The sequence below is a fragment of the Onychostoma macrolepis genome, chromosome 08 (assembly GCF_012432095.1).
Source record: "Onychostoma macrolepis isolate SWU-2019 chromosome 08, ASM1243209v1, whole genome shotgun sequence".
Lineage (NCBI taxonomy): Eukaryota > Metazoa > Chordata > Actinopteri > Cypriniformes > Cyprinidae > Onychostoma > Onychostoma macrolepis.
In genome coordinates, this window is record NC_081162.1 from 18288894 (window position 1) to 18577251 (window position 288358).

At 38.0% G+C, this 288358-nt stretch overlaps 7 protein-coding genes and 1 long non-coding RNA gene across 22 annotated transcripts; 5 read left to right on the forward strand and 3 right to left on the reverse strand.

Annotated features, from left to right (window-relative positions):
• Positions 1-2932: 2932 nt before the first annotated feature.
• mllt1a (MLLT1 super elongation complex subunit a) lies at positions 2933-19041 on the forward strand. Of its 6 annotated transcripts, none has more exons than XM_058785765.1 (12): positions 2933-3073; positions 6317-6497; positions 7885-7967; positions 8773-8916; positions 9028-9153; positions 10845-11486; positions 12244-12334; positions 12784-12895; positions 14821-14920; positions 15392-15469; positions 16460-16531; positions 16616-19041. In XM_058785765.1, exons 1-12 carry the CDS (start codon positions 3062-3064, stop codon positions 16742-16744), a joined length of 1770 nt encoding a protein of 589 aa, XP_058641748.1. In that variant the 5' UTR covers positions 2933-3061; the 3' UTR covers positions 16745-19041. The 6 variants fall into 6 exon arrangements, with proteins under 6 accessions (XP_058641748.1, XP_058641752.1, XP_058641749.1 ...); XM_058785769.1 differs by having other exon boundaries at positions 15392-15460; XM_058785766.1 differs by having other exon boundaries at positions 12247-12334.
• An 810-nt stretch (positions 19042-19851) lies between these two features.
• acsbg2 (acyl-CoA synthetase bubblegum family member 2) lies at positions 19852-41574 on the reverse strand. 2 transcript variants are annotated; one of them, XM_058784976.1, is made up of 15 exons: positions 41336-41574; positions 32048-32183; positions 31127-31209; positions 29407-29675; positions 27643-27731; positions 27125-27245; positions 26653-26733; positions 26384-26533; positions 26086-26262; positions 25020-25201; positions 24033-24275; positions 23729-23946; positions 23428-23567; positions 21966-22212; positions 19852-21845 (listed from the first exon to the last, which is right to left on the reverse strand). In XM_058784976.1, coding segments are annotated over exons 1-15 (2256 nt in total). In that variant the 5' UTR covers positions 41337-41574; the 3' UTR covers positions 19852-21726. The 2 variants fall into 2 exon arrangements, with proteins under 2 accessions (XP_058640959.1, XP_058640958.1); XM_058784975.1 differs by lacking the exon at positions 41336-41574 and adding an exon at positions 35752-35914.
• Positions 41575-42505: 931 nt separating this feature from the next.
• Positions 42506-88468, forward strand: rfx2 (regulatory factor X, 2 (influences HLA class II expression)). 4 transcript variants are annotated; one of them, XM_058783731.1, is made up of 20 exons: positions 42506-42945; positions 45943-46007; positions 47354-47400; positions 62808-62920; positions 63720-63809; positions 64253-64332; positions 65198-65462; positions 67080-67154; positions 68552-68733; positions 69011-69130; positions 76468-76589; positions 76713-76831; positions 82736-82848; positions 83573-83730; positions 83846-83943; positions 84556-84705; positions 84815-85023; positions 85216-85369; positions 86524-86566; positions 86663-88468. In XM_058783731.1, exons 4-20 carry the CDS (start codon positions 62816-62818, stop codon positions 86785-86787), a joined length of 2208 nt encoding a protein of 735 aa, XP_058639714.1. In that variant the 5' UTR covers positions 42506-42945; positions 45943-46007; positions 47354-47400; positions 62808-62815; the 3' UTR covers positions 86788-88468. The 4 variants fall into 4 exon arrangements, with proteins under 4 accessions (XP_058639714.1, XP_058639715.1, XP_058639713.1 ...); XM_058783730.1 differs by lacking the exons at positions 45943-46007; positions 47354-47400 and having other exon boundaries at positions 42623-42945; XM_058783732.1 differs by lacking the exons at positions 45943-46007; positions 47354-47400; positions 67080-67154 and having other exon boundaries at positions 42507-42945.
• A 29-nt stretch (positions 88469-88497) lies between these two features.
• Positions 88498-135035, reverse strand: fcho1 (FCH and mu domain containing endocytic adaptor 1). 2 transcript variants are annotated; one of them, XM_058783727.1, is made up of 27 exons: positions 134926-135035; positions 119698-119740; positions 110715-110806; positions 108337-108411; positions 107562-107703; positions 107201-107353; positions 105616-105720; positions 104388-104486; positions 104127-104223; positions 103812-103929; positions 103432-103456; positions 102370-102430; positions 101129-101313; positions 100427-100451; positions 100246-100302; positions 99365-99416; positions 98371-98489; positions 97071-98033; positions 94055-94161; positions 93016-93130; positions 92476-92587; positions 92224-92379; positions 92005-92137; positions 91240-91436; positions 90992-91056; positions 89786-89953; positions 88498-88924 (listed from the first exon to the last, which is right to left on the reverse strand). In XM_058783727.1, exons 2-27 carry the CDS (start codon positions 119728-119730, stop codon positions 88896-88898), a joined length of 3483 nt encoding a protein of 1160 aa, XP_058639710.1. In that variant the 5' UTR covers positions 119731-119740; positions 134926-135035; the 3' UTR covers positions 88498-88895. The 2 variants fall into 2 exon arrangements, with proteins under 2 accessions (XP_058639710.1, XP_058639712.1); XM_058783729.1 differs by lacking the exon at positions 134926-135035 and adding an exon at positions 121975-122130.
• An 834-nt stretch (positions 135036-135869) lies between these two features.
• On the reverse strand, positions 135870-162685 carry znf692 (zinc finger protein 692). Of its 3 annotated transcripts, none has more exons than XM_058784461.1 (12): positions 162431-162685; positions 161857-161975; positions 155883-155970; positions 138770-139270; positions 138627-138696; positions 138459-138536; positions 138276-138380; positions 138138-138188; positions 137839-137917; positions 137517-137631; positions 136444-136543; positions 135870-136262 (listed from the first exon to the last, which is right to left on the reverse strand). In XM_058784461.1, the coding sequence occupies exons 3-12, from the start codon at positions 155896-155898 to the stop codon at positions 135980-135982; spliced, it is 1398 nt and encodes a 465-aa protein (XP_058640444.1). In that variant the 5' UTR covers positions 155899-155970; positions 161857-161975; positions 162431-162685; the 3' UTR covers positions 135870-135979. The 3 variants fall into 3 exon arrangements, with proteins under 3 accessions (XP_058640444.1, XP_058640443.1, XP_058640445.1); XM_058784460.1 differs by lacking the exons at positions 155883-155970; positions 161857-161975; positions 162431-162685 and adding exons at positions 140479-140510; positions 140883-141070; positions 141596-141887; XM_058784462.1 differs by lacking the exons at positions 155883-155970; positions 161857-161975; positions 162431-162685 and adding an exon at positions 140883-141017.
• On the forward strand, positions 142141-147272 carry lpxn (leupaxin). 2 transcript variants are annotated; one of them, XM_058784465.1, is made up of 9 exons: positions 142141-142527; positions 143491-143615; positions 144127-144179; positions 144313-144412; positions 144589-144858; positions 144947-145120; positions 145730-145811; positions 145961-146109; positions 146312-147272. In XM_058784465.1, the coding sequence occupies exons 1-9, from the start codon at positions 142455-142457 to the stop codon at positions 146576-146578; spliced, it is 1293 nt and encodes a 430-aa protein (XP_058640448.1). In that variant the 5' UTR covers positions 142141-142454; the 3' UTR covers positions 146579-147272. The 2 variants fall into 2 exon arrangements, with proteins under 2 accessions (XP_058640448.1, XP_058640450.1); XM_058784467.1 differs by having other exon boundaries at positions 143491-143589.
• A 1115-nt stretch (positions 162686-163800) lies between the features above and the next one.
• trabd2b (TraB domain containing 2B) lies at positions 163801-232108 on the forward strand. 2 transcript variants are annotated; one of them, XM_058784464.1, is made up of 7 exons: positions 163801-164320; positions 167131-167697; positions 205785-205931; positions 208851-209025; positions 226112-226202; positions 230401-230649; positions 230752-232108. In XM_058784464.1, the coding sequence occupies exons 1-7, from the start codon at positions 164210-164212 to the stop codon at positions 230975-230977; spliced, it is 1566 nt and encodes a 521-aa protein (XP_058640447.1). In that variant the 5' UTR covers positions 163801-164209; the 3' UTR covers positions 230978-232108. The 2 variants fall into 2 exon arrangements, with proteins under 2 accessions (XP_058640447.1, XP_058640446.1); XM_058784463.1 differs by having other exon boundaries at positions 163802-164320; positions 167128-167697.
• An 18704-nt stretch (positions 232109-250812) lies between these two features.
• LOC131546232 (uncharacterized) lies at positions 250813-273303 on the forward strand. Its single transcript, XR_009272630.1, has 2 exons — positions 250813-251069; positions 273031-273303. It is a non-coding gene; the product is annotated as an uncharacterized LOC131546232 (long non-coding RNA).
• The last annotated feature ends 15055 nt before the right edge of the window (positions 273304-288358 follow it).

Here is a 288358-nt window from a genome sequence, read left to right on the forward strand (position 1 = left end):
TGCAGAGACTGTAAAATTGGGGTAATATGATCATATTTTCTTGACCTGGTAAGGACTCTAGCCGCTGCATTTTGGACTATCTGTAGCTTGTTTATTGAAGATGCAGGACAACCAGCTAGCAGTGCATTACAATAGTCCAGTCTAGAGGTCATGAATGCATGAACTAGCTTTTCTGCATCTGAAACAGGTAGCATGTTTCGAAGCTTGGCAATGTTTCTAAGATGGAAGAATGCTGTTTTTGTAACATGGGAAATATGATTTTCAAAGGACAAGTTGCTGTCTAATATAACACCCAGATTTTTGACTTTAGAGGACGTAACAGTACATCCGTCTAGTTGCAAATTGTAATCCAAGAGATTCTGAGTACTGTTTTTTGGACCAATAAGTAATATCTCTGTCTTATCCGAATTTAATAGGAGGAAATTATTGGTCATCCAATCTTTTACATTTTTAACACAATCTATTAGCTTAGATAGTTCAGAAGTTTCATCTGGTCTTGTTGAGATATATATTTGAGTATCATCAGCATAACAATGATAACTAATCCCGTATTTTCTAATAATATCACCAAGGGGCAACATGTATATTGAAAATAGCAGAAGACCTAGGACAGATCCTTGTGGTACTCTATACTTTACTGGTGATAGTTGAGATGACTCCCCGTTTAAAAAAACAAAGTGGTAGCGATCGGATAGGTAGGATCTAAACCATCTTAAAGCCTGCCCTTGAATACCCGTATAGTTTTGAAATCGATCTATGAGTATGTCATGGTCTATAGTGTCGAACGCAGCACTAAGAACGCTTGTTGTGTGCTTTATACAGAAAACAAAGAAAATGGGTTCATCTCCAGGTTATTGATACTTTCTGTTCTTTCTGACACAACGCCATCACGTGTATATCCAGTGTTAGGAAGGTTACTTTGGAAATGTAATAGGTTACAGATTACAAGTTATCCTACTTAAAATGTAATAAGTAGTGTAATTTTTCAATTACTTTATTAAAGTAATGTAAAGGATTACTTTTTTGATTACTTTTCTGTTTCTAATGTTTTCAACTGTTAATCATTTTCAAACATGTAAAGCAGACAGGGTTAACCTTACAGTAGAACTCAACACTGATTACTGTCAGACTTTGAAATCCTTCATCACTTGAATTAAGATTATAATATTTAAATTTTAAGGTAGACATTGGATGCCAAATATCTTAATTTACATATAAATGTGTTTTGGCAGTGTTTGGACACAACCACCCCACAATGATAAAAAAAAAAATTAAATGATAAAAAGGCCTTTTTTTAAATCCCCTCAAAACCTAAACAGTCTCAATTATCAAGCCATTTTGATTTTGGGTGTGTGCTCACTGTGTGTGTGTGTGTGTGTCCGTGCGTTTTTGTGACAAATGAGAACATAAATTTGTATAATGACAAGGGTATGACATAGGTATTACAAGGAGAAGTTCATGATTCAGCTGCACCTCCAGAAGAAGTAAGTCTCACACTTTATATTTTTTATGATTATTTGCGAATCGCCTTTGCTCTTCCACAGAGGAGAGGGGTGGGGTGAGCAGAGCTCATTAGCATGTAAAGAGGTATGCAGCGAAACGAGGTGCTGTGAACAGAGCTGTTTTTGACATGGTGAAAAGGGTGTTGTTTTTCATGACCACTGAGACCATTTCGGGAAGACCCTAAAAAATCATACCAACTTGTGGAAAATAGGCATCCGATGTCCCCTTTGAAGCACAGCCATCACAAAATCAGACTTACTTTAAAATCATGCTGAGGTTAAATACATTTTTAAAATCATAAGATATAGTTTAATAGCTATGATACTGTTTTTGAAATCAAATCTTTGCATAGCTATGACAGGAAACACTGGATCTAACAATGCCTTAGAAAAGAAAAACAGTTAATCTTAAAAAAAAAAAAAAGCATATACATAAACCCATATAGAAAATATAAGAGTTATTTACACATTTTAATTTAATTACACATTTTTCTTAGTAACTAACTAATTACAATTACTTTTATTTTGTAATTAAATTACGTAATTCCGTTACATGTAACTAGTTACTCCCCAACACTGTGTATATCCTATCCTGCTTCATCAACTGCAACACTTTCTTCAGCCTATATCTTTACAGTTGTGATTTGAAGTAGGACATGTGGTTCAACTTATGATTTAAAGTAATTATAATAATAATCAAAGCTCTTTTGGTATATTAGTGTTTGTAATTGATGTTCATTTGATACCTTACCAAAAACCCTTTCTTGATTGCTTTCTTTCTCAAGAAAGTTTAACTAATTTTTTTTTCGTGAATTATGTCCTCCAAACTAAAATTCTAATATCATCACATTTCATTTTTGAGTATTTTATAACTGTTACAATTTAAATTAACCTATTAAATTCCATTGTGTCAACGTCTTAAATCAGCTGTATTTTTCCTTAGCAATAACTGTGGAAATGTGAAAAGGCCAAGACTTTATTATTGCCCATTCAGCAAAAATACCCTATATACTACAGTAAAAAGTGTGACAACTAGCCCCAGTCACCCATATATTAAATTAGTGCTTTCAAATGGCAAGTAAAATCACTAAGCATTAATTATTTATTGTAATCCCCCTAGTTAAACACAGAGAACAGAGGCATGCCCTCAACCAACCAATCACAACACAGCTGTGTGTAACATGCTTTGTTTTCAAAGACGAAATTGAAAATAATTCATGGAAAAATAACAGAACGCTAAGCAGCGCTACTAGACTGCAAAAACAAAAACATCCTATCGGTTCGGCTAATCTCTAATTATTACCTACCAGTACAGGCAGCCCGTGGGAAGTCCCGCCCACCACACTTCGCGATTGGCTGGCCAGCGTAAAGCGCATCCTAGACGGCTTCCAATTGGCCACAAGCGCTTTCTGTTTTGGGTGCATGCCAGAGGTCCGGAGAGGGGAGGGGAACCGTCTAGTTTCCGGTTTTGGGCTGGAATTGACACACAATGAGGAGTCGGGAGCAGCCGCTCAAAAGCCTTCTGTAAATAAACAGGACCTTCATCAGGCCGGCGAACTATGGAGAATCAGGTAGAGTATGAAACGCTTTTGCTGTTGCATGGAGTGAAGTCAACTTTTGTAAGCGCGCGCTTAGAGAAATCCACCATTGCAACTGAATGTGGACACTTGGGGCTCGTGAAAGCAGCGGATCGGACCCATATAACCCCCTCCCTCCTCCCTCCTCTCAGCTATCTGACTCGAGCTGGCCACGCATATTAAAGCTACATCGGTATTTGGGGACATCAGCTCAGCCTAAAGGGCTGGATGCGTGCGCCAGCTTTTGCAGTAGGCAAGTCGTGCTTGCAGCAGCAGAAACACAAAGGAGAGTGTTTTTGTCCTGTGCTTCTCTGGCCCAGGAGTCACTACAGTCTGCGGCTTTTATTAGAGGAAATGAGGAACATGCATTTTCATGCACTAGTGTTCCTGACTGAAGGCTGAGGGCATTGCACAGGTCTGCTCTGAGGGTGGGGGTTCCTGATAGGCTCCTGAAGCGGGAATCGGTCTTCTTCCAAGGCTAATTAATTGCCCTTTTTATGCAATATGATTTATGAGCAGCAGCAGTGATCATATGCTGTAGATGAATATCATTACATTAACATGCTGGCTATTTTTACACCTTGTGGCTGTGGTCTGCAGTAGGTTAATTGCATTTGCTGCTACTAAACCTTTATTATTATAAACTATTTTATATTATTTTTTATTAATTATTAAAATTTTATTATTATAAACTATACTACTATGGAGTCTTTATACGTAAAATTTGTGTTTACCAGTTTTAATGCAACAGCAATAATTGTAATGGTATTATGACTTAGAATACGGCTGCCATTTTACATATACTTTATTACATGTTATTACATGTTTTTGCAAAAAATGTTTAACATTTATAAAACGAATTAGCATAATGCAGAGAAAAAAAATACTTTTTTGCTTATTACTGCTTATAGTATTACTATTTATTATTAATGAGCTGTTTATCCCATTATTACTTTCATTATCGGTCCGGTTGTATTGTTTTTGTCCTTTTAACTCGCTTGATCCAGCTTTAGGCTACTAATTTATCTAGATACGTATGCATGAAGACAAATCTCAAATCTCAAAATAGCTTAATTGAATTATAAATCTGATTTTAGAAAGGCACGTTGTAAACTTCAGTTTTGTCCCTCCACTTCTCAAGTAATGAAAGATTATCTTGAAATATAGTTGATATGCATGTTTCATTCATTCATGTTTTCCAAGCTGGATCTTTGACAACAGCATTGCAGCAACTCTTCAGAGACTTGTTGTTTTGTCGTTTGCCTGATGGCTTCCACGTGACCTGCTTGTATTTTTACCGTGCTTGACTGATAATCTGTATCGTAGCAGTGACCTGAGAGAAATCCAGTCTGCCACTTTTGTGTCTGTTTTGTGTTTTCTAACAAAACGTGATGCGGGTGAGTGTGTCTTGTGAGACCAGGAGCCAGCAGTGTTTGCCTGTCCTTCTGTTTAATCTACTCCTTTTCAAAAAGGCCTTTTGATCTTTTTACCCCCCTTCACCGGGATTAACGTGGTCATGTGTTGAACCTCTTATTGTGTACGTCTCCTGTTTGTCCCATATCGTCTTCATATTCGGGTGGTCATGTTCCTCTCAGGCGGAGTGGAACAGCCTTTAATGTCGGTAGCGTTTGTAATCGTTACCTCAAGGCAAGCTGCTGTTGCTGTGACAAATTACAAATGGCAAGTTCTGGAAAAAGAGCAGACTGAAGCTGCGTCGTTCTTGCCGTTGAGGATAGCCAGGCTTTTGTCTCGCTGTCTGTCTGTATATGTGACTCGGCTGGGGCTTGTGGGTGAGTGAATGAGAGATGGACTCACAGGGGTTATTCTGATGCCTGGCAGCGTCAGGGTCTGGCTGGCAGGTTTTGGCATCGGAGAAGTGAGAGTGTCGGCCAACGCAGAGAGTTAAAGTGCATTATGGTGACAGGCCAGACGGCGGCCAATAAGATTTTCCTTCCACTAGTCCTTATGCTTACAATCTTTCAGAAAAGTAAAAAAAAAAAAGAAGCACATCCCAGTCTTGTTCTTTATTCTGGTTCTTCAATGTCCACTAGTGCAGGGACTCGAGTCAACAGCAGCTGAGCATCTCTGGGCACCTGTACCCGGTCTGGCCTGTCTCCACCCTGTGTGAGCAGTGTTCATTTTTCCTGGCTGCTTTTCAAGGAATTCCCTTGATGGCTTTTTCTGGCCATTTGGCAGAACCAGCTGATGATACAGATGATTAGCTTGAGCATGTGTATGAAAGGTATTCTTACTCAGATTTTGGTGCCTAGAGGCCTTTTTTTAGTAACTCTTCTCTGCTATATCAATAACAGTTTTCATCTGTATGAATTAATTCAATTAAAACGGTCTTCTTACAAAGAAAATAAGCCTACAGCTTGATGATTTACCATCGTGATATATTCCTCAAGGACATATTGCATTTTTTTTTGTCTTTTGTTTTAGGAGTGCACAAAAGTGTCATTCCTAAAAAGCACCATTACTTAAAAATAATTTCTTAATCTGAAAATATGCAATACGTATTTATTTTAAAGAAAAAAACATACAATATAGGCTACATGTAAAATAATACAAATATGCATATAAATAAATAATATATTATCATTTTATACATTATTTTATTTGACCATATTGGAATATATGGCTAAATTTGGGGTAGGTAAGATTAAAAAATACCTTTTTGAAATAAGTCTCTTATGCTCATGCTTAAGGCTGTGTTTATTTGATCAAAAATACAGTAAAAACATTAATATTGTGAAATGATATTAAACTTTAAAACTCTTTTCTGTTTTATTACATGTAAATTGATGTCATTTATTCCTTTGATGGCAAAGCTGAATTTTCAGAAGCCGTTACTCCAGTCTTCAGTTTTTTTAAAATAGATTTTGTGCTCAAAAAAACTTTCACTCACTGTGATTATTAACTGTGACAGTTAAAACTGTGACATTTTTAGGATGTCAGGATTCATTGATGAATAAAAAGCATTTTTAAATAGAAATCTTTTGTAACATTTTGTAACAAAACTGTTTTTTATTTCATTAAAACATTTTTATGATGCATGTAATCCTTTTTATTTTATTTTTAAAAATCACATTTTACTCAGTGTCAAATGACAGATTTGTAGTAGTCTGTGATTATGAATTACAATGCCAGAAAGTGTCCGCTGCTCTCCTCTCCTGAACTTCAACTGAACTCGGTCTTATTGAAGCATTTAATTAATGTGTGTTTCTCTGTTTTCAGTGCACGGTTCAGGTAAAGCTTGAGTTGGGTCACAGGGCCCAGCTGAGGAAGAAGGTGACGTCAGAGGGCTTCACCCACGACTGGATGGTGTTTGTGCGAGGCCCTGAGAACAGCGACATTCAGCACTTTGTGGATAAAGTCGTCTTCCGGCTGCACGAGAGCTTTCCTAAACCCAAGAGGGGTAAATTTTATAACTTGAGAAATGAGATATTGCACCACTCACAGTTCAATCTTCAAAAACCAGCATGTGTGAGAGCCACATGACATGTTGCCTATCATAAGGAGCAGTATGCTTCTTTCTTGTAATATTTATAGGTTGTCTCAATATTAAAGTTTTGGCTTTGTACCACACCAGCTTCTAGTACTTTGGTGTCGATAGTAAATCAATACTGAAGGCTACAAATAAACAGCCTCTGGAGAAATGAAACTACTGTCAGCAGATTAAACATCAACCCATTTCACTTGGCACATGTCTTGGATTAACAGTGCTGGTCTAAGATCAAAGTTAGCATTTTATATTCACATTATTTTATGATGATTTGGATGGTGGGATATTTTGAATATGCATAATTTATTTCATATATTTTTGCTGTTGTTAATATACAATCAGTTCTTTCACACTGTTTCAGTGAAGTGGTTCAAAACACTGATTCCAAATTTTGTTGGCAAAATTAATGTACAGTTATTGAATATTAATTGGGTCATGCAGATGTTGCTTGGTAACCTTCCTGGAGTGTCCAGTCAAGTCATTTTAATAAATATTCATGATTCATGATTGTGCCTTCACCAGAGTTGGATTCTCGAATTGGCAGCTGATCAGTGCACACTTAACAGCATGTGCCTTTCAGCCAATCAGTTAGGCCTACTGAGCAAACATGATGTAACATAATTAATATTCATGAGCAAAGCCTTCATTTTCGTGTTTGTAAATGAAAGCTCCAATAAAAATGTGACATTAAATAATATGTAATGATACATTACTGTATGGATACATATAAGGATACATTACTGTTCAGGTGTCAGTAAGATTGTTTTCTTTTCTTCTTTGTTTTGGAAATAAATGATTGCTTTTATTCAGCAAGGAAACATTAAACTGATCAGAAGTGACAGTAAAGACATTTGTAATGTTACAAAAGATTTCCATTTCCAATAAGCGTTGTTCTTTTGAACTTTCTATTTATCATAGAATACTGAAAGAATGTATCACTGTTTCACAAAAATATTAACTGTTTTAAACTTAAGCACCAAATCAGCATATTAGAATGATTTCTGAAGGATCATGTGACACTAAAGGCTGCTAAAAATGCAGCTTTTCCATCACAGGAATAAATTACATTTGAAAATATATTAAAATAGGAAATAGTTATTTTAAGTCGTTAAAATATTTCACATTTTTGATCAAATAAATGCAGCCTTGGTGAGAATAACATGCTTCTTTTAAAAACATAAAAAATCTTATCAACCCCAAACTTTTGGAAGGTGTATATGAGTATAAATAGTTCTGAATACCATTGTTATATGCAGATTTTTTGAGTGAAATAATTCATCTTTTTTTCTTTTATTTGCAGTGTGTAAGGAGCCACCGTACAAGGTTGAGGAGTCGGGATATGCTGGTTTTCTGATGCCCATAGAGGTCTACTTCAAAAACAAGGTGAGGTATCTGAGTCTCTTCCTGCAGCTCTGTTGATGTTCTCTCTTGTCATTTCTATTTTTTCACATTCACATACATCCCCTCTCTCTCTGTGACTCATCTGAGTATCAGCTTCTCTTCCTCTGTCTTGTCATTTGTGAACTTCCCCCCATTGACATTAAACAGGCAACGCAGAGTAGAGTACGTAGTGGAGAATGATTTGCCTTATGATCAGAGCAGTATAATGCGAAACAATTACACTCTCGTTTGCAAGCCCACCCGCTGACTCGCAGGCGTGTGATATGTATCTGTATCTGTCATATCTTTTCTGTCTTGTTTTCCGGAGTTGTTTTCAGTAACTCACAGATTTCAGCATGCTGAGAGACAGAGATTAAAAGATGTGGAGAAGTAGAGAATGCGTGTCTGGGGGTTTGATTTGTAACTCTGATCTTTGCTGATGTTTTGCCCTTGAATCTTGAATGAACTTCTGGCTGTGCTGCCCATGAAAGAAGCTCTAGAACAGTGGTTTTCAATCCTGGTCCTGGGGACCCACTGCTCTGCACATTTTGTATATCTCCCTTATCTGACACACTCAATTCAGTTCATGCATCTCTCTCCTAACGAGCTGATGATCTGAATCAGGTGTGTTAAATAAGTAGACATACAAAATGTGCAGAGCAGTGGGTCCCGAGGACCAGGATTGAAAACCACCGCTCTAGAATCACTGCAGTTGCTGCTCTGTTGACTCACTTTAATGCTTGTCTTCAGTTGTTCTGTAATATGAGAGGATTTAATGGAATTACTCAATAATGCAAATTTAATACAGGAGGAGCCAAAGAAGGTGTGCTTCAATTACGACCTCTTCCTTAACCTGGAGGGAAACCCACCTGTCAATCACTTGCGCTGTGAGAAACTAACCTTCAATAACCCCACTCGTGACTTCCGCCGCAAGCTGGTAAAGGCTGGAGGGGTGAGTGCTGCATTGTGGGAAATGGAGTTGTTTGTTGCATGTTTTAAATCAGGAAAATTTTACATTTTTGGTGAATGTGCTCTTATCTTTTATTCATTCTGTGCACATCAGATCATGGTGGTCCCAGAGGGGGCAGAGGTGGTCCCGAGACCCAGCCCAGATTACCCCATGCTTCCAACCATCCCACTCTCTGCCTTTTCTGACCCTAAGAAGAGCAAGACCTCACAAGGATCAAAGGTCTGAAAAATCATTTTAAAATATGCTATATGAAATGCTGAACGATGTGCTATCGTCTTTCTTTTTTAAACAATGGGGTCCAAATTTAAAAATCAGTGAAAAAAAATGAGAAAAAGTTTAATTTAAAATGAAGATGATATAATTTAGGGTCAGTAAGAATTATTATAATTTTTTTGGAAATGCTTTTATTTAGCAAGGATGCATTCATTTGATTAAAAAAGAGAGCAAAGACATTTATAAGGTTACGAAAAACTTTCTATTTATCAATGAATCCTAACAACAAATTCTTAACATAAATCCTAACAAAATATTTAGCAAATTCTATTTTATTTTTCAATTAATATAGTAATATTTCAGAATATTACTGTTTTTGCTGGGGGGTTTTTTGAATAAAAAATGGAGCATAAGAGACTTCTTCAAAAACTTGGAAAAATTCCTTAACCCCAAAATTTCGAACAGTAATTTTTCACTCAAATGATGTTATTCTGAAAATATAATTTGTAATAAACAACTGGCATCTGATAATAGTCTGTTGAGAGATTAAGGGATCACAGCCTCCTCTATTCTCTCTTTTGCTCACTTCGAAGCAGCAGATTAGATCGTTTCAGTAATAATTAAGAGTCCATTATGTAGGACATGTGTCATATCTCTATTAAATGACCTTCGCTTTATCATATCTGAGCGCTGGTGCTTTGTCTGGGTCACTCTGCGGCATCTTTCATTAGTGCAGTAAAGAGGGTCAGTCGCTCGCTGCTGATTTACTGAGATCATCCAGAGCTGGATGTCTTCCAGCATCCCCATTATCCTTAACAGTCCTAATCTCAGCACAGCCTCATTAATACAGCACATGACCTTTGTGTGAAGGTCACACATGGGTTATATGATCGCAGTTAAGACGGGCTTTAATTGTTAGAGATGTCAAACTCTATGCTTTATCCTAATAGGGGATCTGTTGTGCGGTTGTATTTGACAATGTGCAATGAGGGTAAATGGTGACAGATGATAACAATATGGCACGGAATGATTATGCATGTCCATCCATGTCCAAAAATAAATAAAACAGTGTGTATCTTGACCAAAAACATGGTTATTCCTTGGTACTTTGTAGTAATTTTTTGTGAGTGTACACTACCGTTTGGTATAATTTTTTAAATGTTTTTGAAAGAAGTCTCTAAAGCTTACCAAGGCTACATTTATTTAATCAAAAAACAGTAATATTGTCAAATAATATTAAAATTTAAAATAACTTTTTTCTATTTGAATATATTTTAAAATAAAATTTATTTTCATCAGCCATTACTCCAGTCCTCAGTGTCACATGATCATTCAAAAATCATTCTAATATGCTGATTTGGTGCTCAAAAAACATTCCCGATTATTATCAATGATAGAAAACTGCTGTTGAAAAATCCTGAAAATATTAAGCATTCATTTGAAATGGAGATATTTTGTAACAATTGTAAATGTCTTTTCACATTTGATCACTTCATCTTTGCTTAATAAAATTATTAATTATTCTTTTTTATTTTGTATTATGAAATAATGCTGTACTTCGAATGCAGTACTTTATACAATTCATAACTATCTGTAGTTTTCTGCAGTCGTTTCTTGGATGACTGACAAATTTCTGTTTATCTCGGGGAATAGAGATTATATTTTTAATTGTTAACACAGCATTTTTTTTCCTGTAGGAGCCAAGTAAAGAGGGAAGCAAAGTGTCCAAATCTCACAAAATGGCCAAGGAGCATCGAGAGCGGCCACGAAAAGACTCTGAGAGCAAAGCCACATCCAAAGGGGACGTTGAGCGGGACGGCAGCAGCAAAAGTAGCCGTGACCCTTCCTCATCTTCATCTTCGTCATCCAAGAAAACCGAGATCAAAGTGAAAGAGGAGAACAAAGTCGTGCCCAAAGCTGCTTTCAAGGAGCCAAAACTCACGCCGAAGGAGTCCAAAATGGAAGGCATGTCTCCTAAAGGAGGGGGGACAGGGTCAGCGGGTGGTGGAGGGGGAGGTGGAGCGGCCGATGGAAAAGCACCCAGCAAACGACCTTCCAATGCAGAGTCACCCAAACCTAGTGTCAAGAAGCCAAAGAAGGGGGGTTCAGAGGGGTCAAAAGGCTCCAGCAGTGGGGGGTTCACCGGCACCGGCACCTCCCCCCGAACCACGTCTTCCTCCACGACCTCCTCGGGATATGCCGATAAGAAGGCCTCTAAAGAGAAGGGCCGCTGGGCCAAGAGCAAGTCAGAGGCCCAGGAGGTCAAGGAGTCTAAGAAGCCTCCGGAATCCGATGACTCCAACTCAGACGATGAGGCCTCGTCTAAGTCTGAGGTTAGAGTTAAGTGATAATAGTTTTGTTTATAAGATTTGTTTGATTTGTTTAAAGCAAGATAACACTGTTTATTTATTTATTGAACATAAGGTAGGGGTTGGCAGCCTTTAAAAAAAAAAATAATAATTTCAATTTCATATGTAATTTGTTTCACAATAATATTTAATTCGTATAAGTGAGGGTTGGCAAACTTTTTAAAAGGGATACAGAAGTTTTTTTTTTTTTCAATACAGTGTATTTGTTTATTTATTTCAAATAAGTTAGGGGTTTTCAACCTTTTTGTGTTAAGTGTTAAATCTCATTTTAAAGTTATCACAATTTAATTAATTAAATAATGTGTTTATGTATTTATATAGAATAGGCGAGGGTTGGCCAACCTTTTTAAGAAAGTCTTGAATTTATTTATGCAATTATTTATCTAAACTATATAATGTATGTATTTAGTTAAAATAGTTGTTGGCAACTTTAAGTGTTAAATTTAATTTGTAATTTCCTCCACTATATTTATTAATTAAAAAAAAACAAAAAAACAGGGCTTGACACAATGTTAAATTGCTTTTTTTTTCTTTTTTTTTTTTCCACAAAATATTTTTATTTATAATTAATATATTTAATTTATACATTTATATAATTAATAAATGCATAAATTCTATTGTTAAAAATTGAACAACATGTTAAAATTGTTGCCAACTCCTGACCTAAAGCTGACATTGTGATAACCAAAAAATCTTTAATTTGTGTCCTGTCTGCTCCTTCCCACAGCAGTCAGCACCTTCCAGCCCGTCTAATTCCAGCTCCAGCTCAGAGTCCAGCTCCGATTCAGACTTTGAGCCACAGCAGAAACAAGGCCAAGGTAGGATCTGCTCTTTTACTGCAGGGAGTGTCCTGATAAGAAGCGGTCAGATCCATAAATAGATTTCCCTACTACACTTTAACTCAAGGTTAACAGTCTCGCTGCTTTGATCGATTACCGTGGAGAGGGTTAAGGATGTGTCAGAACAAGGAACTTCCTTAAAAATGAAGGAATGAGGGGCATTTTTTAAAAAGGTTATGCGTGTAATTTGTCGATAGTAAAAATCCTTGTCCCTTTCACATTTTGTAACATCCAGTCCAACACAGAACATTGGCTTAAGTTTGGGTGAGACATTTAGTTTGTCTAACCAATGGCAGGTGTGAGAAGTTTTAAGGAAATCTTTCTGCTTTTGCAAAAATGACACACTTCACCTTTAAAGTGTGATTTTTGAAAGTTCGATCAAACCACCGTAAATGTTGCAGAAGCTCATTGTGGTCTTTGGTTTTTAGGCCCGCTGCGCTCTATGGTGGAAGACCTTCAGTCGGAGGAGTCTGATGATGACGATAGCAGCTCAGACGAAGAGACGCCAGTCAAGAACAACCTGCCCAGTCGAGACTCCAGGTCATTCTCCCTCTTTCCTGTCAGTGTTTGTTTAAGCAGGTCTTTCAGATGCTTTAAGTCCCTGTAATCAATGTTAGCAGAGGCGGAGAACGGATTTGTTTGCTCCGAGTAAACACTTCACTTCATACGCCTCTCTTTATTCTTCATCTCACTCAAGTGTTGCTGAGCTGCTTTGAAAGACTTATTTTTGCGAGGCTGGAAGTGTGAGATAAATGGTAGAATTGGATTTTCTTTCAGTGTTTATTGTTTATTATAATTATTCTTTAAAATGAAACGTATTCATTCAGATTCAATTAAAAGTATTAAAAGTATCCAAAAAAGAGTTTTACTTTAATTTAAATTGAATCTTTCTCATATTTTTCCTAACTTTTATGAATCTTTCTTCCCATTTTGAAAATTGTTTGTGATTTTTATTTTTTTAAATATATATTTTTAATATTGAAATTGAAGTCTGGTGCTGTTAAATTGGAAATTGTCAAAAAGTATTGTAAAAAGTGGTTCATGACTCATTAAAAGTGGTCAATGTGATTCATGCACTATATTTCATGTCTTCTGAAACTGTAATAGATCTGTTTAAAATTTAAATTATTTATTGAAAATCTTGACTTACTACCTCTAGCGTTAAAAAGAAATAATCTTATCTGATTTGTGAATAAATAATTAATTTTTAAATTATTTTTGCAAGAGGTCTTTTTAATGAATTTGTTCATCCAGTTCACAGAACTGGTCTGAATGATTCGTTTAGAAATCTGACATCCATTTGCATCAGTTGAATAACAACTTAAATTTCAGTCTGTTCCTTTCATGTCTATTGTGTGCCTTTTAGAAGATTTGGAATATAGTGCACAAGCCGTATGGACCACTTTTACGCCACCTTTGTGTCTGTTTTGAAAGCTTGAAAGCTTTACTTCCCATTCATTGTAATTACATGGAGAGACCCGAACATTAAAAACTGTTCTTTCACAATTAAACGTAAAGGTCCTTAAAGTTATGTACACTACCAGTCAAAAGTTTTTGAACAGTAAGATTTCAGATGTTTTTTTAAAGAATTCTCTTCTGCATTTATTTGATCCAAAAAACAGTAATATTATGAAATATTTTTACTTTTTAAAATAACTGCTTTCTATTTGAATATATTTTAAAAAGTAATTTATTGCTGTGATCAAAGCTGAATTTTCAGCGTCATTACTCCAGTCTTCAGTGTCACATGATTCTTCAGAAATCATTCTGATATGCTGATTTACTGTTCATAAAACTTTTTTTTATATATTCTTTTATTATTATCAATGTTTAAAACAGCTGAGTACATTTTATTTGATGAATAGAAAGATCCAAAGATCAGCATTGATCTGAAATAAAAAGCTTTTGTAACATTATACACTATACTATTCAAAAGCTTGGAGTCAGTATAATTTTTTGGAGGGAAAGAAATGATAGAAATGAATACTTTAATTTAGCAAGGATGCTTTAAGTTGATCAGAAGGGTTGATGAAGGCATTTATAATGTTACAAAAGATTTCTATTCTGTTCCTCTGAACTTTCTATTCATCAAAGAAACCTGAGAAAATTCTACAACGCTGTTTTCAACAATAATAATAAATGTTTTTTTGAGCAGCAAATCAGAATAACAGAATGATTTCTGAAGGATCATGTGACTGGAGTAATGATACAAAAAAGTTCAGCATTGAAATCACAAGATAGAAATATAATTTTTTTTATTCAAATAGAAAGCAGTTATTTTACATAGTAAAAATATTTCAAAATGATTAAATATATGCAGGCTTGATGAGCAGAAGAGACTTCTTTAAAAACATTAGAAATCTTCCTGTTGAAAAACTTTTGACTGGACAGAATTTTCATTTTTTGCTTGGTTAATCCTTTAATTTCCTCACAGAGTTGAACTCTTTGATATTTGCTCTTCACAGGCTGAGCTTAGACAGCGAGAGTGACTGCAGTGACGGGCCGCAGCGTCCCAGTCGAGACCCACCACCCCAGCCACCGAAACACAGCACCACCAACAACAAGGTGAACTGATACTCAGGACTCAGGACAGGTGGCGGCTTCTTGTTAAGCCTTGACAGTCATCCAATTGGTGTGTTCATTCATTCAGTTATGCCGATCGTTCAGTTTGCGGCACACACTGTTTTGCTCCTTTGTAACTTGATTGTTGACTGTCGGATGATGGACGATTGGCATTAGTTCTTGGATTACGCTGCGCCCAGTGCTGAAATGAGGTGACGACGCGCAGCTTTTGATCCAATGACTGTGGAATGCTGTTTAACTGGGTGCTGCCAGTCAGATCGCTGGGATTTGGAGCAGCGCTCCAGGCACCGGTCCACTCTTACTGGAAAAACACTGCAATAGATCAATGTCTTGATTACTCATTCTTTAAACCTCTGCTTTAGTTCATCTGTATGATTTTTTTTTTTTTTCTCTCTTTCTTTTCTCCACCTTGTTCCTTTCCTCTCTGTTTCCTTTTGTCTGTCTATCATACAGGTGTCAGGCAGAAAGAGTCCAGACCCTTGTTTACGACAAGAAAAGGTCCTGAAGAAGGGATACGACAAGGTAGGAAGGGTAAATCAACCTTTTAATTTTCCACCTCTCACTCCCATAAGTTATTTCTGTTTGATCATTTTGACCCAACTTCCAAAACCTTGCTTTGCTGTCTGCTGCCCACATATGTGCCCTCTTTAAGAGTTACTAACTGAAATGGAACTTTAGTTGCAAATGCTTTCAATAGAGTTTCCATTAGCATGTTGCTAAGCTAATAAAGTGATACACTACATTTACATGTATAAATTTGCTGCTTTCATCCAATGCACATTTACATTTGACCAGTTCTTGCTTTCCTTGGGAATCAAACCCATGACCTTGGCATTGCTAGTGCCATGCTCTACTGAGCTACAGGAAAGTCTGGTACTCTAATAAGCATAAAAAAATACATAACAGCAAAATTTTCAATTAATATTCAGTTTAATTAGATTTGAACTGTATATTTTTTTCAGATGTTAAAATAATAATAATAATAATAAAGCAGCTTTTTTCTTATATAATTTAAAAATACAATTAAAGTGTAATATAATAATAAAACTGATTTTTAAATTTTTCTTATATAATTTAAAAATAGAATAAAATTGTAAAATAATAATAATAATAATAATAGAAATAATTAAATTCTAATTGAATTTCAACAAAATATTATGGAAATAAAATGCATTGAATACAAATACAAAAACTACTACTTTTATTATTATATAATAGCAACAATGGTTTGTATTATCTATTTTATTTTTATTTTTTTTTACATATTTTACACCTCCATCTCGGGAGGCAGTTCACTAGTGTTGTACCTAAGGTCCATTCAGTCAGTGCACAATACATGACATCATGCTGCTAATAGTAGTTTGTAAAATTGCTCTTTCCAACTAATTTAAGTAAATATGGGTGATAATTTCAGTGCTAATGCAAGCTTTTATGTGTTTGTATGTGTGTTTAGAGTAAAACCAGGCTTTCTGTTCTCTTGTTCCTGACATCTTCCTCTCCTGTTTTTTTTTTTTTTTTCAGGCGTACACCGAAGAGCTGGTAGACCTTCATCGCAGGCTGATGGCATTAAGAGAGCGTAACGTTCTACAGCAGGTGGGTGTTTGCGTGTGAATTGAAATGGCTTGCGTTTGTGTAAAGGCTTTGAACAAAAACCATTGACCCGTTTCCTGCCTCTAGATCGTGAACCTCATCGAGGAGACCGGCCACTTTAATGTCACCAACACAACTTTTGACTTTGACCTTTTCTCATTGGATGAGTCAACTGTCCGTAAACTACAGAGCTACCTGGAGGCCACCGCCACATGACAGGAAGTCCATCAAGACTCGGGGGAGGGGGGAGGGCTGCCCTTTTCACTTCTTTTGTCCTGAGAGAGGGCTGCAAAAGGTGAAAATCTGTTCACAGGAAATGAAAACAGTGGGAAATCATGAAAAGGAGTGAAACAGTATTTTGAGGAGGAAGTGCAGCTATGAACCAACACTACAACACTTCTTCTCTCCTCCTCAATATCCTGTTGGACAGAAAGTTCTCTTCTTAACGGGGCCAGAACTGCTGGAGGGTCATATTCGAATCAGCTGGAGAAAAAAAAAAAAAAAAGTCTCCCTGTAGCCATACGCACTGATGCATCAAGGGTTGCAACCTTTTATATTTTATTTTTATACCAATGTTTTTCAAGGTATTTTTGATTGTGGTCGGAAAAGGAAGCCCCGCACGCCATGAATGTATCGCTTTTTATCCTCTAGGGCTAGTCTTAGTGCCTTTTTCACACCATCTCATTTGTGCTCTTAGGAATTACAGCAGTGTTATCTTTCACTCCGACTTTAGTCAGTCCTTCTATATATGTGGGATCCCTGGATATCGTCCCGGGGAGATTCCGATTTGTATGCCAATATGTATCAATCCTCATTTATGTGTTCGCCAAACGGGCCTTAGAACTTAAATGTTGTGCATTGCTAGTGCAGCTTGTGAAAGTATTTGGAAATCTGTGTTGATCTCTGTGTTTTCTGTCATCATATCTGGTTTATTCATTAGACTAAGCGGGAGAGACAAAAGAAAAGGACGAGACACGCTGTTTTCCTCTCATGTGGCCCCTGAAACAGCAGGCTGTAGATTCACTGTGCTTCTGACTCCGACTCTCTCTCTCTCTCTCTCTCTCAGAGTGACTATATCTCGACTTCACTGACTTCACCTCTGTGTCCATTGTTATGCTAATAGCTTTAAGAGGCTCCGTGGCCTGAGCTGCAGACCACATGCCCTTAACTTCACCCTGCAAGAGTCTGTGAGTGTCGTTTGCACGGGTTTTGAATCTCCAGTTGATTCGTCTGAATCTTAACGAACAAAAATGTTTATAACTTTGTACTGATTTAGCATATTTGCGCGCTTTTCAGCGAGAGAATGCTTGAGTGTCCTGTGCGTGAACTTTTGACTCCCATTTCTTGGTGTGTGAACTTTAACCTTTGACCGGATACTGGTTCAGGTCAGCCTGTCATAAAGGGGTGGGACATGAGGCAAGGGGGGTGGAGTTCGATGAACTTGAGTGGCAGCTCTGAAAAGAGCACACCCGGTTGTTGCTGTTTTTTAAAAAATATTATTTGAGGGGGTTATTTTTTATTTATGTACCTCTGCACTTTTGGCTTTGTTGACTCAAGTACTTAATTGTCTAAATTGTATTTTTAATAGTTTTATACAATATTTACATGCAATATGATATTAATTTGTCAATTATTGTGTCAAGAAATGCCAGTTTTTAAGGAATTTTAGTTATTGTTATTTTTTTTTTCCTCTGTATCAGCACATTATATCGTCATAGACTGTAAACGTGACCATCAGAACTTGAAACTGTTACTTCAGGCCAATTTATGAGTTCATGGCAGGGTGTGTTTGTATATCAGAGTTGATTTTCTACAAGTTGACATCTAGCATCTGTTTTGTTGTAGCCTCATTATCATCCACTACAAGGGGAGGACTGCAGATTTGCGAAACGAACAAGTATTTGTTACTGTATTTGTTTTAAACCGTGCTGAAAAGCTGGTTTGCTTGTCTTAGAGTGGTTGTGGGCACTTGTCACTTGGTTAAACCAGCTAAGACCAGTTGGTTTAAGGTTTTTTTTTTTTTTCAGCAGAAAAGTGGAGAACCTCTGTGTTTTGTACATGGAATGCAGCAAAGTAACACTAATAGAGGGGCGAATATTTCAGACAGTCATATTACACAGATACACATGTATAGTAGACAGCTGGAGTCTGAGGAAACGCTCATCAACGGTTAATACTGCATCATTTTCACATACTTCGCTTGCAGGTTCAGAGGTTCAGGTTTTTTTTTTTTGTCAGTCAGTGATGGTTTTGTTTGTGTTTGTGAGCGCGGAAGAACTTGCTGTATTTATCATAGACTGGGGAGGTCTGGGTTTTTACATAATGTTCTGATAACGTGGTAGAAAACCTTCCGTGATCTGAACAGAAGAATAACCTTTAGTATGACGTGTTAAACTTGGCATACAATGCCACCATGTGGTCATTTGATGCAAGTTGTAATAAGGGCAAAAGATGTTACTTTTTATGTTTTTATTGCAAAATCATATTATGAATAAAGTCATTTGAGTACTGTTCACAGCATCTTTTATTACTAGTTTCATTGTTGGGAGCTATCTTAACTGCTTAATCATATTTATAAATCTCAGGTTAAGCATCGTATTACTGATACATTTGTTGTTTTATTTTATGAATATTTACAATTATTTATTTTATGAAAATACAAGTAAAACAGTAATATTGTGACACATTGCAATTTGAAATTAACATTTTTTTTTAAATTAATTTATTCCTGTGAAGGATAAGCAAAATGTTCAGCAGCCATTAGTCTAATCTTCAGCATCACATGATCCTTCGGAAATCATCCTCATATCCTTTTTGGTCATTAATAAACATTTTATATTATGTTGTGCTGCTTAATGTTTTTGTAGAAACTGATACATTTTTTAAAAGATTTTTAGGGAATTAAAATCATTTATTTGAAATCTAAATCTATCATGTCTGTACTGCCACTTTTGATCAGTTCAGTGCATCCTCGCTATTTATATTAATTTGTTAATTTGTATTTAAGTTTTTAACCTAGGTTTATGAAACCTTGATCCACATTGTGGTAACGAATGATAACTCAAGATCACGTTAACAGAGTTTAAATCAACCTGGTTTAACAACTATTACAAGCCCATCATCTGATCTAGTTTTTTTTTTTTTTTTAAACCTATCCAAAAATAATCATAAAACATTAGCCAAAGTATAGAAACATCTCAAAGAGTATTTACTAGTTCTATTTCATTGAAATTACACTATACACATGGCATGCACCTAACCAGCTAGGAGCTATTTTTGATCCTGGTGACCAATTAATATTCATTTCAAGTCAAAGGACAAGATTTGATCATGGTTATATCACGTTTATTGTCCAGTAAAGGGATAATTCACACATACATACAAGTAGAAACCTGGATTTCCATCTCCCCAAATCAAATATGTTCAGTAATCCAGTTTCAACAATGACATGCACGTTTCAGAAACCCTTAACATCACACTACGCACAATAAATTGTCACCCAGTTCAAGAGTTTTCAGAGTCAGGTAAAACCAGGCAAACCTTTCACAGTCTGAGACTTCACGTCTTGTTCATGTTTGCACATTTCCAAATGGACTGCCCTTCAAGCTGGTCCAAATCTAGGTCAGACTTACATTAAACCATCACAGTATTTTTGGCTAAAAAGAAACAAATCTTTTTTTTTTTTTCAATGCAAGTGGATTTTGAAAAATAATGAATAGTAATTTAGTAGACACCATAATAGAAATCCCAGATAGAAGAAAGGAAAACACTTACTAGCTCTACCTTCATTCTCACCAATTCTGATCGAGCAAACAACTTGTCTCATTTCATGCACAAATTAAACAAAGTCTTCCTATTTACAAAAAGGCCTCGCTGTGGTCATGCTATGCAGTAAGAGAGTATACACACTTTGGAGTACCAGGTCCAGTATTTGAGGAAAGCTCTTTAGTGAGATAAAACTAATCTATTTACAGAGGCAAAATCATATCTTTGGATTTGCATTAAGTGATTTGCAATTGTTTTTTGTATATTCACGCACTTGCCTGATTAAATAGCACTTCCCAATTCACAAATTTTCCAAAGTTCGATCATTTAACCTCATTGATCAGCCCATATGCTTTTTCTATATTGCATTGTTATCATTTTTACTATGCAGTATACAATTTAAATAAAATCAGTTACATTTTTGGTCGAAATATCCTTATTGCACATGCAAAGCAAAAAATAATGCAACATAGCTTGGCGACTCAAATTCTGACCTCACACCAGCTCCTTCATATCCCTTTTTTCATAAGATAAATATTAATCTGTTCTCTCAATCCAGAGTATATGGTTTTTCATAAAGCTCACGCCGACACGAGACTGCATGGCATCCAATCTCTTGCTACTTTGAGGATTGTCAGCGTGACGCAGCAAAGCATCAAATCAGAAAAACAAATGTATGCAATATGTATTTACACTATGTAACAGATTCATTTGACAAAGAATTAAAACGACAAAATTAACCAACTGCATAAGTGAAACAAACATTCAAATGACACATTTGGTTACAAAAAACAAACAAACAGAAACATTTATGGCTTATATGGAATGGGATTCTTGCTAAATGATCTTCACAGAACATCTTGATTTTGTTCCTTCACAAACACCAGGTTTCCTTTCAATCAGTGTGTTTGGTGGAAGCAGTGCCATTGACAAAAGAGCACAACCGCCAAATGCTTTTCTCAAACTACTCAGTCATGCCTGATGTGTAAATTTGCTTGTTAGGAATTAAGATCACTTTGTAGATAAATTTAACCATAAATTAACTGGTATCTTTGAAGACAGACATTCAAATCGCTTGCACTTACATATAAATCAAGAACATGGCTCAAAAGACACTTCATTATAATTAGGCAAGAAAATAAATAGTAAATCACCACAAAAATAATAATAATAATAATAAAAAAAAAAAAAAAAATTTAATTCACAAATGGCTTTTTGTTTTTTATAAACATGTTTTCTTTCTTGCTATAATACAGAAAAATGTAAACAGTATGAAATAAACAATTACAAAACCCTGAACAAATATTAACTCAAAAATGGACAAGCGCAAAACAAGGTCTGAGTGGTGTTCCTATGTGAGAGTGTTTTTTAGACCACGTCAGTCACTTTGTCTCCTATCTCTGAAGTGGGTGACAAGGCCTTTTGTTGGGCACCTATTTAGGGGGCAGAGGGTTGTCTGGGGTGGTTGGGGTCAAGACTTCTTTGTAAAAGTTCTCAATCTGGTCTTTGTACATCTTCATGACCACTGGCCTTTTGAGCTTCATTGTGGGCCCTGTGAGAGAGAGTTTAAAACAGCTAAACAAACAGCCTATATAGACTTTAAATCAACATAATTCCTCACAAAAGCCTTAAAAAAAAAAAAACACAAAAAGTTAATTACTAGGAAACTTACCCAGCTCTCCGCCAGGGATGGAGAAATCATTCTCCAAAACGGTCCATTTCTGGATGCGCTGGGCGTTAGAGGTAGCTTTCTCGTTGACGCGGTTGATGCCTTCTTGAATAGCCGTGTATATGACTCGGTCACGGCCACCGGCGATCTCGCTGACTCGCGTGGAGTTGCTGCCGAGTTTACGACACAGCTCCACCGCCTCAGGAGTCAGCTCGTCTTCCGGAGCACCCGTTTCGTTGTTTACCTGACACTGAGAGCAAAAAAAAAAGAAGAGCCATCAGCATTTTCTAACGGTAAGTTATGTATATTCGATTAAAACGTCTTTTATTAAAACATTTCCCCGTCAATATTTAAGTAAATCGCAGTTTAAATCTAAATTGTGCTCGCGTGTACAAAGCACTCAGTGATGATGCTAGGGTGTTGTTGTGGTTGCCAGTGCACAAATATGTGGTTATTAAGGTGTTCCAAATGCGGTTGCTATGCAGTTGCTAGGGTTTCTCTTAATTTGGTCTCTAGAAATGATGCGGTTCCCTCATTTTACAGTTTAAAAAAAAAAAAAAAAAAAGTATTATCCACTGCTTAAAAACTAAATCTAATGTCTTAGAGAAGTAATATCACATGTACTCAACAAACTACACCATTATTCAGATCAGAATACAATGGTACGGGACAAGTTACACACCTAAGGAAATATTATATGAGCAACATTAAGTATTTATTATAATACTAGTGCTCACTTGCCTTAGCAAACACCACTAATTAGTTGCATTTTTCAATTTATAAACGGAAAAAGTCTTTTAGTACTGTTGGTTGCCACCAGGGGCCGCAGTAATCCCGAGAGAAACCCCCCCCAGCAGAACATGTAGTTACACTCACTGTCCACTAGTTGGCATGGGCTTTAAGTTTATGAATGCTGTTTGATAACAAGATAAATAACTTTAAACATTTATCACTTGATCATACTGATATGATCGCAGAGTGTAGTAAAAATGTACTCATTCATCTTTAAAATGAGCGTTATCTCTCAGTAACCTTACATAACCCAACTCTTCGTGTAAGAGCCCTTGGATGAGATGTTCTGATTAGATTTACAGCATTCACGTTCAGGAGAGCATGACATCGGTCAGGATTACACAAGATGGCCATTAAAAATGACTCAGTGTTTTTTCCTTTGGTCATGAACTATGTTTAACAATGTTTCCAAAGCAAGCACAATGCAAAAAGCGGTTTGTCTCAATTATCTGAGAAAAAATAAAAAATAAATTCACAGCTGATGACAGAATTATATTAGGCTACAGAAATATAAACCAAACATGACACTCGTCAGTCATGGTTGGTTAAGAAAAAAGCTCAGATTTGTGGATGAGATTACCAAGTTGCTTTGTCACATTGTACCTGGTTAGGTTAATAGTGGATAACCTTAACACAGAGGTTTATATTGGGATCGTCTGCCCTGTACTGATACCTTAATGGTGAGCAGCATGGAGAGGAACTTTCTCTTGTCTCCGATAAGCATGGCATTGCTGATGAGCGGAACGGCCTCTTTAACTGCATCCTCAATGGGCACCGGGGGAATATTTTCACCTCCGGCTGTGATGATCAGTTCTGGGATACAAACATAAACTTCATTACATGCACCAGACTAAATCCCATTGAAATGTGTTGCACCTTTATAATTAAGAATCTTATGAAATGCAACTGCTCAGTGGTTTCAATTCCAGTGAATAAGAGGAAGCACAAATCTGTTTTCGATTGATGGTCATTACCTTTAATGCGTCCGGTGATAAACAGGAAGTCATTCTGGTCGTGTTTTCCGAGGTCACCCGAGTGCAGCCAGCCATCTGTATCCAGAGCCTCTTCGGTTTTATCGGGCATATTCAAGTAGCCCATGAACACATGACGGCCCCAGAAACAAATCTCTCCATTGCCATCGGCATCAGGGTTGAAGATCTTCGTCTTGCAGCCTGGAATTATCTTTCCACAGCTGAGAAAGAGATGCAAGTGAGAAATAAACTAGAAGTTCAAGCTGAAGTGACTAAACTAGCTTTAAACAAATGAAGGTTTCAGTACCTGGTGAGTCTGAAGGCATCGGGCAGTGAGATGGTGTGCGGTCCAGAGCTCTCGCTCATGCCGTAGAGCTCAAACAGAGGGATGTCCAGACTGAGGAAAAACTCCAGCGTGTCTTTGGTTATGGGAGCTGCTCCTGTGTAGCACCTCGTACAGCGATCCAGCCCCAGCGCCATCCGAACCTTCCGGAACACCAGACGCTTCGCCAGTCGATAGTTTAATGGCTTTCTGGACAGGCTGCCATTACTGAAGACAAAAGACCATTTCTCTTTATTAAAACAGCCTACAATTTATACTAACATTATTTCATGTTATAAAATGTCACTAAGTGATGTATCAATATTCGTAACTAATATGTTTTTTTTTCTAATTTAATATAATTTTCGTTTTAAATCAATATTAGCAGATAAATCTTTAATTTATTAGTATTTTATTATTTAGGAATTAAATCTGACATTACAAATATAATCTTAATATAAATAAATATTTTAATAATATTTTACTTTTATTAAGTAGTATTAATTGTTCTAGGATGTTTTTTTTTTTTTTTTTTTTAAATGTTTCAAATTTCTAAAACAAGGTTCAAAATAGATAAATTGAGAAGTCATATTTTACTTTTTTGTAGGATTTTATTTTTTCCACTTAAGTCGACTTGCCAAGACCAATATTAATCGACAACAGTTCGGGTGAAAAGTTGATTCAAATTGTTTATTTATTTATTTTTTAAATCTAACTTCAAAAGTACTTTTAATATAAATAAATATTTTATTTTAATTCTTAATTTTAAATGTTTCAAAAACAGGTTTAAACCAGATTTTGAATCCCAGATTTTCAGTGTGGTCTCAGACTTTTGGATCTAACTATATAAGTGAAATAAATTACAGACAGTTAAAAATGGATGTCACATGTTAATGACTGATAGTCATGTTTGTGTCTAAACGCTTCTACCTTGTTTTGTGTCTGTGTGTGTTTCTATGTGTGTGTACATACAGCTCCATTTTGTTGAGGTTGGTCTGCAGGCCCACGTCTTTGGCCCAGGATGCCACCTTCCGGCGCAAGGTGGACGATTTGGCTCCAATCGACTTCATCTTTTCCTGCATCTTCTCCCACACCCGCGGGACACCCATGAACGCGGTAGGGCGTATCTCTCGTAGCGTGTTAGCCAAAGAACCCTGGAACATACAGTGAATTCTATTAATACGCATGTAAGCAGTCTCTGCATGGTTTGCCAAAGGGTTCATGTGGACATGTCAACATCAGCTGACACACCCAGGGTTGTATCAGGTGACACAAGCAGGTATGTCATGTCAATTTCTGTCCCCGTGATCCTAAATCAGTGACTATTATAAAACAGCACTGTGACGTTACATTGAAACCCACCGATTGAGGCACTACAGATATCACATGCTCAGCTTCTACAGATCACAGGAGACACATCATACTCCCGTTTTAATATAATATCAGCAGATCTGCATCCAGCTTTGGTTTGTTTTCTGAAAATGAAACGCTTCACAAAAGCCTTTCTGTGTGAGTGAGCTGCATGACTAAGGCTTACGTTTCATCAAAAGACTCAGTGAAAAATCTCTTTAAAAGGATTACACAGTTGCTTTAAACTAACAAAATTGTCTTTAGAAGGACCTTCATTCACGTACACAAAACAGAGAGATTGGGGAGGAAAACTTAACATTTACACTAGATTTTTAAATGTTTTTGAAAGAAGTCTCTTATGCTCAACAAGGCTGCATTTATTTGATCAAAAACACAGTAAAAATACTAATATTGTGAAATACGAAAAATAACTGCTTTCTATTTTAATACATTTAAACATGTTATTTATTCCTGTGATGGCAAAGCTGAATTTTAAGCAGCCATTTCTCCACTCCTTTTAGTGTTCTACAGAAATCATTCTAAATTACTGATCTGGTGCTCAGGAAACAGAATCGATTGCTACCAATTCTGTGCTGCATAATATTTTTCTGGAACTTGGGATTTTTTTCAGGACTCTTTGGTAAATATAAGAGTAAGTTATAAGGGTGTAAGCGTTATATAAGGGTACCTTTAGTGCATCAGGCTGTGCAAAGTACGCGATTCCTCCAGCTTTCATGGGAAGCCAGATGTCAAGCATCTGTGCAGCAATATGGCTGAGTGGCAGGTAGCTCACGACCACTTCCTGTAGCTTATCTGCATCTGTTAAGCTCACATCTCGGCCAGTTGTAAATGCTGTCCATGTGAGCTACAGGAGGAGAGAGAACATTTTAGTACCAAGAATGACTGGTGACTCATGTAAACCCTTGTTTTTGAGTTATTATGGATGTTGTGGGTTAAATATGGGGTATGTTTTGCATTCAACTCACATTGTCGTGACTGAGCATGACTCCCTTCGGCTGGCCCGTGGTTCCGGATGTGTAGATCAGTGTGCAGCACTGATTGGGTTTCTGGGAGCTGATGATATCATCCAGCTGAGCATCTGGCTCATCACGGCCCAACTCCATAAACTCTGCCCACTATGTGCATCGGATATTTACATAGCAAATGTCAGATTTCAATTAGTAATGGAGGGGGATTAAAAGAGAAAGATTAAGGTCTGAGAGCTGAATTGAAATATTTGACTAATCAAATGTACCGTGTAGAGATTGGGCTTTTTCTCTTTCAGCTCATCTTTGTACTGGATAATGGCTTTTAGGTGCGGTAATTTGTCCTGGACCTGAAATGAAGCACACAGACACAGAATAGGAGATCATCAGGGAAAAGCCTATAGCAGACGGAGACCTAATTTTTGATGCGTTTAATCAGCAGGTACTGAATGAGACCCTGAAGATCATTCTCAGGATCTGAAAACTGGCACCAGAAATTACCAGCTAAATGAGTAGTATTGTATTTTTTTGAATTTGTTTTTCTTCATCTATATACTTCATACAATCATATTGACAAAAGGCAGGACAATTAACATTTATGAATTATGATATTTAGGGCATAAATGTGTTTAATTGCCTTAAAAATAATGTCACGGTGTAAAATCATCATTACTGACTCTACATTACTGAGAAAAGGTTCTAGACAGGTTCATCTGGAAATAGGTCTTTCACTCTCATTACCTGCAAGATCTTCTGAAGCTGTTTGTGGTTTTCCACCACAAGGATGTTGGCCTGGCAGTTCTCCGCCACATACTGGCATGCCTCGGGAGAGTTGGTGGTGTAGATGCCCACAGCAAACCCCCTGCCAACAGCATACAGAATACCTCAATAAACATCCTTAAGTCTGTTAACACTGTAACCCAAGGGCGAGCAGTTCATCAACAGGAAACGACTTCAAACATTAAAAACATTCCCACCATTCTGACCCCATCTATACGTTTACCAACCCAGACTACGTGATGCTGTTCAACAAGAGCAGGTTGTGCTTTAACCATCTGTCTTCACTAAAGTCATAAAGGCAGCTGGACAGTTTATGGCACAGCAGAGCCACTATTTGAGGAAAATGATTAAAGCTCTGTTTGGGACAAACACGAGCTGTGCTGATCATGAGTTATGACAGCAGAATGCATGCATGTTTATGGTTGATTTGAAGACTCATAAAGGACAGTGTGCAAAACATCCTAACAATAAACACTTACCCAGCTAAAATAGCCCCGATGTCAGCAATAAACCACTCGACCGAGTTAAACCCGAGGATACCGACGCCATGGTACCGCTCCAGACCAAGCTGTGAACATATACACACAGTTAGCATGTGTACATTAACATTTCAAACCAAATTTTCAAATCGCAGGCCTGATTCGAAACAATGTATTGTTTGCATGTAAAAGATGAAGTTGTTTGAGTCATCACCCATAAGCATTCCCAGAAGTCCCACATGGAAATACATTTCTTTTTTGCAGTTGAATAAATGTTTAGTTAAATACTGCCGTTTATCTCTGTTTAAGATGTTCACTGGTTCATTAACTCCAAAATATCATCCAATTCTCAAAGAAAGTTTTGCAATAAGACTTGGAGATAAACAATTTGTGAAGCAGTTTAGTAAAATTATTATTCTTTTGTGAATTAGACTTTTTTTTTTTTTTTATATGGATGAACGTGCCAAGCTGCATCATATTTAAAATTTAAGTCACATCAGCCAAAATACAGAACGCATGTCGTGTGAGTCATCTAACACCTCTTTCATGATGTCTTTCTTTTGTGTTTATGCTGTCTAGGGTATACACAACTCAATCTGAATCGCTCCCACAGGGTTTGAGTTGGACAAGTTACACTCCTTCCTTTCTAGTTTCTCCATAAACAAAACCATGGAAATCTGCCCACATTGGCCTCCAGGCATAACGTACCGCAGGTAGAACGTAACCAGTTGGGAGTTGAACTTAATCCCTAGACTAGGACTAGGAAAAACTGAAGACGATAAACAAAAGCCTCCCGCTGGAAAGAGAAACCATTCTCAGGTACTCTGGCCAAATATCCTCAAGCTGCACAACTGAGGGACTAAAAGCTGGCTCTGACTGAGGTGTGCACAATTTAAAAACATGTCCAGGTCATATTACACCCCAAAAGCAAAAGGCAAAATAATAAATAATATATTTTGAACAAAAGAAAATAAATCCCACTTCAGAACATCCATCCTAATTCTTATTACTTGAATGTGAACATAAACAAACAGAATTTATACTACCATAATGGAAAGGAATTAAAAATGTTTAAAAAAAAAAATCAGAGCTTATTTTTCTTTATTCAAAACATTTTTAATTTCGGTCTTTTGAAATTATGGTGAAATAGGACCAGGACTCATCCCAGATGCCTTATCGCACTTATTGCTGGCACTTTCTCCCTGAGGTAACCTGAGGTCAAATGCTTTATTCAAGGACACAACAGTGTTTGCATGAGGTCTGTCTGTGATCTCAAAAACAGTTACATCAGTTTATGTGTGTTTATTAGGTTTTAAGTGTTTGTTATCAGGTACCTCTGACATAAAGACATTCCTTTTATCAGGGACATTAGTCATTTTAGATAAGACTGTAATGCTAAACAGCCATAATCTCAACAGCGACAGCAAGAAGATAATGAAAATGACTAGAGTTACTCAATTTCTAAACAATAGAAAGCCATGGCTCAAATCTGTTATGCTACCTAAGTGCTAGACTCAAAACTCAAACCTTTTAATGCTTCTCACCTTTAGTAGCTATGTTTGCCAAGTGTATTACAAATAGGGCTGAACAATATGACCCAATGGGGCCACTAGTTTTGGGCTAGTTGCTAGTCTGTCACATCTGGTTTTGTGTAACGTATTGAACACTGATGTGATTTTTGCTGGTTTACATGCCAGTCTAACTGGCTATGAGATTTTGTTAAAATAGTATGTAGTATAAAAAACCTGATTTAACAATCCTCACCTTGAGGAAGCTCTTGGCAGCAGTGCGGCAAGACTTGTAGTACTCGCTGTAAGTCATGGTTTTCCACTGCTCTCCCTCTTTCCAACCCAGTGCGTTGTAGTTGCCAAATCTTTGGACCGTAGAAGTGAACATCTGGTTCACAGTCAAGGGGGGTTCAGCCTCAGGGCCGGACTCTCCCATCCTGAGCTTCACCTCTCCATCCCTGTGTGTAGTCCAGAGCTCTGTGCCCTTAGCGGGCAGGGAGAGCGAGTTGGGGCGAGGGGTGGCACCTACAAAGGGAACAGCCATTTATTGCCATTAATAACTATTTATTTTGCACAGTGTTGTCTGATTATCATATAAATCACACATTTGTAACCAGACAACTCCTATAAAACAGTTCTGTATGAGTAACATGGTACAGTTATGGTATCAGTACTTCGAGCTATAACATGATGCTGAATAATTAACACTTATAAACTACTATATTCAAAGAGCAACATAGTAAAACTTTATTGTTAGTGAAATCTGTTGTAGTATCTATGTTGTGTGTTACGGTTTCTAAGGTCTGAAGTGTCTGTGTGGTCTTTTCGTTTGCACAGACGATAAAGAATTTATGCCGCAGTGTCTGTTTTAAATCAAATGTTTTAGTGACACCCTATCAGGACATTTACTGACACACACTTTCTCCCCATTCATCACTAGTATACACACACTAGCACAGTTTCTGATGAGGCATCAATTGTAGTAGCAGTATGCAAACTCTTTCAGAAAGTCACACGTCTTATTTTCATGCAAACAGCACAACTGTTCTGTGAACAGTTCAAATTTAAAGGTGCAGTGTGTCATTTTTTCACTAGAAAACAAAAATTGAATCCGTTTATTTGACCAGTTGCAAGGGTTTACGGCAGGAATACTTGCTCTGAAACAATTCTTGCTTTGGCTGTTAATGGCGCAGAAATTACAAACTGCACATTAAAAAAATATTTGAAAGTTGAAGAGAATAATATTAACAGGAATTTATCTTGACTGATTTTGCAGCTGTGCATGAAAGGGGAAGAAAGCCACCCTAAGAACTGTACAACGTCCTGTGCAGCGTCAGTCTGATAGACCCATAACTATATGCTGACTTCTACAAAACCGTTTGAAATGAAAAACAAAGCCATCACAGCAGCTTGACCTCTAATCCAAGGTCATGTGACTTGATGACCTCATTCAAAGCTCTGTTATCTTATGTAAACACGACAGACAACAGCAGAGCGAAGGAACTTCTGGAAGTTCACACATGGGTTGTTTTCATATTGCTCTGCAAATGTTTTTAACTCATGTGACTGTAAAATTCCTATAAAAACACGGTCATTCTGCTGCGCGTCTAAAGGAAAGGAAGTTAGTTTGCATAGGGACAGCAGCTTCCTTTTCAAACACTTCCTCTACTGAGCACTCAAAAGGCTCTACTGATCTCAAGTTACATAAGAGTTTTCATGATGAAACACTGAGGAACATTGAGCTGCGAGTTGTGGGTTAGTGCCCCGGCCATCTTTTCAATGCTCTGCTCTTTATCTGTGTAGCGCAGAAGGGAATGCACACATTGGTTTTGGGGCCTCAAAAAGACGTGTGTCATGTGTTCAAAATGGAGGTTATGGTCATATGTATGTGTATAAGCGGGAGTAAGCGAGTGTGTTTGTTTGTAAGACAGTGAGAACATGTTCTAGACTTTTCACCCAAGTGTTTGTGATCTCACCTGATTCTGTGTGCATGCTCTGTTTGGCTCTGGTATTTGATTGCTCTTCTCTGGCACATGCTGATTCCTCCTCTGATGACTCACTGTGAGGAAATCAGAAAATCGAATAATGACTTTTCCAGACAAGCAGCATTCTGGAGTTTAAATAGTTTCATCTCTCTCAGACAGCCATGAGCATCACCTTACATTACTTACATTGTTCTGTGAGCTTCAGATCAAATGAGTGTTAATGTCTTTCACAATGGTGCAAAACTTGTGGTCTTTTATGCGTATAAGGGTTACATTTGCTTTGCAGTGAAGTCACGTGACACAGTTGTTTGTCTATCTGAAATTCAATGTCAATGTTATCAGTGCTTTTAAAATAAATTCTTAAGATGTACTGCATATCATACAGTCTGACATACACTAATGTTCAAAAGTTTGAGGTTAGTGATTTTTGTTTGTTTTTGGAAAGAAATTAATACTTTTATTCAGCAAGAATGCATTAATTTGATCAAAAGTGACAGTAAAGACATTTTTAATATTACAAAATATTATATATATATATATATATATATATATATAGAGAGAGAGAGAGAGAGAGATATTTTACTTCTTTTTCCTTGATATTATTTTATTTTTCTTCCTTTACACAACAACTGTAAAGGACATAAAAAGTGATGATGTAATGTATTGATGTTATTCATTATGTTAATAAGTATCTTTATTTTATGAACCTGTCATGGCAAACAACCAGTTTTTAATACAATGACAATTCCACATGCCTTCTTTTTTGTTTAGAAACTTCTACAAAACCAAAAAAAATGTGGCCAATCAAGTTTGTACATATAAATAACCATGGGAATTTAGTTGCAGACCTGACCTAGAATGCATGCATGCAAGTGTATTTGCACACAAAACGAGAAATGAAATGGAACTGACTTTGCCGTAGACTCCGCGGTGGCATCTTCCAGAGAGCCGAGACTGTCTGCTGTTCCACAGGACTGGAGGAGGCTCGCGTCCCCCGGATGGTCCATCACTACAGCTGTGGACATGGCCGTGGGTTCACACGCAGTCACTAATGAGAATAGACATAGTGTGTTAGCAGTAACACTCTACTGATTTTTTTTTTTTTTCAGTGCCTAATGTCAATATCTAGAGAAAAGTGTGGCCTTTAGCAGATATATACAATTTAATGACTGCAAATGAGACATATGAAATAAAAACATAAAAATTAAAATGAAATAATTGGAACTAAATGAATGCTTTTTACATTATATTTTAATCTGAATTTATCTGAAATATTTATTGAAAATGCTCAAGTAAGCATGGTCAACGGCTAATTTTGAACTATACAATTCAACAATGAATAGGATGTTGAGTCAAAGCCTAAATCTAAAAGTAAGCACATGAAGCGAGTATGTGACTGTCATATGGCCAAAAAAAAGCATGAAAATGATCTAAACTTAACAGACAGGGCCTTCCCTTTTCTTCAGTAGGGTTTCCCTGCATGAAATCAACATACAGTTTTTTCCCCTTCAAATCAAAGATCATCATTCACTATTATATCAAATTTTGGGAACAAGTTGTCCAAAATCAGATTAGTCTCCCTTCACTTCATTTTATACAACCTTTTATAACAACCCTCAATAAATAGTCTTATTGAAAACCATAAAAAGGTCAATTGCTCAGGCAGATGACCATATTATTCCACAAAATTTCAAAACATGGCCCCTGGCTCCTTATCTCTGAGGGTGGACTGAACAGTAAGGGTATCATTTCCAAAAAAAGGAAATGCATCACTACGTCCAGAAAAATATTGCTGCCCACCCTTTTATTATTTTCTGCCCTCTCCATTCCAAAGCCTGACCTCGGCACCTTTAGAACAGCATGTTGTTTTTACACACCGCTGCCATGAAAACACATGCCAGTGACGCTACCGCTCTTCTGTAATGAGCTCTGGCAGCAGGGCTCACATGATGAGAACAATCAGAAATGGCCAGCTCAAAGAAAAACAGGCTTTCAGATGTACCGAACAAAGTGAAAGAGAGTCTGAAATAAACCCAGGGCAGAAAAAACAAACCTGGTGCTATTCATCAGCCTCGTGCTTCATGAACTCATGCACAAAGGTTTTGGTTTTTGGTGCTTTTATAGATGAGATGATGAATATGGTGGCTTTTTATAGTTATGAGCAACAAGTGCCGTGATAGTACTGACAAGATTGTTTAGTATGTAAATTATTGTTACACTAAATAACATCTTAGTGTGTCTACTGTTTATTGTTTTGATGCTTGAAAACCCTTTTTCATCTTTAACTCCATGTTTTAAAAAAAACACCACTGTATTTACATGTCCAAAAAAAGACTTTGTTAGTGAAAAATGCCCATTTGTCTTTTGCTCTGTCAGTTAGTATGATTCCTTCCCCTCTTTTCCAATCAATTTACCTTGTCAACTTCCCCCCCCAGCAGAGCCGTCCTCATCTACCCTCAGCAGGTGCCATGGCAAGAGATCCTTACAGACACTCACTCTCTAACCTCTTCCAGCCCCAACTGACTCTCAGCATGCACGCCACAATAGCAGATGCAAATCCTTGTCTTGGCTGACGTCAGCTCGCCTGATAACATCCTCATATACAGACTCCCTTGTCTGGAAACTCAAGGCATAGTGGTAAAATTCGAAAGGGTTCATTTGAAATTTATGACCCCATGTGACTCTGCATCTCATTGCTGGTTTGACTGATGTTCCCTTGTGTGTCTTGTAGCTGGTGGGTGAGGATGGAACTGATCATCATTTTAGAACATTCATAAGATTCCCACACTACACTGTAAGCTAGTTTTGACATTTATCTGGATTTTTTGAACTCTAGCAACCTTTACGTTAAAAACCTGAATTTCCAAATGCCTGAATACTTCCAGTCATTTCATTATCTAGAAATACACATCTTCGTTCTGCACGTTCCAGTTTAGTCTCTCTTGATTTCTGCATCTCATCTTAATCAGCCATCTGCTGTCATGTGTTTAGTCCAAAGCTGTGAATATGCGGTCATGGCCAAGTTCACTCTACAGTGATATACTGCATTCATAGTGCTACTGCCCTTGACAGCAAAAACACAATATTTCTTTCCTAATGACTAATATATCAGCTGATGTTCAACTGGTTGAAATTTCATCCTTGAATTAATGTCTAATCATATCTCAAAATGTCTGTACAGTATATATATAGCTCAAAAAGCCCCATGTGGTGTCCAGGAACATCTTTTGTGCTTGTGGGTTCCAGTAGTCCTGTATTTTCCACTCTGGGATTGCTGAGGGACTTTGTCGACATTCCTGGTGAACGTGCATCAGGAGAACTGGCCTCAACCTGAGATCTATACTGACAGTTTAAGTTTAGATTTTGATTTTTTGAAAGAATGATTTTATCTAGAAGGCTGCTTTAAATTGATCAAATGTGACCGTAAAGACATTTATAATGTAACAATGATTTTTATTTCAAACAGATGCTATTCTTGTCACATTTTCCACAAAATCATAAAGCAGCACAACTGTTTTCAATAATAATAAATGTTTCTTGAGCACCAAAGCAGCATATTAGAATGATTCCTGAAGGATCATGTGACACCGTAGCCTGAGTAATGACTGCTGACAATTCAGCTGTGCCATCACAGAAATAAACTCCATTTTAAAATATATTAAAATAGAAAACAGTTATTAGAAATTGAAACATGACTGTTTTACTGTATTGTTGATCAAATAAATGCAGCCTTATGATTCACCAGCAGAACAGTGAATAACTCATTCAAGTATGATGGGCTGATGATGAGATATCCTATTCTTGATATCCTATTAATAATCATATTTTGACTTCACTTGATCATTCTATGACAAATCCCCAGCTCAGATGGATTTATAATAATAAATAGTGATTATTCTCAAATCATTAACACATCACAATTTGACAAGCTTGGTTTATATTTTTTGTCAGACACAATTGCAGATGTTAGTACAAGTGCATCTACCCAGCAGAATGATGAGAGAATATAAGCGCAGCATCTCCTTGAGTGTAAACAAGGGTTTTGCAAACCACGTCAGCCACACCTCAAGACAACACAAACATCCTGTAATTTACTGCCGATGCTTCTATCGTGCTGTCCAACCCGGCGTTAACATACAGGACTCAACAGGAGGACAGGAGAAGGAGGGGTTTCCCATAGTTTCCACAGCTGATGCTGGCAGCAACTGTCGGCTACACTCAGCCCCCACCCGAAAAATTACCATCTGTATGCCGGCACAGAGAGCTGCGATCTCGCTCGGAATAACAAACGGATGAAGAGGACACTTAAAGTTTCCAGTGCGCATTTTCTCATTTATTTAAACAAGAAGCTTGTGTTTAACAAATATAGGCATGTAAATTTCCACCAAAACCAAATCGCTCAAATCACCTCACCCGGCATAAACGGGGCCACGCCTCTAAATTCATATCACAATTCACATCCATTAGGATCTAAACACACGAAACACCAATAATCACAAACACAGATCTGTTGCTTTAGAAACTAACTCCCAGTGTTTAGGGCTGTGATTCATCCTTACCAACTTTAGCTGCTATAAACCCATCATTTAACATATTAAAAACAAAAATGGACTTACAATGCATCTTTACAGGCTGGAAAACGCTGCTCTGTCTTTGGCTTTTCCGTATCAGGAGCTGAAATGCCTGTTTCTGCGGTTTCCTTAACGCCCGACTCCAAAATGATGGCCGCTTAATCACGCCCTACAAATGTGCATGTAGCACATTCATTTTCAAACACAGAGCTTTCCCCTCCTCCGTAACCACACCCTCAACCGGCACCATCACCCCCTACAGTATCCTCCACCCTCCCCTCACCAAAAACACTCCTCGTGCTCCGATTGGCCGAAATCTCTCACACCACAAGACTCATCCCCCATATATGGGCATACCACCTCACTGAAGGCGAGGAAGGGGAGGAGCTTTAAAACATGCGCGCCACTCTGACTCTCATACATACAAACCGATGCAGATGCTGTGAGGTTACTAAAGTGCAACTTGGAGTGATACATCAGCTTACAAAAGCCAGCACAGCTGCACTGACATCAGTCTATAGACACGTAACCCACAAACACACATCTGTCCCGTTTAAACGCTGCTGTAATAATGCTGACATTGTGCTGCTATGCATTTACATACATGGGTCTACTTGAGCTTTCTGCTCCAATTTGCTGCCTTCATCGCATGAGCACCCACAATTGCAGCTAGCTAACCTTCAAGAGTTCGTCTCATCTAACCAAAGAAACCAAAACCTAAATATGGTAATAGACGTGCAAGCAAACGTCTCCTAAAATGAGCTGTTCTCATATGAGAAATATAAAAAGCACTACATAGATGTGTATACAGTGTGCTGTGCAAGTTTAGTAGGGGTTGAAACAAGAACAGAATTAGGTCAGAATAAACTTGAAGCTGCTTTAGATGGTCAATTTTAGTTGATGAATGACTTTGAATACTCAAAAAATGTGCTGTATGTGGCTGACAGCTTGGTCCTGTATTTCTTGTTTGTCTCTTTTACAAAGCTAATGAGGTGAGGTTCTGGGGAGGAAGAAATAAACGTGAGACTTTTTTAGCCATCGACAAACTAGGAACTTATTGTAGCGGTGAAAGTTTAGTGCAGTTTCAAAGATGATCTGCTCTATTTACATGTGCGTCACTGATATGCAAATTACACATACGCATACTCTTCATTTGTAGCATTAGCATTGAAAAATTCCAGTTTCTGTGAAAATTTTTTAAAGGAATTGATACTTTTCTTCAAGGATGCATTAAATTGATTAAAGGTCACAGCAAATACCTTTACATTGCTAAAAAAAAAATTTCTATTTCAAATAAATGCTGTTCATTGAAGCATTATGGCTTCCACAAAATGTAAGCAGCATGACTGTTTTCAACATTGATAATATTAAGAAATGTTTCTTGAGCACCGAATAAGCATATTAGAATGATTTCTGAAGAATCATTCACAGAAGACTGGGAGTAATGATGCTGAAAATTCAGATTTCCATCACAAGAATAAATTGAATTTTTACATATATTCAAATAGACAGCAGTCCTTTTAAATTGTAATAATATCTCACAATTACATACTGTTTTTACTGTATTTTGATCAAATAATGTAACCTTGGCAAGACTTTTGAACCTCAGTGTAAAAAGATAATAAATATATGTGAAGTGTGGGCTTCAGATGCCCAAAGGTTAGTTTAGTTTAGCACAGGCATGTCGAAACTGCATGTATATCACTAGTACATCTTAACTTTAGAAGTACTGAAGCAGAAAGCTACATTTTTCTCAGAGATTTATGGACATGAGTGTAATTTGGCAGCAAAAGAAAATGACAAAACGATATGCACATAACTATAGAGGCGTGCTTGTTTTGTCCTTGTGCACAGCGAATATTGTTATTTAATGGAGGAAAAAGTTTTAATAAACCTCACCCCAATTTCAACAAGTCATCTTAAAACAGTTCACTAATATATATGATTTCTTATTTGATCATATATGACCTGAAATTTAAAGCTTTTAAAAAACGGTAATGTGAAAACATCAAGAAACTCTGAAACCAAATATTTCAATTGTGTATTATTACAGTTGCACGTCATGTAAAATACAGAATGATGTAATACAACTTTTTCTTTCAGCCTGAATTTTGTGTCCTTATCCCATGACACATTTCCCAGTTTCACTTAGAGGAACAGTAAATTACTACTCCTGCACACACAAACAGGAAAAGCGCAGTTTCCTTTGAAACAGGAAAGTTCACATTGACATCATTGTCCCTCCTTCCTTCCACGCAAATCAATGCACAAGATCGGTCAAATATACACACACACACATACATACATATATATATACACATTTATTTATTTTTTTTCTCATGGCCAAAAATATCGGCTTCCTTGGTAAGTATGATCAAAGAAGGCTGTGAAAATTAATCTGCATTGTTAAGACTTTTGATCTTTTTTTTTTTAATTCACAAAAATCTAACCTTCCATTGGATAAGAATTTAAAATGGGGGTATCATTATGAAATAAATGTTTTTCTCTAATACACATTGGCCACAATTAACAGCACCCTTTTATTCAATACATTTTGAAACCTCCATTTGCTAGTTTAACAGCTCTAAATGTTCTCCTGTAATGCCTGATGAGGTTAGAGAACACCTGACAAGAGATCAGAGACCATTCCTTCATCCAGAATCACTCCAGACCCTTTAGATTCCCAGCTTCATGTTGGTGCTTCTTCTCTTCAGTTCACCCCACTCATTTTCTATAGGGTTCAGGTCAGAGGACTGGAATGGCCATAGCAGAAGCTTGGCTTTGTGCTCAGTGACCCATTTTTGTGTTGTTTTTGAGGTTTGTGTTTGGATTATTGTACGGTTGGAAGATCCAAACATGGCCCATTATAAGATTTCTAACAGAGTCAGTCACTTATTGATTTTTTATCTGTTGGCATTTGATAGAATCCATGATGCCATGTGTCTAAACAAGATATCCAGGACCTCCAGCAGAAATATAGGCCCACAACATCAAAAATACAGCAGTATATGTCATTGTACACATGGGGTACTTTTTATCCCTGTGTTCACCAAACCCATCTTGAGTGTTTGCTGCTAAAAAGCTCATTTTTTTGTTTCATCTGACCATAGAAGCCAGTCCCATTTGAAGTTCCAGTCGTGTCTGATAACTGAATATGCTGGAGTTTGTTTTTGGATGAGCTAGGAGAATCTTTCTTGAAACCCTCCCGAACCACATGTGGTGATGTAGGTGCTGTTTGACAATTTTTAAGGTTTTCTGACCCTGGGACTCAACAATTTTCTGCAATTCTCCAGCTGTGGTCCTTGGAGAGTCTTTAGCCACTCAAACTCTCCTTCTCACCGTGCATTAGGACGATATAGACACACGTCCTCTTCCAGGCAGTTTTGTAACATTTTATGTTGATTGGAAATTGTTAATTATTGCCCTGATGGTGGAAATGGGAATTTTCACTGCTCTAGCTCTTTTCTTAAAGCCACTTCACTAATTTGTGAAGCCCAATTATCTTTTGCTGCACATCAGAAATATATTCTTAGGTGTTTCTAATTGTGATGGATGATTAAGGGAATTTGGGCTTTGTTTCCCCTCCTATTTATATTTCTGTGAAACAGGAAGCCATGGCTGGATAATTTCATGTTCATAATCACCCTGGAGTGCTCAAAATTGTGAATATGAATGGGAATATACTTCAGAGATATTTTATTCATAAGAATTTCTAGGGGTACCAATAATTGTGTCCAATGTGTATTAGAGAAAAACATTTCATAATGATATTCCCCCCCCCCCCCCCATTTTAAATTCTTATTATCCAATGAAAGGTTAGATTTTTGTGAATTTAACAATAATAACAATGTAGATTAATTTTCACAGCCTTCTTTGATCATATTTACCAAGGGTGCCGATATTTTTGGCCATGACTGTATATAATGTCTTATAATCGTAATCCGTTTACTAAAGATTATTTACATTTTGCCATTAAATCTGAACCAGCTGTCACTGTTTGAATGTTATTTACACATTTACCAAAGGAGTGGTGTCAGACGCTGATAACACTACCCACCATATGGTTTATTATCCAGTGTTTACTAATGTAGAACACATGACAGTATTTCTGTTGAATCATTAACAACCTCAATTTTTCAAATTCTGGATTCTTGGAAGATACACGGGCATGAAATCAGTCTTTCTAAACAAATCTTATAAATTAATTAGCTAATAATTCTATTTAACTTCTATTTTTCAGCTATAAACTGATATTATTAGTTGGATCTACTAAACAAATACACCTTTCACCAAAAAAAAAACAAAAAACAGAGCATAAATAAAGGAAACATCTTGTTCACAATCAAGGATCTGCTGACTATAGAGGATTATTTCTGCCACGGAAAAAAAAAGGTATTTGCGACTTACAATTCCAACTTTTTCCCCACAATTGCAAGCTTTTATCTTGCAATTTTTTTCTTGGAATTACAAGTCTATATGTCGCAATTCTGACTTTTCCTTCAGAATTCTGAGTTTACATCTCACAATGTTTTTTTTTTTTTTTTTTTTACACCTACCAGTTCTGTTTTTTGTTTACACCTCAAAATAATAAGGTAACTGTGACTTTTTCTCTCATAATTTGAACAAGAATGCAAAAAATAATGTCATAATTGTGAGATAGAAAACCACAATTACTTGATTGATTGATTGATTGTGTGGTGGAAATAAGACTCCACAGCACAAAATCCCCAGCACTACCGAATGAGTCAGACCTTCAAACCTCAAGGAAAATACCTGATGTTAAGTCAGTGATCTCCTGTGGCCTGTTAACTCACTCTGAATGCAGTGGATCATTTCATTCACTGCATCAACAACCACACACTAACTCAAGATCTCATCATTTGACTATCCTAGAAACCCCATTAGATGAGAATTTGCCTTTCTCGGGAATCGTTACTTACGCATAGACAAACATGTCTACCTATGAGTACCAAGGATAGTGTAAATAATTCAGTGGTCATTTGAAATGACACTGCAGTGATGATGATGTTCCTCTCCACCATAGTCAGACCTTCGACCAGCCAATGACGGCGTGACTCTGGATAGCCATGCGATCACGTGATCCTCAGCGCTGCTGCCGTGGCAGAGAAGCATCTCGGGAGGAAGGTTACGCGCGGTCGTTGACATTAATCACGCGCGTCAGTTTGTACTACAAATCTTGCGGGGATGTTGCTGCTAGGGTTACCAGGCAATTAAAAAAAACTGTGTTTGCGACTCAATCGCCTTTTTGTGATTTTTAAAAGGTGCTGAGAGCTGCATGTAACTTAAAAAATAAAATAATTAAATGTCGTATATAGTGCAAAACACAATGAACTTGAGTTTTTTTTCCGGTATTTTAAGTCTTTTTTTAATATTCATTTTTGATTTGAAAAAAAAAAGATTAATTAATTAAATTACATGCATATGACAGACATGCACGTGTTCACACGTTTCACGCTTGAGAAACCTGAGCAACCGGAATGTCTTCTTGGTCGCTAATTAGGCTAATGTAAACACAAGTAACTAGTAGCAATCACAGACTTAACTATTAGCATCACTAATATAACACTCACAAATACATTCTCACTGAGATATTTAATGTTGTACTCACTGTTAGTTAATAATATCCGGATGTCCAGGTGTTAAAGTTGTCACTGCAAATTTCAGATTCAAAGATGGATTTGAAGTCAGTTGTGAATCGGGATGAGAGAGAAAGATAACGCACGCTTATGTGCCTGTTTCTGTTTATGCGTGAGACTGTCACAGAAACACACACCGGTTGACCTCATGAAGCGTGATCACGCCTGCTCATAAACTCATCATAATAAGTGGAGAGCGCCAATAATCCATAATGAGAGTCACTTTATCACTTCCTCAAAGCTCTCAAGCGCCATCTGCCGCTCACTTGTATTGATTCCTGAGGAACTCGAGTCTCGAGCATGCTCTTCATTGACACCGCCGTCTCCTTGGTAACCAGGTACACTAACTAAAACAACTTTATTAGGGGCGAAATTGCTCATTGTGATGGAAATAAAGCCCAAACTGAGAAATCAGTTTCACACAATATAGTGCATTTCATTCTTTGTTTAGAACACATTCGCAATATGAATAGTATAAAGAATAAACCACGTTTCCAAGACAGTTTTGATTGGGCTTTTAAATAATAATAATAATAATAATAAATTAAATCCTTATTTACTGGCTCAGTGTGATATTAAACTTAAAAAAACAACAAAACGTTTAATAACAAAAACAAATATGGGACACACAATGTCCTCAAAGTTTAATAAACCACTATAAAAACAACAACAAAATTCAAATTCAAAAGTTGGCAGTTTGAAAAAGCATACTATTTGTATAATTTCTGCCACTCAACTCAACAAGGTTTTTTTTTTTTTAATTTCAAGATAATAACTAGACACCATTTACTAAAAATTACACGTATGTAATGAAGTGATATGACAACAATGCAGAAAAATGCAGTTAGAAATTAATTAGAGGTTTATCACCGAAATGTTTAAACTGCTTCACATGTATAGTTTTAAAATAGTTTGCAATATACCATTCAATACGCTTGTAATGCTTTTGAAACAGCAATGCGTTTAATTTACGGAGATATACCGCCACCAAGCGGCGATTGTTTGGTAACGATGCCTGGCATCATGGACAGTTCAAACGGTTTTGAAGTTTATATATTGTACTACCGTTTATAGAGCTGTGTTGTTCAGATATTACTTTGTAAATGTATTAGTATTACTTATATTAAAATAGGTTATGCAATGCACTAGCCAAGATTTTTTTTTCTCTAAATTGGCAAACCATGCGGAAAGACATGTAACCAAAGAACTTTTGGGTCGTTTTTAGCACCTTTATCTGGCAGTTAGCGCGGTAAAATGACAACTTTTTGGCGGCGAAGAGCAGAATCGAGGCGCGTTTGTGCGCCGCTCTCCGCGGGAATCAAACATTAACCGCTCGGCGTAGAATGAGTTAGGAGGGGCTCGAGGTTGGCCCCGCCCCCTCTCGCTTTTTAGCCCTTGACGTATGAAGAGGACGGTAGCAACAGTTGCCTCGAGACCCCCGCTCGCCATAGTGACTGTAGTCGTGGAGACAGTTACTTACCAACGGGAGCAACACTCAGCAACAGCAGCAGCAGCAGCAACTGGAGGAGAGAGAGAGGGAAAAGAACAGTAAAGCCAGGGCAGATCTAAGCAGAAGGCTGAGGTGAATATCTTTTTACTGCTTAGACAAATCAAAATGAATTGAATGTAAAATTGAACGGGCCACGGAGGTTGAGTAATGTACATCTTAACGTGTTTTCACGCCCCGATCTCCTTCGCTGTCTATTAGAGTCACATTAGCACGCTAGTTGGTTAGCTCATCTGCTTCGCTAACTTCAGTCAGTTTGTTTTGAGATCGGTTAAACTAATTAGCGGAGAAATCCAAGTGCTGTGTTTGTACGCCGAATGCCATACATGTCGGTTATTGCGTCTGTAAGATTAATATGTTAATCAGATGGGTTAAATTACGAGCTAACTGGCTAACGTTAACCAGTTACCGTAACTAGGTAAACTTTCTTCAAAAGCCGTAACTGTTCGAGATCTGTCACAGGAGCAACTTAACCGCTTTGTTCCGCCGTTGCTTTGCTTCAGGAATCGCTTTAATTCTCGTGGAACTGCGTGAGTCGACTCGGAGATACTGATGTGGACCCGCCTGGTTCGGTTTGACTAACGAGCTCAAGTTAAATGTCTTTAATTGTAAGAGAAGCATGTCGTTTTTAGTCCTGTCATGTTTCTTTGGGTCTGGAAGCTTCAGGTTTGGATGCATCAACAGGTTGCTGAAGTCAGTCTGAAGAGCGGTGCCCGATAAAAGTGATGCATTTCGGTTGATATGATAATACTGACTTTACAAAGTGTTATTTTGTGAGTTATTAGACGCAAATATATTTCCTTAATTTCGAAGGAAATTGAATTAGGCTTCTTGTCATCCGGTTCAAATCCGATTCTCTTATCTGCACTAACATGTTTTGCTGGCTGTTGTTAAAGGGTCAGTGATGTGAATCTCGTTTTTTTTGGTCCGAATCTATTTAGAAATACAGTAATAATGCGATTTCATACAAAACTGACTTCAGCACAGCATTGGACAAGTCATTCTGATTTAGTAGGTGCTGTATCTGAAGAAATCATGAAAAAGATTAACATTTTGGAAAATATTTGTCACTTGTGATTATATTTTATTGCCATTTCATTAAAAAGTTTAGTTTTATTCTAAAACATTACTAATATTTGAAATATTTTGAAAAAATAACTCAATTTTGAACACCAAGTTGGTGTGGTTAGGGTTGTCAACCTGCAGGAAGCCATTTCATTGTGTTGTCATGTGACGACGAGAACTACAAATCACAGAGAGGACCCCTTTAGACCCTAATGACCCTGTGTAAAAGTCATTACATAAAAAAACAAAAATAATAATAAAAAATGCATGAGACTTCTTAATATTCATGACTATTCACGATATTTGTATCATTTAAAAATGTGTATTTTTACCATAAAATATGTTTGAAAATATGAGGTAATTTTATTGCATTTTTGAAGCCATTTATTTATTTTTTTAATTGAAGTCCTACAAACCAAAACGTTTGTAGAACATGCTGTTTTATTTATTTATTTAAATGTATGAAACCAACATGTATACAGAACTACTCATTTTGATCATTCTTATTTGTCATTGACCCCAGAAACAGTCTGCCGGTCATATTTTAAACCGCATAAAACTGATAATCAGTACAGTTTATATTTGATTGTTATATTTCCTATGCTTCATAATCCCACATTGTGATATTAAAAATAAATACATTTCACTGCTTTACATGGCATTTCCAAATATAATCTAAATTAGTCTGAAACATTAACGTTTTGATGCTTTATTGACTGCATTCTTCAGGATTAATATTCCAAAACTTTCTTGTGAAAACTTTTCTTTTTCTTTAATTTATGAGCAATACATGTATGTATTTTCTCCACCTTTTGAAATTTTGTATGTAAGTAGAGCTAAGTGTCAGTGATGTGAAACACCGTACTGTTAATTGTGAGCAAATGAGATATGTATTTGCATTATTTCTCATAATGAGATCAGGGGTGGCTGTTGACGCTAACAGGTTGACAACAGCTTGACTGTGCTCATCCAAAGCTGCTGTAATTTTTCTAGAGTTGCATCGTGTCGCCGTGGCGATGTTACACCTGCTCAGCAGAGAGCCTGGTAATGAGCCCTCTTCATGACAATAGCATGCGGTCCAGGTGTCGCCCCTCATTGGGCCGTGCTTCTCTATTGATCTCTCTTTATGCGAGAGTGTCCGTGCCACTGAAAGCGCAGCTGATAATGAGGGTAATTGGCATAGAGAGAGAGGCAGATCCTGATGCAACACATAGATCATGTTGGCCGGTCCGTTCCTCACTAGCTGTAACATCATGCTTTGGTAGTTTCGATTATTTCACCCTTTCTGTTTCTGCAGCAGCGGTTCGAGGATGTTTGAGATGAGGCGTTTTCACTTGTCAGTGTGGGAGTGTGTTTGTCGCTGTGTGTGACGGGTCCCTCCTGAGCTCAGCTGAAGGGGGTGAGCAGCAGAGCTCACATCAGCTGCCGACGTGTCTGTCAGGTGCTTCACTGAGCTCTGAAATCCTCCCCAAATGCATCTTCACTACGCGACATCTCCAAAGCTCTAAGATCCGGTTTCTGTAATGAAATATGTTGTTACAGGTGCATGTCCAGGCTGGAGGAGAAATGAATCATTCATGTAATTGAAGTTAATTATTGATTGGGCCAATCGCTGCTTCCTGGGCTGTGTGATGTCCAGTTAGCTCGTTTTTGCGGGGTTTGCAGTTTGCATGCTACGCTCCTACAGCCCAGACCTGGCCCTATCTGAGTGTGGGACGGTAGACTACACTTTGTTCTCAACATGACTGACTCCACCAATCGGAATCAAGCTAATTTATTGTTTAAATGTAAATTTGCATATGCTTCTGTTGTGTCAAATGCTATTGTCAGGACTGCTTTAATCCAGTTGGCAAATTTGGATGCAACCCAGGGCCCAGAGCACTAGAGGGCCCCTGTAACAGGAGGTGTTTAATTTCTGTGCCTCTAAATGGAATCTGAAAAAAAAAATGATGATTTCCAAACAGGTTTCTGAAACACTACTTCTTCCGCCCATCTGTTATTGTTCAGGCAGATCATCCTGTCCCAAACTAACACCATTGGCTCAGCCACACACTGCCATTCAAAAGTCTGGGGTCAGTACGATTTTTATTTATTTTTTAATTGAAAGAAATGAATACTTTCATCCAGCAAGGATGCATTAAATTTTAAATTGATCAGAAGTGTATAATAATAATAAAAAAAATAAAAAAAAAAACCTTTTTCACATAAATGCTGTTTTTTTTAACCTCTTCAGAGAATCCTAAAAAACATATCACAGCTTTCACAAAAATAGTAAGCATCAGCTATTTTCAGCATGATAATGCAACACATTACATTTTAAAATGTTAAAATAAAATAAAATAAAATTTTTATAGTAATAAAATAATTAATAATAAATGGTCATAATATTTCAAATCTTTTTGTATTTTTGATCAAATAAATGCAGTTTTGTTGAGCATAAAAGACATCTTTCAAAAGCATTGAAAAATCATACTCGCCTCAAACTTAAACGATAGTAAGTTGCCATAAAGCTTCAGTTAATGCAAACCGACTGTATTTCCGTTGATAAGAGCAGGAAGAGGGCTTTTGATAGTGCTGAGTGATATTTAATTAATTTGAGATCACTGCTTAACTGTTTCTATGGTTGTAGTGTGAATGCATGATACATTTAACTTAAGTGAAGTGGGCTATTTTTGTATGCATTCTTGCTTTGTGTAGCATATACAATGTACTTTCAAGGCCTCATGTACTTGCTGTGTAATCAGATAAACTGGCATTTTTTTCATTTGCGAGTTTGCTGGTCTTTTTGCCGTCTCTTTCATCAAGGCAAGCATGGTTTACCTGTTGGTGAATTTAAGAAGAGTAGCTAATGAATATTAAGTAGTTAATGTTGATGCTGCTTAATCTTAGCTGTGCTCTGTCATGTGATCTATTTAATATTAACGAGCCAAATGTTAGCTCCGGGTCCCAATGAGGCTAATCCTCACAAAATCGAAATCTTATCATGCTGAAATTAATATTTGGCCAAGTTTCACCTCAAAACAGTTCCTCAATATACCACAGATGTGCAAGTAATTATATATCACTAGTCTTGTAATGCACATGTCAGGAACAGATTAGCTGTAAACCTGTGGGCAAATTCAAAACCATTTGTTCACTTGTTTTGACAAAGCCCCGTAATGCAGCGTAGTCCAAATCAAGCTTTTAATTTGGTTACACACCCACCGCAAAGAAAAATAAAGGAATGGGAATGGAATTCCGTGCAACCCAGATCCAAGCAGCTGTTATGTTTACATGGCAACTTGATACACAAATACAGCCTGGGTTATGGAAAGAGAGGGGCTGGGCCGGGGGTGCTGTGTTATTCTTTTAAAAGTCTGTGGTTTTTAATCAGCTCTCTTCAATCCATGTTTGTGGTGATGGACGTGCACGGTCTCAGCTTGCAAAGCAGGTGAAGGGCCAAAGGAGAAGAGAGAGGAAATGCAGGTACAGTACCACTTTTAGCCAAGTGACTCACCTAAACGCCATGGTTTTACTCAAGATATGACTCTGATTTTCTCTTCCACTTCCTGGTGAAGCGTTAGAACTGGCAGGTGTTTATAAACTAGTCAAGTCAAGTCACCTTTATTTATATAGCGCTTTATACAATACAGCTTGTTTCAAAGCAGTTTCACGGTAATAAACAGGAAAATAGCAGAATCAAACTTCAACCAAATATGAGACAAATTCAAATTCGGCTATAAAGTAGTTATTATTCAGCTCAAGTCAGTTCAGAGTCGATTCAGTTCAGTAAATTTAAAGTTAATCGATTATGGAATCATTTCACTTCAGCTTTAAGTAACTCTTTAGAAGACAATACTGTTGTTATGCAGCTCCAGTTCTAATTTTGTTCTGAAATCGATAATATTACCGAACATTAAGTGACCCCAACTCTATAAGGTGATAAAAAACTATGGTATAGAAATGCATAGTTTATAGCACTAATAGACAATCACTCAGAAATAACATGTATGACATTCTTATATGCACCACAAAAGAAACAAAGTTGTACAGGTTCAGAACAACATAAATGTTGACAGAATTTAAATTTTTGCCTTAACTGTCCTCTGCATACCAGGAAGTGATATTATATACCTAAATCTGAACAAACACAGATTCGCATGTCTAAAGAATAACCTTGTTAAATCACGTTCATCTATCAGTGCCCATGTTTGTGTCCTGTGCCGGGTCAGAGTTCACCTCCAGTCATCTGCCATCATGGAGACTTTATGATTGTTGTAGCAGCATCTACTGTAACCTTAAACCAAACTGAGCTTTTAATGGACTATAGTAGAGCGCGACTCTCAAGCAGACAGCTGCAGTGGTCCCCTGTGAAAGGTATTTGTGCGTGTGCACCGATGCACCATGGGGGGAAGGGTGTCGCAAGGGGTGGCAGATGACCAGATACAGCCCTCCTGTGTGTGTATGTGCACATGATTAAGCCTGTGCTGTATTTAGCCCATGTGGAAGAAGCTCGGCCTGGAGCAGAGCGCTGATGTACCCACCCGGCAGCTGCCCTTGTGCTGTAAGGGCGTCATAATACTTGGATCAAAAGCATTAATAAATTCGACAAAACACGCTGAATAAGCTGATTTGAGTTGAAATGTGCATACTTTGTTTTGGCACTGCCAAAAGTATATTTAGAAATCCGGATTTAGGCTGTCCTGGCAGCGTGAGCAGCAATGTTGATGATTGAACCGTTCACATCTCCATAGATATCATTATCGTGTTTTGTTATTGTGTTTATATGGCTGTAATTATCTCTTTAGCTTATCTCTCACTAACGTGGCAGAAATGGCTTCCTCCTGCAACTTTACTCAAAACTGACAGGTTGACATGGAGCCAAGAAGATTCCGTTCGATAATTGCATACATGTTATTTTAGCTGTATTGTTATTGTCATAAATCGGCTTAGGGATTTGAACAAGTTCCTAACTCTTAGTATTAAATTTTGATTCACAACTCAACATTTAAGCAATTATCAAAGCTATCAGACTTTCAGTTTTCTCTGTCTGGAGGAACACTGGAGAACTTTCTGGTTGTAAATGCACTGTGTTAAGTAGCATTGTTCGCAAGCTGTTTTATTGGCAACCCTGACTTGAACTACAGGTGATTTATAAGGTCAAACAGAACCTGCTTAACGGTGCTATTTTTTTAAGTGAGATAGCGTTAATGTGTTGTTGCATAACTCCAACAGCCCTAAATTGTACACGAGACATTTTATTCACATACAAGTTGCAGTCCGATACATTTTTCCTTCTCCTTTGCATGACAGGATATAATCGGCTCTGATCAGTATTGCAGATGATTGCTTTTATTGAGTGATACCAATTATTGGCGGATACATAGGTGGTAAAAGTATTCATAGCTTTTGCCTTTCTATTAGACAGAAAAAGTTATAGGGGTTAAGGGATGGTTCACCCAAAAATGAAAATTCTGTCATTAATTACTCACCCTCATGTCGTTCCAAATCCAGAAAAAACCTTCGTTCATCTTTGGAACACAAATTAAGATATTTTTAATGAAATTTGAGAGCTTTCTGACCCTGCCTAGACACCAACGCAACTACCACGTTCATTGTTAGAGGGGGGGTACAATGCTGTTTCATGCATTCAGAGTTGTTTACACTGTTAAAGAGTTGGATTCGCATGCTAAGAATGGACAAAGTTTCAAAAATCTATTTGGATGTATAACAGAGTATTTCTGTGCCAAAAATCTTCTGGGTTCGTACAAGTTTCGGAGAGTTTTTTTTTCGATCGTGGCTCTTCATGACATAAATGAGGGTGGAACTCCTTATGGGCATTTCTCCCGGAAGAACACGCCCGCGCACACATCGACCAGAGCGAGAGTGAGCGCACGCCCATCAACGTGCTTCATCACTGCACGGGACTTGCTCGGGAAGAATGTCTATAAAGAAGTGTGTTTTTGGTTGTGAGGGAAAGATAACCTTGTTCAGCGTCTTGAAGAACCCAGAGTTTTTTTTTTCCCGGGGCAGCAACGGAGCTCAAGCAACAGCAACTCAAATGTGTTTGTTGGCGAATGTTTTATGAACATGGCCCAGTTTGATGCTGGATTTGTACATCGTTTGATACTGAAAGATGGAGTGGTCCCAGCTATAAAAGATCCCGGTCATTATTCGGAACTGCAGACGGTAAGTGAAACGGCAGCAAATGTCTGTGTTTTTTTTTGGCAATTGACGCGCAAGTGCTCGTCACTCTTTAGCTCTGCCCACGGCGCGCCTCCAGGAGCTGTGTTTTTTTCGGAGCCTTTTTCTTTTATAAATATGATCAAACTAAAGGCTTTTTGGAGATATGAACGATGCAGTACTACTCTATAGGTACTAGGCTTGGGCGGTTTCCAAATTTTGATACCGTCAAACCTCCTCCCTATTTTACCTCGGTAATATACCGTATGGTATTACCGTGAATAATAAAAAAATTATGACATAAGGCTCAGACAGTGTCACCAAACTGTTGGCTTGTGCCTAAACTGTTCAGAAACTGAATACCAAACACTAATACTGAAACAATAACATGCACAACAATATTAACAACTTTTATTAGCAACAAATAGCAGTTTAGAAAAAAGTGCAAATACAACAGTCAAACAGAATTAAATTAACATAAACATCCATATTATAAAAAGTATTGCAAAGCGGCTGTCGGTGGACCTAGATGTTGTTGGTCCTGCATCGGGAGGCGTTGAAACTGTTGCACCAACCTGATCTCACAGAATTCCATGTAATGTTCACGGACTTAATTAACCTCCGAATCTGTGGTGGCATCACGGAATCGCCGAAAATTCCGTGATGGGCTCACAGAAGGCATCAGCCGTGGTCCATGCACGGATTCACTGGTTCAACACCAGCGCTGCATCGGACCACGTAAAAAGAGTGACTCCGATGCAGTTATACTTTCACCGGAGTACCTGACCCCACCCCTACCCTAAACCTACCCAGTTCTGAACAATAATGATGACGATAAATGTCCCAGTATCGCGTCGGCATGTTGATGCTAAGGGTTTCCGTGCGTGGAGCACGGCTGATGCCTGTCACAGACTTACATTGGTATCACTTCTGTGAGCCCATCACGGAATTTTCGGCGATTCCGTGATGTCACCACAGATTTGGAGGTTAATTAAGTCCATGAACATTACACGGAATTCTGTGAGATCATGTTGGTTGCACTGAGTGAACTCGGGTCCATCCTCGCAGCAGTGTGAGTGGATGGTGGTTTCGTATATGCGACCTTAGGTTCGAGGTATTTCCATCTCTCGCGGTCACCTTTTTGTTGCACAATTTGCAAATTGCCTCGTCCGTATTTACCGCCTCTCCCTTCTCGTTCGGTCGAAACCCGAAATACTGCCAAACTGCAGAAGTTGTGTTCTTTTTCGAGACCAGGTCACTTGGTGCGCGACTCGCCATCTTTCCCCCTCTCTCTCTTTCTCCTCCACGCTGTCACGTGATGACAACCAAGCATACGCATTTTTAGGCATTAAATAAATTATATTTAATATATATCCTTGTCTCCTATATAAGTGCATTGTTTTTTATGACGGTATAACGGTATTGAAACTGATACCGTTGCTATTTTTAGATCCCGCGGTATACCATATTACCGCCCAAGCCTAATAGGTACTCAAGATTAACATGAAATTGGGCGAAACTGTGTGTGTTATGCCCCCTTTAAAATAGTCCATGTGACATCAGTGGTTCAACCTTAATTTTTGAAGCTGCCACAATACTTTTTATGTGCAAAGAAAACAAAAATAATGACTTTATTCAACAATTTCTTTTCTTACTTGCCAGTCTTAAGGCCCATTGATAACAATAAAGAAAACGATATTAGCGTCCACACCAGCGAATGATATCATCTGTTTATTCTCAGTGCACGTCCGTCTGCCACTTTAAATTCTCAAGCTCATTATAGCAGGATGGATTCTGATTGGCTGTCAATGTTTGTATCGTTCATCATCTGAAAAAATCGTTCTGAAAGTGATTCCAACGATATCGTTTCTTGGTGTCTTTATCGTTATCGTTATCGTGTAGACTCTGATATTCTTTAATATTGAGAACAATTTTTAGAACTATATCTTTATCGTTATCTTTATAGTTATCGTTCTTGGTGTGAACGGGGCTTAAGACACGCATTCCACGACGCAAGCGTGAAGTGCTTGAAAGTTCTCGGATTTCATCAAAATATCTTAATTTGTGTTCCGAAGATGAACAAAGGTCTTACGGGTTTGGAACGACATGAGGGTGAGTAATTAATGACAGAATTTTTTTTGAGAACCCAGTGCCTGAGCATAGATGGACAAGAGGCACTGTCTTTAACAGTTCTGTCTAACAGAAAGGCAAATGCTTTAATACTTTTTAATATACTGTCGACATAAAGAAAATATACATTTAAATAATTGAAACAAGTCTTTGAATATCTATTAGGCATTTAATTCCATAAAACCTTGCAAACCTCAAACTTTGCAATTGTTTATATTGTTTACTATATTTATTTAAATATATCTTGTTATATCGTATACATCGGCCACCCAGCTTTCTAAGATATCGGCAGTGGCCATCCAAAAATCCACTTATCTCAATATCATAAAGACAGTCTCCTTTGACTCAGGCCAGTAGGCAATGACCCAGAACGCCCTAGTGACCATCTAGCAACATACTAAAAGTCACTCAGAACACCTTAGCAACCACATAGCAACAATCTGGCAATCACTCACAACAGTGTCGCGATGTTCACACAACTCCAATGTCCTTCAGAAAATTACATTTGACTCTAATATCTCACATAGCTCTTAGAACTATGTTACTTTGGTCAATCCTTTTGATGAACTGATACGCCAAGGCAAAGTGCTCTGATCCCTCTAAATTTTCTTTGGGGGAAAAAAAGAAAAGGAAACGGGTGACTTGGCTGTGAGATGTCTGAGCAGCAGGCTGAGACTTGTCTGAGACTGAAATGTGTTGCTCACAAGAGCCTCTCCCTCAGCATTCACCCCCACCCCCCCACCCGTTCGTCTCAAACCGCTCCTCGTCGGAGCGTTCTTTACATTCCACCTGCTTTGTATCGTAGCTCCACAACTGCTAATTAAATTTCCTGCCACAAACAGCACACTGGGCTGTGACATTTGCATCACAATGGCCTCCTCTCTCTTGCCTTCTCTCATAGTCTGGAGACATGGACAGTCCCTCTAATGTCCCCTCTTTTTACTGTTGCTTATTATACGACTGATGTTTTCCTGTCCATTTTCCAGTTTTCTTGTTGTTAGCCCTTGATGTTCTTCTTACAGTGTCCATAATTTAGGACAATGTCTTGAAACTAAATATTTACTTTATTTAGTTTAAGCAGAAAAAGTCTTGATTTAGAACATACTCAATTTCTGTCTTCTGTTTTGTTTAATATCCATCACTACGAGGTTTGGCACACTTTAGTGTCAGACTCCGTTCATCCTGTAGAGGTTCACTCCGGTACACTCAGACCCTCAGAAAAAGAGCATTTATTGAGGACTTTTCCTCCAAGGCTAACGTCTCTGTAGTTATCATGCCTGTGTGCAGATGAGCACTTCAGCCTACCCATTCATGCCTCTCTATGCACCTGAATAGAAGCAGAGGAAGAGCTTGTTGGTTCTGTAAGGGCTGAACCCAGTGTGACTCCTCGATTGCCCTCTGTGCTATCAGTCTATTGTATGCAGAACTTGTCAAACAGTCGTTCTGCCCACTTTCCCCCCCGTCAAACCAGGCCAGGGTCTCTTGTGAATGATCAAATTAACTCCGACAGAACCTGGTTGTTCCTTTTTGTTTATTAAAAAATGTACACAGCGTCCAACCAGTCAGAAGTTCTCATAAATTACAAATAGTTGCGCAGTCGTTTATAGGACTACAATAAACACAGTTTTCCATGCAGAAAATTTTACTCTATTCACCTAATATTTGTTATAATTAGCAGTAATGACACGGCTGAATTATTCAGATGACTCTATCTTGACTGTCACTTTTTTTTCACTGGAATATTACTTTTACCCAGAATGCCCATAAACAGAACACACCTATCATTGTTTCGTGACACAATGTGAATCAGATGCTTGTAAACACCCGGATATCATTCTTGAACATGGGCGTATGAAATTGTTGATAAGCAGTAGTACTTAACACATTAAACATTGACTGATACTGTCTTTCATGACTGAAATTTTTGGGGTTTTGATTTGATTTTTTTTTTTGACAGTGATAACTAAGTTACTAGATAACAACATAAAAACATGTTATTCATTGTTTTTTTAATTTTATTTTATTAATAGTAATGATTGTTAATGAACAAATTAACAAAGTGTAATGTTTCTAAACATTTTAAACAAATTTTTGCCATTATCTGTAGGACAGATATTAAATGATTAGTTCATTTCCAGAATAATTATATACCTTTTAACCACAAATGCTCGTCTTGCACAAGCTCTACAATGTGCATCCAAAACTTCACACATTACATAATCACATTGGAAAGGTTTGCTTACCATTGTATGTTGAAATTTCATTCGGTCACCACATGCATTGTAGCACAATTGACAATAAATAAGGGACCTATTTGCCTGCTAAATTGCACTGAAATGACTTGAATGTGGCTGCACTTTGAGTACAAAATCTGTGGATATCTGTTAAAAAAAATAAATAAAATGGATCTCATATTGGTTATGTCCTTAGCCTGGAAGGTTTGGTGCACACAATCCAGATAAACCATCCGACATTGACATGACTTATTGAATTACATAATGTGATACTTGGGCAAGATGCTTGAAGAGCTAGACTTCCTCAGAATCTGTCTTGTGTTGAAATGTGCTAACAGATACAGCAAAGCAAATTTAATGCAGTCTCATGTCTTTAGACCGTGTTTGTCTGTTTGGTGGTAACAGCCGACTATAAATCAGGAAGTTTAAACGCGTGGAAGCTTTTCACGTACAACTGTAGAGATCGCCACACTGGCTCATAAGATCTTGAAGGGCGTGTGATAATCCAGTTGTTGAGATCATGGAATCAAGTCAGTCAGAGTAGGTATAGAGTAAAGGCCATGTTGTTCTTGCAGATTATCAAAAGATTGATTCCTCAGTCTGCGTGACTCTGAAATCCGAGCGTTGAGGTGCAGACGTAATGTGGAGACAATGTGGTGTGACAGAATCACTTTAGGAAGTTTCTGTCTTCCTTCCCTCTTAAATATATTGGCTACTGTTGACCTGATGCCATTTGGCATTTAGCATTGGTAGTCTGGTAATCTTTGCCTCACTCTCTTCCAAAGAAGCTTTTCAATGAGAAATGGCACTGTTGTTTTACTGCATTTAAAAGCAATGCATATTAAAGCAGATTGTACATTATATAGTGCTTTTCTTTTAATCGAGCGTCTTATTTGCCAGCCAGAACTTGTTGCACTGTTGCAATATAAAGCCTGCAGCTGAAACTCAGCTGGCTGGAATCTCTTACGTTTCTGAAAAACTCATCCTCGAACAGCTTTCCTGCATGTGTCACTGGGTGTAGTTACCAGGATGTATATTTTTGCACCCCAAACAGACACCTGCTGTGAGAGACTTCTTTTTCACAGCACGATCCTCTGTTTTTGTATCACTATGGGCAACAAGGTGGTGTGACAACAAAAACTGGAGTGGAGTTCCACCATTTTGTCATCACTATTATAAAAACAGATAGAAAGGGCAATTATCACTATGGAACCAGACACGTTTAATGATCTTCTCCTTCTTCACCTTCTCATAGTCTTTGTTCCATAGGTAAGCTTTGCCTTTTACAACACCCCCCCCCCTTTCGGAATCATCCTTAGCTCCGGGTTGGGGGTGGTGCGGAAATCTGGAAAGGGTTACTGGGGAGGAGGAGGAGGAGGAGGAGGAGGAGGAGAGAGGAGGGGGATTGTAGAGTTGTAAGTGTGAACAAACGGTCTCCATGGCAACGCTCGACCGATTCTCCTTGGCTGCAGAGCCCTTTGCTTTTGGTGTGCTGGCGACGGATGGACTAGGGTTGTGTACAATCAAGGAGCATAAAAGCTGCAGGTTGTTTTTTGTTTGTTTTTGAGGGGACCCAGCTGACCACTTAAACTGTCCACTTCCTCAGCCCAACCTTGCCATCTGCAAACCTTAGGGCCCTGTGAAATCCGTTTTTATTTTTCCCAAATCCCGTTTTTTCCATTTAGGTTTTTCTGCATTTAGTTTTTTTCCGTTTCTGACTGTGTTGTAATGGTTAAATTAAATGTCTAATTAATTGAAATCATGAAATTTACACAATTTAACAGCAATTTATTACAAAAAATAAATTTTTAAGGCCCTATGGAATGTTTTATTTTTTTCTGAAATTCAGTTTTATTTTATATATTTTTATTTTTTTTATTTTTACCAAGTACTGTTTTCCATTATTTATTTTCTGGATTCCATATTAATGGTTTCATTAAATTGTAATAATCAAAAGTATTTTCTTTCTTTCTTTCTTTTTTTTTTTAGAAATACTGTTGTGTATTTACATGTTTCTGCTGAAAACATAGCGAGCGTCACGCGTGCTTGAGTGTGTGTGTAGTATGTGTCTTTTTGCGGCTTAATATTCACAGACACTAGTGCATATCATGTTTTGATTTAACTGTGCTGAACTACTCTTGATTTATCCGTTCAAAATTTGGCATTCCATGTTAGAATTTACAGTATGTTTTTATGACTGGATTCCACAATTCCGTCCGTGTTTTCTGCATCGTGGAAATCATAGGGCCCTAGATAAGTCTCATACATCACGCTTTCTTAATAAGCTCCAGGTTCAAGCTTCATATTTGCAGTTGGTTTGGATGGATGGATGATCTATATCATAAGCGGTAGGAGCATTTGGTGTGTTTTTCAAGCTGCGTATCTGCAGAACATCAGCCCAGCTTGTTGGACACAGATGTCCAGTATAGACGGCCCTTTAATGGCAACAAGTGTCTCTGCTTTATTGCACGACTGTTCGAAGCTTCCGGCGGGTCATAAAAGCAATCAGAGTGTATTTCCAAACTGCAAATCTGTCAGGAACGTCTGGATTATTTAGTTGGAAAAGTAATTTGAGGCTTCGTTTACAAAGTGATTGTTGTATTTGGAGCGTGTAAGTGCAAGGATGACTTGTGGCGGCTTTTCTTTTCTTCTCTTTTCTTGACTTTTTTTTTTTTTGTCTTTCTGATGGCTTTAACATTCCCTGTCAGCATGCCATACCAGAGAAAGTTCTTGTAAGTCCTGAAGTACAGCTTTCTGTCGATTTTTCACTATAACAGCACATGTTTTTTCTCTCCCGAGTCCCTGCCTCCGCTCCAGAGGGTCAGAGTAATAGCTTATGTATTTATTGTTCTAAGTTTCTGGTTAATGTGAGATAGAAGGATCACTTGGGGGATGGCATTGTTTGGTTTGGGAAGTATTCTGTTGGTTGCATAGCAACAGGCTCCTGGAAACGGGAGTGGACGGTGTTGCCACTAGCAACCGTTGTTGCTCTGCAAACAATGTGGGCCAGTGCAAACAAGAGCCAAGACTGTGGGCTCCTGTTTTTAATTGAACATCTGCATGTGCTTTGCCCTGAACGAGTGTTGTTTAAGTTCAATCTGTCTGTGACAGATGTGTCTAAACCTCCTTCTCAACACTCACCTCAATCACAGGTATCACTTTTATGTTTTCCTTGTCATTTAGGCCTGGTTTATTGCCAGCATACTTCCAGGAGAGGATTTCGCTCTGTATCTTCGCACTCAGGTTAATGAGAACAGAAGGAAATGGCTGCGATGTTGTGGCGGTCTTTAATAGCTCATTTGTGTTTGGTTGAGGTGAGCGCTTGTGTCGTGCGGCAGGGAGTCTCTGCTCTACTGTAATAAACCAGAAGCCTATTGAAGATGGGCCTCTCTCACTCTTCACACCAAAGTGCCGGGGTGCTCCTGCTGTTTTCTGCTTTTGTGCGGCCTGTAGTTGCTGGTGGGGAATTTGTGTGGCTTTTAACCTTCTCTAGGAGCTTAGACGAGATTGACGTGCACCACTAACTAGCCTGCTTCACTCGTTCTCATTATTATTATTATTATTATTATTATTATTATTGAAAAAAGCTAGTGGTTCTGTGAAGTTGTGATGCAAAAATAGTTCACAGGTTCTGATTGGGTCACAAACAGTGAAGAATTCTAACTAATCTTATAGCTGTGTATATTTAAGATAACAAAATAAATATAAATTTTTCAAAAGGAGGAGAAAATGCTTCCCAGGTTGTTTATTGATTCAAAGCCATGTCTTCAACTTTTTGGGGGATTTCTAAGATCGAATTCAGCAGATGCCAGCATGGACTAGTTTTGTGAACAAGGTTGAACATCATTTATGCAGTTTATGTGCTATGATACATTTCAGTTAAAAGAGTGGTTCACTTCCAGAATGAAAATTTCCTGATAATTTACTCTCCCCCGTGTCATCCAAGATGTTCATGTCTTTCTTTCTTCAGTCGATCGTTTTTTTTTTTTTTTAGGAAAAAATTCCAGGAATTTTCTCCATATAATGGACTTCAGTGCTGACCAATGGGTTGAAGGTCCAAACTGCAGTTTCAGTGCAGCTTCAAAGAGCTCGACACGATCCCAGCCGAGGAATAAAGGTCTTATCTAGTGAAATGATCGGTCATGTTCGTAAAAAAAAAAAATGTATATGCTCTTTAACCCCAAATGCTCATCTACTTGCATTACCTCTGCAATGCGCATAGGCGTCTTCACGCATTGCGTAATCATGTTGGAAAAGTCATGCGTGGTTAGTTCTTCGTCTGTATACTTCGGTTAAAAAAGTTGGGTAGGGCGAAAAACTCTCAAATTTTCTCACAACATCCTTGTTTTACCTTTTTTTTTTTTTTTTTTTTGTAAGGGCATTTGACTTTCTTTGCACGCTCGCTTTGTAAACACTGGGTCAGTACTTCCGAAAAGTATTTGTATTTTTTTTTTTTTTTAAGAAAATGACAGATTGAAAATGACATTGTTTCGATAGATAAGATCCTTATTCCTCAACTGGGATCATGTAGAGCCCTTTGAAGCTGCATTGAAACTGCAATTTGGACCTTCAACCCACTGGCCACCTTTGAAGTTCACTATATGGAGAAAAATCCTGGAACGTTTTCTTCAAAAACCTTAATTTCTTATCGACTGAAGAAAGAAAGACATGAACATCTTGGATGACACAGAGGTGAGTAAATTATCAGGAAATTTTCATTCTGGAAGTGAACTTCTCCTTTATGTGACAATATAGAAGGATATGTGTTTCAAACTTTGTTGGGTCACCACTTGAGAAGCGCTGCTCAGTACGCAGACTCACAGGCTGAAGTAGATATTTCTCCGAACACCTGAAGGCACACAGTGAGTGATCTCTCCCGTTCTCTGGGAATAATAGCAGTAGGCAGAATCAGCTCCAAAGATAACTGTGGCAGGGCCAGCCCAGGACGTATTTATAACCAATGCAACACCCCTCAAGCGAATTCCTTTCTTTTAAAAGATCTAAGCACAGTCATACTATTTACTCTGAGAGTTCTGATGAAGCTTATTGGCGTTATGAGTCGCGTTTTACCTTACCAGTCTAGTTCAGATGAGAGTTAGACAAGTCTGTAGGATTTGAACCAAATAACTCCTATTGACTGATACAGCAAGCCCAGTTGGAAAGCATGACTGTGACCATCTAGACGCCTCTAACTGGTGTAAAGAAACTGGAAGACTTCCAGCCTGGTGATGACTGGGTGATTACACCCACACATAATCTGTGCCCGCAAGTCCACAGAACTTGAACCCACGTCATTCAAAAAATTCTACCAGCCTCCACCCTTTGAGTTTTTTGTTGATTTATCATTAAACAGCATAATCAGATTAGCTAAAATATTTGAGTTGTCATGGTTTCATAGTCATTTTTGAATCTGTTAAGCAGAATTCCTCTTGAAATTGATGCAAAAAATCTGGCCCTTTCAACACTGAATCTTCATGTCATCAGATGCAAGGTCTCCACAGTCACAGAAAAGTAATGGAAATTAGTTATGCACCAAAATTATTATTATTATTTTAGAGACACTTAAAATTAAAGAAATTTAAAGTTTTAATTTAGCCGAAAACCAAAAAGTTATTTGATGAATTAACCACATTTATTTAATAATCAACAGTCAAATAACAACTGAGTTGCATAAAAATTTGAATGTCATTAAAAAAAATAAACATTTAAATATATTACTTGAATTGCATAATAAAATTTCATTTTGTTTCGTATCAAAAGTAACAAAGCACAATGCTTATTGTGATTATTAGATGGTAGGTACAATAATGTTTATTTAGTGCAATTGGGAAGTGCTAGCTACATGTCACCTTTTCAAAATTAATTTTTAATATGTTCAGATGCTGAAAGTTTAGTTCATCACTGATTGTAGCAATCATAGAGTCAGTGATTTTTTTTCTAGTAATATGGTGCTCTAAAACATTTAATTCCCTATCAAATTTCATTTAGTCATCAAGGCTGACTAGAAAATATAATGGAAGTGTGGGAAACCTATACTGGTCAAAATGTGTGGAAACACCCAGTGCTGTAGAATCCCCTTTTATTTGCAAAATCTTGGTTTAAAATCATGGATTTTAATGGATTTTCACAGTATTGACTCTTTGTTTAAAGAAGACCGCAAATGTATGTCATCTGTGTTTAAAAAAAAAAAAAAAAAGACAGATACACCCAGAGGGCATCCGAGTTCATGCTTTTTACTGAACTGACTCATCTGTTGTATTCATCACAATCCCTTTATTTTCTGAAAACGGGGATAGTTACATTTTTCTCCAATTAATTTACCTTTGAATAGAGCTTCACACTTGAGAATTCATTATTTCTATATTACTGATCTCAGAAAACACAATTAGCTTTTATTCTTTATTCTTCTATTCCCAGAGGAAAACTTTAAGTGCCTGTAATTAGCATCCATTTTTCCTACAGATGAAATCATGCGTGTGAAGCGCATTGCTTCTCTTTCGCTCTATTTTAAACTTTAACAACAAACTGTCAGTCAAGGGGTCTCTCGAAGCGCATGAGCTCTCAGATCAACCTCCTCTGCTGTTTGTCAGTCACAATCAATGCAGGCGTGCATCGTAAACACTGATCTGGGACCTGTTGAGCGGTAAATGCACTGTCGGACTGGTAAAGAGCTTATTTAGATGTACAGAGCTCAGCACCCCCCCGTAGCTCTCGTTCCCCGTCTCTGAGTCTGTCTGTCTCTCTAGCGCTCCGAAAGTTCCTGTGTGTGAGCTTAAAAAAGAATAGCACAAGGGGAAGGGGGTGGTAGAGTTAGGGATGGTTGCCATGGATCCCTCACCATAGCAACCGACAAACGTTTACAAAGCATTGAGGAATTTCCTCATATCAGCTGTATTATTGGAGCCCCTAGAGACGGACTCTCATTCCAAACAACCGCTGGAGATCATCAGTATCCTAGTGGGGGGACCAGCCTCATTGCCATTTTAGCTTTTTTTTTCCCTGCTCTTTCTTTTCATGATTGGGGGGTATGTTGTTTTTCCGCCCCTCCACTTTTTCCAAAGTCCCCCTGCTCTCACCTCTTATTCCTTTTTTTTTTTTTTTCTCTGTGGGAGGCTGCTTGGTCTCCATTTGTCACTCTTTTCTACTCTTTCCTGTTGTTCTGTGCACCATCAATGACTGTGAGAGTTTGGAGAGTTACATCAGGATCTCAACGACAGTGGCAAACTCAGATCTGCACTTCCTTGTCGATCCATTGGGGCCGCGTTGCAGTTGTGATGGGATTGTTAATGTCTCCTTTGTTCTTTACTCCATAGTAGAGTTCAGAGGTGAGCGGCCTGCTGGGGATGTGGGTGACTCAGCCTGACTTGGCTAGGTTGAGCTCCCTCCTGGTCCTTTCGAAGTAGACAGTGTGAAAAGCCGCTTTGTATCCCACTTTTCCTGGCACATTTGCAGAGTTGTATTTCAGTGGGCCGCTCTTCTCCTCTCCAGCAACCTGTTGGCGCTTAGTTTGATTGTGTCGTGTATCTTTAGTAGTGGTTGGAATCAGAAGGGGTCTCGTGATTATAATATTATGTTGAGATGGCAATTGACACATTGCTGTTCTTTATGCTTAGTGTAGCTCTCAACAGTGCTATACTTTTACTGCATTGTTTTTCGGTGCTTCACACAATTTTATTCTTAGTTTGTTCTGATTTTGATCAAATATAAATAACTGAGCTAATGCTAACTTCTTGAAATATTTTGTTAAAATGTTGTCTCAAAAACACATTATCCTGAGGTTGATTTATAACAATACTTAGTAGCAATATTAACATAACTAACACTTAAAGTGAAGTGACGTGTGGCCAAGTATGGTGACCCATACTCGGAATTTGTGCTCTGCATTTACTTAACAACTACATAGTAAAACTATGTAAACCAAACTGCAAATCTACCATTATTGTCATAAACTTGTCTAAATAAACCATGTTGCAAACTTTTGAACCTAGCAGAATTAATTCTTTAAAATTTAATTTGGTTTACTTTCAAACACTGATTTGTTAACGTTGAAGAAAGAGTTATTAGCATCTGTTAGCATTGGCTAAAGCACAGGTACAAGCTAATTTTCTGTTACAGATTGTTTTATGACCAACACAACCGGAAAATGCGTGCACAAATGCACACTTTGCAAAAGTAAACATGCTTTTGGCATACTTTTTGCTAGGTACAATGATTTTGACACGCTAATTCTAATGTTGCGTGTGGAGTGTTAAGCTGTTTAATATGGATAATACGCAAATTGGGAAGCAATAACTGTTTTTCCTTTTAATACTTTTCACTTCCTCTCTTTCTCTCTCGCACGCTCAGGAGAAACCATGCAGCGGTCAGAGGGCGGCTCAGAGTCGGCATCTACTGTGGCGCTGAGGACGTCCACTTCAGCCCAGGCGCCAGTGGTTCAGCCCGTTCCCGCCTCGCAACAGGTAAGCAGGCTCAGTACAACCTATCAAAACACTGCTGCACAAAAGTAGCATAATAAAAATTAATGAAGCTCCTCCCACATGAGCTGTTTAACATGAAAATCTGAGCTGCTTTAGCTCTTCTGTCATCGGTCTGAATCTCTTTAAAGATGCTTTTCAGTATGCACTGGATCCATCTGAAGCGATGAAAAATTTCTCCTCACCCACACCCTTCATCTGTCAAAGCCACTTGAAATGATTAGCAGCGACTTTGCGTGGTGCTGCTGAGGGAGATGTTGGGTTTGGATCAACCACACATCCAAAGAAACTGGTCTTTATGTAATTTCGGTTAATATTTTGAGTAGAGCATCACATTTCCCTGGACAGCTGTAGAGGATTTGATGAAAACCAGTGCAGAATGAAATATAGACCCCTAGTATGTAACATTCATGGTGCTTGCAGTTTGGATCAAAGACGACACTTTTATAAACGAAACTTTCCAGTGATCTTTCTCAAGATATTAAAATCTTTCGCTGTGGTTTTTCTTTTTTTTTCTTTTTTTGTGTAAATGTGTGAAATTTTACGCAACAAAGAAACGCCCTGCCACCCATCTTCCTTTATTTGGACAGACAGGTAGTCCCACCCCAAGCTCACACCAATTGGTTGAGACAAAATTGCCACAAAAATGGCTTGCTTACAGTTCTCTTTCCATATTAAACTGGGATAATAGCATTCTGACATCGAAACAATTACGCACCTGACCTTTTAAAGAGAAAAGGGTCTAATTTTTACATTGGTGTGTGTGTGTGTCCCTCACCTGCAGCGTGTGTTAGTTCAGGCCACCGGCTCTTCCCAGAAGGGAGCTCAGGTGCAGCAGTTGCCAGTGCCTAGAGTGCAACAGGTCCCTCAGCAGGTACACACACACACACACACACACATACACAGGACAGTCAATCAAGCCCTGCACGCTCACTGCACATCCTGAAGACCCACAACACCTCTGGCTTATCTTTTCCCTCTCTACATATCTCTTTCGCTCTCTCGTGGCTGTCTTTGTCTTTCCATCATGCTCTCTCTCTCCCAGCATACTGTCAGAACCCCGAAACGCAGACATGCTGTACTTTCACGCACGTCACGCTTGGGCTGTTGCGACTAATATGTTAATAAGTAGTTTCTCAGCTTGACAGGGCGTCTCTGATTGTTGAGGTGAAGCTTTGTACTCACTGCCCCCTACTGCCTGCAGCCTGCATACAGCTGTTCATCTCATTTCCCTTACGGAATCTGTATTATCACATCTCAGAACTCATGCAGAGGTTATTTAGCACCAGTCTGATCCATACGTGTGTGTGTTTAAAGGTCCAACAGGTTCAGCATGTGTACCAGTCCCAGGTGCAGTACGTGGAGGGAGCAGAGGCCGTCTACCCCAATGGCACAATGTAAGCCCCTATCAATATGTTAAACCAATCTGTCAAACCTGTTTTCAGTTGTTCACTTTGTGCAGGCAACTTATTATTGAAGATGTCCCACTGATGCTGAAGCATAATGTCATGAGTATTATACTGGTGCTTTCCATGCATTTTTTTTTTTAAGCAAAAATTGTGAAACTCTTTTTTTTTTTTTTTATCTTACAAAAGGCAAGTAAATACTGGCATTCTGTTTTATTTTATGTTTATTGCTAGAAACAATTACAGTCATATAAAACCAGGATTTTAAACTCTTATTTACAATGTAAAAAAATTAGAAAAATATTAGGTGGAAAAGGGTCGGAATAAGAATATATAATATTTACTTTGACAATCATATTTTTTTTTTTTCCAAGGTTACCCACTTTTCACTAACCACTTGAGCCTAATAAAAACAAAATTCATTTTATTTTTTCAAGAGCCTTTAGTGATTCAGGCCCCGTTTTTGTGGAAAGTGCTTTTTTTTTATTTTTATTTTTTATTTTTTATAAAAACGTGTATTCTGGAGTTTAATAATGACTGGCTGTGTGTTTTAATATATAGTCTGAAAGCCATATCAATAATGAAAACCCTAGTAGCTTTCTGTCTATTTTTGTGAATGTTCATGTCCACTGTGTAAATAAATATTAATAAAGTAGCTAATATAAATGCTCCGAAATTGTAAAATATGGCCTCTGTAACTGAGAGATGAAAGATGTTTATTCAGGATATAGATGAAGTCCAGATCAAATCCAACTTATGTTAAATACTGCTGAAAAGTTGACAATCAAAAGATGTTCTTTGAAAGTTGAGATTGTGTTAAACATTGAACATTACTGTCTTCGTCTTTTTTCTTCAGTCGTACTGCATACTCGTACAACCCAGAGTCCCAGCTGTACGGACAGGGCAGCGGAAGCACCTATTTTGACACTCAAGCAGGTGGTACTCAGGTTACTACCGTCGTCTCCTCTGCTGGCGGAGTGCCCACCCACAGCATGGTGGGAATCGCCATGGACGTGGGCAGCAGTCAGATCATTTCCAGCGGCAGTGCCTACTTGATCCACGGCGGGATGGACAGCAGCCGCCACCACACCTCTCACTCCTCACGCTCCTCATCCGCTATGGTATGGTTCGCTGTGCTGAAATCCCTCAAGACTGATCCACTAGTGACATGGGAGGGGAGTTTTTAGTCTCAGTTACTTTGAGCTCTTAGAAAGCTGTGGTTTTGGAAATGTGAGCACAGTCTTATAATGCTGTTTATTGTTTAGATGATGTGTGACAGGAATGTGCTTTCCATGTCTTTTAACAGAAAAAAAATTGCAACTCATCCCTCAGTTTATAAAAGCTAACAAAAATTGTACTACAGCTAACAAAAATGCACTAACATTGTCTTTTCAAAATTGTTTCTGATATTTTAATGCTTGCCTGATATGTGCAAGGATACCAGAATGTTTATGCAGAGAATTAAGTCAGTAAAGCATAACTTGAAGTTTACCCGTCTAGAAAAATAGGCAGAAATAAAACCGAAAGAGAATTTTTGTGCGAAAGAAATGATACCATTGTAACATAAATATACAGGCTGCATTTCTGCTCATGTCTCCTCTAGAATTGTTTTTTTTTTTCCTTTTTTTCCTTTTTTTTTTTTTTTTCAAACTGAAGGATGAGTCAAAATTACTTTCTGTGGTAATCCGCAATATGTCTCAGATGATGTTGACAGAGCTCAATTTACATTCCCTAAGACAAAAGTTTTTGCTATTATGTGCATTTCTGAAACGGTAACGTCACAGATTAATCATGCAAACACATTTTTTCCCTTACCAATACTCTGTAGAGAAGGGATGACACACACTGTCATCAGAGTGCAGCTTTTTTTCCACAGTGTGCTAGTTTATGAGGAGGGCTGGAAGTAGGGACAGGGCTTAAGGAGGCGACTGCCTCTAAATAATCCAGCTCTGCCTTGTTTTAGCAGTTTTCACAGCCACTTGAGTGGCCTCCGAAACAAAGCAACCCCTGGGGCTCATTACCATTTGGCCAAGGGCCCTCGGGAGCCTTTTAAAGACTTGGAAGGATGCCTGTTTTTTTTTTTTTTTCTCCCTGTCTCCCTCTTTCTCTTTATAAGTTTTGCCACTCTGCCAAAACTTTCTCTCTCTGCCTCTTTAAATCTTTATCTCCCTCTAATCTTTTCTTCTCAATCTCTTTATTCTAACTTTTGAAATTGTATATTTTTTCATGCCCACTATGGAAAAAAACAGTCCAGTTAATGAATGCAATAGCAGAAACTATACCTGCAGAAAAACATGTTTATTAGAGTCAAATTAAATTTGCTTTTTCAGCGTCACGCGTTAAATGCGACAGTGTCTATGCAGAGGGCACAACCCCGCTAACTGTGTGATTTCAGAAGTGGCTAGAGAGTTTGTCTCATGTGTTTGAGAGTAGCCTGACCTCACGCCCTGTGTGCGCGGCTCATTAGCATATATGAGGCCGAGACAGGAAGAGTGGCGTAACCCTCTGAGTTCCTCACATTTGCATGCTTTTTGTCCACCCATAATGAATGTGGCTGCAAACACTGACAGACTGTAATGGAAATGCTCAAAGTCCGGCTGCAGCTAACAGACTGATTTCCTTTTCTGTTTTTTGTGTTTTTTTCTCCCTCCCTGTTATCCTCCCCAACATTCCACCCCCTCCGTTTTTTTCCTTCTCTTCCCCCGTTTCATGTCTTGCATGCTCCTACTTTTCCTCAGCTTGAAGTGGCGATTGAAAACCTCCAAAAGTCAGAAGGGATTGCCACTCACAAAAGCAGCCTGCTCAACAGCCATGTAAGTCAAACTGGGAAAAAAACTTTACTGAAACTGGAACAAATCCTGAAAAAAAAGGCTTAGTTCATCCTGCCTGCCTCTTTGCTTTGCTTTTCACTGCTGCTGTGAGCATGCTTTTTCCAGAACGGCCCCTCGCTCTGTGTGTTTTGGGTTTAGAGCGCCCTCAGACCCCCTGCATTTACATGACACCACTGATTCAAGTCAACATCTCAGGGATCACCATGTTTATATGTGTGAGATTTACCCCTGAATATCAAACACTTAAACTTATATTTAAAGATTTTATATTTCTATTTTAATCTTAAATTGCCAGGGAGTCGTATCTAAGTTGAAGCAGTTGGAGTCTGAAGTGGCTCTGAGCTCTTGAGTCCAGAACATTCACATCTAATTGTAGACAGACGCCTCAATTTAAGGGTATGAATATTTACACTTATACAAATACTCTTTTCTTGCGTCAGTGCTTAGATGAGACTGATATAATGCTGCTATCAGTGTGTCAGTGGAGGGCCTAATTTGATCCTCACAGATTGGCAATTATTAGTCCCTCTCACTCATTTCAAACAGAGGCTTGTAAAACTCCCTCTCCCATGTTGTTCCTCAATTATCAGGAGGCTTGTGTGGAATTGCCCACAAAATTGCCCAAGAAAGGCCTTTAAGTTCAACACACACCCCATCCCTTGCATGTTTATAAAATATTTGACTAAATTTTTATAATCCATTCATCTAACTTTTTTAAAGAAATGGTTCAGTTTTGTTGTTTACCCAGCCTCATGTTGTTTCAGTGTTGCTATTGTTAACTAAAACTGTTAAAAATGGTGTTAATTGATATAAAGCTAAAATAAAATAGAAATATTATAAATATTAAATGAACATTAGAAATGTTGCTGACTACAGCAACTAATTACTAGTACTGTTACTAAAATTATAAAACTGAAATAAAAATAAAGCTAAATAGAACCATTTAAAAAACAAACTAATCAAAAACATAAACACTATTAAAAAATAAAAAAGCACAAATTCACTTGTTAAACTTGAATAAAAAAAAAGCTGAATCAAAGTAGTAATAAATACTGTAGTTTGTAAGTAATACTAAAACAACACTTCCAAACTTTTGACACATTTTCTTCTATAGAAAAGAAAATGTGAATTTGTGTAATATACAGTACAGTAGGTTTGTGTGAGGAACTTAAACATGTATTTGATTCTCAAAAAAAAAAGTTATTCACTAAAAATCTTGATCACATTAGGGTGTTATTGTCAAATGAATATGGTAATTAATATGAATAGGCAGTATGTATGAAGAAGTGTTATTTGTGGTTTTGTTTATGCTATTATTTTGTGGGGAAAACTGAAGAATTTAAGCTTGCTATATATTCATTGGCTGTGTGTGTGTACAGTTGCAGTGGCTGTTGGACAATTATGAGACGGCTGAGGGTGTGAGTCTGCCGCGGAGCTCTCTGTATAACCACTATCTGAGACACTGTCAGGAGCAAAAACTGGATCCGGTTAATGCTGCCTCTTTTGGCAAACTCATCCGATCTGTCTTCATGGGCCTTCGCACACGCCGACTTGGCACCAGGTCAGACAACACCCCCAAAATATAGCTAATCTATAAAGTACATTAACAGCTGATCTAATCTCAAAAGAAAAGCACAATCTAGTCTCAAACCCACAGCAGCACAGAGAAGAACATTGAGTGGATTTACTGCAGACACTCGTCTAATGCTTAAAGAATGATCATGAGATGATGGACTGAAATAAATGACGTACAGTCTCAAACTGTGGTGTGTTCTTGCTGGAATAAAAAAATGTGATGGCTCATTTTGTCTGTGTGTGTTTGTGTGTGTGTGTCTCAGGGGGAACTCAAAATACCATTATTACGGTATTCGTCTGAAGCCTGACTCACCTCTCAACCGCTTGCAGGAGGACACGCAGTACATGGCAATGAGACAACAACCTGTCCATCAGAAACAGAGGTGAAATAAGCATCCCCTTTCTCTCCTTCTCACTTGCACGCAATCTTTATCTCATATCCCAGTCACTTCTTCTTTGCCATCAGGATCTGTGTGTTTGTGTGTGCATGTCTCACTCAATTGTTCAGATCCTGCTAGAGCTTTGTTTTTTTGTTTTTCCTTCGTTTATTAAGTCAGTATGTAATTGATTCCCACACTGGCCGAATAGATGGACACTTACACCCCAGTTTTCTCTCCATTCAGACCTGGGTAAATATAGTTAATTTAAAAACTAAAATTAATTAATTAATTAATTAATTAAAACTGAAAAAAAAAAAAAAAACGTCACTTGACACAATATATTTCAAGTGAAATAAAATTAAAATAAAATTCAGACTAATTTTATTTCAGTTAGTTGCCAAATCAGCATTTTTCTTTTTCTTTTAAATTTGATGTGCTAAAATAATTAAAATTATAAATAAATAAATAAACAAATATTATATAGACAAAAATGATAAAAACAGCTAAATTACTAAAACCTTCACAAAAATTAGAATGAAAACAAAGTATAAAAATAAAAATGAATTCACAATATTAATAAGAACGAATAGTATCTAAAATAACACACAGAAATGAGTTGAGAATATCTCAGTTACGTACGTAACCCTCGTTCCCTGATGGAGGGAACGGAGACGTTATGTCGTGACGACATTAGTAGATTCACTTGGGAGCCCCAATCATCTCTGACTTTAAGAGAAAACGCCAATGAATATTGGCTAGTGAATTTTGCATACCTGAGCCACTCCCCGTGCACACGGGTATAAATAGGCGACAGGTGCATCCACTCATCAGGTTTTACGCTGAGGAGCCGAGAACGTGTCCCTGGCACCCAGCGATGGTTTCAAGATTGTGGTATGGGGACATAACGTCTCCGTTCCCTCCATCAGGGAACGAGAGTTACATACGCAACCGAGACGTTCCCTCTCTGTCGGTCACTACGAGTTATGTCGTGATGACATTAGGGGTCTATGGAAAGCGCCACAACCTGAACCCCGTCACAACCTTATGGCATTGCAGATGTTGACAAGCAAGCGCGTGACAGACAAATGCCATGCAAGGGTCGTAACCTTCCCATTGTCCCAGCGCAAATTCGCTGACATTGGTACCCCGGGGGCCACAGGTGAGTACATCGCTGCTGGAGATAGCCAAGCCGCTGTTCCTTTCACCACAGAAATTGGAAGGTATTTCGACCTTCAACAAAAGATTGCTTCAAGTCTTTCCTATTTGTTGTTACAGCTTGGCAGTAACGACGGGGAAGCGGGCCTTCTGGAGAAGGGCGCTACGGAGGCCACATCCTGCCCGTAGGGAGGTGACATGTGGAGACCCTGATATGGACTGACCCAGGCCTGGGGCAGTACTACATATGGAATGGGCCTCTGAGGCAGGTCCTACCTGAGAGTAGGGATGGAACCACCGCCAACAGAGCCTGACAGAGTGCTCTGTCAAAGGGAAGACACGGGTTTACAAAGGGAAACCTTACCTTGGAAGAATACACATATGGGATTGCCCGTAGGGAATCAAGCCATACGGACACCTAGCCCAGTACAGGGGCTGACCGGAGACCCGGGCGAGCTAACACCAATACTGGGCCTGGCGTCAGACTGCTCCGCCCAGTCTGACTGCCGGGGGTGCTGGAGGAACTCCACCAGGGTTCGCTGTCCGGGGAACTGAACTGGAGGAGGAAAAAGGCGCTCGTATCCCCGGGTGAGGAGGAATGGTGCAACAAGCATGACACCGGCCAGTTACCTGTTACCCAACACATGGGAAGAAACTGGCTCAACAGGGTGACTGTAAAATCTCACGACGGTGTTCGGTGTCGTCCAGCCCGCAGCTCTACAGATGTCTGCCAGAGAGGCGCCGTGCGCCAACGCATGGTGGGATGCAACACTCCATGTGGAGTGAGCCCTCACCCTCAGGGCGCACGGCTTGCCTTGAGATTAGTACGCCAGGGCGATGGCATCCACTATCCAGTGGGCCAACCTCTGCTTGGAGACAGCCTTCCCTTTCTGCTGACATCCGTAGCAGACAAGGAGCTGCTCAGAGCTTCTAAAGCTCCGGGTGCGGTCCACGTATATGCGCAGCGCTCTTATGGGACACAGCAACGCCAAGGCTGGGTCTGCCTCCTCCGAGAGCAGTGCTTGCAGGTTCACCACCTGATCGCAGAAGGGCGTGGTGGGAACCTTGGGCACGTATCCAGGCTAGGGTCTCAGGACAACGTGAGAGTAGGCACTCTTAGCTCACCGAAAATGCTTAGAGGTCCCTGACCCTCTTGATGGAAGTGAGTGCGGTCAGGAGCGCTGTCCTAGCAAACAGAAACTTCAGCTCGACTGAATCCAGCGGCTCAAAGGGACCCCTCTGAAGTCCAGCCAGGATGATAGAGAGATCCCAGAGGGGCACCAGGGGTGACCTAGGAGGATTTAACCTTCTGGCACCCCTCAGGAACCTGACGATGAGATCATGCTTTTCCAGGGACCAGTCGTCCGCTGCATCGTGATGTGCTGTGGTAGCAGCCACATACATTTCCAAGGTGGAGGGTGACAGCCTACGCTCCAACCTTTTCTGCAGGAAAGAAAGCACTACTCCAATCGTGCATCTTCGGGGATCTTCTCGGTGAGAAGAACACCAGACCGCGAACAGACTCCACTCCAAGGCAAGAGCTCGCCTCGTAGAGAGGGCTCTGGCCTGAGCAACAAGTGTCTTCCACCGCTGGTGGACAAAACACTCAAGTCTGCCGCGTCTCATCCAAGAACCACACATGGTCAAGATCTGGACATGGGTGCCACATAGTGCCAGGCCTCTGAGAAAGGATGTCCTTCCTCAGAGGGATGTGCCAGGAGGGGCTGTCACGAGGAGCATGAGTTCCGAAAACCAGGTCCGGGTAGCCCAATACGGCGCAACCAGCAGGACCTGTTCCTCGTCCTCGCTGACCTTGTACAGTGTCTGTGCGAGAAGGCTTACTGGGGGAAGTGCAAACTTGCGTAAAGCCCATGGCCAGCTGTGTGCCAGTGCGTTCATGCCGAGGGGGCCTCGGTCAAGGAGTCATACAACTGGCCGTGGGAGGACTCGTGGAAGGCAACCAAGTTTACCTGAGCTTCCCCGAATCGACTCCAGAACAGCCGGATCGTCTCAGAGTGGAGTCACCATTCTCCAGGGAAAGTGAGCTGTCATGAGAGCACATCGGCTGCACGATTGAGCTCCCCCAGGATGTGGATGGCGCGCAGTGACTTGCACTAGGTCTGACTCCAGAGGAGGAGATGGCGGGCGAGTTGTGACATGCGACGTGATCGTAGACCACCTTGCTGGTTGATGTACGAGACAGTCGCAATGTTGTCCGTGTGGACCAACACATGCTAGGCCGGACCGCTGCAAGGTTAGTAGCACTGCCAGCAACTCGAGGCAGTTGATGTGCCAAAGCAGTCGAGGCCCTGTCCAGAACCCCAAGGCTGCCTGCCTGTTGCATGTAGTGCACCAGCCCGCATTGGCGGCATCCATCATGACAACGACATGACGAGACACTTGTTCTAAGGGCACTACGACCCTTAAAAAGACAAGGTCCAGGGGCTGAATGATCGGCAATGCATTGGCGTGATGGTCACGCGAACTATACCGCAGCGCCATGCCCACCTCGGGACTCAGGAGTGTAACCTGTGCTGAAGTGGTCCCATATGAAGCAATCCGAGCAGCGAGACCGCAGCTGCGGATGCCATATACCCCAGGAGCCTCTGAAAGTGTTTCAGTGCTACCACCATCCTGCCTCTGAAGGAACTCAGGCAGTTCAGCACGGACTGGGCACGCTCGTTGTTGAGACGTGCCACCACACTCACTGAGTCTAACTCCATACTGAGAAAAGAGTTTCTCTGCACGGGGGAGAGCTTGCTCTTTGCTCTTTCTTGTGCAGGGCCCGATTCAAGACTCGCAGATCAAGGATTGGCCGGAGGCCACCGCTTTTCTTGGGTACGATGAAGGAAGGGCTGTAAAAAAACCCTCCTGCTTCATCTCGGCTGGAGGGACCGGCTCGATTGCAACCTTTGCCAGGAGGACCGCAATCTCCTCGAGCAAAAAGGGTGCATCTCGGACTGCCACCGAAGTCTTGAGAACGCTGCTGAATGTGGGAGGTTGCCTGGTGAACTGAATCACATAGCTGAGTCGGATTGTGCAAATGAGCCAGCAGGACGGGTTGGGCAGCGCAAACCATACCCCAAACTCCATGCGAGTGGCACCAAAGGGACAATCGACATACAGATAATGCAGCAGAGGGGAGCAGAGCTGGATGGTACAGAAGGCGTTGCGTTCTGACTGACCACAGCAGAACTCCCTGGGTCCCCGGAGGGACTGCGTGGGGAGGCATTGCATCTCCCAACCGCAGTCTCTTGGCCGCTGGCAAGAGGGGGGCGTTGTGGGCAAGAGTGAGGTGGCAGTGCGTCGCACACTGTCAGCCCGCGAGCCTGAGAACCCGGAGCAAAAGGAAATTGCTTTTTATTTGACAATGTGGACAGCAGATTAGAATAAATTGTTCTCCACCCGACCCTCCTCCGGGGAAAGGAATGGCGCTGTCCTCGCTGTCTCCCGAGAGAGAGCAACTTCCCACATCCCCGGGTTGCCCGTGTCAGGGCCGCTTTATCGCCTCCCTGGACTATTTCGGGGCCAGCTGTGACACAGGGGCGCCGCACTCCTGCAAGAGGCTTGACGTGCTGGCCGAGGTGATGATTCAGCACTGGGCAGAGCAGCTCTGGAGGATGCAGGAGGGCGCCCACAGCAACGAGCAGACTTGGGGTGGTGGCAGATGGTGCATCACGTTGAGTGCGGCAAGGTGTGTTGGATGGTCTCAGTCTTCTTCTGTACTGCTGAGAACTGCTGGGCACAGTCCTCAACAGTGTCGCCGAACAGTCCAGCTGAGCCATAGATGGCGCTCTTGGGCCACAAGTGTAGACATCACCTTCCTGAGGGACCGCACTGCGACTTTCGTCACCCATAGGGCGAGGTCAGTTGCCAAGCACTCCTGCATCAACCTCGGGTTGGTACTACCCGCGTGCATTTTCGTGCCTTGGCTTGGTGTGCTCGCAGGTTAGCCATGGCATGCAGGGCAGAGGTGGCTTGGCCCGCAGCACTGTCAGTTTACAGGCTTTGGACGGTAGACGAAGACGATTCCTCCAAGTGGCGGCATTTTGTGGGCACAGGTGCACCCCAATCGCACTCTCCACCAGGGGAATGTCAACGTACCCCCCTAGCCGCCCCGCCATCAAGGGTAGTGAAGTGGACGAGCAGCTTCCAGCCGGAAAAGGAAGCACGGCACTGAAGACAACGATCGTGGCAGGGACAGGGACACTGTTGTTCGCACCATAACGCCAACCAGAACAGCTTCCAGACAGATTGATGAATGGCTTTGTGGAGATCAACACTTTCATCCATTCGGCTCCGAAGCAAAAATCTGATGAGTGGATGCACCTGTCGCCTATTTATACCCGTGTGCATGGGGAGTGGCTCGGGTATGCAAAAGCCACTAGCCAATATTCATTGGCGTTTTCTCTTAAAGTCAGAGATGATTGGGGCTCCCAAGTGAATCCCCTAATGTTGTCACGACATAGCTCATAGTGACCGACAGATAGGGAACCTATTTTAACTTTGGAAATAATTTAAGTAATTTAATAATTAAATTGATGCAATAGTGAAATTTTATTGAAATTGAGTGAATTATACAAGACTGTATAAATTACAAAATATATCTAGTCGATCACAATCTAAAATAGAATCCACATCATCCAGCTTTATATCACTCCATTTATGTGCATTCTGTATTGCTCTTCTGTTTGGAGCCTCACCTGAGCTCTGCATCATCTGCATGCCTTTTGGAGATGAAATAACAGCTCCTCCATACTGCTCCAGCTGTCTGTGGCTGCTATCTGATCTTCAGAACATGAAACAAACAAATACCTGTTCATCCACACTGCGCTGTATTAATCTATGTATATTTACTGAAATGCATCTTGTACTGTACTTTTCTATCAATAAAGAGTTCATCAGACTGTTAGCTGTGCTTTCATGTTTCACAATAAAGATTTTATCAAAAAAAGGAGGAAAAAGCGCTCTAACACGCTCACCAGACGCACACCCTCTGCTCTCCACGGCGCAGCTGAACGTTCTTCATCTATAACTTATATTTTTATATCCAAAGATGGCTTTATCCGCGACGCCGATGTGTTAGCCTTCCACAGTGCCATTCCCGTCTTCAAAACACTCCAATGAACTACATATCCCTGCCGGAATACAGCCTCCGCACTGATCCGGACACGCTCTCTCGCTCTGCGCGCACCCTCCCCTCTGCTGACCCAGAGGTGTCACCTCTGACACCTCTGACTGGCTGGAGGGCTAGAGCGACATGCAGTCTGACCTATTGAAGCCCCTGAGCAGCAGAGAGTTGTAGATTATCAGAGCTGCTTCACCAGAGCGCTTCTGTTTTGGAGAGCGCGTGTTTGGCAAAAAGTGTGTCTGGTGCGCATCTGGAACAAACGACAATTTCTCAGCTTTGGAAGCACGCAGAAACGTGAAAATGGTCTCGTTTGAAAGAAAAGCTCCTAATCTAAAAGATAATATAGAGTTTGTGGCTGTTTACGGCTGACTGAAGCAGTAGTACGAGTAGGAAAATGACAAAAACAAAGTTTGCGAAAAGGTGAGAAATTTCACATCGCGGTTCTATTGAAGATCATTCGATCTGTGATTGTCACACAATGAAATATATTATCTGTCTATTCAGATACCTGAGAATGAGAGCTTTCTTGTGATATATGACTTGACTGTATTGTGAAAAATATAAAAAATACACATTCTTAGGAAAAAATCTTCGCAATCATTAGGTGGAAATTCGTGTGTGGGACGAATACATTTCCAAGCTTAATTTTACTGCTTTATGTATCATAAAACCAAAAGTATGGTATTCCTTGTAATGAAAACCATATGAGACCATATATGGGCTGACACCATATAAGGAAGACTATGTAAATGAAGCATAAACATTTTTTTACGTGATTTTGGACCCGTATCCGGGTCCGCAGAGTAATTGTGTTTCTATTATTGAAATTAATAATTAATTAACACACATGATTTTATCTATACAGATTTAAGTGCAAGAACCACTTTTTTCCTTTTTTTTTTGCATCCGGAAATGCATAGAAAAGCTTCATATTGGACACTGGCTCTGCATCCTGATGGAAAATGGTCTTCTGTCTCGCTCTTAGTCATATCCTCTATAATCCCCAGTAGTGAATTCTGCATTTATTCTTCCTGTTGCTATTTCCTGTATCCAGGTTTAAGCCCTTTCACAAGATGGATGGGATGGGGGACAGTCTGAACAGCGGCTCCCAGCACTTGTCCAGCACCCCTGAGCAGAGTGTGGCAGCACAGAGCCAGCATCACCAGCAGTACATTGGTAAACCTCCTCCCTGATAAGATTTAGTATACTTGATTTTAATTTACATACAATCACATCAAAATCATTAGAATAAAGGAACAACAAACTTTAAATGTGCATGTTTTGTGTATGTTGTGGCAGATGTGTCTCACGTCCTGCCCCCCTTCCCTTCTCCTGATCTGGGCTCCTGTCCTCTGCCTGAGCCAATCAGCACGAACGATGTGAAAAAGCTACAGAGCAACTACAGGATTCACTGTGAGGTACTGCACACTGTTATGGAATTTTTTTTTTTTTTTTTTTTGTCAAGACAAAAAGAGTGTGATGATACAATCATGCAAAGCTCCCAATGGAAGGAAGAGCTTCACAGTTTTCATGGCAAGGAAGCAACTCCTTAAAAGCTATCTTTAGAAAATTAAACAGAAAGCCTAGCTGAGGTAAACTCTCGCTTACTGTACACCATTTAATAATTTGAAAATAGTGTGCAAGTAAAAGTAAATAATGGAAATGTGTATATGAATTAATCAGCATCTGAGTGAGAGAGTACATATCATATCAAGTACACAAGAATGTACTGTATGACTATTGAATAATAAGAATGTTAAAGAATTACATTAATGAATTAAATGCACCACAGCAAATAGTTACACTAATCTATCCAAGCCAGTTTTCTTGCAACAATGTATCACATTTTCCTCCATGAATGTGAGCCTTGTCAGCTAGAATAAGCAAAACAAAGCACCTGCAACATCTCTCAGATAATGATATTATATGAACAATGTTCTTTCATAGCCTGTGAATATTTTCTGTTATGTGTCAGTCTCTGTTGAAGTTAATTTGTTAACTGCATTATATTTAACTATACATTTATTTATTTTGACATTTTATAATAGTAATAGTAATTTAATTCTATTTTGTGATTTCTGAAGATTTTGAAAACTTGAGAACAGTCTGAAAGTTTGCAAAAACCCCAGCAGGACTGTCTGTGTTTAATACAGACACAAATTGATTATAAATTATTACTACACTACTGTTCAAAACTTTGAGGTCAGTAGGTTTAAAAAAAAAGAAAGAAAGAAATTAATACTTCAGCAAGGATGCATGAAATTGATCAAAAGTGTCAGTAAACACATTTATAATGCTACAAAATTATTATTTTTTTTCTCAAATAAATGGTTCAATTTGATTTAAAAATTCTGATTTTTTATTTTTATTTTATTTTTTTTATCACAGTTTCCACAAACAGTATTAAACACAACTATTTTTAACATTGATGAAAAAATGTTGATCACTAAACCAGCATGATTTCAGAAGGATCATCTGACAGGAATAAATTGCATTTTAAAATATAGTAAAATGGAATAATAGAATGGTTATTTTGAATTGTAAAAATATTTCACTTAAGAATAAAACTAAATAAGACACTTCTTTCAAAATCATTTAAAAAGCTTACCGACCCCAAAGGTTTTAAATGGTAGTGTATATGTATAATAACAGCAACAACAATAATAATAGTAGTTGTAGGAGTAATATAGTAATAGCATAATGCTTTGAAAAGTATGATGGCTCCTAAAAATATAAAAAAGAATCTGTTCTTTCTGTGACTATATTATCTTCGGAAGTTAGTAGATAAATAATTTAGTATTCATGAAAGGAAGCAACTCCTGATTTTATGTGCTGAAAAGGGAGTGTTTTCAGAGAGATTAGATTTCTTCCCTGTGAGCTCTCATAATAAAAATGTTTTGCTTCATCACACTGTCCAGAAAGGAAAATAAATATTATAATCTATTCATAATCCTAAACCTTTTATAGAACAATTTTAATCGCAACAACCTCTTTCTCGTAAGTTTTACTTTCAGTTTCAGTGTGTTTTAATGAAAGAATAAACAGCACTTCATTTGTGTTTGCAGCAGTTTAGCTGCAGGCAATGAGGAACTGTGCAAAAGGAAAAACCCTCTCTCTGCTGTTGATGGCCTCTTTCTTAGTATTCCACCTTCCTCTCGTACTTTCTTCTGACGGAGTTTCTAGTTTGACATGTTCTTGAGTTTTACTTTCAGAACGCGGCTGGTCTCATTACAGTCGGAGTATAGCACTGCTCTCAATATTTTGACAGATGGACTCAGCCCATCTTCATTTCATAGCTCTCACTTTTAATGTCATTTCTGCCATGTTAGAGCTCTTGTTTTCTTTTTCTCTCTCTCTTTCTGTCCCTCCCCATCCACTGCACACCTTTTTGTTCCTGGGTTTCTTTCATTCCTCAGACTAGGAGTTTTCAGTCTTTCCAATTAACCTTTTATCCAGCAGGATCTTTGCCCTCTGGCTGTGGCTTTTTTTGTGTGCTCCTCGCTCCTGACAAATAAGTATAAAAGTAAAGAGCTTTAATTCTACCACACAAATTATGAACTTAATGAACTTATTGTTCAAATGAAAGTGATTCTGTATTCGGAGTCTCTTTTATTTTCACTCTCGTTAAACTAATATTGTATTAACCAGGTTCCAGTGACAAACTTTGTTCAACACAATCACAGGCAATCGGAAATGTGGGTTTTTGTGTGCTTAATACACATTTATGTGCAGTGGGATTTTGGACCAATGAGATTTCATCGTGTATAGGGCTAAAAACATCAAAATGTTCTGTCACTTTTAATTTGTTGTTTGTCAGGCAGTGAAAACGTAAAAAATTTAAATTTGTTGGAAAATCACTTAAATCTTAAATGATAATCTTCAAACTAGGGGTGGTTGATATTCCGGTATAACTGTCAACTGATAGAGATTTTGGACTGTTGTCTCTATCGCGGTTGAATAAAAGAGCAGTGAAAGAGAACTCTTTTGGCTATATGAGTGTGTGCTGTCTGAGAGGCGCGCATATAGCCAAATGTCTGTTTCTGAGCGCTGTCAGAGAGGCGCACGCATGTGAAGACGGTGCTCATAGAGCGCAGGAGTATTGAACTTTGAGTTATTTTTGCCGCTTTATAGGTCTTGAACAGTTAAATACACTTTTATGTGTCAAAATGCCAGTCTTTGCAAATATCCATGTAAACACAATAATTTGGGCCTTAAGTGAAAGCAAACAGCTGATAAAGGAAAAACACGTCTAACAGAATATTGTATCCGGGCAGCTCTTAAAGTGACAGCAGTCTAATATTGCTGCTGTCTGTCATTCATGTTAATCAAACAACAAAATAGAGAAAACCTCTAATTTCTCTTGACTAAATCGCATTTGTAACTTTAAAGGGATGGTTGATTGCGATTTCAATTTTTAATATTAGTTAGTGTGTAATGTGGCTGTTTGAGCATAAACGATATCTGCAAAGTTCAATGCAAACGGAGATATCGTCTTTTAAAATGCTGGCAGTTTAATGCCTACAAAAACGGCTCCTAGGGACTACAACGAGTTACTTCCCAGGTCCGTTACGTCCATAGACTGGGAAAAAAAATGGACGTGGTGTCGGTGACGTCACCCGTAGGTTCCTGAAGAGCATTTTTGAAGCTCAAAGTGCGCAGAGACGGCGTGCGTCACTCCCGGATAATCGAAAATGGACAAAAAGGCGGGATATGGGTGGAGCTGGTTGCTGAAACCACGCCCGCCAAGCGCGACAGTGGTGACGGCCACGGCAATCCACCTGTCACTCAAGTGGCCACGCCCTTAATTATGCCAAACTTTAAGGCTTGATAGAATTTAAACAGATGAGTTATTAAAAAAATTCACCCCCTCACAGTTGTCATGAAGGGCAAAATTAGCTATATAGACCAAAATAATTTTTTGGTTCCAGGCTATAAACGTTTTTTTTTTCTGCTGTAAAGTTGGGCATTTTAACATGGGGAGTCTATGGGATTGACTTCCTTTTGCAGCCAACCTCTAGCGGCCAAATTACAGTTTAAGTCACTTCCGTGTTGGTTTCAAGAGAGAGAGCGGGAGGTTGCCGCTTGGTTACGTCACAAACCCAGATAAACCCCGCCCTCGAGAACATGTAAGAAAGGGGGCGAGGCCATGTTGTGCTGCTTTAGAGAGGAGGAAGAGAAAACTAGGGGTGCATGTAAAAATCTATTCATATATGAATCATGATTCTGTCTTCTAATGATTCTAATGGATTCACAAGTTCAAAATCATGTTCTAAAGCAGCGGTTCTTAATACTGTTCCTCGCATCTCCCTGCTCTGCACACGCTGTGAATCTCTCTCTCTCATTCAGAGGCTGAGATCAGCTCCAACAAACTGTTCCAATTAGACACTTATTTTCACATAGCAATGAAAAGCGATATACATGGACGCGCGTGCGGTTGCTGTGCTGTATTAAAGCTTTAATCAGGATAAAACCGTATATTAAAAGTATGAGACAACAACAAACACAAAAAACATACTATTAAGAGCCGTGCTTGCATAGGTTCTGTGCGGTCCTCTTCACTAATATCCTCTGGGTCTCAATCTGGCTCAAATTGATAAGCAGTATTGAAGACGCCATTGTTTACAATACAAACGGAGCACATGCCGCTGAGATGAGGGGCGGGACGTTTAGACACACACTAGAGGCGGTTTAGCCAATCACAACACACTGAACCAGCTAACCAATCTGAGCCCATCGTGTATTTCTGAGGGAGGGGCTTCATAAAACCAAGAAATAATCGGGGCGTTTATCAGAAAAGGTACAGAGCGGTGTAGAATAAAGCGAAATTATGTGGGAAAATAATGCGTTTTTTAAAAAAATGAAGCATGAACACAAGTTTGACTGCACCCCATAAACACAATCAAGCCTAGAAAAAAAACAGTCAACCACCCCTTTAATAAGAAGAAATACATATTTAATGTACACAGTGAAGAATATACAGTGTTTTTATATATTTGATTGCTTTACAATGTATGTAGCACTTTGCTTGTAATTTGTTTCTTATTCTTATTTAATCAGCGACTGTTTAGTTGTCTTGAGTGAGGTTGAGGGTTTTTTTTTTTTTTTAAGCTATTAGTTTTTTGTGATATTGACACTGGTGACAAGAATGCTGAAATTTCTATGTTATCAAAAATGTTATGATATAAAGACTTTATTTAAAGCAAAAATAACTAGATTGTGGTATATATCGTTACCTTGAAATAAAATGACTTGTATCATGATATAAGATTTTGGTCATATCACCCACCCTTACTTCAAACTTGTAAGTAAAAGCAGAGCAACAACATTGCTGATACATGTCAGGAAGTCACATCTCTACGCCTTTAGTGCTGCCTGAATTGGCTGTAAGTTTATAAAACAGACTTTTCAGACTTTTAACTGCAAAACACTTTAAAAATCATCGACTCGTTCTCTAGAAGCAGTACTGTAGTGCTTTTCCCCTCTTTTGACAAAGGTAAGAAAGCTTGTTTGTCCGGGAAAGAGAATTTTCTCTTTTTGTTTTGGAGTGCTGTGTTTGAACTGTTGCTGGGGCAACGGTAAACAAGGTTGCCATGGTGACCTGGCTGTGGAAGCCAAAACATAGCATGTGACCGGCGAGAGGAGGGGGTGAGGGGGGGTGTCTGTGTAACTGGATACAAGAGTGTGTGTCCTCATCGAGGAGAATCTGAGAGCCGAGTGTGAATCACTGAGACAAACACTCTGAACTCACCACACTCTCACTTCTGCTCTCCAATAAAGCACCAACACCTACTTTTGTTTCCGCATGTCACGATTTGCTAAAATACCACCCTCACCACAGAATAAACTTCCTTTTTTGGACATAAAACTCAATATAAGATGAGTTTTTGCATGTGGTTCATAACAATTAAACTGTTTATATAAGAAGGTGGATTGCCTTCAAGATGGGTGCTTCTGAATGAGTGCTGGCTGTTTTCATCATTTAAACTGCGAGGTGGACGGTGATATCGTGAGTGGGCCTTACTTGAGATGATCTAGTTGTCTATGCCAACAGGAAAGACTAAATGAAAACACTCATTTCACTGATGCTATCATAACTTGAATGGAAGCTTCTCAAGATCTTCTTGAAGCCACAAAAAAAGTCATTGCGTATCAGTGTTTTTGTTCCGACATTATTTGTGGTATTTATTATATACCTTATTATAGTGGTGTTTAATGTCAGATGTGCATTTAAAGTATCTGGAGAAAATGTTTTCCTGTTTGAATGATTTTATGCATGGAAGAATGTTCAAACTTTGCATTTAAAATTGATTTCTCTCTGTCAGGCTACTCTGGACGTAGTGATGAACTTGCAGTTCCATCTCATAGAGAAGCTTTGGCAGACCTTTTGGTATTCAACAGCGCCATCTAGCGACGGAGCCACTACCATTCCTAACAGGTGCCGTAGTCATGTAAACCTTCACAGGTTCCCAGTCATGGAAAACCTGAAAATGTCTAGAATTGTTTTAAATGGTAATTTTTATTTTTATTTTTTCAGGCCTGGAAATAAATCAAATCTTAGAACGTCATGGAGATCTCTGTAGTTATATATATATATATATATATATTCCAGTAAAAACAATTTTGTGTAATTTTGTGCAATTTTGTAATTTTGTGAAATAACACAATTTAAAATAATGTTTTCTATTTTAATATTTTAAAATGTCCTTTGTGATGGGAAACCAGTCTTCATTGTCACACAATCCTTCAGAAATCATTCTAATATGCTGAAGAAACATTTCTTCTTCTTATCAATGTTGAAAACAGTTGTTGCTGCCTTTTATCTTTCTAGAAGCCGTGATACATTTTTTTTTTTTTAAATTCATGATTAATTTGAAATTGAAATATTTTGTAACTTTACTTTACTGTCAGTTTAATGCATGCTTGCTGAATAAAATGATAAATTTCTTTAAAAATAAATTAAAAACATAAAATAAGATTATTATTATTAAAAAAAAACTAACTCAAAACTTTGGGACTGTAGTGTAGGCATTGAACTTTCTGAATAAAACATTGAGCGCTTCTTTGGAAATATTTATATACATTGATTAATGTTATCCTTTAAATCATTTTAAGCTGTTTTAATATGCTTGACTCAAAGATGTATATTGTGTATTGTGCAGTGAAGAGGATGTGGAGGACATCAGAGGATTCCCCAGAGAGAAGCTGATCGCTCTGTGTAAATATGAACCAATCAAGCAGTGGATGAGGAGCTGTGATCACATCCTGTATCAGGCATTGGTGGAGATCCTCATCCCTGATGTACTGCGGCCTGTGCCCAGTTAGTATTTATACATATACACACACTTACTGTGACCTGTTCCAGGGTCAGTGCTGCTGCTGTACTGTAAGCAGAATGTTTGAGTGCATGACTGATGGGAAATATGATCCTGCAGGCACCCTCACTCAAGCTATCAGAAACTTCGCTAAGAGTCTGGAGGGGTGGCTGACCTCAGCCATGAGTGACTACCCACAGGAGATTGTCCGCACTAAGGTATGTGTGTGTTTCTGAAAGGATACAATTACTGAAAAGTGCTCTCCAAATCACAAGACACAATTCTAGGAAAAAATAAAATCTGAAAAATGTAAAAGAATTAAAAATGTTTTGAAAAAAAAAAAAATTTTTTTTTTTTTTTTTAATGTCTTGTTTTTGTAAAAGAAATTCTATTTTATAAATGCTTTTCTAAAATTCTATAATAATTGTATTCCATATATGCTTGTTTTTTCCCCAAATAATGTGAATTAAGCAATATGGTTAATCTTTTAAAATTAAAAATAAAAATAAAATAAAATTTGAATTTTTTTTTTGATGAATAGAAAATTCAAAAGAACAGCTTTTTTTTGTAATAGAAATCTTTTGTTATACTATAAATGTCTTTACTGTCACTTTTGATCAAATTAATACACCTTTGCTGAATGAAAGTATTAATTTCTTTCCAAAAAAAAAAAAAAAAGCAAACCTAAACTTTTGAATGCTACAGCAGTGTATATTTTGTGGATTATGCCTGTGACAATTTGAAAGTGTTTAAGTGTAACCTTGGTGACTCTCCATACAGGATGTGAGGTTTAGATATTTTTGTTTAATGTTTTATTGTCACCTGCGCAGGCAGCAGTAGTGAGCGCGTTTGCGCAGACCCTGCGCCGCTACACCTCTCTGAATCACCTGGCCCAGGCAGCGCGAGCAGTCCTGCAGAACACGTCCCAGATCAACCAGATGCTCAGCGACCTCAACAGAGTGGACTTTGCTAACGTGCAGGTCTGTCTCTCTCATCACACCCCGTCTCTGAACGTCAAAACCACTTTGACTTCCTGTCTCGGGTTCATGGATATGTTCTGCTCACCCTGCGTGTGTATGTTTGTCACAGGAGCAGGCGTCCTGGGTGTGCCAGTGTGACGAGAGCGTCGTCCAGCGTTTGGAGCAGGACTTTAAGGTGACCCTGCAGCAGCAGAGCTCTCTGGATCAGTGGGCCGCCTGGCTGGATAACGTCGTCAACCAGGTGCTAAAGCCCTATGAGGGCAGTACCAGCTTCCCCCGCGCCGCACGCCAGTTCCTGCTCAAGTGGTCCTTCTACAGGTACAAGGCTCTCTGGAGTACTCTTTTTACTCGAATAGTGCGGTATTTCCAGTGCATTTATTTCATATCAATTTGATTGGGCCTCTTAAGTGTTCTTCTGAAGAGAGCTGATTGAAAGCAGAACTTGGATCTGCGTCTGGTTGTGGTTTTGTTGTGGTAGTTTGTAATGAAACTCTGTTGCCCTGGTTTCAGCTCCATGGTGATCAGAGATCTGACTCTGCGCTCGGCCGCCAGCTTCGGCTCCTTTCACCTCATCCGTCTGCTCTACGATGAATACATGTTCTATTTGGTGGAACACCGTGTCGCCATGGCAACTGGAGAGACGCCCATTGCTGTCATGGGGGAGGTGAGGAGATCTGATGTTTCAGACCTTCACACGTGAATTTGACAGCTTGTATTTTGAGTTGAGCACATGCAGGTGTTTCTTTTGGCTCCGTGGCTCTTTATGAAAATGAAATATTGCGGGCATGAAAAGTGTGTTTTCAGGGAGTTTATTTAAATAACAGTGTCCAAGAGCATATATACATGCGTCAGCAGAGTATTTTTCTGAAATGTCCATTCAGTCATACCTCAAATTTTGTATTGTGTTTAATAGCATTCTGGGGTGGAAGTGTTTAATAGAATTCTTACTGAGGCTAATTTTCCAACTAGCATTAAACATACTAAATGCAGAGAATTACATTATCAATAGATTTTTTTTCACTGTATACATAGTGATAAAATAATAATATTTATATTTATTATTATCTATCTATCCATCCATATATGCATCCATCGGTCTATACAGTTAATCTTAATAATAATTATTCATGATATATTAATTATATCCACCCATCCTAATAGTAATGATATTAATAATATAACATTTTTGCAATTTAATATGTATTAAATTATTATTATCAGGTAATATTAATATATCAATTTAATGTTTATATTTTGTAATTATTATATAATAAATTTATATAGTAATATTTATATCCACCCGACTGTGAATGAATAAGGCATTTCTACTTGAATCTATACATTAATATTAATAACAATTATATTTATTTTATATAAATTACATCCACCCATCGTAATAATGATATTAATCATATATAATTTTAGCAATTTAATATTAAATTATGATAATATCTATATTGTTATTATATTATTATATCTATTTACACATTAATAATTAAAGTGTAATTAACATTTACCGTCTCTCTCTCTCTCTCTATATACTTTATTAATAATTATAATTAATTAAACAAATTCTGCTCACAAGTGATATTTACCTCACACCTTTGTCTTTCCGGTTAAGAAGTACACTAACTTTTGGTAAACATTTGTTAGTGGCAAAATTGTTTGTTTTTGGTGGAAATTGATTTTACATTATTTAAATTTAGTTTAGATCATTGTCATTTATACTTAATAGTTTCTAAAATGTAATAAAATATGAAAATTCAACATATAAATATGAGTTTTTTTTTAAATTTGTTGTTGTCTTCACCTTTTCAGTTCAGTGACCTCAGTTCCATGATGCCTTCACTCATGGAGAAAGGTAACAATTTTAATGCTAACTCAAACGAAGTTTCTGACTCATTTTGAAGGTTCCTCTGCTCTGTATCCAACATCCTTCTCTCTTTTCGTCTCCCAGACGCTTCGTTCTCAGACGATCTGGCCAGTGACGGAGACATGTCGAGGATGAGCGAGAGGAGCATGAGCGAGCCGGCGGTGAAGAGTGAGCGAATCGAGATCAGTCCCTCCCTGCAGGAGATCTAAGAGCAGGACCACCTCAAACGGCTGCCGGTGGCCAAGATGATAACACTTGTCTGTGAGGTTTTTCTGTATCTTGAGGGTACGTAGGTCTGTTTAGGGTCAGTGTGTATCTCCCTCTCGCCTTTAGGTTTTTTGCAACTGTGAAACAAGAACGTGCTGGTTTTGTGACGTGTTTTTTCATGTGCCATAGTCTTCTTTCAGTGCCTTAGATGAGAAAAGAAACACTAGAGCAGAACTCTCTCTCTTTCTCTTTGATTTTCTCTCGTTCTGTCGTTCCCTTGGCCGTGCCTCTAACCGCAGAATGAATGTATCGTCTCAGAACCTCAGATGTCTAAAGCACCTTTTAAAGATGGTCACATTTTAGACTTTCTGCCTCGGCCGTTTCCTCAGGCGTAGATGCAACCTGCTGACCCCAAAGCTGCCCGCTCGTCGACCCCAACCTGCTGCACATGCAAAGCCTTTTCAATGCCGTTTTGTAGATAAACCCCGGCCATATGAGATGCCTAGTCTATACCTCAACAGTTATTAGTTCTAACGAATTAATGTCTAACTTTTATTACGTTTTATAAAAATCACTATAAAAGAGATTATTCAACTCGGTTTGTTGCCCTGAAAGCGGCCCGTTCTCGTTCGAAAGCTTCGGGATGTACATACGCCTACTGTATTGATGGAGATTGCTCTGCTTTAGATGAACCCAAGCAGAGCAGTTCCCATCAAAACTGGTTTGTGAAACTTTTTGGTCTAGTTTTGTAGTTACTTGACGAGTTCTTAATTGTTTGCAGTGGTTAAAAAGAGCCTAGCTGACTTGATATATTGAGCGTACCTGTGTGTGTGAGCGTGCGTCTGTACACAAGGCCTTCTGAAGTAACTGGAAGTGAGTGTGCACTCAGCAGGTTATGTGAATAGTTCGTGTGTCGTTTTTATTAAAAACGAACATACAAGCTTTTTTTATTTTTAAATAACGATTAAAAGAACTTCCTTTACATATTTAAGTAGATATTGTGTAAATGTTATTGCAAAAAATGTAAAAGCTACATAATAGCGCAAAGCTTTTTCTAGAAGATGTAGAAAACCCAAAATAGACACATCCAGTAACAGAATATGCAGATTCTTACAGATACGCCTCATCACCTGGTGCTGTACATCTGATGTTTTAGTTTTCACGCTTGTAATGGAAACGATGTGCTGACGTAAAGCTGGAAATATTTTCAGGAGAGATGTCGTTTTCAGGATCCGTTTGTAAATGTCGTGCTGAACCCGGTGGGGATCTTTACTGGTGCCTGGTAGCGGCCCGTAACGGGCACCCTACATGTCCCTCTCCTCTCTGCTATTTACAAAGACAAACTTCATTTCTACTAGCTTTGTGTTTGTTCTGAGAAGTGATTGGCGGATGTTTTCTCACTGTGGTTGTTTGGTTGTGAGTGTCAGGCTCTGTACTTTAACGCCTGTCATGGTTCTTTGCCTGTTGTGTGCTTTTGGGAAGGGAATTTGCTCATCAATTTTTTATTTTTTTTTAATGCTTCTTGCTATGGATTATTTTTATGGAGGTAAATGCAATTCTTCTCACTACTATATTGATACCTTATTTTTGTGTCTTTAAAAAATTCTTTATTTAGCCTCAACCGCTTAGTTCGACTGTATTTTGTACTGGTAAAAAGTGTAATAAATTTGTGTAAACCACTTGCTTGCTGTGTAATGATTGACACGGACTCATTTTTCATATTAAACCTTTCTTGAATATTCAACATACATACATTCTGTAAATATCAGAACTTTATATCCATTATTTATCTTCATACTTACTCATTCACAAATTTGCACTAAAAATGAAAAGAAATGTACAGCCAGTTCTTCAAACTTGAAATAAATGTGTGGCTTGCGCACTGAACAAACAATTCTATACAAATAAAAGTAGAGGCTGGTTGTGGTCCCTAATTCCACGGCATACTTGTCCTAGAGCAGTACATCATGGGTATTAGCGATTTCGCACATCACGCTGTATATACAATATGATCTCTCCTCTTCAGGCCTGTAGCACGTGGACAGTTCCAGCAGCCCAGGGGGGTTAAAAAGTGCATACGTTGTGCCTCTGCGGTAGTGAAGCAGTCTGCTCACAAAGAACAGCCAGCCATGTATTTTCCTGTAAAACAATACAGATGAACATTATGCTTCTGTTTTAAGCTATTTCAAGAAAACACAGCAAAAATGGGTCAATTTTTAAATATCAACTCGTTAAGACTTGTTTTCATGGATTAAAAAGCAAATATCATACCTTTTTATCATTCATACCGTATTTGATTAAATATTACCTGAAATAAAACTAAAATAATAAACGCACACACATATACATTTATTTTAATTTAGTTTAACAATGTACTAGAATATCTAAAACTGAAATACCATTTAGACACTTAAACTACTAAAAATCACAAAACACAACAAAATTACTTAATTTAAAATGAAAACTGAAAAAAACAAATGAAAACATTTAAAATAAACATAGTATCTCAATGATTCATGATTAAGTTAATGTCAAGCTAAAGTCTTATGTCAAAAATAGATCTTCCTGCTGTTTTTTTTTTTTTTTTGCAATTTACACAAATGGCTAAATATTTATGCATTTTACAGATGCTTTTATTCAAAACAGATATTTTTATAAGTTCATGCATTCACTGGGACATGAAATGTTCTACTGTTTGAGTTACGTGGAAAAAAACATGTTATGTATGCACGTTATGCCATAAAATACATTTTAGAGAAGCTTAGCTTGTTGTGCTATGGTGACACTAATATAGACAAACAGAATCACAAACTTAAAAGTGCAGGAGGGAGCGAAGCTATATCTTTACTAGGATATCACAGAAACTTTTTTTTTTAATTAGACCAGAAAGCAACCATCTAGAGAACATCCTAGCAACCACCTGACAACAAGATATTCGACTGAAGAAACAATTCTCAAATGAGCTGCTTTTGAGGGACAAAAAGTAGGTCTGGCTCCCACCTGTGGCAAACCTCTTCTTCACCAGCGACATGCGGTAGCGGCTGCCCACCAGCTCCACATCCAGGCCTGAGAGAGACGCCCCCGATCCCACAAACTGCACAGCCAGGCTCGGGGGAGGACCGCGGGGCACCTCCAGGCACTGCCAACTGGCGCACAGCGTGCCAGACCCTGTGACCCACAAACACACACACATTCACAGAGTCAGCATCAGCTCCTGGCTTCACGTCACATATGTGCAAGAGCCTTTTGAAATAAAAGAGCATCTTACAATATCCTAATGGTGGCCATATTTGAATAAATATGTTGCTTCCAAAATGTTCACAGGACTCCCATGATCATATGTATTCATAAGTTTGTTTCTTGGCCTCTAACTTGGAGCAGCCTCTCTTCCGCCCACTTTCCCTGAAAACATCTTGTGTCAGAACAGTGATCTAAACTCAGATCTGCCAACGCTAAACTATATATAGTGCAACGCTTTTTTTTTTTTTTTTCCAAGAAAATCAATACTCATTAGATATTCTTTAGTTCCTCCATTTTATATCACTGTTGTTTGAAAAGTTCTTTAAAATGAAACTTCTAACCTGAAAATTCTGTCATTATTTACTCACAATTTCCAGCCCATGTGCTTTTTTGTTAAAACTCTACAGAATCCATATTCAAATCAAATTACAATTCTGTATGCTGCAAGTAAATCAAATAAGGCACAGGTTAGACTTCATGGAAAAAGAACCAAAGGTTTTTGTTGTTATAATTAGCATTAATTGCTTTAAATTTAGGTCCATCTGACAATCAGTGTTGTTATTGCTGAAATAAACCAATAAATTATTATATTTATATAAATATGAGATGGGAAAAAAAAAAAAAAAAAGCTTAAATTGGAGATAATTTGAAGTACTAAAACTAAAAAATAAGCAGATAAAATTTCTAAATTAATTCTATCAATATTTATAAATACTATATTACTATATACACAATAATAATACTGCTTAGTTTACAATGCATAAGCTGTACAGAGCACGTTTTTGTCCTCTTTAGAGCTTGTCTGAATGACATGAAAATTCTTAAGAATTCTCCTTTTGTGGAATAAATAATGCTATTAATATTATGACATGAGGATGGGGGGGAAAAAAAACTCCCTTAAACATGAATCATGAACAAGCAATAAAAAAAGAATGGTGAGGATGAACAGGTGGTGGCAGCACTGACCTTTGCTGTGATTTGTTGGAGAGAGGTTGGACAATTTCCATAGGAGTCGTCTTTCCTCTGTGTTCCTGCGAAACAACAACAAATAAAACATGTTCTCTTCATCTATCAGCTCTTTCATCACATATTCACTTCATTTTCTTCTTTTGTTTCCATCTCTATAAGCAAACACCTAAATGTCAGTTTTCTTTCCTTGGAAACTCCCAGTACTGTATTATTAATGGAAGTCATTCACACACACTGCTTCTCACCAGGAAGCGGGCGGCTGGCACTGCAGGTCGGTGGCGGTGTGATCGAGGGGCAGCAGCACTTGTACGGAGGCCAGCTGGGTGGCGGGGGCGGTTGCGGGACAGCAGTGATAATCCAGAGACACACGGGTCACTGTTCCACTGCGCTGACACTCGGCCGACAGCAGGAGGGGCGCACGCCCCGGATCCTGAGAGGACGCCTAGGACAGAATTCATTCAAAAAGCTCAGATTAACAGTTTAAAAACATTTTCTAAGATGGCAGTTGTAAAAGGAATATTCAATGCTGCATTTATTTGATCCAAATACAGTAAAAATGAGTTTTAACACTTTTCACTTATAATCAATTTAATGCATCCTTGCTGATTAAAAGTATTAATTGCTGAAAGGAAAAAGAAAAAAAAAAATCTTAGTAAACCCAAACTTTGGAACAATAGTGTACACTAATTCTTCAGTTACTTCAACATTATTTGAGCTGTAAAGCTGTCTAAATGTTTTTTTAGTCATTTAGGGTTTATGGCGTTATGTTGTTATAGCAAAAACAGTATTGACTAAAACTTTGCAAAGAAATAGAATGCGAGCACTACTAAAGCAGTATTTAACATTTACAGATTGGCCTCGATCACGGTATCCAAGGTTTTATTATTATTACTTTTTTAAGAAAAGGAGGGCCAAGGAGTGAACATTTATTTTGGTGGCATGTTGTACTGAACATGCAAAAAGCAGGTCATATTGTAATTCAAGCACTCATTAGGTTTGTGTTGACTGACCTGGTATTTTAGCAGAGCCACATTGTAATAGGAGGCCTGCGGGTTGAGCTCTGCCTCTCTCTGCAGGTGAAGTGTCAAGGCCGGCATGTTGAACCAGAAATCCTTGGTGTTCGGGTCACTCTGTGACGGGTCGCTGCAGGCACAAAGACCAAAGATGCTGTCCATAGAGCTTGTATTGAGCCCAGTCCAGGTCAGTTTTAGTGTTTAAGAGCAACATACCTGTAGAGTAACTTCTGGTTGGGTAAGAAGTGGTCCACTCGAGAGATGTTCACCAATCTGAAGCTTAATACTGGTGCGTTGGGGTTGGCTGTGAAAATGCGAATGATGCCAGCAGGAAAGGACATAGTGAGGTCGCCGGTGATCTTAACCAGACAGCTAAAACACAGATACACAGCAATTCACTTTAAGTTAGAGCTACAGTGTGATAAAAGGCTTTGTCCTCCAGATGGGGTGAAAGAAGCTCAGACGGACCGGTTGTGTTCTCCTCCTCTGAAGTAGGCGTTGATGTACTCTGTGATGGCTGCGGCTACAGGCCAAGACTCCTGAGTACTCAGAGAAATGGGACTGGGCCCTCGAGACAAACCTGCAGGATCACAATTCGAGATTATGATTAGAAATGTCCAAAAACATTTCAAAAACTATTTTCATAAAACTGCTAATTGAGACATAAATTGAGACACATTTAACTACATAGCTATATTTGCTGCTGTCAGTTCTGGGATTTTGTGGAACGTGGATAAATAAATGAATCAGCAATTGAATACCACATAGGGCTTGGGAGATGCTTCCTCTGTATGAGATGCATGCCTGTGGGCTATTGAATGAAATCAGTCACGGCAAAATAGTGATGAGGACATTTCCTGACTGTCCCCTCCGTAAATGTGCTTATGTCTACATTGGATTAGCATAATAAGATTACAGCAAAGCTACTCGGGCTGTATCTCAGTGTAATATATGATTAAATTCTGTGATAATGTGGGTGTTTAGGGAAATAGGAGTGTCTTGGGTCACCTCGGGCTGGGCTGGGACCGCGGTTCTGCACCCCCCATTCGCTGGGGCTGGAGGAGGATGAGGAGGTGAGGGGGGGACTGGGCTCAGGCAGAGGAGACGAGCACAGGGACCTAGACTGAGACACACCACAGAAAAAGGGCCAAAATCTAAATTATGAACTGAGGATTTATGGTACTTTCTGCAGTGTGCTACAGTGTAGAATGCTATTCTAAAATGAAATTATAATTTATACAGTATAACATTCTTAATTTAAACATTGTATCATTTTTTTTTTTTTTTTATAATTTATATATATTTTTGTAAATATTAAACATGCACTTTTATTACATTCTACAGGACTATTTAAGTGAACAGTAAAAAAAGCATAACTATTAATTAAAACAAAATAAAATAAAGTTAAATTCAATTTAAATAAATAAATAAATAAAATAAATAACATATGTGACCCTGGACCATAAAAACAAGTCATAAGGGTCAATTTTTTTAAATATTTTTTTTGTATTGTTGGTTATTGCTGCAAATATACCTGTGCTACTTATGACTGGTTTTGTGGTCCAGGGTCACATATGGTGAAAATAAAATGAAGACCATACATTGCACTGAAAATGATACACTTTCCCCATACATTTTAAACTAATACATTGATGTTGGAAGAAATGAGAGAAGTTCACGTCCATGTTATCTGTCAACTCTCTATTTTCAATTCATTTTCTCCTTTCTACTGTGTGTGGATGGAAAACTAGTGTTTCTGGGCTGAACAAACCACCAGAGGCCTGTTTCTATGTACTGTAATGTTATTTGCTACCTTACAGTATAACGCAATTAAAGGCTTGATGTGGAATCTCAGTAGTGGCGTTAATTTAGAGCTGAAGTCAAGGGAGCAATTTGAAGGACCACATGAGAGAAACCGCATCTCATAAAACAAGAGATGAATGAAGAAAGCTGCAGCAGAGCACGATTAAGGGATTTGTTTATATGGTTTTAAAGAAGCTTAAGTGCGCTGGCTGGATAGTTGCAATAAGGTCTGTGGAGCATTTACCCGCTCACAGCCACTGGGTCTGCCTGAGGAGCGCTTGGACCGTACAGACCGAGGAGGAGCCAATGCCAGACGCTCAGTGCTGTCCTGCCTGAAACCATGCTGGGAGACTGAGAGAGACAGACAAGAGGGAAGATAAAGAACCCAAATATGACAGTCCTGTCATCATTTCTTCACCCTCATGTCATTGCAAACACAACTGACTTTATGCCATGGAACAAAACAATTGGATGAATATCTTGGCCATTTTTTCAATATAATGAATGTAAAAGAACACCATAAAAGTGGCCTATATGCTATTTTTATGTCTTCAGAAAATTCACAGAAAATCTTGACATTTGCCTATTCATGCGAAAGGTAGAAATGTCTGATTCATAAATACAGTCATGGCCAAAAGTTTTGAGAATTACATAAATATTGGAAATTGGAAAAGTTGCTGCTTAAGTTTTTATAATAGCAATTTGCATATACTCCAGAATGTTATGAAGAGTGATCAGATGAATTGCATAGTCCTTCTTTGCCATGAAAATTAACTTAATCCCAAAAAAACCTTTCCACTGCATTTCATTGCTGTCATTAAAGGACCTGCTGAGATCATTTCAGTAATCGTCTTGTTAACTCAGGTGAGAATGTTGACGAGCACAAGGCTGGAGATCATTATGTCAGGCTGATTGGGTTAGAATGGCAGACTTGACATGTTAAAAGGAGGGTGATGCTTGAAATCTTTGTTCTTCCATTGTTAACCATGGTGACCTGCAAAGAAACGCGTGCAGCCATCATTGCGTTGCATAAAAATGGCTTCAAAGGCAAGGATATTGTGGCTACTAAGATTGCACCTAAATCAACAATTTATAGGATCATCAGCAACTTCAAGGAAAGAGGTTCAATTCTTGTAAAGAAGGCTTCAGGGCGTCCAAGAAAGTCCAGCAAGTGCCAGGATCGTCTCCTAAAGAGGATTCAGCTGCGGGATCGGAGTGCCACCAGTGCAGAGCTTGCTCAGGAATGGCAGCAGGCAGGTGTGAGAGCATCTGCACGCACAGTGAGGCGAAGACTTTTGGAAGATGGCCTGGTGTCAGGAAGGGCAGCAAAGAAGCCACTTCTCTCCAAAAAAAACATCAGGGACAGATTGATCTTCTGCAGAAAGTATCGTGAATGGACTGCTGAGGACTGGGGCAAAGTCATATTCTCCGATGAAGCCCCTTTCCAATTGTTTGGGGCATCTGGAAAAAGGCTTGTCAGAAGAAGAAAAGGTGAGCGCTATCATCAGTCCTGTGTCATGCCAACAGTAAAGCATCCTGAGACCATTCATGTGTGGGGTTGCTTCTCATCCAAGGGAGTGGGCTCACTCAAAATTCTGCCCAAAAACACAGCCATGAATAAAGAATGGTACCAAAACACCCTCCAACAGCAACTTCTTCCAACAATCCAACAACAGTTTGGTGAAGAACAATGCATTTTCCAGCACGATGGAGCACCGTGCCATAAGGCAAAAGTGATAGCTAAGTGGCTCGGGGACCAGAACGTTGAAATTTTGGGTCCATGGCCTGGAAACTCCCCAGATCTTAATCCCATTGAGAACTTGTGGTCAATCCTCAAGAGGCGGGTGGACAAACAAAAACCCACTAATTCTGACAAACTCCAAGAAGTGATTAAGAAAGAATGGGTTGCTATCAGTCAGGATTTGGCCCAGAAGTTGATTGAGAGCATGCCCAGTCGAATTGCAGAGGTCCTGAAAAAGAACGGCCAACACTGCAAATACTGACTCTTTGTATAAATGTCATGTAATTGTCGATAAAAGCCTTTGAAACGTATGAAGTGCTTGTAATTATATTTCAGTACATCACAGAAACAACTGAAACAAATATCTAAAAGCAGTTTAGCAGCAAACTTTGTGAAAACTAATATTTATGTAATTCTCAAAACTTTTGGCCACGACTGTACTTGTATTTCTGAGTTGGAAACAAATCATTAAATTGCTCTGAATGATTCGTTCATGCATGAAATGGATCTTGCTAACGGATACACTTTGTTTGTGTGTGTGTGTGGTTCAAGTCTGTTAAAGGGACAAAATGTCCCCACAAAGATGACAATATCCAAAATCATTGTCCTTGAGGGGAAATGTTTTGGTCCCCATGAGGAAACAAGCTTATAAATCAAATAGAATTAAGTTTTTTGAAATCTAAAAATTCAGAAAGTTTTCTGCGAGGGGTAGGTTTTAGATGCAGTGTTAGGGTGAGGGGATAGAAAATACAGTTTGTACAGCATAAAAACTATTACGCCCATAAAACATGGAAACCAAATGTGTGTGGACTTTGAGTGAACATTGTTGAAACAAATTCACTTCCACTGAAAAGTTTGGGGTCAGTAAGATTTTTTAAAAGAATATAATACTACATAAATAAAGCCATTTATTACAGATTTATTTATTGTGGTTTCTGCAAAAAATACTAAGCAGCACAACTATTTAAAACACTGATAATAATAATAATAAAAGCTTCTTGAACACCAAATCAGCAAATTAGAAAGATTTCTGAAGGATCATGTGACACTGAAGACTGGAGTTATGTATGCTGAAAATTCAGCTTTGCCATCAGAGGAATAAAAAATACATTTTGAAATATATATATATATAAAAATTAATTGTAATAACATTTCAGAATATTACTGTTTTTTCTGTATTTTTGATTAAATAAATGCAGCCTGGGTGAGCACAGGAAACATCTTTGTAAAACGTTTAGAGATCTTACCAAACTTTTGAGCAGTAGTGTACGTTTATGTTTTCTGTCATCATTAAACTGTATTACACAGTGGATCCAAAAAACAATTAGACACTTTTGGGCAAATAAAAAATATCAAATTAAATGGCATCTCCACAAACACTGCAGAAAACATTTGTTCAATATTTTACAATTACCTAGGTGGCATCACCACAGTGTATAGCTCACCATTGTTTACTGGCATAGTATCATCCACTACAGTCATTAAAACACCATATTAGTCATACATTAGTCTATAATACCTGGTTGTGTGTTAATATCCAGGAAGTTCTGGTCCTTGTCTGTAGAGAAGCAGAGGTCCTCCTGTGGCCCAGAATGCCGTGTGAGTGGCGGTCCGTTCCTACGAGGCTCGTCGTTAAAAGATCTCTGTTTTCTGGTGGACTCCTGTGTGACAGAGTTATTTGTAGTACCCTCACTGAAAGGGTTATGCACCGAGTTCCAGTGCACCAGCTCTTTCTTCGGCTGAGAACTGGGGGCGGGGTTAGGACTGGGCGTCGGCCTAGTACTACTGGTTCTGCCTTGTGCAGCTGCCTGCGCCGCCAGCGACGATTGGTGCGTTGGACTACCGATCATGGTAATAGCGAAAGGATCATCTGGGGACTCTGGAGGTGGGACGCTACGTTCTCTCTTTCGGTCTCGGTCTTTGCGGGAGGAGGATGGGGGAGGGAGGGTTTTAGTGTCATTCAGAGAGATGGAAAAGGGATCGGTGCGGCCTTCCATGCCCCTGCCGTCCCTGGTGGGCCGAGGGGGAGGCGGGGCCCAGGCATCAGGTGGAGGCAGTTTGTCTTTGGGGGCGGAGCGTTCGAAAGCATCTAGGAAGGGGTCTTCTGGAGGAATGTGTTTACAGCTCCACACAGAGGGCTCCAGTTCTGAAGATGCCAGGCTGTGGGAGAAGGCCGGGAAGCTGAAGGTGGTGGGCTCGACGTTGGTTGGGGCACGTGGAGAACGAAGACTGGAAGGCCAGGCATTTGTGGCGTCGTCCTGCGGAAGAGGAGATCGGCCGGGTGAGGGGTCACAGAACGCAGCGAGGAAGGGGTCAGACGATCGGCTCAAGTTTACAGAGTCTTTAGATTGAGACTGAGTGGATGGCCAGGCTGCCCAACCGGTGGGCTCCGGGGAAGCCCCAAGGGGCTGATGGGAGGGCGAATCCAGTCCAGAATCCTCCACATTCTCCGGAGAGGATGAATCAGAAGAGAATGCTGCATCTGTCAAAGATAAAGAAAAGTCTATTACTGATCAGAATAGAAACTTCTTTAAAAAGCAACAGATTTGATGAGGAAAAGGCTGACTGCAGAAATATAATTCACATTCCACTTTGCTCCATAATTGAATAATTCATGCTTTAATGCCTACACAAGTAGTTTTGACAAAGTGAGTCAATTAATTCTTAGAATATGGTAATGCACACTTTGGCACACATTAGGCTAGTATAAAGCTTTTAATTATTCGTTTTCGAAAAAACGCTCTAAGAGGATAGCTCGTCCAGTCGATTCTCATCTATCACGGTAATGTGGTTGGGGTGGTGTGCTGCTGGAGATTTACATTCAGACGCAGCAAAGGTGTTCTGGAGCTGCTCTCTGCCAGCAAAGCTGTGGGACTTAAAGGCCGACTCCAGAGGAGGTCCAAACAGAGCGTCCGAAACGGATGCTGTGGAACTCAGCCTGCAGAGATGAGAGGAGGAAACTGAATGGGTGAAGAAGTGAACGTAGGAGAAACTGAGGCCATTAAAATGCAGAATTAATAACTAAAATAATAGAAACAACATTATTAAAACTATTATTTAAATTCAAACTAGTGTTCAAAAGTTTGTGGTCTGTAAGATTTTCACCTTTACAGAAAAGCACTGGATCACGGTTTCCACTAATGAATTAATACATTAACCAGCAAAAGTTTTCAACACTGTTGATAATGATAATGATAATAATAATAAAAAAAAAAAAAAAATAGTTGTTTCTTGAGCACTAAATCAGCATATTTGAAAAATGTCTGAAGGATCATGTGACACTGAAGACTGGAATAACAGCTGCTGAAATTTCAGCTTTGCTATTATATGAATATTTTAAAATATACTGAAATTTAAAATAGTTATTTTAAATTGTAGTGGTATTTCACAATATTACCGTTTTACTGTACATTTGATCAAATAAATGCAGCTTTGGTGAGCATAAGAATCTTCTTTCAAAAACATTTAAAATATAACCGACTGCAAACTTTTAAACGGTAGTGTTTATAATCTAAATAATATAAATAACCTAATAAAGATGATTGTATATCTAAATAACATAAATATTAAATTAAATTATTAATTGATTAAATTTAGAATTTGTATTTATTTATTAAACTGCTTTTTTGTTCAGTTTGTCTTAACATTTTAACTTCTGGCTCAACCAATGGCATGGGTTTGGGGCGAGACCAACATTCAGCATTTAGCATTTATACATTTAGTGCCAAAAAAAGGACACACTTCACCTTTAAATCTGCATTTTTGGATGTTAAAGCGTTCAGTAATTATACAATATGGAAAATCTCACTGTACCTGCTGTGATCTGGGCTAGACGTGGATCTGCGCAGACCCTCCTGTTCTCCATCTGTAGAACAACAAAACATTACTCTACTGCGCAATATAACAATATCATACAATAATAAAGTAAGGGGTCATTTAGCAGATGTTTTTTTATCCAAAGTGACTTACAGTACACTTATTATAGGAATTCTCCATGAAGAAACATTACATTAAATGCCTTTCTAATAGCCACAATTGTGATTCATGATTTGGTAACCAGCCTAGATCTATGACCATTACACCACACACATAATACATAACGTATAGCATATAATAGCACAGTATAATAATCACTGAATAGAAAAAAATACACATTTTCAAATCACAAAATTATTCAAACAAATGTACTAACATATAATAGTACCATTAATCTATGTGACTAATGTCTGCAATTAAGCAATTTGAGTAATAGTGAGCCTGGGAGGAAGACAGCCTAAAAGCATTTTCTTCAAACCACATACACACAACAAATTGTTTCCACTTTTGCAATTATTGTCAAAACCCACGATACAAAAATAGAGCTCATTCTGAGACTGTAATTACAGCAATTCAGCTGACCTGAGATCAGGCTGTCAGTACAAGGCAATAATGACAGTGCAGTTATGACACTGATCCCAGGTCAGCTGAATGGCAGATTGCTGTGATTAAGGTGTTAGATGCAACTTGTGGGATAATGACATCTATTAATGTGGACAGAGGAGGAGGTGGGACATTGTGTGAGAGACTGTAGCCATTTGAGATGGCTTGTCGAAATTAGTCGCAGGAACAGTGCATGAGAACTGAAAAATTAATGATCTATGATGTAACTCTAGCTGAATGAGTACAGAAATGGACGTCTGCGGAGTGTGACCGACCTCTCTGGGGAACACTTTCCCCTTCCCCTTCAGATCGACCTGCTGAACTGGAGTTTCCTGTAATGGAGAAATGGGACACATGAAAAATATTCACACTAACATAATATATAAGTAACATAATAACATAATATACATAATACAATATAGTCTGAGATAAAGAGGGAAATACAAGTTAACTTACGGGAGAGCTGCTTCTTTACTGACACCTACAGAATGGGATGAATGAAAGGAAGAGTCACAAAAAATGCAATTTAATCAATGTTTTGCACCATATTTTTAATAACACCTTTAAAATGAGAGAGTACATTGTAAAGATGCACAAATTGTTTAGGTTTTGCAGTATCTTCTTTATTTTTCTAACTAACCAATATGACAGCAGCAGTCATGGACTTTATTCTCTTGCCATTTTGCCAATCACTTTGTTTTAATGTACTGTTTATGTGTGGATTTTCTGAATAAACTAGACATAGATACATTAGACAAAAAACACTATTTTTCAAAGATTTGATTACACTAAAAACCCAAGCCTTTGGCAAATACAGTCATTTGTTTTTGCTCAGGAGTGCATTTTAGCAGTCTGGTACCTTGCAAACATGACTTTTGCTTACAGGCAAACTAGTAAAATCCTGGCTCACAGAAGTTACAGCCAATCAGATTAGACCTGTTTAGTTAGTCTGTTTATTTGTTTAGTTCATCTGTTTTTCATTTATTCTGAAACTAAAATGTCAAATAATGGGAGAATAGCGAGACAATGTGAGTATTCTTTGACTAGTCTTGTGATCTCGACATGTAGAATAAAACAGATTTATATATAGCTGTACAATAAATCTCTTAAAACCACCTGCATCAGTCTCATTTTAGCTATTAAAGATTAAATACTTACCGCTCTGTTAGGGGGCAGGGTCAACGCCCCCACTGTGGCCTTCAGCTCCAGTTCATTGGCTGCCGAGTTGCTACGGTTACTGCTGGCAACCGGTCGGATCTTGATGTGAAACTTCTTGGGCTCATCATCATCGAAATCCGAGTCGCTGGAGTAAAAATTTCCCTCCTTCCCCTCAGCAGCACAACGTAGAGAGCAATGCAGTTAAGGAGCAAATCCAGACACTATGCAGGATACGCATGTATTCGCACACAGGTACAAAGAAAAAACACACACGGACACAAATAGACATGAGTGCAAGCACTCACACAAACACAGCTGTTCTGAATAGTCTACAAACTGTGATGAGGTGCAAAAATAACCATCCTATTTAGAGAGGCTACTGAGTTTCATATCCTTAAACAACCTTCATGATGAACTTAAATTCTCAGGAACCTAAGAATGATAACAGGTCTTCATCACAGGGTATTTGGGGAGAAATTGTTATTGGAAAGTAGACGGCATATCCATCACTGCCCGTTATCAAACAATAGAAGTGTCTCTATTAGACATCCTGCCTTATTAAACCACACTTCCTGACAATAACTTCCTTTCTATCAGTATGTGATACTTTTGATGGTGTGAAGACAGTTTTGCAGAAAATAATAATAAAAAGCAAACAAATGCGGCAAATAAATCCCTCTCCTCTCCCTCTGTTTTAGACCGTGGATGAGCTATGAGAATAAAAATAAGTTTTGGCAAAATTGTTTGTTGTAGTGCTGAGGATATACTTCTCAATCCTCAAATATCTACAGTAAGGTTCAAAAGCCTGAGGCCAAGTTGAAAATAAATTTTAGGATTTCAGAAAGCTTTAGAATTTTGAACCGTTTAAAATAAAATCTTATGACATAAATGAAAAATCTTCAAGATTCTATTTCTAGGTTATTAATCAAATAAGCAGACTAGTGACTTTTGTACAGATGTTTTTGCTTCCATTGCAGTACAAGATGCTCTTTTGATGATTGTCAAATCATGCTGGATCATATGATTATTAAGTTTTACACAAACTTGTGAAGGTAATAAACCTTGAGTCCAGCTGTCATAACAGTAAAAGAGAGACAAACCATAATATAAATGTATTAAAATGAATTGAAGCTAGTAATCTCAGACTGTAAGTACATACACCGTTCTGCACACACACACACACACACACACACTGTATACTCTCACTGAATGCACTCCTGATGGCTTATTCTGAAGGATATCATTCTGGTTGACGTCTGCACGTATCACAAAGCCCTCGTCGTCCACTTCGAGGGGCGAGTTCTACACATAAGCACAAACAGACAGCACAAGCTCACAATAAGAAACAACATTTAAAGGCACAGGACATCAGCTGAGAGAGCGATGATTTGTTGGAGATCTGTAACGTGGATGTGGTTTTTTTTTCACTCATAAGCACGCTAAAGCTGTTGCCATGGCTCATATGAAAACAGTGCCAATGTTTTAAGAGTTAGTAGCAGCCTGACGTCTTACATAACTGCCTGTAACACGTGTGTGTTTATGAAGGATTTTGGCAGTCAGTGGGCTATCAGACATTCATTAAACACCATGAGTATTGCCAAGGTTAAATATAGCTTAATGAGGTAACCAGGCCTTGCCAAACACGTCACTCTCTCTTGCATAGCGTATACACACAGAAGTCTGTGTATGTTTCTGTTTACATCTGGAGGAGGGTTTATTTTGCTATTTTTAAGGACAAATTTGTCCTCAAAAGTTTACAAAAACTAAAATCCAAAATTAAGTATACAGAACTATGCTACTGGTCCTGGAACTGGTTCTTTTGAGTGAAACAAATATATTTAGCATAATCAGTGCAGTTCGATTCAACGACAAACAAATATAAGCCGGTTCTGTTGATGAATCATTCCAAAGACTGAATGAATCATTGAATCAGAGCATTTAATCGAATCGCAAATTGTCATTACTTTTAGTGATGTCCATATTAAAATTAAATGAAATTTTGGAATAAATTATATTCCAATAAATAAAAATAAATACATATCCGGCTTCGAGATGTCCTCACTAGTATAGTGTCTATGGTCTATGTACATATGTGTGTTAGTAAACTAACAACTGGTTTGAGAGGAGAGTTCTTCAGATGGTCTAAAAAGAGTCACAGAAATTTAATCAAGAACAGCTGATGATAGAAGACCAGTAACCATGCACACACACGCACACACACACACACACATAAATCACCTGTTCTCTATGTAAAATCAGTTCAGCAAAGAGAGTGTGTGTGTGTGTGTGTTATGGGAACTCACAAGTGCATCTGCCACAGCGGACTCCCTAGAAGACAAAAACAGAAGAGGTATGAAAATCCATACAGTATATAAGAAGAGTTGGTCACTGAAAAACTCATTTTTGATTGTTCTCCTGATCTAGAACGTTAAAGGGATAGTTCACCCAAAAATTTCATTAATTCTGTCATTAATTACTCAACCTCATGTCGTTCCAAACCTTGTGTTGCTGTCTATGGAGGGTCAGAAAGCTCTCCAATTTCATCAAAAATATCTTAATTTGTGTTCTGAAGATGAACAAAACTCTTACGGGTTTGGAACATCATGAGGGTGAGTAATTGATGACAGAATTTTCATATTTGGGTGAACTATCTCTTTAAATATGTTGTGATTGCATGACTCACGTTGAATCTGGTTCCTTGTCTTTCTTTCCCAGTCCAGGGATCCTGAAGGCTTTAGCACGACTCTTTTTACTGTTCTCAGATACTAGTGGGGACAGATATTCCTCGAACCCTACTGGACCTTATCCACACCCACACAAACACACACAGAAGTTTAAGGAAGGTTCGGAGATGTGCAGTACATTTGAAAGCACAATATGACAAATTATAAAACCTTGTATTTTGCAGAAGAATGATTTTCAATGCATTGCTATCCAATAAAACAGAAATGCAATTTCTGGGGAAATCAGAAAGTGTTTTTATCTTTCTGTGACTCACCGGGTCTCTCCTTCCCTGTTCCCTTCTGCTCTGTAAACTTCTGAATGAGGTTTTCAATGCCAATGTTCTCCACGTTCTGCTTGAATTCCTCATGGACCTGAAGGAGACAGAACAAAGATTTTTATCAATCACAGCTAATAGAGACCCCATTGACCAGAACAACTCTGAGCCACAGGGGTAATTCGTCTGAAAAGTTTTCAGAAAAATTACAGGATGCAAACAGAATATAGGAGTAGGTCAAATCCCCAGAGTGAGCCGTACCTGCCCAACCTGTACATGCGTGTCTTCAATGGAGTGTGAATACGCTTTGATCAGTAGTTTCATCTGACGTAAATGAGCCTCCTCAATGTCCTGAAATTTCTGCAGATGTAGAAGGACAAATTTAAAGAGAAGCTATTGACCTCTACTGACCGATAGTACTGTTTAAAAGTTTGGTGTCGGTAAGACTTTTAAAATGTTTTTCTCTTATGCTCAACAAGGCTGCATTTATTTACCAGACAATTTATTTTATGCATTATTGCTTAATAAAAGTATAATCTTCTCAAACTTTCCAACAGTAGTGTATATTGTGAATATTTACAATACGGTATGGCTTCAACCTTCTTATTGCTTTAAAATGGTTAACAAAAATATAATGGAAATAAAAGAAAAACAGATATGATATATCTTTTAAAGACAGTCAAGTTATAAAACATACATTTATTTTATAAAATAATTATAAATACTTCACTGCCTACTTTTAGTCATTACCAACAGATATTAATCTTCTGATGGTTATTTCAATATTTGACCTATGAGTCAAAATTGTTTTTTTTTGTTACATTTTGTAATTTTTAGGACTGTTTAGAATACTATTTGGAATTATTAACAGAACGCTAACAGAAAATGAAAAAATTAGGCCTACTCCACTGAATACATGTGGGAAAAATACATGTGCAAAATTAAATATTTTCGGACATTCTGACATGGATGACAATTCAAGAGATGGAGCTGAAAAGCATTTTATTAGACTGCACAAGCATATTTGCAACTTTTATTTGGGATCTTAGTAAATCAAGACCTTATATTTGAACATTTGCAGAACTGGCCCTAGCATTTAATAGTGGTCAGCCTCTATAATTTAAAGATTATTGTTGATGCCCTAATTGAGGGATATCACGACTCGTTCTCAGAGTGATGTCAGGACTCTTACATTTTACTGATTCATCGTTCTTTGCTCTCAAATTATTCATACTTGCAGGTCGACACCAGGCAGAAATAGACAAAGCATGTAATCATTTTGTCAAACATACTGTTTTAATGGCCCTTGTAGTCATGGTAACTTTACATTGCTTTATTGAGCTCATTGAAATACTGTAAAATTTGCTCTGAAGGTATAGATTATGAGAACTAGTGAGCTAACCCCCGCTTTAAAAATGTTTCACACACGCGACTGCGGTCTGCGCTTATGCCCTTAGCAGGGCTGGAAAAAACCCCGCAAATCACCAACCTGTGCCGATTCACTCATTTTCTGTTCAAAGTCTCTTCCAGCACGGTTAAACTTCTCAATAGATCCTGCAAAAGACTCAGCTGCCTTCTTAGATTTCAATTCAGCCTGAGAAAAGAGAAAGAAAGAGACAGATATAGAGATATATATATATATATATATATATATACACACACACACACATTTTAGAGTGGCCTTTTATTGTGGCCAGCCTAAGGCACACCTGTGCAATAATCATGCTGTCTAATCAGCATCTTGATATGCCGCACATATGAGGTGGATGGAGTATCTCGGCAAAGGAGAAGTGCTCACTAACACAGATTTAGACAGATTTGTGAACAACATTTGAGAGAAATAGGCTTTTTGTGTACATAGAAAAAGTCTTAGATCTTTGAGTTCAGCTCATGAAAAATGGGGGCAAAAACAAAAGTGTTGTGTTTATAATTTTGTTCAGTATATATGAATGAAGGAAAGAAATTAAGTTTTTATTTTTTTAAGATCATAAAAACAGGATGAAGGCTACCAGCTTAAATGATTAGTTTAATCAAAAATGAAAATGCTGCCCTCGTGTCATTCTAATCTAGTATGACTTACTTCTTTCTATCTGAAAAAACATCGGCCTGTGTCTATAGGTCTATAGGGGCTTTCGCTCGGAGTAGTTCTAGGAACAAGTCAGAATGGTGGTTCCTAGAAAACCAGTGTCCCCCCTCGCACCATTTTCCTGGACGCATACTCAGAAGCGGCTGACAACGAAGTCTTTATTCGCGGCATTTACAAACATCAACAACTGGTGAATAGAGGACGCTGTGTTCGGAGCCGTTTTTTGTTGTGTGACGTCATTTTCATGATAACAGAGATGGAATGTAAACACACAATTTACAAGATTGAAAGAACATGAAAATCTGACTAAATCTCCTATGACAACTTGCAGTGTTACCTATCATCGAGGCTGGGAAAAGAGCACAACACTGCAGACAACAAGTAAATGCAGTTATTGCCGTTTTCCATGTTTGTGGAGTAAATATTTTTACATGGCTTTCTAAAAATGCCAGGTAGTGGTGTTTCGTATGCGTTTGGCCAATCAGCATACACTTAAGTCAGACCCTGCTTTGAAGTAGGAGCTAAATTAGTTCCCCGAACAGAGTTTCTAGAACTAAATGCGTTCCTAGTTCCTGTGGTGCGAACAGGTCAAAAAGCAGGTACTTCCGCCAATAGTTCTAGGAACTATGAAAAGGTTCCTCCGGTGCGAAAGCCCCTATTGGCGCATTCAACAGAAAAGTAGCGACGGCTGCTTCATTAACAAACTGTTCTTTTGAATCAGTTTTAATAAATCAGTTGACATGGTTCACAACTCTGGTTCCCAATTCCAACTGGTCGTTTTATCTGTGAATAACCTGAATTCTGTCTCTTTGTCATGCAAATCTATCATGATTCTGAATGTAGCCACAAATTGCATTGAAGACTACTTTCATGTTACTTCTATTGTGTCCTTTTTGAGGTTTACAATGACATGAGGGTGTGCAAATAATGACAGAATTGAAATATTGAAATATATATATATTTCTTTAATGTCTTCTCACACAAACACCTTTTCCAGCTCTTTCTGAGGCACTCCTTCTTTGCGCAATCTCTCCAACTCTATACACTTGCTGTGATAGCCTTCTCTGGCCTTCTGCAGGTGGCCGTTCTGCACCTGAAGAGACTGCACTGACTCCAGAGTACCGATCACTTCCTCTTTCGTCTACATAAGACACAACAGATTTAGATACACAACAGATATTAAGCACAAATTTAGAACCCAATGCGATCGTTGTGAAACACTGTAGGGGATCAGAAACTGTGGTGGACGCTTAATGAAAAACAGAACAGCAATGCACAATTATGGGTACAAAAGCCAGTTACCAGAGACATGGGCTGAAATTCTATTAGGCTAAAAGCCCTTTATTTACCTTGCGGTGAATTTTGACCTGCTCCTCACTGTACTTGTTGATGTCACGGATGAGGTCGTTCATCTTCTTCATGAGCTCCAGGTGGCAGAGGGCCAGTTTGTCTGAGGACACGCGAAACACGTCCCACATGGGGGCGAACGTGCTGGGGAGCAAAGCAGGTGGTTAGATGCTGATATATGGAAGTGCGTCAGCCACTCGGATTTCTTATAGCACAGCAGTATTAAAAAAACAACAGGCTTCCATGCCTTTGTAAGTCTTCTTCTTCTGACTCACAAAGTTTGTAGGAAAAAAATAGTTACTTTTCTGTTATCTTTGTGTTTGTGCTCTTAATTCTTTATTAAATTTGGCTCTATGCCCACTTTGCATCACTGCAAAGTCTGTTTTGTCCGTGTTAAAGCACTGTGAGATTGTTTTGTGACAACTAGTTCATGCTTGTGCAGACAGGAAGTGAGGTGAAGAGAGCAGAGGAAAGAGCTAACCGTAGCAACGACTTTTCGACTAATTACACAACCGCACGTACTCACACACACAAAAATACACACATACAATCCTCTTGAATATCCCTGCTGAAAAGTATCTATAAGTAAGCAGCAGGCCAAACTTTGCAAGAGAAAACTAAGTTTTGTTCTTCTCCAGATGACAAAATCAGATGTCAGTAGTGATTTTCAACACATAATAACTTATAAGAAGTCCAATATTTTTACCTACTCTGGTCAACCAAGCCTGTAAAATATCAAAATCCTAATCTCATAATAACAGGAATAACGTCACTCACCCGAGAGGGCTTCCATTGCTAGCAATCTTAGCAAGTTTGCTCATGGATTTTGAGTAAGTCTCCTCGATGGCCGCCCTTAAATGCAAAGACAAACACACACACACACACACACACACACACACACACACACACAGAGAGTGTCAGTAGGTAATGGATTCGCGTATAAACACAAAAGCAAATATACTTTCACATTAAAGTGATTTAGCACCAATATTAATGCCTCAAAGGTCACAAACAGTTCTTCAATGCAAGTTGCAAAGTGTTTATATTCATAAAGGTGCACGCAATACTTGAGAATTTTTTTTTATTTTTGTGAGATAGAACACTTACAAAAAATTAAGCACAGCCTATATCCAAATGTCATAGTTATTACAGTTTTTCTTTTTTTCTATAAAAGTGTGGTAACTTAATATTAGCCATGAACAAATAATAATAATAATAATAATAAATTATTATCTTAGATTGTTTGAAACTATTGAATGGTTTTGAACATGGTACGTATTTGTAAGTGACTTACAAAAAAAAGCAACCATCAGCCATCAGGACAAAAACTCTCAAAAAAAGTGAGAAAACAGTAGTTTCCATAGGGTCATGGCCAAAGGTGAAAACACCAAATATTTCTTATCAACCACTACGTGATCTGCTTCTCTGATAAGCCAAGCTTTTTTGTTCTGACTTCAGAGTCTGCTCATGGGAAAAAGGATGTTGTCATTATCATCCCAGTGCGCCTAGCTATATTGTTGGCCTTATCTCTTAGAAAACATCTTATTTGATCCTTATAAGTGAAATTTTGCTTTCTGTTGAGACAGCACAATGGAAAGTCAAGTCAGATTCTTCAAGGAACACCGCCACTTTGAGGCACAATGTCCTGAGCGGATGCAAAATGGCCTTTGAAAATTGATTTATGTAATTTATTGCACAAGCTATGCTTTTATCAGGGACATATTTGTCTCTCTCAATTTCTCAGCGCTCTCCTCCAGGGCTTTCCTGGACGGATTTCTAACATAAAAAAAAAAAACAATTTAATCCTCCAGTCCATGACAGAGGGTGCCTGCATCCAGCTCCATTATACGAATAGAAGAGACTATGAAAGTTGGCAGGAGGCTTGGCGGAGCTGTAAGTAGTCTCTGTTCTCTCTGCAGAATGAGAGAGTCGTTTTGGAGTTTTCATTTTAATTATTGCAATTAGCTCCAACTCAAATGTCTACTACAGACCAAAAGGAATGCTCACACATCCCACATATGCTGTCAGTGGAACGAAATGAAGATCAAGCTTTCTTCATCTGTTTTATACGCTGCATGTACGGCATTTTCTGACTGCTGAGCTGCCTTGCATTTGTAGACGTGTGCATGAGTGGACAGCGAGCACTTTGTTGACTGCTCTGCTGCTCTCAGATTCGTGTGTTTTGACACTTCAGTGCTGTGTGCTGAAAGACAGAACTGTGGTGTGAAGAAATCAAACAAAGAGCAAAAAAAGAAAAAAAACAATCAGAGCAAAAACTATATGCCATACAACAAGAATCAAATCTTGTTATTAACAAACCATTAACTATGACTTGACTAATTTGCTGCTTATTAATAGTAAGGTAATTGTTAAGTTTAGATATTGGGTAGGATCATGTCATGCAGAATATGTGCTTCATAAGTACTAATAAACAGCTAATAGATTATTAATAGGCATGCTAATCAGCAACTAGTTAATAGTTAGAATTAGTCCATATACTAAAGCGTTACCGAATCAATGATATCAGTTAAGATACAACATTACATTATACTATGTTATGTTGCGTTTGTACTGTAATGTAATATATGATAGAATGTAATGAGATCAAATAAGACAAAACATTTAAATATTGTGACATTGAAACAACGTAACATTACATAACATTATACGATAAAATGTAAGACAAAGCATTACACTAACAACGTAACATACTGTAGGAAAATAAATGTAACATCATATAGTAAGATTAAATAAGACAAACTGCAACACAGAATAATGTAACATACCTTAATATAATGTTTTCAGATAAGACATAACATTATAGTAACGACAAAGTATGGTATGTCATGTAACATTAAACGATAAGATGAAGTAAGATCAAATAATTAACAGTGTTATATAACATTATAAGGTAAAGAACTTAACATTATAGTAACAAGGAACAGTATAATGCAGCATGTTTTTTAATTTGAAACATTATCATAACACAAACATTCTAACTTTAAAACACAACTACTGCTGGTGAGTCAGAAACACAAGTGAGGAGTAGAAAAAGAGTAGAAAACAAATTTCACATCACATTCCTGACAGTACCAGTTACACCGTCTCACCCCTCCTCCATCTCCATAACGACTCCTCCCAAAACAACACCTCACCTCTCGCGCACGAACTCGGCCAACTCTTTGGCGGCGATCTGTCCATGCTTCATGTTGTGGTAGAGAACGTCGAAACCTGCATTCTTCTCTCCCTGTGAACAAACAAAAACACCACCATAAGGTACATTCCTGCAGTGTGTGTAAAAATGAATCATCGTCAGAAACAAATAAGTGTTAAAATAAAAATAGCAAGAGGAACTTTTGACTTTGGATAGCAGGCACAAAATACAGTATGTGCCTGTAAAGAATGTCATAATTTGTAAACCAACATCATCATTATCTTTGAAACATATAAGAGATGTCAGAGAGGACTACAAAAAATAAAAAGTAAATAAGTCTAATCCTCAAGTTATGCTGTGAGCTTTCATGAAGCGGATTGAGGTCCATACAAACATCCTCTAACATCACTGCCTTTCCTTCTCCTTAAAAATGTCTCAAAATCACAGTGCAGTGTGGTATAGTGAAAATACAACAACAAAAGAATAGCACAGCAGTGTGTGCAAGACATGCCACGTGAGCAAGGAGCACAGCACACACAGATTTCCCTCAAAGGCCAAGGCCCAGTAGGGAGATCCTCAGATGATAACCTTTGGAACAAAGTAACGGCACATCCTGCGGTCAAAGTTAGCAAGTATAAAAATAGCCCCCTTTCTTTGAGCAAACAGAAAAATGTCAACAAACGAGAGACAGAAAGAGATGACAGAACCAGGGCAGGCACTGGCCATAAATACCTCCACACCATAGAAAGAACTTCCCAGGTAAAAGAAAAATAAACAAAATCCCTACTATGCAAAGGACAGAAACAGGAAAACATACTACAAAACAACAACTGCTTTAGTGAAAATGTCACACAAATATTGATAAGTATATTACTGATGAAGACAAGTGATGTTCATTTGTGCAGTTTAGCGTAAATACTTTTCACTTAGGTCTAATTCGAATCTATTTAGATGCATGTCATTGAGAAAGTGAAAAACTTGTGAGCTACAAGTCAACAGGTTATTTATGAAACTAGAAAATGATTTAGAATTTTGTACATTTGAATTTTAGATGTGACATTTGACAATGGTGGCAAATTTTATGATGTTCTGAGGTGAAATTAGCTGTAAATATTCAGATTACAAAAAACTGCAGCTCCAAGTTTTATATGAAGAAATTGCAAACTCCAAATTCAAGATTCTAAAATACAAAATTCAGATCATACATAAAACTAGGTCAAAGGTCAAGCTTCAGTGTTCCACAGGGGGAAGTAGAGGTTATCAGAATAGATTTTGGCTGCTACAATTCTATGGTGTGGTGAAGTACCAAAAAACAACTGAATCAAATGTTGCAATGTCGTGAATGATTTGGTTAAAAATCTCTATGAAGAAAATAAATGTGAAAATCAATCAGCTGAAAAACTTAATGAAGTTCCTGTGTCACTATAGTCAGACTAGTCCAGACTAGGGTATCAGTTACCCATGGACCCTTCTGGTGTTCAATTTCAGTCTTTTATTTGTACATGATCACATAAATGTGCTGTTTAAAGAACTGAGGTTTCAAAATAACAAAACCAGTTGCAACCAACATGTAATTTTAATCTTAAACAAAATGAAAACAACAGCTGATGTTTGTTGTGTGGCCAGTATGCTTGTTGAAACCTGACCCCTTTGGAAAGCTGATATCCCATGATTCTCTCTGCTCTGCCTACACAGCACAGGTAGAACAGCACCCCTTTTAAAGTGCTCTCTCTCTCCTCCCTGCCCCGTTCTCTCACTTCCCTCTCTTTTTTTATATGCATGTGATGGTAAACAAGTATCTGGCAAGTAAACTGACAGACTTTTCCCAGGACACTTCAGTCAGAATTCGGTGCTGAAAGCAAATGGAACGATAGGCCATCTGCTGACACCCAGAGTATTTCTGTTCTTTCATAGCTTCATTCCCTGGAGTTCATTTGCAAAGTATACAGCCGTATCTGCCATTCACCTTATCTAACGCGATGCCGCCACAGAGGACGCTTTGTGTTTGAAGAGAGCGTGACAGACAGGGAGCGAGAAACAGAACGGCTGCAGTGACATTAAACAGGGCTGCAGGTGTTGAAAGAGAAACTCCAATCCGCTCCGTATTAACATGTCTCCTACCAAGATAGCGGTTGCTAAAGCGACAGGGTTCCCCTGGTAACTGTGAGAGAGTGGGAGACACATGACGGCTCATTCCATAAGGTGACAGGCATACGTGTGTGTTGGGGCTGGAGAGGGGCTGAAGTACTCCTTGTTAAAAACAAGACCCAAGGCTGTTAAAAAAAATTCAAGAAGTGGCACTTGTGAAGAGTGAAAAGCTAGTCTAATTCACACAGATGGACATCTTTGGTCATTGTGTTCTGTCCTGTATTGTTTTTTCAGCATCTCAGCAACTCAATAGGGTTGGGTGATATAACCAAAACATTATATCACGATATGAGTAAGTTTAGTTCACGGTAATGATATATATAATGATATAGGTCTTTATGAAATCAAAATTTTTGATACCACATACATTTCTTAATTCTTGTCACCAGTGTCAATTTCACAAAGAAACACTACTAGCCTAAATTAAAAAATAAAAACCTCACTGAAGAAGACAAGTAAACAGTCAGCGATTAAATAATAAGAAACTAATTACAAGCAGTAGGACAAAATCGACAGTAAAAAAAATAAATAAGAAATGCTACATACATTATAAAGTAATCAAATGGATAAAAACGCTGCATATTATTCACTGTGTTAATTAAATATATATTTCTTCTTATTAAAGTTACAAAAGTGATTTAAAGAGCAGTGAAATATTTTCTTGCTTTTGTTGTTTGCTTAACATGAATGACAGACAGCAGGAATATTAGACTGCTGTCACTTTAAGACTGCCCAGATCCTATATACTGTTACACATGTTTTTCTTTCTCAGCTGTTTGCTTTCACTTACTACCTAAATTATTATTTTTACCGGGATTCTTGCAAAAACGGGGATTTTCATTTCTCCTCTTTCTTACTACTTGTTTCACTTCTGTTTCAGTTTTTATAACCATATCTTACCATGTGTAAGTTGTTGTTTTTTTAGCATGTGTGTTTGGCTCAGTGTTATTTTTTTAGGATTACTGATGAACTAATGTAGTTAGATTTTCATTTGTTGTCTATTTTAATTTTAGTTAAAGTTGGAGTAATGTTTGCCATTTTATTAGCTTTTTTTATTATATCTGTACAGGCTTTTTATTAAGTTTTAGTTTTATTTAATTTGAGTTATTTTAGTACTTCAACAATCTACATGGAAATGAAACAATATTGAATTTATAAATGTGTGTATATATATATATATATATATATATGTGTGTGTGTGTGTGTGTGTGTGGCTGTACATACACATATGTAGTTGTTTTTTTGGTGTTTGGCTTAGTGTTATGTTAGAATCATTATTATACTCTTATACCTTTTGTTCTTTAATATATTGTTTTTAGCTTCATTTTTTGTTTTCATTTAAATGTTAAGTTTTGAAATTTTGTTGTATGCATTTGTCATTTTTATTTAATTTCTTTATTTTTTTTTAAATGTGTATATAGTATTTATAAAGTTTTAGCTTTTAATTTTGGTTCTGTCTTAGTTGTTTTAATACTACAATTGATTGCTTCTGTTGTCCTCATTTGTAAGTCGCTTTGGATAAAAGCATCTGCTAAATGACTAAATATAAAATATAATATAAATATATTTTGACACATACAGTGTGTGTATTTAACTGTTTTAAGGCCTATTTAATGTACATTTAAGGTAAATATACATTATTATTATTATATTATACTAAAAATACTATTTCAGTCATTCTACTTAAAAATGTCATGTTTAATTTGATGTTACTTGCCATTTATTTTTTAATTAATTGTTAAATTTAATAGCAATTTCTGAGAAAAATTGTTACAACATAAAATGTTACCAAATGTCGAGAGCTATTCTGAAGAGGGTTTTTAACCTCTAACTTTCCCATCATGCCTTGTCAATGGGCTTCTCTGTTATAAGTCAGTCTGAGCGTGAGGCTGAACATCCAACAGTAGCGTCTTCTAAGAACTACCACACAATGACAATCTGTGTTAGTCTGCAAAACGTAACCAGTCTCACTTGATTTTAATTACCCCTGTGCTGTAAGCACACAAGCAGGGATGATGACTTTAGCAGCATGTAAGGAAGGACTAATATGGAGTTTGATGAATGAGCCATGTCTCATGAAAGTTGTAATTGGATGATTGCAGGGCGTTCCAGTGCCATGATGCTCAGGGCAGTGAGGCAATCATGTGAGACCCACTAAACACACACAAACGACAGAACAGAACACCGTGTTCACTGTAGTCACTCCAAAAACCTTTTCACATACTACTGTCAGTGCAGCTCCATGAGTTCACAGTGGCTCCAAGAAGTAGAATTATATGATTTTAATCTTAAATTAATGCTAAATGCCCTAAAACATTGTTCTTGTTCTTAAAATCCAAAGACCTATCTTTTTACCTTCAATTTTGGAAAGGAATCAATCAAATCTGTATGTGTGTGGAAAATATTTAAATACAACCCCTTTGTAATCGTTAACATTTTCCCAAGTAACTGTAATTTAATTGCACATATTTTTAACTGTTATGTTAATTTTGTAATTAGATTACGTAATTCCGTTACATGTAACTAGTTACTCTCCAACACAGCTGAATCAAATCAAAACTAATTCAAACTTTTTAGAACCAAATCAAAATAATTCTCAGTGAATTCCTTTTTGACATCATCATTTGCATCATGATGAGCATTTTAGCATCTTATTTGATTATATTTGTTACTTAGATATTTAATTATTTGCTCATTTCCCAGAACTCCCTGCAGAGGTGCTGTAGTGTTAAAGGACTTATACTGCTGACTGTGCATTAAAACGCACACACACACACGCACACACGGCCCAGTCCTGTCACCTGTGATGAATAACTGCATTAGCTCTTAGGTGAGAAAGAAGGAAATCATTGACTGACCTAAAATACATCATTCTCCTCTCTTTTACCCTTATCTAGACAGGTCTTGATTAAACCAAACGAGTGGGACAATAAGACGGATATACTATAACAGTGACATTTCTCTTGAAATGGAGAGAGAGAAAGGACTATAAATTGACTTGATGAATTCTCTCTCTAGATTGTTTGAAATAAAATGAGTAGTGCTTGCTACATGTTGTATGTAGGGATGCACGATATTATCGGGCCGATATCGGAATCGGTCGATAATGGCTTTCAATGTAAATATCGGCATCGGCCCGATATGAAAAATAATGCCGATATGTCTCGCCGATAAGAGGAATACATTAACTCACATGTGCTCAGGATGTGCTAGCCATTAGATCACGTCAGCAGTGTGGCTCATTCTTGTGTATAAGATTTATAGTTATTTTCAAAGCTTCAATGTACTGCCATTATATAATAACTTCATTATTGTTTATTTAATTCTAACAAATAAGTTCTTGTTAAAAACTAACCAAATTTAAAAAATAATTTGCTTATAATTTCTACACAGGAGAGACTTGGTGTTGTTTCCAAACAAAAGGAAATATATCGGCATCGGCTATCGGCCAAAATGAATTGAAAAATATCGGCATATCGGCCAAAATCCAATATTGTGCATCCCTAGTTGTATGGTTGCCTTCATGCACAAGCAAAGCCCACCACTATATGTCAGTGGAAACTGATGGATCACAATGAAAGAGGACGGATTACGATTTGCTTATAGTAGCCATAATAAATAGGCTGAAAGAAAGACATTGTTAAGTGTGTGCTAATCAGGTGACAAATTCTTCAGTTAGAATACAATTATAAAGAATGGCTCATGAATATTTATTATGAATAATTCTGAATAATACATACTGCTGATATTTTTAAATACTTAATTCTATTAAGTTACTTGACTGAACACTCCTGGAAGGTTACTATGCAACGTGATGACCAACTTAATGACCCAATTAATATTTACACATTATACATAAATCCACATCAAACCTTAATTATGAAAATTCAATGGACAAAACGGCAATGAATAAACGAATATTTAAAAAATATAATCAAACAGAACACAAGATTTCATTATGAAAGGCAATGTGTGTCTAAAGTTGAATTTCTGATGGTACTATAGAAGTTCATGAGGTTTGATTGGGCGGCACATTTCACTTGCAATGATGTGGTCAGTCATTTTCACAGGCAAAAGCAAGAAAACACACGCTCAGTAGAGTCCAGAGCTAAGGTCAAGCCTTAAGCAGTTTTCTAGACTATACTTCTCATCTTCTGAAGCGCCAAAGCCATGAACTCTTTAATGTGACACCAGTGTTAATTTCATCAATGAAAAATATTTGTTAACGAAGACGAGACGTTGAGCTAAATCTAATATCCGATGACAAAAAATAAGACGAAATTTATGCTGCGTCTTCGTTAACAAAACAAGACTGGACTAGAAAGTTATTTGAGGACTAACGGACATTCAAAATACATCCTATAGGCTAAGTTAACTGTCTTGTCTTTCAAAATGTGTCCCTGTCATTGGATTACAATCGGAAGAGTGGCCTTTGCATATCTAGTCTCAGTATGGCAGCCGCAGTGGACAGATAGGCTACCAAAACGCGAACTAGCGATCTGAAACATGGCATCAGCATCTGATGGGTTAGGGATAAAGTGACCAGATGTCCCGTTTTTCCCGGAAGTCACAATTCGTTGTCGATTAACTTAAAGTTAGTGAAGGCACGATAGGCGGAATCGCGCTGATAGAAGTGCTCTCTCTCGCGCATGCTCCACTTCTTTAGTTCTCATACAGTGTGCGATCAGTTCTCAGTGCTCAAATACACACACAGCAGTCCAAATGTCTATTGTGTAGAGTATCTCACGTAAAAACAGCTGGTTATGGCTTAAGTGAACGTAAACAGGTGGTGAAAACTGAATGTGTGTCAGTATTACATGCATGCCTTCCTTTAATTTGTATCTCTACCAAAAAATGAAAATTTATTCCGGTTTTTCCAAATTGAATCCTTGATTCAAATTTCTCATAAACTTAATTGATTTGGTCTAAAGAGAGAAGAATTTATGACTTTTTGTTTGAAGACTACATATAAAATAGCTACCAAAATAAATGCTGATAACTGCAGTTTGACTAAAAGTTGACAAAAATGCAACGACTTTTCGTCGACTAAAACTATGAAAGACTCAAATGACTAAAATGTGACGGACTATTAAGCATTTTCATCTCAAGATAAAGACTAAGACTAAATCAAAAATGCCTGCCAAAATTAACACTGAAGAAAATCTGCATCCAACCTCACAAAACTGAAACCGTACAGTAAGAGTGAAATGAAACAAACTGATTAGGCTGTTAAATGAGCTCTCTGTTGTGCGACAAACATCTGACAGCCTGCTAAACGCCCTGTTTTCCATCTGAGGAGGAAACAGATTGAAGACAGTCGTAAGGAAGATGAAGACGCATAAGCTAAATAAGGAATGTGTTTAATCACTGCAATTGCGAATTCCCTCTCGGAGACTTAATTAATCACGCATTTTCAGTAATTACCCAAATGTGTCGTCTCAGTCATTTCACACAGGTGTTTTTATTCAGTGCTGCAGAAACAGTCAGAGAAGGACGAACATGCACAACAGACAAACACACACAATAATGATCACATTATTTGCAAACACACAGACACACATTAGAATGACAATTAATTTCTTTAAAGCCAACATGAATCAGTGTTTCAAATCATTTTACTTCTGTAATTTTATGATCACATTAACAACCATCCAGATCACCAGAATAACCACCTAGAAACATCATAGCAAAAAAGAAAAAGAAAAATAGAATATTAAGAATTTACATAATTATTATAAAATATATTAAAATAATGCATCAACTTATCTGTGACTAGCTGGAGGTCTTATACAAATAAACTTGTTTTTATAGTTAATTAATTTATTACTAGCAAACAAAGATTAAAGAAATATTTATTAATCTGAATATTTTTTTCTTTTGACACAACACGTATTCATGAATCAAGCACAAAAAGACCAAAAAGTTTATTAAAGTAGACTGGGTCAGTTTGATTTCATGTTGATTAAAACTGCTTTTCAGAGTAACAGAAAAGAGTGAAGGCCAGAGCCTCTGCATACATCTGCATGAGCGATGAGGGGGTCCAGAGTGAATAATAGTTCTGCATGGATGCTTGGAAGTTTGGGGGGGGGGATTTACACCAGCTTTGTGTAAGAACACAATAGAGGAGGTCTCTGCATCTACCACAGTCCTGCGACACAAAGCCAGACAACTAGATGACCTTGCTGAAACCGGTCAGCAGACCAAAGGCTGCAACCACACAGAAGAACACAGTAGAGCAACTAAAAAAAAAACCTCAGTTGAGACTACGAATGAAAGAAAGGCTGTTCAGACTAAACAGGAGGGAAACCAACACTGTATGTTGTTTACTTTCAAGTGATGTTTAGAGACAGGCAAAAATGCCACTTCACAACAAAACTAATCTGATGGCACAGATGTTGTAAATTCCTTTAACATATGGAGGTCTTTATCTGGTAGGAAGGCTTCTGTACTGATATAATGCGGCCTGTATTGATCAATGCTCTGCCTTGATTTCCCTCTCTTCTCGCTCGTTCTTTGAGAGGGGCAGGCTGGGTATTAAAGTAGGACACACCTGAAATAGCCCTGCCAGGTGTGCTGTAAGAGCAGAGCATGGCTGTCCTCATGGGAAAGCTGACAAAGCCCTGGCCCTCTGCTTTTGTTCTCTCACTTTTTTCTCTCTTTGTTCTTTCCTCTCTCCATTACTCCTTCATATTTTCAATGACGCGGCTGAAACAGTCAGCATATGAATCCCAAACTGCTTACAAGGCAACTGTACAAAACGTACGCTGAGTAAAAATTTGCTTTTACTGTACTGCTACATTAAAAACCCCATCGCATAAGAAATGTGACAGACTTACCCAAAAATTGTTCTTGAAATACGCCATCTCCATTTAGAGGGTTCTGAAAGAGAGAAGAAGAGGGTTACGGCCCATATATAATATTTAATTTTCACCAAACTTATTCTCGGAAAATATCAGCAAATTTGTAAATTAAATTAACTTTTAAAAAATAAAAAAAATAAAAAGGCTATAACTAATCTTTTTTTTTAATATCAGCTCAGATATATAAATAATATCAGATATTATTTTTTAATATCAGCTTATAAGTATATAATGAGTATATAATATAAGTATGCAACTAATTGGCTTTCATATTCTGTGGAAATGTGCATGCGCAGGGTGCCATGAGGTGTCACAATGACTAATTGAGTATCTTTAAAACAAGAGGTGCCGTCTTTCTCTGTGCATAATCTACTGATATTAGATGTGCCTTTGTGAACTTTTTACATGGATGCATTTCAGAGAACCGTACAGGGAAGAAACTAGGTACACAATCAAAACAAGGTTAACTAGGAAAGCAGACATCTAATGCTGATGTAAGCAGGCTCCTGCAGGGGCTAGTGGCAAGAACTCAAGGCAATTTTAATAAGACCAAACCCACGCTGAGGTGCACGCACAAACATACTCGCTCTGTTTCAATGCTCTGGCAGAGCAGATGACACTGTGAAAGTGTCTCTTTGTGAATGTAAATGCCAGCCAACTCATCACCTCAGCTAATAGCCTGAGCAGCCCACTGAATTTTTATTTATTTATTTTTTGGTCAAGTCTATTCAGTGAAATCAAAAATGTAACATTTGTCCTAAGGTCTGGGGCTAAACGAAACACGAAAATGCTTTTGAAAGTTTCAATGTTAGATCAGTTGAACTGAGTGTTTCATAACGCGTCTATTCTGCAGTTGTGTATATGGCGGCTGAACGTCTCTCTGAGGTAAGACAACAGGTGCAGGGAGCTGAGTCACTACAGAATGCTCTTCTGTAATACAGCCTCTCTCACTACGCGCACACACACACACACACACACACACACACACACACACACACACACTTTCATCCTCTTTCCTACCCTCTCCTCATCTTTCCTCACTCTCTTTCGTAAACACATCCTGGCAGTGACTGTTGGCTCTCAGAATGTGACCGTAAGCTCAGACATTTCCAGTTCAGTGTCTATATTGACAGGTTTGTGCTCCTGATTTCTTTTGCACAAGCAGCCTACAGCTCAGCACCAGGGGCTCATAATGAGGATCCTGAAATCAGCCAGGTTAGAATCCTTCAGAAACACCTCCTAATTTTTATGGGCTTTAGTGGCTGACAGGAAAGTAGAGGGAGGGAGAAGGGAACGGGATCAGGACACAAACGTCAAAACAAAATCAGTTTAAACAAACTAAATACTTTAACTATAGCTGACTTTTCCTTTATATTTTTGGAAGGTGGTCCTTCACAAAGGGATTAAGTTAAAGTATTTAGTTTGTTTAAACTGATTTTGTTTTGACGTATATATATATATATATATATATATATATATATATATATATATATATATATATATATATATATATATATATATATATATATATATATATATATATATATATATATATATATATATATATATTAGTATTACTTATTTATTTTTATTTTTTTTGCCCGATCATTTTCAACAATCAATAACAAGAAACATTTCACATCAAAAGCGAAACAAATATTCCCATTGTGTTATTGCTCAAGATTACTTGCGGGATGTTTTCACGTCACTTGCGCTAATAACAACATTGTGCTTGCTCTCTTCCATTTTCTGATACAACCAGACGTGTCAATAAGCTAATTATTCGCTAATTGGCTTGCGCTACAAGGCATCATGCAAATTTCCCACTCAATACGTAATTTTTCAACTTGCGTGGAAGTTGCAAATATCACACATTCACGGCAATTGCGTCTCCCAAATGTGTCTATCTTTCCACTTCTTTTTATGAATTCTACTCGCACAAATAAATAGGGCAGGGCAAAAAAAAAAAAAAATCGATTTTTTTTCGATTAATCGGTTTTTTTTAATGACGTCGATTCGATATCGATTCTCAAAACCCGCGAATCGATCTTATCTATGGAGTCAATTTAATGCCGCATATATATGCAAAAGAAAATAAAGTTTTGCAAATAAAAATAAAGAATTGCAAAATAGATAAATAAAACAAAGCAAAAGCAATGATTTTGCAATACATATTTTCCATGGCCATATCTACTAATTTATTTGCAATGCAGCTTTTATTTTGCGTTTCAGTCAAGTTTGAGCTTGCCATACCGTTTTCCCTTTGCGCTTCACGTTTCTGCGCGTCTCACTTTGTGGCGCTGTTTTGACATGGGGGTGGAGTCAGGGGACGGGGGCGTGTCTAACAGGCCTGGGCATGCCTCCCTGGAAGTGACGTCATCGGCCCGAGACGCAGATCACAGCTGATCCAGGCACCGTCATTGAGCAGAGGCATACGGGTGGATCGTGTCCTTTTATTCACTAGCTTTAAAACATGCATGTTTTCATTTTATTAACAAATGTATATGTGTATTAGCAGCGTTTTCTCAAGTTAAAGAAGTTGTTAATATGAACATCTGCTGTTTATTTCTCTCAATGTGTGCACACTTTTATAGCATTAAAATGTGTATTGTTTCATCTGGTTAACTAAATGTGCATTAATAGTGCTTGTTTAAAATCTCTTAACCTGTGCACAGCGCTCTTTGTTTACATTAGTTCAGAGTTACTGCTAGTTTTAATGTAAAAGAATGCAATTAACTTCATAAACTATACATCATTAAAAAGGTCTAAGACTCAAGCTTCATATCCATCTCGACTTCGTTTTTCATTTACATAACTCCTGGCATAAATTAAGAAATGACTGGCACTGGAAGTTTAAAAAAAGATTAAAAAGTCTTTTTGGTTTAGTTTTGTCGTGGCCAGGAGATATTAAGTCGTGGGAACGTGATAATACTGTATGTCCTGGCCATGAGTTTAATCATGCATAAACAAACCCACGTGACCATAGCAACCTGGAATTATCAGAGACTGATCAAATATATTTATCCATCCCACAGTCCGTTGATCGTGTCTTTTTATTTAATATATGTGTATATTAGGCTATTATTATTATTATTATTATTATACAGCCCTGAACGTTAAGAGATCGAAATGAAGGGAAAATAAATCAAATACATAACAACGAATATAAAAATATTACCAATACTAATAAAATACATGGAATTACAAGACTTGTGGGATGGATAAAAATGTTTTCTTGTCGGCCTATTTTATTATACTTTATGTAACATTTATTCATAATAAACTTAATTCAATGTTGTCTACATCGCGATACAGTCCAGTACGTAGCCTATGGTTAACACTTCAACCACCAGAGGTCGCTGTATACCTAAAAGCGCCAGCGGTCAAATTACCCATGCCATGACTACTGTTTTGATATGGCTAAAACGTAGTATGTCACTGTATTATGCCACTGTCTTCACAATGTCTAGAGTCTAAAATTATTATGTTTAGTCATCAGCTATGTTTTTGTCCTGTTGTTTTAAGTTCACAGCTATTTTTAAGCAGGTTACACTAATCACTTTTCTTAATGATGAATATAAACCAGTCTGCAATGACAACGAGAATTATGAGGAAATAAATACATATTTGGGTGTTGTAATATTATAGCTAATAAAATGTTTCAAGATAACCCATGTTATTTAAATGACTAAAACACCCTAAATAGACTATTATAAGCAATACTAATTCACCACATTGCAAAGGATGTACAATGACAGACTCAAGTGCACAGTTTCACCTAATTAATGAATTTGTTTAGTTATATAATTTATCATTTGAATAAGAGAACAACACCAATAAACTTGGGGTAATCATAAAATTGTTTTATTCATTACATCATAATTCAGATTTTTTTCAGGAATAAATAAGCAACACAGTAGTGAACCATAAACGATAAAAATTGCAAACACAAATTAATATTTAATCCAAAGTTTGAACATTTATGAGTAGAGGAATAAACATCTAAAACATCTTCATTTGAACGTGATGACAGGAATTATGCGTAAATTTGTCCTGATGGCGCTTATAGGTATAAATGCCCCATTTTTGTTCTGGTTTTATCTAAACAATTTTTAACAATAAACAGGGATTGTAAATAACACAATTTTAGTAAAAATCAATGACTGTAAGACTTGGATATTTTTAATTGTAAATATATTATGTAGCCTATTTGAAAAACAGCCATGGGTAAAATTACCCTGTGGTGGTGTTAATATAATAATTTAATAATGTATTTTTTGTATAATTTCTTAATTAAAAATAAAATATTAATAAATACATCTCTGATAATCCCAGGTTGCTATGGTCACGCTGGTTTGTTTACCCATTAATATCTCGTGGCCACGAGAAATTTAAACCAAAAGACTCAAGCTTCATTTTTTTTAAACTTCCAGTGCCAGTCATTTCTTAATTTATGCCAGGAGTTATGTAAATGAAAACGAAGTCGAGATGGATATGAAGCTTGAGTCTTAGACCTTTTTAATGATGTATAGTTTGTGAAGTTTTACATTAAAACTAGCAGTAACTCTGAACTAATGTAAACAAAGAGCGCTGTGCACAGGTTAAGAGATTTTAAACAAGCACTATTAATGCACATTTAGTTAACCAGATGAAACAATACACATTTTAATGCTATAAAAGTGTGCACACATTGAGAGAAATAAACAGCAGATGTTCATATTAACAACTTCTTTAACTTGAGAAAACGCTGCTAATACACATATACATTTGTTAATAAAATGAAAACATGCATGTTTTAAAGCTAGTGAATAAAAGGAAACGATCCACCCGCATGCCTCTGCTCAATGACGGTGCCTGGATCAGCTGTGATCTGCGTCTCGGGCCGATGACGTCACTTCCAGGGAGGCATGCCCGGGCCTGTTAGACACGCCCCCGTCCCCTGACTCCACCCCCATGTCAAAACAGCGCCACAAAGTGAGACGCGCAGAAACGTGAAGCGCAAAGGGAAAACGGTATGGCAAGCTCAAACTTGACTGAAACGAAAAAAAAAGCTGCATTGCAAATAAATTAGTAGATATGGCCATGGAAAATATGTATTGCAAAATCATTGCTTTTGCTTTGTTTCATTTATCTATTTTGCAATTCTTTATTTTTATTTGCAAAACTTATTTTCTTTTTGCAAAACTTATTTTCTTTTGCAATTCTTTATTTTTCTTTGCAAAACTTATTTTCTTTTGCATATATATTCGGCATTAAATTGACTCCATACTTATCGGTTATTTATTTCAGCACACATTTAAAACAAGATCTGATTAATGTGATTCTTATCATTAGTCTTCTCCACTAGATGTCACCCTTATTTACCGATGCGCGATGTTACAACAGAAAGCCTGTCATTCATTCAGTGCTTATTATGGCGGAGATACTGTTGATGAGAACCAAGAACAAAGTCATACGTGTGATTCGTAATGCTCAGGTGAAATTAAGCATTTGATATCACGCATAAGGCGCCACGATTTCCGCAATGAATGAATGGCGGATGGCGCAACGCACTCTTTCGTTTACTACACACATAATAAGCGCGGACGACGCTCGCGGTGTTTTCATCTTCTGCCGTCTCACTATATGATATTAACACACTGCTGCTCTGAGAGTCATTTCATTAGCATTTTACAGTTTAATTTGAGAAAACTACGGTCATATCACATGATACACAGCAGCTGCAAGATCCTCACGGCAACCTGTCAAAATAAAAGTTTAGTTTAAGGTTAAGAGCAGTCTTAAGACTCAGTGCTACTACTAATAAATATTAATAAATCTTTATTTTTAAAGGAATAATCCCATTTGTTTTCTTTTTAATTTTAACAGTAAACCTCTGTTGTGCAGCACTTTGTTTGCCAAAAAATAAAAGGGTTTAATTTTCATTTAATTAGGATAAATTAAATTAATGTTTTATGCCTTCATCTGATTACCAGAAAAATTAAGAAAATTTTATAGGGCTCTATTATTGTTTAAGAAAGGATCCTATACAAAAAAAGAATAGGTTTAAAATATATAATGTATAATATAATAATTTCATTTTATTAATTCACCATTTGTAAACTGTTTACTGTTCATTTTTTAGAAATAGCAATAGCTTTTGTCTTAAAACAATATTCACTGAATGTAATAAAAAAAAATATCGAGAATCGAATCGAATCGAGAGCTTGCGAATCGAAATCGAATCGAATCGGGATATCTGAATCGATACCCAGCCCTACAAATAAATTTGCTTGGGGTGTGCACATACCATTAGAACGATTTACATCACAGAAATGCATTTTACAACTTTTATTTTATATTGCAATAATATTTCACAATATTACTGTTTTTACTGTATTTTTGCAGACTTGGTAAGCAAGAGAGACTTCTCTCTCTCTCTCTCTCAAAAACAAACAAAAAAAGACTTATGGTGTATGTATAATAAATTTAACAGTAACTTTTCTGCTGATAAATATCAGTCTGATTGATGTTTCTGTCTATTACGGAGTTGAAATCAAAATTTGATCTACAAATTTGTTTTATAGAGTTTAACATTGAGGAAACTGCCTAAATGACAGCGCTGTCCTTGAGTAGATGTGTTTGTGAGAGCCAGGCGTGGGTCCAGCAGAGAGTGGTTGGAGGTGTGATTCCTGTTATGTTTCTGAGAGCTGGATACTGGCAGGATCTGCAGCTCATGGAGTGCTGACCACAGGGCTTTTCTCTTGCCGGCCAGGCCTCTCCTGGCACCATTGACGGCCATCAGCCGGTGCACAGCACGACCTCTCACAGACAGGGAAATACTCATGCTTATGCCTTGCTCCCTCTCTCCTTCTCTCACACCCCTTTAATTAACCCGACCCAGCCAACCTTACACCCCTACGGACGACACAAGCTTGGCAGCGTGGTTTGTTCCAAAAATAAGACTCAGTCATTGGTGGAGGAGATGGAATACGATCCAACTGGGACTAGAAAGAATTTCTAAATATTGGAATCTCATACTCTGTAATTAGGTCTATATGTCAACCATGTATATTGTCAGTGGACATGATAATAGCAATACTGAGTTTTTTATTGCAATCTTATTATTGCTAAAATCTTCACTTAATACAGGCGCTTGTTACTATCAACCATTGGCAATGATAATATGCAAAAAAATTGATGTTTCAGTTAAATAACGAGATACAACTACATTCCAGCCATTTGGGATCATGGCAAATCTACCCTTTGGGTTTGGCACCAAAACACAGTGACACTGGCAGCTGAATTTTCCATTGTAGACTATAAGCCTCCTCCTAGAGCTGACTCTGTGGTCAGTGTGGAGTGAGTCTTGGAGGATCCATCTGGCGCTCTCAGTTTTAAAGTTTTTCTAGTTTTTAGTCATAGTTTTTGTCTTTTCCCAAATAAATAATTTAAATTGAATCATTTCATCATTAAAAATGTTTCTTTCACATAAAATTTATTTCAACATTTCATATCATACTCTCTAATTTTAGGCAGTTATTCTGACTACGGTTTTTATCAACTTTTAGTCAAATTGTCACATTATAGTTTAAAATAGTTGTGAAAAAAAAAAAAAAGTTTTAGCTGACAAGAAATGGCTAAATTAAACCACATATTCCAAAATTTCTGTATTAATTTAAATATGCATGAACATAACAAAAGCATGTGAAAAACTTTGTTTACACTATTGAGTGTACACACAGCAAGTACACTGATATATAGACGGCATGAAAAATTTACCAAAAGTAAAGCGCACAGCCAGTCACCCTCATCCCTCTATGGCAGAATTTAAATGGCAACGCTCAGCACTTTTCATCCTTTTATTCTCTGTCTCTTTCTCAATTTGCTGTGACAGAGGATTGTTAGAGAACTATTGGCAGATGCAGATGCAGCTCAGAGGGGAGACGCTGATCTCCTTTCTCTCTTTCTATCTGAAGCTTCATATGGTGCTGTATATAAACAGAAGCAGCGTATCAACCCTCAGCTGAGCCATGGCTACAGAGCCAAGAATCAACAGTAGACAGCCAGCTCGACTACTAGAGCCCCATCTGTCAAAGTGCATGAGTGATTTTATACTGAGTGTGTGTAAGGGGAGTGAAATTCTAAAGGAGGAAAAAGGCATGCTTTTAAATAAATATTTCTAAAATAATTCAGGGCTGCATTAGAAAATAAATTGAGGGAGAAAACCATGCAATCAACAGTGGCCTAAAATACATTAAGAAATGACAGTACTTAAATGGAAATCCCTGATGAACAACCCTTTTTAGGAAAAGGATGTGCCAAGGCTGTCTGGTGAATTCAGCCTCTAATACTTATTACCGTGTGGGTTAGTGTGAATCAGAGTGTTTTTGTGTCCTTCCTCACCTGCTTTGGCAAAGAAAATGAGTTGAGAATATTTCCTGTCAGAGGGGTTTTTGCAGCTATCTTCAGCAGTGTATTGCCAAATTCCCCACCCACCTACAGCAGGCCAAGCCGTCTGTATCTCTGCATCAGAGCTTCAGCAAGATGCCCAGAACTTGATTTGGTGCGATTACGAATAAATTTGGGGGGGGGGGTTCATTGGAAATTCTGAGGCTTATGCTGTAGAAGCCCCATCTGCCATTTCTTCAAGAACAACAAGCCCTTACAAAATGTTATGTGTAGTATTCAGTTTACTCAGAAAACCATAAGACCGTGGTTCTGAATGATTACCATATTCATTTACCAATGTATTAAATAATACCATGGAAATACCATGGTACATGTCCAAAAAACATGGCAATAGGCAATATTATATGAGCATAAGTGCTTTTGCTCTAAATAGCAGCATTATTATTAACAACAGCACAATTGTGAGTGTCATATTGCTTATGTAGAACAGTTCACTGAGCTGTTAAGATTCAGTAACTTAAATTTTAGACACAATCTTACACATTACTGCTTCACCAAATAAAATATTTGCAAACAACCAAAACTGATTCATTACTTCCTCAACATATCAGTTTGTTTAACTGTTTGAGTGAATGAATCAATGATTCACTCATAAAGACATATGCAACATACTATCATAATCCTCTCATACTAATATTTCCTCCATAAAAAATGTGTGGTAAAGGTAGTAAGAGCAATATCTAATATGCAATATGCTGGTATGCTAGTATTTGTTCTTGAACGAATCAGTGTTTTGTTTGAATTAATTGTCTGAAGTCATGACTCACTCATAAAATCATTGGTTTAATTCATAATCGCATACTACAGCCAGTCACTTCTGTCATTCTGAATGAATCAGTGTTTTGAAAACAATAAATCAATAATATATAAGTCAATAAATCACTCATAAAGACCACCTACTGCCATACTAATATAACCTGAAGATAGAGTCACTGAAAAATCTCCAACACTATTGCACAGATTGACTAGAAAGGGCAAACACAGACAAGTAGACTGATTTAAACAGTCAAAAGTCCCAGTGCTGCTGGAACATTGCTCAACTGATTCAATTTAAAGACCAAAAGTGTACCAAAGTGCACACACACAGCAGTGAAGACACACCCGGAGCAGTGGGCAGCCATTTATGCCACCTAGGGAGCAGTTGGGGGTCCGGTGCCTTGCTCAAGGGCACTTCAGTTGAGGTATTGAGGGTGGAGAGAGCGCTGGACATTCACTCCCCCCACCTACAATTCCTGCCGGACCTGAGACTCGAACCCGCGACTTTTGGATTACAAGTCCGACTCTCTAACCATTAGGCCACGACTTCCCCAATCCACGACAATCTGGACTGGAAACCCAAAGGTTAAAGGTTCAAATTCTCAAACGGGTGATGACTAATGAACTATCACCAAAATAATAAGAACAAGGTCTTAAACCCCAGGTTTCCTCTTTCTAAAGTAAGTCTCAGCCACTTTAGATAATAAATTGTCTGCTATAAACTAATTAGCGATTAAGACAACATTGAATGTCACATCACTGAACAGTACAGGCAAATGGCACCACGTGGACAACAGCCATATATCCTTCCACACCAACAGAGTCCAGCTTGTTTCTCTGATCAGAGCCCAGGAGAATGAAACCAGTCTCTGCTGGCTTTTGTGCTGTGCTGAATGCTGTTGTTGTTGTCAGTAGTACTCGAGCACAGTCTATGACAGGAGGCCAGAGCTCACCTCCAACCGGTGCATCACCCAGCTGCATAAGCCATATGAGTGCATGCAGAATCAACAATTGTACACAATGCATTAATAAATTCAGATCACTGAACCATGTTTGTGCAGCCCAACAGCATATTTAAATGACAGAACACATCTAGAAGACATCGGCAGAGGTGCATTAGCAACACAAGTGATAAACATCGTCCTATTCTCTGGCATCGCTTACTTTTGCTTTCTCAGTTTTTTTGGGTCAGCGTGCGTCTCATAAATGACCTAGATAGCAAATTTGATTAGGGTCTTCTGAATTCGGGGACAGTTGCATCTCAATGGTGCAATTACACGCCACTGAGATTTCCTGTAAACTAGCATTTATTATCATGCCACTCAGCATGTAGTCATGAGGTCTGTACTCAAACGATAATTTCACTGTTAAAACCTTGAAAAGGAAAACTGACAGTTTATACTCAAAGCAGTTCAATGGGTCTTCAATTTGTTTCCCAGTGTTCTCTGCCTTTACATACATGACCATAATTCACCATTCACCAAATGTCAAACTGATGAAGTGGCCTACTAATCTAATTTCCACTGATTTGCAGGCAATAGCCTTATTTAGCCTATTTAAGTGTTTGTAAAACAAACAGAGCTGGTGGGCATGAATGTCATAAAAGTAGTCCATAATCCATAAATCCATAATCCAGTCAATAATCCATGCACTATTTAAAATATTAGTTCACTCCAGAATCAAAATTTCCTGATACACATGACGTATAGGCGGAGGTACCAACCCAGTGTTTATAAGTGTGGAGAAGGAGGACCGTTCAAAAGTTGTTGTATGTTGAATGACACATATTTATATGTCTTTGTATCAATTTATTGTTCAAAATGGTCCGATTGTGTGCATATCCTTGAAGTTTAAATTTTTTGAAATCTAAAAGATTTCTTCCGCTAGAAAATAACGCGACCTTTCCAATGTGATTATCACAGTGGTTATCAGCTCATTTTATGATTTAAAGTAGTTTTTGGTACTTCGAGCATACTGGCATATTAACATTAAATCACTTGATGAAATAAAGTTATGTTTTTTTTTTAGCATAAATTTAACAGGATATATTTACAGTGCATTATTGACAGCAAACTAAAGTATATATCATCTGTGATTTTGGGTATGTTCCTCACACAAAGCTACCATATGACTTATGTACGGTCTTCTTTTATGATACTTTTTGAAGCTTAACAGTATAAACAACCATTCACTTTCCTTGTAAGGAAGGATCTTAGCCATTCTCCCTATAAGATCTCCTTTTGCGTTTCATAGAAGAAAATGACAAGGAGTTGAGGATGATCAAATGACAACATTTTCATTTTTGGGTGAACTGTTCTATTAAAACATTTAATTATAAACAAGCTGACACAAATTGATACTTATGGAAAAGTCCCACATCCAATTCATGTAACAATGACCCACAATCAGGCTAGGCTCAGAGCCACGTTCCCTTCTCCAGGCTTCTGTGTGCCTCTAGACAGCCCAACAGACAGAAATCCTCCATCTGCCACGGGCTGCCAAGCTTTGCCCACAGGCGCTGTCCTGCTTGGCAGGAATGTAGGAGAGCCAGCAGCACTGACACACAACTACAAATCTTTCAATGCTGATGCTAACGACCACTAGTTAACAGCGGATGACAAAAGAAAAAAAAATGACTCCTTGAAATTTCAGGTTCTTACTCTGCTAAAATAAGTTGATGTTCCTTCATGCTAATACAGCACAGCAGGTTCCCTCTGATGAAGTCTAATCAACAGGACCAATTCAAGCCGATTCAAATTTAAATGCAAAGTACTGCGCATCCCCCACCTCCCTCTCTCTAACCTTCTCTGCAGGTCTTCAGAGTCAGTGGTATTTCTGAATGATCCCTCTAATCCCAAACCACGTCGGCTTTCATGTGTCTCGACTCTTTCGGGCCTGATAATGGATCTACCTCGACTTAAATAGTGCCAGATTGACTACAACTCAGCAGGCCCGGTTTGGGGTCAAATTATCTACTGCATGACCTCCAGTAAAGGAAGCTAAAAGCTGGAGATGAGATGTAGAGCCCTTTCAAAGCTCTTCACTTGAGTAAGACTCAGAATCATCCAGATAACTACAGGGTTCAGAGCTCTAGTCAGTCTTTTATATAAGGTGAGACAGGATGTACAGGATGCATGAAATAGCCTCCAAAATCAGTATGAAACTTTTAACAGAGAGAATAGCTTACTCTACAAAACAAAAAACAATGCACTCTGCATGCTTGCACTGGCGAGCCGTGCAGCACTGGATGAGATCTCTCGTGCATACAGAGGAAATGCAGCAATATCAGTCTACAGTCCTGGCCTAAAAATTAAACTGTTTGCAAGACTCAGACGTCATCACACACTACTCAGAAAAACAGTTTATGAGTTAGTTTCATTTCTATTAAAAGCCTTATATCCTTTGCAGTGAATTAATTTTGAATTTCTAACAGGCTTTAAAAGTTGTTAGCTTTTATTCTGAGATAAGTGCAATGCTAGAAGTGTTAAAAACCAACCGTTTTGGAAATTAAGAAAGTCAAAATGCATAATGTGACTAGTCATGGTACAGAATCAAAATGTCTACATGTGTTCATAATGTCAACATGTGTGCACTGAAATCTTGAAATAGCATTCGGATGGTCTTCAATATAGCAGACTACTTCAACATATAAACAAAATAAAAATAGGACACACCTGGGAGAAATTTCTGGGAGAAATATCAAGATATTGATAAACCCAATATCTTGGGTTTATCTCACTTTTACTAATAACTTCTGATTGTTTTTCTTATTTCTCTTAAATTTAAAATACTGCAACCAGACTTTGCTCTCCTTTCTTAATGAATGCAAAACGAGGCAAGTATTTAATAGCTAATAATGTAAAATGAACACATACACTGATTACAGTTACATAACTGAACAGAAAGACTTGGTCATAAAATTTATGTTAACAATCAGTTTAATTCATAATGATTTTTTTTACTGGTCACAACTCGAGAACCTCTTGGAATTTTTCACGGACCACAATTTGACAAGTATCTGCATTACAAGAATCAGATGATTGAATGGTTTGTTAATTTGTTTTTAAAAGCACTCCTGCATTCTTTCCTATCTTAGCCACATCTCAATGCTCTCAAGTATGTCTTAACTGTCTTAAGAATGTTATGTTTGTGTACTACAGTAACAGATTACAAATTTGTGTATCTCTGGGTTCTTTTAAGGATAGACTAAACAAGAACAAGTCAAGACACACACTCAAAGGACAATCTGCATCTGCATCACAAGACTCTTATCATGTGGTGGGAATACCATGCCGCGCATTTACAAAACACGCTGCAAGAGATCACACAGTGAAGTTAAATAGTAGAGTACAGTGCATATGAGCCCCAGGATCTGTGTTGCACAACAACTCAGCTTTGCAAACTCTTTTGACTTTGTGGGAATATGAAAAACTAGCCTGCAGCCATTCTCCACAAATCTATAACCACATGGCACTATAGCTCAGGATGTGACACTGTGCACCAAGTGTTTCTAGAAATAACCTGCCACACTTCCGAACAGGCGACTGGCCACTTCTAGAGATATTTCTCCTGATCCACTTAATCAAGAATAACAGGGACATTATTCATCCACACAATTTGCAAAACAAATGATGCATCCTATAAGGCATGAAATTCAACAGTCTAAATAGAGCTGCTTTTAGAATCTTAGTGAATCTACATGGATATAAAGACAAGCCATTCTAAAAAAAGTATTCCTTAAAACTAACCAGTACCAGTACTTGTTACTAGAAAGTAATCCAGTTATATATATATATATATATATATATTTATTTATTTTTATTTTTTTACATGTTTTTGTTTCAATAGTAATCATTCATTTGATTTTAGTACTTCATTACATACTGGTAGAATTTATTATTAGTGATTTGTATCTGTTCAGTCGCTAGTATACTTATTCATTACCATTAATGACAAGCAGGTTAACTGTTCTATTGTTGCGATTTACAATTTGAACATGTGTGTCACTCAATGGAAATTTTAGTTTCATATAATATCTATTCACTTGCAATTGCTGGTACCTATTCCAGTTTTACTAACTATTCTATAGATTCACCTGGAACAGACACATGTGTTTCATAAATTAATACTAGAATCTAAAACATAAATGCAAACAAAGCTGGAACAGATACAAGTATTAGTGCCAAATGAATAGCTACTAGTAAAATTAGGTACCAGTAACAACTGGAAAAAGTACTGATCTGAAGTGAATAATGAACCAAAGATCATGTGGAATGTGTTACATTCAACTGGCATAGCAACTAATAGCAAAGAAATAAGCACTTGTATGTAATGTATAAGTACTAGTGACAAATTTAATTGATTAATAGAGTCACTATTGGAATAAATACTGTCCTAGTAACTAAATGTATAGTTGCTAGTTAAACTAAAAAGAACAAGTCATTGGTGGATTATTTACTAATGCTTTAAAATAAGCATTAATAACATAAATGTAGATACTAGTTAGATAGTTGGCATGTCATATTACTATACAGTTACTGAATGCAAGACCTGAAGCAAAAGATAAGATATATAACATAAAACAGATATAATTAAAAAACAAATGAATCTATCAAACTTTTAAATCCACCTAAGAGACACAAAATCTTCACTACTTTGCCCATCATTATTCTGTCACAGCAACTTCCTTCCAGAAAGCACCGTGTCTAAAGTCTTTGTTCTAGACAGAGGAAATAATGCTCTGATGGGGAACAGCACAACACATGCTGTGCGCTGCCAGCCCAAACTAAAACTGACCTTGTTGGATGATCAACCTTTTGCTCCACAATGCTGACACACTGAAACAGAGATGCTCCGCTGGGGAAAGCCTCACTGTCAGTGACACACACGAAGAGCTGCCTAGTGTTGGACGCCTATTATGTTGCATTCTATGTAAAATGTTTCAACAGCATAACCAATGACTTCATACTGTGCATAGAAACGTAAAAAGTGTGTTACCTGGTTGTAGTTTCAGTAAAAACAACGTGGCTCATTTTCAACGCCGGTAGTTGCTCCCACCGTGCCGCGTTCAATGTGTTACGGACTCGGAGAGTAAGAAGGTTTGAACGAACAGTTGACAGTGTTCGAAAAGCCCCACCCACCTGCGCTCCTATTGGTTCACCTTTCCCGTCACTCAAGCGTCACCGGAGCAAAACCGTGTAGGCATGGCAACTGCGTTTCCAATGCCGCTTTTCCTAGCCAATAGAATAATGGCTCAATTTCAAGAGGCAACGCCCACCTGCCAAGGACAAGAGTCATTGGACAAAGTGTTTGTCAATCAAAGTAAGCCTTTCCAAAAGGCGGGAACCCTTGAGTTCGATTATTGTAATGCATGCAAGTTCATTTCTTTTCCGAAATTCATAAAGACAAACCGCTGTCCAAATGGCCACAAAAACGAAGCACTCAGCACAAAAGCAAATTTGGCAAAGTGCGCATCAAATATTTTTCTGATAACTGCGATTTATGCATTTGCACAGGAAAAATTGAAATGAAAATACAATAATAAAAGAGCAAAAATGTCTTTTTGATATTTTTTCAAAGAAGCACACAATTCCATCACAAAATTATATATATCAAGTTCAGCCAATAATTGAAATGACACAATGTCACAATTAATCATATTTATATGTGCTAAAATTTTAAAAGCAGTTTCAACAAATTGACAATTAATGGGTATTGACCATATTACTGAAGGCTCATAGTTGCCCATGAACAATGTGTGATACTGAAGTTAATGACAAATTTAATAATGATAAATTATTATTAATTAATACACTGACCTGAGTATGCTGATTTAGGTCATTTTACATAAATACAGCCTCTGCATGATGGCAAAACAACACCTATTTATATTTTAAAAACCGCCAAAAAACAAATTAATGTCTCAGATATGCATCACATGGTAATTTCTCAGCTTTTTTTATTAAAACCAATTAGCCACACAGCAGAGTTTGGTCAAGGTCAAGGATGCACAAATTGTTACATATTTAATCAAAACAGTACATAACAAATGTTATTCTAAAGCAGTGTGATTCTTGGAAGCAGAAGGGGAAGATCCGCTCTGCCCCGAGGGATGTGGGAGTGGGTCAGAGGGAGGAAGGGGAAGAGTCAGTTCCGGAGTGGGTGTTTTATAGTCTGGGTGGCTCTTGCTACGGTGAGCCGTGACATTGTCTCTCTTTTCAAAGCGGCGACCGCAGATCTCACAGGGGAACTGGTAGGTGCTCTCAGCATTGTGCTTTCGCATGTGCCAATTCAGAGAGGCTTTCTGTCGACAGGTAAAGCCACACACCTCACACCTGAGAAAGAGATACGGGGCGGGTTAGATCTGGAGCTGAAAATTGTAGTAGCAAAGCCTTGAGCAATATAGTTGTTCTGTTAAATATTGATGGGATGTTCATGTAAAAATTAGTTTTGGAGCTACGCAAGCTTTGGCATAAACAAAGGGCCTAGTGCACATGTGTGTGGTGAAACTCATACTGCAGCGGTTTCTCTCCGGTGTGTATCCTACGGTGGATGATCAGGTTACTGCTGGTTCGGAACGCCCGGGCACAGAACTCACAGATATAGTCTCTCTGATCTCACACACACAAAGAATCATACAGAGAGAACCACAGCATGAAAAACACTAATCCCTACTATTTACTGTACTTAATCAGTGGCTTTGCTTCCGGATACAGATTTTACATCGGACAACAAAATTAACAATATTCCAACAATTACAACAATATTAATAGTATTAATGTTATATTAAATAAAAATATCATTGCATTATTTGTTTTTGTAGACATTTTTTGAAACAACTTCCATATTAAGTGTCTCTACCTACGATGTACTAACATTTAAAATAATCATTTGATACAATGCGCTTATTTTGTAAGTACATGTTTTTATATTGTAATATTTAAAAATACCTTAAGGTAATTACATATGTATTAATTTCTGTAATTACATCTAAGTACACTGTTGACCCTATTACTACTCTTTAACCAACCCTTAAAGCTAACCATACCACCAAACCTGTCCCTAACCTTACCTGTATTCCACCTCAATAGCAGTAAAAAACACTGTAAAACAACTTATTTTTTTATTAAAGTAAATATAGTTGTAGTTAAATACACCTAATAAAACGTGGGAGAAATTTGTAAAATTTTTTAGATTTCTTTTTCACCATTTTGGCATCTCTTTAATCTTCTACCAAATTAACTGAATGAAATATAGATAAATTTGTGTCAAAATACAGTAGAGTCTAATTAGATACCCAGCCTTTGGTAGTAACAACAATGGACATGGTAAGTGTTTTCTTCTCTCTTTTAAAAGTTATTAAACCTATTTTTTTTTTTTTTTCCATTTTATTATTACATTCAACACTGGCCTGCAAAACAGACCTGCATCCCACAAGCTAACAACCACTGGATTAGAAGAATTGAATTACCATATTCATTTTGTAAAATAATGTTGAGATACTGTCTGGATCATACATATAGTGCCTGTCCAGAAGTACATTGGATGACATTTATCACAAATATCATTCATACGAACTAAAAACTCACTACTATGTAACTTTTCATGCTCCTTCAGATGCTTCTTGAAGTTGAATGACTTGCTGCAGGTGGGGTGCGAGCAGATGAAGGTCTTCTGCTGGAGATGTTGGTACTTGATGTGATGCTGTGGAGAAGAACAGATTGTAAGATACTTTGCCATCCTGTCATATAAAACCTTGCAGTCATCATATTTCTAATTTAAATAAAGTTTATTTTCTCACGGATCAGTGCAGAATAATGGAAATTAGAGTTCTTCTCTCTCAGAGCTGTTTTAGTCCAGTAAAGATTAATGAATGTGTCATGGACATATCAATACTGACTCAGCACTCACATTTAGATATTGCCGACTGGAGAAAATCTTATCGCAGCCTTCAAACTCGCAAGGCAAAATGACTTTGGATGTTGATTTTCTGTAAACACAGAGATAAGTATCATCTAATTATGACGTTAACATATGATACAACAGGACATTCAAAATAAAACCATGGAAATGTAACCAAATACATAAATAAATGACTGTTCTATACATGAAAAAGCTACAGAAATATAAAATACTATCTAAATGTTTTTAAACATATACAATACATATTTAACTAATATATTTATCTCTGTAAAATTAAATAATATAACCGTTTTCTTTTGCCACCAATCTCGGACACATCATCTTTCAGTAATTGTGGCCTGGAGAGAAAAATGTACAGAATTTTAGGGTTCCATTCAACTTATTGGGAATCAAAATACAGAAATACGTGCTATTAGACAAATCACCTGATATTTTTAAGAGTTCCTGCCTTTTTGTTGGCATTGTGTGTCTCATCTGCTCTACTCTGGGTCCCTCTGTTTGTTAAATTCAGCACTGCAACTTCCTCATTGCTAGGAGACAGAGAGTTCCTTTAACTTATGTCTTTTTCAGTCATTATGTGTTTCAGAATGATTGAATAGAGCACAAACACATCAGTGGGACTTTGGTTTTCAATGGAAACTCTTGCAGGTCCATCTCCTGTCAGCTCATCACTGTCTGCTGGGGATCTGACAATCAGAAAAAAAATCAAAGAGACTTAAAACTGAAACAAACTATTGTAAATACAGCTAAACAACCAAATATGCAAAGATATATACCCATGCTCTGAATGTAAAAAGTCAACAGCCACATCATTTCCTTCCTGTGTCTCAGGAGTCATTGTAACACCTTAACACATGTTTGTTGTTAGGAATAACAAAAACAGCATATTTCTTTGAGAAAAATACTTAAAAACAATTACCTGCATTCTTGTTTTCCCTAAACATTTGAGATCTTGTCTTGTGTTTCTGTTCTGTGTCATTTGTGGTAACTTCAGCATTTTCTTGTTGTTGTTGTCTAGTTTTTAATCTAGCCACCACTTCTTGTCTTTCCATGTCTGTGTCTGGCTCCTTCAGCCGCCTCCTGCCTCGTTGTTTGAGTCTCTTTGGGCTAAATGCAGTTCTACCACCTTGATTTTTCGATGTCATTACCTTCTTAAGAGGAGACCACAAAAAACAATGTCCGTTTTCACAGGTGTATTTGAGACACACGTCCACCTCAGATGAGTCTTTGGACTCAGTTTCAGCTTCTCTTGTCCCTGCTGCATGAGAGCTGTGATCTCGCTCCGTTGTTTTTTTGACTGTGCCAGAATGCAGGACAGGGGGAAGAGGGCACGTCTGTCCATGGTTGTGGACCATCTGGATGAGTTCCTGCAAAGACTCCTTGGTAGTTGACAAAGTGCTCGTCTCTCCTATCCCATCACCTAAAGAAGCCCAATGTATAAACAGAGTAGACATTTAACATATATATATATATATATATATATACACATACCAAATGCACTGAGCAACCAATAGATTTTGTGACTGTAGCAGATTAACAAGGCCAAAAACACTGCAAAAAAATCATTTTCTTAAAGGGATAGTTCACCCAAAAATGAAAATTCTGTCATCATTTACTCACCCTCAAGTAGTTCCAAACCTGTATGAATTTCTTTGTTCTGCCGAACAAAAAGGAAGATATTTTGAAGAAAGTTTGTAACTACTTGAGGGTGAGTAAATAATGACAGAATTTTCATTTTTGGGTGAACTATCCCTTTAAGGCCTGTTCACATCAAAGACAATAACTGTCACGATAACTATAAAGTTTTAATAATGGTTCTAATTCTGTGAGAATAGGAAAGTCTACACTACAGTCATAACGACAATGAAACAGAGCAACAATATCAATGGAATCACTTTCAGAATGATGTTTTCCAGCTGATCAGAATCTACCCGACTTTAAAGAGCTTGAGCATTTAAAGCAGTAGACAACATAACTGCATTGTGCGCTTTAACAGAACTTCATAGTGCATTGGTGTGGATGCTAATGCATTTATCATTGTAGTTATCCTCATATTATAGTTATCATTTTTGGTGTCAACGGGTCTTTATTTAGTATTTTTGTCTTGTTTTATTTCAGTACAAATATCTAAAACAAAGATTCATTTACTTGAGAACCAAAATTACTGAAGATATTAAATCTTGTTTTCTGAAAAAAAATAAATAAATACAATTATCAAAATTAAGCAAGTTTATGCTTGAAGCATAAATAAATAAATAAATACATGTTTGTGGGGTAATAAAAATAAACTTCATTTAAAGGGTAAACAAGATTATTTGTCTCTTTCCATTGAGAGAAGCATAAACTCACTTAATGTAATACATTTTTCAGAAAACAATATCTTAAGTAATTTTCCTTCTTAAATGCATTTTGATTCAGGAATTTTCAGATATATGAAATGGACAACAAGACAAAAATACTAAGAAAGAAAATCTAATTTTTTGAATGTTTAACACAAAATATGTTTTATTTACTTATGAAATACTGTATGAAATCACAGAGGTTAATATACTTTATAAATGATAAATTATGTCAGACTTGTCCTTTTGTTGGTGAGCTATGCCTTTAAGGAGGGAATCTGTGGTTTACCTGAGCACTTGATACAAACTCTTGAAGCATAGCTGCAAAACATGAAGCAAATGCCATCGTCAGTTAGACCACATTTTATCTACAGTATAACGCTTCACACACCACCAAAAGACCTGGCTGTCAGCCAAACCTAAATATGTTTAGAACTCCATAAACCACAAGTTCATCTGTGCTTTTCTGCCTATACTTTCTTTTAAGCTCACTCATAATTCCTGTCTTTTCCCTGTATGATTTGGAGCTGGATCAGAACAACTGGAAAAAATCTGAGTCTCATCTTCAAAGCCAGAATCAACAACTGCAGATGCAATTCAACAGGAATTCTAGAGCGTGCATCCAACGAACTGTCATCTAGTGGGTCTAAGGGTAACTGTATCTCTCTGCAGAACAGGATGACTGTATTATACCTCTCCAGCAGATGCTGAGCGAGCTCTGAGTGAAGAGAGAAGCCTAGTTTCTCTTTGAGCTGACCCCAGCTCTGCAGACACGAGCCCAGCCGCACGCGAGACTTACTCCTGCGGGCATCCAGCTCTCTGCGCCGCTGACTGCGCTGAGTGTCTTTAGTGGACGACATTACACTTCCACTCAAACAACACTGAAGATGGAGAAAGAAATCGGGTGAAGATGATGAGAGAGGTTTGTATGTTTGTTGCTGTAATACAAATGTGGACTAAAATCATCAGGCAAATGAATAAATTATTCAATAAATGCCATATTTGCAATAATATCAATCGTAAAGGTATTGTAAAAGCACTGTAATGGTTTTATTTTCAATTAAAGCTCAACTGCATAAATTAATTTATCAATATTATTTATTTATTTATTATTATTATTATTTATGGTTAATTAATTATGACTACTGTAAAATCATTTAGACATAGTTTCTGTATTTTATTTTTCATTAAAAAAATTTAATTGATATTGACTATTATGTTCTGAAACATTAAGTGTTTTGTTGGGAAACACAAACACACAGATTCTAAAAGTTTCAGGCTATATTTTTTACTGTTCATGGAAAGTGCCAACAGCAGCTGCTCTCACGACGCATTATATGTATATGCATAATAATATGTCTTAAGCTGACAACTTATAAGTAGCAGGAAAGAAACTACTCACATACCTTAAATAAGACCCTGTGCGATAGTGTTTGCGGGGCCCACTTGCTCAAACGGTTGCCCTTTTAAGGAGGACCCGCTCAGTTGATCAACTCAGTCTATCGCTAAACTCGATAAAAAGGATTAAAAACACCTCGCGATGAAAGAGATGCTAACGTTACTCAGAAACTTATGAATATTGGCTGAATTCATCTTCTCAATGCGATTATGTGAAATTTGTCATCAGAGTATTATGACAAGCGAGCTGCACAAACAGAAAGCAAATCGGAAGTTTCCTGTCCCAGAAGTCTTCGCGGCACAGCTAGGATCTATGGGAAATGTAGTCCGAAAACGAACATCTGTGCCATATTATTATTTTATATGATCAGCCAGTGTTTTAAGCATTAAAATACTTGATCTAAGTAATTTCTAAGAAGTATAACTGCGCAAACAAAATAACAGAATGTATTATGCATATTATTGTTTACATTTCTTAAGCAAACTACCTTAATAACGCTGTGTGTCATGATTTCAATAGCCTATAATTTACACATTTAACATTTTCAATAATTTTCTGAAATATAGACTAAGTACACTTGGTTTTGTAATACCGCTACATTTATTACTACTACAACTAGGCTAATAATAGTAATAAAATTAAAGTATTTGAATAAATGGGCACACACTCTCATCTAATTTCTAGGGCCCACACAGCCACTAAAAACATTAAAAGTTCCTGTTAGCAAACAGTAGCAAAAATGCAACAGCGTGAAAGACATGAGATAAGGAGTATAACGACAAAAACTCAAAAAGGAAGCAACATCAGTTTCACATGTGAGATTGGGCTCAACCCACAGCTGCATACATCAGATCAACCTACCACACATGCTCACTAGGAACACGCAACGCACGCTGCTTACATCTCATCTCACAGCCCAGACCACAATGGACGAACTCGGTGAGTTGTTCAACTATACGTCTATTCTACATGTCATTCTAACAATGAAGTCTAAATCAGTGTGAAGATGTAACATATTTGTAATCCAGAGATGATTTTCTAAGTTTATTTTCTATCATTTTACTACAATTCTCTGGTATGTTCTCATTTAGACTGTGACCTATGAATACAAGCAGGTATTTGTGGTATGAGAATTGCTCTGTGACTGTTTCATTGGTTTACTCGTATTAGACTAAAACACTCATCAGCATGGCACACATTTCAATGCGACCAGTGCATTATCAGTGAAAAGCTGTGATATTTTAGAAAAGAGACAAAACACATTAATGAATCGACACTGATGCTGTTGAACCAAACGACAGCATCAGTGTGTAGAGTCCCTGAAGATGTAACAGGATGTAACAGGTTTGTGTACCCAGGCCATTCTAGGAGAGAGTTTGAAGTGTTGTCATCCAAAAAAAAAAAAAATTGATATATATAATTAATAAATATATATACATTTTTTACTGGTATAGCACTTTGGTATGCTAAGGATTTATTTTTCTTCTCTGCATGTGAGAAGTAATGACTCCTGTCACTCTTAAGAATAAATTGATGTTCTTGTGAAGGGTTTTTTTTAAGCTCCTATTTTTCTTGGTATTTTGGAAGAAGTGAGTCAGAAGTCTATATTTCTATATTTCTATGTCAGCAGAAAAGTGTGGCAAAAGTTTGAAATTCATGTGTTTGTTATTTTATGTTTTGCATCCGTTGCAATGACAGCGATGTGTCTTTTCACTTCCTCAGGAAATGACACGGATTGCTAACGTAAAGTGGCTTTCCTTTAGTTCAATCATAACCATGATTAGGTTACTTCAGTGTAACGTATTTTTTATATTTTTTTTTTGGTTGGTGTACGTGTCAAAGTTTGCGTTCAGTGTCACTGATTTCAGTGCAGGTGTTTGATGTGTGAATTTGATATTGCAGACATGCTTTTAGAGGAGTTGGCTCAGAACTCCACCCAGACTTCAAATGTTCCTGCACCCATTCCACCCAAAACTCTCCAACTGGGAGCCTCGGTTAAAAGTAAAAACACAACTCAACTTGAAAAAGTAATAACATTTCAGACCAATTCAGTTTCAAATTGAATTTAAACAAGAATTTGAAAAGCATTAAAATTTCAAAAACAGTTTGGGGCTGGTAGGATATGTCTCTTATGCTCATATTATAACAATTTTATATAACTCTTTTCTATTTGAATATATTTTGAAGTATAAGTTATTCTTGTGACAATAAAGCTGAATTTTCAGCATCATTACTCCAGTCTTCAGTGTCACATGATCCTTCACAAATCATTCTAAAATGCTGATTTGGTGCTCATATTTTTGTGGAAACCATGATGCATTTTCTTTTTCAGGATTCTTTGATGAATCGAAAGTTTAAAAGAAGCATTAAATAAAAATAATTTTTAAACATTATTTTGATGTCACTTTGGATCAATCTAATGCATCCTTGCTGAATTAAAAAAAAACATATTACCGACCCCAAACTTTGAACTATCAAATATTTTCAGTATTTAGTCCCAAACTGAGCCATTCTAATGTCTTTCTCCTCCCATTACAGACTGAATCCTCTGGATTTGTTGCTGGTCCAGGAAAGACATGTAATCCCTACAGGTATATCCACCTCTCTCCAAAATCTGCAGTAGAAAAGAGCCTGTCCGTTGATGTATCTTATTTATAAAATAGCTTTTGGCATACATGGTGTCCTTGGAGGTTCAGCAGTTCAATAAGAAGAATCTTTTTCTAGTGTGCTTCCAGTCCCTGTGGAGGCCGGAGTGATGAGTCCCGGCACAGCTACGCGAGAGCTCGACTCCATCATGAATGAGCTGCTAGGGCTAGGCCTGGAGGTGAGTGAAACATAGGGTGGTCATCAGTTCATGCATCAGCTGCTGTTAAATCACTATTGCACAGTATGAGTATCACCAGAAGAGGGCAGTATAAGCAAGTCTCCTAATTTATGCCCACTTGTCAATTACAGAAAGAAAAACCATTAAAATTGTCCAAAAATGCTTTATTTTGTAAGGTTTCAGAGCCAGTTCCCACATCAAACCCACCTCCATTGGCTCACAAATCAATGAAAGGCAAAAAAGCAGAGGAAGCTGAAGAAAGTGATAGTGGAAAGCAAAAAGAGGCTAAGAAACCACTGCATCCTCCTCTGTCAGAGAAAGTATCCAAGAATGTGGATGCTATAGACGACTTGCTGGGCTCTCTCAGCTCAGACATGGAGAAAATGGGGGTCCAGACAGCTGCCAAAGGCCACTGTGCTTCTTGTGGCAAGTGTATAGCTGGGAAGGTACTACCAAGACGCAGACAACAAATCTGCAAATTACTAATCAGTTTTCTGTACTAACAAACATGTCATCCTGTATTCCAAACTGCAGATGATCACAGCTCTGGGTCAGGTGTGGCATCCAGAACACTTTGTGTGCACAGCATGCAGCGAGGAACTGGGCACAAGTGGTTTCTTTGAGAGAGATGGCAAGCCGTACTGTGAGAAAGACTACCAGAACCTCTTCTCCCCTCGCTGCGCTTACTGCAAGGGTTCTATTACTCAGGTGACCTGCCATATCTGTCTCTATTTACTCTCTGAAAGCTCCTTGTTAGAATTTCCTCAGGCATGTTAATTGAAAATTGGAAAAGTTATGACTCAATCCAGTAACTGAATTATTACAAATTATTGTAGTATTATAAGTAAACAAAATTAATTAATAACCTAAATGTTTATATGTATGTGTGTTTTAATAAAACACTTTTTTAAAATCTTTTTTTTAATAAAAACCATAATATTAATTTATACATTATTGTTTATTATTTTAATTTATATTTCATATTAAAATTTATTTATATATACCATTTTGATTTTTATTGTAAACATAAAATATATTTTTTAAAACAAAAATATAGTTTTTATTAGATAAATATTATTATATTTTTCTCCTGCTGTATACGACTCATTTTTGGACCTCCACCCATCAGTTGAGAACTACTGCTCTAGACACAACTATTAAACTAATTAGAGTCTATATTTGAATTTAAATAGCAAAAAAATGCAACACTAACTTAAATAAACAAACAAATAAATAAATGTGGAATGTGATTTTCAACTCTTTCACTTCACAAGCAAATTAATTATTTAGTGTGATCATTTATTGTGTTTTGCACAGAACATTCTAACAGCGATGGATCAAACATGGCACCCAGAACATTTTTTCTGCAGCCACTGTGGAGATCTATTTGGACCTGATGGTGAGACAACTGCACATTTATCAATTAAACTAAAACAATTTATCACCACACGAATGCCAAGAACATTCCACACTACATTCTGCGAGTCAGCAGATCTGGTCGTCATTTGAGAAATGACCGTTTGTACTGAATGAATCTGTCTTTTCCAGGGTTTATGGAGAGAGATGGTAAACCATATTGCTCTAGGGATTTCTACCGCCTCTTTGCACCCAAGTGCTCCGGCTGTGGAGAGCCAGTGAAGGAGAACTATCTGTCTGCAGCCAATGGAACCTGGCACCCCGACTGCTTTGTCTGTGCGGTGAGTGAATTAGTGGCGTTGAAGGCTGGAATGCAATACAGTCATGTGACTCACTCCTTATAAATAAGGAATATGGAGTCAGTCAGTCTGTACTATTGTGTGAGCTTCAAAGGTGAATTCTTCACCTGCCTAATCTATCACTCCTGAACATTCTTCTTCGTTAAATGTTTCTTTAATACCCTCTTTCTGCATATCTCTCCAGGACTGCCTGAAGCCTTTTACAGACGGTTGCTTCCTGGAGATGAACGGTCGGCCCCTCTGTTCCCTGCACTATCACTCCAGACAGGGCACTCTGTGTGGGACCTGCGGAGAGCCCATCTCGGGTCGCTGCATCGCTGCTCTGGACCGCAAGTTTCACCCTGAACACTTTGTGTGTGCGTTCTGCCTTCGGCAACTGAGTCAGGGAGTGTTTAAGGAGCAGGCAGGCAAGCCGTACTGTGCGGTTTGTCATACGAAACTCTTTGTGTGAAAAACGTGATGTTTCTCAAGCAAAATCAAGGTTTTAAAGCAGTGGTTCTCAACCTTTTTAAAGGCCCCACACCTTAATCTAAAATATACACGTAAATATAAAATAAACAAGTTAATATACTAATATATTAGAAAATATATTAAATGAATTAACCAGGATTCATTTTGTGATTCCAGGAGTGTTAAAACCTGTATTTTCTTCAATAAAAACAATATTTAGTGAGGGAAAATAAACAAATAAAAATGTGACTTCAGTTTTTTTTTCAGCATTTCAATTAAGATTATTTTAACATATTAGTATTTTTTTTTTATTTTTTTATTTAAATACTTGAAAGTCACCCTGTTGCCCCCTGAGGTCCCCTAGTGGGCCCCGACTCCCTGATTAAGAACCACTGTTTTAGAAAGAAATAGCATGGAAGGAGTGATACATACACCATTTTTTCTATTTTGTTTCATGGAAAAATTAAAACCTTTTTAGAGAATGCAAGTCAAATGCAAGACAGTGTAAACTGTACTCAGAAAACATCTTAAAAATGTATTGTTTACTATATTTTTTTACAAAGTAAACTATGGCAATATGTTAAATGTCATTATTTAATTATATCATCAGTGAAGCTGTTGTAATACATGTTGAACAAAACAAAAATGTTTGTTAAAGATCTGAAATGTTCATAAAATTAAAACATTTAATTGATTCATTGTCTTTTACTCAAGTAGACTATGACATGAATTCAATTTTGCTCTCATATCATAACAAAACAAACATACATCTCCGCAGGCCTTTGAGGAGATTTCTGGGTCTTTTAAATGCAGCTGATGTACTATTATTTCAATAAGGTTTCAATGACTAAGAAGACTGAAGAGCCTAATTAACTTAATACCCATGTGTTTTCATAGCCCATGCATTAGAGTGACATCATGGGGACATTTTCTGTAAACATTCAAAAAGGGTTAAAATAACACCGACCAACATTTTCTTGCTTGAATATACATGAACTCTACAGAAGCCTGTTGATTTTGTTGTCACATGAGGGAACATCACTATACAGTAGGTATTGCTCAAGATCCCTTGATTTGTCAGCTCACTGCACTGTTACTCAAGGTTAAGCCAGGCAGTAACTTAAGGACGTGCCTTCTCATCTTCAAAGAATTCTCTTTGATGGTAAGAGATGACAGCTGCTTTCTGGGAGGATGGGTCAAAGATCAAGATGTCTATCACACCATAACAGTCATGAACCACAAGAACAACCCACAGTGAGTGGACAAACACTCATACAGTATGTGGTGAAGTTAAGATTTTAATGCAGTGTCTCAATCTAGCGTTCGCTTACCATAAATGACACAAATTCAGTTAAATGCTTTCACTATGACAATACTATTATGCCATACTGTAACTGAAAAGAAAGCACTCCTTTTATGTTTTAATTGCTGGGATCGCCAAGTATTTTAAACTTTTAAAGCCAATTAAAAAAATAATAATTCATACTATAACACAAAACTACCAAATAGATCTTGTTTTATATTCTTCTGTCAAATTTTGAGTGCTGAGAAAAAGCTCTTAATATCTTCCTCTCATAAATAGAAATTGGGAACAAGCAAGAGCGAGAAGGGAAGAGGAACACAGAATGCAGTGGTTGGGAAGACATGTGTAAGCGTTGAGTTTATAAATCATGCTGTCATCACTACATTAGAACTCTCTTTTCTGGTTTATGAAGACTGGATTAAAATACGTTGCTGTCACAAAACAACAGAAGCTGCTCTCTTTCATATTCTCTTGCTCCCTCTTCTCTGTTTACTATCCCTTTGCTCAAATAACTGCTAATCTAGCTCTAATATAGAACTTCCTGAATGGGGTTTCTGTTTGGAACCACACTGCATTCGACCTGAATTGTACTATCTGGGTCCATTTGATTTCTTTCCTTCTGACTTCTGGTCCCGTGGTATACAGCTGCTGGGGGGTTCTAAATGTGCTGTATTTATTTTTCCCAGTTTGATAGGCATATACTCCATCCTCCTGCTCAAAATATTATTATTATTTTTTCAGAGACAGGATAGAGCTTAAATAGGTTGGAATTCAGCATGATATTATGAGCACATATTGAGCTCTGAGCACATACTGTATCACTCTGGGTTTTTGATTCATATTGAATCAGACATGTCTAGTTCATTGAACTTGAGACTCACTACGGTTGGATCACTAAAACAACCAGTCACACAGTGTTGGTTCCCATTTTTATGGACAAAAATTTAATGGAAGTCCATGAAAACCGAAACTGTTCATTTTCAGGAATTCAGGAATGAAACAAGTGAATGTCTTTATAAGTATGTCATTGATTCATTCACACACTACCATTCATTTAGGAACAAAACTCTGTTGCTTTGTTTGTAAATATTTGCATTGGTAGAGGCAAATTAGATAAAATACCTGGCAATTTTGTGTATAAAATGTAAATTACTCAATATTAACCCCTTGTATCTTGAACTGTTGTTTAAAAGCAATAACCATCCAGCTTGCTTCAACGATATGAGAGAAGTATTGGGGGCTATAGTGTTCAGTACCTTTAAAGCCATGGGGAATGAAACAGGAGCACTCAACCTCGTTAAAGCGGCAGAAATAAAAGGCCTGTCAATATGTGTTGGTGTGGCTGGAGTCAGGTGACATTTACAGCTGTAGGGCTGAAGGAGGCCGGTGGGTGAATTGGCCCATGGATCCTATAGGGAGGGTAAATCGAGGGGAGTCGTTCTGAAACACTACCCTCACCTGAACCAGACCTTGGCCTCTCTGTCACCCCACCAATCCACAAAGCCACGACATGGGTCACAAAGCACCATAAATACTGCCCAACCTGGCAACCCTGAGACCACACTCCCATAATAAACAATGAAGCCAATAAGTGTCCAGTATGTCACTGCCAGACAAGCCAGTGAGTGTGTAACCCCATGAACAAAACCACATTCAGCGGTCTCAGACTCCTTATAAAGGACTGGAAAGATGAATGTGGACCACTGGATGCCAAAATGATTAACTGTATGTGATACTTATATATAAAACCAATGAAGTCAAATGTAACTTAATCTATTTATGGAGCAAACGTGAAATGCAGGAGTGTCAGCAAAGCGGTGTTTTATTGATTTATTTGACATGTCTTCCATCACCAACATGGAGACACGTAGTAACATTAATTCTTATCTGATCCAGATGGTTGCCAGTGCAAAGTTAGATGTTAGAGAGACCACAGAAAAACTGAATTTAGAAATATGTGAGGCAGTGATGTAATGCAATAAATAAATAAATAAAAAGCCAAACATAATTAACTACACTTGAATTTATTAGAAAAATTAAACTTGACCGAAGAGATAATACATGTCAGAAATAAGTCCCCCCCGCCCCCTCCCAAAAAAAAAAAAAAAAATTAAAAACCCAGAGAAAATTGTTTATTTATGCATTTTTGTAATATGGAAAAGCTTTGACATTTTGTGTTATTTAGGGAAAATATATATATTTTTAAAAGTCATAGAATCAATAATTGAAATAAAACCAAATGCATTCCTCGTTTTTTGTTGTTTCTGTTTTTAATATACTAGAAACTATTTGTATAAAAATAATATATAAATAAAATAATTAATAATGAAAAATTATATGTTTTCTTCTCGTACACCTCATACAGGAAAAATTCAGTGAGAATAACTGACCCCTGACAAAAGCTGTGACCTGTAATTCAGTTGAAGCTTTCCATTTCCATGGCAAATCCTGAATTACTACCATCTCCAAAAATAAAATGAAAAATACTTCATATGTAATGATGTTTTTAGCTAAAAGGTTAAAGTTAAGCTTTACAGAGCACAAAGTTCAAGTCTGTGTATTGAAGTAACTGCCCTCTAAAGAGTGGTTTTTAAACGAAGACAAGAAGTGACAACTTCAACACCCCCTAATTGCATCCTGGTGACACAGAGCCCATATATTAATTAGACAAGCTCATTCAAAGCCGGAGGAAACGGGCTGCATTCCCTCCGCCGCTACCCATATTTGGTTTGGCCCACAGCCAGCCTAGCGCAGGTATCACATCAGATTAATGACTAGCTTCTCTGTACAGAGGACTTCCTGTAGTGCTTAGCTGAGGCTCCCAGTGCCAGGCAACTTTTTTTTCCTCTTTATCATTTGATCTGTGGTTTCACGCTCTCTTTCCTTCAGCTTCTGAGTTTTGGCCACTAATTCCTTCACTCAAGTAAGGACTCATGGTTTAAATGAGAATGCAACAAGCTGTTTGCATTGCTAAATAATGACTGTTTTCAAACAGGTGCCCAAGAATCCATTCATTTGAAGAATTTTATTAAAGGGATAGTCCACCTAAAAATGAAAATTCTGTCATCATTTACTCTCCCCTCATGTCGATCCAAAACTGTATAACTTTTGTGTGGAACACAAAATAGTATATTTTGAAGAATGTTGGCAACCAAATGGTTTTTTGGTTACCAAAATTCTTCAAAACATCTTCTTTGTTTGGGTGGACTGTCCTTTAATATATGTTTTTATCAATTGTGGGCCCTCTGAAATGCGACTCGTGTGTGCAGTAAGTCACCAACGGAACTCGAAAAGAAAAACAAAACTCTGCCTCGTAAACAGAAAAGTAACTATGGAGACAGCAGCGATCGGAGGCAACCTGGGAGAGCTTCAAATCAACCTCAGACCGCAATCCTCCCACACACTAAATCCTCCTCTCTCATCTCTCCTCTCATTTCCCCCTCATCTGATACTCCTCCTCCTCCCCTGAACCTGAAAAGTGCAGCGGCAGCTTCACGAAGGTCTGATTTACTGTCGTTCAGAGGCTGCTGAGGGTGGTCAGTTCCACGCTCTGCTGACCCCCTGAGAGCTGTGGAAGTGTGAAGGCTGTGACAGAGAGCTCTCTCGGGCGATACTTGCCCCAGCGCTGATCGGAAAACATGTTGACATTTGTCATCTACAGGACCTGATTCCTCAAAGTCAAAAACACAAACACAAAACTAAATTACACAATAACGTTATGCAAATAACTTTACTTGGATGGCAAAATCAGATTAAAGATTTTACAAAATCAGATTACTTATATATAGTACACTGATAAAAATGTTTCTGTGGTGAAGGAAATACAAATGTATCTTCTACACGAAAAACAAATGTAATTTCAACATGAAAAAGTTAGTTTAGACAATAATTTGCTTACTGTCATCTCTAAACTATCCTATCACAATAAATGGCAAAAATGCCAAAAAAAAAAGAAAATTATTAGTACTCAATTCAAGCTTGTAGTAATTCAAATGTAAATATCAACGTTATAAAATTAAGTAAAACCTACTCAACTTTTCTGATACCGGTGTTCACATCATGCATTGGGACATGAATAATTAAGGTTGATTTTTTTTTTTTTTGCTTTTTTTGTTTTATCATTGCTTTTGTTGTTAGGTTTAGTAACTTGCAATTTTATGACATTTGGAGTTCATTTTCTACTCAAAATAACACATTCTCAGAAACGAACCACAGAATGTTGTGTAATGTGTACGGTATTGAAGTCTCTGTGTTCAGGTGACTGCCGCATTACTATGTAGATATGGTGTCTACATGACATCTATTGTATTATTTACTTAGATGTTTCTGATTAAAACATACACTTTAAAAGCATGGTTTAATTCAGTGCTATATTGAGTGAAGTCAAAGTATTGCTAGTTGAGCCATGACTAAGTAAAAATTACTCAAACTTTTAATTGTCACATGTTTGACCTAGTTTCTTTAGTTCCCTTATTGGTTAATTAGCTCCTCACCTGTTTCTGTTTCCCCTTTGATTACATTGATTATTTAAAGCCTGTGTTCTCCCGCCACTTTTTGTCTGCTATTGAGTTAACCACATGTGTTTTGCTACTCCTTTCTCCTGGAATTCTACTGTGTCTTATTAATAAAAGACTTTCATTTGTTCTATTCATTGTCGTGCATCTCTTTAGCTGACACGTAACGTTACAGAATAGCAGACCAAAACAGTGAGTAATTAAGCTGTGTTTTTCTTTCTTTCTTTTTTTTTCTGTCCTCTCCTAGAATGGACCTGCCCGCAGTCCAACTCCTATGCCTGAAGCAGATGGACCGTTCGCTGGAGGACCATACAAGGGACTTTCTTGATCTGGCGTGCCTTACACACTTCCCGGACCGCTCGCTCTGTGTTTTTTACATCATCAGCCTGAGCGAGCAGTGTAAGGCACGCCTGCCAGCGAACGGTCCCAAAGAGGATTTCGCCGCTTGTGTGGAGTGGGTGCTGGAGAATAATGGACTGTTTTTCTCTGTCTGCCCCGCCGAGGACGACTCCAGCCCCACTCCCGAACCAGAGACCAGCCAGCCGTCACCCCGATCTACGGAGATACAGCCTGAGCCCGCTGCGACTGAGCCACTACCATCCACTGACCAAGTGCGTGAGCCGGCAACATCGTCCGTCGTCGAGGGAGTCTTAGTGGTGCTCGAGGACCTGGAGGGAAGCCCCGCCCACACTCCTACGACTGTGGGTGAGCTGCAACTGATCTCTGGGAGATATGAAGAGGAACTGAAGGACATTTTTCAGACAGACCTTATTAACTGGTGGGGAGAAGTACAAACCTGTGTCCCTGAATCTCCTGTGTCTCCGCTGGTTCCGTCCAGCCCTGAATCTCCTGTCTCCGCTGGTTCCGTCCAGCCCTGAATCTCCTGTCTCCGCTGGTTCCGTCCAGCCCTGAATCTCCTGTGTCTCCGCTGGTTCCGTCCAGCCCTGAATCTCCTGTGTCTCCGCTGGTCCCGTCCAGCCCTGAACCTCCTGTGTTCCCTCCCAGCCTCCCTCTCCCGCCTCCTCCCAAACCAGCCAGTGCCTCGCCTCCAACACCGCTGATGCCTGTCAGTCCCTCAGCTCACCCTCAGTCAGCGCCTGCCATGCGCTCTACTCTGCCACCTCGGGACTTCCAGTCTCCAGCTCCGCTCAGATGTGCGGATCCCCTGTCTCCACTCCCAGTCTCCGGGCCCTTGACTACACCTCGGTCCTCCGACCCATCGGCTCCACCTCGGCTCCTAGCTCCCTCGTCTCCACCGGTGCCCGTCATCCCACTGGCTCCACCGGGCTCCCTCGTCCCTCCGGCTCTGCCTTGGTCAGTCGTTGACCATCCGCCACCTCGGGACTCCACTCCTCTGGCTTTGCCTCGTCACTCCATCCCTCCGGCTCTGTCAGGCTCCTCCTTCCCTCCGGCTCCACCTGCATCCTCAGTCACACCGGCTCCACTGCGGTCTTCCGGATCCCCGCCTCCGCCTCAGTCGCCTGAGCCTTCAGCTCCGCCTTGACCCTCCAGATTCTCAGTTCCGTCCCGGCTCTCTGTCTGCCCCGTTCCACCTGGGTCTCCTTCTCCAGCAGTGCAGTCTACATCAGTCGGCCCATTCTCCACCATGGCTCCTCCCACCGTCGACTCCGCCGTGGGCCACCATCCTGGCTGGCCTCTGGATAACCACCTGGCTTCTCCTGCTTCAGGCTCCTCCCACCCTCCACTCCCCCTTGGACTGACTTTTGGTTTTGCCCCTTTCCCATTGCCTGCCCTCCTCTTGCTCCATGCCCACCTCCAGAACCCCCACCCGCCCTCCTCTGGACTATATTTGTTGGCGCGGGGATGCGCCGTTCTGGGAGGGGGTTTTATGTCACATGTTTGACCTAGTTTCTTTAGTTCCCTTATTGGTTAATTAGCTCCTCACCTGTTTCTGTTTCCCCTTTGATTACATTGATTATTTAAAGCCTGTGTTCTCGCTCCACTCTTTGTCTGCTATTGAGTTAACCACGTGTTTTGCTACTCCTTTCTCCTGGAATTCTACTGTGGATTATTAATAAAAGACTTTCATTTGTTCTATTCATCGTCGTGCGCCTCTTTAGCTGACATGTAACGTTACATTAATGGCCAAGCTAAAGTTACTTATTTTCTTTGTTAATTATACTTAACTTAGGTAAGTAAATTTTACTTAATTCTATAGAAGAAATTGAATATGTAATATTTACTCACTTTCTTTATGAATGTTAAGTCCAATATTTTATTTGACAATAACAGCTAAATTGAACAGAGCAGTAAAATTGAGTAAATCTTGATCCTACAAGTTATTTTTTTTTCAGTGTAGTATTTAAAAGTTTGGTGTCTGATCTTGTTTTGTCTTTTGAAGGAAAGAAATTCATACTTTTATGCAAGCATGCATTAAATTGATCAAAAGTGACAGTAAACCTATTTTTAATGTTACAAAAGAGCCCCTTAAAAATATTAATTAAAAATAGGTGTATGGCTCTCCTACTTGCAGTGGTATTATGTTTCAGCATAAACTGTATTTTTTGGAGGGACAGCGCCTTCCACACTACGTAAGGGAGTTCAAACATTATTGAGAGATTTGTCTCTTTGAGGAGTGGTTAACCACATGAGAACTTAGTTGATCGTTCTGTGTGTGTGTGTAGATTTGAAACAAGGGTCATACTAGATAAATCACAGGCTCTGTCAGGAGAGACTTGAGCCTGGGGGTCTGTCTGGCCCATGTCATGGAAAACACTAAGAGTCCCTCTCTCACACACACATACACATTTATAAACACCCACACAGACAAGCTTATTAATGTGAATAGCAGAGGAATCTGTGCTAATCTAATCTAATTAACCATGTGCAAAATCCCCTGAACAAAGCCCCAGCAGACTCTGAGCACCGATTGAAGGGCAGGTCTGCATTTTTGCTTTCATAGCTGTGTGGTGATCAGAAAAAAAAAAAAATAGAACAGAACTGGAAAAGAACAGGAACCTCTGTGATTTCTCATAGAGTTAGGCCTAATTTATCATTTATATAAAGTGTATGAGTATGCATGGATGGGATCTTTCATCGTTTCACAAGTTTCGCTAGACAAATAAACTTTAGTGTTTTTTTTTTTTTTTGCAAAACATTGATTAAAGTGCTCTGCTTTTTAGCTTTTCAGTCCCCCTACAAATTATACTGCTGTTTTAAGTTAACACCACATTTCATACGTGCAAGAACACAGTTTTTCCCACTTTAATTTACAACTTCTTAGGGTCCGTCTGACATTAGAAACCCTTTTTCTCTGCATCAAACATTGATTCCTTGTTTTATCAGAGTATCACATTCCATCATACTGAGCCAGGATAAACAGGAAAGAAGGGATTATTGCAATTTTTCATCTCTTTCTTTCCTCCTCTTGAATGGTATGTGGTGGTCAGGCTATGAAATTGTTTCCACTTAATAAATAAAACAAAAAAACACTGTTGCAGCTCAAGGGGGATTATTTTCCCAATTACCTACACCGCGGCTCATTTACTGTCTGAGTCCTGCATCTTCAAAACAGAAGTTCTGTCTCCAAACACATTGAAGCAGTTGACTGGATATCTGATGAAGAAAAAAACAAGATGAATACAATTACAAACTGGAACATTATATTATATTCTGTCAAGGATTTTAATATATATATACATATGTATTTATATATTTTAACAATGACACATTTTTATTTTCAGAAGCCATTAATTTATTATTAACATTAGGTTTTAATTTAATTTAATTTTTTAGCTTTTTTAAAGCACATTTCTTATTGTGCAGTCTTATTAAGTCAGTGTTGCATCATGTCATCAAAAAGATTAAAGTTTACCTTTGCAATCTTAAAAAAACAAACAAAGAAAAACTTGTTTCGCTTCATAGACAACACTGCACTTTTTATATTTTCAATCTGTCCCCTTAAACTTGATCAGCCGATAAAGAGTGCCTTACTACATTTTTCTCATTGAATATCCTGTTTCACTTGGAAATATGTGAAATTATGGAAATAAAATAGTTTGATCAAAGCATTTCATTTACATTTTTAGTTTAAATTTTTTTTTTGTTTGACAGTTTTATATTTGTTTTTACAATAACATGCTACATTTAATTTTATGGGTAATATAAAAAATGTGGTTAAATGTACCTAATCCTTTTAAATAACTTTAAATAACAGAGTTCAGAAAAAACATTCTTAGAATTCTCTTCATTCTTTAAAAAAAGAAACATTTATTCAACTTAACGACACATTACGATTTAGCTGTGATCTCATTCCGAATAAGAGAATCAGATTACAGTACTGGCATGCTTCTCATCCATCCATGCATCATTTAGACCTGACAAATAATGATAAGAGAACGTGATGATGCTCTGATTGGCTCTGGCTTGTCCTGAGAAGGGAGTTTTACAAACAGAAACAAATAAAAGTGGTTCATAACATGTCTCCATGTGTGGAAAAAAAATTGAGGAAATGCATCACACGGAATGCCTGTTTTTTATTATGTCTGAGCACAAGGCACTCATCTCATTTAAATCAAATTGAGGGAAACGGCGCTATCACGTACAGCATCTAAGATATGACGTGACTCAACACCGGCAAATCTGCAACTATCTGAGATTGATTTAGCAGGAATCAGCATCTCATCTCTGATACCACACGAATCTGGCTGGACCGTGAGTGCAGCCATTAATCAAGCTGTCTGTCTGCATACGGGCCTTGCTGTGTTTTTAACCCCCTGTTGAGAGGTGTGTGTTTTAGGCAAACAGAGTCCTTCACCTTTGCCCACGCGTTTAAAACAAACCCCTACAGGTTTTAGTAGGGGGTCCGGCACAGTGAAACTGAGTCTCGCTGAAACATCTGAAATGCAAACCCTTTGTGAAAAACAAGTACACTTTAGCATACTTTCACATATGCATTACAGAAATAATATACTTTAAAAGAACATACTTCTGAATATAATGGTTCCAGACACTTAACTGCATGTTATTTATAATAAAAGGAAAATATATTACACTTTAAATTGATTCTAAATAAAATTAGCTGATCTTAGGAGTGCTTTTTTGATCTGCTTATATTATACATCATTTCATAAATACTTTTATTGTCTTTGAAGAATGGTTAAGGTATATTGCTGAACGTCTGACAATCATTTATGGAAAACTAAAATGTACTTTTGTATTTGTATGTCACATGCTTAAATATATTTGTAATTACACTTTTGCAATCATGAAGTCACAATTTAGTTAATTTCAAATAAATGTAATAATGAATAATGCAGTTAAATACTGTAAGTGTACTTCTTTAAAGCACAGCAAATAATTATTAAAGCTATTATTAAAAATGGACTTTAAAGTAAAACTTTTAATTTGACATTTTATGTTTTTTTAATGTATTATTTTAAGATTTTAAGTACACTACAAGTGCGCATTCTATCATCCACCTCATCATCAAAGTTATTGATTAATGATTTTGTTCTGAATATGATAATGATTTCAACACTACTCTTTGTGGCTGGAAAATGATTCATTCATGTCTCACACAGAAATACACATACTTGCATAATTTCTTCCATACAAACTGTGCGTGAAATGCGTCTGCACAAACATGTGGCACGTCAGGCCAAGGCCGCTGGCAGGACAATAAACAAATCACAAAATGAAAACAGCATAACGCGCGTTTCCTTTTCCTACGCGTACTGTAGATTACAGTAAAAGCTCAGACACATGCTCAGAATCAGCAGGAGAAGCAGAAAATGAGAGCTGAGCTTTTCCTGGAAGCGCCCACACTCACACTGGTTTTTTTTTTTCCTCGGTTATGTGCCGTTCGTTGAGAAGAAGGGTTGTAGATCATTGAAGGAATGGATGGGTGGGATGTTTCCTAGGTTTTATCATGTCTGTACTGACAGCTTCTCTTTGCTTCTGGGTTGAGCCAGAGAGCAACAACTGTTTGTGAGCTGAAATTGAAAACATACAGCAGAACAAGAAAAGACAGGACCTGATTGTGTTGTTTACTGACAGCACTGGATGAAAACAAACTGTAGAAGAAAGCATTGCAGAGTCTTTCATGGAAAAGGAAAGCAAAGCATTTTTTTTCCCTCCTGAGAAAATTACTTGCACTTATAGTATCCCTGGAGAGCTTTATGTCATTAAATTTGTTTTGGTCTCCCCTTTCAGTCATTTATGTAAGACATAAAATACTGGACAAGATATTTATTTGACTTTTATTTATCCGGTGAAGTAGCCAACTTCATGAAGGACATTCGAAGCATGACAAGAAAGTATAGTTTGACAAAACTTGTAATGCACTTCTGCGAGCTTTGAAAAATGGCATTGCAATTTTGTCCACTTGACAGACTGGGGAAGCAGTCCACATCTCGCTCCCATGGCCCGCTGGCCCGCTGTGATTTATCTATGATTTCTGAGGCAGAAATAATCAGCACAACCTCAAATCACAGCATGGACACACAAAAACATTTAAAAGCACCAGCATGAGAAAGCTAACAATCAGCAAACCATCTATTTTTGCAGGACTTTAGAGATGTCTTCATATCAACATACCATCTAAAGGGGTTATTTTGTATTTTTGAATTGATCATTTGATAATATTTTTTAACCATTTGAAAGTAATAGATGGAACCGAATGTTAGTTTTTAGACCTTTCACCTCCCTTAACAACAGTAAAAAATTTACAAGAATATTGAAAATATTTTCCGTAAAAATGTATATGACAAAAATTTTACAAATAAGAATATTTGTTAATAATAAAAAATAATCATCATTTGTTGGTCTGTTTTTATTCGATTTTTACACATATTTATAGGTTTTTAAATAAAATTTAGTAAAACAGAAAGATTTTTGTGCCTTTATTACGTAAGGTACGAAACTTTGCAGACAAGATGATGTTCTGTAAGTAGTTACCTGGATTAATAATAATAATAATAATTTTTAAAACATTTTAGTATTTGAAGAGTGTCCACTGTGAACAACATTCATAAAAATGTAAAAAAACTAGGCTTCCTTGTCAACCAAGTACACACACAGCATCCACCCAATGCCAAAACATTTCAAAATCTGACAAGCAATCCAGGTCAAGAAACTAAGATGTTCTTTAAGAATACTGGAAAAACACTAGATAAACATGGTTAAGATTTCACCACTCATAAAACCCCACACAGTACGCTGCAGCCAGGAAACAGGCCTCTCTGTATTTTCTTAGGCAGCTCTCTGGCCACCCCCCCTCACCCATTTCTGTCTCAAACACACACACATAAGTACATTTTAAACAGAAGATGATACACTACATCTAACGGTGTGTCAGAACATTGTGATTGGCAAATTTATGACAATAAATGTTTGCCTGCTTTGGTCAGATTAAGTGCTCTTGCAAACCCTATAATTACACGGTGGGAGAATATGTGATTTACACCGGCTTCAGTACGGAGTACCTCTGTCTCTGTGGGAAATTCTGGATCCCTGTTGCCAGTCTGCTATGCGTGAGCATCTCTTGGACAAAGATAAGCCGATTTGTGGTGAATGTGAATGAACTGCTGCCTGACAATGATGGCCAGGTTGTTATTTCCATAATATTATGATTTCTTTTGTTCAAATCCAGACTTCCAGGTCTCACTATATTCAACCACCACAATCTTTAACCAGTAGTAATTTTGGATCTCATTGTATAGTTGCATCATGAAAAGATGCCGTTATTCAGTCTATTCAGACTGTAACACCGAGAGACCCCAGTAACAGATGAAGCCATAGCAGGGGTCCCCCACAGATCATCACGCAATTACACATATAATCTCTGATCTAAAAAGAAAGCAGTGTTGCATTATGGAAAGCCTTTGTTTGCAAGCTCTTTGATGTGATAGTTCAGTGTCTTCTGAGGTTAAGAACACAGAAATGTGCATAAACGCTCTTTTTCCGCTCTCTCCTATACATACACTAACAAGCCAGTTAAGCCTTTTCCAACATCAAACAAACAAAGCTAAACAATTCCATCCACAGTTTCCGATATTCCCTGGAAGCAGCAACACTGTCGAATTCGATCTGTAAGAAATTCCATCACAGTCTCACAGAAAGCGTCTGTCGCTTTCCAATCTTATCATCATCTGAATCTCTCCACCTCCCCCCACCTCTCACTTTCACTCCTTCTCTCCATCTCTCTCATACTGATTCATGAGATATCCTGACAGTCTTTGTCTGCGTGTGAGCACACGCCAGGAAAGCGTCGCACAACAGATGCTTCAAACAGTCATAAAAGAGTCGTTCTCCTTTATTGTTTTTGTAGTTTGCTACACTTTGCTGTCAAAACTACACAAATTCTTCATGTTTTGGCATGAAGACTGTGAAATCTTAAGTGCGCATTTTTCCACAGGCTGGTTTATTACTAGTTCATTTGACTCATGGCCTACTGACCCCTGAATGACACTTGCAACCCCCTTCTGTGAGAACCTCTTTGCCCTCAACTGTCTTAGGAAATCCAGAGCACCATAAACCACAACAATACCTCAGTATTTAGAACAAAGCTGTATTATTTTGGGTTTAGGGGACAATTTAAAAGTTGTTTGAAAGTTGACTACAGTATTGTATCACATTCAGATACAGAACAGACAATGTCTGTCTGTCAGGATGAGCAAACATCTACATGGTTCGAGCTTGGTCATTTTAATTTTAATTTCTTCGTAACCCTCTCACTGGGAACTTTCCCTTTTGTTTGACTTTGTCTTAGGTTACAGCACAGTGACTTTAGTTCGTTCTCACAGCCTCTTGTAATACTGTGAATGGGCAATAGAGGGCGCTATCTTTTAAAGATAAACAATAGATCCTCCTAAATATTACACACTGCACCTTTAAACTGTCACAGGTATGGAGAAAGCAGGTAATGCACAAAAAAATAAAATAAATAAAAGATCAAAATTAGCACAAGCTCAAAAAATAAATAAATAAAAAAGAAAGTAAAAAAGGCCTTTAAATATATATGGAGAGATTTTGTCTTGATTGAATCATGAATCATGAGCTCATTCTGGGGTGCGCTGTGAAACGTCAAAGCGTCAGTTCTCAGCCCCAGGAACACAAAAACACACGTTTTGAGGAACCTTGAGGTGAAAGACATTATCCACTCCATCTCAAAAGCAGCTTGACGGCATATGAGAGCACAGGTCTGTCAGGGTGTTTGTTTGGTTGAATGTCTAATTGAAGAGTTCAGTCTGACGCTGAGGTGAATGAATGCAGATATGGACTATGACATTGCGAGCATACGTGCGCCCTTTAAGAAAAAACACGTACAAGCTCTTAAGCGTATGCATCCCAAGGCATCCATTAAAGAAACGACCAGAACATTAACTTTCAACTGTTTTATTTCCACTATCTATCTATATATATATATATATGTGCTTCAAGTTCTGGAGCAGATCCAGCAATAGGCCTAGGCCTATTCTGTCAAAAGCGTTGCGCACTCACCAGCCAAGAATGTGAAAATCACCCTCAGACCCCGAACTCTTGCAAGGCATGGTTTCAACAGGTAAATGCATCTGCAGGTGGCCACAGGTGAAACAGAAGACAAGGACGAAGGGAAAAGCCTACAATAACAGAACACACATAATGAGAGAAGGCAGATGTGGGATCTCCATGAGAGTAATAGTCAAATAAACCCACTAAACGGCACATACGGTCGATGAGCCGTAGAATAACACAATTACACGGGATTATCTATCATTCAGACTGAAAACTGATTCTCGGCGAATCTCTTACTGTAACTACAGCACGCAGGGGAAACTGCGAGGAAGGGCATTTTAGCTTGAATCATTCATTAAACTGTAGCCAGATATATAATTTAATCGTTCATCAACACTTGTGATTGAAACGTGCTGCTTTAAAACTTACTGATACTGCACATCATCAAGGCCTGGTTGAGCAGGCTCACACTCACATAAACAAATATAAGGCTGTAATCAGTGTGGTGTAATCACTGAGCCGACAGAAAATATACAGTAAGTAAGAGCAAGTACGCCCGCTTTGGAGCCTCATACAGGACCTGTGGAGAGTCTGGAGAATGAGACGTGATGGAAGCACAAAGGGGCTCTTGTGTCGACCCTTTCTGCTGTCACCAGCAGAGCTCTATGTAGCACTCGTTTTGACGGATCCCTATGATTAATTGCCCACTACTTGACACTGTCACTCGGCCGTCCACTCGGACAATAACACGGGTCACGGCACCAGAGCTGGAACCATGGAAAAACGACAACTGGCTTTCAACACCGCCATGCATTCTCCAGTGGTACTGGCAGGAATTACACATCCTTAACGAGACCTGGAATGAAAAACAAACTTAAAATATATTTTTGCAGGCATTGCTTCCTACAATGTTTAGATTCATTAATCATAGCTATGCCTTCGATCCAGAACACGTCCATGCAAAAATGATTAGACTCAATGGCCACGGCGCATTGCTGTCAAATAGACGGTGACAGTGATGAATTGAGGGTAAACGGTACAATGCCAGAAATGAAATATTTAAGCGTGAAAAGACCCGATGGCATGCCTTCTATACAGAATACTGCACATTTTTTTTTTACAAAAACAACACGTTTGTGCTGTGTGGAAAAGAATCAAAGGAAAAAAGTTATCTTGTAGGAACTGACTGTCAGATTACTCCCTAAAATAGATGTAAAATATTTTCCGTTTAATTAGAAAAACAATGTGGCCTATAGCTATAACTGGAATTTACCTTAACATAGTGATCAATTGCTTTTATGGATAAAATGGCCATGCAATTTTACTGTAAAATATTAAAAAATGTTTATGGAACTAAAAATGAATGACTTAAAATATGTTTAGCAAGATAATACGTGCAAATTTACAGGTAGAAAAAAATATAAGTTAGAATTTCGATGAAACACAGCAAAACATTCCCTGAAGTCCCTGCAGGACACATCACATTCTATTCGTCAAAATACTTAGATTTCTTTTTTAAATCAGTACATATGTTACGCTTTATGTTTTTAGTTAATACTTACTGCATTATGCACTGTCCTGTGGGTTACCACTATGGTGTTTTTGTGTGAATAACACTGTGCTCTGCCAATACATTTTTTAGTTGTTCATCATGTGGTATGATCATTTACGGTACCACTTGTAATATTACAGTGGTTATTAGTAGTTATATTTTTATATATAGTTATATTTTTCGGGACAAAGTATATGCAGTAACATTATAGCAGCCTACTAAACATTATGCAGATCTACTAAACATTATAGCACTACAGATCTCAATTTTACAGTAAATGTAACCGTTTTTTTTTATTATTTTTTTTTACAAAGTCTTAATACATCTAATTAAAAGTCATCATCCATCTAATAGCCAGTGTGTTTTTTCAGTGATCAGTGTAGACCAGTGCTCTGTTCCATGACCGTCGAAATGTTAAACTCTCGTCCCCCGAAAGAACCTGTTCTCCCCTCCTCTTAACAAGCAGAGGGGGAAACATACAAGGCGTTCACGTTCTCTGCGCAGTCAAACTGGAAACTTGAGGGGCGCAGCGTAGAGTTTGTGCTCTCCACAGCTGGGCAGCTGGAGCGAAAGAGAGAAAGAAAGAGAGAGAGAGAGACAGGAGACAACGCGAATCCCTTTGAAAGTCTGGGGCAGGAGAATGGCGGAGGGGCAGAATGCTTTCCTTTCGAGACGGCAAATGTGAGCCCACAATCATCACCGGCGGAAAACATTTTATTTGTGCTGTGAAACCAGGAACAACTTTTAAACAACAGAGGTAACGGACCTGAGGGAAGCTCGAGGTGTCCTGTGCCCTCTCATCTCGAAATGAACTGTCACTCGGGACTACGATGGTTGGTAACTTTATGCGCTTTCTTTCAAGTGGGCTCACCCCGGGACACGCACCAGAGCACGCGGAAATGTGACAAGCCCGTCTCGGTGAGTCTGTCTGGTGCGCACTTTGAGAAGTTGCTTCGCGCGCACTGCACGCACCTTTGCAGAAGCTCGTAAATGGCATGTCATCAACATCTATCGTGCATGATATATTAGAGATCGCTGTTTGATCTTTTCCGCTGCTGATACGGGCAATTTGAAATAATTGAAATTCAAAAACTGAGTCGAAATCAATAAAATGGTTGTAACGTTTGATAAAAGTTCAGTTTAACTTAACTAAGTTCAATTTTTTTTAGTTGGATAAAATTAAAGGAAAAAAGGTTAAAATGAAAAAAGGTTAAAAAAAATTATCTGCACGCAGCAAATTATTTTTCCTCAGACTACAATTTATTCTAAACATAACTGTATCTGGCCACTAAAATACGTATCCATTTTGCAACAAATTCAAACTTAATTAAAAAAATAAAAAATAAAAAATAAAAATTGCTATTTTAAAACACAACATTAACTACTTTTGGTGTGAGGTTCAGTGGCGTTTTCGTTTCTTATTTAATTATTCTGCTTGATCTTGTTCTTCATATCATTAACAATACAAGTATACATAAAATAGCCTAGTTATAATGTAAATCTTAATAGACATTAGACATTTTATAGTGACATTATTTGCTGCAAAAACAAATATTTAATATAATTAATATATTTGTTGCATTTCAGTAATCAATTGAGTCATAATGGAATATTTATTTTAAAACAACAGTTATTTAGTGGCGTCCAGCCAGCCGCGTGTCACTTCTTGTCATGTAATCATAGAAATCTGGGCCAGAAAAATGCCTTTTTGTGCCAAGTGAAATACTACTAAAGTCTTGCCAGTGCAGTGCCAGTTTGTGTCAAAGGAAAAAGGGGGATGCCCCACGAGTGAATAGACTTCAAATGCATTTATATGGAAAAAATTCGCTGACCCCCATAAACTGATCAAGTTTCATTGAGACGAGAACTGTTAAAGTAGTTATCGAGCATATTTACTTCATTATGATTTGGCAATGCGCGAGGCTGTTTAACGCAATTAATGTCTCGCATTCATCTGAGCCATACAGTGTGTGGAGGAGAGGATTCATCGGTAGATGAGGAGAGATACATTGTATTCTATCAATCATATGCAATATCGACTATCCCAAGTTTTAAAAGCGATTGGTTCTTCACCCATTCAACACAGCGTTTGTGTATTTTTTAGGCAGAAATACAAAGTCTTTGTTAAACATAAGACGAAATTTAATGCATTATGCACGCAAACGTTCTACTGGTTTTGACAATTAATGTTTATCTTTTCCTGGAGATTTATATCATTAATGGTCTCATTGTCCAGGACATGACCTGTGCATTCTTAATGTAATTCATAATGCGCGAGTACTGCGAGGCCTGTTTTAGGTTAAGAAATTACTCCATAAAACAGAGCAGAGGGTCTGTGAATGTGACCTGCTCATACAGAATATATTACTTTAGTGTATAAGCTTCTCTCCAGTAAAGCTGGTCAGTGTTCGAACCATTTCCACAGGTGTCCAAATACAATATGAAGACATGAGCAGTCGCGAACACGTGGCCATTTCAGACATTAAGAGCTAATATATATATATATATATATATAAAGGAATAAATAACTGCAGTTTGTCGATGCACATTAAAATCAATGAGAAATAAGGATGTTGAACAAACAAACACAAATATTTAAAAGCTAGTTCTTAAAAATGCAATCTAATCTTTTTCTTGAAACACATAATAAAATTTTTAGAAAAAAATATATATATTTTGATTTTATGAGCCTGAAATGTCACGTGATGTGACCATCAAGGAAAAAGTACTAAAACACTTTGTGAAGTCCTTATTTTCAAAATCGTTATTTTCAAAAAGTGTTCAAATGTATTTTAAGGTAATTATATACACAAGTATATACATACTGTATGTGTATATATACATACACACACATCATGAAATAAAGGTACCCTCTCTCTTATTCACATGACAGCAAAATGATATTCTGCATGTTACACCCTGACAAAAATCTTAAAATGACATTAATTCAAAAGTAATCATAGAGGAGTTGTATTTGAATAATTTCTGTATGAACAGAATTTCTTAATGTAAGCAAGCATAAGATATCTGGGGAATAGCCAAACATCACTTGCAATTCTTTCTGCTCTCATTAACATCAGCTCTGACTCGTGGTTAATAAACTCTCAGCTGCTCTTTCCTGATCTGAGGTGGTTGAACAATTCATTAAATTTAAAGGTTGACTGTTTAAGAGTGAGTTGTTCATTGAAGGTTATATTTTACAAGGGCACAGCTATTGACAGCCTCAGCAACTAGTAAATACTTTAAAGTTTCAGAGGGTGCAGAACAGCAGAGGTTTGCAGCGCTGCAGAGTGTAAAGGCCCTTTTTACGAGGAGAGGCACACTGTAAACTAAGAACCCCAGTTAAACATTTCCACCACAGATTTAATACGCCAGCTCTATCAGTGCACTGGCATGAACCGAGTCCTCTGTGACACAGCTACTATACGGTGCTTTTTTCCCTCGGTTTGACTTTGAATAGGGAAAAAGTTAATGCATATGAATGCCTGTGACTTGTGGAATTCAGTTTGAGATTATTATATCAGTGTCTAACACTTCATCAGGCTGCGTTACGCAGTTGAAAACATAGATTATGATTTCTTATGATAATAAAATTGATATTTACCAAATATATAAGCTAATCTTCTCAATATGAAGTTGTTTGAGTTGTAACACTGATGTATTTCTTTCAGTTTGATGTTTGACCCTTTGACCCTAAAATCTCCTCTTCGTTTTTCCTTATCAAGCAGAAAGACATGAACTCCTTCCTGTGGACCGTGAAACGGCCTCCTCCTTACGCTCCGTCCTATCTGTTTGGGACAATCCACGTCCCGTACACTCGGGTCTGGGACTACATCCCCGAGAACTCGAAACGGGCCTTCCAGAGCAGCACCAATGTGTTCTTTGAACTGGATCTCACAGATCCCCTAACCATCTCAAAACTCACTAGCTGCCAGCTTCTGCCCAATGGAGAAAACCTCCAGACGTTACTGCCGCGTGATCTCTACCGCCGACTCAAGCGCCACCTGGACTACGTCAAACACATGATGCCCCTCTGGATGACGGCAGACCAGCGTGGCCGGGGACTTTATGCCGACTACCTTTTCAACGCCATCGCAGGGAACTGGGAACGCAAGAGGCCCGTATGGGTGATGCTGATGGTGAACTCGCTGACGGAAGCAGATGTGCGGTCGCGGGGAACTCCGGTGCTCGACCTGTTCTTGGCGCAGGAAGCCGATCGTCTCGGAAAGCAGACAGGTGCTGTGGAGAGGGTGGAGGAACAGTGCCATCCCCTGAATGGACTGAACTTCTCACAGGTCAGTGAGCAGGCAACCAGACAGAGAGTCCTGTGTGTGTGCTTTGGCAAGGGTGCATGGGAGATTTTTTTGGGGTTAAAAAAAAGGTGTTGTTATGGATTAAGTGATTATGAATATTCACAGACAAACAGAGCAGGGAGGAAATGAGATAAAAGTCTGACACAAAGTCTGGAGTTAAATCAGAGGGGGAGGGAGAGCAGCTGTCAGGCTGATAGATTGGTGTGGAAATCAATGCTGAATAAAATTTATGAGGTATAGAGGGAGAAAAGAGGATGACTGTCTGCCTGTGGGGTCGCACTGTCATCTGACACGTCTTGATTATCCTATTGCTGCCTGTCGAATGTAACATTAGAGTGAAAGATGGACAAACTAACCTAATTGCTTGATGATATGCAGGTGGAGGGTATCCAGCTTTTATTTCTGCACTGAAAAAGGAGTGGGTTAAAGATATGTAGAGTGTTTTGTTCCACGCACACACACACAGACACTACACTATTTTACATAGAATTTATATATTACATTTGAATAACTTATATATATATATATATATATATATATATATATATAGTAATACATTTCAAAAACTATATATGAAATTTATATTGTGTGTGTGTATGTGTGTGTGTACTGGTATATATGGTTTATGAGGACATGAATGTGTATAATGACATGGGTACTACAACTTAAACATGGTTTATGAGGACACTTCCTGTGTACCCGCAAAACAAAAGGCTTAAAAAACATACAAAACGGTGTTTTATGAAATTCAAAAATTGCCAGTAGTTTCCTGTAAGCGGTAGGTTTAGGTGTAGGGTTGGTGTACAGTTTGTACAGTATGAAAACCATTACGCCTATGGAGAGTCCCTGTAAACCACAAATGTGTGTGTGTGATTTAAAAAAATATGTAAACCTAACTTCTTATTTTATATGATTTTTAAAATGTTAAATTATATAATATATCAATTATTTAATATAAGGTTAAATGATTAAATTCTATTACATTTTAATCACACACACACACACACTATTAAATGAATTACATAGATATAAATATCAGAATTATATTATAAATACAAAGGTAATTTTAAAATATATATCAGTTTTTAAATGTCTAAACTATAAAAACATATATACATTACACACAAAATATATATACCGTATACACACACACACACACACACACACACACACACACACACACACACATTCACACACTCAATATATCTATCTATCTATCTATCTATCTATCTATATATATATATATATATATATATATATGTATATATAAAATACAAATTTAAAAAATATAGTAAAAAAAGCATTTTGTTAAAAAATTCCAAAATATTGTTTTGCGCTCTCAGGTTTTGCAGTCTCATAAGACCTCAACACAACCTCAATACACTGCTTACCACCACAAAACTTGCATCGGTGGCAGCAACACAGACATGAATGCTCACACTGCAACTGAATCTGTGAGCCGGGGCCCCTGTGTGACAGGCAACAGGGCTCCTGTGCTAATTTGAGAGGGTACAGGGGCAACATAGCCTCTCCACTTTCATCAGCACCTCCTAACTATGCTGTCAAAAAAGAACATGCCTGCAGGGCCTGCCAGCCACCCCTGTAAGGAATCGTGGGAAATGTGGACCCAGCGCAGGGTGACAGCTCTCTCATCTTTAATCTGGGAGAGGTCAAAATACCACTCTCATTCCCAGGCTGACAAAGTCAAAATATCTCTTTTTTAATGTAGCAGCAAAATAATACTTTCAGACAGAATGGGTTTTAGATAGAATTACAGTTCGGGATATTTATTGCATCAAATATTTCTTTGAGTATGAGTTTATTTTTCACTGCATTGCGTTCATATGCTAAATGTCACCAGAATGGGCTGAACAGATGGAGTTAGGCACTGCAATATGAACTGTTACAAAGTACTCTTAATGATTCTAGAAGTCTCTGCTTTAGATTCTGGCGAAGGCTCACCCAGCGATCCATTTTAATCACAGGGCTAATCAGCAAGCTTTTGAACATCTGAATTTCCTACAGCTTTCCGCCCAAAAATAGTCCCAGAAGAAGTAAAGAGCATGAAATGAAAATGACAGGCAAATGATTATGCTGTATTAGAATCCGAGGGATAATTTAAGCGCTGTGTTCGCCTGGAACGCTCAAGCAGGAGTGAGGTCAGACGGCAAGATCATGCGTGGAGGCAAGAAGGAAGGGGTTGGATGATGTGTAGGCTGTGGTGTCGCTGTGAGGCTTAATCTGAAACATGAGCCGCGGGATTGTGGGAGATCAGAGTTGGGAATGCTTCCAAATGCCGCTAGCCGGCGTATTAATCGTTCCCAATAAAAGTAACTGCCTACGATATCCTCAAACTTGCAGCGCTCCCTTTCTCTGGCTTTCGTGGCGTGAGTCATCAGTTGTCACTGGCATCTCCTCAGCACAGACACAGGATTTGTGTCAGCCGCCCTGGCCTTCACCTTGGGTTAAAGCAGTTAGCCTGACCTTTTCCTCTCTGTTCGCCAAGAGCTCAGGAAGTGCTTTGAGCTCAAAAGGTGCTACAGAAAAACAGGTCCCCATCTCAGTGCTGATGTGGTTCCTCGGAGGATAATGGGGTGCGATGCCTGGAGGATAGAGCGGTTTGCCTGGCCTGGCACAGATCCACGTCTGGCTCTCGGATGGAGTGCAGGGAGAAGTTGAGGAGCATTAGGGAGGGTTTGAAGTTCTCCTTGAAGTGAGTGGTGAGTTTCAAAGGCCACATGGAGCGCATGGTTCATCTCCAGCTCTGCAAACCTGGATGAACATGGACAGCTGGGTATGATAGGAAGCAACACACGCTTGCTAAAAGCATGCAGAATGCACCAAGTGATAGCAGTACCAGGTGTCTAGGGATGAAGGGCAAGTTGTTTATCTCTGGTTTTGTGAGAAAAGCTCCCATGATGCATTAGTGGACCTCATGCCTCATGCCTATGTAAGCAGGGTACGCAAGCATTCATCTTGGGGTCCCACTGTAGCAAGCATTTGAACATTGGGGGAGGAGATGAAAAATGTACAAGAGCACCATATATACGCCACCCTCCTCTGGGCTGAGGTCAAAGGTCGCAGCCTTGCTGACGATGTAGACAACCTCATGGATACTAGAGTCTCTGTGTGATACTGGCTAGCAAAGCAGGAAAGTCACAATGCTATTTTAGGCTCTGTGTAAAGAGTGAAAACCCCACTGCAAATTCGAACTCAGACTAGCAGAATAAAGTTGCTGGAACTCACACTTTTGCAGAAGCCACATCTGTTTTCAGCTGTGAAGAAGTGCTGAAGTGTTGATGGACCTTAGAGGGATAGAGTCTGTTAAAATGGGATTAACAGAAATATATAGGTCAAATACAGCAGAAATATTTGTACACTCACTGTGTAGTTGTCATGAGCTCTTCGTCATATTGTTATACAGCAATTAGTTCCAGTCCACTAATTTGTTTGTATCACTCTGTTTCTCTGTGTTTGCTACAGAGAATTCAAACTGTATTAACTACAGTCTTTTTGTTGGCAGAGAGAAAATAAACCATACTGTATATCCAGCCATATTGTGAATGAAATGTCAGTTACTTTATATTATTTGTTAACAACTTATAAGTTTGAGGTCAGTAAATTTTTTATAATACTTACTGAGCAAGGACATATTAAATGTATCAAAAGTGACAGTGAAGACATTTACAATGTTATAAAAGATTTTTATTTCAAATAAATGAATTCTTTTGAACTGTCCATTCAGAAAAACCTGAAAGAAAAAAAAAATCTATCACGGTTTCAACCAAAATATATTAAAATATAAAAGCAGCACATTTTCAACATTTTGTTTTTTAAATAATATGAAATATTTATTGAGAACCAAATCAGAATATAACAATGATTTCTGAAGAATCATGTGGCACTGAAAACTGGAGTAATGATGCTGAATATATATATTAAAATAGAATAGTTCTTATAAGTTGTACTAATATTTCTGCATTTTTAAACATAACCACAGCCTTGCTTATCATAAAAGACTTCTTTCAAACTACTGTAGCAACTTACAGAACATCACAAGCAAACGACTGAATCGCAGACATTTACTTTTGCTTGTATGCTTATTGTTTAATTAGAAATGTTATTAGGAATGATACCATGATGGAAAAAGTGTGGAAAATTTCCATCATACATTTGGCAAATGTCTCAGCTGGCTTGAGTTCAAAACAGTTCATCATCAGTATTCAGCTACAAATATTTACTCAGCACTCCATCTAATGGACCTCAGATAAATAATGCATATTTAAATGATAGAATTAAGGAGAATCGGACTTTTGCCGCATTTAAATATTTACATTCCAGGTCTCATGTGTAAGAACTGGGCGCTATGATCTGCTGGCATGAGCAAAAGCGTGATGGAAAAAGCAGCCACCTCTGTGCTCCTGCTGGATAACCTCCTAGCCCAAAATATTCTCTATACCTCTCTCTGTCTCCAGTTTTTTTCTCCCTCGTCCTCTTTGTGGAGCCTTTTTGCACACCTCTGTGACACTCTACCTGAAGAATGGAATATGAGTGTCAGCATGCAATGGAATTAGAATGACTGGAGAGTTAGAATAATATGGGAATGAGAACACATGAGCTTCAGTCTGGTGGAAGCAAAGATGTTATCATCAAATTCTTTCTTCATTGTTTCAAGATGGTATTGGAGCTTGGTGATTGCACGTGGCTGATTGGATGATGTTTTAAGCATGTCTTTAAATATTACCCAAGATTCTGGCACTCTCTATTTCATAAATGCTTCTGACTCAGGAATGACCTCGGTTTGTATATCCACAAATTCATTTTCTTAATTACCCATCGTGCTGTTAAAGAAATGCAGTTTTCATTTGGAGGATGTCCACTAGGGGACTTCAATGATATCAAGAGCAAATGTGCTTAAAAGTGACACCGGAGCCAAATCAGGCGATCTGCGGGGTCCGTGAGCATACACGCGGCAGTCAAACCGCTGGCCTAATTACTTAATTGGCCTTTCTAATGACTAAATTGCCCCCTGCTGTCCAGAACCACTTAGACAATTATGTATTGGCCTGAAAAGGAGGCTTGCTCTGGAATTCACTGAAGTGGAAAAGCCAAGCCATGGATACCATGAATGTTTACTTTCATCAAATGGGAGGTATTTACCTACATCAAAGTGCCATCTTACCCAGAGCGTGGCACACACACAGCGAGGAAGCAGTGCTCTGTCTGTGCTGAGGGTGCGGCCTTCCTCGCAGAGGAAATTATCCATGCAGTACACAGGTTTGTGCCCCACAAACATCCTGTTTGCGGCTTTCTGTCAAGTTTAAAATAGAAGTAGAGACAGTTAATAAGTGTAATGAAATTTGACTCAACAGCAAAAGATGTGTCTGGGGGTGTAACACTACCATTCAAAAGTTAAGTCGGTAAGATTTAAAAAAATGTTCACCAAGGGTGCATTTATTTGATTAAAATCACAGTAAAAACAGTAATATGTGACCCTGGACCACAAAACCAGTCTTAAGTCGCTGGGGTATATTTGTAGCAATAGTCAAAAATACATTGTATGGGTCAAAATTATCGATTTTTCTTTTATGCCAAAAATCATTAGGATATTAAGTAAAGATCATGTTCCGTGAAGAAATTTTGTAAATTTCTTACCGTAAATGTACCAAAACTTAATTTTTGATTAGTAATATACATTGCTAAGAACTTCATTTGGACAACTTTACAGGCGATTTTCTCAATATTTTGATTTTTTTTGCACCCTCAGATTCCAGATTTTCAAATAGTTGTACCAAATATTGTCCTATTCTAGCAAACCATACATCAATGGAAAGCTTATTTATTCAGCTTTCAGAGGATGTATACATCTCAATTTCGAAAAATTGACACTTAAGATTGGTTTTGTCGTCCAGGGTCACATATTATGAAATATTATTGCCATTTAAAATAACTACTTTCTATTTTAATATATTTTTAAATGTAATTTATTCCTGCGATGGCAAATCTGAATTTTCAGTAGCCAGTACTTATGTCTTTAGTCACGTGATGCTTCAGAAATCATTCTAATATGCAGATTTGGTGCTTAAGAAAAATTTATTATTAATGTTGAAAACAGTTGTGCTGCTTAATATTTCTGTAGAAACATGATACATTTTGTAGGATCCTTTGATCAATAGAAAGTTAAAAAGAAAAGCATTTATTTGAAATATAAATCTTTTGAAACATTATAAATCTTTTTACTGTCTATTTTCATCAATATAATACATTGTTGCTGATTAAAAGTATTAAGAAAAAATCTGACTGACTCAAACTTTTTAATAGTACTGTACATAATTCTCATAATATATATATTAACAAAGGAGGTGTTTTGAGCTGTAGTGGCAGTGCTTTAACAGGAATGAATGTAGAGCTTTAGCGCCTTGCTGAGAGTTGGTATTAGACCTTTAGCTCGCTAAAATATAGCTTACTGTCTGAGTGCTAAAAACCTTCTCCTTTAAAGAATTGTCTCTGAAATATTTAAGAAAAAAAGTCAAATAGTGAGTTAATCTAAATCTCATTACTCAACTAACCCAATCCTAATTTATATACACTTAGGGTGTGCTTGACAGGGTTAGATGAACATGCTCCTCCCAAACTTTCATTTAAAGCTCCATATAAATGTCTTAACATACAGAAATTGAGGCTGATTTTGTGCATGCAAGTTGTTGTTAACAGTGAATGGTCCCTGGTGCTTCTTATTGTTAGTGATTCATGAAACATCTCAATGACTGAATGAATGGTCTGTCTCGTTAAGTCTGTTGTGCTACAGTATTCCAACCCTAATGAATTCTGCACATTGGGGATAGATCGTGCTCAAGCAGCAGAGCTATGAGCTCCCAGCAGCTGGGAATGCACAAGACAGAGTGCTATTCCACACAGCTGTGATCCCAGCGCCAAGATCCAGCTTTCTTTTCCTTTCTCTTCATCTTCTTCACTGCATTCCTTCTTTGAGAATGGAACAGTCATTTCATCTTTGCTTTAATGGCCTCACGTCACGCGAGAGGTCGCCCACCGGCTGTCTTACCTATCAGCGAGAACAAGGCCTAAATACAGTAAAAAACACACATACACACAGATACAAGCGATGGGTGTTACATCGGATAACACACTACAAACACTCTTCAGACAGTCAACAGATAAAGAGGTTTTCAGAGTGTTCCCTCTTCATAGGAAAGATTCTGCGGCGACTGACCACAAACATGGCACCCTTTCAGAAATATGGAGGAGACTTTCCAGCATCGCTTTTGTTAATGGAACAAAGAACAGAGATTGAAATGAGACTGAAATATATTTGTCATGTGCACACTCTAACTACTTGTGTGGTCAACGTCATCACCTTTAAAAGTGCATAATTGTAAGACACTGCCTTTAAAATAAGAAAGTGAATATTATATATTGTTTGGGGCTAGTACGTTTGTTGTTTTTTTTCAGGAAGAAATTAATATTTGTATTTAGAAAGGAAAATTGTGATTAATGTGATAAGAAATGATCACATATTAAGAAAAGAGCTCTGAGATGACACTGAAAACTGGAGCAATGGCTGCTGAAAATTCAGCATTGCCAACACAGAAATAAATCAAATTTTAAAATATATTAAAACAGAATTGTATTAACTAGTTATAATATTTCACAATATAACTCTTTTTACTGTATTTTTTAATAAACCTTGCTGATTGGCATAAGAAGAAAAAAACATCTTACCTACCCTTCCCCAAACTTTTAAATGATAGTGTGTGTGCACGTAAGTGCATGTAAGTCTATACAGTATACTGTATGTCTATATTTATCTTACTAATTTAACTAATGCTACATGGGCAGGGGAAGCAATGTGCCAATAATATTTTGTCTTAAAGGGATAGTTCACCCAAAAATGAAAATTCTGTCATTAATTACTCGCCCTCATGTTGTTCACCTTAAGACCTTTGTTCATCTTCAGAACACAAATTAAGATATTTTTGATTAAATCTGAGAGCTTTCTTACCCTGAATAGACAGCAAGACAAGTACCACGTTCAAGGCCCGGAAAGGTATAAGGACATTGTTCAGTTGTGTTGCTGTCTATACAGGGTCAGAAAGCTCTCAGATTTCATCAAAAATATCTTAATTTGTGTTCCGAAGATGAACGTAAGTAATTAATAACAGAATTTTCATTTTTGGGTGAACTATCCTTTTAACACATTTCAACCTCTTTCAATCAAATCTTAATGGATAAAATCAAGTCTCGCTTTACATTATTCAACACTGACTACTCTGTCTCATTGAATAATCTGTAACATTTCAGTTAAATGTATTGCGAACACTGTTTCATAATCATAATCCAGAAACCTTCCATGCTAGGTTACAGTGGATCCAGGGGTCTTTTTCTGCATCTTATCAGGTCCATAGCACACATGGACAGCCTCTCGGTGACCTCTGCTCTAATACGATCCATACTCTCCCTAAACACACCTCTGGGTCCTGCCCGCACATGTGTGCACAAAGCCCATGAGTCGAATAAAGATGGGAATATGGCTACTTTTGTGACCCCTGAACAAGCAGGCACGTGCATGCAGAGGAAGAATCATTGCAGTAATCACAACTTTCACGATCCTAATAGAGGGTTTTGCACTATAAAGCTTTAGCCAGACTACTATTGTTTGAACAGATGCTGCTATCCACTGGTATAAAACACAGCTCTCTTCTTTTATCATTTCTACCTCCGCCTCAGACAAAGTTTTCATAGCTCGCCCCCGCCGGGCTAGGACTGATGTGAAAAACGCCCGCTGGATCGCTAGAAATGCGGCTCTTCTCATAAAGTTTTACAGGCGTGCACATAAATCCTCTGATTCCCTGTCAACCTCTTCCCTTCAAAACCGGTTTCCCGTCACTTTGTCACCGTAACCTCTGTGGTCTCGGAGTCTGAACAACCCCTGATCATCAGCGCCTGGGGCATAAAGACAGGCTTCAGTGACATTAACAAGGTCTCATACTCAGTTACACAGTTATCGCCATTCTGGTCTTGAGAAAGGCATCATGGGAATGATTGTACATCCCTCCATCCATTTTTTTTAATGAGATCAGAATGAGATCAGACAAATTCAGTCCCACTTCATCAATAAATGAGGGATGTAAAATAGTGCTCACTGTTCATGGCTGTTAGAGAGTGGATTATATAGCTACATGTGGAACCAAGTACATCCACAGCACTTGTTTATGGCATTTGGAGGGCTTTTTTTCCCAGTCCGTCTAAGACGACAGCAGATAGGTCCAGTTTAGCACACGATTAGGTTTCTGCACTGCGCTAATACTGGTTTAGTGCCAGTGACATCACGGGGGGACGCTGACATGTATCCATTACTAACGGTTCATCACCCAGTCTTGTTTTATCCCCACTCCTTTATTCTTAAATATTCTTAACCCATCTCTGCTCTTACTCTCAACTGTTCACAGCCTTCATTCAGGGCTCCTAATGCTCTTTACAAAGCATAAAAATTATAGTTTATAATTTATAATTCCACGCAAACATAGAAGTGGTTATCAAGTGTCTCTTTTCCCTACACTGACAGTGAGCATAATAAATACTGTATTTTATTAAAAGTGTCAATAAATGCTGGCACCGAAATACATAATGAACAATTAAAAAAAGAAACAAATAAGATTAAAATTTCATTTTTGGACATTGATTCACATTTAAAAGTTAAAAAAAATTATTTATATATGTATTAGTTGCTTTTAATGAAGGATTTCTTTTTATTAGTTTGGCACTGATCCCTTTTCAATTTCACTTTGTGGACAAAAGGTAGTTTTGACATACTGCTAAAAATTTCATATGAAAGTGATATGGATTTAGAATGGGGGTAAATAAATGGTACTAGAATTTTCATTTTTGGGTGAACTATCCATTAATGTCATTGCTAAAAGTTTTTAGGTCTGTCTTTGGTTGATAAATTTCCTTTGCTTACATTCCTTACAGTGCACAAAACTGTCCAACCTTCAGGCTGTCCTTGAGTTAAATACTTCTACCCCCGTGTTTTTATAATCTTTTTTTTTTTCTTTCCAGAAACCATATACTGTTGATTCACCCTACAGAGAGATTCTGGTTAGCCACTCAGTGTTCCATTGTTTAAGTCATTTGTGGAGTTGACACATGGTGTTTGTCTGCTACCCCGGTTGTCTGCTGGTTGAACTTTCAACATTCGGATGTTCTTGTTTTACGTATGTAAAAACAGACTGATTGAAAGAAGAGATCTTTTGCCTTTTCCCTATTTGTGGCCAAGAAAAGAGATGTTTTGGCGTATCGTTCCTCTCATCTTCCCTGTTTTTCCTCCGCCTCAGATCTCGCTCAATTTCACCTGCCATTTAATGTTCCGATTCCTGTTCTCCACCTCTCTTCTTTCTCAGCTTTCCCTCTGCACTCCCACTGGAACAGCTCATATGTAATATCAAACACATGGCAACGTTTATAGAAGGCAAATGAGTTGAGAAATCAAATTTGCTTAACGATTCCAGCTCTGGTTCTTCAGGAAACTGTTACCATGGGAAATGATGATGGGCATCTGAAATTACACCCTCCAGACAGAAAGACAGGAAGAGAGAGAGAAAAAGTGAGAGAAATCTCAGGTTTTCAGGTTCAAAGTAGGGCAAAGAGGGCACATGTCTGATTTTTTTTTTTTTTTTTTTTTGGGGCCTGATTAATTAATTTTGTAATTAATTACTAAAATTAATGCATTAAAACTAACTGAAATAAAAATGAAAGCTAAATATAAATAGAAAAAATAGAAAAAAATAATGAACAATCAAAAAACTAAAATTTTTGAAAATTAAAAGCAAACTCTATTTAACAAATAAAAACATACAGTACATAAAAATGCTAAAGAAGGAAAAAAGAAAGAAAGAACAATAAAACCCAGTAAGCACCTCAGAGGAAAAGCTCCTTGATACACCATTATTTTATAAATACAGTTTAATTGTGTTTATAACTTGTAAAAGGGCAACATCAACAATGAATGAAAATGAGGAAAAGCAAAGATTGGGAACAGGGATATACTATGGTACCATCTCACATTCTTTCTGCTGCGAGCTGGACACCGAGAAAGAGAGAGAGAGAGGCGGGGGTTCGGGTGGGAGTGAACACGCAGGCCTATTCAGATAGCATAGTTTGGCTTGGCAGCGAAAAGCCTGTGTGTAAGCAGTCTGGGTAATTGGTTTCTGATGCCCCTGTCAGTTTTCGGCCAGACCACCTGCCCAAGGGAGGAGGTAGAGAGAGAGCAAAAAGAGACTTGCACTACAGCATCTCTATCCCACCCATCAAGCTCTTAACCCTCCCTGACTTTCCAAAACGCCGTAGCCCCCACTGCAACACTGGTTCATTCACGGGACCCATGTACAGTGTATTTGATTGTGATGATGGTCAGATGGGCATCACAGTACGAGAACAGCTCTGGCGAGGCTCGGTCGTCCCTCGAGCAGGGTGCCAGCGGATATGTGCACCACAAGGCAACTTTACAGAACCTCTAATGTGAAAAATATGGCTTCAGGCACTCATCCGTGCCAGAGAGCGCTTTTCCGTGGCTAGCCATGATATTCGATCGACATGCATTAGCAAATCCTTTCGTTTTCAAGTGCATAAATCATGCTTCTCTGTTCCGGCTCTCACAGGTAACAGCCATAACAGCTATTTCTCAATGTTTTAAGCAAAAAAAAAAAGACGTATGAGGGACTTTATCTGCCATGTCTGAGCGGCAACAGCGCTCAAAGCACCGTTCCAGAGAGACAGATCGCTGTCAGCGTGCCAAAAGCAGGGAGATGGAGAAAATAGATGTGCGAGAGAAAGATTGTGTGTATAACGGACACCTTCCAGACGTAGCTCAGCTATTATGGCGGCCAACTCAAGCACATGGCTGTGGTGTGAATGGCTTTTTAATGCCTGCTAACAGCAGTGGTATTTAGCACAGTGGCGAACTGGAGATGGGGAGAGGGTGTCGACAGAGCGGGGACGGGTCTTTCCAGCCATCCCTGACCGAGCCGAACACGTCAGCTTTCCTCGGTGTCCACTAATCCTGAATATTACCACCATCTATGCTTGCTGGATTCGGTTAGAACTACATGTAAAGGAGGCCAAAAATGACTTGAAAGGCTCAAAAAACATCTTGGAGTGGTTCAATTAATGGTATAATGTGTTTTTGCTGGAATAATGCAGAGAGGAATTAGCTGAGAGTTTAAAACACGGGTGGGGAGATGTATTAGGACATTGTTGTGATTCCAGGGAGTGTGTTATTATAGCGCCACGTTTGGCCCACCAGCTGAAGCAATTACGGATTTTATGGCTTTTCAGTCCAAGATTTACATATTTCAACACCTTTGACTCCAGCCCTGAGATGACCTCAGTGTCTCTATAACTTTGAAAGGCAGTTATACCGCTCGGCACACACAAATGTTTACTGTGTTTGTATATATGTGTGCTTAAGACACTTTCGGTGTCAGCTGGTATGTGTACAGCCACAACCTGTAGCTTCAGTTGTAAATTCCCCAACAAATTCCTAAAAACAGGTCAAAAGAGGGTGAAACAGATCACTACATACAGTATAAGACTGAATACACTTTGGAGAGAAGTTAAAGGAATGTTCTAAGTTCAAAATAAGTAAAGCTCTATTAACAGCATCTGTCTTTCACAGAAAATAATTTGGACTCGTCTCTTAGTTTCTAAACATCACTTTTAAGTAATGCACTCACAATGGAAATTGAAAGTGCGCGGCTTTGTGCCATGATAAATGATAAAAATGCAGTATTTCAAAGGGATAGCCACAAGACAAACATTACGAGTGTCAATGTGTAAAATGAATACCTTAAAGGGATAGTTCACCCAAAATTCTGTCATCTTTACTCGCTCTCATGTCATTCCAAACCTGTATGCATTTCTTTCCTCTGCTGAACACAAAGAAAAATATTTTGAAGAATGTTGATAACCAGTTTCAGTTCCCATTGACTTCCAGTGTATTTTTTGTCTATAAAATGGAAATCAATGGGAATCAAAACTGTTTAGTCACCAACATTCTTCAAAATATTTTTGAAAAGTAGGAACGCCATACAGGTTTGGAATGACATGTATATGAGTAAACGATGACATAATTTTGGTTGAACTACCCCTTTAATTAATAATATGCACTGTTAGAAAATGTAAAGGTGTATCTTTTTAGAGTCAAATTGAGCTAGTGACAAACTGTTGTACACTTAAAGTTTAAAAGCTTTGCACAAATTAAATATTACTGTTAACAAGGAGAGATGTATTCAGATGTTTTGTTTTTTTCTGCAGTAATCGACAGCTATGATAGCTTGTGCTATTGCTAGAGTATTTTAAACCCAAAATGTTCCTTTAATGACACTTATAAAATGGATAGGTTCCAGCTGTAAAATCTCATTGGATGAGCCACGTAGATGTAAATTAGCCAAACGAACACTTGTGACCGCACATCAGATGAATTCCATATCAGTGCACCATCTTGTCAACAGCCTGTAGTTAAGCTAATGAATGATATTACTTGGTGGAAAACTTGATTCTTGTAATTACTACAATCAAAGAACTAAAAAAATGTATTGAACCATACATGCCTATTTATATTGATCTATCTTATGAGTTATTCTTACAAGGTTACAAAGTATTCTTTTCTAATCAAGTTTACATCTATATTTATGCATTGCATTTTCAAGATATACACTTTATCAATTCATGCATTCATGGGAATCAAACCCATGACCCATGGCGTCGCTTAATTTGATCTGTTAAGGCACAGCATTTCTCTGTTCAGTAGGCACAACTAACTAAGAAAGGGGTTAAAATGTAAGAAAGATTTAAAATGAAATCCATCTACCAGGGGACTTCTGTGCATGTGTGTGCATTCTCTTCCATAATGCCTTTACCAGCCAAATGCGGACCCCCTCCCACCTTGTGTTCTTCGGGAGCCGTGACCCCGCTGTGTAGAGGTCGAGTGTGACAGCGCTCCGTATATTGCGAGAAAAGCACACAGGAGCTTGTTAACTTACTGAGCCACATGGCCCCCTGCCGCTCACTCTGTTTGGAGTGCCATCCGTCTCGGGGGTGAACGAGCCCCAGTACGGTGTTACAGAGCAGAGACGTTTTCCCCCACCCTTAGAGCTGTCCACGGTGAAACAGCCATCCATCAACCTGTAGAATACAGGCCTGCAGGGGCCCCTCTCGAACCTGCCACGGGTCCAGGCCAAACTCAGGAGGAAACATCCCTCTCCAAACAAGCCCTTCAAGAGGCACCCTGCCCCTCAGGAGAGAGACAAAGAGGCATGAAAGAGATGCAAGGAGTCATTTGAAACACATTATCCATAGAGGAAAAGTAGGAGCTAATGGTTTTCCTCTGAGCGGGAAATGGAAAGAGAGATGGTTAGAGCAAGAGAGAAAGAGCACCTTTAGTGGACTCTGTAGGACACTTTGCATCCAAAGAAAACGCTCCTGCCTTTTTGTTTATTGTGGTAATAACACATTTAATGTGGTGATAGACAACATCAGTACATTTGATTCTGTCTGCATTGAGGCTCTGTCATTATTGGCTATGTGTGTGATCTGGGTCGGTTTTAAGGCTGATGTTACTATGACTCACAGGGATCTTTTGGTTTAGTTTTAAGTCTCAGAACTCAAACACAAATAAATACTGATTATTAGCTCCAGTCCCTTAGGATTTTGTTTCAAAGAGTGAAAGTAAAAGCAGGGATGCCCTGATATTAAATGTATTGCTGATACAATAAGTCAATAATTATTTCCAATAGTTATTTCCATTATTTCCTGATAACAGATGAATACCCAATATTAACATTCTATAGTAATTTGTATATTACATGCTACATGTGAGTTTTTGCATCACAACATTGCATTATAAAGTATTAAAAATAAACATTTTAATTTTGAGATTACATAATAAATTTAAGAATATAAATTGTATGAGATTAAAAAATAGATTTAAATATTAGTGTTTTAAATATAAAAATTAAGTGAGTGTTAGATGATGGTTAAGGTACTCTAAAAAAGAAAAAAATAGGGGAAAAGAGCATGCACAATTAACCTATATCGAACATGTAATTAAGTGGTAACACTTTAGAATACTGTTCCGTCGTTAATGAATAACTACACAGGAATGGCCACACAAATGGCTAATGCACTATTAACATTGTAGTAACTACTATTAACTAACAAGAAACTCTGATTAACGATTTAAGTAATAGCGCTAAGTTGAAACTGAAATACTAACTATTAGCTAACCAATAACTACAATTTTTTTTTTCATATATCCTGAGAACTCCTAAGAACTACTTTATACAGGTTCATAATTAATGTGAATTATGCATAATGAATAATTCATTCTAAAATGAAGATCATGGTAACCCACTAGTAATGACTCAAGCATTACCAAATCCTTCTAAATGAACTAATAATTACTTGGATCAAGTGAAAATCGTCATAACTTCCTAATATTGACTGATGTCATTGTGAGCTTTTGATATATATGTAAGGTTTTGGATAGTAATGACTCATGTGTTACTACATCCTTCTGAAGAAACTACTAATTATTTGCATCAGTATTCTAAAGTGAAGATCACGGTAACCCACTAGTAATGATTTAAGTGTTACCAAATCTAGCAAAATGAATTACTAACCAGGACCTTACAAAAACCTCAAAAGTTTACAATGACTTCAGTAGTTACTAGGGAGTTATCACGATCTTCACTTTAGAATACTGATCCAAAAAATGACAAATTCCTTGAGAAGGATGTAGTAACACCTGAATAATTACTATCCAATACTTTACAAAAACCTCAAAAGCTTACAATGATTTCAGTCATTACTAGGGAGTTATCATGATCCTCACTTTAGAATACTGATCCAAATAATTAGTAATTCCTTCTGAAGAATTTGGTAATACTTGAGTCATTACTAGTGGGTTACCATGACCTTTACTTTAGAATGAATTATACATTATGTATTATTCATATTAATTATCAACCTGTATACAGTAGTTCTTGGGGAGGTATGAAAAAAATAGTTACTGATTAGCTAATAGTGAACTACCACATTCGATTAAGCACTATTACTTACTAATTCATTAATCAGAGTTGCTTGTTAGTTACTAGAGGGCTTATATTGTGTTACTCATGTGTTCTTGTGCAGTTATTCATTAATGATGGAACAGTATTCTAAAGTGTTACCAAATAAGTTAGTAAGTAAATAATTAAATACATACATAAAAATTTAAACCTATAATAAAGGTTTATAAATACAATTTATGTATATATATATATATATATATATATATATATTATAGGAGAAAATTTAGAGCTGTTAAACTGGCAAATGGAGGTTTCAAAAAGTACTGAATAAAAGGGTGTCATTAATTGTGGCCAATGTGTATTAGACAAAAACATTTATTTGATAATGATATTTCCCCCCATTTTAAATTATTATTATCCAATGAAAGGTTAGATTTTTGTGAGTTTTTAAAATAAAAGATCAAAAGGATTAACAATGCAGATTAATTTTCACAGGCTTCTTTGATCATATTTACCAAGGGTGCCGATATTTTTGGCCTTGACTGTATATACAGGTACATATATATACATAAAATGCAACAAAGTGGTGCTTTGTGAAATAAGGGTATGAGAAAAGAAGATTATACTGTATTATATTCTCCTTTTCAGTATGACTGAGCTTTTCAGACTTTCCCATAGTCCTCCTCTCTCAGTCTCTGTGTATGGGACAGGAGTTGAGGGGAAAAGGTCTTCTGAAAGTGGATCCAAACCGCCTGCTAATCAGGATGCCAAGCCTAACAGGCACTGACAGCCTTACAGAATGTCTGTATATGTGTGTTTTGAAATGGCAGGCTGCCCCGTCAAATCTCCATGTTTTTTCCACAAAGGCAAGCAGCCCACACATTTACACTGACAAACCACTGTTTGGACTGGTGATCCGCGTGTATCTATTGGCTCATTATCCACAGTAGATACTTCGAGCTGTATCGTATTGTGGGAATAGATAACCTCCACTTCTACATGGGAAAACGGTTTTGAGTCCAGCACTGACATACATTACACATGCTCTGATTCCAAACCCCCCGATTCACTTTCACTCACGGATGAGAAGCAGATGAGAGCGGGTGAAAATGGAGAGAGAAAGGAAGAGAGAGAGACAGAGAGAGATAAAGGTAGGGAGGTCAGAGCAAGGTTTAGGAAACAGACAGTCACCCCCAGATGAAAGGACTCCACAATCCCCTTCAATGATAACCATGTGTCCCAGTCCCTGCTCTAGTCGGAGAAAGAAACATCAGTCCTGACCTAAACCAAAACCAAGTAAGCTGCCTAACTAGACAGCATTTCCAGACATCATAGGCAATTGTTGCTCTGCAAGCGCGTTACTTTCTGCTATAGTATCCACTTATTACAAATTACAGTCATGGCCAAAAATATCGGCACCTTGGTAAATATGATCAAAGGTCACCCTGGAAAATTAATCTACATTGTTAATCCTTTTGATCTTTCATTTAACAAATTCACAAAAATCCAACCTTTCATTGGATAATAAGAATTTAAAATGGGGGAAATATCATTATAAAATAAATGTTTTTTTTCTAATACACGTTGGACACAATTATTGGTACCTCTAGAAATTCTTATGAATAAAATATCTCTGAAGTATATTCCCATTCATATTCACAATTTTGAGCACTCCAGGGTGATTATGAACATGAAATTATCCAGCCATGGCTTCCTGTTTCACAGAAATATAAATAGGAGGAAAAACAAAGCCCAAATTCCCTTAATCATCCATCACAATGAGAAACACCTATAAATATATTACTGATGTGCAGCAAAAGAAAAGAGGTAGAGCAGTGAAAATTCCCATTTTCTACCATCAGGGCAATAATTAAGAATTTCCAATCAACATAAAATGTTACGAAACTGCCTGGAAGAGGATGTGTGTCTATATCGTCCTAATGCACGGTGAGGAGGAGAGTTTGAGTGGCTATAGACTCTCCAAGGACCACAGCTGGAGAATTGCAGAAAATAGTTGAGTCTCGGGGTCAGAAAACCTTAAAAAACAAAAAAAACTGTTAAACAGCACCTACATCACCACATGTTGTTTCGGAAGGTTTCAAGAAAAATTCTCCTAGCTCATCCAAAAACAAGCTCCTGCATATTCAGTTATAAGACATGACTGGAACTTCAAATGGGACTGGCTTCTATGGTCAGATGAAACTAAAAAATGAGCTTTTTAGCAGCAAACACTCAAGATGGGTTTGGTGAACACAGGGATAAAAAGTACCCCATGTGTACAATGAAATATACCGCTGTATTTTTGATGTTGTGGGCCTATATTTCTGCTGGAGGTCCTGGACATCTTGTTTAGACACATGGCATCATGGATTCTATCAAATACCAACAGATAAAAAATCAATAAGTGACTGACTCCGTTAGAAATTTTATAATGGGCCATGTTTGGATCTTCCAACCGTACAATAATCCAAACACAAACCTCAAAAACAACACAAAAATGGGTCACTGAGCACAAAACCAAGCTTCTGCTATGGCCATTCCAGTCCTCTGACCTGAACCCTGCAGAAAATGAGTGGGGTGAACTGAAGAGAAGAAGCACCAACATGGAGCTGGGAATCTAAAGGGTCTGGAGTGATTCTGGATGAAGGAATGGTCTCTGATCTCTTGTCAGGTGTTCTCTAACCTCATCAGGCATTATAGGAGAAAACTGTTGAGCTGTTAAACTGGCAAATAGAGGTTTCAAAAAGTATTGAATAAAAGGGTGTTGTTAATTGTGTCCAATGTGTATTAGAGAAAAACATTTATTTCATAATGATATTTCCCCCCATTTTAAATTCTTATTATCCAATGAAAGGTTAGATTTTTGTGAATTTTTTAATAAAAGATCAAAAGGATTAACAATGTAGATTAATTTTCACAGCCTTCTTTGATCATATTTACCAAGGGTGCTGATATTTTTGGCCATGACTGTATGTCATATATACTTTTATATTACATTTGTGTTTTAGATACTCTGTCTTGTTCTGCGATAAGTGTCTTATCATGTCCTGAAGTGTGAACCTTGTCACAAGTATTTGAATACCCAGTAAATTCTATTCTGTAAATTATGGAAATGATAAATATAACAATGTGACTTGATGCTTCTGATACGAAGGCTGTTGCAAAAGGCAAGCAGCCTAACTACGTTGCCTTCTAAAATATTTTCTTTGACCAAATTTAGGCAGCATGGCATGTACTTTTTTGTTGTTCAAGAAAAAGCAGTCCCAGAATGCAGTGTGTTGAGCTCGATGAAAATAAAATGATCCAAATGGAGGATGAGTTGAGAGTAAAATAACTTTTAAGTTCTTCAATACTAAAACAAATCAATAAAATAGGTGAATCTAATCAATGGTGGATGCTATTTATATATATATATCCAAAGTTTCTGTCATGAAACTCTAGATGGCACAGTCCAATAGGTTCTAACACAATCTGACATAATGACATCACATGGATTGGTTTATTTTTGTATCAGCAGTCAATGGCCGTTTCTCAAACGGAAGGCTGCATCCACCGGAGGTCGCATTTGTAGGCTGCATATGTCACAAAGAAGATCTTATTTTAGTATATTGATGACGTATGCAGCCTACAAATGCGACCTCCGGAGGATGCAGCCTTCCGTTTGAGAAACGGCCAATGAGCTTGCTGTTCAATATTCAAATACTCAGCTAGTGCTGTCACATGTATGTTCTTGTTGAGTTCCTGTTTTTCCTTATTTGGTTCTGTTCCTTTTCTCATTAGTTCATTGTCTAATTATTGTTCAGTCTTATCACCTGTGTTTAATCAATCATCTCGTTTGCTCCTTGGTTCCCCTGTCTTTTATAAGCCTTCAGTTTCTGTATGTTCTTGGTCTCGGTTTGACGTTTATTAAAAGGAATACGTGTGTTGATGCGACTTCGTTCTCCTGGCCTTTGTTTTGGAAATTGTCTTAACTACAACCATGTCCCGTGACAAGTGCTTGCTGTAGCAGTTGCAGCGCACTTCAAAAACCTCCACCTTCCCCAGCTCCACCTGTATAGATCTGCTACATGGAGATTTCATGTGTGTTATATATGGGGGTTATTACATAAATGTTATACGTACAGCAGCAGTATTTCTTACATGCTCAGAGCAGCATGTCTGTTGGATGTATTGACAGTAGCAAGTCAAATCATTTGCTCTTCCACAGCAGCAGTAATGTAGCAGATCTATTCCGCCAAAACCAGACACATTAACATTGTCATATGCATTACCATGCTAAACTCTCCTAAAAAAAGTTGTCATGAAAGAAAGATATATATATATATATATATATATATATTCATACCACCTTAAATCACCCAGCCCAAACCCATCAACCAAACCAGCACCATATTTCAGCTAAGCTTTACTGTTTACTGTATATCCCAGTTGATTGATCCAGTTCTGTGTTCTATATGTGTGGGTTCTGTTACCACACTGGGTAAAGCTGTTTTGAGTTTGTTTAAATGGATAGAGATGTAATGTTTAAATGTTCTCTGAAAATAGTGTTCAAGGCCTCCTTTGAAGCTGTGCTTTGACTGACCTGTCAGACTGCCCACAAACCGGAGTTAATTATGTGTGTGTTGTTGACACCTATAATATCCCCTGTAGGCGTCAGCAGTGTTTGGGTTTGGTGTGACCTGAAATAACCTAAAGAGCTCATCCTCCCTACTCAGGGATTCTGGTTGCACACTGTTTATGGGGCAAACAATTCCCTGCCTGTAATCTATGTGGAAAGGCCTTGAAAATGAAGCATTTCCTCACACAGCCAAGAGTATGAGTGTGTCTGTTTGCGGTGAACTGAGTGCTTATTTTTGCTGAAATAGTTCTTCTTCGTCCTACCATTCCTATTATGTATAAAGGCACACACCGACGTATGCACACACAGCGATAAAATGTGGTTAGTTTGTGTCTAGGAGGCACAGCGCACACACACACACACACACACACACACACGCCAAAAGATACCAAAACCACAATCACTCACCCAAAGCATCTGTTACTAAATGAAACAAGAGCAGTGGCCTGAATGAAAGATGGGAGCTGCTATCGCTCTCTTCTCAAACACATAAACAAAAACACATTCCTCTTAACTTAAGTACCTCTGACAGATACAGTTTTATTGTGAAATGTCTGTCAAACATTTTGATGGAAAAGGCCGAACACATCCAGGAACCAAGACTTTAACTGTCTTAGTCCAATATTTATTTTAATCCTAATATTAATTTGGAAAACCAAAAGGTTCATGAGAAGTGACTGGGTCCTGAGGTTCGGCAAAACTGAGCTTTTTGTCAGATATATAAACTGATACAGACACTCAGATGTTGAGGCTTTGCCACTTTCAAAGTCATTGATATTCACCATTTATATAGGTCTCATTCATTAATAATTGTCTTCAAGTGTTCTTGCTTGTGTTTGTAAAATTGGATCTCGTGCGAAATTCAGAACTGGTACGTACACACATAAATTTCTGCAGGATGCTAAAGATAAATTCTTGGTAGTTGTACCACCATGCACATGCGATTGAATTTTTATTCAGAGATTATTCAATCCCAGATTAAGCTATAACCTTAAACACACAATTAAATAAATATACAAAAACACACAGTACCCATACAAAAGGTCGGTAAAGTTTTTCTCTTTTGCTCACTGAAGCTGCATTTATTTGAGTTATTTTAAAATTATAATAATATTTCCCAATTTTACTTTTATTTTATTTTAATATATTTTAAAATTGTATTTATTCCTGTGTTGACGAAGCTGAATTTTCATCAGCCGTTACTTCAGTGTCACATGATCCTTCAGAAAGACATTTCTTGTTATTATCATGAATGTTGAAAGCAGTTGTGTTGCTGAATATTTTTATGGAAACCTCAATTTCTTTCATGACTATAGAAAGTTCAAAAGAATAGCATTTATTTGAAACAGAAATATTTTGAAATCTTGTAAAAATGTATTTCACTTTAATCAATTTAATGCATCTATGCTTAACCAAAGTATTAAGATTTCATTTCAACAGTTGTGTATATAACAACAAAAATTTTTTTGTGATGGTGATTTGTGTTTGAGTTTATTCTCAATTTTATTATTGATGTATCATTAGTTGTGTGAAAATTTTCACACACAGATTTTATGCATGAATACCTCTGTACATATAGTTAATGGGTGAAGGAACGCCAGTGTGTTTAAACATGAGAGTGACATAGATACAGAAAGATTGGGCGAGGAAAGGTCAAATGACCTGGGACATTGCCAAACCAGACAGTAGCTGAAGTCCCACAGAGAGATCTGAACAACAGATAGCTAGGGTCACAGAACGGCCAATCTGAGGCAGTGTGTGTGTGTCAGATATAGCATTTAAAACCTCACTACAATAAACTACTGAAAACCAGATTTGTTATTTGCCACAGGCTTATATTATAAACCGGCACATTTTATAAATCTCATCAGCCTGGCTCATGAATATTAATTACAGTAGATGGCTTTTCTGTCAGTACTTTTCATGGCACCGCAGCAAAGCAAAACAAAGCTGCTAAAATATCATTATTGCATGAAACATAAGGAAATTTCTGATTTTTATTCCCTCGGTTTAAAATGGTTGCTACATCCTTGCCTGTGCCCCACAATGCCTTGCATCCATAATTTGCTACATAATATCCTCTTACACACATTTGCCCTCTCTCACACACCTCCCACAGCTGCAAAAGAGTTAGCCTGGTCCCCTAAAGGCTTAATCAGCACCATCTATTACGGAAACAGGAGACTTTAAAACAGGTTTACCCAAATTCTCTGCTCTCAAACAGAGCGGCCCCACTCAAATTTATGAACAAAATCAGAGAGGTAAAGAAAGAGAGAGTGAGAGAACAGTAGTTGAGAGTCCAATAAAAGAGCTCCATTGTATGCATTCCCATGAGGACTCAGTACGGCCCTAATGTGATGGAAGTCAGTGTTGTCCAGTGCAGGAAAGGGACGACTCGTTGAATTAAATCAGCTGAGATCAGCCTGGCGGCACCGCTGGATTTACTGCTCACATCTGCTCCAGCAGACGTAACGTTTAGCACTACCACAAAATCACCCTCTTCCTCACCTGCTTCATCACAAGTTATCAAACTTTATTAACAGGAGTGACACACATTAATGGCACTATTTCCCACAGGGATGAATCAATCTGTGACAGTTAAACGTTTTCAAGATTAAACAGCTGTTTAAAAGTCGGATCACACTTATAAATAGTGGTGCTTGCTAAGACAATCATCATTAGTATTACTTAAGGTTTGGATTTTGGATAAATCCTTAAGCTTGAGTATTAAACTTTGGCTTGTCCTGCTTGGGTTTGTGCTACAGACGTGAATGATACCTCAAATCATGTGGTTTGTTGAGGAGAGGGGTGCTATAACTTTTCTAAGCAATTGGATTGACGATTTTGCCTGATGGACAATTAAAGGAGTGGAAAAATCCATTACACTTACTCTGATGGAGGGACCCAAGCCATATTTGGGTTCATTATATCACAGAGAGATGGAGGTGAACTCTTTCGACTTAGGCCAGTAACCAGCTAACAAGCAACCACATAGCAACATAGCGGCAACACAAAATAAACACCAATCATTATTTTGCCAGAAAATTTTAGAAATACTTATTTTGAGCAAGATTTATTTGCGAAAGTGCATTAAGAAATTTTGAATTAAGATTTTTTTTTCTGCATGAAAGATCATTTGTAGAATTTCTGTAGCACTAGTACAAAAATTTTTAGTAAAAAATAAATAAATGATAGATTACATTTACTTTTCAAATTGAGTGGTTTTTTTCATGTGTATTATACTATAATTTACAAAAAGGGAGTTTTATTATACCAACCACAGCTATTTGAAAATGTTCAAATCATCATTTTAATAAAAAGTCATGACTTATATAAAGTCTCTAGTTTCCAAAATATAGTTGTGAGTGTGTATGTGTGCGTTGCCATGGATTCTTTGGTTTCATTGGTTAAAATATGGTGCAAAACTTTCCCTCTTCCCTGCTGTTCTGTCAACATAAGCAACACTATGTACTTTTTTGAAGGTTTCTCATGAAATAAACCATTTTAAAGAGGTTTGCTATTAAATTCTATCCCACGAAAGTGTGTGAGCACAGGTATCTGCAGTGTGTTTGTATGCTCTGTCTAGCACAAATGATTATAAATTAATAATGCTAATTTATAATTACCAGGATAGAAAAAAAAAAACACATGACACAACCAGTGTGTATGCTGCAAAAAACTAGCTTTTGATTTCCAAGGATTTAGATAGCTGGGCCAGATTGGTCGCTGGCAGAAGCTGGAAGACAGGATTGTTTGTGATTGGTTGCTGACCCATCATGTCCTCAAGTCCAGAACAACCCTTAGTTTTAATCAATACTAGGAAACTAATCTCAGATCTCTGTTTTTCCTAATGCTTCACATTATTAGAGGTTCTAATGAAATAATAAAATGTTTGTTTTTCAAAGCACAGAGCCACAAATGAAACACACACAAACAGATACGGAATGAAGTAAACCAAATGCTGTTGTAATTTCAGTAAAAGACTCAAGGTTGCCAAATGCACGCTACTACTGGGAGGCAAACAAACAGACACACACATGTACACAAACCACCATAAAAACATACACACACAACTACAAACACACAACACAACAATAAAACATTCAGGGAAAACAACTACAGCTGTAAATATACAAGAGAAATGAAATCAGCTCTGAGCAGTTGGACTGGCCAGAACTAAACACATCATGATGAATGATATGAAAGCTGTTAATTATGCTGGAGAAAGCCTATAAAGTCCAACTAGAATTACAGACACGCACGAAATGTTGTGCAGTTTACAGGTCCACCACACCTAACACTTCTGCATTAAAAAGAACAGTTCATCCAAAGTATAAATTGTAACATACAGCACTGTTAAAACGTTTGGGTCAGTAAGATTTTAATGTTTATTAAAGAAGTCTCTTATGCTCACCAAAGCTGGATTTATTTGATCCAAAACGCAGTAATACTGTGAAATATTATCAGAATTTAAAATAACTGTTTTCTATTTGAATATATAATAAAATGTAATTAACATCTGTGTTGGCAAAGCTGAATTTTCAGCAGACATTACTCCAGTCATCAAGGTCACACGACCCTTCAGAAATCATCTTAATATGCTGATTTGATGCTCAAGAAACTGGAAACTTTTTGTGGAAACTGATATATTTTTGTTCAGGATTCTACGATGAATGAAAAGAGAATAGAACATAATTTATTTGAAATATAATTTTTTTGTAACCCTGTTAAAGCTTTACTTTCATTTTTTTATCAATTTAATGCATTCTTGCTAAACGTATTGATTTACATTAAAAGTTAAAAAAAGAAAAGAAAAATCTCTCCAACCCCAAAGTTTTGGATGGTAGTGTATGTCACATGTTGTTGGACATTGCATGCTTTCACTATATGGAAAATAGCACTCCTTTTATATTCAAATGAAGAAAAAGAAAGTAATACAGTTTGGAACGACATGAAGGTCAGTAAATGACAGAATATGAATATCTGTCACTACCATAAATTCATACAATCTGCTCCCCTGACAGCACAGTACTAACTTTATCTAAAGCCCAATAAGGAGTCATAACAGTAACTAAACCCTGAATATGACATTGCATCATGCAGCACTGAATGATTAAATGATTTAAAAATACACAAAAACACACATAAATATACAAATAAATAATGTTGTGACAGGCTAATGAAGACTCAAATGAAACGAGACATAAATGAATGCAAATATAACTGTGATTGCTGCAGTTTGGCATGTTTCGCTTTGCAACTTGCCCAGTGGCTCATTTACAAATTGGCCTTGCCCTCACCTGTGGAACATTCTTGTAAAGTAATAAACGTCTCTTTGGTTTGGAGGCTTGGGCATGGCCAAGAGAGAAAGTACGAGAGAGAGACAGAGAGAGAGAGAGAGACACTAAGAAATAAAAGGGGATAGAGAGGTAGAAAGAGCCAGAAAAGTTTCTAATTAAGACCAGCACATAGTCAAAGAGGCGCTCTGTTTGTGTGTGTGTGTGTGTGTAGGTCTGTCTGCCTGGCTCCATCCCTTGGCTCTCTCTGTCTCTTTTCCTTGAGTTCATCCTGTCGTCTGTCTGTCTGTCTATGTTGGTCTTATCCCTCTTTCCATTTTCCTCTCTCTCTCTGTCATGCACAGGGTAAGATAAGGATCCAGCCAGCTGCAGAAACGGAAGCACTGTCTGTCTGTGTGTGTGTGTGTTTGTGTCTATTTCTGTATGTGTGTGCTTAGTGGATGTGTTCTGGGATGCGGGTCTCTGAGAGAGTAAAAATGCTCTTGTTCCTGCCGAAGAACACTGGCTGTGACTCCCTTTCTTCATCTGCTTCTAATTCACACTCTCCTCTGCCAAGCTACCCGCTCCCTCGCTCTGTGTAGTGATGGGTGTGGAGGAGAGGGAAAGAGCTGACATGATGTATTCTGATGATCTGAAAGAGAGCTCGGCTTTGTCTGAGAGGGCGGCCTGAGCCAGCATGCACCTCACACACAAAAGCTTTTTAGTGAGGACTTTTCACAGACAAAACCAGTAGCTGGTTACTGGCCTTAGTTCTGCTAAAAAATGATTTACTATAACACCTAATCCTAAGCCTCACAATTGACATTAATGCATTAAAGGGGTCATCGGATGCCCATTTTCCACAAGTTGATATGATTCTTTAGGGTCTTTATGAAAAGTCTATAACATACTTTGGTTAAAATTTCTCAATGGTAGTGAAAAAAATTAATTCTTTACCCTGTCAAAATCAGCTGTTTTCAGCAAGCTGTTTTTTAGTCCATGTTGCTTTAAATGCTAATGAGCTCTGCTCGCCCCGCCTCTCTCTTCCGTGGGGTCACGAGCAGTACTGTTTACTTTAGCCGAGAAACTGGCTAACTAGCTCGTTATTAGGAAAGGGGATCTGCGCATTCACTTCAAAGGGAAAGTGACGTTAATCCTCTGCGTCTTCAGCGGCTCAGATGTTGGGAGTAAATGATGACTGCTTTATTCATTATTACATCCAACAACAAAACACCTCAATCGCTCAATCGGAGACATTCTTGTCTTCTCCTGCACCAGAGTCGACTCAAAAGCGGACAGCTCACAGCTCAGTCAGGGCGGGTCTAAGGTAAGACGGTCTTGTCAATCAACTATCGTGGGAGCGGCCTGCGCAGAACTACGTCATTCTGACAGGAATCTCAGAACAGCTTGATTTGAGAAAGGGGATTTTAAAATAGGGATTTAAAAAAAAAACACTGGGTGGATTTTTATCATTATGGATGTGTACACACACTTCCAACACTTATTTATGTTCAAACATCTTGAAAAGTGAATTTTGCATCCGATGACCCCTTGGAAATAAAATAAATTCTAAATAAAAGGTGAAAATTTTTCTAGGTGAAATAGGTTTTCTAGGTGAAATATTCCTTTTATAATAAAATAAAATAAAATAAAAATAAAATGTTAATTTTAAGTATTGCTATGGCAAAGCAATACTTAAAATTAACATTTTATTTTTATAAAATGTTATAAACCCCCCCCCCCACTTTGATTCCTGTCATTATTACTGTCTTGTCACAATAAAGGCAAAAAAATAAATCTTAAAAAAAAAAATACTTTCAGGGCAAACTTGCTTTTACAATTAAACAATATATAATAAATATACACAGCCATATCACCCTGCAGCCCAAGACCGGTTGCCCATGGAAGCTAAGCAGGGCTGAGCCTGGTCAGTACCTGGATGGGAGACCTCCTGGGAAAACTAGGTTGCTGTTGGAAGAGGTGTTAGTGAGGCCAGCAGGGGGTGCTCATCCTGCAGTCTGTGTGGGTCCTAACGCCCCAGTATAGTGACGGGGACACTATACTGTAAAAAAGCACCGTCTTTTGGATGAGATGTTAAACCGAGGTCCTGACTCTCTGTGGTCATTAAAAATCCCATGACACTCATCGTAAAGAGTAAGGGTGTAACCCCGGTGTCCTGGCCAGATTCCCTCCACTGGCCCTTGTCTATCATGGCTTCCCAATAATCCCCATCCACTTGATTGGCTCTATGACTCTCTCTCCTCTCCACCTGTAGCTGGTGTGTGGTGAGCGCACTGGTGCCGTTGTCCTGTGGCTGCCGTCGCATCATCCAAGTGGATGCTGCATACTGGTGGTGGTTAAGAAGAGACCCCCCACATGATTGTAAAGCGCTTTGGGTGTATTGCAATACACATTAAAGCGCTATATAAATGCCTCATTCATTCATTCATTCATAAATTATAAAATGAAAAACATTTCTGGGAAAAATATTCCTTTTAAAATAAAATAAAAATTTCTGCTTAAACTATTCTATTCTCTGTCTTTAAACTATTCTCACAAACACATTCATATATAAATCATTTTATTGGTGTTCATGCATCTGTATAAATACACATGAGTGTATGTTACACAGAGCTAGTGCGCCTTGTGATGGTTAGAGCCAAAAATAGAGCGTGAAAGCACGAGAAGTGGATGACATAAGACTGCTCAAGCGCTCTGTACATTTTTCCATCAGGAAAAAAGTGTCACTTCATTCTGGTTTCAGACTCTGACTGCGCTCTAGCCAGCACTGAGAATTGCACGGTGTGTCTGTGCGCCAGTCTGAAAGCTCCATCAATATCTGCTCAGGCTCAGACAGCTTGTTCTTGTTGCAGTGTGTACGCACGTGTTGACAGGAACCTTTCGTGCTGTAATGGAATACATTGAAATTGACGGGGGAGGCCGACCCCTTCGGATGAGTGCAGTTGCCTTTGTACAAACACACTCATATGCGTTCAACACAAGTTAACGCTCCTAATATGACAGCACACACACTTCCATGTTTTCTGTCATCAGGTCACATGTGCCATACACACAGGACACAGTCAAGACAACATATGCCTGCCATTAGCCAAACATACACACTCACGCATTTTCTCTGGTTCTGCGAGACAGAGGCCTGCAGGCAGTGCTGGCGCAGTCCATGTGTGAAATTGGACTTTTCTGCAAAGATTTGCCGTGAAATGCTATGTTTGTTTGGGCTTAGGCTGCATTAGTGCGTCTCTGCACATAGTATGACACAAAGTCACATCAGACTATTCAATCTTATGCTGTGTCCTAACCAAGCGACAAACCGTCTGTCTTCAGATAAATCTGAGTTTATCCTTACCAGCTGCAACCGTGACAAGCAACAAAATCATCTGTTGGTCACTTGGTTTCTATTTTTGTAATACTAAGGAGCTCCGCCCACTGTGAAATCTAATTGGTCAGTAATCCTGCTCCACATAAATGTACAATAAGGGTTCAGCATTCACAGTGCACGATTTTCCAAAGTCATTCTTTCCCTTGCCCTGTATCTTGCGCTTTCATTGGCTGTAGGTCGTTGCCGATGTCATTTCCAGTCAAAACACATTTCACACTGCAGGACTTTTAGCATGCCAAATATCTCACAGCATCAGATCGCGTCTTTGATAACACACACTACACAATTCTCACACACATTTGTCTGCATTTGTGTCACACACATTTGTCTGCAGTTTCCCCAAAACTTTTGGCTAGTAAAAATCGGGGTTAAAATCGTGCAGTCTGAACCCAGGATTACTCGGTATTTCAATAGCATTTAATTTTTTTTTTTTTTTTTCTCGCCGTTTTTGCTTTTCCTTCAATAGGACAGTTGAGTAACAACAGGAAGTGAAGTGGGAGAGAGAGTGGGGGCGGGATCAGGAAAGGTCCACGAGCTGGGACTTGAACTCAGGACACCCATAGTGCCACAGCATTTAATTTTCACAGAGAAATGAAAAAAAATAAAAAATAAGCAAGGTTCCTTTTAGTTGGATGAAAAAAAAACATTTTAAAATGCTCTTTGTAAGAAATAACTAAAAAAAACTATATAAATAAATCAGTATAAATAACTATAAAACAACATCTGGATCATTTCTTGTGAAAGCTGGCTTTGCACCATGATCCATTTCAAAGGATTTGTTCACCAGAATTTTTTTATTTTTTCATAATTTTCTCACATTTATTAAAGAATAAAATACATTTTTTCTCTTTTTTTTTTCCAATTTAACAAAACCGAATGGATAATAAAGTAGCTAAGGTGTATTTTTTGTATTTTCCATCCATTGAAAGTTCATTCATCCAAAACACTGACTATTCAAAAAGTAAAAGAAATCCATGAATCAATCAATAATTGATTAATTTTACAATAGTTTATGAATGTTTTGAATCATCAAAGTATTGGGTGAAGTATTGACTTTCAATGGTGGGACAGAAATCTCTCAGGTTTCATTCAAAATATCTTTGTGTTCCGAAGATTAATGAAAGACTTTTGGGTTTGGAACAACATGAAGGTTAGTAATTGATAACAGAATGAACTTGAACATTTTAATGATTGTGTTATTAAATAAAGTAATGGTTTCTGTTCCACTATTCTTCTGATTTTCTCTTTTAGCTAAAAACGGAAGTGGCATTATGGCATTTTGCTGAAAAAAAAAAATCGGTGCATTCTACAAACACCAACTGGAGCACATGAAATACACCTACATGTTGACTATTCAATCACACTCAGATTTGGCCAACATTAGTGGACGCACACACACACGCACATGAAAGGAAAATGGCACAGGAAGGGCAGGGAACAGATGAAAGGAAAATAAACATTATGATGAGGATGAATCGTAGAGAGAAACAGAAAGAGAGCTAGAAAGAGGATGTGATGTTGATAAGACTGCAGGTTTTGGTGGGGAGCGGCCCAGCTGTGCTCCAGATCTCATCTGTGACTCGGAGCAGGAGAACATGACACAATGTCACTGTCTGCTTCTCATTTAGTCTCTCTCAAACACACACAGGTCTGTCTGTATGAATGAACAGCAGCGGTAGGAGTCTGTGTCCCAGTTTCCTCAGCACATCTATCCTCATATTAAAACTCATGGGTTATGCTCATGTTTCAGCACACCCTCCAGCAAGAGTTTGTGAAAACTACAAATCACTCAAGGAGAATTACTCTGTCTGAGGGCATTAAACGGACGAAAACCTGTCTTGTAGATAAGAGAGAAGTTGGAAGGACTCTCGGTCTTTCTCTGTCTTATTCTCTCGCTCTGCCCAGGAGTGAGCATCATATGGTTTAGATGCTATCAGACGCCCCAGGGCCTGATAGAGAGCAGTGGGAGTCAGTTATCTCTCCCATTGGGAGGGGCAGCTATCCTTAGAATGTGAAAGGATCAATGCAAGAGTACAGTACACACAGACACAGATGTTTGTTTATTTAAAATAGTTAGGAATTTCCATTGCTTTCTATTGTGTATATTCTGAGTAAATGAGACTTTCTATTCCCTAACCCTGCCTTATCGCTCACAAAATCTTATTTTCATTTTTCAGTAATAAAAATTATTCAGTATTTGGTCTAGTCTTTCCTGAGGAGGTTAGGCAAATTTGGGCTTCAAAGCAATCAAACATGTATGTTTTTCTTGTACTGGTTTGATCAAAATTACTTAGCAAATTACCGACCTACTGTTTTGTGTGTATCCTTTCTTTCCCTTCTCATTATGCAGACTGGTGCACTTTTATTATGGTTTAAGACATGTTTGGCAACTGTCTGAGTAAAATTAAAGTACTTAAATCAATAGACATGAGTCAAGCTACAGTAGATGACACTGAATTTAACATGGATTAAAGGTGTATAAAGGTCCTAGAGCATGTAATTTTCACAATTCACAACTGTTTGAGGGAGTTTTTTTCATAAAGATGTTTCGTCAGCTGAACAATTGTTATATTAGTAAACAACAGTACGATCCATTGAACACGCTGTACTTCTCCTTCACGGCCTCGTTTTCATTCTTTCCTCATTCTTTCCGGCTTTCCTGTAGCTCAAATAGTAGAGCATGGCGCTAGCAACGCTAAGATCATGGGTTCGATTCCCAGGGAAAGCAAGAGCTAATAAAATGTAAAAACTGTAACTTGAATGCAATGTAAGTCGCTTTGGATAAAAGCATCTGCTAAATGCATAAATGTAAATGTAATGTGTCTTCAGATGCATACATCATTCCTGTCAAAAATTAATATAGCGCTACCCTGACTAAGGTCTATGAGGAAAGTTCACTACACCACCATTCAAAAGTTTGAAAGAAATTGAATATTTTCATTCAGCATGGATGCATTAAATTAATTAAAAATGGCAGTAATGGCATATGTAACATTACAAAAGATTTTTTAGGTTCTTTTGAACTTTCAATTCATCAAAGAATCCTGAAGAAAAAAAAAAAAACTATACATAGCATCCAGTTTTCCCAGAAATATTAAGCAGCACAACTGAGTTGAACATTGATAATAATAACAAATGTTTCTTGATCACCAAATCAGCATATTATAATGATTTCTGAAGGATCATGTGACACTGAAGACAGGAGTAACAGCTGCTCAAAATTCAGCTTTGCCATCACAGGAATGAATGACATTTTAAAATACATAAACATTTTAAATTGTAATAACATTTGTACGATATACTGTTTTTCCTGTATTTATTCTCAAACAAATGCAGCCTGGGTGAGCATAAAATGGCTTCTTTTAAAATGAATAAATAAATCATCCCCAAACTTTTGAACAAGAGTGTCATATCATATATTGGACATACTTGTATACATCTCTGTTTATTTCAAAGGGTTTCATGATGAGCACGTGCCCTTCCATAACACCAACATCCAGAGATTCACAGATCCCAGTCCTCTCTGAACCAGTACATAAAAAAACACAGGTGTTGTATGTAAAAAATTGTGTAACGTCATTTAGAAAACAAATCCTGTCCTAACAGATCTCCCCCTCTTCAAGGCAAGCAAAACCTGACCCCTCACACACACAGGGTTTAATAAATGTCCTGAAGCCCCATGCAGCTCAGCTCATCTCTCCTGGCATGTTTGTTCAGAGCGGTGGGCTTTCAGAAGGCTGAGTTTTATTTGACCTATGACCCCTCTCAACAATGCTCCTCTCCCTCTCTGTTTATTCATCCCTCCATTCCATCTTTCCCTCAGCTCCTAGAGACCAGTCTGAGTGTTTTTTTTCTTCTGTTTCTCGGTGGTGTACCATTTCACGATTCATACTGTCTGGTCTTTTCCCACTTTTTTCTCCTCACAGCACATAAGCAGCTAGAGCACTGAGCAATAATTGATTATTTTCTCTTTTTTTTTTTGTTCGAAGGGAAAGAATTGCTGAAGACTCAGCTACCGGTGCTGCCAAGTCAAATGGCAGAGTTTGTTTTTGGACAAGTGCAAAAAGAGAGAGAGGGTGTGAGAGAGAAAATAAAAGACAGGAAAAGAGAAACTCTCTCCATGATCTTATTAAACAGACACAGATGGTCACTGCGGGCTGACAGCGGGTTCAAGACATAGAGACTGACAGGATGGAGACGACTGCATGGAGAGATTAGACAGAGAGATGAAGAGATTTGTCTAGCAAGCCAGGAAACAGAGGAAAACCAAATGGCATCGATGAGCTACCAAACTTCTCTTGGCAGTAATTCACAGACTTCTGGACTAAAAGAAAAGAAAAGACAAGGAAAGTATGTAAAATTAGTATGCAAGATAGCAACAAAGAAACCTCGGTCCAGAAAGTGTTTCATAATCATATGCTGCAAAGGGTCTGCTCTATACTGCTCTGCACTACAACTACTCAAAAATCAAATATTTTTCAATCAGCTTAAGATGGACTTTTTGATGCTTTTTTTTTGCATCTGATGGAATGTATCCAAATACATGGAGAAAAAAACTGAAAACGATACACAAAATTATTTAGAAGAATGTCAAACAACATTAAAATGTCTAAATATTTCCAGTAACTCACTCTCTTTGATCTATAGGATTGAGCGTCATCCAGAACTGAATTGAAAATGTATTTTAAACTGCAATTAAATTAGAAGCAGAATTTTAAATTCACATGTCAATTTAAGAAATACAATTAAAATTTAATATAAACAAATACCCAACAAGTAATATTATTATTTTATACAAAAGTGTAGTTTTTAATGGACTACACATTAAATATGTGGATATTTAATAGTCCATTACATACTATAAAATGAAAAGATTACAATATTGATAGATGAAGTTATAAATGTTGTGATATTTTTGTCGATAATACATTTTTAATTCAAATTCACGCTCAAGAATGGAAAAGCGCCATTTTTAAATTCTGAATTGTGGCCAGCACTTCTGTAAAAAACATGTTCTGCTGAAAGATTGCTGGAAACAAAAACAAAAAAAACTGCATGCCATGTAGTATGTTTTGAGTTATCCCAGGCTAATCCACAAAATCTCTGTGTGTAGGAGGCAGTCAAGAGTGAGAACAAAGTGCAGAGAAAAAGACGGCAAGAAACAGAAACAGAATTAATGACCAATAAAGAGCAAGTGTCATCCACAGGATGTTGGTTTGAAGTGGTCAGCTGTGCTCGACTGCTGTTTTTCCTTCTCTGTTTGGATACTCTGAGCTGATTTTGGCTCACACTGCTCACCAACTGCACCTGTGCCCATCTGCACTTTTCCCATAATGCCTCTGACCACTCTAAAAGAGACTAAATCACTTCCAGCTGTGGTGCACATGCGTTTGCAGCCAGCTATTATTTATTTTGCCATCCTCTCTCCATCCACCCCTCTGTTCTACCTCAGAACTTTCCATAAACAACAATGAAGACAAGCGAGTGAATGCTGAAGAGTTGAATGAAAAAAGAGAAACAAAGAAATGAAGGTGTAAGAGTGCTAATGTCATGTGCCGTATGTTGGTCGTGCTGAAGATCTGCACCAGCTGAAATGGAAAAAGAAATCTGCTAACGTGAATGAACAAGAAGTCAACTGCTTCCATACTCACACGTGTCAATGAAATAGCATGTTTCTTTTTCCTCCTCTCATTTGGGAACATTACATGGGAATTAACATTCTCTTCTTTTGTACTTCCCTCCCTCCTTGGTCTTTTTCTGTATTTATTCTCTCCAAACCACTAATGAAATTTTGGAATGCAATGCTTGGGTGAAGGGTAGACGTTCCAGCAGCAAGCTGGGTTCTCCAAACTTTGTTGTTTGCAAAGGGGTTTCTGTGTTTAATCAGCCCATGAGACTCTGGTCCCGGTTACACCTGGTATTATGGCTCGGGGGATCCGTTCACAAAAGAAGGAAAATATCACCACTCCTTCTCCCAAATATACCTTTTAGGTTTATTTTATATGTAAATCTTACCACTTGTATTTGGCATCTTCCTGTTTTAAAATGACTTCCAAAACGGATGTTAATACCAAATGTAAACGGAGCCTCTCACATGTCAAAAAACACACAAAAAAGAGTCCATCTGCATAGATCGCACACCTACCACCCTGTGAAATCTCCATTACAAGAGAGAGAGCGCTGTGGAAATATGCTTTTGTTTAGCACAATGGATGCTAAAGGGTGTTCACACTTCAACAAATGGAACATTCTCACACACTTTAGCCATCCTTCATCCCACATACACACACATACAGGCCTTAATGTCTGTGCTCTCTCACACTCTGTCCATCAAATGAACAGCAAAGGAGCACAGAATGATCCAATTCTCTTTCCTGGCTTGCTCTCGTCCTTGCCGTCCCATCCTTTAATCCCTCTATCTATCACATCCCAGTCGTTCTTTCATCTCTCTATTTCTCACATGGAATGTGCTTAAGGTTAAGGGAAACTCCTCATTTTTGGCACCAGCTCAGAAGCGAGGCAGATGGGTCAGACACCCGTCTCCTAATCTGAGCGTGCCATGGCCACTGCAGCAGCTGGCATCACTATAAAGCTCCCATGTGTGGGTACATACCGTGGCACACGGAGCCAGAACACATCTGCACAGGAGGGCAACACCCCGACATGACATGGCAGTGTAAAAAATGAAGACAATAAAACAACACACGCAATATTGAAATAAACGGCCAGCGATTACAAGGCCGGCAGGGGGTCGGCTCAGAGCACAGAGTGCTGGCTGGATGTGAAGTGCGATAGATGGAGTGCATTCGTGCTCTTCTGGTGTTGGTTTGATCATGGTCCATTTTGGGATTACCGCACTGGAAGCGTGACAAAGATCTGCACAGCACTAGGAGGCTGAAAATAGATTGTTTAAAACACGTTTAAATAGTATTCCCAAACCCACACTAACATCATGCTCAGGTAGTGTTGAGCAAGTTAGTAAAACAAAAAAAAAAAAAAAAAAACAAAAACAAGTTCAGTAGCCTAATTAATAATAAAATAAAATAAAAAAAATTAGATGAAAAACACAATCACTTTTTTTCTCTCTATTAACATCTAACTACGACTAACTACAACTTGCTATATAAAAACTATATAAAACACTTATACACTTAAAACACTATATATATACTATATAAAACACTTTATAAAATATAATGTTGAATTATACAGAATTAAATAAAATATACATATTTTAATAATATAAAAACGAATAAAAATGACAAAAAACAGTAATTTACTAAATTATTAAAACAAACTAAAACGTACATTGAAAATATAAAATAAAAGCTAATTCAGAATATCATTAAATACTATAACAGTATATAAATAATCTTATTGCGGCCTTATGTCTCGCTTGGGAGAAAGAGGATTAAGTTAGTAATATAATGATACTAAAATAACACTCAAAAAAGATAGCTAGCTAAACAAATTGCTATGCTGAGAAAGTAGCTAGTTACATAACACTATATACTTACTGTATATTCATATTTAAAATATGAAATGAAATAAAATAAAATTGTATTTTTACTTTTCTCCTAGTGTAATCCACAGATTTATGGAGAGAGGACAAGAACTGATGAGGAGAAGATGAGAGAAGGTTCTACTCTATGAGAGGCATTTACTTAACATTTACTGTAAAGTGATGTTCAGCTTGGTTTGCTGTTGGCGATGCTCACAGTGTAGGCAAAGCACACTGGACTAGTGAGCAAAACAGAAATCTGTATTTCATTCCCAGTGCTAAATCGAACAGCACAGACTCTCATTTCCAACCTTTCTGCATGAGGCAGGGACTAAATCTTCTGTAGCCTTTAAGCTAGTATATAAATCAATCAGCATCGCTGCTTTCATAGACCATTTTCATTACTGTATTTCTGTCACATACGCTCACAAACACACCCTCCCTGTAAATCTCCAAGGCAATTAGCGTGACGGGTCCCAGCCAGAATAGAGAGGTGTAATCAAGTACACAAATCAACTGACCACACATGATCGGGTACGAACGTGTTAGCCAGCAGAATGCACGACAGCATGAAATTCAATCTACCTTTCCATGCAAAATAACTGAAAAAACTCCCCTCCTCCCATCTCCAGCAGGCTCTGCTGTCAAAACGCTTAACTTTGATTGACAGCCGGAGTCGAGCGAGTGAGCCACTCAGGCGTGCCGTGAGAGCGCAGTGGGCGGGAGTGTGAAGTTTAACCCCAGGAGTCTGGGACAGCTGCAGTGTCGCTGTGGTCTGTGGCTGTTGCACACCATAAATTCTCTCTAAAGAGGGTTTACTTTTTATTTTAATGGGGGCTGTAAATTTACGACCCTTGGACCCTGGAGATAGAGCTGTTTTTAAAGGAGCACTCCTTGTCTTTTTTGTCTCTCTCTCTCTCTCATACCTGTTTCTTTAGAAATTGGCTGGCTTACACAACAAAGTTGTACCTGGCCATACGCTGGTGTAATATTTCGGTGGGAGGCCCTAAAAGGACAAATGTTCACATGGACTATGTTTATAGTGTGTGAATAAATGAGGAGTGCGTTTGTGAACACATTATGTCCGAAGTGACATCATATTGTGTGTGCGGGAGTGAGAATGACTACACTTGTGTATTTTAATGCGTTCAGAATGACAAACTGACCCTCTCTCTCTGTGTGTCTGTAGGTGTTGTTTGCTCTAAACCAGACTCTATTGCAGCATGAGAGTTTGCGTGCAGGCATTCTGCAGGGCGCCTTCACTACTGAGGACCTCATCACACACTACAACTGTGGAGACCTCAACTCCATCATCTTCAATCATGACACATCGCAGGTATGTGCACCAAAAACACAGCCTGGTCCTGTTCTATGCATCATGTGAGAATGTATGTGATGTATTGGAGTCATTATGAGCTTAAAGTTTGAGCAGCGGCAGGTTCCTTCTGATGGATGACTTATAATTCTCCACTTCACCCTGCAACATGCTAAAAGATTAAAGCAACAGCACACACACATAGTGAGAGAGAGAACGAACATTTGAGGAAAAATGTGAGGGAGCAGTAAGACGAGGAAGGGAGGAAATATCTTTCTGTTGTTCCATATTTCCTGCAAAGGTCAGACGCAGGGCAGCTAATGGCTCTGCTGGCTGATAAGCTATCTGTGCTCTCTCTTTCATTGCTTTATGCCTCTCTTCCTCATTCTCTCTCTGTTCTGCTCCTGTACTCCATGCGGAAATTATGTAGCACTTGACTTGAGTGTGAGTCAACTCTTCTGCTTGAGTCTCTTCAAGGGATAGTTCATCAAAAAATGAAAATTCTGTCATTAATTACTCACCCTCATGTCGTTCCGAAGCTGTAAGAACTTCGTTCATTTTCAGAACACAAATTGAGATATTTTTGATGAAATCTGAGAGCTTTCTGACCCTGCATAGACAGCAACGGAACTGCCACTGTCATAAACATGCGTCGTGTTATTTTTGTTTTCTTTTCACAAATATTCTCGTAGCTTCATAAAATTAAGGTTGAACCACTGATGTCACATGCACTATTTTAACGATGTCCTTACTACCTTTCTGGGCCTTGAACATGGTAGTTGCGTTGCTGTCTATGGAGGGTCAGAAAGCTCTCGAATTTCATCAAAAATATCTTAATCGGTGTTCCAAAGATGAACACAGAATCTACCTGTCGTCCCAGGTTTTATGGGTTTGGAATGACATGAGGGTGAGTAATTAATAACAGAATTTTCATTTTTGGGTGAACTATCTCTTTCACTATGGACAGCAAACTAAACCACATTCAAGGATAATGTGAACATAAACTCATTAAATGTTTGGCATGAGTTAGGTCTGCAGACCATACCTAGAAAAAAGTATATTAGGCCCTACTATATAAATATTGCATACTCTCTATCTAGAACACTTCATAATGCATGTATGTATGTATGTATGTATATATATATATATATATAATAAAACCATCCGTACTTCCATACTCCAACTTCTGTACAGACCCTGTTCAGATCTTCAACACACTGAAGGCTTTCTATACTGTATCTTATGTTTGGGCGGGGGGGCGGGGGCATTACGGAAAGGCCTTCTGTAAAAGTGGTTTGGATGCTTACAGGGGTACAGCAGTTCATCTATCAGTGTCTAAACACACGCACACGCTCACACACACACACACACACACACACACACAGTGGAGCCAAATGTATGGCTTTCTGCTCCACTGCACTTCAGTCCTTTAGTGCACAGTTCAGGCAGGAATCTCTCAGATAAACACACGTGTACAGCCATATTTACCCCCTCTGCCTCTCCATTTCCAAACTGTTCTCTCATTAGCAGGGTGTATGGATAAATACACACACACATACATAGTATTTAGACTTTCCAGAGCTCTGGATTCTAACAAGAGGCCACCTCACAGTTTCCCTTTTAAGTCTCTCTCGCTTCCTCCGTCCCTGTACCATTATCCATTATCCCCCCCCCCCCCCCCAAATCTCTGGTGTATGTATAGCCGGTCAAGACATGGGAAGCGCTGTGTTTCCGACCATCAATTAGAGCAAAAGGTCGAGAATTGAGCTCCATAACCATATATAATCCCTAATGTCCTACACACTTTTCCAATTCCAAAGATGGATTCCAAACATATGGAAGATGACAAAAAAAGGTAATTGGGCCTATATATCTTAAAATTGCAACTTTACGCATGACATTTTTGACTTATAATTACGCCTCTTTATCTCAAAATTGTGACTATGTCTTTTGTATTTCAACTTCTTATAATTAAGACTTCAATTCTTGTAATTGCAACACTGTATATCACAATTTTCTATTATATAATATATAAAGTTATAATATTTATTTTATCTTTTTTATTTTATTTTATTTTTACTTTGGGGTGGCAATGGGCTGCCATGAACTTTTTTAAAATTATTATTATTACTTTTTTCTTTACAATGACAAATGACAATGACGAAATTTTCGAATCTAGACAATTTTCCACAAAAATTTCCTAACAATGTCACAATGCACTTGCAGTAAAAGCACTGAAAACCCAACAAGATCAAATTATACACAGAAAACTCTACTTTGCCATGCTATGGAGATCAAGACTCTCAAATAATTAGAAAATTGAGATTATAAACAGCATTGCAGAAGAAGAAACTTTTTTTAAACAACATATTATTTTAATTTACTGTAGTAGCAGTAAATGTTTTAATAATAGTAATGTTATAGTTTTATATTAAATCTAAAAGAGGAAATCAATTATACTTTATTTTATTACAACTGTGGCACAAGATGTCAAGGAAGACTTCAACGTACATTGAAAACCATTGGTTATTTATAAAAAAATAAATAAATAAAAACCTTGGAAAAGCTCAATCATTTTATTCAGAAATACGTCGCCACATCAGATCAAACCATTTCACTGGGAATTTAAGATACCCAATCTTCCCTTTTTTCTCTTCTATTCCTTATTTCCCTTTTTCTACTTCCATCTATTATGTCTATCCCTCCCTATTCATAGCAGGCTGTGTGACAGACCGGCCAGAAAGCTTCCAATACACTTTACCCTGCAGCAAATCAATCAGTTCATGAGGAGTCCAAGAGAGTAAAACAGTCTTTGTGTGTGTGGCTGTCACGTTCCACAAAGTGGCCTAAATGTCTCAGCTGCCCAGTTTCTCACTCATACACAGACTCAGGATTCATGCCAGGCCTTTAGTAACACTTCTCTCTCTTATTCTGTCTCAGCTTCCGCATTTCATTAACAGTTCCCTGCCAGCTCACGAGCGCTTGACGGCACAGCAGATTGACAGTTACCTGCGACAGGAGCTCATTTACAAACGCAACGAACGAATGGCCCGCCGAGTCTCCGCCCTCCTGCAGAGAAACCCCATCCAGAGCTTCTTCTTCGCTTTCGGAGCTGGTGAGTCACACAAAACTTATAACTATCACGCACTTACACATTCGTAACAACATGAAGATGAGGTCAGTTGACACTGACTAGGAACAGGTCCAGTTCCACATACAAAACAAACGCACACACAAACTCCCCCAGATGGCAGTAAAACTAAATGGTCCTAAGAACTTTTCCCACGACTGAGAACACATCACTTTCATTACTGTTTTGTGTGCACCTGTGTGTGTGCGTGTGTTTCTTTGTCTGTGTGACAAATTTATTCCTAACGCAAAGCATTTCTTTCATGAAATAATAAATAATGAAATTATGAATCATCAGGTTGCTATTACATTTATTTAGTGTTTTTTATGGTTACATCACATGTATGTAAAAACTCCTGTTCAGTAACTAGATCAGTCCTATAATAGTAATTTATAATAATATATAAATTATTATTATTATATATAAATACTTTTTATCCATATATTATTTATATAGAGAGAGAAAGAGAGTGCATATACAGAAAATATTTGATTTTGGGCATGTATTATGCTAATTACTAACTCTGGCCACGTGCTTTAGAATAATCTGGATTCATTAGAATGAGAATAGAAATGTATGCGAGTACGCACCTGTTCTGAATCTGGTGAAAATTTTGCGCAATAACCTTTTGTACAAACGTAACTAAGAACACTTGAACGCATTTAATAGTGAATGAGACCCAGTTAGAGGACTGACAGCTACTTTCATCTGTGAGAATGCGAGCTGTTTGTTTTTATTTGCATTCCAAGCTAATGCTGCTAATGTTTCCTGAGTGCTGCATCAAGGTCCTGAGGGATAGCTGTGGTGTGCGAATGAGCGCATGGTTATGTTTGTATTAGCACTGATGGGGTGAATCGGTGGTTTTCTACAGGACAAGCGTGTGTATGAGAACCTGTCGTTTATGTGTTAACATGATGCCGCACTTTCCTTTTTTTTTTTTTTTTTACAGTGAATTCAAAATCATAAAAGATAATGACTTTTACAAATATATCTTGTCAATGCTCCATGTCCCAAAATCAAAACATTAATAGTTGGGTGACTGAGGTGTTAGTTGGTCTGTCTTTGCCTGGTGTGCTAGGCCTCTCTCTAACCATGTTTACTTGGAGCTCTTGTTTGAGTTGCTCACAGTTTCACTTGGACCATTTCATCCAGAACCTACCCAGAACTACTGACAGAAAGCAAAATTAGCAGATGTAAACCTGGGCTCGGAGGGTTCTACAGTTACCAGAGTGCTCTATGAGTCTTTGCAGGGGTGATTAAACTACATGCTGTGCTGGCAAAGTGGTTTCAACAGGCCATCCATCTTTGCTCCTCAGCAAACCTGCCACCCTTGCTTTTTAGACTTTGCAATAGCATGTTTTGATTCTACAGGAAGCCCCATGGCACAGGCTACAAGACCCTTTTAGGAAATCATACACACGTGCACTCGCACATACCCTCAACCCTCACTCTCATAATGCATAATGCATAGCTGGAAAGAAAGCACAATTTGTGGAAACCGAATGCCTAGCTATTAAAGGGATAGTTTACCCAAAGAAATGTCATCATGTATGTCATTTATATCATCATGTTGTACCAAACCCGTATGACTTTCTTCTGTGGCACACAAAGGAGAAACCCCCAATGCAGTTACAAAAAATGGACTGGTGCAAAAAAAAGGCACTTTTTTTGTAAACATATTTCTAAAAGTTTCCGTACGTTGTCCAATTTGTTCATCTGAAAAATCGACCATAGCTCTAGTGGCACATTTACTTTCATTAATGAACTATTCATTTGAATTTGACACAGTTTACAAAAAAACTAAATGATTTGATGTTTTTGAGTTCAACTCATTGAATCAGTCACAGTGATCACCAGCTCACTAACCAATGGCTTAGGTGTGAAAAACAACTTTTATGATACTTCTATAGTGCACTTGTGTCCTTTTTAAAACTTAAAAGCTTTAGTAACTATTTATTGTAACTGCATGAAAACGTTGCGATGTAATGTAAGTAGCGACAGATCTTTTTTTCACATTGTGATGTGCATCGAAGTAAAAAACATTAGAAAAGTTTCTAAGAAATAAAAATGTAGGGTGGGAACATGGTTCTATTCATCGATTATGAATTGGATGGAGGCAGATCTGAATGAAAGCTAAGGTATCAAAATTATCTCAGAGTTTCCCAGTTGTAAATATGACTTGAGAAGTCATTTCATATCCAATTTCCAACTGGGAAACACATATTTACAATAATTCTGAGAGCACATGAAGGAGACATAAGTCCAGCATATGTTGGCAGAGAGAAATCTGTCGTTGCATTGAAGACACAGTTATGACATTTAAATAAAATATATGCACAATTTAAAAATTAAACATGCATGGATGCATCATTCATAGAAAATGGATAAGGTACATTTCTATTTTATGCCCTTTTGGGTTGAACTATTCTTTTAAATTGCTGTAGTAGAAACACAAATAGAAGTTACTGCTCCCTGCTGATTTGGAGTAGCACGTATACTAAAACCAAGACTTGGTTTTAGTCAGTTTTTGTGAAAATTCTGTTTTTCATAAGAAAATGGGTTCTTATTCTCTTTCATCTGTTTTGCTTTGTTCTTTTGTGAGTGTGACCTTATGAGAGAGCCTGCAAAGTTACATAAGAGGTCAGATGATAAGCAGGAACACGCCACCATGGCACATCTGTTTATGGTACAGATCACACACACAAACTGCAGTATCAGTATTTCATATCCGCAAGAAATCTACTAACAAACTTCTGACAACCACATATAAATCTTACATAAAAACAACCTATATGCCTTAGGTCAATGCTATATGATTCTAAACTTTTATGTACACTGATGCAAATCATTGTGCCTCTCAAACATGTTCACTTGCATATAATTAGCTGTTTGCTGAGCAAGGAGAGAGTGTGTGTGTGGCGTTTCAGGAGGTTCTCATTTGCCTGGTTCCTCGGTGCTGCATGGAGTTTTGTGCTCTTATTGAAAACATCCCTAGGAATTTCCTGCGATGGCCACAACCCAGGCACCATTTTTTTAATACACACTCTGCATTTGATAGGGAGCATTTGTCTTTTCATTAATAGCCTCAGGTTTGTTTTGCTATTGATTTGACATGCATATGACACTAATAAATGACAAATCTAATATCACGGGCACTAAAGCACTCCAGTAAGCACACGGGCCACTGTTTATGTCTTACTGTGTTTGTATGAGCGTGATCACTCATCTGTGTGTTTGTGTGTGAATAGGAACTCTCAGCCCATGTGTTTTGCAGTTGTTTGTGGTGGTCATTTTAGTGTCATTCCTATCAGAAGTGCTCAAAAATAATAGCTTCAAAGGAAATTTTCCTGGTGCCCAACTGGCATATGCTTCACTCCCAAGGTTCTTTACGCTGCATTAGAAGCATCAGTCACTGAAAGACAGTAACAGAAGCTCCTGTGGTTTGAGAAGATGATGTTAAAATACCTTATACCTTGTAAAATTTGCAGAGTGCATGAAATAAGACATTGATTTGGTGCTTGTTTGGGAAGTCCAATTCATTTTAGTGAATAAGTTTATTCGTTGGTTTGTTTAAATGAAGACTTCCAGCAATTCTGCATGGCACCCCAATAACCATTGCAATTGGTCCTCTAATTGTTAAGAAATATTATTTAATAGCAGGTGAATCTGCTACAATGTGCTGCACCTGGTTAAAATGGAAATCAGATTAACATTCGTCAAGCTCAAACGACAAGCAGGAAGTGTTTTATCTAAATGGCCAAGTCAATAAATGACTACTCCAAATGGTTACACAATGAAAAAGCTCAACTATTAAATGGTAATCAAATCTACTGGCTTTCGGGACGTTGTAGAAAACAGTCCGTTTGTCTTGAGCTCCATCTCTTAGGACATTTGTGCAGATGCTAAAGTGACTCTCAGTGCAAATTAGATCAGCAGAGCTCATTATCAGACTCTGCCATTACACGCCTCATTAGCTACTAAAACAACTGATCTGGGTGCTAATGGAATTTAAGCTCACATTACACACATAACACATGCTCTCTCCCCACCCACACAGTTTTACTGTGACGCACTTTCACAGATGCATCTACCTGCGCATGTGATTTCAGCCAACACATACACATTTAAAGAGTAAGTGGATGCACGCCAAGACAGAGTCTGTGATTTATTAGGTGAATTATTTAAGCAACCTTGTGTCCCTTTACAACAGAGAAAAAAACTGTGGGAATTATTGTAAAGTCAACAACTTCTGGGAGTCCTGTGAGTGACAACCGTGTGTGTGACATACACACACAAACACATTGTTTAATAAATTATATAATAAACTTTTTATTATTTTTTACATTTGAAATAGGGGTGAGCGATATGACAATCTAGTATCATGATATGAATAATTTTATTTCATGGTAATGATATATATCACAATAGAGCTATTTTTGCTTTAAATAAGGTCTTTATGATATCAAAATTTTTGATACCACAGAAATTTCAGAATTCTCGACACCAGTGTCAATATCACAAAAAAACTAATACTAGCCCAAATAAAAAAACTAAAAAAAACTCAAGCTCACTGAAGACAAGTAAACAGTCAGCGATTAAATAAGAATAAGAAACTAATAAGCAATAGGACAAAAAATGCATAAAGCAATCCAATGTATAAAAACACTGCATATTCTTCAGTGTAAATTAATTGCTGTCTTATTAAAGTTACAAAAATTATTTTGTCAATAGCAGTGAGAGATTTTCTCTCTTTTGTTGTTTGCTTAACATGAATGACAGACAGCAGGAATATTAGACTGCTGTCACTTTAAGAGCTGCCCTGATCCTATATACTGTTACAGTACACATGTACTCTTTCTTTCTCAGCTGTTTGCTTTCACTTAAGACCTATTGTGTTAAATGGGCATTTTGACAGTGTGTGTATTTAACGGTTTAAGGCATATAATGCGGCAAATAACTCGGTTTAATACTCCCGCACTCTATGAGCTCTGTCTTCACATGCAAGCGCCTCTCTGACAACTCTCAGAAACAGCCTCTCAGACAGCGCACGTATATAGCGAAATAAGTTCTCTTAAAATTAGGGCTGTGACGGTGACAGATTTTTACCACCGCGGTGGTAATGGACCAACTACCGGCGGTACATACAATTTTGAAACAAAAATTAAATAAATGCGGGCACGGCTCAAACATCTATTAACAAACGCACGTGTTTATTTGAGAACTACCGTCAGTGAACACGGCAACACGCAGCCTGCAAAACACAAGGCAATCAAAGAAATAATACAGTTAAATAAGAAAGTAGCCTAAATAATTCGAAACAACTTAAAATCACATCCTGGAAAATCTGCATTGGCCTGATAACTATTAGAATGTAAACACTATGCTTAAGCCTACCTTGGCTTTTATATAGGCTAATGTTAGATTTAAAATTCTTTGACAGAAAAACAAACATGTTGATATTGTCCGGTTTAAGGGAGGACCTCATTGGTGTTATGATGTTTCCAGCCGCACTGAACACGCGTTCAGATGGTGTGCTTGTTGCGCAAATACATTTTAAGCAACCATGGCCGGGTATCTTGCCTTTGTGAATTTTGTGAATTAACAGTCTAAATAAAGCAATTTACAGCTAAATGGTATATGCTATAAATACCGAGTTCTACTGCAACTGTAACTGTTATAAACTTTGTATTTTATGCTTGTTATAGATTGTGTGACGTTACACGCAACAAGCTTGTGTCCCCCTGTCAACAAGCTTGGCCCCCCCCCTTTGGCCCCCCTAAATTAGGAATCATATCACAGCAAACAATTTGGGGTGAAATGCCAGTTTGTAAACTATATATATATATATATATATATATATATATATATATATATATATATATAAAAAGAAAAACATCACCAAATCTGCGTTCGCTGGCTGGCACAGAGCCAGAGACAGAATCGTGATATAACCAATCACATACAATTCTGTTGAGCTTATGAATGCAAGGACCAATCAGAGGCATTCAGATGAGTCATCGCTGAAACATGCTGTTTCGTCATCGCACGCTCGCTGATCGAATTGACCATATGCACGGAGCGCTATTTAGAACTTCCGGATAAAGATAAACCAGCTCGTAATCTTCCGGTGAAGCTCATTTTATATGTGTTGGATATAGGTAGAGACTCTCACAGAAACCTCTCCTGCCTCATTCTTAACAGAAACTGAGAAACTAAATAATTGCAACACCATAAATAATGATACCGGAATTAACATACTGTTTTATGTTATTGAAGAACATATAAATTTATATGCAGATTCTGGTAATCCCAAAAGTACCCAGACACGTAACTGTACATATAAATGCTTACAAATAAACGTAACTGTTTAGGCAGTTAGTCTAATCTCTTAAATGACATCGTAATGGTATTCTCGATAATCAATATCTTACCTTCATAGCCATGAATACATTTTTAAAGCCTTTATTATTGCTCATCTCTGTGCAGTAAAATTCACTTTAATAAAGGTTCACTTTTCATTCATGTTTTAGGCTTCTCCTTATTTTAATATTTTAGACATCCATCAATTAGCAATGAGTTCTATGTTCAAATGCAAGCAATGGCTTAAGCTTGCCGCAAAGCACCGGCAAAAGTAATTACCATGAATGTGTCAGGAAATAGTAAGGAGATATTTGAATTATTTACTAATAAACTAGTGTTTTCTGAGTCGGTGTCGCAAGGATGAAGTTGCCGACCCTGACTCACCATCTCCTCATTAGACGCGCTTTTAGAGAGAAGTGCATCTTTATGGATTATAATGAAAGAGTTTTTGTTTTCGATTTGTTTTATTTCGTTAAGTAGTCATTTAAAGCTTTCTATAGATATATTTAGATGGCAGCATAAAAGCACAACGTTGTGTTGATATTGTGAGTGCACACAAATAAACGTAGACCCTTTACAGTTCCGAATCACGTATTACTCTTACCTTTATGAGCAAAAATTATGCATATGCCTATTTAAAGTTGTTTCCACTGAAAAAAAAAATGCAAGCGATCTCACTGGCGACTTCTTGTCCTTCAAAGCGCGCTTTAGCTTCCACTTTCCGCGCAAACTATTGGATATGCGTCTAACAGCGCACATTAACGTTTAAACATTGTTATATGCTTGAACTGTTTTATATCTATAGATTTTATTTTAGGCAAGTCGTGATGTTTTGAGAATGCTAAATTGATCACACATGCTATGGCTATGAATTATAACAGGCTGTGATCAGCTCACTGTCAGCCGCTGGCCGCTTGGTCGTTAGGCTACTTTAAAAACAAAAGCTTATTTAACGAACAGAAAAATTAGATTTAATAACTAGATCGTTAAAGTTTTATCCAACACAGACTTGTTGCTGCTGTAGTTTTGTTAGTCTGAATCACTTAATGCACAGCTCTATTTTGACATCGGCTTGTCAGATGATTCATTCCGTTGCCGCTGTCAATCATAACAATGACTCGTGGCATGATTCAACAGATTCCCTCGCGTAAATGTAACATTCTTGTTTGTCATTCCTGAAACGAGAAACTGAGCAAAGGGCACTCCCATACAGCACAGAACACTTGACCGGAAATGACTGAGCTGGCTTATCTAAAACCAGGAAGTAATCGTGCATATGGTCAATTGGCTGACTAATTCTCTCATAAGAAACAACAAAGTGAAGATGTACGAATGTAAGTAGTAAGGTATTAATTTCACAGTGTAAACAGCTTTAGAGATTATTATGACAGTTTTTGAGAGTGCTTGAACTCGCTGGACTGAAGTGAAAATGTTCTTTGATAATGTAAACATTCTTTGCTCTATTTTGTACAATGAAAGTTTTATGCTAATTAGTAACTTACAATGTTTTTATTAAATTCACATTCAGTTGTATTAAAAGTATTTTATGGTATGACACCCATATCTGGTACTTAAGTAAAAAGACGGACTTTTATGCATAGTTAATAGATTACAGTATTAGGCTATACTTTACCCATCGCCCATTATAGATCAACTAACATATGGTAGCTAATCTATAAAGGTTCATAATGCATTTACTTACACATATTTGAGAATCAAGATATTTCATAATATATGTTAGGGATATATCGAATAAAAAAAAGAAAAAGAAAAAAAAAGAATAAAACCCCTGCTGAAAAACAAAAAACAAAACAATAGACACCATTACAAAATTAGTAATGGTTTTACTGGTTATAACGGGACTTGTATTGGTTTTACTGGAAACTGTAATGACCCTGTTGGTCTCTACTGGTAATTGGTCGCCTTCTATGGGTGGCTTGTTAAAACCAATAAATCCTAATGGAATATGTCCCAAAACACACTACAGAAAATCATATTTTAATGGTTAAAAGTGGATGGTTTGTAATGTTTGTAATGATTTTTGTAGTGGAAACCATAAAAAATTTCTGTGATGGTTATATTTTATTTTATTTTTTCTCAGTAGGGACATAAGCCTATATCAGTTATACAGTGGTATAGAGTGGGGGGACTATGATGTCACTCTGTAGGCGAAAACCCGGAAGCGAGTTAGCATTTTAGCGCTTCTGGTTCCATCGTCCCAGAGTCAATGGGTTTTTTGAATGGGATTTTGGTTAAATCCCTTAAATAAGGTCCGTGGTTCACACAGGCTCAAGATACTTTCACGTTTTATTCTACGACATAAAACACACCAGTTACACCCCACTCGTGATTTTTTTAAGCTGTTACATTTCTTAAAAAAGACGGTTGCTAACAAGCTGCTAAATGGGACTACAGGCGCTGTCGGAGACATTAAACGTCATCACGTCGAACAGTATATCAATTTAGTATTTTCCAGTTGTAGTATAATTTATAAAACAATTAATTTTAGGATAACCAATGAATAGTTTACAGCATTTTATATTGTTGTTCGACAATGTTTTTTTGCTTTGCCCTGAAATGCGACACATGTCTTCGGAGGGAAGAAGCTTGTTTTATCGTTTACTGATGCGGAGACTCTGGGTTCGTGAACTCATATTACGATTATTACATGTAAACACCACATTTACCGGCTTTACGTGGTGAAAGTGAAACTTTAATGATGCATAGTGCTTAAAGCCACGTCAAAAATAAATGTGTACGGCCACATGAAGTTGTTAGAAAGAGATTGTAGAAGCAAGGATAAAAATGTTGTGTATCCACCCTAACAAAATGATAGCTGAAATGTGGTACTTGGTTCACTAAAATAAGTTTAATCTTACCATATCCAAAGACTCGCTCACTGTTATTTAAAAGATTAAATACGCGGGGATACATTTTTAATTAAAATATTAATATTAATCGAGGATTTGTTGACTTTTAATGCACCTTATTTCGAAATAATTTAATTAAATGTCCTTTAGTTAAGATTATTTCATTTATTCACTATACTATTTATTACTAATGTCTCATTTCAGTTTTAGTTTGTCTCTAGTTTTGTATTTATTCCAGTTTATATGAAACGGTTCATGTAGTGTGGATTAAAATTCATATACAGAGTAAATCCTTCACTGAACGTGTTAAAAATAAGTTTGAAACAGTTGTCGGGAGCGCGCTGGTGGTGACGCTGAAGGCGAGCGACCGTGGTGCTGTAGTTCGTTTATAGCCTAAGTTTAGCTTTTCAGTTCTGGTGCTTTTATTTAGGCTTCAAAATTCATCAAAGGTATATTATTTTGTGAAGATTATCCTGATGGACAAAACGTGTAAGTTTCATGAACTATGATTGAACACAGAGTTTATTTTTTGCTATAATCCAAAAGCCTATGGAAAAATCCCATTGGCTTTTTGTCAAAGGAACCAGTTTCATGCTAACAGCCGTTCCGCCTACAAAGTGACGTCATAGTTCCCCCACTCTATTGTGGCTGCTGTGTGTCACATGACAAGCATGAGAACCCCCTCCTTCACTCGTGCCCCCTCTAAAATAATGAGTATATGATGCCCTGACACTACAATACAAAATTATTTGTCAAATAAATGAAACATGATGAAACATTCATTTTAGTTGAAATTGTTATAGATTACTTCTAGAGATTGCAGTGATACATGACATGGTGAAAAATGACTGAATGAATATTACTAGTAGATTAATATGAATTTTAAAATTGTGCCCCCTAATATCTCAAGTGGCCCCTGTCTGGCCCCCCCCAGTTACTGTGGTCTAGAACCGCCCCTGCTTTTAATATAAAGAACATGAACTGAACGTGGGCTTTTTTACAATAATATTATGCATAAATCATTTTATGAATATTTTTATAAATACAATTATATATGCTACACTATATATAAATATATAAATGTATAAACACACACACACATTTAAATAGACAGTGAGTGAAAAATATACACGCAAAAAGTTGTGCAATACCTTGTCAATACAAACATAGTTTTGCTTGCTCTGCAAGTACGTGCACACACCATTACATGTGTATTTATGTGCAAGAAAGGCTTCTTTTTCCTCAGTCATGCCCACTGCTTCACAAAGCCACTTTAGGATTTCAAGAAAAGAAGTAGAGACCCCATCTGTCAGAAACTAATACAAACGGCAGGGGCAATTTCTCCTAAATGCTTTAACCCCTGTGAACTTTGACTGTTAATGCACTCCTGCTGCCCCTTTTTTGTCTCTTTCCTCCATTTTCACATTTCCCCAATTGTGAAAATGTCCCCAACCATCGGACTCTCTTTCTCTCTCTCTTTGGTAAATCTGCTTGCCTGCCACCCCACAGTCATTGTAAAAGAAATGTAAATATTTAAAGCCATAAAGGAAACAGTTTCAATGTTTCTGCTTCAAACCCTTGAACCCCAAACAGATCTTTATACAGTTCAGTTCAGTTCCCTGAACCCCTACACCACAGAGAGAGAGAGAGAGAGAGAGAGAGAGTGCCCTCATTACGGAGTCTGCTGAACTACCACCAGAGGAGTCCCTTTGGACAGGTAAAAGAGAGAAGCACCCCCTTAATTCTCACTAATCTCTCGGCTGAGCTCAGATCCCAGGGATAGCTCGATGGCTGGAATTTCCTGATCTCGCTCTGAGATTTATAGGAGGTGTGAGAGCTGCTCTCCTCACTGATCTGTGGGTCATATACTCTCGCGTACTCCCGGGGCGGCGCGGAGGGTTTGTTGACTCAGAGACCATGTTGAGATTTATAGATTTCCTGCTGCTGTAAAAACTTGCAGAAGGTAGTATGTATGCGTGGATTAGACAGAGCTGTGCTGCATTAGAGGTCAGTCGTTTGTAGGGTAATCATGGGGGATTGAGTGTTGGATAGCAGAAAAATGAATGAGTCAGATGTAGAGGCTTCCCTCGAGCATCCTCTGAAACACACACAGCCACAGACGCACACATGCTCATAATAATGGACAGCAAGCAGAGAGCAAACAACCCAAAAGTAGTACTATGATCAAAGACAAAGGCAGTCTGGTGGCCTACAATGCCTTTCAATTTCATATCATATGTGCTTTCTCTTCTCTTTCCACTGTTCCTTCTCTCGCTGAGGAATATTTTGTTTGTTGGCAGATGAATAGATTATGATTATTAATTTAAACAAGTATTTTGTCATAGATCTGAATGCCAACTATAACGTAACTGGTTTGCTTTAAATGTTTTGCTCACTCAATTTAGGTTTGGGCTGTTTTGCATATTAATGGAATATTAAATTAAATGCTATTTTAGGAAGAGTAAAATTAATTATTTTTTTATTTATTTTTTTCAAACGTACAATTATTACATATATAAAAAAATGTCACAAAATTTAAACGGACAATAACTATGACCTAAACTAAAAATGATGTATAAAACACTGCTCACAAGCCTAAAATATTGGCTGCATGTGTATGTATGCTCTTGTGTGTCATGTATCATGTATCACGAAGGTGCTGACATATTTGGACACAACCCAAAATACTCAAACCAACGCCTGAACCATTCACAGTACATCTTCTGAGTACGATGAAGGGGCGAGTGGAGAAGGGGGTACGGAAAAAGTATAAATGCACCAAAGAAGTCCTGCTATAAAGTGATTGAAAGCCCTAATTACCCTGAGAGAGAAAACGGGAACAAGTCTGATGAAAGTCAGAGAGAGAGAGCACATAGTTTAAGCTGTAGATTTGCACATTACAGTTAAAGCCAGGCTGTAAGGACATTAGTCAAACTTTCACATTTATTAATATGGCAGACGCTGTTATTTAAAGAACGTGCACAAGGTATGCACGTTCCCTGGGAATTGAACCTATAGCCATGGAATCATTCCCGCCATGCTCTACCAATAAAGCTATGGGTTGACAAAAAAATACTCCTATTCCAGCAATGGATACACGACATGTGCTGTGTATCAGGGAGAATGAACTGACAGTCACTGCACCTGTCTCATCTCTGTGATTTGGACGAAGGCTTTGGGCATAACTAGTGAAAAGCCAGGAGCTTTTGCTAAGCCTTTGCTTTTGCCTTTGCAAATGGATTTGTTTAAGGCCTGCGTGTACTGGCTTTGTTTTCAAGATTTTTTAACAGCAGTTTGTTCTTGGTAATCGGAATATGCTAACTGCGGTCACGAAATAAACATCACAAATATACATAATGAACTGTATCAGCCTTTGGAGAGCTGCGTGTGCAGAGCACGGGTTTGTTTGTTTGTTTCTGGGTGTGTATATTTAATTATCGTGTGCCAGTGTTTTGGGTGTGGGTGCCTACAAAGAATGAGAGCAAGCGATTAGTTCAGGCTGATTTGTTTTGTAGCATGCGCCTGCCTCCTTGCATTTATTAAATGAGAGCGCTTCAGTAATGGTGCATTCAAGTCCTGCTGGGAAGTTCATATTTATGAGTTGGGAAGTCATAATTATGGCGTCAGGTATGGCAGCATGAGCAATTGTATTTTAATCATGATCACGATTTCTGCTTCGAGTTTGTTAAACATAATCATCTGCGACATTTGCCCACTGGTCAATTATTCTAAAAAGTTTCATTTTAATTTTGCATTTGAGTTATCTTGAATTGGAAACAACCCTCCACAAGCTTTCATGGTTGCAGTTGCCAGATTTCAAGAGTTTAAATACCCCAATTAGAGCTTTTTTCATAAATCGATTCATTGTCTGCCCAGTGGTTTACATAGTAACATAATTCCCAACCTGGCAACCATGTATATGCGCTCTCTCTACATTATGGAAAAAGTGCTGATGAGCTGAAAATACAGGCAAACATGTAAGTTGGAGTTTAGTGATCTGGGTCACACTTTATTTTAAGGTCCAGTTCTTGCTATTAACAAACCATATTACTTTTGCCTCAAACTACTAATTTGCTGATTTTTAATAGTAAGGTAGTTGTTAAGTTAAGGTATTGGGTATTAGGGATGTACAATATTTTTTATAAGTACTAATAAACAGTCAATATGTTGTTAATAGGCATGCTAATAAGCAACTAGTTAATAGTGAGAATTGATCCCTATACTAAAGTGTTACCGTACTCTCTATTGAGATATTCTATTCAAATTAAAAGTGTAATAAAGCCAGTCTGTTTTCTTTCACATGGTTGCATTGCATTGTTTGCTGCGACTAAATCTGTGCGCAAACCATGTGAGTTGATGTTTTCTTGATTTGTGCTTGTGTGAAAATGCAATAATTTTGATAAAATGTAAAAAGTAAATAATCATGAGTATCCATTTGACCATTATTGCACAGCCTTAACATCAGGTACAATCAAGTCAGTTTGGCCAGAGCAAGATGGCGATGTGCCTTTTCTACAAAAAAATTCAGCAAGATTTTTTTTAACTCTAAAAAAAGATGAATAAAGAATGCACATCAGCTGTGTTTTTTTGCATTTTTATGCGATTTATGAAAGTGCTGTAAATTGAATCATTATACAGTGAGGAAAATAAGTATTTGAACACCCTGCTATTTTGCAAGTTCTCCCACTTAGAAATCATGGAGGGGTCTGAAATTGTCATCGTAGGTGCATGTCCACTGTGAGAGACATAATCTAAAAAAAAAAATCCAGAAATCACAATGTATGATTTTTTAACTATTTATTTGTATGATACAGCTGCAAATAAGTATTTTAACACCTGAGAAAATCAATGTTAATATTTGGTACAGTAGCCTTTGTTTGCAATTACAGAGGTCAAACGTTTCCTGTAGTTTTTCACCAGGTTTGCACACACTGCAGGAGGGATTTTGGCCCACTCCTCCACACAGATCTTCTCTAGATCAGTCAGGTTTCTGGCCTGTCGCTGAGAAACACGGAGTTTGAGCTCCCTCAAAGATTCTCTATTGGGTTTAGGTCTGGAGACTGGCTAGGCCACGCCAGAACCTTGATATGCTTCTTACAGAGCCACTCCTTGGTTATCCTGGCTGTGTGCTTGGTCATTGTCATGTTGGAAGACCCAGCCTCGACCCATCTTCAATGCTCTAACTGAGGGAAGGAGGTTGTTCCCCAAAATCTCGCAATACATGGCCCCGGTCATCCTCTCCTTAATACAGTGCAGTCGCCCTGTCCCATGTGCAGAAAAACACCCCAAAGCATGATGCTACCACCCCATGCTTCACAGTAGGGATGGTGTTCTTGGGATGGTACTCATCATTCTTCTTCCTCCAAACACGTTTAGTGGAATTATGACCAAAAGTTCTATTTTGGTCTCATCTGACCACATGACTTTCTCCCATGACTCCTCTGGATCATCCAAATGGTCATTGGCAAACTTAAGTCGGGCCTGGACATGTGCTGGTTTAAGCAGGGGAACCTTCCGTGCCATGCATGATTTCAAACCATGGCGTCTTAGTGTATTACCAACAGTAACCTTGGAAGCGGTGGTCCCAGCTCTTTTCAGGTCATTGACCAGCTCCTCCCGTGTAGTTCTGGGCTGATTTCTCACCTTTCTTAGGATCATTGAGACCCCACGAGGTGAGATCTTGCATGGAGCCCCAGTCCGAGGGAGATTGACAGTCATGTTTAGCTTCTTCCATTTTCTAATGATTGCTCCAACAGTGGACCTTTTTCACCAAGCTGCTTGGCAATTTCCCGTAGCCCTTTCCAGCCTTGTGGAGGTGTACAATTTTGTCTCTAGTGTCTTTGGACAGCTCTTTGGTCTTAGCCATGTTAGTAGTTGGATTCTTACTGATTGTATGGGGTGGACAGGTGTCTTTATGCAGCTAACGACCTCAAACAGGTGCATCTAATTTAGGATAATAAATGGAGTGGAGGTGGACATTTTAAAGGCAGACTAACAGGTCTTTGAGGGTCAGAATTCTAGCTGATAGACAGGTGTTCAAATACTTATTTGCAGCTGTATCATACAAATAAATAGTTAAAAAATCATACATTGTGATTTCTGGATTTTTTTTTTTAGATTATGTCTCTCACAGTGGACATGCACCTACGATGACAATTTCAGACCCCTCCATGATTTCTAAGTGGGAGAACTTGCAAAATAGCAGGGTGTTCAAATACTTATTTTCCTCACTGTATATTCTATTGAAATTGTACAATACTATCATATTTTATACAAGCAATTTAGCTAGTTTTATTGTAGATAAAAAATAATTTCATTAATTTTAACAAATTTTGCATCGATGTTGCATCTATTGCCCATGTCATATTTTCTCACTGTTATGTCACCTACTTGGAGACTCTGTTTCTTCAAGAAAGTTCAGAGTTTCCTACTTGTAATTAGGATTTGTTGGTTGCATTCATGTGCATTCAACTCATGAATATGATATTTCTGACAAGACTTGAATGCACCAAAGTCCCTAAACAAGTCCTAATCAAGAAACACCAAACAAATTTGGTAGCCAGGTGACCAACCCAGCTCACCGCAGCCTGAAACCTAAGTTAACTACTTCCTCTACTAACCAAACACTTCTTGAGTAACTACTTCCTCCAGTAGCCAAACACCTATGAGTTTCCCACGTGTAATTATGACTTGGTGGTGAAGTTCATGTACGTTTAACTTGTAGATACGATCTTTCCAACATGACTTGAACATATCATGCAGCCTTAAAAAGTCCCAACCAAGAAAAATCTCACCAATTTGGTAGCCAGGTGACCACCCGCACCTCACCGCAGTCTGAAACCTAAGCTAACTTCCTCTAGTAACTGAACACTTCTCGAGTAACTACTTCCTCCAGTAGCCAAAGTCTGTGAGAGTGCTCTGTCCGGCAGGGTTATTTATGTGGCTGGAACCCTGCAAATAAATACAGCACATAAATTGAACCGCTCGACCTCACACGCAGAATACAGAAGCATGGCTGTTTTACTCAACATTTCCATAAAAGTACATTCTAACAGAGTTTAATATGAACATTAATCAGAGGATGTGGGTGTGAAAGCCTGTTGATCGTGCCGCCGTGTCATTGAACCTGTCCGAGTCTGGCACTGGGATAGGAGAGGAGGTGAGGAACACAACGGGACCGCCTCAATAGGCCGCCTGTTTCTTCCCACCGTACCGAAGGGCGTAGCGCCGTAATCTGGCCGTCTGATCTGACCGACGCTCAGCGGTAGCCTCTTCGCGCTCTGTGCCAGTCGCCCCAGCAGCCTTTGAACTTGGCGGCCAAGAAAGCGCTGCGGGCCCCTCGCTCCCCCTCCCCCGCCCTGTCTTCACGACTGATCAGCAAAATGATGATAAAGAAGCATGAAAAGAGACAGCCTTGAAGATTTTCAGCGTGCCGTTAATAAGCTCGCGGAGCATGCTGAGGCGATGAGGTCAGGCTGTATTAGCGCTTATTGCTGGGTTGAGTGACACATGGGATTATCGGCTGCACGGAGAAGTGAAACAGCTTTCATCAGCGTGGCGCTGGAGCGCGTGCGTTTGATGTCTCAAGAGTGAAGGAATTATGAGTGTATTATACGTGAGAGCTGAGGTGGAGAGACAGTAGCACGAGGGCATTTTATATGGCCTCATTCTTGAAGGAACAAGTGCACCTTGAGATCAAGAACAAGAGAAAAGGAGTATTCTTGAGACAGCGTCACCCCCATGACTACATGCTCTTATCTGCTTTCTCTTAATATTTGCACACACCCACCTGAAACCTTTCCTCTTTAGCATGGCTGCTACTTGTTTCTTATGTGCTGCAGGTCATTTCCTGGGGAATCACAGTGTACTGGACATCCTGCGCCAGGAGGGCTATGAGGTGGAGCACACACCAGCGCAAGAGCCCATCACACAGTGAGTACACACACTCATACACACTCCACACGACACCAGAGTTGTGCAAAATTCAGAATTGAACAATATTAGAGGTCTGTCTGTCTGTCTGTCTGTCTGTCTGTCAGTCAGTCAAAAGCCTTTAACTTCAAAGCCTTTAAAACATTTTAAACATGGCTTTTTAAAACCAAACTTGAATTTTAGCTCGACAAAGCCTTGTTTAAAAAATAATTATAAATCAGTTATATGAATTTCTTTACAATTCAATTCATTTTACCTCCTTACATTCAAATTTGAATTTCAATTCTATATTCTGTTTGCTACCTCAGTTCAAATTCAGGAACTAAATTTGGTCACACTTTATTTTAAGGTCCAATTCTCGCTATTAACAAACTATTAACTATGACTTTTGCCTCAATAAACTCCTGATGTGCTGCTTATTAATAGTTAATAAACTAGTTGTTAAGTTTAAGTATTAGGTAGGATTATGGATGTAGAATATGCTCATTCAGAATGTGTGCTTTAAGTACTAATAAACAGGCAATCTGTTAATAACAGGCATGCTAATAAGCAACTTTAGGGAATTGGTCCCTATACTAAAGTGTAACCCTAAATTTAAAATGGCGCAAAATTCTGTTTCACACTCTTGACTTTATGGTTCTCACAAAGGACAGCTCTTCTCTTCCACTTTTCCTCCCTATTCAGATGCTGTCCTCTTATAATTCCTTTTCTTCCTATGCCAATACCTTGCCCACACACCTAATAATTATGAAGTTATTTAAACAACAAACTTTCCTGTGGCACAGAATATAATGATGCGTACTACATACACAGGCTCAGCAATGCATCGTGTTTCACCACATCGAAACCCCAAGCACATTGTAATTCATTGAGAGGATATTCCACTTACTGTGCTAAACTGCAAACAGAGTTAAACTATGCCTTTGATCTCCCCCTGCTAACCATGACGGAGTGGGCCAGACCAGTGCTCTGCCAACTCATGCCTCACCCGTTTGTCTTGTAGAGAGGGGTGCTATGCCTGCTCAGACAAAGACAACCCACCTTCATCGTTGGCATACTCATACCATTACTCAACAGGCCTTTAGGGGAGCTGGAAAGAGGTGATCCAAAGGCTGTGTAGGTTGTACTCATTAAATAGCTGTTGTAATGGCTCAAACACCCAACAAAGGCGCAAATGGAAAAATGAGAACGCCGAGCAATTGAACGGTCCCAGAAAGGTAGTTCAAACTCGCAAAGCGCCCAACCACCACCGCAACATCCAGCCGGTGTCGTTTGAAAAACCTCCTGTTGCAAATTGTAGTGCAAACATTTTCCTTTGGCACACTGCGGCGGTGGAAGTAATAGAGGCAGAGAAAGCGAGCGTGAAGGGGGGTTCTCCGATTGCTGGAGATGATGACAGTGGCTGTGGTAACAAGCTGACAGCTGGATGGACCGGCTGAATGACGGACTGACTGTGGTTTAGAAACACGAACCCTTTTAGCTTTATAGGCCCACTCCCTTCTGCTCGCTTCCTCTCCATTGTAAAGCGAAAAAATGAGGTGATATGATGGGCAAGTATAACAACGTGCAATGGCAGCCGGACATGTGTTTACTAAAAGCTCATAAACCACAAACTCGAGGCCCAAAAACAGTCCTGTAGTGTGTTTGTGGTGCACATATGGGTGATTACGAGATTCAAACCAAACAAAACACTTTGTGGACGTACTAAACACGGCGGGTTGGCCTAACCACAATGAGGCAGTTCGGAATGAAGGACGGTTTACCAAATGTCGTCATGATTACCCAGTGTGCACGGCTTTGGCTGATGTTTACTGCAATAAAATGCCCCAGTGGGCAATCACCAACTGGAGGTGACAAGTATAGAGTGGCATAATCTTGGGCAATACTACGCCCTACTGGTACACTATGGTAAAGTCTATGTGCAAATGTCTTTAATATTCAATTCTTTCGTTAAAATTAATGATACTAATGGTGTATTTACACCTGTCTTGTATGGTTCGATTGAATCGAACTCAAGTTCTTTCCCCCCTGGGTGCGGATCTTTTGGGCAGGTGTGAATACAGCAATCACACTCAGGTGCGGACCAAACAACCATACCGAGACCCAGCTGAAGAGGTGGTCTCGGTCCGCTTCCAAACGAACTCTGGTACGGTTGAATGGATAAACCAATGAATGGATGACCTTAAGCACACTTGTGGTTTTGTTTACAGTTTCTGGTTCACTTGCAAAAAGGGCAGTGTGAAAGCGAACCGCACCAAACCAAAAAAAAATCAATATTGTATTTGGTCTAGACCAAAGCAAGTGGACTTTCCTGGTGTGAATACACCCTAAGGTCATGATTATATAATATATTAATAGCAACATGGATTGGTATGTAAGCCTAAACTCGGATATCAGTAAGGGAGCTCAAGACTTTGAGGTTGTGGTTTTGACCTCACTGGCTCTTTGTGAATTCTTAGCAAGCCGAAAGGTTGATATCACGCTGTTTGAAGTCCAAAGAAGTCCACACACACTTACACTAAGCCAGAGCTTTTTTGAAACACTGCTAGGATGTTATCTCCAGTACTTCAAAGGTGTCTCCTGACACTGCCCAGTTCTCAAAAACTTTCATATGTATAATTTTTTATATATTTTAAAAATATTTTTAATATTATTTATTATTATTAATTATTAATATTAATTAATTATAAATGTTAAATATTATTATTATAATAAAATCAAAACTCAAACCAATCCCTTTAAATGCTACAATTTAGGGCTGTGCAATTAATCGAAATTTTGGCCTCCAACGATTATGAAAATACAATAATCGAGATAAAACGACTATTGCGCCCCATTCCGCCCCCTTTCCAGCAGCACGCTTTCACTCCTCCATAAAAGCCCATTTTCACGTGTAAATCAGTAAAGTCATGTAACGTGACTTTTGCAAAATGGGATGTGCTTGAGTTATTAAAGTTGATTAGATTTATTCATGTTTTTAAAAATTGCGAAAGAGAACTTGCGCTGTTCCTCGGGAGGATTTCTGTGTATGCGCTCAGAGACGGAGCAGAGCACGGACATGTAAAGTCATCTTTTAGCTGAAAGTATGCGCCTAAACGGTCAAATACACGCAAAAATGTGTCAAAATGTAGCGCTTAGTGATTATTCACGTAAAACCTCATCGATTATGTAATAAATGAACGTAAAGAGTTGAGAATGAAAATGCTTGTGTAACAGTAAATTAGATCAGTGTGGCTCAAAGTGACAGCGGGCTATATTCCTCCTGCCGACTGTGTGCTTAATATTAATCAAACAACAAAAGACAAAGAGAAAATCACTCACTGCTCCTCACAGAAGGTCTTTTGTAGCATTAATAAGAAACAAAGGAAGTTTAATTCTTACAGTGAAGACTATGCTGTTTTATTTTACATTTGATTATTCAATTTCTATAGTAGGCTGTTAGCTGAATAGGCCTACTTTAGATTTGCATTAGAAAATTTTTGGTTATATGGCCCACTAATAATTGTGTTAAATAATCGTGATTACAATATTGACCAAAATAATCGTGATTATGATTTTTGTCATAATCGAGCAGCCCTAATACAATTGAATTTATATTAAAATACATCAATATTAAAATTCTTAAGTTATGTTACTTAAGTTAACTTTATGTTCATGGTGTAAATGGTTAATTGTAAAATATTAAATTTTATCTAAGAATACATAATAATAATTTTAAATAAATGAGCTAAAACTGCTCTATAACTTTTCACTTTTTCACGTATAATTTGACAAATACATGCCATTATTTTAATAATTACAAATAAAAGACCTGCCAAGTAACACTAATTTAAACATGAAATTCTGAAGTAGAAAGTACTCCAATAATCTGAGTTTTATTTACAACAAGAAAAAGAAAGTGTAAAATTTACAATTTTTAGGGCTGCAACTCAATTTAGACATCACAACATTATAATGAACAGGGGAAAAAATTATATTTTGAGATTTACGAAAATATTTACATTATAAAATTATTAAACGTAGTTAAATATTTGAGTGAGCGTTAGATGACAGCAGAAATCTCTAATATTGTCTGATGACAAATATGGTGCTGATATATCATGCATCCTTAATTTTAAGCATGTATATTGATATAGTACTTATTTCAAATTTCACTTTTGCATACCTCAAGTTTTATAACTTCCACATGTTCTCACAGAAGGAGCTGGTCTGAGGTGGAGGGTACTACTGTGAATCCCACTGAAGGCAGCTCTGAGTCAGTGACGGAGTGGACATCAGAACCTCCTGAGCTAGAGGAGATCAGCCAGGAAGAACTCTCCCACATGCTGCTGCCAGACAGCCTCAGCCAGCTAGAGGAGTTTGGCCGCTACAAGCGCCCCCGTAAAACCCATCATGCACACAGTCGACCACGGCTGTTCAGTGATCTGTGGGTGCGCATAGGAGACAGGTGAGGAAAGAACACATGCCAGAAACCACATTTCCACAACAGGGAATTCAAAGCTGCTTTTAACTAACAAAATCCACATTTTTGTTTTCATGTTGACCTCAGCACGACTCCAAACCCGAATATAAGGATAACCAATGGCTATGTGACGGTGGAACCTCCTCGAACACGACAGGAACAACAGCAAAGACGAACGCCGCTCCAAGACAGACTGAAGCCCCCCAGCCAGCCCACAAACCCCAGCGCACTTGACTTCGCTGCTCCAAACTCAACATATGCGCTGACTTGCCTTTTGGCCTGTCTCATTTCACAACTGCTTTTCACTTCCTGAAGAGGGAAATGGGTCTCTTGGAAGCTCACAAAGCAACTCAATCAGAATCAGAGTGACTTTGCCTGTGGTAAAAATAAATGGCAGTGAAGTACATTTAGGTACTGCTTAGTTCAATTTTGGGTGTCTGCCTACAGTAAATTAGTTGCTGCAGTATGTAACAGTAGACGTATGTGAGTAATTTCTAATTGTTACATCTGGCAGAAAGGTAGTCTGTAAGAATAACAATAAGAGAAAAACAAGAACATTTTGTTATACTTATGCAATGACTCTGCCCAGAGATGATTCATAAGAATCAGCTAAGATTTTACCTTTTTATGTGAATACCACCATGACTGTTCCCTATTGCCCCATCAGAGCAGACAGCAAAATATGAATGTGCTTTTTTTCCCCCTAATAAATGAAATGGGGCTAAAAGAAACTATACCAAAATTATCAATATGATATTAAGGTTAAACACCTAAATTATATATTACAGACTTATTATGTGATATGGTCACTGACAGATAACTTAAATAGTTCACAGAGATGACACTTATATTTTGTAAATTGTGCATTTGTTCATACAGAATTTTTTATATTTATTATTTCATGAAGAGTATATTTTCATGCATTTCTCAAGTATTAAAGTTATAGTTATGTAAACAAACTTGCCTTGTACTGTCCATTGATATTTTGCAGCGTTGCTGAGAAATCAACGTATACTGCCCTCTACTGGCACTCGAATCATAAAATTGTATTATAATTTTGTATAATAATTGTATTATTATTATTGTTATTTATTACATCTACAATTTTACAGTTGTAAAAACAAATACAAACAGAGTTTTTATTAAATAGGGACAGAAATGGTATGGTCGACATGGTATTAGAATACACATTTACAAAGATGATTTAGCACATAAGTGAAATGAACAGTTCACCCAAAAATAAAAATATATCATTTTTCCATTACTCACCCTCATGCAGTCCCAAAGCAATATTATTTTCTTTCTTCCTGTCAGGCAGAATATCTTTAGGCAGCTTTTCCATACAATAAAAGCGGATAGTAATGTTAAATGGCAAGCTAAAAATAAATAAATAAATAAATAATAATAATAATAATAAACATATCACAGGTGAACGAGGTCGAGCTCAACTCAAAAATGGCGCCTTTAGACGTAATTGACGCCATACTCGGCCATAGGTGTGTTCGACTTGAAGCGGCGCTGCGCAGAATGATCAGTGTATGACATCAAAGTACCGCGAGAGCGATAAGAGAGCAGATGGATCCTTATTTTTTTCCAATCGCTCTCGCGGTACTTTGATGTCATACACTGATCATTCTGCTCAGCGCCGCTTCAAGTCGAACACACCTCATTTGTTCTCGCATGTCATGTGACTGATCACAACAGACGCAAGTGCACAAGAAAAAAATCGCCGATCAAGAAGGACTTAAATTCAATATGTTCCTCGTGGCTTCAGAAGACTTGGAATATTGATCACAATTCATATGGACATTCATAGTTTTATAATGGTACTTATCATCTTTGTGGTTATAGCTTGGCATTTAAGTTAGTAGGCTAATTGCTTTCATTGTATTGAAAAGCTATCTATCTCCTTTCTGTTTCAAGGAAGAAGAAAACACTGCGTTAGAATGCCGTAAGTAAAAATGACAACATTCTTATTGTTGGATACACTTCCCTTTGCACCCATTTAATGCCATCAATCCATCCTGTTTTAGCCACTAGGTGGCAGACAACGTCTTTGTAACTAAAAGAAATGGGTTGCAGTCTAACAAGCAAGCTCAAGAAATATGTTTCAAAAGATGCATGGTTTTGTCTACGTTCAATAATCCTGTTTTTTTTTTTTGTTTGTTTTTTTAAATAATAATTAGCCTATCTAATTTTTATATAACAATATAATTTTAAGCTGTTATAATGAACAATTCTGATATAGCCTAAATAATAAAAGCTATCACACAGTAGGCCTACTATGTAAATGCAGTAACAATAACAATCCTTGACATGCTTTTATCTTTAGAAGTTCTTTCACAATTACACTTTAAAGAAACTAAAAGCCAAATGCTTAATATTAAATGATTTGAAACGCTAGCCTATGTATGTTCCATTACATTTGGTTAAAATAAATATAGCCTAATGGGAACAAAATTAAATTGTTTCCCTTAAAATTTATAAATTTCACTGTATCCTCTATCTAGAAGGCATTTTTATTTTTATGCACAATTGTTAATATGTTTGTCCTTTCAATTAAATACTGCAATTGGGTGAAGTTCAAACACTTAAAACTTGACATCTCAAGTATTAAATAATATCAATAATCAAAGCTTGATATCAATGTTATGCATTTCTTTTATATATATATATATTCACCTCCTGCTGCTCTGCCTCAAAGTATGTCACTTATCCAGGCAGAGAGGAAAAAGTTTTAAAATAAACAGCTATTTCGCCCCTTAAGCCAAGACAGGACAATGTTTGCCTTTGCTAAAATACCATTTTCCCTGGGCTTTGGGGTGTTATTTGAGGGAGTAGGGGTCCTGACAGGCTGTGACCCCTCCCTGGGCTTGGGGACAGAATCCCCACTGCATATTAATAAAAGATTACTGGGGAAAATCAATGTCTGAGCAAACTCATTAAAAATGCCTCTTCATCTTAAATGATTTCTGTTCTTTACCTCCACTCCGTCTCTCTCTCGCTCTCTCTCCCTCTGTTGCTTTTCCCTAGCGGTAATTACTTTCACAAGTCGTTTTCTGCCCTTTGAGTTGCAGCGTTTCACAAATGAAGGTTAAGTTTGTTTAACCGTGCTGGATTTGCTATCCATGTTAAAGCATATAATGTGGAAGGCATGACTTTGCCCACACACCTCCAGGACCCCTCGGCTTTAAAGCCCCCCTTTGTGCGGTCATATGGTCCAAGGTTAAGGCCCACCAGGGCCAGACCAAGATGGAGTGGTTTCAGCATCTTGTCTAGGCTACACTGTGGAGATGCTGAGGATAGCTAACAATTAATATTAGATTGTATTTATATATAAAACTTATCTTTTGTATGTTTAGTTTTGTTTGGGGCCCTCAAATGGAAATATATCTACAGCAGTTCTAATTGAGTAGAGCGAAAGATAAAGCATGCACACAATGGTTATCAACTCAAGGTCTTTCAAATATAACACTACAAATTCAGGCTATATTATGTTCCATTTGATCAATACAAATTCAGGGACATGTTTCTAAAACGCATAACAAGAATACTCATGCACATGTGAGGGACTGCCATTGAAAGCATTTTCTTAAGAGATCACCAGGTAAGGACAATTTATTATTTCAAATAGTGCTATTATTTCAGTTCCTTGAGAGGAACATCTGGGAAAAACACATTAGTGCATCAATTTTCACCTTGAAAAAAAAATGCAGCTATCCCCATTTTACAAAATGTCAATAATCTTGTTCTATTACAAAATATATTATTGTTCTATAATGTGACTATTCTACACAGTGTTTCCGTTGAGGTTTGCCTTTGTGTGGGTGTCAGACAATAAAGTAGGAGCCATGCAAGGATAAACCAACATCCACTGCCTTAATGCAATATCCTTTACACTGCTTTAAAATGTCCCAGGAATAATTTCTTATGATAAACAAAATGTTGGCTACATGATATAGAATTTACGTAACTGCTTGTAATGCAGTTTGTTACTTTTAAGGGTATTAATTAGCCTATTGTTTCCCTCCTGAGGTGACAGTTTGTGTCTGTGTAAAAATATAAACATATAGCCTATATTCTAGAAAAAAAAAGGTCACACTTTGGCCTTAACTACTATGTACTTACATCAAAAAATTAGTACTTATTGTGATCATATTGTATTTCAAAACACTTGGGATATGGATAAGGTTAGGGACAGGTTTGGTGGTATGGGTAGGTTTAAGGGTGGGTTAAGATGTAAGGGATGAGTCAACAGAAGGCTAATTATAAATGTAATTACAGAAATTAATTACAGTTGTAATTACATATAGGTATTTTTAAATATATAAGTACATTGTAAAAACATGCATATATACTTATTAGTGCATTGTATGAAATGATTAATTTAAATGTCCACCTAAAAGGCCACCTAATATAAAGTGGGACCAAAAATTTTTTATTAATAATTTTAGTTATGAATAGCAGATGACACACACACACACACATTTGTCTTTTAAATGAGGTTCTATTTTATTTTAATATATAACATCCAAGCTTTTCGTCTACATTTTAAATAGGCTATATAAATAAACATTATGGCACGTATTTTAGCACGTTTACATATTTGTTTCCGATTTAATTTGCTTTGTTTGAATTAAATGTTTACCATGTTCAGTTAAAAAATTTTAATGAAATGGAGACGATGGGACGTAGCCTAATAATTCCTTTAGACAAATACATTTGATTTTCACGGTAAATTAGTGCACAAAATTTAAAATGTCCTTATTTTATATTAGTGTTTCAACCCAGCCCGATTTAGTGACAAGTTGTTTCTAAAGTCGGCTATTGTAATTACTAGCAGGCAAATATGGGGATATCAGCGTTTGGAATACAAAAATACAAAAACATCACAAGTTACAGAGGTTTGAACAAAACGTGTTAAAATAGAAACTGAAATATAGCCAACAAGATCAATGACAAAGCATTAAATGTACCATCTCTCTCTATGGTGTGGCGCGCTATGGAATAAATATTTTGCTACCCAGGAAGAAATGTTTTAATAGGGAAAGAGAATGAGCGCGAATTAAGAAAAGGGTGAGCATCTCGTGGTTCACAGGTTTTCTCGACGTTTCACCGATTCATTATTTGTGAACAAGGGGCACTTCACGCGCTCTCTTTGATACCGACTGCAGCTCGAGAGAGTGCACTCAAAAACAGACGCTAACAAATTTATTCAAAATAAATAAATTAATAAATAAATAATTGGATATATCGAGAAAGAGAGAGAGAGAGAGAAAGAGCGAACCAGCGAAGAGGGGGAAAGTAGTGGTAGCCTAAGCTTCAGACACGCACGCGGGATCCCAAGCTTTGATGCTCCAGCGATGACAATCACCACATAATGATGACTGATAATTACATACACATGAAAGCTTGTCTATTGAGGCAGCGAGATGGTAAAAAGAGAGAAACAAATATGATTTTATCCAAACATGCTTTCCCCTTAATGAATACTAATTCTAATAAACATATTTGATTCTTTTTATTGACTAAGCAAAAGAAGGCATCATTTGACCCCAAAATGGTTTGGAGTAAAAGGGTTTACAGATCAACACACACTGAATGGCAGAGTGTTGAAAAACTTAGGTTAGGTGTTTTGTAAAAAGCAAAACTGGAAAAAAGAAACCAGTTTTTTTGCAGACTATCCAACATTGATGGATCAAATAAAAAGCATGTTCTGAAATGTACTGGAATCTTTTTGTTTAGGAGATTTATGTGACTCTCTGCCTTTATTTCATCATCTGTGAGCAGATTTGAGAAACTTTTTTAAAGATGCAGGGTGTCATCAAACCGAGTGTAATTATTTATATCATTGTAATTTTCCAGATATTCAACAGATCCATTAGCTCATAAATTCCCACTTTGGCTCTTGAGCCATAAAACAATTATTTTCCTTTTTTCATGGTGGGAGGAGGAGAGGAATGGATTGGGGTGGATTTGGAAGTGCTACTCAGAGCGTGAAAGAAAAAAAGGGATGTGTGTTTGACCATCAGCGTTTACGCCTAGTCAGACATCAAGGCATACAAACACACACCTTAGCCTTCATCTCCCCGAGGAGTTTGCTAGAGGTCATAGGGAAGGTGGAGGTCAAATGGGCCTGGATTAAATTTGATCAAACAGTGCTATGGGGGCGAGTGTGTTTGTGAGGCTATTGTCTGCTAACTGATGCTAAATGCTCACTATGCAAACACACAGGCACATACAGATATTCACACACATACATATGCAAATTCTAAGTTTAATGAAAAGCATGCAGAGAAAAGTGATCGAATATTTTCCCATCAGTCAGTATCCAAACACCTGATTGAAATGTCACCAAAAGTGTTGCAGGGTGCGGTCTACGCCGTGGAAACAGCATTTAGCTTTATTTGTAGATGCAGAAATGCACAGTGAATGGTATCTGTCCTTAGCTGAGACCCTGGAGACAAACAAGGTAATAGGCCTCAGAAACACTCTGATGGAGAACCTGGAGACTAACTTGGAATAGGTTTCATTTGAACTCACTGGCTCCATTAACTTAAGATCGTTATCACCTCCCCCAGGTGTATCCAGGTAACCCCAAGGCCGACATGCTCTTAAACCCGAGACAGTCAAGGTAACAGGTAATTGCAGTGCTGCCTCGTAAAAACATCCTGTTTGCCAAAGACTGACTAGGCTCCACTTAAAACTAGAGGACTGATGAGGAACTGCAGCTTGATTCATTTTCTCCTTACCTAAAGATGTTTCCTCTTATTTTCACATTATTTTCTGTTCTTTCATTGCTATTTGATTTCTTTAGGTAAACATGTATATATCTCTCTCTTTAAATGTTAGATTGTAGCTACATGATAAGAGCAGCCATAATAACTAAGAACTTAATGTGGTCAAAGGCCACCAGCCAGGTGTAAAATGGGCAAACATCCCTGACAAACGCACACACACACACACACACACCATATTCAAATAGCTAGTCACAGTATTGTTACATATATAACGTGTTAAGAAAACACAGCCGCTTCTTGAAATAAACCTTCATAGCCAGACACCCACACAGCAGCTACCTGGCAATAGCACATTAACACTGTTGGCACACATACATATATACACACACAATGACAACAGGTCCCTGTTTACTGGTGGCTTTGCTCACAGTCTATTTTCTCACCTTCAACAATCACTTGTTTATTTCCATCTGTAAACAAGCAACCACACAAGCAAAATAGGAGCCACTGACACCGATAGCATAATACTCTATTTCAGTGTGTGTGTGTGTGTGTGTGTGTGTGCAATGCTTTTCACCTCCCACACACTCTCCATCTCTCTATCCCCGTTTCCCTCTCCCTTGCTCTTCTGGTGTGATTTTGCTCCTCTGCTCTTGGCATTATAAATTCATTGTGCACAGCTTGTGCTTGTAAGCTTGATTGAAGTGACGGGCTCTGATTCCTCCGGCTTGCTGGCTGGAGGGTGCTATAGCAAATGGCCCGATGGCACTGTTTGGATAACACTGACCTCTCTCCCGCTGCCGCCGCGCACGCCTAAGTGAGCGGTTTTATAGGACTCTGGCGCTCATAAGTGGAAGGGCAAAAAAGAAAAAAGGAGGCAAATTGATCAATTCAGAACTGGAGAGAGGGAAAAGATCTGGGCGATGGTTTCGGAGCACATTGTAATTTCCACCTGCCCCCTTTTCCTGTGAACAAAAGTGACAGCTATCAAACTCGATTGCTGAGAAGAACACAAGAGCCAAGCGGCTGATCTGCATTCTAGAGGCGCCGTTACCAGGGCGACGTACTGTATGTGGCGGGAAAAACACTCGCGCCACTCCTTAGAAATGGATATTCAGGTCTTTTGTGCCATGTCATAATTGTATTTATCAAACCAATCGTGGTCGCACGACCACTCACGCAGCGTGTCACATATGGGCAGCCGAGTGCCAATGGGTTTAAATTTAGCGACAAGTGTTGATCAAAGACAATGAGATTAATTGAGGGGCGATAGGTTTGCATAAAGAGATGCGTGGGTGGTTAGGATGAGTAGATTCCCGGTGAGGGTCTTCGACAGATTTTCACTTGACTCGCCTGTAGCGAGGCCTCGAATCTCTTTCATTAGTTTATAGGTTAACGATTATTTCGTTAGTTTAGATACTAGTTTAAGGATTAAACGTGAAAACTGCCTGCCATACTCTCAGTGGCCTTTTGCTTAAGTGCAGTTTTTATGACATAAATCGAGATACGCAGAGTCTTTCTCTCGCGCGCTAACACGCGCTTTCTCGTAATTGTCTTTTTAAAATAACCATCTTTGCTGTTTTGCAACAAAAAGTCCGTTAAAAGTTACGGGGATCGCAATTATGGCTTGTCCCTATAAGCAGGCGGTCGTAAAATATCATTGTACCTCTCACATGACAGGTGCTTTTAGCACAGCGCCATTAAACCTGTTAACTGGGAGGAGCCTCCTGAGAATTCTCCAGGAGCAGACTTTCAAACTAGAACGATGTTGTTGTGTTTTAATTAAAACGACGGATCCCTCCCCATTGATCAAGTGGTAGGGAGGTAAAGGAGAGGGAATTCAAGTAGGTTTAGCGATTTGACAATGTGATGGAGTCAGCTGAATTTCCAACAACTCCTCCACGCACGCACGCACGCACGCACACACACACACACACACACACACACACACACACACACACACACAGACAGACAGACAGACAGAGACAGACAGACAGACAGATAGGCTACATTAGGATAGGTGGATGGATGGATGGATGAGTGCATAGCTTAGATTTGGAAATGATATTTTTATTTTTATTTTTTATTATTTAGTGGATTAGCCTGTTAGTTCTATGACAGATGGTGAAAATATTTTCTTTTAACTTTTAGGACTGAGATTGAGTGATTAATGGCGCTAAATAGACTTTATCAAATAAAATATAAAGGGTTAATTTAGTAGGCTATAAAATCGTCGATATTTATCTTTTTAATCCCTAAAATGAAATGACTTCTGTAGTATAAATATATGTCTAATAAAATATAAGTGTCACATATAGGTCATGTGGTCTTATTTTCTTGCTGTAATGACCCAGCAACTTCATAAGGATTCGAGGTGTGTCCCGGGAACTATAGGCGGGCGTTGCATTGTAGGCCTCTTCGGTGGTCACTAGGAGGCGCTGTTGAACACAGCTTTGTTCCACTCATTCTTCACCACCGAAACTAAAATCATCTACAGGATTTATCCACCGCGATTACAGAGCAACCAAGATGGATGAAATGCTTTACAGTGGCTTAAATATAATATTACAAATTAGACATCCATCGTACTTTAAACCTGAAAAATTATTTACAGAGAGACATTTAATTGTGCTTATAATACACAAAGGCCTACAAGTGACTGATCTAGCCTACAAGCTCCACCACACTCTGCTGAAATACCAAGTGCTGAAACCGTTTTAGTATTCAGTGAAGCTGCTTTTTGCAGTCCATCTCAGTTCTGAGAACCCACTTTCAGCTGTAGCCTAATTTTGTATCACATATCCGTAAATTAATAATAATAATAAAATAATAATACATTTTTTAAAAGAAACTGGGGGAAAAAAATGAAGATAATAAAATAACGTTTTATTTTAAAACTAAAGAAAAACATAAATAATTTGAAATGCACGACATTAAGATATTAAGAATATTGTCTTTATAAGCATTTCCTCAAAACGCGTAGATATAATAGCCTACAATATTCTAAATCTATCGAATAGTATTTTAGCAACTAGTGCAAGCAAATGATACTGTTATAAAAACTAAAGCAGGTGAATTGAGTTTAAGTCAATATTTGGTGTGCCGGTGGACCAAAATTAAACTCGGCAGACTCGTGAAATAATTACACAGGGAGGCTCAGAAGAGATCGAAGAGGGTGAAGAAAATCTAGTGATTCAAGACTTTTCACGCGGTTCCCTATAGAAATGTCCTAACACCAGTGAAGGACATTGTCCTCCTGGTCACCTCTTAGCGTCGATATTTCAATGGAATGCAAATCTAGGGGTCTACAGGGCTTGCTATGGGTGATCCATTGATTTAGGATGAATACAGTGACTACTTTCAACCCCTTCACAGTTATTAGGCCTAATAGAAAAACATAAAATAAAGGGAAGAAAAAGAAGAAGGGATCCGCACAAATGGTGCGAATTGCTCGCCTCCTCCAAGCCCTCTCCAACAGTTTGGCCAGCAATTTGCATTCCTTTGTACGACAACTTGTAATCCTCCCCTCAGCATGCCAAGAAACACACAACAGATTTATTGTCCCAGTCAACAAATCGTTTAGGTCATCCCAAACCTATTACAGCCTAATGCAGCGAGAGAGAGCCTCCAGACCCAGATCTCCCCTCGGTCTCATCACACGAACCAGTGGTTTCCAAACACCGATGAGGAGCCCAGAGCTCGGCCGCTTTGTTGAGACCCCAATCTATTCATGCCAAATACACTTCTGAAGACTAAACCACTTCTCGAGGTGGGCTGGAAGGGCAATGAACACGGCGGATTCTCAGGCCTGACTGCCCTTCTATTGCTGTGGAGAGAAAGCTCAATATGGGAGCTGGAACAATTATTTTACTATACTTTAAAATGTTTGATAGGCTATTCAGTACCTACATAAATAATAATAATAATAAAAATAGATAGATAGATAGATAGATAGATAGATAGATAGATAGATAGATAGATAGATGATATGAAAAACATTGAACAGTCCAAATAGAAATGACATTATTGTTCAGCCAAAATGTCTAATTGACCCGTGTCTGTTCAGGACGGTAATAGTGGCAAGAGCACGTCCTTAAGAAACGGCGCTGAGACGTGTGTTAGTTTTGCGTGCAAGGCTGTTAGTGCAGAGAGAGAAAGAGAAAAGAGGAGACTAGAGCCCATCTGCTCGCCTTTGTGTCGCACAATCCAAGACTCCAATGAGGGGTCATCTGAAGAAGAGAGGGATCGCCCGCGGAGAGAACCACAGAAAAACCAAACACGTCTTTGATTCCATTCGTTTTGTTTGGAAACACACATTGATTTAATTCTCGCTTTTTCCCTGTTCCTTTTTCCAGGTAAAAAAGTGCACTACTCGGTTCTTTCTACAAAGACAAATAGACTGCTTAATAAAGGCTCACAAAAACACACACAAAGCAGTCGAGTACAGAGGTCACAATAAACAGCTTATGTAAATAAACAGGCATCAGTTATATCATTACAAATATGAAATACAATCAGTTAAATAATATAAATACAGTCTTACAGTCCAAAATAATAATATCAACATTTTAATTCCCTGATTACTTCCTATAGTGAAATCCCACTTTGATCTCAAAAGGTTAGCCTACGTCTTATTCTGGCAAGGAAGCAGCAATTATGTGGTGATTACAACAATATTACAGTAATGAAGCGTTGGGCTTGTAAAATAAATTGCGGGGATTAAATTCCATCCAAACGCTGTCTAGTTGCCAAGCTTCGGTCCACTGGTCTTCTGCTGTTTAACGGGAAGGCGTGATTTAGCTAGGCCTATTACTGTTTAGATGTTTTTGAATAACGATACAGAACCCCAAACAACACACATACAACATACATAGGCTACAACTTCGCTGCTTGTGAAATAAGACACACTGTACACGGGGGCTATGCAGGCCTGTGCTGCAGCCAAAAGGCAAATTTGTGTAATGCCGATTCACTCTGATTTTAATTGTGCGTTTCCTTCCTCACACTGAAATGTCATCTTCTCCAATGATTCCATTACATGACATCATTCAGGGAGCATGAAACGGATGAAACGTCGGCGGCATCTCCAGCTCAATTCGGTGTGTTCGGCTTAAACAAAGTTAAAACATATGTTCGTTTGTGGGGTTTCTTCCTCACAGCCGCTTATGGATCGTTCTGATGTTTTTGTGCAGATTGTGAGCACCAAACTGATGGTTGACTGTGACTTTTATTAAATGAATTTATGAAGAGTTCAGATGCAAAAGCCTCTAAGTGCCATATGAAAGTTTCTTCTAAAATAAGCATTTTTATCAGGCTTCTATATTTATGTTTAGTTATTTCACTTTAATTGCATAGAAGAGGACCTATACATTGCTATTAGAGTAAAATTACTGAACCTAAACATAGGAGTCTGATAAAAATGCTCATTTTAGAAGTAAATTTCAAATGGCACTTAGAGGCTTTTGCATCTGAACTCTTCATATATATATATATATTACAAATTTTAAAATGAAATATAATTAAATATGATTACACCTCCCCATTACACCTCCAGTTACTCCAGTTACAATGGACAATTTATTGCTCTAATTTATTGTGACAATTTGTTGTACTTGTAATAGCGAATTTACAGACTAAATAGAACAGAAACTTGATGTACACTATTGCATATCATTAGCCCACCACAGTTGTTTATAAATAATAATAATAATAATAATAATATAATGTTATCAACAACAGTGGTAATAATGGGGCATTTGAATTAGCCTATTCCTGGCTTCTTGTTTTCAATAATCGTCCGAGATAGTGGACTTTTGCTATAAATATAAATTTACTTCGATAATTTAGACGATTATGGTATATGTAACTATTATAATTATACATTAAACGTTTTATAGTAAATAATACATTATTATTAGCCTGTTTCTATTACTATTATTATTGGTCAAAGTAGCAACAATATTTAGTACCGAAATACTGCATGGAAATTAAATTGTCTTCACATCATAACCCATCCAAAATCTGCCTGTACTGCCTTCTGTTATTAATTTATCTTTGTCAAAGTTAATTTTCCGTCTTTATGCGTCAACTCTAATAAACCGTGGGTTTTCAGGAGCGTGTTTGTAAGTTGTGCTTGGCAAAGGATTGTGGAGCCTTTCAGGATTTGACTTTCTTGAGTTTCAAAGGCTTTATTTATTCATTTATTTTATTCATAATTAATTTTTTCTTCCCCGGACAGTCTGTAAAATATTGATACAAGCTGAGAACTATTACATTTCTGTCCAAACGGACAATTCACAGCTGCTTTATTGAAAATAAATCAGGTTTGGACACACACAGAAAACACAGACTCTTTGAAGAAAGCTGTTCTGGATGTGTTTTGAGTTAAGCATAACGTTTCACGCGTGTCAGAACCTGAGGGAAATCCTGAAAACGAAATAAATAGCCTATATATTTTCAGCAGTACCGATTATATTCCAATACGTTTGTGTGTTAGCCAGACAAATATTAAAATCGCACACTTTCAGACGCCTTTAAAAATGTCCTAGCATGAGAAAGACTGGGTTGGGTTAACTTGTATTGGCAGATTAGGAACATGTCCCTCGTTCACAGAAGAGGGAGAATGTGAGCTGCGCTGCTCTGAGCTCAAAAATAAACCTGCAGCGGGCAGAATAGATATATGCTATTTCATCGCTTCGTTACACTGTGTCTTGAGACTTTTTCCACATACTCATCCTGGCACATGTGCTCAATAACTAAAGCAAACTACCGCCCCGAGTTAGGCAAATATATGATTTAATTATTGAAAATTCTTGGCTATTCTTTGTTCTCCTGCTTTATTCAGCGTGCGTATTATTCAATGACTTTCACGTGGCCAAATGTTAAGACGTTTCTGTTAATAATTTTCAGTCGGTTGAGGTTCGTCTCGCGCCCGTCCAAAAAGATACACTTTTAAAACTAAAGGTTCTTTATTTATGTCTAAAGAACCTTTCCAATGCACAAAAGGTTGTTTATAGTGCAAACGGTTCTTTAGATTGTAAAAAAAAAATAGATAAAAAACCTGGTATATCTGGTTCTATGTTCAGTTATTTCACTTTAATGGCAATGAAAAGAACCTATATTGCCATTAAAGTGAAATTACTGAACCTACACATGAGAGCCTGAGAAAAATGCTCATTTTAGAAGAATATTTCAGATGGCACTTAGAAGCTTTTGCATCTGTACTCTTCATATATACATACACACACACACACATATATATATATATATATATATATATATATATATATATATATATATGTATATATATATAACTAATATATATATATATATATATATATATATATATATATATATATATGACAGTACTTAAGTTTTGTTGATGTACTTGCTCCATACTATTGTCATTGACAGCTCCAGCACTCCATGTATTGTTGCTATTAGGCTATTCCTCAGACAATTTCGGCTTCTGTTCACTGGTGTCTATTTAGTGCACTAATAACTTGTAATCTTATTTTGTGGTAGTTAAAACGTTGTTTACGTTTATGGTTGTTGAAACGTATATATGCTTACAGATAAAAAATAATGCATTATAAGACCCCCCTCAACCTTGTTGACCTCCTTTGTATGGGTTCAAGGCTTAATTAGGGAGGTCACACCCCCCAGTTCCTCTATAATTTGCACCTTGATTTTACTCAAAGAGCCTTGCAAATGTGCAAATAAGAGCAAATCTGGCAACCACATTAAATTAAAGGCCAGTTTATTTTTTGCTAACTACTACTAGCTACTACAGTGAATGTTATTGTCACTGTAAACTGTAGCTGCTATTATTACCCGAGCCCCTATTCCCGGATGTCTCAGTGAGTCCATAGACAGGCAGCAGGCAGTGGTTTGGAGATGGAGGAGGTGGTGAGGAGATAAGCAGGTGTTTGTTCTTTGCAGTGCTAGTGTGTCTCAGTAGTGAGCAACCCCCCTCCCCCCCACCCAATCTCACCCCTTCCTCAATGATCACAGCCCACATTCTGCAGCCACCTCCACTTGGCTGTTCCCCCCTGGCTTTGATCAAAGCCCTCCCACACACACTCAGCTGCCCATGTGTGAGCTTCTGCCTCACTCCCCCAAAACCCTTTAGATCACCCCCAGAGAGTCCTCTGGGTGGGATAGCTGTGTTTGTGCAGTAGGGTGCAATGGATTGAAAGAGAGAGAGAAAGATTGCCAAAAAGCTTGTGTGTGCAAGAGTGTGTTAGTGCTGGTAGCAACAACAGACTGAAAGCAAAGGAGTCCTTGTAAAAGAGAGAGGGAGAGAGAGTCTGAGAGAGCGTTTACTGTTGTTTTGTGTACATGATTAAGCAAGCAGACTTTCAGATGTTTAGGCAGACCTTTTTAACACACAAACAGACAAGACCACAAATGAAAGCCTACAAACTTGCTGTCAGTAAACATATGTGAAATGTACAGACATATGGCGACACCTGCGCGCGCTTATTGTTCCCCAGCCAAAACTGGAACGGCACTCTGATATTTCACTAGAACTGTCACTATAAGTGTGTTTCACAGATAAATTGAATTAAGCATATTTGCTGGAAGAGGCCAGCATGAATTGTGAACTCCAATATAGGTTAAATCTTAACATTCAGCATTATACATTCAAATATACAGTGTGTTCAGAGATCAATATTAAATTCATTAATATTAGAAAATGTTAATATTAAAAATGATAAGCATTTAAAAAATATTACAGCATTTAATAATAAATAATATCTCTTTAAAAATAATTTTAACAAATTAAGACAGATGTGCTGAACAGTTGCTCTTCTCTCTTCGCCTTGAACTCTTCCCCTCCTCAGCCTGTGGAAACTAATTAAATGCCAATTATATCATAAAATACTTCCCATAGCCCTCATAGCCATGGTTGATAAGACACCACACAAGAGGGCTGCATGTGCTAAAATGATCCTAATTTTCCCTCAGATAATAAAACTCACTGCAGGAAATCTGCATAAGGGCGATGACTGAGGAGTTTCAAATGAAGATAAAATCTGATGTTCAAAATTATACATTCATTCATCAATCACAAAAATCCCTAAAAAGTTGGACATAATTATGATACATCATGTATTATTCACAAAGCCATGAAAAATCTTCAATTGGCCATATAGTAACACAAAATACTCTCATAAGGCTGTCATGAAAACATCAACTGGCTATTTTCTTTACATCTCAAGGTTGTTGTCACAGCTCACTTATGGTTGAGATCAAAGCAGGGCATCCAGAAAACTGCCCAAGGGCAGACAAAGCTGAAAGAAATCATCAGAGAGACAGACGAGAGAGGTATGACACACGGACAGTCATGTCTGCACCATCTCCATGCAATGCGCCTTATGCCAATGAGATTCCTCACTCAGGCCTGTTAAACGCCATGTGTTTTGCCACAATAGTGGTCGCGTGGGATATAAGCATTTCACATGAACACAAACTGCTGTGTTGGTTTTTAGGCATCGTCTTTGTGCTTCTCAGAAGCGATCAGATGTTTTTAATGCAACAAGGCTCACATGAAATAGCCTTCAGCTGTTCTGCCTCTACAAGCAGAGCATCACAAATGCTGTGCATTATTCTATACTCTTTATTTAACTGTAAAACATAATGTGGAACAATTACAGGGTCTTAAATCCAGTCTAAACGTCTTCTGCAAAACTAAAATAAGCTATTTTAATTCTTGCACTTAGAAAATTATTGCATCAATAAATCTGACACAGATAGTTTACCTAACCATATTTCTATTCTTAGGCTTTAATCAATGTAATAAAATGTGCAAAGCATGTTATTTTAATTGACTGCCAAGCATTTACATGTAAACAATAACACAAAGAACAGTAAAAATGCGAGCCTTTTCCACAAAGATGGAAAGCGTATTCATCCATAATGCATGATGTGACGTTAGCTGGTTGCTCATTCCTTCCAAATGTTTCATCTGGTTCTCCCGACTCTCTTCAATTGCTGATACCAGACAGAGAGACAGAAACTCATGAAACTCTAATCCCCTGCCTGTTTATGTAAGCTCCTGCCAGTGCTGTTAAACAGCCTCTTATTTTTGGTTCAACCTGTGGAGAGGCCAAAAACCCAAACTATTCAGCTGGTCTGAGAAAGTGTGTGTATTTGTGTGGCCATGTGTTTATATGAGAGGGATGGAAGAGGAAAAGAAGCTAACAAACACGAAGACATTTTATTCTGCATTTTGTTCTTTTGCCATCTGCTACAACCTTGAAATGTTCCTCATTTTATAACGTCTGAAGATACAATAAAACCATAAGAATTGTATTTATTTTGCTACTTAACACACAATATAGCAGCTGCATATTCGTTTGTGGTCATTATCCGCATCACAATTTATATATGAGATTGAGTTTGATAGTTTATAGACACAATTGCTACGTGTTTGGCTGACATGCTCGCAGCACATTAACTCAGGACAGTTTCCACCTCAGTTTCAACAGCATTGATTTTGGGAGCAAAAAGACATCACATAACAACATGGCGGAAGTTCATATTAATTCTGCTATGACTGACGAGTAATGACAGTAGTGCATATATTGTTAACGAATACGCATCCAGTGAATAAGGCTAAACGCGACAAACGTTAACGTTTTTTTATTGTCTGAGGGAACAAACATACTTACCTAAACGGTCCACACACTCTCTCTGATGTAGGGAAACCTGTTTCATTCAAATGTATTGGTTCTTCTGTCCATTTTCTCATATGAATGTAGCATTCTAAAATCTGATTCATAAGTGAATCGGTTCATTCGGACGATTCTTGTAAATGAAAAATTCGTAATTTTTTTTTTTTTTTTACAAATAAGGGTGTTGTTGTTTTATTTAGGATACATTTACTTGGTCAAGTTGATACTGTAACCGTATTTGAGATTATCCATTCATTTATTCACCACTCATTTTGTTTGTGCCAGCACATGTTGATTAGGCCTGTGTTATAGGCTAATATTAGGCCTATAAGTTATTGAATATATATATATATATATATATATATATATATATAAACGCCACTTAAAAAAAAAATAAAATAGCTGATTGTCATGCATTATTCTCCACATATAGCGCGATCTGAACCCTAAACGCGATTTGTCAAAAAAGCCAGTATTGTGCACTTTCAAGGCATCGCGAGTTCACGTTTTGAGAGGAGTTTCGTCAAAGCTGACTAAAAGTGATCGAGTATGGATAATTTCGACGAACTTGATGAACCTGTGATATCTTCTTCAGGGCTTAAAGGAAAATAAAAGCTGAAAAAACTTTAATACTTACTTTAACTTTAATATTGTAAATTACCTGCATTTGTTTAAGTTATTATTACTTAATCAAAACAACCCAACTGCAGTTTGATTGATATTACTTGGAATGTGCAATAAAAAAAACGTGATTTCTGAAAAAAATGTACCGTTAAATTTATTAAATTAAAATTTATCGTAAAAATCGTTAAAATTTTAAAGTTATCGGTTTTTGCAAATGAACTGTTCATACATATATAGGCTATAGTTGCTTTCCTCTGTTGAACACAAAAGATGATAATTTTAATAAACATTTGCTGGTAGCCACTGACTTCCACTGAAGAACATTTTTGGGAACTTCACAATTCAAATTATGATTAGCTTGTAGCTTTAACAAGCAACAATTTCAAAGTAACTTCTCCATCACTGGTTATAACTTATGACCACAGACACGTCCATTGTCTTCCTCTTCCATTAAGTCAATGTCTCCTGATAAAAGTGGTGAGACATTACAGATAACAAACCAAAGCAGTACTGTGGAGTACAGCCACTGAACTCTTACACTTCGTTTGTGAGGGCTGTTTAGGCTGGCAGAATTTTATGCTGTGATGTGATTTCAAGGTATTCAAAAGCTATAATGCAGTCAGCACTCAACAAGCTTCATGGCTGATAGGAGACCAGAAGCCGGCGTTTGGATTGGATCACATGACATCTGCAGCCTCTGAGTCCTGTAAATCGAGCAGACAGCATCGGGACAGTCAGTTCACTGCAAATACAGTAAAATAGTGTAAAACTGTGAGATATACTGCTAATGGGAGAAAGGGAGATAGACGGAAAAAAATTAAGATGGAAAGTGAGAGATGAAATGTGAGGCCTGTGATGCGGAAGAATGTGAGGCTTTCCCTGAGCGCAGGGAATGTGACAGCTTTTATAAATTTACTAACATTTCTCATGGGCAGAAATATCAGATGTTCTAAACAATCTTGACACAAAAACACACACATTGACATAGTCCGTTGGCATTTACTGCACATTCTACTGTGCTGATGAAACAGCTTGGAATGGAAAAGTACAGTATGCATTTCTAGAAAAAAAAATCTCAATAGAGAACTACTACAGCAAGGAGAACTATATCTGAAGTACACTGGTGATTATCCAGTGTAATTTGTGAGCATTACAATCCAATAAAAAGCTTCAAGTTAACTAATTAAACTCTCAATTAACATTAATATTATAAAGTGCAAAATACAATGTGCAAAATAACTACATGTAGTTAATAAACATTACTCAGTACTTAAATGTATAATTACACTGTAACAAGGACACCTTAAAATAAAGTGTAACCCCAAAAAATATTACTGGTGTGAATAATATATTCAGTGGCTAAAAAATTCACAGAAAAGTCAGTACCCAGACAAAATCTGAGAAGTAAGTGTTCATGTCAAGTGTAAGTTCAAGGCCAGGACCTACACTAGCTACTGACCCACAGAGGCCAAGTTTTTCACTCATTGATCACATGATTCTGAGATTAGGCATGTCACCTACTACAAACACCTGCATACTACTGCATCTAATGAACGATTACTGTATTACACTAAAATAAATGTAAAATATATTTGTATTTATTTTAAAACATTTTATTGTTTTGTTTTTTTGTCCTTTAAAATAATTCAATAATTTACTAAAATAAAATAAAACAATTTAAATAAATATAAATGTAAATATTTACATTTTATTTATATACCATATATCACATTCAATATTTAAATTTTACATTATATATTTTTATTCTATTACTTTGCAGGTACATTTCCAACCAATGTTACATTCTGTGTTCTATAGGGCTTATGAGTCATCTCATTGACAGACATGGAATATCCTCACTGTGTGTGGTCATCTGTGCGGTTATCAATCACTACAACAGATAAGTTTTTCCCTCTTCACTATGTGTGTGTTTTTTTTAAATACATTTTCAGCATAAACTGATTGACTGGAAAATGCATCAAACAATGAACACATAGCGGGGGACTGATAAGTAATAATTATATGATTTTTTAAAATTATATTAATAATTAATATTACTCTTAAACCTCAAGACATTATACCCCATTCCTCCATCTCATCATCAGTCCTTCTCCTTTCCTTCCTATATGCTTCTTCTGGCATTCTCACATGCTTGTCTCTGCATCAGAAAAAAATCCTGCAAGAAACAAGCAACTGTATTAACAGATGGACAGAGTCAATAAAACACACACAAATCGTGTCTCTGACACATCTGTTCCCCAGCATTAGAGTAATTTCCTCGCTGAAGAGACCTGGGACAGCAGTGATGGAATGGAGGGGGGACTCTGGGTTCGCCCCTGAGACCTCTCATCTTTCAGTGGGAGTAAGTAACTCGGCTAATCCCTCTTGGACATTCTTGATGAACGAGCATCATTTGCATGATCACAACCGGCCCTCCATTGTTGAAGGGGGTTCTTCTTGTATTTTTTATGACACATTTGGCACAGAGCTTTGTTTACTTAATTAAGGTCCTATTTCATAGCATGTTGTCCCAGACACTTTGTGTCCATTTTAAGCTAAAACAACACAATAAATAATAAGACACAAACTCTGGATCGTAAAACACACGTATTGTTCTCTTTCACTACACTCACTTTGACAGTAAAGCCATTAATGTGACACAGACCCCACACCACCAGCTGAACTGGAACTATGGCTGACCTCAGCAACACAGTTAGCTTACAATCCATACTGGAACCCTGCATGGCAGAGCGGCTCAAAGCAAGGAATTTCCCATGATTCAAACGCTCCCATCAAATTACTGCAGCTCTCTTTAGTCCTGTGAGTCATAACTGGCTTTTCTACTGAAAACTTTTGTGCTATTAAATATATATTAATAAACCTCATTGGGACATGATCTCAAAGCACTGGTGGTACCATGCTGATAGAAGCTGATGCTGTCTTTGGAAAAGGGACAAAACAAACAAGTTAAATTTGTAGTCCCCATTGTTTTGACCCATGTACTAACAAAATATCACAATTTTTCATCATTTAACATTATAATATTTATAAAAATATTGAACAGTATAGTGCTGTTTTGGATGTTCATGTCCAAAATAGTAAGTACTTATGCACTGTATGAATTAAGAATATAAGAATATAAGAATATAAGGATATAAGAATGAAAGAACAAACAAGTTTTGTGTGTGCGTGTGTGTGTTTCTCATATAAAAAGAACACACTTGGCAGAGGTGTGCAGGTGTATCTGCTAAGTTTAAAATGAAGTAAAATTAAAAAAAATTATAACCTAATATTAATATAATAAATATCTAATTTAATATCATATAATAAACAAAATGAAATAAATCAAAATGAGAAAAGACAAAAAAAAAAAAAAAACATTAGATATAAAAAACAAATAGTTTTGAAATGTTTTACTTTTTAATACTGCATTTTTACAACTTTTAATTTTATTAATTAATATTATTATATAAATCTATTTTATTGTTTTTACATTATATTTTTTATTTTATTGCTTAGCGGATACACACACCTTGCATGTGCAAATCATATGTATTGATTCCCTCATTTGTTCTGGCATTCTTTTATTCATAACTGCATCTGCTGTGAATATGTGATGTTTTCACTTGATAATCTATTGATTCTGCTCCTGTTATAGTAAACAAGCACATGTGTAATACACAGTCTCCACAAAAGCTGGTGAATGACAACAGAACTATTACTGGAGTAACAGGGATTTAATCATTCTCTGGTCCTTCACTGTGCAGTCTGCAGGAGTGGCCTTTAGACAAACAGTCACCACATGCTTAACTTTCAAATAAGCCATTATAGATCAAAGGCCATGAATGTGATTAGACCATGGTCGCTCTCTCTCTCTCTGTCTGTGTGTTGTAAAGGGGCCATTCCAGTACAATAATCCCAGCTTTCACCTGTCTTTTTTTTCACAAAGTTATTACAACAAAATATATCATGCAAGATACAAGCTGACAGAGCGACAAAAAAATCTTTGTGAAGCGAAATAGCAAAACATCAAACAGATTTAATCAGAAGAGGTCGATAAGCATCCAGCCTCGGTTAATTCTCAACAAATTATCTAATCCAGATGTTGCACTTTGAGTGTAAACACAGTACCCTGCAGAATCATAAAACAAATAAGCATGAAAAGGGTTTAGAGTTTCAAACAGAGCCTAACCCGGCTCGAGACCTTTCCACTGCAAACCCCACCACCCTCCCTCCTGGCTTGGCCTTTTTCAAACAGGAAAATGTAAATATGGTAATATTTAGCACGTGTTCTAAAACAGATCGGTTTTCTCAAGCGGGGAGGAAAAAAAAGGAAAAACAGGCCCACACACGATCCCAGGCCTCCCCACATTTACTGTGTGTTCCTGTTTGGTTCTGCAGGGATGTGCTTTGCGGCTTGATTCTGTTTGCAAACCGTCCCACCCAGATCTTCCACACTCTGAAACCTCATCTGGGCCAGTGAAAGTGTCTCACGCCACAACAAACTTAACAATAGAAAAACACCAAACCAACAGGTCTACTAATCTACTCAAGCAAAAGGATAATGTTTCCAAAGACTAGGGAGGGGAGAGAGAGAGTGAGAGAAAGAAGGAGAGAGGGAGGAGTGAAAAGGGAAACACTCAAGACATATGGATGTGTTTAAGGACCACCAAGGAAGGGAAACTTGTGCATTTTCGCATAAACCCAGATAAACTCCAAATATGTAATTACACGGGGTTTAGGGCTTGTCTGTTGACAATTCATTCAGGAATCTTATGGCTTTTAGTGTACAGAGACTATGCTCCGTGATGGAGTCGGTGCCTGATCTACATTCTATGCTTGATCGCTTACAGCCAAGGAGCGAGAGCGAGCAAGAGAGAGAGAGAGAGAGAGAGAGTCCACTCCTGTTTGGCAGAGCAAGAAGAAAGGAGTGAGAGGAATGGCTGAAAGTACATAAAAAGAAAGGAGGAAAAACGAGGACCCTCATAAAATACCTGCAGCACGTTTTAAAACTTTCATCGCGTCTAGTATTTATAGTGCTTCGATTCCATGTCAGTGTTTGTAGCCAATTTGTTGTGTTCCAATAAATAGACTGGCCTATTTATCAGCAGACCACATGGCAGCCATTTATGGCGGCTAACGAGAGGCAGATGTGCCGTGTGTATATTTTCGCATGCAGGTTTGACGCGCTGACAGCCCCGGACAGATAGCTGAGATGTACGGCCCTGGCCCTGACTTCCGTATCAGCTGCACACAGCCACCGTGATTTCCACCTCGTCCCCTCCACAATGACTGATGGTCATATTAATACGTTCATTCCAGACCATTTGGTCGGCGGACACTGGAAAGATTTTCTTTGGCAGGCGTGACAAGCGTACGCAGTCTAAACAACTTCAAAGCATCTTCGCTCTTGGAGAGGGAGGATCGTGTAATCTCATACACATCTGTGCTATCAAACTGTGATGTAACATGAATCATAATTTGGAGGGACTTGGCCTGGCTCTCCCTCACACATCTTGAGAAAAGTGCATTCATGCACCACAATCTGTGTGTATGTGAGAGTGTGTGTGTGTGTGTTGCCAATTACCCCGGCTATAAATACAAGAGCCCCATCCGTCACCGAGTCTTTGGGTGGCTATTGCACCACCCTAATTGGTTTCAGATGGTCCCCTAGATTTCTCCGCTCGCAACAGCACCGTCACACAGCCTGTGTGTGAGAGAAAAGCCGCAGGGCAGAACGAACAAGGGAGGGAAAAAAAGATGAGTGACAGTTCAGAAGTAAATATGGGGAGAGGACAGGAATAAACAAGAAAAATTTTGAAGTTCCTCTTCCTTTCTTCTCCAAATCCGCGTGCTCCATATCCTCTCTAACTGTGAGCCAGATCCACAAGGGTGGGACAAACAGAGGATTAAACATGTTTTAGTTCAACTATAAATTTTCTGTTTCCTATTTTGCGAAAGTTGTTTTATGTGATTATGTTTATAAATGGTAAATTCCTTCCTTGAAGAGAAGGGCTTGTTGAATGTTACGCATCAGCCAATACAAATTGTCTCTAGGGCAAGCTTAGCATCACAGGGACCTTTTATGAGGACCAGAGAAGTAACAGGGTTAAGGAGACGCTGGAGCTGCGGTATATGCAGGTGGGACTTAACCTGAAATGGACAAAGCAATCAAAAATGATACATGTTCCACAGCACCAGGGTCAGGAATTAAACAATTGGTTCCCTTTTCAATTCATAAGCATAGATTTTAATTGAATTGGGATGACAGGACGTAGAATTAAACAAACAAACAAACATTTTTAATAGTTAAAAAATCAGCACAGGAATGCATTCTGGGAATTAAAGTCTACAAAAGATAATTTATTAAATATGATTAAACAAAAATAAATCTGTAGGAGGTATCCATCTATAGGCCTACAAAATCCTATAGATAGGATTAAAAACCTTTTTTAATACTTTATACAAAAGTTGTAACATTTCATTTTATATGAATTTCTTTGAAATTCAATTCATTGTAAATCAATCTGTTCATTTAAGAATTTACAGTTTTGGATGTTGTCCAATTAAAATTCTATACAAATTCAGAAACTGAAATTTGAAAGGTATTCTCATTTCTGAATTGTGCCTTCTGACCCATAATTTATGACAAAGAACTTAGAACAGAACAGAATCTAAAATACTGTTATAATTTATAACAATACTTTGAACCATGATAATCAGAACATTCCATCTATCATTATAGCAAATGATTCTTTGTTTTCTTTGACTTTGAGCATTAATCAGCATCTTATCTTATAAAGATAGTGTTGCAATGCATCTCAGCAGCTTAAATGTATGGCTCCCAATTCCCTGGATTACCGTCTTCTTTACAAGCTAGATGTCAAACTATGCGTGTGGTCGTGCAGTGCACCCTGGGGAGAGCTGATCAATTGACATCTATTAACACTAAATTAGTATTGATCACGAAGCTAAAGGATGCAGCTCCTTTGACAGCTGGCCAGAGCAAACATTGAAAGTAGGCTACCCAAATGACTTTCAACTGATGCAGAATACAGACAGCATGTGAGAATCTGAACTAACTGAAAACCCAAATGTCAAAGCTTGCTCATCAGATTGAAAGATAATATTTAAGCAATAGGCTACTTATTTTTTTTAAAAAATAGTTTCTGACACAATTCATAATTAATTTTAAACAAGCAAATAAATGTGTAATTTTTTATATAAATTTGAAAGAAAAAAATCCTGAGGCCTGTCCACAGAACATGCCTATAGAGAAAGAGGCAACGCTTATACTTGGCTGCACATTCGAGTCAGGCAAGCGACTAGATGACAATAGAATGGACTTTTGGGCGAACTCCATACACCAATTAAAGCCATTTGACATCAGGGAGCCTCGTACCTCGGAGCCCTAAACGGCAATAAATCCATTAAATCCCGCTCATTAGAGCACTAGGCTCATTAAGTCCGAGCGAGAGAGGGAGGAGCAGCGCGTGAGTAACTCTCTGCGTGCGCACCGACACAGTCATTAACGCAAGCTGAGATAATTACGGCCGCCTGTTGTCAGCTAATCAAACTACGAACATCAACACCGACGCTCTTTGGTTGCGCTACTGCGGTTACTAAAAGAGAGCAATATACGCTGATTTCATAGACTTTCTTAAAAGAAAAACATGTAGAATTAGGATTTATACAAAGATGCATTCATCAAGAATTGTTTCACTCGAAAATAAAAATTCAGTCACCCTCGTGTCGTTGGAAACCGGCATGACTGACTTTCTTCCACAAAAGATATTTTGAAAAGTTGGACCCCATTGGATTTATGAACACTACTGTTAAAAAACTTGGGATGAGTAAAATTTTTTATGTTTTTAAAGAAGCGTCTTATGTTTATCAAGGCTGCACATATTTGATCAAAAACAGTAAAATTTTGATTTTATATTTTAAAACCACTGTTTTCTATTTTATATATATATATATATATATATATATATATATATATAAATAAATATAATTTATTCCTGTAATGGCAAAGCTAAATTTTCATCAGCCATTTCTCCAGTGTTACATGATCCTTTAGAAATCGTTATATCATAATATGCTGATTTATTATTAATGTTGGAAACAGTTGTGCTGCTTAATATTTTTGGAACCTGTGATACTTTTTTCAGGACTCTTCAATTAATAAAGTGATGTAAAGAACAGCATTCATTCAAAATATAATTATTTTTTTAACAATATAATCTTGACTTTCACTTTTTAATAATTCAACATATCCTTGCTGAATAAAAGTATTTCTTTCAAAAAAAAAAAAAAAATATATATATATATATATATATACTGCCCCCAACTTTTGAATGGTTGTTTACATTGTTAGAAAAGATTCCATAAAAGATGAAAATCCTATTGTGAAGCTGTGAAGGAAATGGATGCAATTACATTTAATACCATAATACAGTGAATACTAGTCTTCTTGAAACTAACATTTAGGAGTCGGTCAGACTGTAACTCTAACTCCCAATTATAGAGTCAATAAAATTTATAGCAATATTCATAAAGCATTTGTGACATTTTGAATAGTGCCAGCTGAATCTTATTAAGCACGCTTCACACTATATTCTTTATGAGGGGTTAATGCTTTTTCTCAGCCATTCACATTAAACAGGCCTGATGCTGCTGCAGCTTTAGGAATGGGGAACCATTCTGCAGAGCAAAAAAAAAAAAAAAAAGGAAAAGTGATGAGCGATGGAGAATAGAGAAAAGGATTGGGATGGGAAGGAGAGAAAGGAAAGAAAGAGAGGGATGGAAGGAAGAGAGGAGGCTGCAGGTTAAGGAGAGCCGAGCATTTGAAGTGTGAGCTCTTGTCTGGATGAGCATGTGCTAAACCTTTGCAAACCCGTATCGCCCAAGATCAAATATTTATATATGCTATTGTCTAATGGAGAGCTCGGCAGCGAGTGCCTTAATTTGTTTTCCTCCACCACAAATTAATTCCGTCCCCATCATCAGTGTCCTGCGAGGTGACTGCGATTATCTCAGCTCTATCTTTGGACGGCTGATCAAGCATGCTCTCCAGACATTTTAATGGTCAAACTCCACTTTACAATTACTTCTCATCTGATACACACATTTCCATAGATTAAAGGTGAGGCAGAAACACTTGAGGGAGATGCACGGACGCCCCTAACTAGCTCTCTTTTCTCCCTCCTCTACATTTCTCTACTCGGTTTTCCTTTTTTCTCTCATCCATCACCTCCCCCTCTCCCTTCTTAACATTGCTCTAATGAAGAGGCAGATTAAAGGAACATCTACATAAGAGCTTATCAACCCAAGAGCTTCACAATTGAAACCGTAAGTACATATATTTTCTCTATACTATGTAATGTACTGTTACAAAGCCAATCATCACAGAATGAGAGATAGAAAGGAAGCGAGCGGTGCACACGACATCAGGAACGTCACTTAGTGTAAACAGCATGTAAAGCAGAAATATGCTGGCGCATACTGAGGTAAATGTTTTGCCCCTCCGCAGCAATACAGAGTGAGTGTTAGAGCCTGATTGTGCTGCTATTACAGGCAAATGACAGCACTTCCATTCTATCACTGAGCCCATAATAATCAAAGTCATTGATGACTCTGAAAGAGAGAGAGGGGCCGGAGTCAGGGGCTCTCAGACACTTCTGCTGTCACCTCTATCATGTTGTCATGAGTGGATCAGAGGTTGACCGTGATGAACCTGAACGCGCAGAAGTCACTGGAACTCACTGATCAAATGCAATAGAAAGACAGATTGGTCTTTCATCTTGATTCAAGAAAATCAAGTCAACAACTTCCTCACCTCAAACCAACAACCCCCGCCCCATTTCAGGCCAGGGGACACAAACATCAAAGTACAAGATATTATCTGAGCAAGCTGTAGAAGCAGACAGAGTGGGAGGGTCAGTGATTTTGATTAATGGAGACTGAATTAAATTAAACTCAAAAGGTCCGCATCCAAAAGTTTGGTCTATTAAGTTCAATAAGGATGAAGCTTGAGATCTTGTGAGGCAGGAATGAGCCATTCAGAATTCAACTGAAAATGCATTTTAATGACAATTTAGCAAATGCAATGAAACAGAATTACAGTGAATTGAAATTCAGAAGAATTCCATATACACATATAACTAATTTATAAAAACAAACTTTTAGTTAAAGCTTTGCCTGAAAGTTTTGATATGATACACTGTAAAAAAATAAAAAAAATCCATGAAATTTACGGTAAAAAATCGGCAGCTGTGGTTGCCGGAATTCTACTGTAAAAAAATACAGTAACAACATTTTAGGTTTTAACTAAAATTTACAGTTAAATACCGTAATTTCATTAACTGATATAATGTTAATATACCAACCTATTAAGGTACTGAAATCTGTTTTGTACCTTTGAAATACACTGATAACCACCAAATGCAGGTGGTGATGAGAAAGTCACATGATGAACCAAAGCCCATCACAAGCAGCTTTTAAATAATAACATATATAGAAGGTGCACAGTGTCATTCACACAAACACTAAACACCATCATGGTGAGACTCATTAAACTGAAATTTGCAATAAACATTAATTTAACATTAGATGTAACATACAACCCTAATAAACATAACTTATAAGAAAAAACTAAGAAGAAACAGTTATTTCAAAGAAAAAACATCAAATTCAAACAAAATTTTAAATGCAACGCAGGGAATTCTGGGAATGTCAGTTTCTGGTTTTTCCCTGTAAATTTTACAGGAACTTACAGTTAACCATTTAAGAGGTTTTTACTGTAGCATTTTCACAGTTTTTTACCGTTAAAATCACAGTCATTTTTTACAGTGTAGATATGTCATTCACAAGTCACAACCCAATTCAGTTTCCTGTGGTGTGTGGCTTGAAATCAAATTGCAACTCATTCATTAAAAATGAGTCATTTCTTTTGTTCTGAATTTTGCCCAACGCTGTTGTGAGAGTTTGCCACTTTGATTCGTTTTCAAACTGAAATCTAGGAGGATCTCTATTGAAGTCTGATTCAGTGCAGTTCTAGGCATAAACCTCACTGTGAGAAAGAGGTTCCAGTATCGCAGAGAGAAACAGGTCAGATATCTGCAGCTCTTAACAGTTGTTATTTTTCACTGCAAGACAAGGGCAAGACAGGGAAAAGAAACAGTCTGTAACTAAGCTCTTTAAAACATTAACTTAACGTATGATGTAACTGAATGTAATCTAATTTTCTTTAACTCAATTTTCATGTATCTGCATCAAATCTGCAACAGAGTGAAACTCAATTTGTTCCGAAAATTCGGAGGGTGAGATATCTTGAAATAATGTTTATAAAGTCACCCCCAAACTGAAAGGCTAAAAGCCTGACAAAGACAGCGTGTGTTGTCCTTGACCGTTACAGCAGGAGGGTGTGGCTCAGTTTCCAGGAGAGTTTATTTGAGCTGACTGACAGACACGAAGCTAGATTACACAGCTGCCATTGTGGCTCAAGCATCTTCATCAGTGTGAAGCAGGTTCAGGCTATTAGTGGTCTGAGACTTGAGTACAGGAAACTGTGCTGTGATGCAGGATGCTTTAGTCACCCTCAACGGTCTGGGAAAACTCCTGAGTCATTTCCAGACGGTTTAGTCTGACTGTACAAGGCATGGCGGAACACTGATCTCTGATAATTTCTAAATTTTACAAACCAATGTGAAAAGTTCAACAGAAATAGTTTTTATTTTTTCACAAGTCTAATTTAAATGCCTAGATATTAACCGATACATGCAAATCTCAGTTCATCCCTGCAGTTAGCGCTATCCATTTCTATAATCTGTCAGTTGTTGTTCCGTTGGTTTTCCTACATGTTTTCGTAAGGAAAAGAAAGATTTGGTGTTGATGGGGTTTGATTAAGTTCCAGGCCGAGAACGGATGACCTTTTAAATTCGTCTTGACAGAGGAGCAGCGGTAAATGCTTTCTGACACGGGCAGCAGTGAAGTTTTTCTTCATTTTCCCTAACAACCCCTTTCAACTCTCCATTACCATCCACCTATCATACATTGTTTAGCCCACTCTACCCACTTCCTTAATCCTGTGTCCTTTAGAGCCCTTAATGCCCCAGCCAAGTGGCATCAGACGTTATTTAGGAAATAGAATGTGAAAGTTCGAAATGTTTATGAAATTTCAGAGGCCCGTTCCTATGGACTGTGTAATCGTTCCTCTATCAGGGTAGGCGGCTTAAGTGCAACAGTTTGCAAACCATGTGAAGATTAAACACACAAACACAGTCTTGCATCAAAGACAGATATAGAGAAAAATAATGAATTAGCAGGACAGAGATTAGCAGATAGAAAGTGTAAGAAACAAAGTTTGAGATCTAAAGATACTGTTATGGAAGTGAGCGAGTGTGTGTGTGTGTGTGTTGCTCTCTGGCAGGCTGGAGTGGAAGCTGAAGTCAGTAATGGGAACAGTGTGTTTTCCCCCTCCAAGTTCTTTGCCCCAGCTGCCTATCAAAAACTAATATCCTCAAATTTGACGCTTATGTTGTCCTTTGAAATTAGAAAGAATCTGTGTCTAATGCTATAAGCCAAACCTGGCTCCCCTGAACTTCGCTCCACTTCCAGCGCAGTCTCACTGACTCTCTCTCTCTCTCTCTCTCTCTCTCTTTGTGCCACTGAGACCCCAGGATTTAAAGACCTACAGCGTTCTCCTTCTAGTCCCGCACCCCTGCTCCCCCAGGCCCCTTGGCCTCTCTCTCCTTCCTCCCTCTCGCTCACTTTCTCCCTGTACGGTCGGTTCTTTTTTAAATACAGTAACACAATCTGCGGGAAACTGATATAATCTTTTCTAAACTATAAAAGTCAGTCACCCAGAGAAACATCTGCATGGTCAAATTTAAAACAAACTGTCAGGGAATCGGGTAACCCATAAAGAGAACGGCAGAGAGGGAGCGAGGTGCCACGAGGGGCTCCCTGATCTTTTTAACTTCACCTCTCCACAGACGCTCCTCTCTCAGTTTCTTTCTGTTTGTTCCTCCTTCAGCCTATCACTCCATTCCAGTAAATTCTATCACATTTCGCTTTTTCATCTCAGTGGAGCCCACCCAGGGAACGCTATTCTTGGAGGTGGATTTTATTAACCGTTAAAGACCCGCTAAGCGTTAGGTTTTGACTTTTCGCTCATGGTAGCCGTCAGACGTTTCTGTTTTGTGTCACAGGTACACGTTCACATAGACTTCTGGGAATGAAAGACGCATTAAGTCTAGCTGGTTCTGTCGGAAATGTGGCCTACAGGTTAGCACGCTTGACTGACACGTTCTGTACCCCTCTTCCTAGCATTTTCTGTTGACTAGCTCTTAAAAATAAATAAATAATTTTTCATTTTGATTACATTTGCTGTCATATATATATATATATATATATATATATATATATATATATATATATATATATATACTGTATACACACACACACACACAACTATGCAAAAGTTTGGGGTCAATAATAAATCTTTCACTCACCAAAGCTGCATTTCTTTGATCAAAAATTAAAAAGAGTGAAATAGTTTTTTACACTAAAACATTTTTCACTCAGAAATGACTCAGAAACAGCAATTAATACATTGAATTAAATGTTACATTTTGAAACAGAAACATACATCATGCCATCATGCAGTGTCAATACTGTTACCAGTTTTAAAATGTAAATTTAAACAATTATTTATTACATTTCAATAATCAATATCTACAAGTAAAATCATTTCAAAGTGTACAGCATGTGCTTTTGTGAACTTTACTATTAGCTAAAAATTAGCAATTCAGTTTGAAATCATCAAAGCTGTTACTGGCAGCCCTGTTACTTTTGAAACATACCCCAACAATTGTTTTATTTACAGTATATTTTAATGCTCAAGTAACATTATAATGTTTAAAACATTCCAGGATTCCTTGAAAAATAAAAAGTTAAAAAGAATCACATTTCTATGAAATAGATATTTTGTAAGTCTTACTGTCTCCAAATTTATTAATGGTAATGCATACATACCAAAAAAAAAAAAAAAGTTAAATATATATTAAAATAAAGAGTGATTGAAAAAGCACGACTGCTATGTGTAAATCTGTGTATGTGTCCTCTTGGCTGTTGAGTCACACTTTGGATGGGTTTAATTGCCACACTGACCCACCGCTGTTAGAGAATGAACCCAGCGAAATGCACAGACAAACAGCCCTTACTCACACACTAAATACTTCAGCCCGTCAAGTGTACTGCTTCTGTCTGAGGACATACAGTGATCTCCGTATTTAAACACATCAATGCACACCCTGCTCAGAGAGAGAAAACACATTAAGAAACACATACCAATGAGCGCGCACGCACACACACATACACATACACACACACACACACTTGTCCACTAACTTACTCTCTCTGTCACACCGGGCAACTAATCTCACCACAAATAGCTTGAATAACACCCACAGCGTGGTGTTAAATTGGTAGTAAAGAGTGTGTGCGCATGTGTGTCCTTTGTGCGAGTCAATAACAGTGGATCTGGCTAATGCCAGTCCTAAATGGTGTCTCTAATTACTTGGCCTGGAGATGGCTTTTAGCTAAATCACATGCTTTCTGAAGAGCCTGTATCAACAGAGACAAGGGCCTGAACAATTACACTAGTCCTCTCCCATCGGCAGCGCCGTGTGGCTTTACCCATCAGCCCCTGGCTCGCCGACGCTCCCTCATTAGCTGCTCTCCTGGACTAGGATGTTTTCCCCTGTGTCTCTGCAGCCGTACACGGCTACAGAGAGGCCTGTCGTGGAGAGAGCTTACTTATGTTAATGTTTTCACTGGCTGGGGGAGAGAGAGAGAAAGAGAGAGAGAGATATGGATAAACAGAAGCAGAAGATGAGTACCGAGTGGACTGTTGGTTTTAATTGATACTGGAGAGGTGTAACATGATTGTTCTGTAGAGGACACTGGAGCGCCGCTGCGCTCACAAGCGCACACACACGTACTCAAACTGAGTGCTGTGGGTACAGCTCTCATGTTTAATGTAACGTGATAATACAGAACACTTTGACTTGGATTCATAACCTTCCTGCAATATTTGATCAGCTGTTTTTAGTGAACGGTGGCTGAGCGATGAAAATACTCACACAATGTACCCAAGTCTAATATTTAGTGGTTTTATGCATTTTCTTTCCAGTAATTCGGTTTGTGCGTACTATATTGTGTGCAGTCTTCAGGTCATTTTTAAGCATGTCATTATACTATTAGCACTATTAGCGACACCAAACAATATTGCCAATATTTATGACTGTTTCTAACAGGTTTCTTAGTAGCTGGTTCTCTAAGTTGTCTCTGCACACTAAGCAGACATAGGAAAACAAAACAAAACGATCTGAATTTATCTTATTTTATTATAAATTGTTATCAGTGTTGTTATTGTAAACTATATTAAAAGCCATTTTCATTCAGTGAAATATTAATTCTAATAAAATGACAAAATAAAGCTATATAAAATTGCTTATGTGCTTTTGTCATTTTTGTTGTTTTATATATAGAGAAAACATATTAAGAAACACACACACCACAAAAATGAAAATAAAACTAAAAATAACACTGATTATTATTCTTAAGTTATAAAATAAGATAAAAGAAAATAAATCATTAAAACAGAATGGTTATTTTATTTATCTTAATGTATTAGATTATAATTATATATATTATAAATATTTAAAGAAAGATAATAAAACTAAAAGAAAAAGGTAATAAAATAAATTAAGAATTTTATATTTTGTTTTAAAGTGCCAGTTTAATGTACCTGTTATAAATAGTTAGTTAAATTTAAATTTTTAGAAAAAAAATCACACCCAGAGCCTCTAAAAGTGGCAAAAGATTTTTCAGATTGAAATCTAGCGTTTATCAAATGCTCAGTTTAACAACTTTTTAACACTATAGTGAAACATTTTTACTCAAGCCTGAGAGTGGCAAGACAAGAGTGTACGTGGAAATACAGAAAAGAAGAGGATTCAGAGAGAGCGAGAGAGAGAGAAAGAGGAGTAAAGGAGCTAAGTGGGGTTGGCGCTCTCAATAGTCAGCCTGCTCCACCCTATTAGCCTCCAACCATCCTCTTCATCCAACAGCACCATCCGTAACTCAACTCAACACTATCACCCTCTGAGAGATACAGAGAGAAAGAGAGGGGGGCAGCCTCAGAGTGCGGGTGGCTCTGGCTCTTCAGTTAAAGAGCTTTGCAATCATTGTGCATATTTCATTTTGCACCATTTCCAAATCAACAGTCGCTCTCTGTTCTGAAGCCCATGTTGCAATCACGAACAGGCCTCTTCACCGCAGTCTGCTTCCACTGGAACAACATGCACCAGTTCCACACATCTGCGGTGTTCTTCTTTTTAAAATTGCTGTATTGCTCATAACTTAAAAGTACGACATGTAATTTTTGAGATGCTAGCAGCATCAAAAACCCTCAAAATGACACAGCCAAGTGTCAAACTAACACATTGCAATTCCATCTGAGGCCACCGGTGGTGCTAAAGCAACACATTGCATCTTTTTAAAGGTGTAATTTCTGTGCAAAAACAGTTGTTTCCAAACAGGTTTCCCAAACACTGGCAATAGTCAAAGTTTAGAAAGCACTACAGTGTTTATGACTTGCTTACGGTTGCAAGTTCAAATAGATTCATATAACATAAATTACGCACTTCGCCTGTAATTTAGAGGGAAGAGACAGAGCAAAAAACGAGAGAGAAAGAGAGACAGAACATCTATTGAAAAACTGTGGGGTCTGCACTTTCAAGGAGGGGAATTCATAGGGGTTCGAGACAATGGCACCAGTCAACAACGGGGCTGCCCTCTCTCTCTCCATCTCTTCCTCTTTCTCTCTGCCTCTTCTCCTTCTCCCACACAAAAGCCAGCTGGTTGGATCACTCAGTGGAGAAATGAAAGAAGGACATGGCATTTTAATGGGAGGGCTAACAGACAAGAGGAGAAGGTAGAGAAAGAGAGAGGGAGAGAGATAGAGAGTGTGTGTGTGTGTGTGTGTGTGTGTGTGCAGAGCCTAGTCGTGCTGTTCCTGAGCCTTTTTATCTGAGTGATTGCCCCCAATTAGATCTGTGTTCAGGGTGGGTGAGAACACGCTGGGTTCAGGGAGGGGGTTTACGGTGATGAGTGCCCCGTCTCCTGCTCATTAACCCCAGTCAAACATAACTGCAACGCAAAAAGAACATCAAAAACAACACATTATTTTGTTTAATTGCGGGTTTTAATTTTAGACGCGTAAACAAGTGCAGAAACAGGCTAATTCTGTGTGCACTGATGGTCTAGGGGGCACGGGTAGATGCACAGATTTACATAGGTGTCCTGAATCGAATCTGCAACCAGGTACAGGCAGAACTGCTTGCTATTAGATCAGACATTCCCAAACTTTTTATAAGCCTTGCTGCTTCTCTCTTAAGAATTTTGAAACTTTTTATTCCAGGAGGCCTTATAACAAATCAAACACTTTGTTTTTAAGTTGATTTAGATGTTCAACCCAATATTCAGCATGCAACTAAAAAAAAATCAAATTTTATTTTGAAAAGTTAATATTATATTTATTATCTTAGTAGATGCTTTGTGTGACGTCTGCTAAATGAATGCATGTAAATGCAATGCTAAACAATCAAAATATAATGGATTTTCATTTTGCATGCTTAAAAATTGTTTTATCTTAAAATATTACATAATATAACATTATTACACAATATATTTTTAAAAAATTTATTGTTTATGTAATTCCACATTGGTATTTCTAGCATAATTGAATGAAACCCTCAATGTTTGTGGACTCTCATTTGGGAAGCTATTTCTGAAAACGTTATTTCTGTAGGTTCATGAAACTGTTACCAGTGTTATTATTGTTATTAAAGCTAAAACTGTTAAAATATTTTTTGGTAATAGAAATAAATCTGAAATAATATAACATACAGTATAAATATTAGATGAAATCTTGAAATGTTGTCTTAAGAACTAACTGAAATAAATATTTAATTTGAAGAACTAAAATGACTAAAACTGAAATAAAAAATAAAATAATAAAACAAAAACACATAAAATGACTCAAACAAACAAAAATCAAATTGAAAATTGAATTCAAAATATGAATAAATACTATAATAATTAAATACTAAAACAACACTGACTGGTGCTAGCCCTCCGACCCATCAGTGACAGATCCTGAATAATTCCTCTTCTTCTTTTCCTCTCCTCCTCTACCTATCTTCATGCACCTCAGATGAGCTTACAGTAAGTCTCATCTACATCTGAGTCTTTCTCTTCTCCTCGTACTCATGATTGAACTGCCAAGCAGTGAGATTCCAGCAGACTTTCATTGAGCTACTGGGAATACACTGTCATAGCCACATTGAATTATAATACCAATTTGGATGGTTTGATATCACTTTATGGCAAAATTATTGTGTAATAAATTGGTTCCATTACTCACCGAGGCAATTGTGGGGCAGAAGGGAGGCAGGGAAGGGAGGTAAATCTTCATGGTCTTTCTTTCTTTCATATTAAATAACAGGAGGACCATCACTACAGCTGCCTAATGCACATTAAGACCCACATACATTAACAGATTGTCACTGTCACTGTCATGCATGCAATTCAATGCCATATTGACACAACAGGTGTGGAAGGGCAAGGGGGAGAGAGTACTATTGCAATCCCTTGTCTCCACTGGCTTAGACATTGTAGAGAGAGAATGAAGGAGGAAGCCAGCCTCCATAAATCGCCATGAACGTGTAAATGCCACTGCTGTGCATTCCAGCAGGAGAACAGGAGTCCAAAATGCTACAAGTTTCTTTCTCTCTTTACTGCTGTTGTTTTAATAGTACTGCAATCCCACACACACAATTCTCTCTCTCTTTCTCTCAATTATGATCTTTTACTGGCATGACAAAAAAAATTTATTTGCCAATATGTCTGGCTATGTACTATGATAAATTGTGCACTGTAAAATAAAATAACAAGTGCAAACAAATAATAGTAACATTCAAATATCAGTAGAGCAAAAAAAAAAAAAAAAAAAAAAAAATTATGAATAAATAAATAAATAAATAATGACAAATATATATATATATATATATATATATATATATATATATATTAGTAATTTTTTTTAAAAAGTGCACCATAAGAAACTAGCAACTGATAAGTTTAAATATAAAGGAATAGTAATATTAAGGCAAGACACTGCAGGCAAAACCATTGCTTTTTCATGCACATCAATTTTGAGATTTTGGGCTTTTTGCTTATGTAAATGATCTTCTTTTAGACATCTTTTATTGGAATATGACAACATCCAAAATACACATTTAAATGTTTATTTTATTGCACTTTATCTATTTGTGCCTGTATATTTCTTTCAAGACCTTTTTTTTTTTTTACACTGAGCCAAAAATCTCCATATATCTATATTCTTAACATTTTACAGAGGAGTTTGGTCATTTATCATTCACCTGATTTATTATTAAAAAAAAAATTCCTAAAATGAAAAAATTCCAGAATATTTTTTATCTGAAATATGGAGTGATATTATTGACAATATTTTCTGAAAAATAGAGTGATAAAAATATAAATCCAAATCCCCCCTGTAAAAACTTATAAAACAATTATTTTGAACCTACTTTATCCAATGTTCAAATTTCTGTTCTGGAAAGTTATGCAAATTAGTGCATATTTAATAAAATTATTCCTTGCTTGCATATTCAAACATAACATTTCAGAAAACGTGATGCAAAACAATTGTCTTAATGTACTCTGATTTATCAGCTGGGAACGTATAGTGATATTTATTAGTTTAAAATTTTTTACCCTGTTCACATATTGTCTTGTCTTAATTGATCAAATCAGTAACAAACAAAAGGTGAAGAATAAAACTAATTGTGCCAAAAAACTGTTATAATGAGCCTTTCTTTCTCTCCCTTTGAACCCATAAAAACAATAGTTTGGTATGAAGAAGTTTTGCTGTAATTAGTGATTTGAATGATCCCTATTTTCGAGGACACACTCCCTCCGTGCCAAAAGCTGAGAGACAGAGAGAAGCGTAGTAATATGACAGTGTGTTTCCACTCACAATAGCCAAGGGGCAGAACCTTCACAATTACTCCCTTACACCCCACAGTTAAACAGAGAGAGAGAAAGAGAGATAGTTTACATTATCATCAGAGTTGCTGGATTCATGTTTATGTTTAAATAACCACTGTAATTATTTGCTTGGACAATACAGTTACTTACACAGTCCACTGCTTCAACTTGTTTGAGTGAGACAAATTGAGTGTGTGGGAGAGAAATTGAACATGAAAACAAGAGATGTTGTTCCTTATTTCGCGTGTGTCATGACATTCTTTGTCATCTCTGAGGCAAGAGGCTACAGATCAAAACAGAAAAACACAGAATAAAGCCTCAAATCCAAATCCTGAATTATGCAATATTCATTGCCACTGGAAATAGGTTTGGAAATTTGCCCCTGATTTTTCACAGACATTTCAAAACAATGGTGAAGTTGACTCTGGAGCGCATTTCCTCAGACTGTAGCGCTCACATGGCTTTTATCCTGTGTGACTCAGACTCAACATTACACAGCAAACCGATCCACATCTGCAAACAAAGAAAGGACAGAATCCACAATATCTTTGCCTTCAATAATTTGCAGTCGAAACCCATAAAATGAGTCAACACTCGCCTTCCACCTGATGGCCATTTTACTGAAAACAAGGAACTGTGTCCATAGCAACTGACAAAGCATTGAAAATACCTCTTTCCACACACAATACAATAAATAAATAAAAATTATATTTTTGATAGGACAGTACTTCGGTGCCTAAAAGTTGCATAAAATCAAAATTTAATTTAAAACACTATTGACACTGTACTTTAATACACATTCCTGGTCCTATTGAAAGCGACTAGTCAGTCTGTATTGTTATTATTTTTTTAATATAATAAACATGTTTTAAAGAACACTGGGGTCTAAACATACACTTTTAAAAATAAAGGTTTTCACAACAATGCATAGAAGAACCATTTCTGAGATTCCCAAAGAACATTTCAGTGAACAATTCTTCAAAAAACTGAAGAGTCCACTATTAAAAACATTTTGTTCAATGCTGATAAAGGTTTTTATAGAGCCTTCACTGCCAATTAAAAAAAAAAAAAAAAAAATATATATATATATATATATATATATATATATATATGAAGAGTTCAGATGCAAAAGCCTCTAAACGCCATCTGGAATGTTCATCTAAAATGAGCATTTTTATCAGGCTCCTATGTTTAGGTTCAGTAATTTTACTCTAATAGCAATATATAGGTCCTTTTCTATGCAATTAAAGTGAAATAACTGAACATAAATATAGGACCCTGATAAAATTGCTCATTTTAGAAGAAAATTTCAGATGGCATTTAGAGGTTTTTGCATCTGAACTCTTCATATGTATATATTTTCTCAAAATATATTTTTGTGTGTGTTCCACAATAGAAAGTCAGTCATACATGTTTGGAACAACATGAGGGCGAGTAATTAATTACAATTAAAATTTTTGAGTGAACTGTCTCTTCACTCCTATGCAATCACTGGAAACTCTTAAAGATTCCCAACTAACTTTTAATCAAGGTTGAGAGTGTACAGTGTGTAAAGGAGTCAAACACACACATACAAACACCATCGGCCGAGGTCTTAAACTGGGCCTGCCAGCTTTTCCCTAACCCCCCACCCTCCCACATCAAAGGCCATCAATCTCTCCCGGTACAGAGGGAAAGCCAAATATTTAGAGAAGGCCCAAGCCCCCATAAATCTGTTGTGGGAGAGAGCGGGGAGAACACGATATACCCCTAACACACACACCTAGCTCCCCATCCCAGCACTCTCCTCACCTCCATCAGCCAGAGGAAGCCGAGAACGACAGAAGGAATCTGAAAAAGAGAGAAAGCTGCGCTGTGCCCAAGTTGAAAGGTGCACGGGGAGTCTTAAATTAGGGAGAGAAGTATATAGTGCCCCCTGCCTTTTAATATACACATGCATAAAGACAAACGTATGTTGAGACACAAACACGCACTAAAAATGCATAACTACTGCTTTAAATCATGGCTACGGCTCACATACTTACACAAATGCAATCCCCTGAACACAATACACACACTTGCAATCCAGCAACTTTGCTCCCGGCCTTTGATTTACAATAACAAGGCTTGGTTCCACTCGAGTAGGCTGGCAAATATTCTAGACTATTTATTCCCCCTTTCATTGGAAAACAATATGGTGTTTTGTGTAATAAAGAAAGGAATGCTGTACTGACAGGTCAGAGGTCGCGTTAGGAGTAAATTGAGGGCAGATGAGGCCTAGCGGAGAGTCTAGTTTGTGAATGGAACTGTGCGGAGGAGAGCGGACAAGACGCTGAGATGTTTGGCTTGCTCTGAGTGCAGGATGAGGAACCAGCCCTAAGAGCTTGAGGGCTCTCAGCACCGCTGAGCTAAATGACATGAGTTTATCCATCTTACGGCTGACCACTTCAATGAGAGCATGCCTATTGTACCTGAGAAACTATTTACCGGTGCATTGGTAACACTCACACACGCAGTCACACATACATACACAGACTCTCATCATCCACTTCATCTCTTTTTCATTCTTACACACACACATATACAGAGGACAGTCCACAGCTGTCAGGCTGACAGGGAACAACAGGGATTATACCGTCTCTCTCTTTTTCCACATCCTCAAGAGTTCTCAGTTTGTCCTTTAGGGTCAAACAGGAAGATTGATCTCATGGACAGAAAACAACAACCTTCAGCCCTGACAGACGCCTGGATCAACTACAGACTTCTTCAGGGACCTTGCTGGGACAGACAGCCACCTCAGCCTATTCAGAGCAGCCCTAACACTCAAGCCCAGGACTGCTGCTACTGCATCTACACACAAATCTTGCAGTCTGCATAGGGCACCATATGTAGCTCCCTAGGTAGGGGCAACCATATAAATTTCCCAATATTTATTAACATTAATTTATTTATAATAAAAGGAATATATATATATATATATATATTAAAATTAATTAAAACATTAATTTATATAAAAAGAATATATATTTATACATCTATACATTTATAACATAAGTTTATATGTAACAAAATAAAATAAAAATGATATTATATTTTTATTTAATATAACTGTTTAATATTTCATTATTTTTATGTTGTAGGCTTACAGTTTAAGTAGTTTGAGACTAATATATTGTCTTGATAATAAAGGCTGTATAAAACAGTTTATATTCAATAAAACAATATTATATTTCTATAATATAATATAATAAGCAATGCGGTATTAAAAGGCAGTGTTGTATTGTGAATAAGAATTTTGTATTATGACTTATTCACAATACAGCACACCTCAAGTACCTTATGCCAAAGAGTATTTATTAATATGTTACTTTTTTTAAAGTAAATTCATTAAATTCTATCGTTCCAGTAGGAAAATAGTTTCTGACATTGGCAGTAAACGGCTAGAGAATGTTCTTACTTGTAACACGCTTCATGTAATGGAGCTCAAATAAAAAACAAAGACTAGGAACTTTTCTCAACTTCTGTGTAATTTTTTTTTTTTTTTTTTAACAATGTATGGTATTTTCTCACATACATCTGCTTATATAAGCATGATAATATGTTTATTTTCCACCTTTTAGTTTAAAACAGACTGATTTATGGCACGGCACGTCATTAAACAGAGTAAAATAATGAACATACCATACCTGAAATATAAAATAATAACATTCCCTCTGTACTTCAGAAACACCACATATGTGGAAGTCCCAATTCTGTCAGTGTGTGTGTGTTCTGACACCCATTTGGTCAGCAGCGGCCCTGCTTCAGCCTCCGTCTGAGCATCCAGGAAAGGGCAAATTCAGGTGCTTCTGTCATCTCGCTCCGTCAGTTTGTTGGTATTCTTGGCTGTCGTGCCCAGTGAAATGTCACCTCTCTGAAGGCCTCCATCTATTTTGTGTATAAATGTCAATAATGAGTTATACAACCACAATATGGCAGAGGATTCTTTGCACAGGGGTTTTGTAACCTTTTTTCAATGCTGCGACTTTACTTTAAAAAATTTGGGTATGTCTTGAATGTTCCCCCAGAGCAGCTTTTCCCCCCTCTGTTATTTAACTAACCACCTCTCCTGTGTTTCTTTTCTGTGTTTATTCTTACAGCATTAATTCCACCTTTCTTCTCTCTCTCTCTCTCTGTGTTTCCCTGTTCCTGTGTGGGCTGTTCAGAGAGAGCTCCCTTGTCTCAGTGTTTGACACGCGTCTTCCTGTGTGGCTGCCAGGACCGCTGGGGACAGGAGAGGAACAAAGCTGTCCAGAGGACTGCCCGATTCAATTACACACCTAGGCCACAAAGAAAACTCAGACCGTCTGCACTCACAGGCACAGTGGCCTGCACCCAACACTTTGAATGAAGATATTTTTCTTGGACATTGTTTTGCAGTTATTCAGATTTTTATGGACAATTTTTTGGTTGCATTCTAATAAAATAAAATGATATTGTGTTTGAACTCCTCCTAATAGACTACAACACATGATGAAGAGATAATTCTCCCAAAAATGAAAATTCCTTCATCATTTACTCACCCTTATGTCGTTCCAAATACTGAAAAATATATATCACAGATACACAAAAATATTAAGCAGCACAACTGAACTGTTTTCAACATTGATGATAATAACAAGAAATATTTTTGAGAACCAAATCAGCTATACAGAAAGATAGTAGAATGAATATTAGAATTATAGACAGTGAAGTGAAGACACTGGAAATTCAGCGCTGCATCACAGGAACGAATTGCATTTTAAAATATATCAAACTAGAAAAATGCTATTTTAAATTGTAATAATATTTATCAATATTACTGTATTTTTGCTTAAATAAATGCAGCTTTGGTAAGCATTATTGGCCATTTTCAAAAACATTAAAAAAATCTCATTGACCCAAAACTTTTGAACGGTAGTGTTAGTATATTCATGCTATACCATAAATGCACTCTAAGTCACTTTGGATAAAAGTTTCTACCAAATAAATAAATGTAAAATATCAAGCTATAAAACAAAGAAATAATTGTGCTATGGTCTTTTTAGGCACAACACAAAGCCTAAACCCCCCTTAACTGTGTTAAAAATCACTGTAACACACTACCTCAAGAGGTTTATTGCATTTATAAAACAGCAGCAAAGCAATATGATAATATGTCACATATATCATTCCTCTTACTCCTCCCCTCTCTTCACCTCATCCCTCTTGTGAAGCCAACAGCCCCCTCCACTGGGCCAGGGAGGGTCTCTGGCCACATAATTACTCCTCGCTGATCCTAATAGCACATCACAGACACCGCCACTTCAGCCGGCCTCCGTTCAGAAGCACCCGGTCGGAGACGTTCGTTACCCCTGTGACCCCCCACTCTAGCACCCAGAGAGGGACCCCCAACATCTTCTACCCCCAACACCCAAGCACTGGCCCCCTTGCACATGCATTGTCCCTTGGGGTTTAATTGGAGCGATGTTCCCTATTGTGCTCGCACTCAATGGCAGTGGAGAAGCCCATTGTGGGAGTGAATGAGGCTAGGAGTGTTCATTAGGTCCCGCGGCTGAATGGGTCTATCTGGGGGTAAGGACCACAACACAGAGCGTCCCGGACCTCCGTGGAGGGTGAAACCACCGTCGGCCTGACATACACTGACGCTTGGCCTCATGAAAGGCCTGTAACTGCGGGTTCATTTGTTATGGGCCTTTTGTAGCTCTAAGATAGACGAATCAGAGAAAGAAAGAGGAAAAAGAGAGGCCTGGATGGCCGACCATACCTGAGGGATCTAGAGCTGCCGAGAGGAGGCGGACAATGTCCTGTAACATCCAGAGACAATCAGACCGGTATTCAGATAATTCAAGTGTATAATGCAAACTTGCGAGCATGTACACACAGAAGGTGAAATTGTGTGGCCTAAAATTTAGTTCTTAAATATATATATATATATATATATATATATATATATACACACACACACACACACACACACACACATATATATATACACACACACACACACACACTCACTATTATTAATGTTTTTTTGTTTTTTAAAGTTTATTACGCTCAGCAAGGCTGCACTTTTTAAATCAAAATACAGTGAAACCAGTAATAATGTTATTAAGTGTCACATGATCTTTTAGAAATCATTCATAATATGTTGAACTGGTGGGCAGTTATCAATTATTGATGCTCAATTATTAATAATGGTTCTTATAATTATTATCAACAGTGTAAACATCCTTCGCTGCTTAAAGTGTCTGAAATATTTTCACTATCCTTTGATGAATACAAAGTTCAGAAGAACAGCATTTATTTGAAATAGAAATCTTTTGTAGAATTCTAAATGTATTCAACATTGAAATTAAATAGAAATATTTCTTGTGCACCAAATCAGCGTATTAGAATGATTTCTGAAGCATGAAAACTGAAGCTGCTAAAAACTCGTTGACATCACACAAATGAATTACACTTTAAAATATATGAAAATATAAAGTTATTTTAAATTGTAATATTTTACGATATTGATGTTTTACTGTATTTTCATCAAATGAATGCTGTTGAGCATAAAAGATGTCTTAGCCACCCCAAACTTTTGAACAGTGCACATACAAATATATACATATTAAAATATATCTGTCTAAGTACAGAAAATGCAGACAAAGATGCATGAAACAAGACAAGTCATCACTGCAATGTCTGATATGAATGAATTGCAACAGCTGGGCATTTCCGCACCTCTGCAGACTGCAGCTGGCACTGTGCCTTTCCCCTGGCACACCGCCAGACCCTTCAGCAGAATCACGGTGCATCGTCCAGGACAGAGCAATTCAGTTCAGATCATCAGATTGAACTTGCTATAAAAACCTGAAGTATGCTTATCGACTTTTTAGTGCAACAACAATCCAAGGTGTTTATGGGTGTCATTTTTGCATTTATCCAACAGTGTGTACTGTAAAAGACCCACAGACCGAAAATGAGCTTTAAACATTAAGCCTGCATCGCAGGTTAGTTAAACCTGTCCTGTAGCATGTCATATACAATGAATCATTTACTCACCCTCCTGACAAACAACCTCACCATGCTAGTTTGGTCTAAAGCTAAACAGTATATGGGTCTAACTTTGGTGACCCAGAACGTAAACTGAGCCTTTTAGGTAAACTTACAAAGCTTCCTGCACCCAGACTGCACTGACTCAAGCCCCGCCAGTCTCCGCCTGTCCTGTCACTGGAGCCACAGTCATGGAGCTGTCCTGACAAACACCAGCCCTCATCCCGACCAGCGCTCGTCACGTCACCCCTCACAGCCCTGCTATTGAAGTTCGGCTGCTCTTAGAGGACTTTCTCTCTCACACACACACTCATATCCGACAGCCAGCAAAGCAAATTCAATGCCAGAGGTCATGCAAATGAACATACACATAAGCAAGGCTAAAATTCAATGTTAATCTGACATAAGTAGTGAGTGTGTGTGTGTTCGGTCTTATTCATTAAATACACAAACAAAATGTCTACCAGGCACTTTCCACCAATATAGGGCACAAAATAATGTCTAAAAAATTACAATAACAATATTATTCTTTTTCAAGGAATGTAGCTGAAGGAAAATGTTGATCATCTACCTCACAATGTCAAACTAAGTATTGTTTGAGCCATTTTATTTTCAATTTTTGCAACCCTGATTTCTAAAATTTGGGACATATAAAACCCTAATTTCTGTAATTTTCTAGCAATAAACGTTTATTAAAATAGACAGGCCAAAACCACCATTTTTAGGGGTAATACAGACATCTGATGCATTAAAAAAATATTTAATTTTGATGTTAATTTAATTGTATGATACATAATGTTTTACCTAACATATGTAATAGCTCTCACAATAAAAATGTGAGATTGCTGGCTGTCATGCTTAAGAAAAAACAAAATGTGCCACTTTCCTCAACATTCCTTCTTTCTGTGTCTGTTTATTTTAGAGGATGTGTGCATGGAGTAGCTCACACTGTAAACACATGTATGCACTTCATCCCACAATCATAAAGCACACAATAACACATGTATACTCAACATATCCACCTCGATACACCACATTCTCATACACAAGCACACACAATTTTCTTAGAGGTCTAGATAGCATCTGGATCAAATGGTATATGTGACAGTGCTTCAACAACTGGCATTTGTATTTCGTGTGTCTCCCTTCTATGTTCTGTCCTTTCCTGTTTAGCCTGGGCGTCTGCTGGGCGTCTGTGGGCAGTAAACAAAGGAGGGCTACGTAACCACTATGGCACGCTCAGAGAGATGGGATGGTTTTCATTGTGGCAGAAAACCCAACGAGGATCAGACACTTCCACCATAAAAGTAAAGTATTTTGAGGAACTCCGAATTAAGCATGAACTCGCTTATAAAAAATCTATTAATTATTGATATTTGAAATAATTTTACAATGAATCCTAAAAAAAAAAAATTTATATAAAGTGTATTGAAAAAATAATTAAATAATTATCTATCTTGATATTTGGATTGTGAATAATCATTTTAAGTAGTAGACACATCATTTTTGTTATTCTCAAATAATCAGGCATGAACAAGAAGAAGAAGAAGAATAGAGTAATATTAAATATATGACATTTAATTCAATAACTAAACTTATTGAAATAACTGCAAAATCAGTGAATTGTATCCACGTGAAAGTGTTACCCTTCATATTTTAAATTCTATGGTTAGTGAATGAAATTGTGTTGAAAAACAGCTCTGTGATATTTCTACCTCACCCTCTTTTCTCTCCTTGTTTTGGACCAAATCAGCATTTCTAACTCTTTGCTCTTTAATTTCCTCCCCTTTTAAATTCTTCAGCTCTTTCAACTAATTTCTGCCACCCTCTGCACATTCAAACCCTACAGTAAAACCCTAGACCGCCTTTTCCACCGAATCTTTCAGCTGCCATCCACCCCCTCCCCACTCCAACAGTTTGATCTACTCAAAGTTGCGCTCTTCACTTTTACAGAGACATCTGCGATTAGAAACTGTGTATCTGCCCACCCACGTGCTGCACATCACACAGAACAAGCTGTCGAAGATGTAAAGACATCACGTTCTGCCAAAAGCATGTACAAACGTCACTGTGCGACCCCGAGATCTGGCTGACAGAGCTATCCTGGGATCACATGGTGGGGTGTGGGCTTTAATAGGCAGCCAGGCTGCATAAAACTTACTGCTTTGTTTGTTTTGCAGCCTTCGTACTGTAAAATCCTAAAGCGATTCTCAGCACCACCCTCTTTCATTGAGGAGTATCTGCAGAACAAATGTTCCTCACACTGAAGCTGTTACTGGCCACACGGTGGAAGAGGATGTTTGGAAGAGAACGAGAGAGAGAGAGTGTGTGTGTGCTTGTGTGGTGCTGAAACGGACTGATGTGTGAACACACACACAGTGGAAGGCAGGGCCCAAGGGCCGTGGGGTGTGTGTAAATGAGCATTATCCTCTCTGCAGCCCCTCACATCCTGACTCACGCCACATCACAGAACCAGACCCAGCCAGTCCACGCTCACCCAGCCACACATCTGTCCCCGAGCACAGAGGGGACTGAAAAAGACAAACAGAGAGGAGAGCCTAAGAGAGAAGCAGACGCGATGGCCGCATGCCGGATAAAAAGAGGAAAAGAAGTGATGGAGGAAGGATGGGTCGAGTAAAATGGATACAAAGAAAGAAATTAATAGGAAAGTCCAGCTGTGTCCCATTAGAGGTGGAGCACAGGAGGTGGTTGGGGTTGGCAGGGGGCAGTGTCCAGGAAGTGCTAAGAGGGACATACAGCGGTCTGGACAAGGGTTTTATTAGACAAACTGCCCTCCGTCTCTCTCTCTCTCCCTCTCTCTCTCTCACTCTCTCTCTCTCTCTACGCCCTTGGGCCTAGCAAGGGCTACACCAGTAGAAAACTATTAGAGCTGTGGATCTGAGGCCGGACCACCCAGAGACACACATATTATAATGGCTACCAGGAGGAAGTCCTGCCATCAGGCCTGCAGCTGGAGAGAAAAAGAGACTGAGTCTGAAAGAGAATGTGGATGAGGCAGACGGAGAAAGAGGGATAGATAAAAGAATAAAAGAGGCGACCGCTGAGGTTTTGCCACTTGTGAACACAGCTCTCCTTTGATTTTTTGCTGTCTGACGCATTTAAATCAAACGCTTCCCCGCTGCCTTCGCTAATCTTGGTTTTCCACACGCTGTGGCTGGAGAGACGCAGGTTGAAATAGTTTGCGCGCTTGCATCACAAGAGAAAATGCGCGCGGAATCTGAGAGCTTCGAGAAATGCGCGCGCGCCTCGGTGAACGGACCCTCCCGCCCTTTTCTGACAAATACCGATTGTCGTCGGAAGCCCAAGGGGTAGAATACATATTCAAAGCGAATAATTTCTCTGGTATGCCGGTGTATTAGCATATTCATCACCATCGCCTTAGGTAACGTAACCAAAGTTTTTAATAACGTATCTCGCTTTTAAAAGTAACTGAACCGCGACAAGCATATGTGGAGAATTTGACACAGCCACCCTCCGTGTTAACATTCCGGAGCAGGATGTGTATACCGGTAATGAGCCTTGGCTCGGACTTCTGAGATCCTTTGCTCCATTGTCTTTGATCTTCTCCATCTGAGTTGTATATTGGACCGTCCAAACATGCGCACCGTCGCTGTCTCTGCAAACCACAAGAATGTTTGACTAAATAACGCGATTCCTCGGCAGGAGTCATGGAAAGAAAGTATAGCCAAGGTGAGGGCGGAAATTTGTTCTCTCAAGGTCAAGTTAGAGATGAGAAAGACGGTAGATGTTTGGGCGGGACTCGTTTGTTACCATTGTGGATTCTGTTACCTCATCCAAATATAACAAACAAGGGTGGATCCGGTTGAAGTCTAGCCTTTGACTATGCTGGCTGAAAAACTATTTATATGAAAATATCTTTATATGAAAAAAAAGAAGAGATATTTATATGGCAGAAATGGTAAAATTAGTATGCTGGTACGTCATTTCCCATTCAGCACTGGCCACTCTCACACACCTTCTCATCCTGTTTGCCAGATTGCCAGACATACATGCAAAATCAGCCCAATACCAACGCTCAGAATATACTGTAGCACTTAAAAAGTTTACAATTTTACAAAGCATCTGGACAAACCATTTTTTACAAAGCATCTGGACACGTCTATGTGGGTTGTAAATGTATAGTTAATATTAGGCCTATTTAATGCATTAGGAATCACAAACTAAGAATAAAAATTTATACAATTCATACAGCACTTTTTAATTTATTTTTTAAATGTATAATTTAACATAAACCTACTGTTGTAAAGTATTACATGCATGCATACATACATACATAGAAATAATGTAATGTGTCATGTTAAACCATAATGGGGGAAAATGTCAGCCTGAAAGAAAAAAAGAAATAAATCCAAAATAAATGAATGGTTTTAAAATACAGCCCAATTACGCAGGAAAAGTACAGACTTGGCAACTCTGATGTCCAGTTAAATGCTACAGGTTCCCTGATTTAATACTAAAGCTATTCAATCATTTAGAGTTTTATGAAGATAAACTGACCTTTTTTCTCTTTTGTAAAAAAAAAAGAAAAGAAAAAAGTCTTTAGTTACATGAGAAGAGTAGTTATAAGTACATAAGTTACATTATAGTTATTAAATAATCACACAATGTTATAAAAAAAATTAGCTGATACATGATATGATGGACTTAAAGAGTTTTTAAAAATCTTATTAAAGACCTAAGAGGTTATTGTAGCTTTTATACTGTGAATAAAAGCAACGTTTGAAGACTGCTATGCCATTTTGCCCTAGAAGTAGACATTGAAACTGTTTTAATTATTTTATAATTGATTTTATAGTGGTTCAGTAGATTTAAAAAAGCAAAAGCATGTAAAATATTTTCTTTCTTTTTTTAAATTCCAAGAAGTGTCCAATTTCAAGGAAAGAGCAACACAGCGCACCATTCAAAAATGCATCATTCACCTCAGTCTCGGAGTTCACTTCAAAAAGTGAAGCTTATTCATTCGCAGGTAATTTTTAAACCACCAAAAGCTGTCCAACACAAAGATTTACGGAGAAGGTGTCCCTGCCAGAAAGCAAAGTGTTGGGAGGGTTTATTCTCCCTCTGGCAACATTGTCACAATCACATGGTTGGTCTCTCGCTCAACCCTCATCCCGTCCAGTTTAATGCTGTAGGCTCCCTGAAGGAGCTCAGGTCGGAAGATTTAATACTTAAGCTATTCAATCATTAAGGTGTTTTATACATCTAGCCTCAGCCTTCTCGCTCCCTCGTAAAAAATAATATTTGTCTTTCCAACTGTACTGTGAACCACAAAGTCCTTATATTTTATTTTCATCTGTGCTGTAAAACCTTGTTCTTGCCCTCAGACCCACCCGGCTATGGGCAATTACCTTGTTCTGTAACTGTAATGTGGTGTGCGATCATGTATGTGTATGCGTGCCTGAAGATGTATGAGCTGAGCTGTGGGGAAGCCACACTCTGGGCAGGAGGTCAAGGCTACTTGAGATTGCGAGAGTGTGTAATATGTGCTTTAACTTCCCTCGGCCTGGCACACGCACGCACGCACTCACCAGCCCACATTTGCAGCCATGTTTTTCCAGGCCTGAAATGTTACTGCTTCTGTGGTGGTAACAAAAAGAAAAGTTGTAAATGAAGTGTGAGAAGAAGTTGGAGTGAACAAGTGTAGAATAACAATGAGATCAATTCAAAGAGAGAACACACCTAGGTTTCATAACTGAAGAACATTTCATACCTGGTCTTCCTCTCAGTTTTATCAGTAGAAACTCCACAGCGACTGTCCAGACGTTTAACATCACTGTGTGCTTGAGTGCTGTGTCAAGTCAGCTAATATTATTGCTGCCTCATTTGCTAATCAAAGCGCTAACTTATGAGATGAGCTGAGTGATCCTGTTAGCATTGTGAAGAGGCATCTTCAGGGCTGTCATTTTTCTCTTCTACTCCAGACTCGTTAGAGGACAACGATCTGCTCATTAGGAGTGTAAGTAGCGGTTGTGAATATGAGGAACTCTCCCAGAGAGGCTGCTCAGAGATGTTAACAATAGCAGACTGACAAACTACTCAAACATAGATTTTGGCAAATTCTCTGTATGGTTGGAATTTGCAAAAATGTGCAGTACATACTAAAGAAGACTACGAGGAATATTGCACACAATGATGCAACACACTCATTATTATTATTTTAGACATTTACATATTTTAAATATCTGAAACTGGTTTGTTACTGTTTTTAAATATATTATTTATGTTTATATATGAGTTATTACTATATTTAGATATTTATAACAAACCAGTTTCAATTGGCACACTCTGTAATTTGATTTACATCAATTTTCAGAGTTAGCATTAGAGAATAGTACATTAGAATCTTCTGTTATTTACTTAAGATGGAATGTTTTCTGTTCAACTTTTCATAGCCTTCAGATTATATCAAATAAGCAGTTTATGTGTTTCTGTGGCTAAATATAAGTGTTTCATGACCATGGCATTACATCAGAATACAGAAAATTGAGCATCCATTTGACCAGTTTCAAATTAAACATTAACTCCTGTCCTCTTGTTAAAGCTGCTAGCACGTCACTCTATAGGTTGTAAATACCTTCTCATAGCCTCTTCCTCACCTCCGTGTATATAGCTACAGTAATGTGGTCCACCAGATGGCTCAATATGTGCATGTGATGTGTGTGTAATTTGGCAATATTGTATGGTCCTGACCCAAACCTTAACTTCAGTATACAACAACCTAAGTCTACGCACAATTCTCGATTATATCCACAAAAAAACATCTGTTTATCATTTGAAGAGAATCCACTGAAGATATTTTTGCTTGGATTAAATGCAGATTAATCAGATTGTCAGGTCTGTTTTTATTCCTCTCATTCATTTTTTTGTGAGTATCTTGGATCATGACTAGAATGTCAATTTTTTGGCCTACTCTCTCCATGGCAACAGTTTATATATTCCTTCTTTGACATCATGAATGATTTTGTCACCTCTGTCCTTTCCATCCCATTAATAAGGCAAACACATCACGGCACAGCAAAGAGAAGATAACAGGAGCCTGGATTTTCCTCTCGAACCTCCTCCCAAAGAATAAAAATATTATCTTATGCTCATTTATGATTTAAGCTTTGACTTTGTGAAGGTTTTGAGAGTGAGCCGGTCCCATGGACAATGAGAAGCAGCAGCTGGGCTAAGCTGGGGAACAGAGAGATGGCTATGGGTATGGAAAAATGGGGTATTCAGTATCAGCATTAGGTTACAAAATTCAGCATTGTCAACACTTTTACACACTTCTTTCTCTGCAGCAGGAGTTGAGTGACTCTACCCTCTGCCAAACACACTTAACCTTCATAGCCCTCATTAAACAAATCTTTTTTGGAGCCATGGCTTACTGGTGTCCAACACAATGAGCAGGAGTCTAATAAAGGAGAGTTTGGTTTGCGATATGATTCTATTCTTGATTCCTCCCCCCTTCCCCTTAATTTTCTGTCCTCTCTGTCTACTCTCTTCTAAATAAAAGCACCAAAAAACCTCATGAGATTTGGTAGTGTTGGGAAACAACATGCATTAGCAATTCTTTCATGCTCTTACCATTCCATCTAAGACGAATGTTCTCTGTCTGTAAGGGTCTGTCTTTCTCTCATGTGCTTTCTTCCTCTCTGCCTCACATTATCCCGGTTTGTCTATTTTCCTACGCCGCGTTTGTTTTTCTGCAGCATTCCAGCGTTCCATTGCCGCATTAAAGCCGGATTCCTGAGTATAAATGGATTACATCATTGTTATTGAATAGATGTTGCTAATTCAAACGTGCTGTATGGATTTGTTTTTAGAAATCAAGTACAGTAAGTGTTCAGGGAAGAGCAAGGGCACTGGACAGGAGGAAGCAGAAAGAAATGGAGAGAAAGCCACAGGAGCAAGTTAAAGAGAACCCACCTAAACTTTATTTTTTGTTGGGTTTTGAGGTACGGCCGAGCTTTGTGGCTGGGCTGTGTTTGGGTTTCTCCCTATCTGCTGACAGCCTTCTCCATTGGATCGAGGCAGGACGCTTCCCACAGCACCGTAGCCAATCATGCCAATCAGATTTGACATTTCGAGTGGGCCCCAGAGTCAGGCCGAGCAACAGACTGACCTGTGAGCTCTGTTAACAATACCACTCAGCAGATTTCAACACCCGCTCAGTTCCCAAACACTGCTGTGCATCTCTAGGCTTGATATTGTCGAAGAGGACAAATTGAATTGGGCTTAAATTGAGCGCTGGATGAGAAAAAAACAGCATTATACGTCTGATTTTTGCACTGAAATGCAGCAAATTGGCTCAAAGGGCTGTTGGGTATTTTGGGACATGTTAACGCACATAATTTTTGAAACATTTCCATCAGACTACTGTTCTCCTGGGATTTCACAATGAAAAATCCAAACAAAGACAGCCAACTTAAGTTGCATTAGTGAAAACATGGAGGTGTGTATAAAACTGAGCAAAAGTGATCGAAACGAAGATAAAGCAGGAGTATGAGAAATCTGAGAGTCCTGTGATTATGCCCATGAGTTTTTCCACACATACACACAGTTGTTCTGACCACCCAGCAACTGACCCCATCACTACTGCCCCTCACCCAGCCTGGAGCATGAGCTGGAAAAAACTACACTGCCCACTTCCTCTTCTTCCACTCAGTCTCTTTCTCCCACTCTCTCTGCCACTCCCAGTCATGTTATATCAGCTCGTAAAGGTGCAAGACTTTGAACCCCATTGTTAGAGAATCTCTTGCCCCTCCCCAGATGACAGCTCGGTTGCATGTCCATTAAACATATAGTAAAAGACATATCTGTACATTTAGGATTTCAGGAAGCATGGGGGAGAAAGGAGTAGTTAATTTTTAAAGTCAGTTTTCAAACAAGCTATTCAGTGTTTCTACCAGTGGGGGATGTTATCGTAATATATTACTGTTCAAAAATTTGGGGTCAGTAAGATTTTTTTTGTTAAGAAATGAATACTTTTATTATCCAATAATAAAACAGTAAAGAGTTTTACACTGTTACAAAAAATATATATATTTCAAAGAAACACTGTTCTTTTGAAATGTTTATTATTAAGTGAAGCCTGAAAAGAAGTCTTGCAGATTTCTCAAAAATATTATGCAGCACAATGGTTTTCAACGTTAATAATAATAATAAAAATTTCTTGAGCACCAAATAAACACATTAGAAGACTGTAATGGTTGTTTAAAATTCAGCTTTACCACCACAGAAATAAATTACATTTTAAAATATTTAAAATAAAATAAACAGTTATTTTAAATTGTAATAATATCATTAGAGACTCCTTTAAAAACATAAAAAGTAGTGTATATTTGTTACAGTTGTCACAGTGGGAACATGTGTTTTATATTTTTATTTAGAAAAAAAAAATGTAAAAATTGAAAATTATGAAACAAACAACAGATAGATAGAAGAACAGACAGATCATTTATGCTTAGAGAAGAAAGTTAAGGCTCCTGTTAGGGCAATGTGAGCCTGGCACAAGGCAGAGCCTTGAAGTCCTGCAAACCCTCAGAGGAGTGAGACTGCTGCTTTTCTGATGGTTAGGAGAACTTATTTCCTGCCGCTAGTGCTGTGATCTGGCTTTGTCATTAACACTACTGCTGTCCGAGGATTACAGTAGTAGTACAGATTGCCATCTCTCACATTCTAACCTCTCAAACCAAACCAGAGCACCTAGTCTGATGGACAATTCTGGAAAGTTATAGAGCATTTTCTTTTACTGTTTCTCTCCCTCTACATGTACTGTACACTTGCTTTTTCTCGCCATCCTCACTGTACCTCAGTGACTTCCTCTCTTTCTTTTTCCGTTCCTTCTTTCCTCTCTCTGGTGCAGATGTTGCAGCGGTAGCAAAGGTCAGAGGTCACTGAGGGTTTGGGTTTCCTGAGCACAGCCTCCAGCAGAGCTCAGTTAGGGCGCTTCCTTCAGCTCAACCCACTCACTGCAGCCTCCTCTGCAAAAATATTAGTCTTCAAGCAACACAGGGGAAAAAGAAGAGTGAAGGAAAATATCCTTTTTCTTCGCCAGCTATGATGGTACAATCATGGCTTCATCTTAAATTAAGAAATTTTCTGAGAGTGCACTTTGCTGAGCACAAACTATTTTTGACTGTGGGTTGTCATGTCCAGGTCATATTTCACCCCAAAATCAATAAGAAAAAAAAATTACATTTTGCATAAAGGCAACGCACTTCTATATATTAAGGACCATTATTAAAATTGGTCAATACCATTTATTAACAGAATTTTTTGCTCCATGGCAATTAAGCATATTCACCACATGCATGCAAATATCCTAGTAACTAAACAAAATAATTATTTTTCTTTTTCCATTATGATAACAAAAATGATATCTTTCACGATTCAGTAAGTAAGCATTTTCAGGCTTTGTGAGATTCATCTGGGAGTTAGAGACAAAAAAAAAATTCTATTTTTATTTAAATCAGTTTAAAATCAGCATAACAACTTAAGTGAGAAGTTGAATAAAACATGAATGAACATGATTTTGGGAATCTCTTAGTATTTGGCATAACCTCTTTTGCTTTGGAGTTAAATTTCACAAATTTGCACATTTCATTAGTAACCTAGAAATAGTATAGTGTTTTATATTTCATTACTTTAAATATTCCAATTGAATAAATCCTGAAACTTTCTCTTTATTTCCAGATTTAATTTAGATTTTGAATTCCAAATTTTCAATATGATCTCAGATTTTTGGGCCCCACTATTTTTATGCAAGTATATATTGAACATAATGTGTGTTTGTGTACATGTTTACAAGCAAAGCCTATCAGTTTGTGTAAGTGTGTGTGCTCTAGCAAGGGCCCGGAGGTCCAGGCTCAGCGCTCTTTATAAACACATCAGTTGAGTTGACAGTGCACAGCAGGGGTGGACTGCAAGGCAGGGAACTGGGACACAGTCCTCATAAAAAATCACTTCTAATTTATTTCCCCCCAAATTGGAAAGTGCACGCTCACACCTGACTAAATCATCATGCGTCAACAGAAGACGGCCCCCCGCCGCACACAGGCGAAACCTGAGCTCAGCTTTGCTGCACGGTCTTGGGACAGCCAGGCATGAAAAAACACACGAATGCTCTGCGCACCCTGTAATGGATTCTGCAGATGTGCCGGTCTAGATAGCCCTGTTCTCAATATGGCCTCTGCTATTCAGAAATCCTTTATCAAATTTGTAATTTTGCTCTTTTTCATTCCTATCTCTCGCTCACACTGATCAGGATGGCCTCAGAATGCCCTTTCACTCTTTCTTATGCTCCCTCTCAAGGCTTGTAGCTACTACCCTTTCTTGTACCCTACCACCCTCCTCCCTTGCCTTCAATTCCTCCCTTCAGCTCATCTATCACGTCTGGGCCAGTTGACATTTGTACGCAGGGTGTCCATGCTCAGCATGCTTCAGGAAAAGATGCCTTCCCCTTAATCTCATATTCTTTATTTAACTCATAATCAGCTTTCTAATCAGATCATTTTACTTCTGTGGGTTTTTCCCCCCTTCTTCGTTCCTCCAGGTTCCTGCCTTGTTCACACTCTTTCTCTCCTTTTTTCTCACTTTGGAGTTCCAGCTTGCAACGCCTAATGTGGAACACACATGTTATTATGCCAGATCAGATGCAGTTTACCATAAGCTTGACATAAACCAAACAAACGTCATTGGTGCTCATGGGATAGGAGGTATTGAGACGGGGCGGGTCGTGTCGGATCACCACTGAGACAAAACACCAATACAGACCTCCACAAGATGGATCAGCTCATTTAATGGAGTGGTGCAGTCTAACAGAAAGAACTGAGGTGTAAACCAAAATGTTGTAGGTTCAAACCATGCGAGGGATGCCCGATATACTATTAGCATTATGTCCTAGTGTAAAACACTTAACCCAGTGATGCTCTAAGGGTACTGTCCCTGCAATATGTGTCAGCCAAATCCCAAATTAGATACAAGCTCAAATTAATTTAAGTATCTTTAGCCTGTGCACTGGGGACTATGGGAAACTGCACAGTATTGGAGACAGTAAATAAATAAGGCACCAAAATGTAAATATCTGGTATAACCAAATCAAACTTGTGTAATGACATGAAATTTCAGTATATAGTGTCTTAACTGTCAAATGAGTATATACTAACTGATTTCTTTAAGAATGTGCAGCAGAATTTGTGTCTTATTTAGGGACGAAAATTTAATGGATTCCTCATAACAAGTCTGGCTCCTTAATGGTTGCATTGATGATTCTTTTAATCATTTTTAATAATGAATATTGGTGGGAAAAGTGCAGTTTAGTTGCCAAATAAATAGATCATTTCAATATTTAATACATTTAAAACAAACGTATATGTGACCCTGGACCACAAAACCAGTCTTAAGTGACAATTTTTCAAAATGGAGATTTATACATCATCTGAAAGC

Coding starts and splice junctions, on each gene's coding strand:
- fcho1 (XM_058783727.1), bottom strand. CDS start 119,730: ATGGAGATGGCGTATTTCAAGAACAATTTTTGG. Junction 100,303..100,426: donor AGTAAAGAAGCAGCTCTCCC/GTAAGTTAACTT, acceptor TCTCCATTACAG/GAAACTCCAGTTCAGCAGGT. Junction 98,034..98,370: donor CACCTTTGCTGCGTCTGAAT/GTAAATCTCCAG, acceptor TATCTTTGACAG/ATGCAGCATTCTCTTCTGAT.
- lpxn (XM_058784465.1), top strand. CDS start 142,455: ATGCTCACTAGGAACACGCAACGCACGCTGCTTACATCTCATCTCACA. Junction 142,528..143,490: donor GACCACAATGGACGAACTCG/GTGAGTTGTTCA, acceptor TTGATATTGCAG/ACATGCTTTTAGAGGAGTTG. Junction 143,616..144,126: donor ACACAACTCAACTTGAAAAA/GTAATAACATTT, acceptor CTCCCATTACAG/ACTGAATCCTCTGGATTTGT.
- mllt1a (XM_058785765.1), top strand. Junction 11,487..12,243: donor CGTCTAAGTCTGAGGTTAGA/GTTAAGTGATAA, acceptor TCCTTCCCACAG/CAGTCAGCACCTTCCAGCCC. Junction 15,470..16,459: donor GATACGACAAGGTAGGAAGG/GTAAATCAACCT, acceptor TTTTTTTTTCAG/GCGTACACCGAAGAGCTGGT.
- acsbg2 (XM_058784975.1), bottom strand. Junction 26,534..26,652: donor AAAAGCCCAATCTCTACACG/GTACATTTGATT, acceptor CGATGCACATAG/TGGGCAGAGTTTATGGAGTT. Junction 21,846..21,965: donor CATCCCTGGCGGAGAGCTGG/GTAAGTTTCCTA, acceptor TCTCTCTCACAG/GGCCCACAATGAAGCTCAAA.
- rfx2 (XM_058783731.1), top strand. CDS start 62,816: ATGCAGCGGTCAGAGGGCGGCTCAGAGTCGGCATCTACTGTGGCGCTG. Junction 76,832..82,735: donor ACTACAGGATTCACTGTGAG/GTACTGCACACT, acceptor TCTCTCTGTCAG/GCTACTCTGGACGTAGTGAT. Junction 84,706..84,814: donor TGGACTTTGCTAACGTGCAG/GTCTGTCTCTCT, acceptor TGTTTGTCACAG/GAGCAGGCGTCCTGGGTGTG.
- znf692 (XM_058784460.1), bottom strand. CDS start 141,049: ATGTCGTCCACTAAAGACACTCAGCGCAGTCAGCGGCGCAGAGAGCTG. Junction 139,271..140,478: donor AGTTTGTATCAAGTGCTCAG/GTAAACCACAGA, acceptor GGGCTTCTTTAG/GTGATGGGATAGGAGAGACG. Junction 136,263..136,443: donor ACCGGAGAGAAACCGCTGCA/GTATGAGTTTCA, acceptor TCTCTTTCTCAG/GTGTGAGGTGTGTGGCTTTA.
- trabd2b (XM_058784463.1), top strand. CDS start 164,210: ATGAACTGTCACTCGGGACTACGATGGTTGGTAACTTTATGCGCTTTC. Junction 209,026..226,111: donor CTTCTTCGCTTTCGGAGCTG/GTGAGTCACACA, acceptor TATGTGCTGCAG/GTCATTTCCTGGGGAATCAC. Junction 226,203..230,400: donor GCGCAAGAGCCCATCACACA/GTGAGTACACAC, acceptor ATGTTCTCACAG/AAGGAGCTGGTCTGAGGTGG.